This window comes from Sus scrofa, chromosome 3, assembly GCF_000003025.6.
Source record: "Sus scrofa isolate TJ Tabasco breed Duroc chromosome 3, Sscrofa11.1, whole genome shotgun sequence".
NCBI classification, from domain to species: domain Eukaryota; kingdom Metazoa; phylum Chordata; class Mammalia; order Artiodactyla; family Suidae; genus Sus; species Sus scrofa.
This window is the reverse complement of record NC_010445.4, coordinates 33,262,091-33,550,448: the sequence shown is the minus strand read 5'-3', so window position 1 is coordinate 33,550,448 and position 288,358 is coordinate 33,262,091. Positions and strand designations below refer to the sequence as shown.

General features: G+C 45.1%; 1 long non-coding RNA gene across 2 annotated transcripts; it reads left to right on the top strand.

Annotated features, from left to right (window-relative positions):
• On the top strand, positions 51,620–272,133 carry LOC102160708. 2 transcript variants are annotated; one of them, XR_002342430.1, is made up of 7 exons: positions 51,620–51,899; positions 69,911–70,091; positions 120,811–120,898; positions 200,725–200,785; positions 264,651–264,720; positions 267,694–267,843; positions 271,989–272,133. It is a non-coding gene; the product is annotated as an uncharacterized LOC102160708 (long non-coding RNA). The 2 variants fall into 2 exon arrangements; XR_002342431.1 differs by lacking the exons at positions 51,620–51,899; positions 69,911–70,091 and adding an exon at positions 119,765–120,003.

Sequence of the window (288,358 nt, the reverse complement as noted above, 5' to 3'; positions counted from 1 at the left end):
GCTGCCGGCCTACACCACACCACGGCAATGCCGGATCCTTAATCCACTGAGCGAGGCCATGCATCCTTGTGGACACTAGTTAGGTTCGTTACTGCTGAGCCATCATGGGACGTCCTTTATCCTATTTTTTTTTTTTTTTGGTCTTTTTGCCATTTCTTGGGCCACTCCTGCGGCATATGGAGGTTCCCAGGCTAGGGGTCCAATCGGAGCTGTAGCCACCAGCCTACGCCAGAGCCACAGCAACGTGGGATCCGAGCCGCGTCTGCAACCTACACCACAGCTCACGGCAACGCCAGATCCTTTAACCCACTGAGCAAGGCCAGGGACTGAACCCGCAACCTCATGGTTCTTAGCCGCGTTCGTTAACCACTGCGCCACGACGGGAACTCCTATTTTTTTTATACTGGTGTTTTTGGTATTGATTGACTGATTGCTTGACAATAAGCTCCTTGACTGCAGGATCTATTCCTGCCTTCATATTCGGGAATGCTCAATACGTATTGGTTCATCAAATGAATGAAAACAGAGCAAATATTTTGCCTGGGAAATGAGCCTCAGGCTCATTCTCAGTCTCCATCAGTAGAGGGCGCTCCTTGAAGGCAGGCTCATACTTCATTCATCACTGTACCTGCAGCACCTCTTCACCTGCCACTTAACGGGAACTCATGGAGGGCAAATCCAGATGTGGTGGAGGCTGAAGCTTATACAGTTGAGGAGGCTTCTTTTGGTAACAGACTACAGAATTACCAATATCAAATTAGGTAGAAGGCCTTGGAAGAGACCCAGGTGAGGGAGGGCCTCTGAAGTTTAAGCCTCGTTAGTTTCAGGAAAACCCATCTCTGAGACTTTTACGTGTCTGTTGAATGAATGATTGGGTCGAAGGTAGGTCGTTGGTTTTCTTTTTTTTTTTTGTCTTTTTTTGCCATTTCCAGGGCCACTTCAGTGGCATATGGAGGTTCCCAGGCTCAGGGTTGAATTGGAGCTGTAGCCGCCGGCCTACGCCGGAGCCACAGCAACTCGGGATCCAAGCCACATCTGCAACCTACACCACAGCTCATGGCAACGCCGGATCCTTAACCCACTAAACAAGGCCAGGGATCGAACCCACAACCTCATGGTTTCTAGTGGATTCGTTAACCACTGAGCCACCATGGGAACTCCAAGAAGGTAGGTTTTTTAATGCCTGATGTTCCTGGTTTCATTTTCAATGAATAGAAATACAAAGAAAGCTTGTAACCATAGGACAGAATGACCTGCTTCATTTTATTCTTGCACACAATTAGGATATTTTATATCTTTTCAATTTAGGATGGTCTCGACCTCAGGTTTGTACCCAACAGGAAAGAAAATAATCAAGTACCGTGCCATTTCACAGAGGCCTCTCCGTTGGGCAGCTGCTGTCTTGGCCTTTCAGCTCTCCCCTCTTCTGTCCTTTGCCAGCTGCACACGCACTTCCTTTCCCAGAACCTTCCCCTGCTTCTCTGAATCCTTGTGGCTCAGGTAGGGGCAGATCCAGGTTCCAAGTAGGGGTATGCACCCCAGGCCTGTAAAGTCAGCACACTTCAACCCCCAGCTCCAGAAATATTTTTAAAATGATTTTTTTCCATTATAGCTGGTTTACAGTGTCTGTCAATTTTCTACAGTACAGCTAAGAGACCCAGTCCTCCATACATATATACATTCTTTTTCTCACATTATCATGCTTCATCACAAGTGACTAGATATAGTTCCCAGGGCTACACAGCAGGATCTCATTGCTTATCCATTCCAAAGGCAATAGTTTGCATCTATCAACCCCTGATTCCCAATTCATCCCACTCCCCCTCCCCTCCTCCTTGGCAACCACAAGTCTGTTCTCCAAGTCCATGTGTTTCTTTTCTGCAGAAAGGTTCATTTGTGCTGTATATTAGATTCCAGATAGAAGTGATGTTATCTGGTATTTGTCTTTCACTGTCTGACTTACTTCATTTAGTATGAGAGTCTCTAGTTCCATCCGTGTTGCTGCAAATGGCATTATTTTGTTCTTTTTTATGTCTGAGTAGTATTCCACTGTGTATATATACCCTATTGTCTTAATCCATTCATCTTTCAGTGGACATTTAGGCTGTTTCCTTGTCTTGGCTATTGTGAGTAGTGCTGTAGTGAACATACGGGTGTGTGTGTCTTTTTCAAGGAAAGTGTTGTCTGGATATATGCCCAAGAGTGGGATTGTTGGGTCGTATGGTAGTTCTATATTTACTTTTCTGCCCAACTCCAGGAATTTAATTAACAGTCACTTCCATATCTTTGGTACTATGTGCTGGTCACCAGTCTATATGTTTTATGCATGTGTGTTAATCCATTTATTCCTCACCGCGTGCCTTCGAGGGAAGCATAACTATTGCACCTATTTTGCAGATGGAAAGATAGAGACACAGAAGGGTTGAGATTTTGAACCTGTGCTTCAGCCAGGACCCAGGCTGCTGCAGTGACAATGCTGGATCCTTAACCCAATGCACAACCAGGGAACTCCTCCATGCCTTTTCATGGAAGGATTTGAAGAAGAATTCCTCTTGGGATCCTGGAAAGTAGTGATGCCCCCAGACTCCTGGGTACCAGCTTCCTGCCTGCAGCGTGGTGCAGGGAGGGTATAGATGATGGAGGCAGATGGCATGGGATTGATTCCCAGCTGGGGACCCTGGGAAGGTCACTGAGGTCCCTGAACCCTGGGGAAATGGTAAAAACTGCCTTTATGGCTGATGCATGAAGCCTTAGCGAGACAGCATGGGTGAGAGGTTCTGGCACATAGAATATGTATATAAACTCTCTTGTTCCCTCCGTGCTCTCGGACTCTTGTCTGTCTTTACATGGTATTAGCCAGGGTCTTCCAGAGAAACAGAACCAATAGCGTATATGTATAAAAATAGATATCTATTTCTATTTATTTATATATTTAAACATATACATGTAAAGCTATAAACACACATCTGTATAATTTTTTTTTTATTTTAAGAAATTAGCTCACACAACGGTGGGGGCTGGCAAGTCCAAAATCCAGCAGGCTGGAGACTCAGGCAGAATTTTGTTTTGTTTTGTTTTGTTTTTGGCTCATCTTGCAGTGGCTTGATGTAGGATCTCAGTCCCCAGACCAGGGACTGAACCCCGGCTGCAGCGGTGAAAGTGCCGAATCCTAACCACTAGACCACCAGGGAACTCCCGGGCAGAGTTTTTGTGTTGCAGTCTTGAAGCAGAATCCAATTTTCTCCAGGAAACCTCAGTTTTGGCCCTTAAGGCCTTCGACTGATTGGATGCACTGTTTGCATTTTGGAGGGCAGTCGCCTTTGCCCAGTGTCTACCGGTCATAAATGTTAATCATGTCTTCACGATGCCCTCATGGCAATGTTTACATGGGGGTTGGACCAAGACAATCGGTACCAGAGCCTGGCCCAGCTGACACCCGCGTTAACCCTCACATTTGCTGGTGCAGTGTCTGTAGGCCTCTGTTTCCCCATGTGTTAACTGGCGAACATGCCTTGCCTGTTCAAGCTTCTCCTCCAGGAAGTGGGAATGATGGACCAGGACAGTGCCGAGCGAGGGGCGAGCGAGCGAGAGCCCAGGAGGAGGATGAGGCTGATTTCTGCACACGGTGTCCTCACCATCATGGGATAGAAGCTCCTGCAGGTTCAGGTCTTTTGTTCCTGGAGCCCCTGCGGCATCTCAGGGGAGGAGAAGGTAAGAGAAAAGCTCGAAGGTGGCTGCAGGCATGTGCTCGTGCTATTTATATGACTCCCAGCTCTTTCGTGAAGATGCCTCAGCCCCAGAAGGGAAAAAGCCCAGTCCTCCCGGACAGCATCAGAGCACATAGATGTTCACGGTGATCTGTCATCATCCTAAGGAGAGGCGCCTCCCTGGCCTTCAGAGCCCGCGCTGGAGGGAGAGAGGGGGCGGAAAGCGGGAGAAGGAGGAGGAAGCCACACAGGGCATTGCCTAGTTGGTGGGAAAGGACACACACAGTCACACACAATCGTAAACGAGACAGCAGGGTGTGCATCCTGGTTCTGACATTTCCTCCGTGTTCTGGCTCGGGCAGGCAAATCAAGGGACCTCTCTGACCCTCGGTCTCTTTATCTATGAGTGAGGAATCCCAGGAATAATACCTGGTTTGTGAGAATGTGGTGAGGATGATGCCAGATAAAATACACGCAGGGCCTTTCATCCCCTGATGTCTCTACATGGCCTGGTGGGTGAGGGCTCTCGGATCAGAGGATCGGAGAACTGGCCCCAGGCTGGATTTGGTTGTGTTCCCAGTGCTGCTGCTGGCCCCTCTGAGGTCAAGTTTAGCTCTCAGTCATCCTGGGTCTTGGTGTTTATGTTTCTTTTTAGCAGGGGAATGTTACGGTAAAGGCCGGGAAGAGCTATTAATGATCATCTTATTCAATAATAGTAGATAATAAGCAGCTGCCCTAATTGTATTATGAGCCTGTCACTTGAAGTTCATACTGTGATTTAAGCTCAGCGTTTGAAGCATTTTTAAGTGGGTTTTCAAGCACTGGTGGTGGGGGAAGAACAATTACCTAAACGTGGTAAAATGAACATCCCTTCATTCTTGGCCTTCTAAAGAGCTCCCTGGTTATAGATCTTTCATGGCTCATCCAGGCAAATGAGGTTAGGGGAACAAGATTGCTTCCACCCGAGTGATGAAAAGCTTCCAAGGGGGAGTTCCCATTGTGGCTCAGCAGGTTAAGAACCTGACCTAGTGTCTGTGAGGATGCGGGCTCGCTCCCTGGCCATGCCCAGTGGGTTAAGGATCCAGCATTGCTGCAAGCTATGGCATAGGTCAAAGATGCAGCTTGGACCTGGCATTGCTGTGGCTATGATGTAGGCCAGCAGCTGAGGCTGCGATTCGACCCCTAGCCTGGGAACTTCCATGTGCCACTGGTGTGGCTCTAAAAAAAAAAAAAAGCTTCCAAGGAATAATTCTTGGTATTTGAAAAGGCCAGATGGCAACCGTGAATGTTTTGGGAATGGTTTGGAAATCACAGAGTATATTTATCTTCATCCCACCTGATCCTCTTAGGGATCCTGGGAGGCAGGCATCACCATGCCCATTTTGCGGATGGTGATCACTGAGGCTTAGAGAGGTGATGTGTGGTGTTCTAAGGGGCAGAGCCAGTGCTAGGAGGACCCGAACTGCGACCCTAACCTGTCCTCTGAGGACCAACTTAGGTGAGATTAGAGTAGAGGCATTGTATTTATTTATTTATATCTCTTTGACTTCTTTTTTTTTTTTCCAGGTTTTTTTTTTTTTTTTTTTTTTTACATTATTAAAAAAACCATTCCTTTCCATTATGGTTTGTCTCAGGAGATTGGATATAGTTCCCTGTAGTATAGGGTAGGATCTCATCGTCTATCCATCCCACGTGTAATAGTTTGCATCGACTAACTCCAAACCCCCAGTCCATCCCTCTCCCCCTTGGCAACCACAAGTCTGTTCTCCATGTCTGTGAATCTGTTTCTATTCTGTAGATAGGTTCATTTGTGTCATATTTTAGATCCCACATATTAAGTGATATCATGTGGTGTTTGTCTTTCTCTTTCTGGCTTACTTAGTATGAGAATGTCTAATTGCATTCATGTGGCTACAAATGGCATTATTCTGTTCTTTTTTATGGCTGAGTAGTATTCCATCGTGTATATGTACCACATCTTCTTAAATCCATTCACCCGTGGATGGACATTAAGGTTGCTTCCATGACTTGGCTATTGTGAGTGGTGCTGCAATGAACATTGGGGTGCCCATGTCCCATTGAATCATTATTGCTCAGGTATATGCCCAGGAGTAGGATTTCTGGGTCATATGGTAATTCTTTTTTTAGTTTTCTGAGGAACCTCCATACTGTTTTCCATAGTGGCTGCACCAACTTGCATTCCCACCAGCAGTGTAGGAGGGTTCCCAGTAGAGGCATTTCAGATATCTGCTTTGGGAAGGACCAGATGTCTTGTCACAGCTCTCTCTTATCGCTTTTTTGCTTTTTAGGGCCTCACCCATGTCATATGGAGGTTCCCAGGCTAGGGGTCGAGTCAGAGCTACAGCTGCCGGCTACACCACAGCTCAATGCTGCAGCCTTAACCCACTGAGCGAGGCCAGGGATCAAACCCATAACCTCATGGTTCCTTGTCAGATTCACTTGTGCTGCACCACAATGGGAACTCCAGTTTTTTTTTTTTGTTTTGTTTTGTTTTGTCTTTTGTCTTTTTTGAGGTTGTTGTTGTTGTTGTTATTGTTGCTATTTCTTGGGCCGCTCCCACGGCATATGGAGGTTCCCAGGCTAGGGGTTGAATCAGAGCTGTAGCCACCGGCCTACGCCAGAGCCACGGCAACGTGGGATCCGAGCCGCGTCTGCAACCTACACTACAGCTCACAGCAACGCCGGATCGTTAATCCACTGAGCAGGGGCAGGGATCGAACCCGCAACCTCATGGTTCCTAGTCGGATTCGTTAACCAAGGCGCCACAACGGGAACTCCCAGTTTTTTTTTTTTAAAGGTACAGATCTTTCTGAGTTTCCATTGTGGCACAGTGGTTGACGAATCCGACTAGGAACCATGAGGTTGAGGGTTTGATCCCCGGCCTCGCTCAGTGGGTTAAGAATCCGGCGTTGCTGTGAGCTGTGGTATAGGTTGCAGACGAGGCTCATATCCCGTGTTGCTGTGGCTCTGGCATAGGCCAGTGGCTACAGCTCCAATTGGACCCCAAGCCTGGGAACCTCTATGTGCCACGGGAAGTGGCCCTAGAAAGGGCAGAAAGACCAAAAAAAAAAAAAAAAGGGTACAGATCTTTCTTAATGGCTCTGGGGCATGGCATGACATGTTTAGATCTGGCTGGGCACCACAGACCTCTCACAATTCAGTTCTCTGCCCTGACTTGACCTCATCTTGTCCCTCCCTGTCTGAGTCTGTTTCCACTTGAATGGAACATCTGGGTTTCCAAAGGGTGTCTGTGTCCCATCAGTGGGGTTGAGTTTCTTCTACTTGCTAAATAGTTCTGCTTTTATGTTTCCAGTTACGTTCTATTTGTGGCTAGCAGTACTGGCTTTCCAATTAGGGTAGGGATGTATGATTTCCTTTTACAGTAAGTGCGTTTTATGCCTTTTAAGAATGTGGAGATATAAAAATATTTAATTAGATAATAGAAATGATGGCAGATAGAATCATAACGATAATCGCAAAGGTTTATTTAGTGCTTACTATGCGCCTGGCATGATTTGAAGCACTTGCTATTTATTAACTCATTTACTCTTCACAACTGTTGAGGTTGGTTCTAATATTAGCTCTGTTTTACAATTGGGCTGCTGGCCTTGCCGAAAGCTGCATGACCAGTAAGTGGTGGAGTTGGGGTTTGAACCCATATCCTTGACTCTAGAGTTTGTGCTTCTTTGTGGCTGTGCGTGTGAGGTTTGCATGAGTGGTGCTTGGGAACCATGGGCCTGGGTGGTGCCTGGGGGTGACCAGCTTGCCCTGGTTTGTGTGGAACTTTCTTGGTTTTAAACCTGACAGTCCTGCCTCCAGGGGAACCCCCCACCCCCGCCGCTCCTTCACTCTTTTTATGCCCACCATCTTTTCCAGTCTCTTCTGAGAGTGCATCACTGTACATGCTGGCAAAGTGAGCTAAGCATGTGCAACCAACCCAGACCTGCCAGGTCTGTGTGGATTGTGAAGAGTAAATAGACACATCTCCTAACGACATACATAACATTCAGAAACCCTTGCCTAAAAATAGCAGTCAAGTGTCTGATTGTTGTCTATGTAGCCAACAGTGACACTTGCCTTATCAGTCTAAATAATAGTAAAGACAACCTATATCTCTATCTACAGCAGAGTAAAAGTGTCAGATATGGATGTACAGAAGTACCAGATCCTGGATAATGACACATATCCTGCAGAATAAAGAGCCTCCTTTGGCACGTCTGAAATAACAGTGATGATGGTGATGGTGATGGCGATGATGGCGATGATGATGATGGTGATGATGGCGATGATGATGATGGTGATGATGGTGATGATGATGATGGTGATGATAGTGATGATGGTGGTGATGATGGTGATGATGGTGATGATGTTAATGGTGATGATGGTGATGATGGTGATGTTAATGGTGATGGTGATACTGATGATGGTAATGATGGTGATGATGATGACAGTCATGGTGATGCTAGCGATGCCCTGTATTTAGCATCCTCTCTTCCAATGTGGTACTAAGCACTTTGCAAGCCTTATTTTAATTAATCTGCACAGTCCCTATGGGGGTAGTGCTATTATTACCATCTCTATTTTAGCGAGGAAACAGGCACACAAAGGTTTTATCCCAAGATTCCAGTTCCTAAGTTATTCAGACACTAATCTAGGTCTTGCCGGAAGGGGTGCTGCAGGGGGGATTAAAGTCCCAAGTCTGTTAATTTCAGCTATGGAGGTTATCCTGGTGGGTGTAATCCAATCACATGAGCCCTTTAAAGCAGAGGGTTTTCTCTGGCTGGGAGCTTCTGGGATATGAAGCCTGAGATGGCAGGACACGCTTCTGTTTTCCTAAAGATGGAGAATCTACATGGGGAGGAGTGCGAGTGGCCTCTGGAAGCTGAGAGAGCCCCAAGGTTGACAACCAGCAAAGAATCCGGGATGTTAGTCCTACAATTGCAAGGAATCAAATTCTGCCCATAACAGGAATAAGTATAGAGGAGGATCCTGAGCTCCAGATAAGAACACAGTGGCCAGCGTGGTGATTTCAGTCTGAGCAGAGACTCTAGCCACACCACGTTGAACTTGACCTGTAGAACTGGGAGCTGATATGTGGGTGTTGGGTTTGAAAACTCATTGTGCAGCCATAGGAAACGCACACAGATGGTTTCTTAAAAGTGGAATCAAAGGTTATCTGCACTTAAACATCTTAGTTCTTTCAACAAATATGTATTGTCCATTTGGGCCAGGCCCACTCCAGGTTTTGGGAATGCAGCAGCAAATAATGAAATCATGATATCTCTGCTCCCCCCACCCCCGTCTTTTTAGGGCCACACCCATGGCATATGGAGCTTCTCAGGCTAGAGATTTAATCAGAGCTGTAGCTGCTGGCCTATGCCACAGCCACAGCAATGCCAGATTTGAGCCATTTCTGCAACTTACACCACAGCAAACGCCAACGACAGATCCTTAACCCACTGAACAAGGCCAGAGATTGAACCTGCGTCCTCATGGATACTAGTCAGATTCATTTCCGCTGAGCCACAGCGGAAACTCCAAATCTCTGCCCTTTGGAGCTGACATTCTATGTGGGTGTGTGTTGGGTAGAGGCAGATGGGAACAAAAATATGTAAAATATGTCTATCTGGTGATTTGTGAATGCTATGGAAAAAGAGAAGGCAGGGTTATAGAGAGTGGGAGGAGGAGAGGGAGAGAGAGGGAGAGAAAGTGTGTGTGTGTGCGCGCGCGTGCGTGCGTGCATGCATGTGTGTGTGTGTGTGTGTGTGTGTGTGTGTGTTAACTCGTGGCTAGGAACACATGCCACATGTGACCAAAGACTTGCAGGAAATGAGTCATACAGAAAGCTGGGAAGAGCATTCCAGGCAGAGGGACTAGAGAGTGCAAAAGCCCTGAGGCAGGGCCATTCCCAGTGAGTTCAAGGAGATCTTAGGGCAGAATGAACAAGGAGGAGAGGAGTAGGCATCGAAGTCAGAAAGGTAATGGCATCTAGATCCTGCAAAGCCCCCAGGTGATGGTATCGGTTTCACCCTTCTCCGCCATGTTTGAGGGAACCCCTCCCTCCACCCGTCCACCCTTGCCAACACCTGTTAGGTCAGAGGCACTATGTTTTGTCAATTGGATGGATGTGTCCTCTTTCCAATTTGCTTTTCTGGGTCTCTGGTGAGGCTGGGGATCTTTGACCTCTGTGGGCCATGTCTCTCTCCTTTCCTGCCCAGGACCACTCCCAGTATGTGCATCTGTGTCTGTTGTGAGGAGAAAGCTTGGCATTTCTCTGTGTATCTCATAGGAATGGGGTTCAGAGAGGCTGTCCCAGGCTTTCTGCTCCATCACGTGTGGACACACCCCACCCATGCTCTAGCTGTAAATTCTCTCCTTTCCTCTCCTGCTGAAGGAATCTAATCAGGATGCGATGAGTGAATCTGAGGTTTCATAGGCATAACCTTGAATCTGCTTGTACATACATTTGCAACATTTGGCACTTTATTATTAGCAATAGATGACTTGATAATACACCTCACAACTGCTTGCAATGCTGTATATTTTGGTTGAGAATTGCAGGCAAAGCTCGAGTACTAGAGTGGTGTGTATGTGTGTACGTGTTTAGATGTGTTTGTGTGTGTATGTGTGCACGTGTGGGGGTGTATATTTGTGTGCGTATGTGCCTCCGTATATGTGTATTTATGTCTAAGTGTGTGCCTATGTGTATGCTCCTGCGTTATGTTTGTGTGATTGTGTGTGTGTGAATGAGTGTATATGTGTTCTGTTTGTATGTGTGTCTGAGTGTTTGTGTGCATGTATGAGAATGTGTATGTGTTTGTGTGTATGTGTGTGAGTGTGCATGTGTGTTTGTGTGTGTGCGTGTGCATGTGTGTATTTGTATATATATGTGTATGTGTTTGTATATATGTGCATGTGTGTTTATGTGTATGTGTATATGTGTGGGAGTGTGTTTATGTGTATGAATGTGTGTGAGTGTGTGTTTGTGTATTTATGTATATGTGAGTATGTGTGGGAGTGTGTTTGTGTGTTTGTGTATGTGTGTGTGTGTGTGTGTTTATATGGGAGTATGAGTATGTGTGTATGAATGTGCAGGTATGTGTTTGTATGTGTGTGTGTGAGAGTGTGTGTGTGCCGTGAATGGGTTAGATACAGGGCAGACCTTCACTGCTGTCCCCTGAGAGCCACGAGGTTACTCTCAGGCTCGTCACTCACCTGCACGGGGAGACTCTGCAGCATTGGAAACGAACCCCCAGGCCCCTGGTTCGGTGTCCGCAGGGTTTCCCTTTGCGGCCAGCTGGCCCCCCCTTCCTGGGAGGGCTTCCCAGAGGGCTGTCCCGGACCAGGGCCCCCAAAGGCCTTTGCCAAGTGCTGAGTGCCTTGGGATGTGGTCATGGCCGTGTGAGGACAGAGTCAGAAGCTGGCTGAGGCGTCTAAGGTCAAGGGACAGCACGATGGCCAGCAAACCGGAAGCCACGAGAGAGGGTGGAACAGAGTCCTGCTCACAGCCTCAGGCGGAACCAGGCCTCCTTGAACTTGGACTTGCGGCCTCCACAACTGCAGGACAGTAAGTCTATGGTTTAAACTGTGCAGGTGGTGGTTTGTTATGACAGCCCAGGGAGGGAACGGGCAGAGAAGCCCAGGCAGTGCGCAGAGCGGAGGACAGGGTTTGGGGTGGGGGCCTCTCAAGGACACGGAGAAGGAAGGGAGGGTCCTGCGTCAGGTGGCAAACATCACCTACTCAGTCGGAGGAGGGGAGGGTTACGCAGTGGGGGCCTTGGGGTCAGACTTGTGTTCAACCCCTGACTCGCCCCTGCGAGCTTGGGCTGGTGACTTCAATTTTCTGAGCCTCAGAGCACCCGTATTTCCTAGAAGCACCATGTTATCGGTCAAGAATTTATTCCTAAGGCCCATTTTATGATGTAAAATGCTAGAACTGATCAGGGGCATCAAATAAAAGAGAACTCGGTTGCATGTTTTTATAGACATTTGTCGAGGGTGCGATGCGAGGCACTTATTCAGGACTGCCTGCGGCATTAAAAAAATAGGACTCCAAAGGCACGTGGACTGGCAGTGCTGCCTTCTTTTCCTGGTGACTCACCCGGTGGCCGGCAAAGTCATGCTGCATTGTCCCTTCAAGGAGTCCTTGGAACTGCCTTCAAAATTAGGGCCACCTCTCTGAAAGGTACCCATGTCATTCTGACCTTCTTGAACGGTTTAGAGCGGCACAAAGTTTTTGAATGGCAAGTGCTGGGGGTAGCTTGGTTTCCATGGTGATGGGAGAAGCCAATGCCAGCCCCGAAGGTGGTGAGAGGTGGGCAGTAAATACCCGATTCGGTGTTTTAACTTAGGCGGGGGGGAGCTCTTATTTGTGGGGAGAAGGGATTGAACACGTAGGAGGATGGACCCAGGGTGTGTGCGGTCATCATCCAGGCGATGTGGAGGGTTCTTTTGTCCTCAGCAGCTTATGTAATGAGACCTGAGGTGTGTCTGTGTGTGTCTGTGCATCTCTGTGTGTCTTTGTGTCTCTGAGTGTGTGTATCTCTGTGTCTTTGTGTTCGTGTGTGTGTGTGTGTGTGTGTGTGTGTATATATATTTCTACATGTCTCTGAGTATGTGGGTATGTGTTTGTATTGGTGTGTACCTGTGTGCACCTATGTGCATATATGTGTGTGTGTATATATGTCTCTGTGTGTACAGATGTGTCTGTGTGCCCGCATGCATGTGTATATCACATGCACATATCTGTGTATGTGTGTACACATATGGCTGTGTATGTGTATATGTGTCTGTGTCTATATACGCCTGTAATTGTGTCTCTGTGTGTATGTAATGTGCCTTTGCATCTGTGTGCCTCTCTCTGTGTATATGTGTATATGCGTCCATGTATGTGGGTCTTTGTGTGCTTATGAATGTGTCTCTGTGTATGTATCCATGCATGTGTATGTTTACACACGTATGCAGCTGTGTAGACATGCATGCATGCGTCTGTGGGTCTCCAGGTGTGTGCACACATGTGTATGTGTTTTTGTATTTGTATATATGTGTATATGTTCGTGCCCCATGAGGCAAATTTTGGCTCTTCTAAGAAAGAGCTTTCTGGCACAGCGCCTCAGAGAAGAAGGGCTGTATCAAGGCAGTGAGTCCCCCAGTCACTGGAGGAGATCAAGAAAAGGAGGGAGAGATTCATGGGTGGTGTGTCAGTCAGAACTCTTCTGGAAAGTGACACAAATCCCACTGAACTGGGCCGTGGAGGAAGCTGGTTCGTGCAGTCAAGAATTCTCTAATAGTTCACGGAACTGGAGGAGGAGGAGCTGCAGGCCCTGTCAATATCTTGGGATTGGACCTGTGGACCGGTTCCTCTGCGTCTGGCTTCATCTTCTCCCGCTGTTTGGTCCACGTGGTGGGGAAGGTGCTGGCCATCAGTCCTGGTTCCATATCCTCCCAGCTTAACAGCCTTGACAAGGCAGCGTCTCCGGGGAGGCCTCTGATTGGCTCAGCTCAGGTTAAACGTCCCGCCTCCCACCCCAGAAGCACTTGGTGTGGGCGCGGCCAGGTCTGGCCTGGGTTCTGCATCCACCTCAATGGCTACGCAATGGAGTAGATTCAGTTACCAGAAGAAGGGGAAGGGAGGGAAAAACACCGGGCTTCTAAAAACCTTAGTTACCATAGACCCCTAGGGATGGGGTGGGAGGGATTCATCGTGAAACAAGAGGATGTACCACCACCTCTAAGGTACTTGGGTGTAAGAGAGATGGATATAGGAACGTGGAAAGATTCATGTCGGCATCCTGGTTTTGTACTTTGAGTCCATTTTGTTAATACTTTGAAGCTCACTTGGCCATCCAGGGCTGTTCTCTGACCAGCAAGGACATTGGGGGATGGCCTCTGGCTACTGCCACCTAGCTTCCCACCTCTCAAATTAGGCACCTCCTAGAGAAGACATCTCAACACCAGGGCACCACGGGTATTCATTTAAAATTAACCGGGTGGGGAGTTCCCGTCGTGGCGCAGTGGTTAACGAATCCGACTAGGAACCATAGGGTTGCGGGTTTGGTCCCTGCCCTTGCTCAGTGGGTTAACGATCCGGCGTTGCCGTGAGCTGTGGTTAGGTTGCAGACGTGGCTCGGATCCCGCGTTGCTGTGGCTCTGGCGTAGGCTGGTGGCTGCGGCTCCGATTCGACCCCTAGCCTGGGAACCTCCATATGCTGCGGGAGCGGCCTAAGAAATAGCAAAAAGACCAAAAAAAAAAAAAAAAAAAAAAAAAAAAGGAAAAGTTAACCGGGTGGTTGTCAAATCATTCTTGCTTGTTTAGTTATTCTTTGAACGCTGTCCGCTACCCTTGCCTCCCTCAGCTGTTCCAGTGAGTCAGTTATGTGACAACAAGATTATGATGAGGAATATTTGGGGGGGGGGAGTGTTGCTAGAGTGCCCTGGAACTCTTGAATGAGATTATTAGAGTTAAAACAACTATTTAGGAAGCGGAGGTGGCTATAAAGTTTGGCTGGCTAGGTTGCCTCTTGCCTCATTCTGTATCTGGACGAAAATGCTGCCTCCCTCTGGAGCCCCTGGCTCTCTGCCTCTTGTCACTACTCTGCACACCACGGCCTGAGCAGTCTCATGAAAACACTCCTTGCTCAGAAAGGTCAGGAACGTCTCCCCATTGCCCACAGCAGAGATCCTGAGCCTAGGCTAAGTGTGCTGTTATTCTCCACACCCACACCCCAAGCAGGCATCACTAATCAATCACAGCAAACCTCAAATTTCTTCTCTGTGGTGCTAGCCATCAACTGGGGTTGACACAAGAGGAAACCAATGTGATGTGCCTTTCCAGTTCTCCGTTGTCAGGTGAATTGGCAGCAGAGTGGAGATCAACGGCAAGACTTTCAACTCTTGATTCATTGCTTTGTTGGGGTTTGAGGTTAACACAAAGACTCTAGAATTCAAATCATGGTTCTGCTAGTTACCGGTGCTAGGATCTTGGCCAAAGCACTTTACGTTTCCAGGTCTCAATTTCCTCGTCTGTAAAATGGGTATAATTCTACTCTTCCTCTCAGCGTTATTTTGAGGCATCCACAAGATGATCCATGTAAAGAAAGCTTGGTCCATGTACATGGCAAAGCTCAAAGGACACAGTGGCTGCCACTGTGAACCACCCCCGCCCCGGCCCATTTATATTCCTTTGCAGAAGCTGGAACCCAGGGGGAATCTTTGATCTCACACCTCTCATGACCAGAACTGGCCTCCAAGTCCTAGGTTCTAAAAAGATGCCCAACTTCTGGGAACTGCACATCCCTCCTTCCTCCTGGGAGCCCAAATTCCAAGAAATGCAGCTAAAATTGGCCCTCGAACAGCTTTTGCAGAGCACGTCGCAGCTTTTTTTGGGTCTGGAGAGCCAGTTTCCATGATGAAAGTGGCACAGAAGGAGAGACCCAGCTAAAAACAGCCGCCGCCCAGACTGGTGTTAACAGGATGCAGCCTCCCCTGTCGCTTCGGGGGTTTTGGACGCTCCGACTTCCGCAGCAGTTCTCTCCATCACCACTAGGTGGCAGCATCAGCACACGCGGTGGAATCGCGGCCCAGGACCGTAACAAAGAGCCGCTTCTGAAAATGATGCCCATAAAATACGCAGCAGCCACCAAATTCTTCACTAAATTATCTCCCTTTTATTTGCTGCATTTATTTGCATGGCAGGAGCTTCGCGGAATTATCCTATTCTAAGGGCTGAGTTAGTGCCTCGGAAGAAAAGCTAAGGAGTCAGCGCTGGTGCTACAGGCGGCTCAGCACTGCCCACCTGACCTGGAACATTCCTTGGGCCTTGGGTCCAGCTCCGTAATTGAAAAACTTGCTTTAGTGTTGACTCCTCCAGGATAGATGGCCTCAGTGGGGGGAAAGTACTCCAGTTTGGGACTCAGGGTCCTTCCTGGGTCTGAGGGATAGAGTTTTGGCCCTGGAGTGTGGCTGGCAGATTTCATGTCACTAAGTCCTAAGGGGAACCGGGCATTAGTGGAAACTCCTCCCGGGCCATGGTGAGGAGATGAGTCACAGATGCCAATTTCTCAGAACACTGCCTGCCACATCAAAGGACTCAGATCTTTGCAACTTTTGCTGTTTTCTCAGTATCTCCAGGGTCTGGCATGTCACAGTCAACAAACAGTAATTTAGAGGGCCTCACTGCCCTTGTCTGGGAGACAGCAGGGGAGGCGGGAATGATTTCCAAGGCCTTGTTTCTCAGAGTGAGATGCTGGGCCGGCAGGGCGCGCAGCACAGGTGCCTGTTGGCAATGCAGCAGCTCTGCCCCGTTGTCATACCCTCCAAACCAGACTCTTCCTCCAGGCCATTTATGGCACACGGAAGTTCAAGGAGCGGACTCTGAGGCAGCTTCTTGCCCAGGCAGCTGGGGTTCACCCAGATTTGCATCTCTCAGAACAGCAGCCCTCGGCAGGCCCCGTGTGCTAACCTTTTCTTGAATGTCTTCTCCAGCTGCCTGGGGGCTGAGGTGTGATGTGTGTGTGTGTGTGTGTGTGTGTGTGTGTGTGTGTGTGTGTGTGAGAGAGAGAGAGAGAGAGAGAGAGACATGCTGCCATGGGTCATACTGTGCTGCACATGCTTCCTCAAGCTCCCAGACCCAGCTCCCCACCTGCCCACAGATCATCGGGCCGGCTCCTCCGTCTCATGGCCACAGCACCCTCCCCTTCTCCCCAGGGACCCTGCATCCCAGAAACAGACTTGGTGACTCTCCTGTCACCCTTCCTGCCCTCTGCCCTGTGGATTATCACCAAAGCCTCTGTCCCAGCCAGGCTTCCTCTGCAGTCACTCACCCCGCTTCTCTGTCACTTGGCTCTCTTGAGAACCATCCCCAAACCCCCTAACTGTCTCGGGCCACCACCCCTCTGCCCAGCTCCTGGCCTCTGCTCAGTTCACTCTGCTGTTGCAGACCCTGTGCCCGCTCCCCGCTGTTGAGCCCAGGTCTCCACTCCTCTGCTGGGTGGTGGCCAGGACCTCCTGTGGCCTCCTCGCCACCTCTGATCCACCTCTGTGGCATCTGAGCTTCTTTCCTCTGTCCTCACTTGGATCAGGGGCCAGCATGCTGAATCCACCCTCAGCCTGTTGTGGTGGGCACCATTTGGTTGGCATGGAGGGATGTCTGTGTGTTTACCCATTGTCTGTGGTGCTGTCAGGTTTTGCCAAGGCTAGGATGGAGTAGCGGCAGCAGACACAGCTGGGCCTGGGAAGCCTAGAGTCTTTACCATCTGGCCCTTTTCAGGGACAGTTGATCAACCTCTGTTCTAGATCCAGCCCAAGGGCATGCAGGCTGCAGGCCCCTCACATACACCCCAGCATCTTACAGCTCCTGGGCCCTCCCCCACTTCTGCCCGCAGTGATCCTGTCCCCGTGGCAAGTGCAGCTCCCGTGCGGCTGTATCCAGCTTGGTGGACATTTCTGGAGGACCTGGCATGTGCCCGGCAAATCGGGTGGTGGAATGAAGTCCTGTCTCGGCTCCTGAGTGGCTGACTCAGGCTGTGATCAGAAGCGCCCTAAAGCTTTCAAGTAACATCTCCGGGCCTCTCCTTGTATTATTATTTTGGGGTCTTGCCGACCTGAGGCCTTAGCACTGAGCACCTGCCGGGCACACAGTGCAGGTGATTATAGATCATGTGACTAAATGAATGGGCGTCTCTCTCCTCGGTCCCTGTTTCTGGGTTGTTACCCTGGGGGCTAGACCTCCTCTCCCCCAAGCTTCCATCTGCTTCTGGAATCCCATTCCAGGCCAGCCCTCTAGGAATCAGAGCTTTTCAAACTTTCATGTGTGGAGGAATCCCCCAACTCTTGTTGGGAGGCAGAGGCTGGTTTTGTATGTCTGGGATGGAGCCTGAAACTTGGCAATTCTGGATAAGGCCGCTCTGCTGGTCCAGGGACCACACTTTGAGCAGGAAGGATGGTGCTTGCTTCTCACTTCATCCTAGAATCACTTGAGGGCTTTTGAATGCCCATGTCTTGGGCCTAACTCCCGACCAATCGACTTGATGTAGGGGCGTGAGGCAGGGCCAGTGTTTCCAGGTGGTTTGAACGTATGGCCAGCGTGAAACCTTGACCTAGAACCACCAGCCCAAGGCCGCGACGCTTCTTTCTGAACAGGCTCCCCTTCACCCCCGACATCACTGCTGCCAGAAACCATGGTTCCCCAAGTTCTCAGGCCAGTAGGAACTCATTAGTAAATGCGGAGTCTCAGGTTCTACTCCAGAGCTACTGAATCAGAAAGGCCAGGGATGGGATGGGGTCGGGTAGTCTGTGTTGTAATAAGCCTTCCAGGGGATTGGAGGCCGCCCAGGTTCAAGAGCCACTGTCCCAGGAATGTCTGACCTTGGGTCCACGGTCAGCTCCTAAGTGGCCTTCCTGCCTCTGGCCACACCCCATCCAACCCACTCTTTATTCTGTGGTGATAGCAACTTGGCAGAAATGTCAATCAGACTAGATCACTTGTGTGCATAAAGCATTCCGAGGCTCCCCATTGCTCTCGAACTCACGGCTGCCCACCTCCCACGCAGAGCCATGGACGGTTTCCCCTTTCACACGGCGGAGGCGGGGAGGGTCATGTGGGCTGAGTCTTGAAGGACAGAAGTCACAGAAGAAGAGTCATCATTCTCTGTCCTGTTTCTCTTCTCTGTTGACCAAGGCATGGACCAAAATCAGCCTGTTTATGATCTGAAGAGACTCTTCTGACCTTCTCTGTGAAATGGAAACTTCCATTCTCCAGAACTCACTATTATCGAGTTATTAGAAAGTATGTGGGGCCAAACCCCTGGTTTCTTTGCCTTTTGATCACATTCCCCTTCAGGCTGCCTGTGCAAGTTTGGGGAAACCATCCATCTGATGAGCGACTCCCAGCACCCTCTTCTCCCGGACCAGCTGCAGTGGTTCCCAACTTTAACTGCTCCCTGGAATCAGCTGAGAGTTTAAAGATACTGATAATCTGGGTCTCCTGCCCAGAGATTCTGTTGTAATTGGCTTTGGGGGCAGCCTGGGCAATTTTTTTTTTTTTTTGGCGGCGCCTGCAGCATGTGGAAGTCCCTGGGCCAGGGATCAAACCCACGCCACAGCAGTGACAATGCCAGATCCATAAACCGCTGAGCCACCAGGAAGCTCCTTGAGGTTTTTAAAAGAAGCTCACCCCCACCCCTGAGGATCCCAAGGAAGAGTCAAGGTTAAGAACGTCTGAATTTGGCAAGAGATCTGCTCTTTGAGTCCAGAAAACCTATTTAATAAGAGATGGAGGAATTGTTTCCTTTGTTTGAGGAATTGGGTGCCCCTGGGCCTAGCTGTTTGAACCCCACTCCTGATGCCAGTTTGGCACAAGACTGAGGGCATCTGGATCTTGGAAACATTCGCTCCAGCCCAACCAAGGGGATTGAACAGTAATTGCATTCTGCACTTATTCACTCTTTTAATCGTACCTGACCTTGGAGATATTATTGTCTTGCAATCACAGACTAGTAAACTGGGGATTTGGAAAGCACATATGTATTTATTTATTTATTTTTAATTTTTTTGGTTATGCCCATGGCATGCAAAAGTTCCCCAGGTGAGGTACTGAACCCTTGACCTGAGCTGCAGCAATGACAATGCCAGATCCTTAACCCACTGAGCCACCAGGGAACTCCTAGAAAGCTTTTTTTTTTTAACCTTTTATTATTATTATTTTTTTTTTACTACTGTACAGCATGGTGACCCAATTACAAATACATGTATACATTCTTTTTTCTCACACTACATGTTCCATCATAAGTGACTAGACAGAGTTCCCACAGCAGGATCCCATTGCTAATCTATCCTGAAGGCAACAGTCTGCATTAAGATTAGGAAGATGTGGGATATATACACAATGGAATACTACTCAGCCATAAAAAAGAACAGAATAATGCCATTTGCCACAATGTGGATGGAACTAGAGACTCTCATGCTGAATGAAGTAAGTCAGAAAGAGAAAGACAAATACTGTATGATATCACTTATATCTGGAATATAATATGCAGCACATAGAAAGCTTTTGCGAAGCTACCTTTCATTAAGAATTTTAACCTGTGCTGAGTGCTTTACAGCCATTTCCTTATTAAATTATCACATGAGACATAGATATTCTCATCAGTGAGGTTGAGGCTAGGAGAAGCAGAGTTTCCTGATAAAGGCCACACCGCTCTTAGAGACAAATAAACCTGGATTTGAGATCCCTTTTTAAAGTAACCTTAAACTCTAGTTGCCCAGCCCTCTCTCGCCTTCATCTGCAACATGAAGCAAACATTAAAAAAAACACAATAGGCATTTCCATCGTGGTGCAGTGGTTAATGAATCCGACTAGAAACCATGAGGTTGCGGGTTCGATCCCTGGCCTTGCTCAGTGGGTTATGGATCCGGCGTTGCTGTGAGCTGTGGTGTAGGTTGCAGACGTGGCTCAGATTCCGCGTTGCTGTGACTCTGGCGTAGGCTGGTGTCTATGGCTCTGATTGGACCCCTAGCCTACGAATCTCCATGTGCCGCGGGAGTGGCCCTAGAAAAGGCAAAAAGACAAAAACAACAACAACAAACCCCAAACCTGTTGAAGTGAACACAAGGAAGCGGCAACTCTGGGTCATGTGACCTGTATGCAAATTTCCCCTTATCAGTTTCAACCATCAGGAGAGATTCTAATCCTCATTTGAGGAAGGTTCAAAGTTGTGTTTGTAAAAATTACTTTTGTGTAATGAACTCTTAGATCAATTCTCATTGAAATGGGCTGGAATTAGATTTTTGCTCTTCCCCTATGTAATGCTTTCAATTCAATGATGAATTGCCAGAGTCAGCAGCTAGCTGCCATTTCAATGCCGTGCACGGCTAGTTACAGCTTTCTTGTTTGCCGGCCCTTTGCAGAGGCAAAGATGACTTAACGCGCATTTTTTTTAATTTATCAGGGCTGTTTGATAGAGGCTTTTTTCCCTTTATCTGGGGGAACTTGCCATTTTAACATTTAGATGCATTTGTTTTCAAAATCTCTCTTGGGTCACCGTATGAATATTAATGATGATAGGCACACACTGTTTGTGTGACTTAGAGCCAGCCGGTAGCTTCCCTGTGTTTTCTGTTCCCTCGGCTCTGAGATGAAAGGATTGACTCAGGTTGCTCTTTGCCCAAACTCTGTAGATCTGAAGGTGTTAAGAAAAAAGAAAAAAGAAGGAGAGAAATATTGGGTTCCATGAAGTCAGGATTTCTGCCTTTCCAGTGGGAACTGCTCCTTTATTCTGTGTGTTTCTGCCCCAGACCCATCTGAACACACTTGCTCTCTCCAGTGAATGTGCGGAGCAGCTTTGACCGTGAGCTGCCTCCTTCTCGAGGGTAGAAGAACGAGCCACAACCAGAGAGATGAGGAAGGCTTGTGGTTCCTTGGATGCTTTGCACAGCCTGGGGACACAACATCCTAAAGCTGATCTGATTGCTCTTGGTTGTTTCCTTTCTTTCTTTCTTTTTTTTAAGGGCTGCACCTGTGGCACATGGAAGTTCCCAAGCAAGGGGTCAAATCAGAGCTGCAGCTGCCGGCCACAGCCACAGCAACACTGGATCCCAGCAACTTGGGGCAGTGCCGGATCCTTAAGCCACTAAGCGAGGCCAGGGATCAAACCCGCATCCTCATGGACACCAGTTGGGTTCTTAACCCCCCGAACCAGCATGGCAAGTCCCCCATGGTCATTTCTTGCTGCCCTTGTGGACCTGCGGCTAGCAGGAGGTGGAGGAAGCACATCTGTGCTATATTGTAAAGTTATTTGATGGGTTGCCTAGATTCCCAGCATTGTGTTGTCCTGGTGAGGTGAATGTTTTACATCCTGTGGTGGCTTTCTCCACCACCAATTCTTGTTTTGCCTTATTCTCTGATAGAGGGCCAGAGGGTCAGAAATTTGGGTCCTTGCTAGGTCCTCTGCTCAGGACTCAGCAGGCTGCAGTCAGGGTGTTGGCCAGATGGCATTTTCATCTCAAGGCTCAAATGGGGAAGGGTCTGTTTCCAGTCTCATTCAGGCTGTTGGCAGCATCTCTTTCCTTAAGGATGCGTGACTGAGGACCCTGGCTTTTTGCTACCTTTTGGCTGGAGGCAGCTCCCTGGAGGTCCTAGAGTCTGATGTTCCTAGGGTCCACGTGCAGCCCTTTGCTATAAGGGCTTCCTCAGCATGAATGTCTGCACCATCAACCAGCAAGGAGGACCTCTTCTCTCTGAGCGATCCCAGGGCTTTTTAGAAGCACTTTCACCTGATGAAGCCAGGCCCACCCACGGTAATCTCTGCTCCTCCACACCACCACCCCCCTTGTTTTTTTGGCTGTGCCCACTGCATGTGGAAGTTCCCAGGCTATAGACTGAACCTGCATCACAGCAGCACCCAAGCAGCTGCAGTGACAACCCTAGATACTGAACCCACTATGCCCACAAGGAAACTCCAGTAATTTCCCTTTTGAGGAAGTCAAAGTCAACTGATTTGGGACCTTAATTACACCCGCCAAATCCCTTTGTTGTTGCCCTAGTCTATCGGCCAAGGCAAGTCCCACCCATCCTCAAAGAGAGGAGCTTGTACAGACTGTGAGAGTCAGAGGGGGCGTTGTAGAATTCTGCCCAGCATTGGAACCTCATGAGTAAGAATGGGAGCTGCATGGCAGGTGCTGCTGGTTGCCTGCTCAATATTTAATATTCCCTTTCTTCCTTATCAGTAGAACCTCGACTTTGTTCAGAAGGCAAGGAGCACATCTAAGAAGACTTGGCTTCCCAGGCTCTCTGGAGGCTCCATTGTAATGTGACATAGTTCTGACCAGTGACTTGTAAGTCACAATCTGAAGAAAAGTTATCACTTTCCTGACAAAAAGGGACAGACTGAACTAGCGTGTGCCTTTTCTCCTTTGCTTTTTTCCCTTCTTCCTGCCTTTCCCTTCTCGGACAGGAAGGCTGGAGGTGAAGCAGCCATCTTGTGACCATGAGGTTTCCTATTTTCTGAGGATGGCCGAGCAGAAAAGTAAAAGGAGTCTTGGTTTCCAAGGGGATTTTGGAGTTCTCTGGACCACTCTTGGACTTCCTGTCACATGAGAAAAATAGACTCCTGTTTTGTTATGCAAATATACTTACATTTCTGTTAACATATACCCAACCATATGAGGCAAAATCAGGCTGGACACATTATGGAGCGTTGGCTTTATTCTGAGTTAAATGGGAAGATGACTTTTAATCAGACAGTTCTTTGGATTTATTTAGGTTTTGGAAAAAATCTGGCAACTTAGCAAAGAATGAACTGTGTGATGGGGCATGTGGGCGAGATTGGAAGTGGAGGCTCAGAGAAGATGAGTAAGTTGCCCAAGGTAACACAGTGAGAGAGGGACAGAAATGGGATCCGGACTGCCTGTTTGTCTGACTTGCCAATACTGGCTTTGGCTGTTGTCTCTGATTTTAATCAGGGACTTTATCTCCCTGCAGTCACTGGAGGAGCCTGAAGCTGCCTTTTCCCTGGATTTATCTCAGGAGGCCTATTCTCTGAAAAAAAAAAAAAATCCCTCATGATTTTCGTGATCATAAAAGAGAAGTTCATTCTGCGTCTGGAAATTTTTCCAGATCAATCTGGGTCATCTTAATTAAAACTAATGAAGGAAAGATGCATGTATGTGTGTGTGTGTGTGTGTGCGAACTTTCCTTTCTGTTATGATTTGCTTACAATTTCTTTTAAGTCCCTATTGACGGATGCCCACCTGATACTAAATTACTAAAGCTTGGAAGTAAAAATGATTCCAGCATTATAATCAGAACTCTAATCAGCTCCAACTGATGCTGAATGCTAAATGAGCTTGAAATAGGGCACCTCCCTTGGACATGGTGTTGAATTTCATCCGGGGAACTCCAAGGGGATCACGCAAAACTTGACATGTTGAAGCGGTGTCGTGGCAGAGGTATTGTGTTGTGAAGGAGGAGGTCACTCCCGGTCCTCACTGATTTATGGGCTGACTGTGCCTCTGGTCCTCCGTTTCCCCATCTTCCAAGGAGTGCTCTCTTTTACCAGAGCCAAGGTTTTCAATCTGTGTTCCCCAGAGTCCTGGGGTTCAGGGCTGCTCCTGAGCAAGGGGGTTACTTCTATGGGTCAGTTGAGGCTGGAACTGAAAGCTGATTAGAGGTGGAACCTACAACCTTGTCCCTGAGAGAGCTCACGTTCTGTCCTGGCACCACTGTTTTGTTCCAGAGGAGGAGCAGGAGGGAGAACCCAACTCTTTAATTCACAGAGAAAAGCATCTGCTCTAATTAGACCCATTGTGGGTGAGCAGGTGGCCTCCCTCCAGTCCTCCTGGGGGGCTGGAAGCCTGCCATCTGCTCACTCCCCGTGAACAAAGAACCCTTTGCTTTCTTGGATCTTTGGGCAGAGCTGACTTGGTGAGTCAGGGAGAGCTGGGGCAGCCTCAAGAGAAGAGAGGAAAAGGTGGAGAGAGGCAGTGAGAGAGCTGGGAAGAAACAGTCTAGGGCTGGGAACCATGAGACATGGAAGCGAGAAGCCTGAAGTGTGGAGGTGGGGGAGATGTGGGTCAGTCCTCTGCGGGATGCTAGCTTTTAAGAGTTCTGAGGGTATGAATCATTTCTTTTCTAACTTCGGTCTGGTCACTTCAACCCAGCCAACCCAACCCAACCCAATCCAAACAGCCCATCCATCCATCCACCTATCCATCCACCCATCCATCCATCCATCCATCCATCCACCTACCTAATCACTTCTCTACTCATGCATTCACGTACCCACTGGACCACCCATTCATGCATTCATTCATATGGTTCAACCACTTACTCTTTCCTCCTCTGCCTTATTCATTTGTTCTTTCAACCCTTTCATAAATGTTTGTGGGGCACCTACTCTGGACCTGGGAATGTAGAGGAGCATGAGCTCTTCAGGGAGTTGTCTCATAGTCCCGGTGCTGTAGGGACTATGTACTAGCAGGTCTGAGAAGTGACTGTAATGCATGGAAGAGAGAAGACCTGTTTAGAGAGGTGGAGCCGAGGTGTCAAGGAGGCAGTGACATAGGAACTAGTTCCTGAAAGAGGAGCTTCAGTTTGTTGGCTGAATGAGTAGGGTGAAGGTTTATTTCTCCGGATGCTGCTGGTTTGAGGAGCTGAGGCCATGCTTATTCTTTAGAGATTGTATAAGCACTACTCCTCTTTCCCCCACCTTCCAAGACTCAAGAAAATTTAAATTATTCAACTCAAATTTCTAGGCTGATGAAATTCAAGTTTAATTCAACAATTGATTGTTCTTGTTCAAAACATTGGAGGGGAACAATAAAACCATTCAAGGAAAAATTGTACAAGCTCAGAGCAGAAAGTTACCTTAATCAAACCTCTCTGTGTGCAATTGCTGCAAGGGTGTGTGTGTGTGTGTGTGTGTGTGTGTGAGTGTGTGTGAGTGTGTGTGCATATTTCTGGGTTGATTTTGCTTCAGAAAACATACTGTGTCTTAGCGGTTGGTACCATCTTGCTTGATGTATGTCTTCTGTGCCAGTATTGTCACACTGTCACAGAGATTAGCACTTAGACCCACTTTACATCCATCAAATATTGATTGAGCTTCTTTTGTCTTCCAGGCTTGGCACTTGATGCTGATGGCCATACACTAAGGAATGAGACAGAGTCCTTGCCCTTAGAAAACCCACAGTCTAGGAGTTCTCATCGTGGCTTAGCTGTAACCAACCCAACTAGTCTCCACGAGGATGTGGGTTTGATCCTTGGCCTCCCTCAGTGATTTAAGGATCTGGCATTGCCATGAGTTGTGGTGTAGGTTGCAGATGTGGCTCGGATTCTGCATTGCTGTGGCTGCAGCGTAGGCTGGCAGCTACAGCTCTGATTCAACCTTTAGCCTGGAAACTTGCATATGCCTCAGGTGTGTCCCTAAAAAGCAGAGAAGGAGGAGAAGAAAAAAACCCATAGTCTAGTAGAAGAGGCAGCCAACTTTTCCCACAAAGGGCCAGATAATGAGTTCTTTTGTGACACAGCAGGTTAAGGATCTGGCATTGTCACTGCAGCAGCTTAGATTGTTACTGTGGCATGGGTTTGATCCTTGGCCCAGGAATTTCCATATGCCATGCTCATAGCTGAAAAAAAAAAAAGGACCAGATAATAAATATTTTAGGCTTTGCCAGCCATGTAATCTCTGTGGTGCTGTTCATTTCTGCCACTGCAGTCCAAAGCAGCCTTAGGTAATGTGTCAAGAGAGTGGGCATGGCTGTGTTCTAATAAAACCCCATTTACCAAAACAGATTTGGCCCCCAGCCATGGTTCCCTGATCTGTCTAGTGTGGGAGCCATATGAGGAACTAGATGCTGATAAAATAGTGAGGCTATGGGGTAAACACAGCATTCGGAGCAGAGTCCCAACCCAGGTTTGGGCAGTGGGGAGGACTGCCTTGATGAGGTGATATGTGGTCTTAGACCTGACAGGTGAGGGGAGGGTGCAGAGGCTGAGGGCGGGGCTGTGGTGGGGAAGGGCCTCTAGGCACAGTGGAGCAAAGAAACTTGAAGACAGAAGGAGGTGCGTGCGTGCATCTGGGGAAGGTGAGACGTAGGGAGAAGGGCTGGAGGGCCTCAGATGGGGCTGGTGAGGTCACTGAGCAAGGTGGAGAAGGATTTTGAAGGAGCAGGAGATGGGGCACCTTGGCAGGTTTTTAGCACCTTGTGCTATTCTTTTGTTTTAAAAGACCCAACACTCCTATCTCAGTGGCTTGTGGTAGGCCAGGCACTCCCAGAGCAGGACAGGCAGCTCTTCCTCCAGATGGCTTGATCATCCTCGTCCTGTGACCTGTGAGGGCTCCCAGGCAGCCCCAGGGCTGGTCCAGGAGGCAGGTCACTTGGCAGCAGATTTTTTTTTTTTTTTTTGGCTGCCCCTCAGCATGTGGAATTCCCAGGCCAGGGATCAGACCTGAGCCACAGCTGGGACCTAAGCCACAGCTGCAGCAATGCCAGATTCCTAACTCACTGTGCCAGGCTAGGGATCAAACCTTCATGCTGGTGGGATAGTGCTGCTGATCCCACTATGCCACAGTGGGAACTCTGGCAGGAGGTTTTTAACTGCAGAATGAAAGCTGTAGTTGAAGAAGAAATAGAAACGAAACCAAAGCAGCCATTAATATGGAGCTGGGACGATTAATGGATGCTTATTCACAAAGCTCTGTAGTCACAGGTATTGGGGAGAGAGACTCAAATGCTTTCACGTGTATGAACTTCTGCCTAGGCACTTTAACGCTCCCTCCCCTTTCCTGGTCTTTTCCTTTCTCCTCTGTTTCTCTCCCTTTCCCTCCCCACCCACCTCTTTACATTGACCTTGTAAATCAGGGTTAAGCAGAGTGCTTTGCTTTCTAGAACCTTTGGTAGAAAATGGTATAGAGTATGATTAAAGGTATAGACCCTGAGGAAGAAAAAAACCTTGGTTTCAATCCTGGCTGTTGTATTGACTAACAAGCTACTTCACTTTGCTAAGAACCAGCTTTCTCCTCTTTAAATGGGGAGGCTGTTTATATTTCCCTCTTGGTTTATTGAGATAACCTATGTCACATGCTTATTAGTATCACGTAAATTTTGGGACCCAGTGCATAGTAGGCATTTAGCAAATGTTTGTTGAATGACTGAATGATGGCTTATGGAATGTGCAAAACACAATCTTTTAGATAATAGAACTGCAAACCCTAGTTTTCCACTTGGCATATTGCTTATAGGAAGCTCTCCTTGAATTACAGGCAAGGTGGTCCCATGAGGTCCTCATCCTCTTTTTCCCCCATTCTGTGGATTCTGTGTTAGAAAAGTTCTCTTTTTAATCCTGCTGCCAAGACCTTGGTTCATCATACCTTGTCTGAACTGTGCCAGGAAGATCCATTTTTCTGCTATCAGCCTCTTTATACCCTACTCATTCGACCAACAGTGGACAGATTGATCATCCTAAAAATAAAAATGGTCTCTATCCTCTTTATTAAAAAACACTGTTGATGACCCTTTGATGGCTCAGTTTTAGAGAGTGACCTTAGAGTCCTTCCTCAATCTAGTTTGCTAATGCTTCTAGTCAGTGGTTCCCAAAGAGCAGTGATTTTGCACCCCTATGCCCCAGGAGACATTTGACAATGTCCGGAGACATTTGTAATTATCACGACTGGTATGTGTGCGTGTGTGTGTGTGTGTGTGTGTGTGTGTACGTGTGCGTGCATGTGCACGCCCTTGGCATCCAGTGGGTGGAGGCTGGGATGCTGCTAAACATCTGACATGCACAGAACAGCCCCCATTATCATTGGTGCTGAGGCCGATAAACCCTCTTCTTGTGCCGTCTTTCCGCCATCCATGGCACCACTCTGACTCTCACTAATTTCTGAACCTTCCTCCCTGTCTTTGCAGCTCTGATTCCCTTTGTCTAAATGATTCTCCATTTCTCTCTTTGCCCTGACACCCTCGTATCTGCCCTCGGGACCCATTTCATGCGTCTTTACTTCCAGGAGAACTTAGAGGTTTCTGCAAGGCAGGAACAAATTGCTTCTTGGTTTTGGAGCCCATGGCCCTTACACCTTTATCGTGTCCCACGTATTGTTATTGCGGGACATATGTCGTATCCCACCCTATCCATTTTTGAGCTTCTCTAACACAATCTTGTTTACCCCCTTCCCCCAATGTAATAAATGTCTGTGGAATGAATAAGCGAAATGTTCAGTAAGTATTTGCTCCAGAGGTTCACTCTTAGAGTCTACACTCTTTTGAGATAAATACTCTGGACTGAGAAGTAAGCACACACATTGCTCCACTTCTTCCTGATCTCACCCTTCTTCCAGGTACACTTCATGCAGACAAACTTCAAACTTTTCTGAAACTCAGACACGATTTGCGTTTACGATTCAGCTTCAGTTTCCAATCTCCAGCACTTCCACATTCAGTAACATTTCCCATTTTGCAGTAAATCTGTGAATGTGGCTTGAACACAGTTTTCTTCGGCTCCACTCTGGGACACATCTGCCACCACCCACCAGGGGTCTTCTTTTACAGGAACAGAAAGGAATGCTTCCTACGCGGATCTGCCAATGTCTCCTTCACGTTCAACCAGGAATCTTTTTTTTTTTTTTTTTCCCTTGGTATTCTTTTTTAGTACAGTTATTTTCTAATGAAAAGGAAGCTAAAGTTTTGGCATTTTGTATGCCTAGGGTGTTTAGATTAGATACTCATTGTGCCACAAAAAAGGAAAAACACTTTGTTGTAATTTAAAATATTTTTCTCCTATCCTTAGAAAACACAAAGCATCAAACTGTTTAGAACAAAGAAGTTACTTTTTTATTTTTATTTTTTTGCCTTTTTAAAATTAGAGTTGAGTTACAATGTTGTGTTCATTTCTGTTGTACAGCAAAGTGATATGGTTATACATATAGATACGTTCTTTTTATACTTGTTTCCATTATGGTTTATCTCAGCATTTTGAATATAGTTCTCTATGCAGAACAAAGTACAGTAGGACTATGTTGTTTATCCCCTCCATGTGTAACAGTTTGTATCTACGAACCCCAGCCTCCCAATCCCTCCCTTCCTCAACCCTCATCCCCCTTGGCAATCACAAGTCTGTTTTCTATATCTGTGAGTCTGTTTGTTTCATAGATAGGTTCATTTGTGTCATATTTTAGATTCCACATATAAGTGATATCATATGGTATTTGTCTTTCTCTGTCTCATTTACTTTACTTAGTGTGATAATCTCTAGGTGTATCCATGTTGCTGCAAATGGCATTATTTCATTTTTTTAAAAGGCTGATTCGTATTCCATTGTATAGATGTACCATATCTTCTTTATCAGCTCCTCTGTCCATGGACATTTAGATTGTTTCCATATCTTGGCGATGGTGAATAGTGCTGCTATGAACATTGTGGTGCATGTATCTTTTTGAATTATAGCAACACATGATTGTATCTTATAAGAAGTGCATTGCCCTCCCTGGGGGAGCCATCAGAATTCTGTGACCCCAAGGACCCTGAGTGGTCTCTACCACTGCTGTGTCTCTAATGCAGCACATGGCACTTGGCCCCTAGCAGATGCTCAGTGGAAAACTGTTGAATGAATACTACACATAGGAGCTGTTCTAAAGCTTTGGTTTTCCAGACCAAGGCTTGAGAGTCACAGGAAGAAGTAGGAGAAAAAGCACAGACTTGGGGTCCCATCAACCTGGGGTCTAGACCCACCTGTACTCCTTACTATCCATGTGCTCTTGGGAACGTTCGCCTTGTTAAGCCTCAGTTTCTTCGTTTTTCTCATGGGCCTAATTTATATCTGTCTCCCAGGATTTTTGTGGTGAGTAAAATGACTAGCAGGCAGTATTCAATAAGTGCATCTGTTAATAACAGGACAAGCACTTAACAGGGCTCATTCCATGGAAATGATGAGATAGTGAGGGCTATTCAGATAACTGCACAATCACTACTATAGGTAGAGACTTTTCTAAACTTTCCTGTAGGGTCTTTTTTTTTTTTTTTTTTTTTTTTTTTTTTCTTCTTCTCATGATTCTCTTCCTGTTTGGGTACCAGTCGTACAGGTCTGAACCACAGTTGCAGACAGAAGCTCAAGCCAGTTTGTAGTATATTTCCCTCAGTACATGGCACAGGAACCCTGACTGTTCAGAGGCAGCAGGGAACTTAGAAAAACCTGACTCATCGCCCTCAATAAACAGAGACGCTTGAGGCTCAGAGAGGTTAAGTAACTTCCTTTTGGTCACACAGTGAATTGGAGCAAAGCCCCAACTTGGTCTAAGATGTCCCAATTTCCAAACCCTTGTTCCTTTTCCTGCACCAAAGCCAGTGCTTTGCATTTTGTTCTTTGACGGTCAAAGCACAAATGCTATTATAGTTGAGCCTATAGAGACCCACACAGCATCACTTTCTGCAGCATTAAATTAAGTTCCTGATTCAGCCCATCGAGGCCTGACAGCTTCTCATGAGAGGGGGACGTGCATGAGAAACATTTCCAGAAGGGGTTTCTCAGAGCAATGTTCCTCAGCAAAGCAGCTCGGCCCTGGCTCAGGTGTCCTTGAGCTGCAAGGTTATCTTCTCAAATACAAGCCTTTCCTGCAGGGAGCTGATTCCCTGCAGGAAACTACCAGCCTCTGTGATGCACCCAGCCCTGGGGCACATAGTTCCCCTGGCCCCTTCCTCAGTCTTTTTCTGGGATGGGGGAGCACTTTATGCTCAGGGTCTGTGCTGAGATTTTGGCTTTGCTGAGACACTTTGAGAAGCCTTAGGAGAGAAAGAGGCTTAGTCAGGGGGCAGACCCTTAGGTTCAAGATCTGGCTGTCCTACTTATAGAGGGGTGACCATGAGTTGCTCAATCTCGCTACATCTCAGTTTCTTCATCTATTAAGATGGGAGCACTTGTTCTGGGGCTGTGGTGATGACCAAGTGAGTCAATGACGGCACTTAGAACAGCATTTATCACATGATAAGTGCTCAATAAACATCATGGACTGTTGGTAAACACAGGTGCTGGATTTCACCTCAGTTCACATTCGGGCTCTATTTCTCCTTACCTGTGTGACTTGGGGTGAGTTACGTCACTGCTCTGAGCTGCAGTATCCTCTCAGATAAATACTGGACATTCTGGTTTTCCATATCCACCTTTGAGATAAACTATGCTTTGGGAATGTTTGCACTGAAGCTTACACACTACTTCTGTATGAACTTGGGGCTTTGAATATCAGCTGAGGCAAATCCATCTTGACATATGCGTGATGATGCCTCTTGGCAGATAGTTCCTTGCCAGGAGGGTCTCTACCTTTGTCCGAGCAGCAGTTTGTGCCAAGGACTTTAATATTTTATTACATTTTTGTGATTACTGTATAAAACCAAGCAGAAAGAAGTGCTGATCCTACTGGTAAAGGAGCACAAGTCTCATAAACGAAATACAACTGAGCCAAAGAAAGAAGGAAAGAAAGAAAGAAAAAAAAAGAAGATAAAATCAAAAAGCCATCCATCACAGCAGATCTTTTAACTTTAGCTGGAAGATCTCTGGACTCAGCTTACTGTCACTCAGTTGTGAAAGAAAAGAATAAAATGGAAGCAGGTGTACAAAGATGCCAGAAAAGTATGGTCACAGATAAATCAGAAAAGTGAGGTTTAATTAAAGTGTGCATACAAAGATTATCCTTCCCTCACCCAATATAGGAACTGATTATTCATTTTTAGAGACATTTGAAGCTGTGCATTATGCATACACCCAGGGCTGGTGATGGCTCTCTGTTCAAAGGACCAACCTCAGTGCGTGGTACATAGAGGGACCTCCTAATTATGGCTATCGTCACCACCATTGCCACCATCACCATCATCACCACCATCACCACCATCATTACTGTCATCACCATTATCATCATCATCATCATCATCATCACCATCACCATCATTACTACCATCACCCCCACCATCACCACCATCCTCACCATCACCATCATTACTACCATCACCCCCACCATCACCACCATCCTCACCATCACCACCATCCTCACCATCACCATCATTACTACCATCACCACCACCATTCTCACCACCACCATCACCACCATCCTCACCATCACCATCATTACTGCCATCACCACCACCATTACTACCATCCTCACCATCATCATCACCATCATCACTACCATTACCACCATCATTACTGTCATCACCATTATCATTATCATCACCACGACCATCATCACCACCATCACCACCATCCTCACCATCACCATCATTACTACCATCACCCCCACCATCACCACCATCCTCAACATCACCACCATCCTCACCATCACCATCATTACTACCATCACCACCACCATTCTCACCACCATTACTACCATCCTCACCATCATCATCACCATCATTACTACCATCATCAGAATCATCACCATCATCACTACCATCATGAGCAGCATTATCACCATCATCACTACCATTACCACCATCATTACTGTCATCACCATTATCATTATCATCACCATGACCATCATCACCATCATCATCACCATCACCATCATTACTACCATCACCACCACCATCCTCACCACCATTACTACCATCCTTGCCGTCATCATCACCACCATCATCACTACCATCACCACCACCATCAACACCATCATCACTACCATTACCACCATCATCACCACCATCGCCACCATCATTACTGTCATCACCATTATCATTATCATCACCACGACCATCATCACCATCATCACCATCATTACTACCATCATCAGCATCATCATCACCATCATCACTACCATTACCACCACCATCATCATCACCATCATCCTCACAACCATTACTACCATCCTCACCATCATCACCACCACCATCACCACTACCATCATGAGTAGCATCATCACCATCATCACTACCATTACCACCACCATCACCACCACCATCATCACTACCATCATCAGCAGCATCATAACCATCATCACCATCATCACCATCATCAGCCTTCAGGTTGTCCCAGAAGATTTAGACTGAAAGCATTAGAACATCACCTATCACTTAGGTAATTCATAGCCATCACTTAGATAATTCTGCTTGGATACCCTAGTCTCAGGGAATTCATTGCCTGTGGAGGCAGCTCAGTGTCATTTTAAAGTTTTTTTTTATTAAAGTATAGTTGATTTACAAATGTTGTGTTAATTTTTGTTGTACAGAAAAGTGATTCTATTGTGCAAAATACTCTTTTTTAAAAATATTCTTTTCCATTATGGTTTATCAGAGGACATTGACTATAGTGCTTTGTGTTATACAGTAAGATCTTATTGTTTTCCCCCTCCATGTATAATAGCTTATATCTACTAACCCCAACCTCCCACTCCACCCCTCCCCAACCCCTTCCCCCTTTAGCAACCACAAGCATGTTCTCCTTGTCTGTGAGTCTTTCTAATTTCATAGATAGGTTCATTTGTGTCATATTCTAGATTCCATGTTTATGTAATATCATATGGTATTTGTCTTTCTCCTTCTGGCTCACTTCACTTAGTATGAAGATCTCTAGTTGCATGCATGTTGCTATGAATGGCATTATTTTGTTCTTTTTTATGGCTTGTAGTATTTCTTTTTGCTATTTTTTTTTGGGCCACTCCCGTGGCATATGGAGGTTCCCAGGCTAGGGGTCAAATCGGAGCTGTAGCCGCCGGCCTACGCCAGAGCCACAGCAACGCAGGATCCGAGCCGCGTCTGCAACCTACACCACAGCTCACGGCAACGCCGGATCGTTAACCCACTGAGCAAGGGCAGGGATCGAACCCGCAACCTCATGGTTCCTAGTCGGATTCGTTAACCGCTGCACCATGACAGGAACTCCCGGCTTGTAGTATTTCATTTTATATATATATTTCATCATATATATATTTCATCACATATATATATATATATATAAACTTCTTTATCCATTCATATGTTGATCCAGGTCACTTTCTGGATTCTGAATCCCAATCTGTTTCCATGTCTTGGTTATTGTGAATAGTGCTTCAGTGAACATAGGGGTGAGCGTATCTTTTTGAATTACAGTTTTGTCTGGATATATGCCTAGGAGTGGGATTGCTGGATCATATGGTAGTTCTATATTTAGTTTTCTGAGGAACCTCCATACTGTTTTCCATGGTGACCGTACCAACTTACGTTTCTACCAACAGTGTAGGTTTTCTCCGCACCCTCTCCAGCATTTGTTATTTGTAGACTTTTTTTGGTTTTGTTTTTTGGGTTTTTTTTTTTTTTTTTGCCATTTCTTGGGTTGCTCCTGCGGCATATGGAGGTTCCCAGGCTAGGGGCTGAATCGGAGATGCAGCTGCAGGCCTATGCCAGGGCCACAGCAACGCAGGATCAGAGCCTTGTCTGCACCACAGCTCATGGCAAAGCCAGATCCTTAACCCACTGAGCAAGGCCAGGGATTGAACCCGCAACCTCATGGTTCCTAGTCGGATTCGTTAACCACGGAGCCACGACGGGAACTTCTGTTATTTGTAGACTTTTTAATGATGGCCATTCTGATGGGTGTGAGGTGGTACCTCATTGAAGTATTTTTTTTAATGTCTTCACTTATGGTACATGGAAGTCCAGGCCATGGACGGAATCTGAGCCATAGCTGGGCAATGCCAGATCCTTTTAATCCACTGCACTGGGCCAGGGGTCAAACCTGTGCCTCTGCAACAACCCGAGTCACTGCAGTTAGATTCTTTTTTTTTTTTTTTAACCCATTGCGCCATAGCAGGAACTCTCCTTATTGTAGTTTTGATTTGCATTTCTCTAATAATTAGTGATGTGGAGAATTTTTCTGTGGTCCTGTTGGCCGTTTGTATTTCTTCTTTGGAGAGATGTTTATTTAGGTCTTCTACCCATTTTTCAATTGGGTTGTTTGCTTTTGCTGTTGAGTTGTGTGTGCTGTTCGTATATTTTGGAAATTAAGCCCTTTTTGGTCACATCACTTGGACTTATTTTCTGTCATTCTGTAGGTTGTCTTTTCATTTGGTTTATGGTTTCCTTTGCTGTACAAAAGCTTGTACTTTTGATTAGATCCCATTTGTTTATTTTTGTTTTTTATTTCTGTTGTCTTAGGGGATGGACCTAAGAAAACATTGGTATGATTTATGTCAGAGAATGTTTTGCCTATGATCTCTTTTAGAGTTTTATAGTGTCATGTCTTATGTTTAAGTCTTTAAGGCATTTTGAGTTTATTGCTGTGCATGGTGTGAGGCTGTGTTCTAACTTCATTGATGTACATGCAGCTGTCCAGCTTTCTCAGCACCACTTGCTGAAGAGCTTACCTTTTCCCCATTGTATATTTTTGCCTCCTTTGTTGAAGATTAATTGACTATAGGTGTGTGGCTTTATTTATGCAGCCCATTCTCTTTGTAGGTGTGGCTGAGTGCACCTACTGTGTGGGTGTATTTCCCCGGGAGATGACCTATTAGTAGATCTTATGCCCTATATGGAGCCGCAGAGTCAGCAAAATTTCAGTTTCACACAGAAAGGCATGCAGATAGGCTACCCATCCCATAAGAACTCACTCATTCATTAATGCATCTGAAAACATTCCTGAGCACCACTATGGGCTGACCTCTGGACTGGGCCTTGGAAGAGTTCCAGGACCTGTGGGGGAGACAGACAAACTGCATCTAGAATTAGAATTACAGGGCAATTACAACCTGGAAAGATAAGGAAGGGAGCACTGTGGCAGTTCCTCAAAGGTGGCTAGCCTGGACGGGGGTGGTGGTAGTGATCATGGAAGGCTTCCTGGAGGAAGTGACGCTTGAGCTGAGTTTCAGGTGTTGGGTAGGAGGAGGGGATGGGGAAGAGGAAGGCATTTCAGATGGAATGGAGAAGCTGTATGAAAATACATGGAGCTGAAAAGACTGGTGGGTCTGAGCACAGATGCTGGTCCAGTGTGTGTTAGAATGGGGGTTGGTGGGAGGGTGTGGGGGACTTGAAGATGAAGCCAGGAAGATGGAAGGGTCCAGAAGAACCTTTATGCCAAATTGGAGGTTGGAGTGACGGTGGGAGCCCTTTTGGCCACCCTGACCTTGGGCTGGGGCTCCCTCCTCTGCGTAGAGCCATTCCCATTGGGTGTAGCATCATCTGCTGGGTTCTGCCCTTGGCTTTCATATGAGGGCCAGTTCTGTTGCTGCCCTCACCTGGCACCACTGCTTTGTCCCCCTCCTTCCTCCTTTCATGGTCCAGTGCTAAGAACTCAGCTTTGAAGCCCAACAGACCAGGGCTAAGTTCTAGCTCTGTAGCTGCCAACTTCTGAGCCTCAGCCCAGTTCTCAGTCCCTATCAGCCCCAGCCTCCTCGCTCATAAAAATGGGACACTAATAAAAGGAATAAACATTTACAGGCAGTTATATGAGCTGGGCACTGTTCTAAGCACTTGACAAAAATCACTCATTGACTCTTTACAACAATGATTATTATCCCTATTTTACAGATGAGAAAACAAGGACATAGAGAGGCCCAGGTCCTTCCACCTGATAAGTGGCAGGGCCAGGAGGCCAGGAGAATCTCTCTGCTCCTGAGTTGACATGCAAGTCAGAAGAGCTAATATAGGCAGGTCCTTGATGAGCTGCCCGCCTTGTGGTAGATGCACAGTATGTGACAACTGTCATAGTTGCATGCACACTGAGAAACATACGGAGCAGTGCTAGCAAGGCTGGAGCAGTCCCCAGAGTTAAGCAAATTCCCTTTATCCCAGAGAGCCATAGAAGGCCTCATTCCAACTGACTCATTAACTCCAGACAATAGAAAATGATAGACCAAGCCTTTGACGAAAGGACTGGAACAGCCATTGATTAGAAGCCAGACTTGTTTCTTTCTTCCCCTCCTGATTGACCGACTTCTGAGGGCTCTTCTTTCTATGTAATTAAAAAGCTAACTGAACTGTCAAGTGCATTTGCCTCTTCAGTCACCATTGTGGGGGTGGGGCGTGTAGGGCAGGATGTCTGATAAGCCGTAAATTTCCTCTCGCCCAGTACAGCTCAAAATCCAGCAAAATGCTGGGGTTTCCAATTTGCTGCCCTGAAATCTCTGAAGTCACATGGACTCTCTTTAATCACCCAAATGAGGTATTGGTGATTGGAACCAGCCAGTGCACAAGAAAAGGGGGCATTTGCAAAATCGCTAGATGTGAAACTTGGCTGTAATTGGCTGGGGAAGGGAATGGGATGGCGAAGGGGTGGAAGCTGGTGAATTGGGGGCAGCAGAGTCCAGTGTGAACTGCTCATGTTTGGAACCAGCAGACCTGGGTTTGGATCTAGGCCTGACTGCTTCCTAGCCATGTGATCTGGGACATGGTTATAGGAGTGAATCCTTCCTAATTTCCACCTGAATTCAAGCCCAGAATCTGGCACAGGCATCGAGGGTTCCTTTTCAAAATAAATATTGGAGTTCCCGTCGTGGCTCCGTGGTTAACGAATCCGACTAGGAACCATGAGGTTGCGGGTTTGATCCCTGGCCTTGCTCAGTGGGTTAAGAATCCAGTGTTGCCATGAGCTGTGGTGTAGGTTGCAGACGTGGCTTGGATCCTGCATTGCTGTGATTCTGGTGTAGGCTGGCATCTACAAGTCTGATTCGACCCCTAGCCTGGGAATCTCCATATGCCACAGGAGCAGCCCAAGAAAATGGCAGAAAGACAAAAAAAAAAAAAAAAAAAAAAAAGATGCTGCATGTGGTTGGGAAGAGGGCTTGATTTGGAGTCAGACCTGGATTCACATCCGCTAGGCTCCACACCTGCTGTGTGACCTCATTGACTGGCTTCCCTCTTGGAAACTCTGTTTCAGATGGAAGACTGGAGATTAAGGGGAAGGACGTTGTATTAGAGGCTCTGGAGTCATCCTGCCTGGATTCAGATCTTTTGCTTGCTCTACTGTGCTGGTTCTCAACATAGGGTGATTTCGGACCCTCCTTCCCTAGGGGACATTTGGCCCTGTTGGGGAACATTTTTTTGGTTGTCACGGCTTGGGAGGGTTGCTGTGGGCATCTGGCGAGTGGAGGTCAGAAATAATGCTCAGCACCCTGCAAGGCACAGGACAACCCCAGGCAGCAAGGAACTGTCCAGCCCTCAGTAGTGCTGAAGTTGAGAAACCCAGCTCTGTGGCCAACCCAGCTCTGTGGCCAACCTGGTCCATACCCCGTTTCCTCACCAGGGGAAGGCAGATACTAGTAGAGCCTGCCTTGGGTGGTGGTCTGAAAACCAGAGGCAACATGGCACCTTGCATAGCACCAGAAACCCAGAAAACCCACTTAAGTATAAGCTTGGATTTTTGTGAAAATGAGAGGCAATAGCATATATTAACTGCTTGGGCCTTGGAGGTTCGCAGGTGACTGTGGGGACATAATGATGATGATGGCCACAGGTTCTGTTTTCACATGATCTTGGCAGTACTCCTGAAATCCTTCTTCTGTCCCCCACACCTCTGCATCAAAGTGATGTTCAAAGCCATTGTCAAAATTATAAAAGCAACAGACTTGCCCTCCAGGGAGGCTGATGATGGATCTTGGGTCTGCTGGTGCTGAAAATCATAAAAGGCATCTGCCTTCCCCTGGGGCTTTCCTCTGTGCTAGTTTTCTGAACGCTGTCTCCAATGTGAGCCGTTCTTGTAACTGGGACTTATTTTCCTGCAGGGGGAGGGGGCAGCTCTTTAGCTTTTTCTCTTGTGTTCTGTCTGGGCCTGCCGTGGCCGAAGGTTTGGGTGCCCACTCGCAATGTGATAGCGTTTGGAGGTGGGCTTTTGGAAAGTGTTTAGACTTTCCCAGTGTCAGACTGGGTCATGAGGGTGGTAGGTCCCTAGTGGCCTGGTGGTTGAGTATCCGATGTAGTTACTGCTCTGGCTTGGGTTGCTGCTATGGCACAGGTTCTATCCCTGGCCCAGGAGCTTCCACATGCCGCTGGCTCAACCAACCAACCAACCAACCAAACAAACAAAAAAAGGTTTGTTCTTACAAGAAGAGGAAGAGACATAGAAGGCTCTTTCTTTCCCTCCATCTCATTACCTTCCCCCCACCCCTCCTCCTGTTCCTCCTCCTTCTCCTTCTCTTCCCCCTCTTCTTTCCTTTTTTCCTTTCGTCCTTCCTCCCTTCCTTCCTTCCCTCACTCTCTCTTTCCTTCCTTCCTTCATTCCATCCTTCTTTTCTCCCCCTCCCCCACTTCTTTCTTTGTGGTGTAGGTCGCAGATGAGGCTTGGAGGTGGTGTTGCTGTGGCTGTGGTATAGACCGATGGCTACAGCTCTTATTGGACCCCTAGCTTGGGAACTTCCATATGCCACAGGTGCAGCCCTAAAAAGACAATAAAATAAAATAAAATAAAATATCCCCGAAGTGTAACTGCTGAAGTGCTGTCTGTGCTCCCAAGGGAGATGAGATGAGCCTTCTGGAAAAAACAGGTGTTAGATAATCTTTGTTCAGACACCAGTTACTATAGCCATAAGTTCAGTGTTCATGAATCAAAAATCCTTATTAGATAAGGTGTCTTTATTTTTGTTTATTTTTTGGATTAGAATTCCTTTTAATCACCATTTCTTTCAATTAGCTATTTGTTAAGGTTAAATTACAGAATGGATGAATGAAGATGAAATTATATATGTTTTTAATTTTTTTTATTGAAGCATAGTTGATTTACAGTGTGTGCTATTTTTAGGTATAGTATAGAGTGATTCAGTTATACTCTTTTTCAGATTCTTTTCCCTTATAGGTTATTATAAAATATTGACTATAGTTCCTTGTGCTATACAGTAGGTCCTTTTTTATCTGTTTTATATACAGCAGTGTGTGTCTGTTAATCCCAAACTCCTCATTTATCCTTTCCCCCTTTCCCCTTTGGGAACCATAAGTTTGTTTTCAGTATCTGTGGGTCTATATATTTTTTTGTAGAAAAGTTCATTTGTTTTGTAGAGAAGTTCATTTGTATCATTTTTTTTAGATTCCACATGTAAGTGCTAATATAGGATATTTGTCTTTGTCTGGCTTACTTTATCTGGTACGATAACTCTTGGTCCATCCATGTTGCTGCAAATGGCAGTACTTCATTCTTTTTCCATGGCCGAGTCATTTTCCATTGTATGTATTCCATTCTTTATCCACGCCTCTGTCAACAGACACTTAGGTTGCTTGCATGTTTTGGCTACTGTAACAGGTGCTGCTATGAACGTTGGGGAATACGGTGTCTTTAAACAGAAATCTAGATAAAACGAGGTTTTACAGGAGTTCCTGTCGTGGCGCGGTGGTTAACGAATCCACCTAAGAACCATGAGGTTGAGGGTTCGATCCCTGCCCTTGCTCAGTGGGTCGAGGATCCGACATTGCCATGAGCTGTGGTGTAGGTTGCAGATGCGGCTGGGATCCCGTGTTGCTGTGGCTCTGGCGTAGGCCGGTGGCTACAGCTCCGATTCGACCCCTAGCCTGGGAACCTCCATATGCTGCGGGAGTGGCCCAAGAAAAGACAAAAAAAATGAGGTTTTGCAGTGATTGGTTGGTGGAAATGTGACCAGAAGCTCACAGGAACCCAGTCCCGTATCTCTCCCAGAGCAAAGGTGTAGTAGTATTTGCTGATTTAGTGTTTGAGGCGATTTTATGGGACATAACTGTGTTGGACAACAAGAATCGACTGTAGTTTAATGTTCTCTTATCTCCTTGTGTGAATTATCTGCTGTTTAGACTCTGAAGGAGGGCAGGGTGAGTGACTGGTGACCTTGCCTTCCTCCTCACCAGATAATTCTCTGCTCTTCATGCATGCAGTGCTTTTTGCCACTAGGAAGACACTGGAGAATTTTCTCTGGAGGGAATCCTCCCTGGGAGCCTAGTTATTTCTCCCAGGAACCTGTCAGAAGCAGAAGGTAGAGCAGCTAGACTCTGTCAGAGCAGAAGGTAGAAAGGAAAAGGCCTAGGTTCAAATCCCTTCTGCCCCCCCCATAGTCCCTGTTGAAGGTCAAATATGCTTTGTGACTTAGTGTCCTCATTTTGGGGAAGAAACTCCTACATCCTAGCATGGGTATAAGAAAAAAATGGGGTCACCCAATCTCAAAATAGGTGCTTCAAATGGTCAATTTTGATTTCCTTTCCCCAGGAAGTGTTGTAATAGCATCAGAAAACTCAGGCTCCATTGAAAACACATCGAAAGCAAGGACCACCGGCCCTGTGTTCGGAATTTTACCAACCACGGCTTCTTCCTGTCTTTGGTCAATGACACTGATTGAAAGTACTGGCCACTGTGAGCCCTTCATTTGCTGAGGCCTGTGGGTTTTATAGAGAAACAGTGGCAATGGCATTGGGAAAGTCTCCATTTTCTGTGCCACTGTGGCTCAAGTCTGCAGCTAACTACTGCCTTCGCTGACGGGCAGATTTCTGTTCACTGACTGGGAGGGTTGTTTCTGTGTGTCCACCTGGCTAGACTGTGGTACCCCATTATTTAGTCATATGCAAATCTAGGTGTTGCTGTAAAGGTCTTTGGTAGGGGTGGGTAACATCTGCAGTTAACTGACTTTAAGGAGATTACCCTTGGTAATGGGGGTGGCCTTATCCACATCCACAGGTGGAATCCTTAAGAGCACAAATAGATTTCCTGGAGAAGAAATTCTGCTTTCAGATTATAACATAGAAATCCTGCCTGAGTTTCCAGGCTGCCAGCCTGTCCTGCTGGTTGTGGACTTGCCAACTTCCATGGCTGCACAAGCCAGTACGACGAAATCTCTCTGCGTATTGTGCTTTCTGTTTGTCTCTCCATGTATTGATGCATTATCTATCTATCTATCTATCTATCTATCTATCTATCTATCTATCTATCTATCTATCTATCTGTCTGTCTGTCTGTCTGTCTGTCTGTCTGTCTATCTATCTACCTATCTATCTATCTTCTTTCTGTCTATCATCTATTATCTAATTTCATCATCATCATCATCTCCTTTTGGTCCTTGTTTTAGTCTTTTCAGTCTGCTCTAATGAAATGCCATAGCCGAGTGGCTTATAAACAAAATGGGTTGATTTTTTTTACAATTCTGGAGGCCAGAAGTCCAAGATCAAGGTGTCGGTGGATTTGATGCCTGGTGACGGCCAATACTAAGGTTCACAGACGGCCTTCTTCTCCCTGTGTCCTCACATGGAAGAAGGAGTGAGGGATCTCTCTGGGGTCTCTTTCATTTAAAAAATTTTTTTCCTTCTCTTTTTTTTTATTACTCAATGAATTTATTACATTTATAGTCGTACAGTGGTCATCACAATCCAATTTTATAGGGTTTCCATCCCACAACCTCTGGGGTCTCTTTTATAAGAGTACTCAAACCAAAGACCCCACCTCCTGACACCATCACATTGGGGGTTAGGTTTCAGCATATGAATTTTTTTTTTGGGGGGGTGGACACGCATTGCGTCTGTAGCAGTCCTGCTTCTCTAGAGAACCCTGACGGAGGCACTGACATGTGGGGAGACTCATTCATCCTCTCTGTCAATGTTTCTTAATGCTTCTGGGCACAGACCCATTTAAGAAAATGATGTAGGACTTAAACTGCTCTCCAGAAACATGCAGATGCATACCTAACATTGCATGCAGGCGGAGGGATCGAAGGCCCCAGGTTAAACTCTAGATGCTGATGGACCCTGAACTCTATCTTCCCTGACGGTTCTTCCGAGCTCCAAACCTACTAACATCTCATCTTGGCTGTCTTGCAGGAGCCTCAGACCCAATAGGTCCAAACTCAACTTGTCATTTTTCTGCCTTATATGCTTCTCCTCTCACACTCTGTTTGCCAGTGGATGGCACCGGGATGCACCCAGGAGAGAAATGTCGGGTCATTCTTGCATTTTTCTTTCCTTCGCTCCATCCACATCCAAGCAATCATCAAGACCTGTCAAGTCCATCCCAGCCGCCAAGGATCAAGTTAAGGCCAGCATCTCTTTCCTCCCTTGGATTACGACATTGGCCTCCTAATTGGAATCCCAGCTTTCAGCCCTGGTCATGTCTGACCTGTTCTTCACTCAGAAGCCAGAGATGAACTTGAAAATGATTATTCTCTTTTCCCCTGCTTTATTGAGACACAATTGACATAAACTATTGTGTAAGTTGAAGGCGTATGATCAGATTTGATACACATATTTGTTGCAAAATGATTACTACCATAGGGTTAGCTAACACCTCCACTGTGTCACATAACTAAAAATGCTTATCTTGAAAATTCATTTCTTTTTTTTTTTCCATTTTCATTAACAGAATGTATTTTTTTTTTAATTTTCCCACTGTACAGCAAGGGGGTCAGGTTATCCTTACATGTATACATTACAGTTACATTTTCCCCCCAGCCTTTCTTCTGTTGCAACATGAGTATCTAGACAAAGTTCTCAATGCTATTCAGCAGGATCTCCTTGTAAATCTATTCTAAGTTGTGTCTGATAAGCCCAAGCTCCTGATCCCTCCCACTCCCTCCCCCTCCCATCAGGCAGCCACAAGTCTCTTCTGCAAGTCCATGATTTTCTTTTCTGAGGAGATGTTCATTTGTGCTGGATATTAGATTCCAGTTATAAGTGAAATCATATGGTATTTGTCTTTGTCTTTCTGGCTCATTTCACTCAGGATGAGATTCTCTAGCTCCATCCATGTTGCTGCAAATGGCATTATGTCATCCTTTTTTATGGCTGAGTAGTATTCCATTGTGTATATATACCACCTCTTCCGAATCCAATCATCTGTCGATGGACATTTGGGTTGTTTCCATGTCTTGGCTATTGTGAATAGTGCTGCAATGAACATGCGGGTGCACGTGTCTCTTTTAAGTAGAGTTTTGTCTGGATAGATGCCCAAGAGTGGGATTGCAGGGTCATATGGAAGTTCTATGTATAGATTTCTAAGGTATCTGCAAACTGTTCTCCATAGTGGCTGTACCAGTTTACATTCCCACCAACAGTGCAGGAGGGTTCCCTTTTCTCCACAGCCCCTCCAGCACTTGTTATTTGTGGACTTATTAATGATGGCCATTCTGACTGGTGTGAGGTGGTACCTCATGGTAGTTTTGATTTGCATTTCTCTTATAATCAGCGATGTTGAGCATTTTTTCATGTGTTTGTTGGCCATCTGTATATCTTCTTTGGAGAAATGTCTATTCAGGTCTTTTGCCCATTTTTCCATTGGTTGATTGGCTTTTTTGCTGTTGGGTTGTATAAGTTGTTTATATATTCTAGAGATTAAGCCCTTGTCCGTTGCATCATTTGAAACTATTTTCTACCATTCTGTAAGTTGTCTTTTTGTTTTCTTTTGGGTTTCCTTTGCTGTGCAAAAGCTTTTCAGTTTGATGAGGTCCCATGGGTTTATTTTTGCTCTAATTTCTATTGCTTTGGGAGACTGACCTGAGAAAATATTCATGATGTTGCTGTCAGAGAGTGTTTTGCCTATGTTTTCTTCTAGGAGTTTGATGGTGTCCTGTCTTATATTTAAGTCTTTCAGCCATTTGGAGTTTATTTTTGTGCATGGTGTGAGGGTGTGTTCTAGTTTCATTGCTTTGCATGTTGCTGTCCAGGTTTCCCAGCAATGCTTGCTGAATAGACTTTCTTTTTCCCATTTTATGTTCTTGCCTCCCTTGTCAAAGATTAATTGACCATAGGTGTCAGGGTTTATTTCCGGATTCTCTATTCTGTTCCATTGGTCTGTCTGTCTGTTTTGGTACCAGTACCACACTGTTTTGATGACTGTGGCTTTGTAGTATTTCTTGAAGTCTGGGAGAGTTTTGCCTCCTGCTTGGTTTTTGTTTCTCAGGATTGCTTTGGCGATTCTGGGTCTTTTGTTGTTCCATATAAATGTTTGGATTGTTTGTTCTAGTTCTGTGAAAAATGTCGTGGGTAATTTGATAGGGATTGCATTGAATCTGTAGATTGCTTTGGGTAGTATGGCCATTTTCACAATATTGATTTTCCCAATCCAGGAACATGGAATATCTTTCCATTTCTTTACATCTTCTTTGATTTCTGTGATTAAAGTTTTGTAGTTCTCGGCATATAGGTCCTTTACCTCCTTGGTCAGGTGTATTCCGAGGTATTTGATTTTGTGAGGTGCCATTTTAAAAGGTATCGTATTTTTCCTTTTTTTTTTTTTTTGTCTTTTTGCTATTTCTTGGGCCGCTCCTGCGGCATATGGAGGTTCCCAGGCTAGGGGTCTAATCGGAGCTGTAGCCACTGACCTACACCAGGGCCACAGCAACGCGGGATCCGAGCCGCGTCTGCAACCTACATCACAGCTCACGGCAACGCCGGATCCCTAACCCACTGAGCAAGGCCAGGGATCGAACCCGCAACCTCATGGTTCCTAGTCAGATTCGTTAACCACTGCGCCATGACGGGAACTCCAAAGGTATCGTATTTTTGTATCCCTTTTCTAATATTTCATTGCTGGTATACAGAAATGCAACTGACTTCTGAATGTTAATCTTATATCCTGCTACTTTGCTGAATTTATTAATCAGTTCAAGTAGTTTTGGGGTTGAGTCCTTAGGGTTTTCTATGCATAGTATCATGCCATCTGCATACAGTGACAGTTTTCTCTCTTCTCTTCCTATATGGATGCCTTTTATTTCTTTTGTTTGTCTAATTGCTGTGGCTAGGACTTCCAAAACGATGTTGAAGAGCAGTGGTGAGAGTGGGCATCCCTGTCTTGTTCCAGATTTGAGTGAGAAGGCTTTCAGTTTTTCCCCATTGAGGATTATATTTGCTGTGGGTTTATCATAAATGACTTTGAGTATGTTCAGGAATGTTCCTTCTGTACCCACTTTGGTGAGGGTCTTGATCATGAATGGATGTTGGACTTTGTCAAATGCTTTTTCTGCGTCTATTGAGATGATCATATGATTTTTGACTTTTTTTTTTTGTCAATGTGGTGTATGATGCTGATTGATTTGCGTATGTTGAACCATCCTTGTGAACCTGGGATGAACCCAACCTGGTCATGGTGTATAATTTTTTTGATATGTTGTTGGATTCGGTTGGCTAAGATTTTGTTGAGAATTTTTGCATCTATATTCATCAATGATATTGGGCGATAGTTTTCTTTTTTGGTGGTATCTCTGTCTGGTTTTGGAATGAGGGTGATGGTGGCATCATAGAATGTCTTTGGGAGTATTCCTTCTTCTTCAACCTTTTGGAAGAGTTTAAGGAGGATGGGCACCAATTCCCCTTTATATGTTTGATAGAATTCACCTGTGAAGCCATCTGGTCCTGGACTTTTATTTGTAGGGAGTGATTTTATGACCTCTTCAATTTCATTTCTAGTGATCGGTCTGTTCAGCTGGTGTGTTTCTACTTGATTCAGTTTTGGCAGGGTGTAAGATTCTAGAAAATTGTCCATTTCTTCCAGCTTGTCAAACTTGTTGCCATATAGTTGTTCATAGTATTCTCTTATGGTTTTTTTGTATTTCTGCTGTATCCGTTGTGATTTCTCCTTTTTCATTTATAATTTTGGTTGTTTGGGTTCTTTCTCTCCTCTTTTTAGTGAGTCTGGCCAGGGGTTTATCAATTTTGTTCACCTTTTCAAAGAACCAGCTCTTGGTTTTATTAATTTTCTCTATTGTTTTTTGAGTCTCTATTTTATTGATTTCTACTTTGATCTTTATAATTTCCTTCCTTCTGCTGACTTTAGGACTTTTTTGTTCTTCTTTTTCTAATTCGTTTAGGTGGAGGGTTAAGTTGTCAATTTTGGATCTTTCTTCTTTTTTGAGAAAGGCCTGTATTGCTATAAATTTCCCTCTGAGCACTGCTTTCGCAGCATCCCATAGATTTTGAGAGGTTGTGTCTTCATTATCATTTGTTTCAAGGTAGTTTTTAATTTCCTTCTTGATTTCCTCGTTGACCCATTGGTTTTTTAGTATCATGTTGTTTAGTCTCCATGTAGTAGGTTTTTTCTCTTTCCTTTTCCCATGGTTGGTTTCTAATTTTATGGCATTGTGGTCAGAGAAGATACTTGAGATAATTTCTATGCTCCTAAATTTATTGAGGTTAGCTTTGTGTCCCAATATGTGGTCGATTCTTGAGAATGTTCCATGAGCATTTGAGAAGAATGTGTAGTCTGCTTTTTTTGGATGTAGTGTCCTGAAGATATCAATTAAGTCTAACTTTTCTATTGTTTCCTTTAGGATCTCTGTTGCTTTATTGGTTTTCTGTCTAGAAGATCTGTCCATGGATGTGAGGGGGGTATTTAGGTCTCCTACTATGATTGTATTCTCATCAATATCTCCCTTTATGTCTGTTAATATTTGTTGTATGTATCTGGGTGCTCCTGTATTTGGGGCATTTATGTTGACGATAGTAATATCCTCTCCTTGGATGGATCATTTAACCATTAAATAGTGTCCTTTGTCTTTCTTTATTGCCCTCATTTTAAAGTCTATTTTGTCTGATATGAGTGTTGCAACTCCTGCTTTCCTCTTGTTCGTTGGCATGAAATATCTTTTTCCATCCCTTCCTTTTCAATCTATGTGTGTCTTTTGCCCTAAGGTGAGTTTCTTGTAGACCGTCGATGGAATGTTTTTGCTGTTTTATTATCCAACCTGCCGCTCTGTGTCTTTTGATTGGAGCATTCACTCCCTTGACATTTAAGGTGATTATTGATAGATATGTATTTATTGCCATTTTAACCCTTGTTTTGCAGTTGTTTCTATTTCTCTTTTTTTCTTTTCTTTTTTTGGTTTGATGTTTTCCATTTATTTTATGATTAAGTACTTTTCAGTTTTTGTGAATTTTGATTTGCGGTTGCCTTGTTTTTTAAGTATGTTGAACCCTTCCTATATCTATTTGCTTTAGCCTGATAGTCATATAGGCTCAAAAACATCATTAAAATAAAAAAAGAATCTATATTTTCTTACTTTCCTTCCCCACATTGTATGATTTTGTTGTCTTTTTTTTTTTTTTAATGTGTATGCTGGCTTATTTAAGTGACTGTTTTCCAATTGTGGTTTCCTCCATCCTAATTCTTCTTCTTTTTTAATTTAGAGAAGCCCTTTCAGTATTTCTTTTAGAATGGGTTTCGTACTGCTGTACTCTTTTAGCTTTTGTTTGTTGGAGGAATTCTTTATTTCCCCTTCTAATTTCAATGATATTCTTGCTGGATGGAGTATTCTAGGTAGCAGTTTTTTTCCTTTCAGCACTTTATTTATTTATTTTTTTATTTTCCCACTGTACAGCAAGGGGGTCAGGTTATCCTTATATGTATACATTGCAATTACAGTTTTTCCCCCACCCTTTCTTCTGTTGCAACATGAGTATCTAGACATAGTTCTCAATGCTATTCAGCAGGATCTCCTTGTAAATCTATTCTTGGTTGTGTCTGATATGCCCAAGCTCCCGATCCCTCCCACTCCCTCCCCCTCCCATTAGGCAGCCACAAGTCTCTTCTGCAAGTCCATGATTTTCTTTTCTGAGGAGATGTTCATTTGTGCTGGATATTAGATTCCAGTTATAAGTGAAATCATATGGTATTTGTCTTTGTCTTTCTGGCTCATTTCACTCAGGATGAGATTCTCTAGCTCCATCCATGTTGCTGCAAATGGCATTATGTCATCCTTTTTTATGGCTGAGTAGTATTCCATTGTGTATATATACCACCTCTTCCGAATCCAATCATCTGTTGATGGACATTTGGATTGTTTCCATGTCCTGGCTATTGTGAATAGTCCTTTCAGCACTTTAAATATATCTTGCCACTCCCTTCTGACCTGTAGTGTTTCTGTAGAGAAATCAGCTGATAGCCTTATGGGGGTTCCCTTTAATTAACACTTTTTTTTTTGTTTGTTTGTCTATTTGTTATTTCTTGGGCCGTTTCCATGGCATATGGAGGTTCCCAGGTTAGGGGTCGAATCGGAGCTGTAGCCACCGGCCTATGCCAGAGCCACAGCAACGCGGGTCCGAGCCGTGTCTGCGACCTACACCACAGCTCACGGCAACGCCGGATCGTTAACCCACTGAGCCAGGGCAGGGACCGAACCCGCAACCTCATGGTTCCTAGTCGGATTCCTTAACCACTGCCCCACGACGGGAACTCCTATATTTAACGCTTTGCTGTTCTCTTTCTGCCTTTAGAATCGTCTCTTTAACTTTTGCCATTTTTTATTATAATATGTCTTGGTGTGGGCCTGTCTAGGTTCACCTTGTTTGGGGCCCCCTGTGCTTCCTGTGTCTTCACATCAGTATCCTTTAGATTTGGAAAGTTTTCAGCCATAATTTCTTCAAATATATTTTCAATCCCCTTTTCTTTTTCTTCCCCTTTTGGAATTCCTATTGTGTGCAGATTGGCCTGCTTTGTGTTATCCCATAGGTCTCTTATAGTGCTTTCATGTTTTTTATTTGGTTTTCTGTCTGCTGTCCTGATGGGGTGATTTTCAGTATTCTATCTTCCATGGCACTAATTCATTCATCTGTACCATTCATTTTGGTCTTTATTGCCTTTAGCTCAGTTTGTATCTCTGCAAATAATTTTCTAGGTTTTCTTGGCTCCCCCTGATATTTTCTAGTTCCTTTCTAAAGGAATCTGCATTAGTGTTTATATCCTCTCTTAATTCCTTCAGCATTTTCACTATCTCCCTTTTGAACTCAAAGTCTGTCAGACTGTAGGAGTCTGTTTCATTGTTGACTGCTTTAGGTGAATTGTCCTGTTGCTTTAAGTGGGAATGGCTTCCGAGCTTCTTCATCTTGCCTTGTGTTTTTCTTTTTCTGTGAGTTTGGGGAAGCCAAACTGTAGTCTTGTAAGGCTACTTCTATGCAAGAATGCCCCTTTGTATTTTTGGGGGGTTACTATTTATTTTTGGTGTGGGAGTTTGAATATCTGCTGTGTCTTTCTTTGGTGTGAGCAGGCTGTTATTCCCAGGATGTCCAGTGTGTTTTCAGGGAGAAGGAGGCAATGGGTAGGGCCGGCAGTCCGTGCCTTGTTGTTGGGGTCTCAACAGCAGCAAGGACCTGCATGAAGGTGGCACAGGCTAGTCATAGTTGCAGGGCCCTGGGAAGTGGTAATGAGCTCCAGGCAGATCCTCAAGGTGACCAGAGCATTTGGCAGTAGCAGCAGTGGGATGTGTGAGCTCCCAGAGGAGTGAGAGCAACAGCAGCTTGTGTTCAATTGCATTGTCCTCCTCCGAGGTGATTAGAACTCCCTAGTGGGAGAGGGCCATGACCAACTCTGGAGTCAGTGATAACTGCGGTAGTTTGACCCTTCCACCTGTAGACCATGCATGAAGCAACCCATCTCACTTAGCCCACATAGGAGGTGCTGTACAGGCTCCTCCTAGTTTCAGGATCCTGGGAGGTGACAGAGATCAGGTGTGTGGGTACTGCCCAGAGCATTTGACATTGGCAGCAGCAGGGTGGGTGTGTTCCCAGGGGTGCGAGGGTACCAAGAAGTAGTGTTCCGTCATAGGGCCCTCCTCTGTGGCACCCTTGAGGTGAATGGGGCTGCAAGTGGTGTCTGTTCACAGACCCCTAGTGATGGCAAGACACGCCTACCTCTGGAGCCAGAGATAACTGTGGTGCCTTGCCCCCGCCTCTTGTAGACCATGCCAGAAGCACCTCATCCTGCTTAGCCCCCAGCGGAGATGCTGGACAAACTGCTCCTAGATGCAGGTTCCTGGGAAGGGACAGTGGTCAAGTGTCTGGGCACTGCCCAGAGTGTTTGGCAGTGGCAGCAACAGGGTGGGTGTGGTCCCAGGGGAGTGAGAATAACAACAGGTGGTGTTCCATCACAATGCCCTTCTCTGTGGTGCCCTCTGAGGTGGTTGGGGCTGCAAGGGATTTTCATTCAGGTATCCCCAGTGGCGGCGGGCCACGCCCACCTCTGGAATCAGGGATAACTGAGGCGGTTTGCCCCCACTGCCTGCAGACCACACAAGAAGCACCCTGTCCCACTTAACCCACACAGGAGGTGCTGAACCAGCTGCTCCTAGTTGTAGGGTCTTGGGAAGGGACAGTGACCAAGAGTCTTGGGTGCCGCCCAGGGTGTTTGGCAGTGGCAGCTGCAGGGCAGGTGTGTTCCTAGGGGAGTGAGAGCAACGGTGTCTGATGCTTGGTTGCAATGCCCTCTTTTTTTCTTTTTTGCCACCCCTGAGGTGATTGGTGTCACAGGTGGAGCCCACTCACAGGCCCCCAGTGCTGGCAAGCCATGCCTCCCTCTGGCCTCTGAGATGACAGCCATGGTCTGTCCCTGTTCCCTGTAGATCATGCAAGAGGCATCACTTCACACTTAGCCCCCTGATGCCCTTAGCCCACACAAGAGGTGCCTGGCCACCAGCAGCCTGCACAAGAAGCGCCCAGTCTCCCCTAAATGAGCAAGAGACTTCTCGCCACCTGTAGCCTGTGCCAGAGCGGCCCCGCCCTCCGTGAGGCCACAGGCATGCGCATGCTCACGCTGGGGGCGCAGGGCGTTTCCTCTGGCGTCCGCCCCCCTCTCCTCCCCAGCAATGGCACCTGGCCTCTCCTGTGGGGTCAGGACTTTGTCCAGCTTCCCTCTGGCAAGGTGTTCCCCTCCTCCGCCTGTGGCGTTCTGCTCCCCTGCCCCTGCCGCACTGCTCCTTGGCCCCTCAGGCCGTCCCCACCCGGCCAGCCCCAGTCCTCTCCCAGGGACCGACCTCCGGAGCCTGAGTGTCAGCGGCCGGCCCCCGCGCCAGCGGCTCAGGCTGTGGTGTCCAGGTGGGTGGTTCGCGTCATCTGTGCAGCTCTCCCTTGCTTTGCTGTTCTCAGTCCAGCTGCAGCGCTTTTCTCCACGACTTTGAGGTCCCTTCGACTCGGCTGATTTTTCTGTGGGTTTAGGTGGCTTCCCAGGAGGTGGGTCCCCTTTCTCCTTCACAGCTGCCTCTCGGGCATGCTAGTCCCATCCTGATTCCTTTTCTCTCTCTCTCTCTCTTTTTCCTTTGCTCTACCCGGTTGTGTCAAGAATTTCTTGCCCTTTTTGGAGGTTTAGGTTCTTCTGCCAGCATCCAGTTGATGGTCTGTGCGAGTCGTTTTACATGGCGATGTGTTTTTTGATGTGTTTGTGGGGGAAGGTGAGCGCGACCTCTTATTTCTGCGCCATTTAGCTCCACCTCTCTTTTGTCTTCAGCTCAAGGTGGTATTTAAGATGAGGGTTTTGCATAATCTAGTGAGTGACTCGTTCTCCGGGTCTGCCCCATGTATACACGTTATTACACTTCTGTTTCATTTTCTTTTTCAACTGAATTTTTGACCCACCAGAAGATTCAGGAAAAATGTCTCCTTGCCTGAGTTGCCTCATTTCATTGGCATTAATTTTTATTTCACTCCAGATCTGTGATGGAGGTACCTGAATCACTTCCAGGTTACAGACAAGGGGCGGGGAGGAGCCGGCCCCTAGGTCACTTGGCTGACATGTGTGGGCTTCAAACCCTGGTCCGTCTGACTTTAAAGTCCATGCTTTATAAACTGTGTTAGGCTGTCCTCAGTACCTAGGGTGACCGTTCGTCCCCGTTTTCAAACAGAAAGCCCTGCATCCCAGGAAATCACTCTGTCCTGGGCCAAGTGGCGTGCACTGTCCTTGGACCCCAACCTGCACCTTCTTGCATCAGATAGACCCGGCTCAGCATCCCAGACTGATCAGGAAAGGAGGGTTCCTGGGTCCTGCCGCATCTCCTGTTTCCTTTACAACTCCTGACACCTGTCTAACTGCGCGTGTCCTGCCTGTGAAGTCCTGTGTGCCGTCAACATCTGGTTGTTCCACTTTGGAAGAGCACACACACACCCCCGCACGCTGCTGCGAGCGCTGTGATTCCCTGCCCGCCTCCCCATGGCTGAGACCTCCTCTGGGTCTCTAGGTGATGAAACAAAATAAGAATCCCATCTGTTTTGCAAAAATCTTCGGAAACTTACTGTCCTCTTCATGCCTCTCTGAGTTGTCCCTGGGGGATAAGCAACACCTTCTCACTGAACGTGACATCTTTGCTAAATACCTCCTATCACCTTAACAACCCCGCCATCGCAGTAGGAAAGAGGGGAAAGGCGTATCCAAGGGATTTCCCCTCCCCCTAGTCAAACATGTTTGCTCTTAGAATCTTGTTGTTGTTGTTGTTTTTTAAATGGCCACACCTGCAGGATGTGGAGGTTCCCAGGCTTGGGGTCGAATTGGAGCTGCAGCTTCCAGCCTACGCCACAGCCACGGCAACATAGGGTCTGAGCTGCATCTTCGACTATGCAGCAGCTTGTGGTCACACCAGATTCTTAACCCACTGAGCAAGGCCAGGGATTGAACCTACATCCTCATGGACACTATGTTGGGCTCTTAATCTGCTGAGCCACAATGGGAACTCTGTGGATTTTTTCTTTTTAAATACATACTTAGATTCTTCCAGTAGAATGCCCCTGAAAATGATCGTTTAAAAACCTTCATTCAAGTCAAAGGACCACAAACATCCAGGCACCGGAGATTCGGCTCGGAACCCCAGAGGTTCCCTCCAACGTGCCGCACAGATGGCTTCCCCATAAACACCGAGAAGGCTGAAAAAGGGAAAAAGCAACGTCAGATGTCCCTGAGTGTTGACTGGATCAGCACAAAAGCACAAAAAGACAAATACACTGGAAATGCAGACATGGTCAAGCTTTACTATATTGCTAGAGTGGACACTGGCTTTGCCTAGTTCCAAATGAACAGCTCTCCTTAAGCTTTTCCAAGCTTGACTTCCACTGTATCTTGAAGATACCCAGCAAAGCAAGAAAGGTTGGCTCTGCGTTTTAACACCCACAGCTGTGTCTTTTCTGTATAGAATGTTCTTTTTTTTTTTTTTTTTTTTTCTTTTTATGGCCGCACCTGCAGCATATGGGAGTTCCTGGATTGGATTGGAACTGCAGCTGCCAGCCTATGCCACAGGCATGGCAACACCAGATCTGAGCCTCATCTGTGACCTATGCTTCAGCTTGCAGCCATGCCAGATCCTTAACCCACTGAGCGAGACCAGGGATCGAACCTGCATCCTCACGGACACTATGTTGGGTTCTTAACCCGTGGAGCCACAGCAGGAACGCCCTACAAGGTTCTTAACTCAGACATCTGGAGGAGCCACAGGTGTGATCAAAAAAAATTGTGCAAGCACTCAGGTTGCTCAAAGTGGAATATTAAACAAAAACCCTCAGTGCCTCGTGTTGCTGGAGGTTGGCATGCATTTGTGATGTACGACAAGAGTCGAATCAATATTCACCCAGAGAAACAAATTAGGAAGGAGCACTTCCATACTTAGCCAAGCGTGCCAAGCTCTCCAAGGATGGAGAAATGAAAGATTTCCCTGGCCCTCTGTGCATGCCCCAAAGAACATCTAAAAGCTCCCCAAGGTTAACTCCTGTATAAAAAGGACCTTTGGCAATTGTGATATTGTGAGAATTTCCACTAGATAAAGTTAATGGGGTTTTGAAAGTGCTTCTTGGTCGCTATTAGGTCCATGCTGGGAAAATAATGGAAACAAAATTTAGTGAAAATGCTTTTCAAAATTAATGGGAAATAATATTGGGGAGAAACAAAAATTCCCCACTGATGAGGGCAATCTAATTTCTGGAAATGGCCACTGTGTTGGGTAGACTTTCCATATTGTCAGTGATTAGTATGGTTGATATTGATTGTAATTGAAAACAGCAACAGGACTCTCAAGAGAGATGTAGTCACAGAGCCTAGGGAGTGGGGGATTGTGGGCAAATCCTTTCCTGCCTTTCTCAGCATCTTAGCTTATCTCCTTACCCTGTCACTTGGCAGAGTCTGGGAGTTGAGGGAAAGAAGAGGAATATCATGGGCCTCCTGATTTAGGCAAAGAACCAGAGCCAAGATTTCCAGTTGGATGGGAAACTGGAGGTTGGCAAACCTGTTTGTTTCCCCAACCTGGCTGCCATCAAAATTCCTTGGAAAATGAAAAGAATACATTACTGGAAATCCCTTCAGACTTATGGAATCACTGTTGTGGGGTTGAGGTCCATAAATCAGAATATAAAAAATTTCCTATGTCAAAATAGTCATTACCGTGTGTGTGTGTGTGTGTGTGTGTGTGTGTTGTATCATATATACTGTATGTTTTTTTTTCTTTTTATGGCTACATCTCTGGCACATGGAAGTTCCTGGGCTAGGGGTTGAATCAGAGCTGCATCTGGCACCAATGCCACAGCTTGTGGCAACACATGATCCTTAACCCAGCCAGCAAAGCCAGGGATCAAACTCTCCTCTTCACAGAGACAACGTAGGGTCTTTAACCCACTGAGCCACAGTGGGAACTCCCTATACTATACTTTATATTTCAATTTAAATAGATCTTCCAAATGGTTCTCTGGTAGGAGCAAGTCTTTGGAAAAATAGGGCGTCTTTTATAAATACGAAACCAGAGTCCCTGGGAGACAAGGGATGTGCTGAATGTCGCTGGACACAAATCCATGGCTCGAGGCTTGGTGTCTCCTCTCAAAGCGTAGGCCTTCCCCTCTGGGCCAGGTGAAAGCTCTTGAAGCAGTCTTGGAAACTTCTGGGAAGGTTTTATGCAGCCCCCCCACATAGGCAAAGGACGTGTCCGCAGAGGGGCTGGCTTGTTGGGAAGAATCTAATGATGTTACAAACCCCCACAGCCCTCCTATTTGCACAGTCTCCAGAAGCCCCCAAGTGTAGAGATACACCCTTTTTTCCCATGGGGTGACCTCCATGGGCAGCTGGACACTGCAGAGTTCTCCACCCAGCTGGTACCTTCCTGTATGACATGTATTAGCGCCTACTATGTGGCAGGCACTTTCCTAACTGCTTTTCTTTTCTTCTTTTTTTGGGCCACACCCGTGGCATATGGAACCTCCCAGGCTAGGGGTCGAATCAGAGGTGCAGCTGCCAGCCTACACCACAGCCACAGCCACGCCGGATCCTTAACCCACTGAGCAAGGCCAGGGATCGAACCTGCATCCTCCCAGACACTATGTGGGGTTCTTAACCCCCTGAGCCACAGTGAGAACTCCACTTTCCCATGTCCTTAAACATCATATCAAGAGCTCTAGGATTAGGAATTATTCCCATTTTATAAGTGAAGAGGCTCCCTTTACACATACACACAGTGGAGGCTCAGAGAGGTAAAGAAACACAACCAAGATCACACAGCTCAAAAGCACCAAAGATTCAAGCCCAAGGTTACCAGGGCTTCAAGGCTCATATGTTTTCCTTTGCTTATATGATGCCTCTGGCAACTCTCCCAGCACATCCAAAGAATTTTAGCAACTTTCACCTGGTTTAGAAACCCTCCCAATTCTCTTGGTTAAAAAGAAAAGCTCTCGCTCTTGAAAATAAGCTCCAGTGATATTACTTAATACTTTCTAAAACGTGCAAAACTTTCGAGGTGGGGAGGGGATACCGTGCGGTGAGAACTCTTTCCAGTGGATCTCAAAGAACTTAGTAATCAGAGGATTCTCGGTTGTGAGCTGGCCTTGGTGAGGTTGGCATCTGTGTTAACAAAGTCTTCTGTGTTCAGACATTTTCCAGGGGATGGAGGTCAAGTTCGGGCGTTTGTAATCAGTTGATGAAAGACATGTGTGCGCAGCCACGTGGGAACTCTATGAATATTATCAAACAATGGTGTAGAGTATAATTAAGGGTGAGCTATTAAGCACTAATTAATTAAGCTGTCAGATTTTAATCAAGGAATTGATTGTTTCTGTAGAGAGCTTAGATGGTTCTGCGTCTTTGCAAAGCTCCGGAACCTTGATTTCAAAGATTAACAAATTAAAGGGCCGAGCTCCAGCTCCAAGAAACAGTGAGCTATTCTGTTGCCTGGAGCGCTTGGACCCAACAACTTTCTGATTCTTACAAGTCAAAAAAGTCAAAAAGGCACCTGGGCTGTCTTGGGTAGGACCACATATGGCGATTGAACTTGGTAGTCATTCTACAGATTCAGAAAACATTTCTTGAACACGTACTCTGTGGTTAGAAATGCATCGTCCCACTTTACAGGAGAGGAAACTGAGGCTTAGAGAAGGGGGACCGCCCCAAGGTCCAATACTGAGGTCAAACTTCTTGGTGACAGGGGTGGTGTTGGGTTTCTTGTCTTTGAGGCTGAGTGGACTGTATTTTCTTTGATTCTGAGGATTCAACTGTAGTTTTTTTGTTTTTTACTTTTTAGGGCCACACCTGTGGCATATGGCAGTTCCTGGGCTAGGGGCTGAAACAGAGCTGCAGCTGCTGGCCTACACCACAGCCATCGCCATGCCAGATCCTTAACCCACTGAGCGAGGCCAGGGATCGAACCCCCTCCTCATGGATATTAGTTGGGTTCTTAACCCACTGAGTTCGTAATGGGAACTCCTTGGCTGTAGTTTTTGTTGCATTTTGGATCACTGCCACCCTTATCTCTAATCTCTCCTCCCAGTGCACAGAGATCCCTGGGGAGGAGAACATACCTGATTTTGAAATCATATGATCAGGGTTCACATCTGGCTCTACTACCTACTGGCTGCGAGAACTTGAACAAGTTATTTTCATTTTTCAGAGCCTCACCTTTCTCATCTGCTAAGTGGGGCAGTGCCAGCCCCACTTGCATAGGGTAAAATGATGTCATAGCTTCATAACTGCCCTGTACTGAGCACTCCTGTCTGCCAGGCGTGGTTCAATCCACTAACCCACCCTGTAACCTTCTAAGACTGTGCTACACAATAGAACTTTCTGCTGCGATGAGAACATTCACGTCCACACTGTCCAGTATGGCAGCTGCTAGCCACACTCAGCCATGGAGCACTTCAGTGTGGTTCTCGAGACCTAGGGACAGAGTTTTAAATTTTCTTCAGTTTTAATGAGTTAGAATATAAAGAGCCAGGGTTGGCTGGTGGCTCCTGTATTAGCAGAGCTCCAAGGACGCACTTACTCCTCGCCCCTCTTCATTTGGCTGACGAAGGCTCAGAGAAACCATGTGACTTGCCTATAGTCCTGCTGCTTGCGAGTGGCGGAGCTGGGATTTGGACATGGTGAGGCATCTCCTCACTGTGAGACTCTACCAGATGGGAACTCTTAGGGAGATCAGGGGATTTTTTTTTTTTTCATCTTTTTGTCTTTCTTTGGGCCACACCCGAGGCATAGGGAGGTTCCCAGGCTAGGGTTCCAGTTGGAGCTGTAGCTGCCAACCACAGCCACAGCCACAGCAACGGGGGATCTGAGTCACATCTGCGACCTACACCACAGCTCATGGCAACGCTGGATCCTTAACCCACTGAGCGAGGCCAGGGATGGAACCTGCATCCTCATGGATGTGAGTCAGATTGGTTGCCACTGAGCCACAGCAGGAACTCTGAGATTAGGGTGTCTTGAAGCACACATCTGGGGCCTTGTGTTGGTGAGGTGGACTTCCTGCCTGGGGTGGGGGGCAGCGGGTAGTTGAAGCCAGGCCCATCCATCTTGCTGCATCCTTGTGCTGCTCCTGCCACCAACCTCCTCTGCCCAGGGGGACTCACCTGTTCATAGGCAGGAGACGGAATGGACTGGGATGACAGGCTGCTGAGATGCAGTGGTGCAGATTAATTACACAATCTGTGTTTGCTTCTCGGCTGGAGCCATTGTTCAGTTGCAGAAGGGAGCTGGTGTCAGGTGACTGGTGGTTGTGTGCCAAATGCCACTCGGGGTCTTTACAGGGGTGACCGCATTGACCACCCTAAAGCAGGCATGGTCACCCAGCTTCTAGAGATGAGAACACCAAAGCTCTAAGAGGCTCGATGACTTGCCTGAGGTCGCCCAACCTGGAGGGTTGGTGCAGGGCTTGAAGGCAGGTGTTTGGCTCTGTTATGACATATTAAAGCTTCACTTGCCTATTCTTTTTTGCTGGATGCTTTACGGTGGCTGTGTCTCCTTATCAACTGTTTATGTCCACCTCCTGGTGGGACCAATTTTTGGGATCCATCGGTAGGCAGGAAAGCAGCGAGAGGAAAATGGGGTTCTGCTGAATTTGGCCGTGGCAGCCGAGCAGGGTGGGAGAAGGGAGGTGGGGAGCTGAGAAAGAACAGGGAATGTCACCAAAGAAAGCCCTTATTATCCCAACAATTATAATGACGCTGACTCCTGTGCCTTCTCCCTGGATTCCCTGGGACTCCCTCACCCCCGACCCCCGTGGTCTCCTCCAGACTGACAGAGAGTTCATCGTAAAATGTCTTATCTGGAGCAAATGGAAACGACAGCCCCAACCTTTAAGGAAAATGACTGCGCCTAATTGTTTCTTTTATGGAACAAGAAGTTCCATAGAAGTGGGCCAAGATTCACACATTTCGGGGTTTCTGATTACAGAAATGTGGGAAACACGAGCTCTGGGTATCTTTGGAACAGCAGGGGGCTGGTTTGTCCGTGTCATGTGGATGTCACAGCTTCCTTCTCTGGGGCTGGGCTGGGGACTGGCTGGTGACCGGGCGGTGTATGTGACTGCCCACTGCCTTCTGGGTCCACAGTGTTCTCCTTCAGGGAGGCTCTTAAGAAACAGTAGGACAACAAGAAACCAAGGGATGTGAGGGAGACGGCCATGAGAAGGTGGAGGCGGAGACTGGAGCGATGCTGTCTCAAGCCAAGGAAAGCCTGGAGCCATTGGAAGCTCGGAGAGGCAGGAAGGATGCTCCCCTGCAGGCTCGAGAGGGAGCAGAGTGCTTGTAACGCCTTGTTCTCTGACTTCTGGCCTCCAGAACTGTGGGCAAATAAATTTCTATTGCTTTAAGCCTCCCCACTTGCAGTGCTTTGTTATGGTGGCCCTAGGAGGCGAATGCAAGGGCGATGCTTTTAAGGAGTTATGAGGACCCATGTCCGTGTCTGGCAAATGCAGATGCTCAGGAAATGCTCCCTCCTTCTGTCCTAGTTGTAGGAACCCCGCTCCTAGTATCCACAGAGTGAGATGAGGTGATGCAGTGGTTTAAAGCACACATTCTGGGAGTTGCCTCATGGTTCAGTGGGTTAAGCATCTGGCATTGTCACTGCTGTGGCACAGGTTTGATCCTTGGCCCAGGAATTTCTGAATGCTGCTGGAGCAGCCAAAAATGGCATACATTCCGGAAGCAGGCTTCACTTGACTTGTGTCCTAGCTTCGTTATTTAACCAGCTGTGTGGAGTTCCCACTGTGGTGCAATGGTATCAGTGGCATCTCTGGAGTGCTGGGAGGCAGGTTTGATCCCTGGCCCGGCACAGTAGGTTAAGGATCGCGCGCTGCCCAGCTGTGACATAGGTCACACCTGTGGCTCGAATCTGATCTCTGGCCCAGGAACTCCATATGCCTCGGGGCAGCCAAAAAAGGAAAACCAAAACCAAAACTAGCTGTGTGATTTTTGGGCAAGTTGTTTGACCCTTGTTGTCTGGGTTCTGAGAAGGAGAAAAGCAGGCCCTGAGATCCAGGAGCTGGCCTGTCCTTTGAGCAAAGGTGATACCAAGGGCTGGCTGGGTTCACAGCTAGGCCCTGGTGTGCATGCTTCCTCGAGAACAGCTTTACAGGACGGCCGCATCCGACAAGGGTCTTCTGTGACCTGTGGAAATAGAGAGTGGAGGGGTGGTTAGCAGGGGCTGGGGTGGGAGAATTGGGGAGAGCCGTTCAGGAGTATGACTGTGCAACTAGTGCTTAGGTAAGACCTGGAGAGCCCATGCACGGCGTGGTGATTACAGCCAACAATCCTGTGTTGTAAACTTTCTCGTTGCTAAGAGACTAGGTCTTAATTGTTCTCACTGCAAAATAGAGCTGGTAGTTCTACACTCTGATAGAGGTGTTAGCTCGTACTGCAGGGACCGTCGTGGGCAACGTGTACATGTAACACAACAACACTGCTGTACCGTGCAGCTTAACCCCACACAATGCTATGTATCAGTTATACCTCAATAAATCAATTCATAACTGCGAAAAACGTAAAGGACCCTCTGTAACCATGACAGATCAAGACAAAAACAAGACCCCTTTGTAGTTATGTCTGAACACAGACAAAACATGAACATTGTCCAGCCCATGAAAATGACCACACAACCTTTGATCCTGGCTGTCCTGGGTGGCTGCAGTTTCTTTACCAAGCAGTGTAAGCCTCCGTTCATTCCTGCCACCAGACCATGAGACTTATTAAAATTATGATAGAATTACTTTCACTTCCTGATACTACCAGTCAGGAAGCCCCACTTCCTAAAACTTTTCAAACCATGAGCCCGAACCTTTTAATTAATGCTTCATGTTTCTCTGTGTGTCTGTTCTCCCTCCTGGCAATGAGTCAGTTAGCCCAACCATCTAGCAGTCGGGGGTCTTCGGTTGACTGTAAGGTGAGGAATTGCATAGTCCCCCACTCCAGCACTGTTGTCAGTGGTGGGGATGGGGGTCAGTGAGTCAGCATATGTATCACTTAGAGCAGTGCCCAGTTCCTGTTGAGTGGTATATAGTATCTGCTGGAATCAGGATTTCTGTGGTCTGGAGACTCAGCATCCATTCCCTTCTCTCCTTTATCCCAGGTATCAGAGGAGTCCCCCCAAATGGACATGCGCTTTTTCTGCCTCTGAGTTCAGAAGTCTTCCATATCCCCTTTCTTGATCAAATAAACTCCTACTCATCCTTCAAAACCCAGTTCAGGCAAACTCTTTTCTATCAAGTGGTGAAGAGCATGGCCCCTGAAGCCAGGTACTTAGATTTGTACCCTCCTCTGTCTCTAACTTGCTGTGTGTTCTTGGGCAGTTTGCTTTATTTCTCTGTGCATCAGTTTCCCTTCTAAAGAATGGGATGATGATAATAGTATTCCTTTTATGGTAATGTTGATAGGGTTAAAAGAGAGAATATGTATGTGAGTGCTTGGAACAGGATACATAAAAGCTGCTTAATTAACACTAACGATTCTTTTCTTTCTTTCTTTTCTTTTTCTTTTTCTTTTTTTTTGGCATTTCTTAGGGCCACATCCATGGCATATGGAAGTTCCCAGGCTAGGGGTCGAACTGGAGCTGCAGCTGCCAGCCTACGCCACAGCCACAGCAACTCAGGATCCAAGCCGCATCTTCGATCTACCCCACAGCTCACAGCAATGCTGGATTCCTGACCCAGTGCGCGAGGCCAGGGATCGAACATACATCCTCATGGATACTAGTCAGATTCGTTTCTGCTTCGCCACAACAGGAACTGCTAGTGATTCTTATGATTAGGCTCTTTTTTGACCCTTCCCCTTTCACCACTGCATCACACCTGCTGGACCCTGGTCACAAAGGGCATTTCTGGATTTATTAATAGCTGTTCATACATGTTTGTGGAAAAAGAAATGTGTTACAGAGGTGATATTCAGTAGTCACATTTTGTAGAAGAGTGGCTGCTAAAATCCGAGCAACCTTAAATAAACTTTGAGCCCCAAAGAAGCAGATGGAGGAAATCCTGTTAAGGAATTGGGAACAGTTATGCACGTTTGCTCTTAGGAGCAGCTCTGCACCAGCTCCAGCACATCTGGTTGAGCGATTTATACTAACTGCTTTGTTTGTCAGTGGCTTCGGTAGCATGGTGTTGAAAAAGGTTCTGAGGCTGTGGCCGGACACGGAGAGAAAGGATAACTTAGTGGCTCGTGGTTATCTACCACAGGTGGTGGAGGGGGTGGCACTTGGTGCAGGTCCTTATTATCTCTGGATTTCAGAGCCTAGAGGCTGAGGTCCTTTCAGGGTTTGGCCCCCCAGAAGACACTCAAGGCAAGGAAGCAAAGGCTGTCTCCTGTTCTTGCAGGGACACTCGCCGAACACACATGGAACAATGAATTGAGCCAGAGGTTGATAAGCACTTCAAAAGCACAAGGCTGTGTGATGCCAAGGAAAAAGCTTGGGCTTTACTGTCAAGTAGACCTGGCCTAGTATTTCAGCCAGCAGTTTCATGAAAAGATTGCTTATCCTGGAGTTCCCATCGTGGAGCTGTGGAAACGAATCTGACTAGCATCCGTGAGGACGCAGGTTCGATCTCTGGCCTCGCTCAATAGGTTAAGGATCTGGCATTGCCATGAACTGTGGTGTAGGTCGCAGATGCAGCTTGGATCCCACATTGCTTTACTTGTGGTGTAGGCTGGCGGCTACAGCTCCAATTAGACCCCTAGACCGGGAACCTCCATGTGCCTCGGGTGTGGCCCTAAAAAGACAACAACAAAAAATATTGCTTAATCTCTCTGACCCTCAGTTTCCTCATCTGCAAAAAGGGGACATCATATGGAGGATCGATTATGGGCGTGAAAATAAAGCGTGAGTTTCATTGCTGGTGTCTCCTTTCTCCAGTTCACTTTGAGGCTGTGAAATGCATTGCTTGACCCACAGCCCAGTCAGCATCATAAACCTTGAATAATCCTGTGACTGATTTCCAAGCAGCAGTAAAACTCAAAAATCCCTCATAAGACTTCTCGCTCCACTTAAAAATTTTCTTCTCCGTTTGCAAATAGAAAAAGACTAAAATGGAAAAAAAAATGCTGCTTAAACATACTCTGCAATAAACATCCGTAAGTTGTTAAACCCCAGGCACAATCTTCAGTGAAGGACAGAGTGAGTTTGTTTTTTGCCACACGCTGAGTTCGTTATCATCCCTGGAAAAAGCAGGTTCTGAGAGAGAGATGCTGACACAGCCCGTCTCCGTGTTGCTATGATACATAGGTTGTACACAATCGGGTCCTGCAATGTGGAAGCTGAGTTTTTAATGACCAAACCCCTGCCTGTCTTGTGGGAGAGCCTTGGTCACTGTGTGCTAAGTGTCACCCTTTGTTTTATTTCTTTGATGGCTAATAAGACTGATTAAAAAAGTTTCTTTCTGGCCACACCCGTGGCACGCGGAAGTTCCCCGGGCCAGGGTCGAACCCACACCATAGCAGTAACAATGCCAGGTCCTGAACCTCTAGGTCACCAGGGAACTCCTAGTAATACTAATCGATTGTCCCTCCACAATTTAACTTCCTTCCACTTGGAAGATGTGATCAGGAGCTTAGACTGAAGTAGAGGAACCAGTTTCTTTGTTCTTTTTTTTTTTAATGTCTTTTTAAGGCCACACCCGCCACATATGGAGTTTGCCAGGCTAGGGGTCCAATCGGAGCTATAGCTGCCAGCCTACACCACAGCCACAGCAATGCAGGATCTGAGCTGCATCTGCAACCTACACCACAGCTCACGGCAACATGGGATCCTTAACCCACTGAGTGAGGCCTGGGATCGAACCTGCGTCCTCATGGATACGCATCAGGTTTGGTAACTGCTGTGCCATGGTGGGAACTCCCAAGGAACCGGTTTCTTAATGAAATGGATGCTCAGAGGGGCAGTGGGGGCTGCAAGAGGCCGGTGTGCAAACCCGGGACAGGCTGTTTCTGTGCGTCTTCAGACAAGTCATTTAATGGCTCTGGTTATAACAGGATGGATGCCAAACACCCGGCCCATTCTGTGAAAGTATCCCCTTAACTGCTGAGGAATAGGCTCAGTGGATGCCCACACTCTCTTCATCTCCCCTCCCCTGGGCCCCAGCTCTCAAGACTTCTCTTCCCTACACGTGCCTAGAAAGTTGTCTGGGGCAGAGGTAGGAAGTTATCATCTGAGCAAAATACCCAGGGTGTTCCCAGCCCTGAATGTATTCTGTGTTGTCAGGGGGAACAGCTCCTGGGGGCCTGTTGATCTTTCTAGAAAGGAAGAGAAAAAGCCTTGGGATGGCCAGGTTGTGGATGGGATGGTCGGCCCGGTGCTAAGGATGTTCTGCTCAGGGGCGCCGCCTTGCACTGCAGCATCATGACTTATATTGCTGGCTGGGGATGGGCTTCCTCCCCAGCACAGAGGCCTCCTCGGCTCCAGGCTGACCACTCCCTCTGCGTCTTTGCTCCATGCATCCGGCCTCTGACTCGCCCTCAGGAACTGCCAGGCAGAAATAAACACCACCCGTGCCTTGGGAGTTGGTTTGGGTGCCCTCGCCCAGTGTGGGGAGCCGCTGGAGTTCATGGAGTTTTTAGGAAAGGGGCGGTGGACTTTGAGACTGACTCTACGTGGCTTAATGCTATCTGGCCTCAGCTTTCTTATCTGCAAAATGGGACCATCAACCTTGATTCCAAGAGGCAGGGCAGTAGAGGGTAGGAGCTTGACAAGTCTGGATTTGACATTGGCTCAGCCTCTTGTGAGCCATTCTTTCCTGGGAAAATTACTTCCTCTCTTTGATCCTCGGATGGTGTTTCTGTAAAAAGGGTGGTACCTTGACCTCATAGAGTTGTCCTGCGGATTAAAACAGAACAATGTGTGTAAAGTACTTATCTTGTCACATGGCAAACTATGAATATTTGCTCTTAGAAAAAGTTAACTCTTGGAGTTCCCATTATGGCTCAGCTGGTTAAGAATCAGACTAGTATCCATGAGGATGCAGGTTCGATCCCTGGCCTCGCTCAGTGGGTTAAGGATCCGGCATGACCTCAAGCTGCGGCGTAAGTTGCAGACCTGGCTCAGATCTGGCGTGGCTGTGGCTGTGGCATAGGCCAGCGGCTACAGTTCCAATTGGACCCCTAGCTGGGAACACCCATATGCTGCAGGTGCAGCCATAAAAAGAAAAAAAAAAAAAAGAGTTAACTCTTACATAACTTGGACTAGGTGCCGGACATTGTTCTAAGCACTTAAATGTCATTTAATTTCCTGATGTCTGAGGTGTATATCATGATTACCCCCATTTTATAGACGAGAAAACCAAGTCGCAGGGAAGTTGAGTTGCTTGCTAAGGTTAAGGCTGTCGAATGGTGGAGCCAGGATTATGAACCCAGTCGTCTGGTTGCCAGGTCCTTGCTTGGAGCTGCCCCACCAGAGGTGGCATCTCAGGATGGCAGGCTGGGCTCCAGACCTTGATTTCCACGTCTGCCCCCCTGAAGGCTGGCTCCAGGCTTGCACTGCCAATAAGGTGGCAGTCCGAAGAGATACCCGCCCCCACTCGACTCAGCTACCTGACTCCATCCCTCTGTGTTCCGAACGGAAGTATCCTGGTGGTGCTGATCCCCAGCTGTGTGTGTTTCTGCCGTCCTTAAGCTCCTTATGCCTGTCTTTGCCTCCCGTTTATAAATGTTTAAAAATATTCACTTGACGCCCAGTGGGATTATAGACTCTCTCATTTCCGAAATAAAAAGCAGCTCATGCATTATTCAAGAAAAATATTGTATTATTGAACAAAGGATGGGGGCATTCATCCCTTATTAGGTATTCTTGTCTTCGGTGCCTTATTAGTAGACACGTTCTGTGAGGATTTTACTGATGGCGGTTTGTAAACAAAGGCGAGATCAAATGCTAGTGTGTTTAGATGGCAAGAATAAGAAATTATTACAAAGCCATCAGTGTTCATGCCTAGGCAGTCATCTGGTCTACCCAGGACCTGGGCTCCTTGTGCTTATTCCTACCAAGCAGAAGTTCAGCCTTGGCTTGAACTTGTCCAGTTTCACCGTGGTGGAGTTTGTGAGGAAGATCATCTCATTTTAGGCTGGGACTTCTCTCTCATTGGCCTCTACCCATTGGACTTACTTTCCACACAGAACAGTTCTGCTCCCTTTTCTCCCCAACAGCCCTTTAGATATGTGACAATGGCGATTGTTATAACCCACCTGGGTCATTCCTTTCAAAGGCTAAATTTCCTTTGATTCTTCAACAAACTGGCCATTGCTAAAAGAGAGTCAGTTGGACCAACAAATATTTATTAAAGACCCTCCACTTTGCCTTCAGTCACTTTGATAAGCATGTTTGTGGCTTTATAACTCTCTGCAATTCAGTGGAGAATTTGCAGCATGATCAACTAGGAGGGTTCGAAATTCACATTCACTCTGTACCTCTCCAGCCCTGCCCCCCCCCTTTCCCTCTCACCATCCTTCCTTAACCCCACTGGCTCTCTGGCCCTCCAAAACACCAGCCTCCTCCCTGCCTCAGGGCCTTTGCACCTGCCATCCTCACTGCCTGAGGTGCTTTCCCAAGATCTTCATATTAGATGACCCCTTCCCACCATTCAGCCCTCAACGGAAAGGACACCTACTCTGAGAAGCCTTCTTGGATTTCTGTCTAAATCAGTCTCTCAGTTCCACTTCCATCCTATCATTCTCCATCCCATTACCCTGCATTGCTTTTCTGTAGCAGCTTCCATTAAATCAACTGACTCAACAGATATTTACTGAGTACCTACTATGTGCTGGAGGTTGTTCTAGAAACCTGAGCTCCATTGGTGAAAAAAATCAGTAATTCTTGCCTTCATGGAGCTTACATTCTCACAGGAGAGACAAAATATACAATGTATGTGGCTAAATCACCTGGTATTTCAGAAGGAGTTAGGTGTTACGGAGAAAAAAGCAAGGGATTGAGAGCCAGTGGGGTGGATGGGGTTATGGATTAAACAGGGTGGCCTCTGTCAGAGATGAGCTTTGGGCAAGGACAGTTTCCAGAAATGAGCTAATCTTTTTTATTTGTGTATATATTTATTGCTTGTCTCTTCCCAGACAGTAAGATCTCTGAGGGCAGGGGCCTCTTTTGTCTCGTTTCTGTCTGTAACCAGTGCCTGGCATGTCATGGGAACCCAGTGGTTTTTTGTGAAGTGACCGCAAATGCCTGTATGACCAGATAAGAGGCACTGGCAGACGTTTTTGTCCAAGGTGCAGTGGAAGATCCATGAAGTTGTCCCTTACATCCTTCACTTCCCCTGTGGATATTTTTTTTAGGTCTTGCCTTCCTCTTTCTTTTCCTATAGAATGGCAGGAAGGATGGACTTGTGCTCACTTCCTGAAACACATCCCAGGATGCGGCTCAGAGCAAGCGCTGTCATTCCCATTCTGCAGATGAAGAAACGGAGACTCAGAGAGGTCCAAGGTCATGCAGGTTTAGTGACAGAGGTAGATTTGAACCAGAGTCCTTTCCGCCCACAGGAAGACCACTCCCACTGGCTTTTCTGCACTGTCCTTAGCCGGGAACTTCCCTGGGCAGCTCAAGGGTGCTGCCCCCTCCCTCCCGAGCTGGGGGGACCTCTTAGGAGATGGAACTCTTCATCGCCTCCTCCAATTTGTGTACTAAGATGGAATTTTCCCCAGAGTGAACCTGCTGCTTCCCAGCTCTCTCTGAACCAATCCAGTTAGGGCAAATCCTGTTCAGCCAGATGGATCCTCTTAAACAGAACCAAATAAATAAGCAGTAAGCTTTGAATAATTGGCTTTTGCTTCTCAAAGCCAATTGTTATCAAAATGAATCCTTCATTCTGCCTCTTTCATTACATTTAACGAAATTGTCCTTTGGGTCTCAGGAGAAAGCTTAACCCTTTTACTTCTAAATGTCTTTAAGGCCATAGCCTCTACCTTTCTACAGAACTTTAGGATTTGCAAAGTCCTTTCATATAAATCACATGATTTTGGTCCAGATATTGCAACCCCAGCCTGTGATGTATAAGGGCATTTTCAAAAACTTGGGAATCTAAGGATGGACACATTCATTTTCAAGCAGCAGAAAACACAACTCCAACGGACATAAAAATAAAGGGAACTTACTGTCATAGAACGGAAATACCCAGAGGAAGAAACAGTTTTGGGTGCCGTGTGATCATTACTATGGCTTAATTTCTCTGTCATTTTTTTCCCCAGTTATTTTGCAAGTCAGATTCCTTCTCAAGCTGGCTTCTTTCTTGATTGCAATATGGTTACGACAAGCGATGCTTCATGCTTTTTCATTCACAGCCACAGGGCAGAAAGAGAGTTTTTCTGCGTTCTTCACAGGAGCCTGGAGGTTCACCTCATTTGCCCCTACAGAGGTCACACGCCCACTCCTGAACTGGGGACAGTGGCTGGGGGCCTAAGAATGCTGATGGGCTTCAGCCAGTCTGAGCTTCTTCCTGTTTCAGGGCTTGGAGTCCATCTTCCCTAAAGCATATTGATGCCGTTATGAGGAGGGCAGAGGCCACAGACACTGGATAGGCAGCCAACACATTTCTACTATGGATCCATACTTTGTGGTTTTCTTTGGCTGCTGCCAGAGCATGCAGAAGTTCCTGGACCAGGGGTTGAACCCGAGCCACAGCAGCAACCAGAGCCACAGCAGTGACAACATCGGATCCTTAATCTGCTGAGCCACCAGGGAACTCTTGGGTCTGTGTTAGGGTAGGAGAAACTGAGGATTGAGTCATTTATTAAAGGGCATTTGCTCACTGGCTATTGAGCAGACGCACATCTCTCATCAACAGATGTCCCTTGAGTGGGAAACATTGCCTATTCTGGACCATCTGGAACCTTGTATTTTAATCAAGAGTCTTCGAGTTGCAAGACATAGAAGCCTATTCAAGCTAATTTGAATAAAACAACAGGGTTTATTCTCAGAGTACAGGATTCAAGACCTCATCCTGTCTTCTCCCACAAATGACATTATAATCTCATATGATGAAATGTTAAAAACGGTACACACATTGCTTATTGAAAAAAATATTAATTCACCCCAGAGGCCTCTGCAGCCTGTTCAGGGTGGAGCCTCTGTTCCTGTCATTATATTTGGGTTTAGGGAGCTTCAAATATATCTAACCCGTTTTGCATGCAGTTCTAGCTAGCTCATTTAAGCTTAATTAGATGGATGTGTTCAAAAAAAGGGAAAGGAACTGAAGTTTCTCAGGAAAAAAAAATATAGGGGATAGATTGGAAATCTGGATGGTGAAATCTGCTCTCCTCATTACCCGGCTTAGATATTCAGTGACTGTAGCCTCAACTGCATGCCTGCTCTGCACTGAGCTTGCATTCTGATTCTGGTCCCACAGGTGCAAGCCAGAGATTACTCCAGGCTTGCAAGAGGCATGCTGGTTTTATAAAGTTTTCTCCACCTACTCCCGTACATGAGCTGGGACCATGGAAAAACTTCTCAGCCACTCAAGTATCCAGAGAGGGCGAGGTATCTTCTGTCTCTTCGTGAAGGTTCCAGACAGCCCTGTTTTGGGGATGGTAAGTCGCCTTCCTAGGCATCTGAATGAAATCATCTTGAATGATCCTTTCCAGTGCATGGACTTCATGGTTTCCTGCTCTTTTGAGAAGTAGAGGAAACCAATGTCTAGGTCATCTGATGAGTGAATAATGAAAGAGTGAATGAATGAATGAATGAATGCATGAATTCTCTCTTTGCCTCCCTGATGAGTTTGGCAATGTCTCTGCTCAAACCGTGTGGCATCAGAATAAGCTGAGAGCTTGTTAGAAAGGTCGAATCTGAAGCCCCATCCCAGACCCTGAATCAGTATCTATGTCTTAGTAATTCTCCCTGAATCATTCACAGGCACATGAAATTTTGAGAAGCATGCTGTAGAAACTGTGTTGACATTGCCTGCAGTCATTTGATTAATGCCCTCATTTGATAGCTTATCTACATCCAGGAGAAAGGCCAGTACGATGTCCATTCAATAGAGTTTCTCCATCTCTTATGGAGGGGTTGTATCTAGGGGGTATTCAGCAGCTACTGGATGGACGGATGGATGGAGAAAACAGGCTTCACTGCCTGCAGGGAGGCTATGTGTCCTAGTGGAAGAACGCTGGGGTCATAAGAAAAGGGAAAGGTCAGTGAGAAGTTTGGTCAGCATTTCTTGACCATCTGATCTGTATGAGGTGGTTTACCTATATCATACCATTGCCTGCCCGTAAAACATCCCCCAGCAGGTATCGATAGTGTCATTTTGCACCTGAGCAAGTGGTGGAGCTACCATTTGAACCTGGAACAGTGCTTTTTCTTGCCTGTTGCACTGCCACTCGATATTTGTGTGACCTTGGGTGTCCATGGCAGACGCCTTGGTGACCTTCTCATCTCCTCTTGGCCCTTCACTGTGCCCAACCACAGCTTCTGTTTGCAAGGAGCCTGCAACTTGTTTGGTACACAAAGCAAGTCAGGAGTTCTGGGGAAAAACCCCATCAGGAGCAGCCCTTGACCAACAGGAACTGGAGTTGGCACATCCCCTTGGATGGGGTAACTCTGGGGCATGTTCTTCCATCTCCTGCAGTCTCCCTCAGGGTGCACTCCCTGGTGCCCACAGAAGAGACCTACTCAAAACACACCTGTACTGGTGTCCTTTCCTTCCCTGTCTCATTTCCCTCTGGTACTTCCTGGGATCCCTGGGCAAATACGTTGTTTGCATGTAAATCCCTTAGCTTAGGGTCTCCTTCTCAGAACCCAAATCTAAAATAGCAAGTCTTTATCTTAGGGTCTCCTTCTCAAATCTAAGACAGTGTCTGCTAAATACAACCCACAGCAGCCAAGATGTCCTGATTATGTGGCCTTGCAGAAAGCACCCAGAGGGCATGACCTCATTGAATCTTCATAACCTCCCTGGGAAGTAGGTTCTGCTCCTACCTGCAGATGAGGAAATGGAGCCTCAGAGAGGGAAAGTGATGCACTGAAGGTCTCCCCACCCCCCAAAAAAGTAGAGGGACCTGAGATGTTCATTGAGTGAGTTTCTTCTTTTCCCCTCCCCTCCGCCCCCTCCTTCAGTCTGGGTCCCTCTATTGACAGTCCACATCGGATGCTTGGGTATTGGGGAGTAGCCAAGGACTGTGACAGGTAAGTATGGAAGTAGGAAGAGGGATTATATGTGGTCCACAGTCATCAGTGTTGAGTATCTGGCAGCACCCGGTGAATTTATTTACCATCTAAATAAATTCTAGATGGTAGAATGGCAAACAGCTTTTGTCTTCCATGCTAGCTCTCACTGACTAATAGTGGCTCCCTGGAGTCCTGTGTTGAGAGCAGTTCTGAGGCTGCTTCTCACCTCAGAGTGCAAGAGAGTCAGGATTGATTAGTGATGTCTGCCTAGGGCACAGGCGAGGAGAGTATTGGTACCCAGGCCATGTGTGTCAGAGGAGTTCTTTCCATTAGGACTGAAGCAACATTTACAATTTCAAGTAGGCTTTCACGTTTGAAAAAGAGATGATTTTTCCTTGAGAGTTTATCTTGCATTTGAACATATGTGGCTAAACCTAGGCCATATGCGGAATTACAGCTTGATTATAACTCCCTAGGGCAAAGAAAAGAAAAATCAGCACACAATTTACTGAGTAGAGCACACATAGAAGAGGGACCTGGGAGTTGCTGTGGTGGTACAATGGGATCGGTGGCATTTCGGCAGTGCCAGGACCCTGCCTGGCATAGTGGGTTAAAGGATCTGGGATTGCTGCACCTGTGGCATAGGTCACAACTGCGGCTCGGATCTAGTCTCTGGCTTGGGAACTCCAAATGCTGCAAAGGGTGGCTGAAAAAGAGAGAGAGAGAGAAAAAAAAAGAAGAGGGATCTGAGATGTGCGTTGAGCGAGTTGTTTCTTCTTCTCTTCCCCTCCCCCTCCCTCACTCCTCTTCCTCCCCCTCCTCCTTCTTTCCTCCTCCCTCCTCCCCCTTGCTTCTCCCCCTCCCCCTCCTGATCACAGAGGCCTCTAGGCTGGCTGGGCTTTGATGAGTTTTTTCAAGTCTGTGATTTCCACCTCCAGGAACTCTGGCTTATTTGTCTTATCTAAGCAGTAAGTGACAAGTTCTTTTTTTTTTTTCTAATTTAATTTAATTAAAAACTTTTTAATTGAAGTGTAGTTGATTTACAAGGTTGTGTTCATTTCTGCTGTACAGCAAACGATTCACTTCTACTACATATCCACACATCCGTTCCCATATAGGTAACCACAGAATACGGGGTAGAGTTCCCTGTGCTCTACAGCAGGTCCCTGTTGGCCATCCCTTCCATATACTGTGTGTGCACATGCCGTCCCAAGCTCCCAGTCCTTCCCCCTTCCCTCCCAGCAGTGATACGTTCTTGTTTTGTTTTGTTTTTTCTTTTTAGGGCTGCACCCACGGCACATGGAAGTTCCTAGGCTAGGGATCCAATGGGAGCTACAGCTGCCAGCCTACACCACAGCCACAGCAACATCAGATCCGAGCCACATCTGCAACCTACACCATAGCTCATGGCAATGCTGGATCCTTAACCCACTGAGCGAGGCCAGGGATCGAACCCACAATCTCATGGTTCCTAGTCAGATTCATTTCTGCTGCGCCATGGCAGGGACTCCTGACACGTTCTGATTGTGGGAGTTTTGTCCCCTTAACTTATCGCAGCTGGGAGAGGGAGGCAGGGAGCCTTCCCCCCCGCCCCGCCCCAGGTCATGGCGGGCGGGTGCATCTGCCTGTGAGGAATGCTGAACACAAACTATAAATAATGCAGCCACATCTGCCCTTGAGTTTGGAGCTCCTGTAATTTGCTGCATCACGTAACTTCTTGACGCTCCATGCAGACCTGTGTGGTGGGGGATGTAGACTCAGATTTTTAGTTTAACCCTTAATCGGCACCCTTGCTTTCAAAACGCCTCTGGGAATCACCTTTTATCTCATAAGACGTTTTGAAATTCTCAGATTTTCAGAGGAAATTCAAACATTTAGGAATGAACTTGTCATGAATTCACATAGGGGAAAATTCTGTTTGTATTTAATTAACAATTGTCAGGTTCATAGACAAAAGACTTGTGGTTGCAAAGGGGTAGGGGAGTGGATGGATGGGAGTTTGGGGTTAGTAGATGCAAACTATTCCATTTAGAACAGATAAGCAATGAGGTCCTACTTTATAGCACAGGGAACTCTATCCAGTCTCTTGGGATAGACCGTGATGGAAGATAATCTAAGAAAGGGAATGTATATATGTGTATGACTGGGTCACTTTGCTGTACAGCAGAAATTGGCACAGCATTGTAAATCAGCTATGCTTTCATTAAAATAAATAAGGAAATAAAATCATCACACCTCCAAAAAAAAAAAAAAATTGTCAGGTTAAATGGTTTAACAGCATAGTCCACACTGAGATTCTGTTGAAGGAAGTGGCTTTTCTAAAATGAGCCCGGCATTCAGCGGATTGTTGGAGAGAGGGATGGTATTCTTCTTCTGAGGCAAAAGGATGGTTTGGAAATGCAGTTAGATGGAGCGTTGCTATAGCAAAAGAATGGAAAGTGGGTTTCTTTGGGTTAGTGGTGAATGCCTGGAACTTAACAGAGAGGTTTCCGTTGGAGGTGAGGATCAGTGACATGGAATGTCAAGATTGATTGGAAATGTCTGCCATGGGCCAAGGAGGAAAGAAACAGCACACGCACATATGTGCACCCGTTCTCCAAGAGGAAGTCGTCTAGAAAAGCAGGGCGGGAGGAACAGACACCAACTGTCCTGGAAGTAAAAAGGAATTGGACAAGGTCCATTCTGACTGCCCATTATTGGAAGGAAAGTTTTGATTTAGACATTAGCAGGCTCCAGAAAAAGCTAGTCTCTCCATCCTCCCCTGTTTCCTAAGAGAACGAGCCAACATTGTTTAAGACCTCATGCAAATGAGGTTTTCAGGCGGAGGAGAGACAAGAGAGAGAAAAGCAAATGTTTTCTTTTGGCACCGGGCAATGACGCACAGAACTATATAAAAGAAATGGCTTTGCAGAACCACATCAGGCATGATGCTGTGATTTTCCTTGAATTTCCATGTCTTCTAGAGCGGGGAAGCAGAAAGAATTCATTCAGCTTTGGATGTGGATTCAGATACTGACCCTACCACATATTTACCAAAATCCAGAGTAACTTTGGACAGGTCATTTGAATGTTCCAAGCCCACTTTTCTTCATGTGTAAATTAGGACTAAAAATAGAAAACCTGCCTAGCTTATGGGGTTTTGCCCAAAGTGGAATATGAATACCTCCCGCCAGGAATTGACATGGGTGGGTGGGGCTAGCACTGCATCAGGGACGATGTGTGTGTTCAACAATATGAATTCAGGAAGGAAAAAATCCGTAGAGGGTCAGACTGCCCTGTTTTTGCCCTTTGAGTTCCCGGACCATCCTTCTTCTCAGAGGCCATGGCAAAAAGAAAGACAGCTCCAGATAGATCCTGGTGGCTTTGGTCACTTTATCACCCTTGTGAGTTCCATAGACTCTGCAGGAAAAAGTTGTGTGGTGGTTGAAGCTGATCCCAAGGCGGGGGTGACTTGGCCAGGATCCTGGATCACTAGATCCTTTCTTTATGAATGTCCTGGATGCTGAGTTTAGCTTCTTGATTTTCTGCGGCTGGGAGAGAGAGACAGAAACTGCCTGCCCTACCCCAGGTCTTTATGGAGCTCCAAGGTGAGGACCACTTTCTCACCATCTTGTTCTTTCTGGAGCCAAGTTCTGCATCCCATTTTTGAGGTCCTGGAGTCATGCAGTCATTATGGACCCAAGGAGAATGAGGTTTCCATCAGTGCCATAAATGGCCTCAGGCCGGAAGGACCTGATAGGTTTGGCAGTGCAGTCTTGATCCAAGTAGCCCCTTTAGGAGAAGGAGAGTCTGTGCAGATCTCTGGGCTTATAACCCTCTCTGCCTTCAGGTGACTCACAAACTGCTAACAGTGAATAGAGGGAGAAATCAAGGGGTCACCGCCCTCCACTCTGGTTGAATGTGGTTGAGCTTCTGAGATGGTAATACATCCAAATAGTAGCCGACTGTCCGTCCTTCCTTCCTTCCTTTCTTTCTTTTTCTCTCTCTCTCTCTCTCTTCTCTCCTTCTCTCCCTCTTTCTCTCCTTCTTTCTTTCTCTCTTTCTTTTGTTTCTTTAGGGCCACACATGCAGCATATGGAGGTTCCCAGGCTAGGGGTCGAATTGGAGCTGTAGATGCCAGCCTACAGCACAGCCACAGCAACGCTGGGTCCGAGCCTCGTCTGTGACCTACACCACAGCTCATGGCAGCACCGGATCCTTAACCCACTGAGCAAGGCCAGGATCGAACCTGCATCCTCATAGATGCTAGTCAGATTTGTTTCCATTGAACCATGACGGGAACTCCTAGATTTTTCTGCTAATACTATGCCTAAGACCAACCCGTCATAGCTCCATCCTTGGCTCTAGTGGTACAGACACCTGATCTACGAGGATTCTTCCTCACGTCAGCCTTTATCTTTTTTTTTTTTTTTTTTTTTTTTTTTTTTTTTTTTTTTTTTTGCTATTTCTTTGGGCCGCTTCTGTGGCATATGGAGGTTCCCAGGCTAGGGGTCGAATCAGAGCTGTAGCCACCCGCCTACACCAGAGCCACAGCAACGCGGGATCCGAGCCGCGTCTGCAACCTACACCACAGCTCACGGCAACGCCGGATCGTTAACCCACTGAGCAAGGGCAGGGACCGAACCCGCAACCTCATGGTTCCTAGTCGGATTCGTTAACCACTGCGCCACAACGGGAACTCCACGTCAGCCTTTAAACTACAGTAATTATTTTTGTTTGTTTTTTTCTTGCCTGGTTATTGAGAAAGGACCGAGGCTGGCATCCAGCTGCTGCCTCCTGCCTCTCCCCTGGCAAGCTGAGAAGGCCTGGAAATCTATGTCCAGAGGCAGGCATCCGCTGGGCTTTGGGGTTGGGTGTATCCAGACCTCTTGCCCACGGAGAAGAAAGACCCTGCTCTCTGGGCGTCTTTGAGAACATTGAACTGGGGGGCCCAGGAGGCATCTCCCCACGGGCAATCAAGGGGGAAGCTAAAGCTGATTTTTCTGTTTTCTGGCAGCAGCCTTTGCTTTCCTTTCCCCCCTGGGGAAATTAGCTTGCTGGCTCAGAAAGAGGGAAAAATAAACAAGTCTAACCTGAAATATGCATTAGAGTTTAGCTATTTTTGGAGGTTTCTCAGATTGAAAATGGCTGAAGTTTGACCAGTTCCCATCTGCCCTGAATTAACTTTCAGAGGTTTTGTGGGGAGAGTGAGGGTGCGTACGAACATCAGAACGCCTGGGCTGAGATCCGCTGGGATCTGTGGATCCGGGCACAGGAACCGTGGCAGTAGAAAGTCCATTCCTCTTAGGGACTGGCTCGGAGAGGAGGCAGGGAAGGAAGCTATTTCGGGATGGGCAGGGGTTACCTCTGCTGTGGACCCCATGCCTGTGACCCCCCTGCCCCCCTAGGCTCATGGTGAAGTCCTAATGTGATAGTATTGGGAGGTGGGCCCTTTGGAGGTGATTGAGTCGGGAGGCTAGAGGCCCCGGATGAGATAGTGTCTTGATAAGAAGCAGAAGAGAGCTAGTTCTCTCTGCACCCTGCGAGGCTGCAGTGAGAGGCCAGCCCTGTACAAACCGGGAAGCACCCCTCCCTGGACACCAGATCTGCTGGGGCCTTGATCTTGGATGTCCTGGCCTCCAGCACCATGAGAAATAAGTGTTTGTCGGTGGTATTCAGTTACAGTGGCCCAGATGGACTGACACTCTCTAAGCTCTCTCTGCATCCTCAGCCTCTAATAAAATGCCTGGCACATAGTAGGTTCTCAATAAATGTTTGCTGAGTCAGTGGGGCTGAAGGTGAGAACAAGTGTTGAATCCTTGTCTTGGGCTTGTCTCTACACTTTCCGTGCAGTCTCCTTAAAGACCCATTTTGCAGGTGGGGAAACTAGAGGGAGAGCATATGCTGTCAGTGTCCATCTCTTCTCCTGTCACCTAGTGTTCCTGAGCCCACCGCAGCCCCCGCAGCTCTCTGCTCAGGGCCCACCTCTCGGCCCACGTGTGAGGCACAAGTGTCATGGAGGTAAAGCCCCAGGAAGGACGACAGATGGGGGTTGGAGGATAAACAGCCTGCGGTCCTCTCACACAGGTGAGGCAGCTCTGAGGCCTCTCCTGCCAGCTCTATGCTTCCCTGTTGAGTGTGAATTTAAGTCAATTAATTTCTTCTTCTTTGGTGTTTTTAATCTTCTTTGCAGAGTAAAGGCCTTAAAACATTTTTGGAGGGAGTTCCCTGGTGGATCAGTGGGTTAAGGATCTGGTGTTGTCACTGCTGTGGCACGGTTTGATCTCTGTCCTGGGAACTTCTGCGTGCCATGGGTGTGTAGCCAAAACAAAACAAAACAAAACAAAAAACCCAACAGAAAATTCACAGTTTTGGGCTTGTAGGAGAGCTAACTTTTGGGATGGGACCAATAGTAAGAGGAGGAGAATTTCTGGGTGCCTTTGAAATCACCCCTCCCCCCAGCCCATTCGATCCAGCCTCTTTTAGCTACAAGGATACACCTCTCTCTCAGTGGCACACTTATTCTCAACGTATGTAATACCTAGAACCACACATACAACACTAAACATTTAAAGGTATTGAGACTTAAATGGGCTCGATTCCATTCAAACACTTATACTGAAGACCTGCTACGCGCCAGGCATTGTGCTAGCCAATGGTGGAGATGAGAGAGGAACCGGGAGCCCACCATTCAATGGTGGAAGACAGAAGCATTCATAAAAGAAGACACTAAGGTTCTTGACACTGGATGTCCTGGATTGACAGCCTCCTGTGTGTGGAGCCTTTTCCATGGAGCATCTCCATCTGAGATGGTTAAGTCACCTGCTTCAGGTGTGAGGGTGAATTTCACGTGTCAGCCCGCCTGGGCTAAGGGATGCTCAGATAGCCGGTAGCGTGTTATTTCTGGGTGTGTCTGTGAGGGTGTTTCTGGAAGAGACGAGCATTTGAATCTGTAGACTGTAGAAAGGAGATCGCCCTCACCAGTGTGGGCGGGTTTCATCCAATCTGTTGAGGACCCGAATAGAACAAAAAGGCGGAGGAAGGGCGCGTTTGCTGGGACGTCCATCTCCTCCTGCCCTCGGACACCTGCCAACCTCATCCTCAGGCTTCCGGGTTTGCACTGGGGGCTCACACCGCTGACTCCCCTGGTTCTCAGGCTTGGGGATTTGGGCTGGGACTCTACCACTGGCTTTCCTGGGGCCTCCACCTCACAAACGGCAGGTCGTGGAACCTCTCCGGCTCCATAATTGCATGAGCCAGTGCCTTATAATAAGCTTCTCACTGCATATCTCTGTCTGTATCCTGTTGGTTCCGTTTCTCTGGGGAACCCGGACCAGCACACCAGGGACCTGGGAAGTGGTTGTCATATGGACTCTTAGCTTCTGACCACCGTGTTTTCCATCTCGTGTTTCCAGGGCTGACGGTGACCTTGTTGTGTGGCGACTTAAGAGATGTTAGGGAAAGGGCTCCCGTTGTGGCTTAGCCAGTTAAGAACCTGACATAGTGTCCATGAGGACGTGGTTTCGATCCTGGGTCTCCCTCAGTGGGTTAAGGATCTGGCGTTGCCACAACTCTGGGATAGGTTGTAGGCGTGGCTCGGATCTGGCGTCGCTGTGGTGGGGGTGGAGGCCAGCAGCTGCAGCTCCGAGTCGACCCCTAGCCTGGGAACTTCCCTATGGTGCAAGTGTAGCTGTAAAAAGAAAAAAGAGAGCAAGCGAGACGTTAGGAGAATAGAGGGAGGAGGTGACGCATTTTGCAAGAGGGGGATCTTTAGGAAAGAGCCCATTGTGCTGTCACTTGGAGCTTCGTTGTCCACCCTGGCAATTAGGGGCTGTGCGTGGCTCTAAACTAATTCACATTAAATTAAACAAAAATTCAATCTTTAAGTCACACTAGCCACATTTCAAGCTGCCCATAGCCAAATACAAATTTATTGTCTTAGAGTTCCCGGAGTAGGAAATCTGAAAAGGCACCCTGTGGGCCAAAATCAAAGTTTTAGCAGAGATGCTCTAGGGGAGAATCTGTTTTCTTGTTTTTCCACCTTCTAGAAGCTGCCTGCCTCCCTTGGCTTATGGCCCTTTCCTCTATCTTCAAAGCTGCCAAGTGGCAGTTGAGTCTTTCTCGTTGACCTAACTCTGATCTCCTTGTCTGCCTCCTCTTCCACGTTTAAGGATCTTTGCGGTGACTAAGGGCCCATCTTGATAACCCAGGATCAGCCCCCACCCCTAATTTTAAGATCAGCTGATGAGCAACCTTAATTCTCCTTTGCCATGTATTGTGACATAGTCACAGGCTCTGGGAATTAGGGTGTGGGCATCTTTGGGAAATCATTATTCGGCCTACCCTCTTACCTAATGTTCTAGAAGAAACCACAGCAAAAGATGTAATTCATGTATATGGAGGATGAGTAGCAGATGAGAAGCAAGGCTTTGTGATTTGAAAAGCAGTGTAGGCTGGACATAGGAGAACTTTCTGGAGTCAGCTACCTGACTTTGAGTCTTGCATTGTGACCTTGGCCAAATATCATTGAGCCTCAATTTCCCTCACCTGTAAATGGAAGTAATGACAGAACCTTCCCCCCAACCCCCAGATGAGGATTAGAAGTGATAATGCCTGTAAAGGCTTGGCAGATAGTAAACCCTCAAATGTCAGGTACCATTTGGAAGCTAAAAATGCCTTCACATTACAGTCTGAATGTGTTCTAGCTTTGAAAATAGCTCCAAATTCCATTTATGTGAAGAACCACATTCTGTTCTCCATCCTTGTGTGTGAGATGCCCCTGAGCGTTGGGTGGTCATTAGCGCAGTGAGGAAAGATGTTCTGCCTGGTCTCAAGGTCATAGCTGGGGGCTGGCCTCCCTCTGCCATTGGCTAATGGACTTGGGGACCTGACATTCAAAAGCAGGTTCTGCTTCTACAAATGTAATAGAAATACTTTTGTCATCTTCAATGCAATGAAATTAGTGGGTGCTGATGTATTTCAGGAAATTCCTAGAATTCCCAGGTTATAAGGGAATCTATTGGGACCATTCTAATGGTGCTTGAGCATTCTTTAGAACAGTCGGCTAAAAGTCTTCCCTGTTTAAATGACAGAGAGATAACAATTACCTTTGAAATTAAAAAAAAAAAAAAAGGGAAGAGGTAGTACATGCACATGGTATAAAAGGATCTGCTGCCTCAGTCAGACTATTGGTCTTGGTTTCCTGTGTGCCCTTCCAGGTAGAGTCTGTGCACTTCCCTTCTGTGCATTTATGCACCATCTATTTCTCTCCTCCCATCCCCTACACCAGTGGGAGCTTACTATATTCATCATTCCGTGCCTGCCCCACCCTCCTATTGTCAATTTTAATAACCTCTCTTGTTGGACTGTGCTATACTGCTGCAGAATCGGTGTTCCATTTTAAGGATGTGCCATAATCCATCTTACAGATAGCTTATTTAGAGTTTTTAGGTTATCCTCACTGTTGCACTATTACAAGTAATAGTGCAAATAATCGTTGTATTGACATCACTTCACACAAATCCAAATGTGGTATCTGTTTCCAGGGGAATTGCTGGGCCACTTGGTACCTGCCTTTTTCTTTCTTTCTAGGGCTGCACTGGTGGCATATGGATGTTCCAGGCTAGGGGTCCAGTTGGAGCCGCAGCTGCCAGTCTATGCCACAGCCACAGTGACAACAGATCTGAGCTCAGTCTGTGATCCACACCACAGCTCATCGGAACACTGGATCCTTAACCCACTGAGTGAGGCCAGGGATTGAACCTGCATCCTCATGCATACTAGTTGGGTGTGTTAGGGCTGAGACACGATGGGAACTCCCCATATGTGCATTTTTAATGTAAAAATTTGTTCTACTCTTGGTGGGAATGTAAATTGGTTCAGCCACCATGGAAAATAGTATGGAGGTTCCTCAAAAAATGAAAAATAGGATTACCATATGATTCAGCAACCCCACTTTTGGGTATATATCCAAAGGAAATGAAGTCATTTTGGAGTGATAGCTGAACACCCACGCTCGTTGCAGCATTATTTACAATAGCCAAGATATGGAAACAACCTAAGCATCCACTGGTGGATGAATGGATAAGGAAGATGTGGTGTGTGTACACACACACACACACACAATGGAATTATTATTCAGCCATAAAAAGAAGGAAATCCACCCATTTATGATGACGTGGATGGATGAGGGGATTATACTGAGTGAAATAAGTCAGATTAACAAGACAAATACTGTACGATCTCTCTTATATGTGGAATCTAAAACAAAGAAAAGCCAAATTCATAGGAACAGAGAGTAGAGTGGTAGTTGCCAGGGGCTGGAGGGTGCGGGAAATGAGGACATGTTGGTCAAAGGGTAGGAACTTCCAGTTATAAGATTAACAAGTTCTGGGGAGGAAATGGACAGCGTGGTGACCAGAGTTAAAAATACTGTATTGTTGGAGTTCCCGTTGTGGCACAGTGGTTAACGAATCTGACTAGGAACCATGAGGTTGCAGATTCGATCCCTGGCCTTGCTCAGTGGGTTAAGGATCCGGCGTTGCCATGAGCTGTGGTGTAGGTCGCAGACGCGGCTCGGATCCCGTGTTGCTGTGGCTCTGGCATAGGCCGGTGGCAAAAGCTCCGATTCGACTCCTGGCCTGGGAACCTCCGTATGCCGCCGGAAGTGGCCCTAGAAAAGACAAAAAAAAAAAAAAACCAAACAAACCAAAACAAAACTGTATTGTATGGTTGAAAGTTGCTGAGAGAATATACCTTAAATGTTCTCATTGCACACAAAATCATAATTATGTAAAGTGATGGATGTATTAATTAACCTTAATCATTTTTCAGTATATACCTATATCAAAAAGAGGGGTTTGGGGAAGTTCCCATTATGGCTCAGCAGTGATGAGCCCAACTAGTATCCATGAGGATGCAGGTTTGATCTCTGGCCTTGCTCAGTGGATTAAGGATCTGGCATTGCCATGAGCTGTGGTGTAGGTTGCAGATGTGACTCAGATCCTATGTTGCTGTGGCTGTGGTGTAGGCCAGCAGCTGTAGCTCCGATTGGACCCCTAGCCTGGGAACTTCCATATGCGCCAGGTGTGGCCTTCAAAAGGAAAGAAAGGGGCGGAGGAGGGTTTGGCCAAATTGCTCTTCATAGAGGTTTATCCATTTATCTTCCCACTGGCAATTGTGAGAATGAGTTTCCCTATAACCTCAATGATAGTTAGCAAACATTTAGATTTTTGCTAATTAGATGTTAAAACATATTATTATAGTTTAAAATTACATTTATCTTATAACTAGTGTGGGTTATCATAGTTTAATATGTCGAAGCACCGTTCATGTTTTATTTTTAAACAAAAGACACTTGGTCCTTTTTTCTGTTGCGTTGTAGATATTTTTCCTACTGATTTCTAAAATTTCTTTATATTTAGGAAATGGCCTTTTCCTTTGGTTCATACAAATATTTTCCCTGGCCTGTGGTATCTTTTAAAACTTGGTGGTTTTTAGGAGTTCCCATCGTGGCGCAGTGGTTAACGAATCCGACTAGGAACCATGAGGTTGCGGGTTCGGTCCCTGCCCTTGCTCAGTGGGTTAATGATCCGGCGTTGCCGTGAGCTGCGGTGTAGGTCGCAAACACGGCTCGGATTCTGCGTTGCTATGGCTCTGGTGTAGGCCCGTGGCTACAGCTCCGATTCAACCCCTAGCCTGGGAACCTCCATATGCCGCAGGAGCGGCCCGAAGAAATAGCAAAAAGACAAAAAAAAAAAAAAAAAAAAAGAAAGAAAAGAAAAAAAAAAAAAAAACTTGGTGGTTTTTAAAGGCAGTCATTGCTTATTGTATTTGTTCAAATATATGTTTTTACATAGACGGATTCTGAATATTGCATAGTCCTTAATATCTTCTGTTCATCAAGAGTTTATAAAAAAATCCCCCATGTTTTCTTTTAGCATTTTAATGATCCCATTATTTTATGTTTAAGTCTTAGCTGCATCTGGAATTTGTTTTAGTGCAAAGGTGTGAAATAAGGATTCAACTTTGTATCTTTCCAGATGGCTTTCCAGTTGTTACCGTTTATGGAATAATCTGTCTTTCTCCCACTGATATGAAAGCAACACCATTGTATATTACCAATATATATTAATAGCATACTTATTTGGGTCCATTCCTGCTTCTTTTCTTCTGTAATTCTCTATCCCTTGGGGTATCTTATTCGGTCTTTGGCAATCAATGCACTTTGTCCCACATCCTCCAAAACATGAGAAAGGAAGTTCCCACTCTTGTGACCGAAGTCTAGACTTTTGTGATGGCTTCTACTTGGGAGTAAACTTGTACTTGAGATACTGATTAAAAAGCAGGGTGTGAGGATTAGGAAATTTCCTCCCCATCATTAGCCACAACCGTACTCTCTCAGGATTCAGAGGTTTCAACTTGTTGCATTGGAAAGGTGGAATGAAAAATGGGTTGACCTTGTAGAGAACTACTTGATGATAATAATGATAACATCAATAATTATAAACTACCCTCCTGGGGGTGCTGAGTGATTTAAATATGTTAGCTTATTGATCCTTCCAGCAACGGATAAATTAGCATATTTATCCCCCTATTCCATACGAAGGATGTGAAACTTACCAGACAAAATAGAGAAGGGATTTAGACCTAGGTATAACTGATTCCAAAGCTAGGACTATTATCCCTTCTGTAATTGCAGAGTTTCTGCCATGACATAGCCAGTGAAATACACTTTGTTCATTTATTCTATCCATTAATTTGCTCCATAAAGCAGCCCTTGGTCACTAGTAACAAGAGTCAGAAAATTATATACCTTTAGGGGCAGGCAGGTGACATAAGTGAATGAAATTGCCCAGATGGGGCACAATAAGGGGTAGGGAGGACTGTGGCAAATGAGACAGCACATGTCAGGTCTATAGTTGGCCCATCCCTCATCCTAGACCATTGTGACTGTGGAGGAAGGTGAGCTTAGCATTGCCCAATCTTCTGACTCCCAAAAGGAAATGGAAATCCATATTTTTAGGTGAAACTTCACGATTTTTAGATGTCAACAAATTATAAAAATCCATGTACGTTCTTTAAAACTCAGTACTTAGTTCTAAGAGATTCTTTGTAGATTGTGCCCTAAACAAACATAGATATTTATTCAACCAAATATGACTCAGCGATGGAAGGGGAGAAATGACTGATACACACATAAAACATGGATGACTCTTAGAAACTCTGTGCTGAGTAGAAGCCAGATGCAAAAGAGCACATCCAGCATATATCCATTATTTGAAAGTCTAGAACAAGCAAAATTAACCTATGGTACAAGCAGGGACGACGGGGAAGGGACTGAGTATCCTTTTAGACATGTTAGTAACATTCTATATCTTCATAGAGTTTGGGTTATACCAATACATGCATTCGTGAAAAACTAGTGAATGTACACTTGAAAAAGTATGTATTTCAATGTATGCAAATTGTATACAAAAATCTATTAACATGTATTGAGGGGTTCCCATTGTGACTCAGTGGGTAAAGGACTCGATGTTGTCTCTGTGAGGATGCGAGTTCGATCCCTGGCCTTGCTCAGTGGGATGAGGATCCGGTGTGGCTATGGCTGTGGTGTGGACCTCAGCTGCAGCTCCCATTGGACCCCTAGCCTGGGAACTTCCATATGCCACAGTTATAGCTATAAACAAACAAACAAATATTGAACTCTAGTTAGTGGCAATCATCCTGAACTATTTAGGAGGAAGTATACTGATGCCTGCAATTTACTTTGAGAACTAAGAATGAGATGGATTAATGGATGGATAGAGGAAGGGATGGATTAATGGATGGATAGAGGAAGGGATGTGTACCATATCAAGCTTAATAAAATGTTAATGAATCAGTGTTGCTGTGCATTTGAAAATTTTCTTAATAAAATATTGGGGAAAATTAGCCAAAAACCCAAAGAAAAAACTCTGATGCACTTCACACACACACACACACACACACACACACACACACACACGTGTGGGTTAGATCTGGTTCCTAGGTGCCCATTTCTAGACTTTTTCTATGTCTCATCATGTGTCCCCATCCCCCCATTGTATGGTGTTGCCTCAGCAAGTTGATTATAAGGGGATTGTTCCTGCAGTCGAGCCCTTTGTTCTGCTCTCCACCTTGCACAGGGCTTGATAGATCCGGCACGGTTCAGCGAGTGAAGGTATGAGAAAATCCATCACCTGATGACATCATTAACATTTCTCCAGCATGACCTATCTGAGATAAAAGTGAGCCTGGCCTCCTTCTCATCAGTCAAGGGGAAAGAGGAAAACCGTTTTGGCGACACAGCTCCTTAGTTCCTTCTGCTAATCCATCTTGCCACGTCGGCACTCTCTCTCCACGTGGCATTTAAATTCAGAGGGGACAGATATCCACTCGGTCCCTTCATTAGAGAACCGAGTTTCAGAAGTGTGCAGGCTGCCTCCCTGTTGCTAGTGTGGGCTGAGAAGAAAACACCTTTCACTCATTGGCAGCATTTCAGAGCAGGTGGCTGTGCACTGCATGCCCTCGGCTGTGGCTGGGTTAATAGAATATAGGATCAACAAGTGTTAGGGTCTTGGAGGCATGGCCAGAACTGGGAAGAGAGAGTAGGGAAAGGGGGAGAGTAATTGCGCCTCTAAACGTACTCTCTGCAGCTGCACCTTCTTAGTAATTTAAAAAGGCAATTTGCCATCATAACAGTTGTTAAGACTACTAGTGCCTCCAGTTAGGCAGAGCAAGGGTCAGTCTTGTAAATACGTGATGGATGCATCAGAGGTCAAACCTGCAGATATTTAGAGTTTGTAGTCAAGAGGTGGCACCACTTTATGGGCTTTTCTCTTATGCTAGTTGAATTATTCACTGGAATATTCACTTCTTCTTGAAGGAGAACGATGCCATGCTTTCTCGATGATATCATACTTTTGACTTGCTTTGGCCACTGAAATGGGAGCAAAAATGATGTGAGTCACTTCTAAGAAGAAGATTTAAGAGCCATGTTCTCTTTTCCCTCTGCCAAAAGCCATGTGTCATTGTGACCACTCCAGCAGCCTAGGTCCCAGAGAGGAGATATGGAGCACAGCCTGCTGGCCATGATGGATATGCAGGATGAGTGATACACAAATAGTTGTTATTGTTGGGAGTTGCCTTGTGGCGCAGTGGAAATGATTCTGATTAGGAACGATGAGGTTGCAGGTTCGCTCCCTGGCCTCACTCAGTGGGTTAAGGATCTGGTGTGGTCACAAGCTGTGGTGTAGGTCGCAGATGCGGTTGGAATCTGGCGTTGCTGTGGCCGTGGTGTAGGCTGGTGGCAACAGCTCCGATTAGACCCCTAGCCTGGGAACCTCTATATGCCACGGCTGCAGCTCTAAAAAACAGAAAAGACAATCCCCCCCAAATATTTGTTATTGTCAAGTCACTGGGCTTTTGGGGTCATTTGTTACTGCAGTATCTCTTCACCTACCTTAGCTGATTCACTCCTCAGCTAGCAAAGTCCCACAGACAGGGTCCTCTTGACATTATGACTTCTCTGTAAAACTGTTGCCTACTTTTGAAAGCATGAGGACTATGCAGTGGAAACTATCTTGGATAAAGATAAGATAGTTTAGGTGTAATTGTGCGTCGAAAGGGGAGTTGCTAAGGGAAGAGACCACATGGGCTGGTGGAGCATGGCTGTTAGGGAGAGCATGGGGCAGTGGTCTAGGGTTCAGTAGATTGAGCTTGAGTCCTGAATATGCTCTTCACTGGCTGTGTGGCTTCGGGCAACACCCATGGTGTCTCTGATCCTCTGTACTACAAGAAAGGGTTGTTGTAAACTCAGTAGTATGGAACAACTAGATCCATTGTAAGGTGTACCATCAGGGTTCAGGTTGATTTTTTTTCTGTTTCTTTCTCCTTTTCCTCTTGCTCCTACTCTCCTCATTGGCTTGAGTAATAATATGGAGGAAGCCTGGGAGATCATCAGCATACCATGAACAAGACAGGTGTGCCCCTTGCAGAAGCTTTGTGTTCAGAGTTTCTGGCAGACACATTTGGACTGAAGCTTTGCTATTTGTTAGCTCTCTTATCCTTTTTGGGTGCATGGGTGGGCCAAAGAGAGGTGGTTGAAGACATAGATCTCTCTTCAAAAATTTGATACTTATTTTTTAATTTATTTTTTGGCCACCCCAATGCATATGGCATTCCCAGGCCAGAGATCAGATCGGAGCCACAGTAGCAATCCATACCACAACACTGGATCCTTAACCCTGCACTGGGCCAGTGAGCGAACCTGCGTTCCAGTGCTCCCAAGATGCCACTAATCCTGTTGGGCCACAGCAGGAACTCCCCCAAATTTGATTTTTTTTGGTTTTTCTTTTTAGGGCTGCACTTGTGGCATATGGATGTTCCCAGGCTATGGGTCAAATCAGAGCTGCAGCTGCCAGCCAATGCCACAGCCACAGCAATGCGGGAGTTGAGCCAGGTCTGTGACCTACACCACAGCTCATGGCAACACCGGATCCTTAACCCACTGAGCGAGGCCAGGGATCAAACTCACATCCTCATGGGTACTAGTCAGATTCATAACCCACTGAGCCATAATTGGAACACCCCCCAAAATTTGATTTTTAAATGAATAAAATAACTAGAATTACAAAGGGAACCAACTTTATTGCTGGCAAGACAGTAAGACATACAAATATGGAATAGAATAACACACATTGTTCTTTATTAGCACATTAAATAACAAGATCTACTATTGGCAGATCTCGTAAAAATTGCTGTTTCAGAATTGTGCTGAGCATAAATGATGTTTTGCAATGTGTACAGCAGTCGTGATGTGATGGGAAAATATTGTGGTTTCCTTTGGCAACAAAGCTATTGTGCTTGGTTGTCTACCTTCGATTGAAAGAAATACAAACTTTCAGCTAGAGATTATTGAAAATCTTTCTAGGAGTTCTCATCATCGCTCAGTGGTTAACAAACCCGACTAACATCCATGAAGACATGGGTTCGATCCCCGGCCTTGCTCAGTGGGTTAAGGATCCAGTGTTGCCCTGAGCTGTGGTGTAGATTGCAGACAGGGCTCAGATCCTGAGTTGCTGTGGCGTAGGACAGTGGCTACAGCTCCTATTGGATCCCTAGGCTGGAAAACTTTGAATGCTGTGGGTGCAGCCCTAAAAAGACAAAAGACAAAAAAATCTTTCTGATTTGTTCCCATTTAAATTCATATACACCCTAAATTTTATTCAGGGCACCTTGAAGGTCTGTGGACCCCAGGTTAAGAACTTCTGCACTCACTGCATTTTCTTAAGGAAGTCCCATCTCTTCTGTCAACCTCAGTGTCCTCACTTGCAAAATAGGTGCCTTGTTCTGATATCCTTTAAGTGTGGGATTTGGTTATCCTCAGGTAAGCAGCCCTTGTGGGCCTTGATTGCTTGGATAATGGTTTTCTACGGATAGCATTGAGGTAAGAAACGAGCACATCCACTTGCCTCTTCTCTGGCCCAAAGTCCCATGAAGTGGCAAGAGAGAGGGAGACAGAGGATATAAATGAAAGTATATATAAAGCAACAAACTGAAGAAAGAGAAGCATCAACAAACCAGAATTCTTGAGAAATTCTTAACACATCAAAACCAGATTACATATTTGGAGAAACAGTCATTGGCTATGAGAGCCTAAAACGCATTTAAAAGTTCCTAATTTTAAGGAGCACTTACTCTGTGCCCAGCTTTGTACTGGCATTATTATTTAAAAAATTTTAAATTATTGATTTATAGTGTTGTGTCAATTTCTGCTGTACAGCATAGTGATCCAGTCATACACATACATTCTTTTCCTCATATTATCTTCCTTCATGTTCTATCATAAGAGTTTGAACATAGTTTCCTGTGCTGTACAGTAGGATAAATTTGTATTATTTATTTAAATCCTCGTATGATTTAGGTTTTGATGTAGGTTTTCTAACTACCAAATTTTATGGATGGAGAAACTGAGGCATAGTGGGTTCAGGTACTTTGCCCAAGATCACACAACCATAGAGTGACAGAGCCAAGATGCCTGGCTGTGTGGCTTCAAAGCTCACAATTTTGTCTACTGCACTCTCTTGGTAGTTAATTGCTGCATTAAATTTATAAGCAGGAAGAGGCTTTTTTTTTTTTTTTCATGTCCTGCTAGAATCTGCAGGCTTAAGAATTAGGATGAAAATTGTTCCAGCACCACTTCTGGATCTGGGAAAAGCTTAAGCTTCCCCATTCCATTTTAAGGGCGGCGTGCTCCTTGTTAACCTCCCTCCGAGTCAGCAGTGTTGGCAGGTGCTCTCTGGCTTGGGGGGTTGTCAGGGGGAACCCTCACTAACCCGTTCGAGAATATCTGCACTGGGACACAATTAGCTCCCTGTTTCTCTTCATCTCTTCTCTGGACACATTTGCCCTAAAAATACTCTTTGACATTATGCACTAACATTGAAGAGACATTTATTTGGTCCTGACCTTTGTGTGGTTCCTACTAAAAGAGATTCAGTGACACACAAATGGGGCTGAATTATTTATAGGCCTGACGGGAAATCAAAGTTACCTTTATTCCTATTGAAAGTGTATTAGAAGGTCAAAGGGCATCACATTAATTACAGCACCTCACAGAGGGCGTCCAGCTAGACTCAGGATGCTAACTAAAGCTGGGGTGCTCTCCACGGCTGAGTCTTTGGAAATCCCCATAAATTGGGGGTGTTCTTCCTTTCAAATGCCTTGTCAGGGAGCAAAGCGTCTGCACCCTTCTTGGCAAGAAGCTGCCAGGACGAGAACAGAGATGTAAGGCATGTTTGGGGGCTTAAAACACCCATAAGGTTGGTCATTTATGAACTTTTTAAATAAGTGAACTGATCTAGATTGAGCACCTGCTTGACACTGGGCACTGGAGGGGAGAGACAAACTTGTCAACATATCTGTCCAATGATTCAACAAATATTTAGTGTCTTCTCTTGAACGGTACTGCTTCAGGCACTTGGGATGTATGTAACAGGCCTGACAAGGACCTGCACTCCTGATTAAGGCACTGTTCCTGTCCTCAAGGAACTGAGCATAATGAGCTCTTAATTATCATCTTCATCATCATTGTGGTCATCAGCATCATTTATTGGATGCTTACAATTTTCCAGGTACTGTCCTAAACACTTTACATGTATTAATTCAGTGAGTCCTCATCAGTACTCAGTGAGATAGGAATTATTCCTATCACTCCCTTTTCATAGTTAAGGGCAATAAAATCACAGAGTTTAAGTAACTTGCTCAAAGAGACTCCTGCAGCCACTCTGGGAAATATCCATTTATTGCATGTGTGTCCTTGAGGGTATGTTCAGCAAGAAATGATTAAAAATTTCAGTGGAGTGGGGAGTTTTTTGTTGTGGTCATTTTTGTTTTTTAAAATTTTATTGGCATATAGCTGATTTATGATGTTGTGTTAATTTTTGCTGAATAGCAAAATGATTTAGTAGATATATATTCTTTCCCATTATGGTTTATCACAGGATAGTGAATATAGTTCCTTGTGCTCTACAGTAGGACCTTGCTGTTTATCCATTTTATATGTAATAGTATGCATCTTCTGTTTTTTTTTTTTTGTTTGTTTGTTTTTTTTTGTCTTTTTTTGGTATTTTCTAGGGCTGCTCCTGTGGCATATGGAGGTACCCAGTCTAGGGGTCTAATCGGAGCTGTAGCTGCCGGCCTACACCAGAGCCACAGCAACAGGGGATCTGAGCCTCGTCTGTGATCTACAACACAGCTCACAGCAATGCCAGATCCTCAACCCACTGAGCAAGGCCAGGGATTGAACACGCAACCTCATGGTTCCTAGTCGGATTCGTTAACCACTGCGCCACGACGGGAACTCTTTTTTTTTTTTTTTTTTGTCTGTTTCTGTTTCATAGCTAAGTTCATGGGTATCATATTTTAGATTCCACATATAAGTGATATCATATGATATTTGTCTTTCTCTGACTTACTTCACTTGGTATGGTCATCTCTAGGTCCATCCATGTTGCTGTAAATGGCATTGTTTTATTCTTTTTTGTGGCTGAGTAATAGTCCAATATATATATATGTACTTCATCTTCCTTATCCATTCCTTTCTTGATGGACATTTACGTTGCTTCCATGTCTTGGTTATTGTAAATAATGCTGCAATGAAAATTACGGTGCATGTGTCTTTCTGAATTATGAAATTTTCTCCAGATATATGCCCAGGAGTGGGATATATGGTAGTTCTATATTTAGTCTTTTAAGGCGCCTCCATACTGTTCTCCATAGTGGTTGCACCAATTTACGTAGGAGGGTTCCCTTTTCTCCATACCCTCTCCAGCATTTATTGTTTGTAGACTTTTGGATGATGACTGTTCTGATTGGTGTGAGGTGATCCCTCATCGTAGTTTTGATTTGCATTTCTCTAATAAGTAGTGATGTTGAGTATCTTTTTATATGCTTTTTGGCCATCTGTATGTCTTTGGAGAAATGTCTATTTATATATTCTGCCCATTTTTTGATTGGGTTGTTTGTTTTTTATATAAAGCTATATGAGATGTTTGTATATTTTGGAGATTAATCCCTGTCACTTGCTTCGTTTGCAAAGATTTTTCTCCCATTCTGTGGGCTGTCTTTTTGTTTTATTTATGGTTTCCTCTGCTATGCAAACTCTTAAGTTTAATTAGGTCCCATTTGTTTATTTTTGTTTTTATTTTCATTACTCTAGGAAGTGGATCCAAAAAGATATTGCTGTGATTTATGCCTAAGAGTGTTCTGCTCTGTGTTTTTTTCTTAAGATTTTTATAGTATCCGGCCTTATGTTTAGGTCTTTAATCCATTTTGAGTTTATTTGTGTGTATGGTGTAAGAGAATGCTCTAGTCTCATTCTTTTGCCTGTAGCTGTCCAGTTTTCCCAGCACTACTTATTGAAAGAGACCGTCTTTTCTCCATTGTTTATTCTTGCCTACTTTGTGGTAAATTAATTGACCATAGGTGCATGGGATTTTTTCTGGGCTTTCTATCCTGTTCCACTGATCTGTGTTTCTGTTTTTGTGCCAGTACAATGGCAGCAAATAGTGAACAAGATCCAGTGCCTCCACTGTACCCACTCATCAGTTCAAGGTCTAGTGCAGAGCCTGGCATGCCCAAGGTCACTGTGGTGGCACAGGATTATGGAAGCCACACTGGAGGGGTGCACAGGGCTGAAATGTGAGAGAAGGTGCTTAACCCAGGAGAGATGGGGCCAAAGACCTCTCCTGACCAAATTCTGGCCTAATCAAGACAATTAGACCTCAACCTTGGCCTTGAACTTGAACAAACTTGGCCTTGGACTTGAACGAGGACCACCATTGTTTTTGAGGGCTCAAGGCTGTATCCCTGGGATGACTTTAGTCCACCTTAAAGTACTGCCTGAGAAAAACTTAAGTTTTTTCTGCTTTTGTGACTCCACTGGAAATTAGTATTCCCAATCTGTAGTATCTTTAGCTTCCCCTAAACACAGTACAGCACTTCCATTCATGAGGCTCCTGTGGGAGGTAGGGAGGGCGTTGAGGACTCCTATCATCATCTTGTTTGCAGAATGAAGGGGACTTGGAGCTGTTAAATGCCTTCTGTCCTTGGAGAGTCTCTGTATGAGGCCTCTCTTGACGTGCCCAATCCTGGGCTGTAGCAGATCTTTGAATGCCTGATGTTACCGTGTTGAATGCCTGATGTTACTGTGTTTTACTTGATTAAGCATTTGTTGAATTTCTTACTGAATTTTCAGGCACATATATTCCTACATTTAGGAAAACCAGTCTTATGAATGTTTGAGCATCTGGGATTGACAACTAGCTCTCATAACTCTTTTTACACACACTGAAGAATTTTAGGAACTGGAACCTATTTTTACAAGGTGGTCCCTACTGGCACAGTGTACTACCCACAGTGCAGTCGACTTCTGGTAGAGCCAACAGTCTTCACATAAATGAAGAAATAGAGCTGAACTCCAAAAATTGAAAAGAGTTTTCAGGGGATTATGTGGTCCAGGAGATCGTTGTGTTACCTGAAGAAGATAATTCTTGCAAGGCAAGAGAGAAAAGGGATTTCATGCAAAGTGCTGCAAAGCCCTGAAAACTCTTCAAAAATGGTCTGTTCTAATAACGCCAATGACAAAAAGCTGGGGACCTGGCCACCATAGTATTTTTCTTTTTTCAATATTGAATTGCTTTTTTGGTTTGTCTCCAGGGCAAACCTATCCACCCTTGTAAAAGAAAGTCAATGAGAAAAATTGGATTTACTTTATAAAATTGCTTTCCTGAAATATATCTACCTTCTATGGCAACAAGATGCCTCTGTGGAGATGAATAAACATCATTCTCTCCAAAGTCAAAATTACTGCAAGAGTCTAAAGTAGTGTCATTTGATTGTCACTTCTTCTCCAAGCTGTTCTGGATGCTCAGAGAGGGTACCGGGGCTGACTTCAAGGAGATGTTCCATGGTGAACATTAAGGGAACATCTGGCTGTGTTTGGAGATCAGCTGCTAAAAATACCTCCATATGCCAAGGCCAGTCACCCATGGTGGGGACTTGTCAGGTTTCTCTTCAATGACACCCCAGTATGAAATGTGCACACCACAACTCTCCAAAGTCTACAGATGGTCCAAAAATAAAAACCCAAAGAAAACTGGGATCGTTATTTCTGGCGCCCCCAAGTGGCTGGAATGCAGTTCTGACAATGTCGCTGGTCTCACATGACTCTTTTTTTCACTAGGTTGCCCATAGCCCCTCCCTAAAAGTTCAAATAAGCTTCGAGTTTGTCTCATGTGCTGTGAGCTAAGAACGTCATGGGATTTTTGGCATCCTTTCCAGCCAGGATGCCACTGGCTAGTGGAATTGCCACTAGGTTCCTGTTGTTAGCACCTCACACACACTATCCCATTTAAACCCATTTCAACCTAAGGGATTTGGTGTCTGTGTTACATCCATTTTACAGAGGAGAAAACTGAGGCTCCAAGAGATGACAAGACCTCTCTCTTCCCACTAGGAGTCAGTGGTGCAGCTGTGATTGGAACCCACCTCTGTCTGACTTCAGAGCTGCAAATGTGTTTTTAAAATTTTTTGGGGTTGTTTTGTTAAACAAGACTAGTAATTTCATTATTAGTGTAAAAGTTATGTAAAAAATTCAAGCCATTTGAGAAGTACAGAGAAGAAAATAGCTCACCTCATTTCACCCTCTCTAGAAAAACATAATTAATATTTAGCGAATATCATTCTAGGCATCTCTCTGCACATATACACAGACGTCGGAAGAGGGAGGTCAAAGAAAAGATAGATGGAAATTATTTTATTAAGAGCAAGCCTGTTCTTCATCTCATTCTTAACAAAAATAATTAGTTTAAATTTTACCTGAAGAAAATTAAATGGAAATGGAATTTGAAGAAATTGTTAAAGTTTAGACAGCAGCTTTTTTCCTTCAGAAATAATCCTTATTCCTGGAGTTCCCATCGTGGCTCAGTGGTTAACGAAGCCAGCTAGAAACCGTGAGGTTGTGGGTTCGATCCCTGGCCTTGCTCAGTGGGTTAAGGATCTGGCGTTGCTGTGAGCTGTGGTGTAAGTCGCAGATGCGGCTTGGATCCCGTGTGGCTGTGGCTTTGGTGTAGGCCGGTGGCTACAGTTCTGATTCAACCCCTAGCCTGGGAACCTCCATATGCTGTGGGAGCAGCCCCAGAAATGGCAAAAAGACAAAAAACAAAACAAAAACAAACAAAAAAACCAAAAAACAAAACAAAAAAAAAAAAAAGGAAATAATCCTCATTCCAAAATTATTCCTCTAAAGGTGAGGGGAAGGTTACGGAACCATTCTGAGGTTAGAATCTTTGTTTATTAGCAATTTGTTTCAAATTTCAGCCATCACTTTATCTAGGGCTCTTCTGTAAAATGTGAGGAAATAACACATTCATGTTCCATTCATCTGGTCTGTTTTAATTGTGTAAAAATAAGTGCCTGCATTTTCGAGGTCATGGCATTGGTAATTAGGTTCTGTAACAACCTATATATATTGAAACTCTTTTTCAAAGTTATAGCATTTTCAATTCCTACCAACAGTGTTTGAGGGTTCCAGTTCCTCTGCATTCTTGTCAACTCTTGGTGGGGTCAATCTTTTAAATTTTAGCCCATTTGCTAGTGGTATATAGTGATATCTTGTGGTTTTAATTTGCATTTCCCTAATGACTTAATGATACGGAGCATTTTTTCATGTGCTTATTTGCATCCATATATATTCTTTTTTTTTTTTTTTTTGTCTTTTGTCTTTTTGTTGTTGTTGTTGTTATTGTTGCTATTTCTTGGGCCGCTCCCGCGGCATATGGAGGTTCCCAGGCTAGGGGTCGAATCGGAGCTGTAGCCACCGGCCTACGCCAGAGCCACAGCAATGCGGGATCGGAGCCGTGTCTGCAACCTACACCACAGCTCACGGCAACGCCGGATCGTGAACCCACTGAGCAAGGGCAGGGACCGAACCCACAACCTCATGGTTCCTAGTCGGATTCGTTAACCACTGCGCCACGACGGGAACTCCCCATATATATTCTTTTTTCTTTTTTTTTTGTCTTTTTTAGGGCCGCTCCTGAGGCACATGGAAGTTCCCAGGCTAGGGGTCGAATCGGAGCTGTAGCTGCCGACCTTTGCCACAGCCACAGCAACGTGGGTTCTGAACCGCGTCTGCAGCCTACATCACAGCTTACGGCAACACCGGATCCTTAACCCACTGAGCAAGGCCAGGGATCGAACCCGCAACCTCATGGTTCCTAGTTGGATTTGTTAACCACTGCGCCACGACGGGAACTCCTTAGTTTTGAGTTTTGAGAGTTCTTTGTATAACCTGGACACAAGTCTCTGGTCAGATAGATATCTCTTGCAAATATTTTCTCCTAGTCTGTGGCTTGTGCTTTCGTTTTCCTAACTGTCTTTTTAAAAACTCTTTTAAAAAATGTTGTGTTAATTTCTGCTGTACCACAAAGTGATTCAGTTTTATATATATATATATATTCTTTAAAATTTTTATATATTTATTTAGTTATATATTCTTATATATATATAAATAGTTTTATATATATATATTTAAAAATTTTTTCCATTATGGTTTATGATAGGACATTTAATATAGTTCCCTGTGCTATAATGTAAGCCCTTTTTGTTTATCCATTCTATCCACAGTAGTTTGCATCGGCTAACTCCAAACTCCGCCCCCTTTCCCTAGCAATCACAAGTCTATTCTCCATGTCTGTGTGTCTATTTCTTTAACAATGCCTTTTGAAGAGTCAAGACTTAAAAATTTGAATAAGTACAGTTCAAAAAATTCTTTTCTTTCATGGATCATGCTTCTGGTATCATAGCTAAGAAGTCTTTGCCCAAGGTCACAAAGACTTGATTCTAGTTTTCTAGGATAAAACTAGATTTTGCCTAGCTTCCTTCTAAAAATTTTATAGTTTCAGATTTTACACTTGGGTCTAAAATCCATATGGAGTTAATTTTGTATATGGCGTGTCGTGTGGATTAAAGTTCTTCTTCTGAATGTGTATGGCTGCCCAGTTTTTCTATAAATGTCAATTAGGTCAAGCTGATAGCCTTACTCAAGTCTTTAGAGGCCTATTAGTTTCCTGTCTACCTGGGATATTAAGAATTTTCTTTTTTTTTTTCCCTTGCAGTTCGCTCAGTTTTGCGTCTCATATTTTGAGCTCTGTTTCTTAAAAACACCTTTCCGACAATCCTGAGGGGCCTCTCCTGTGACCTGATGATACCCCTGGATTTCGTCGTGATAAGAGATTATTTATTTATTTTTGGCTAAGCCTTTCACATCTGTAACCTTTATTTTCAAGGAAACTGGCTTCCTGCTTGATGTCTGAGGAGGCAGGTATTGAGATTCAGACGCACCAGAAATAATGATAATAATGACAATAGCAGCTCCTTGCTGCCAGGTGCGTCCTTACATTATCTCTAATCCTCCTAGCCGACTTGCATGGTAAATATTATCTCTATTCTGCAGCTACATTTTATTTATACCCCACCATGTTCCAGGAAGGCTTATAGAAGGCTCTGTAAGGACTCATAAAACACAGCCTCGTCGCGAAAGGTGAAGGTAGAGAAAACAGTTTTTAAAAGGCAGTTGCAGAAGTAGAATCTCCTTTCCTTTAAAGTCTCTTGCCTGCAGCCCTAGAAGCGTTAAGCAGCAGAATGGGCAATTTGAACCTGGCTCTTTCGGCTGCTAAAAGCTCTGATGTTTATACTCAGCCAGACTAACTCACTCTGAGCCACAGGAAGAGACCGGCAGATGGTGGAGGTCAAACCTCAGGGGGAGGGGATGGTCTGCAGGGGGTCTTTTGAGCCAAGACGCCAGTCTGGGTTCTGGCGACGCTCCAGCAATGCTGGCCACAGCCATGATCAGGAGGGCTGTTTCTGGGACTTACCACGTGCTGGGCTGGGACCTGGGAGACCTGAGTGCCACTCCCAGCCCCGCACTGGAGCGAGTAATCACTGCGTTCCTTTACACACATCGCTGATGGTGTCTACTGAGCACCTGTGTGGTCCAGACCAGCACTGTAGGTGTGGGGTCCAGGCAGGTCTCTGCTCTCAGGTAGCTTGTAGTCCAGGGGGCAAGGCAGATAATTTAGACACACATAGGAGTTCTCAGAGTTCCTGTTGTGGCTCAGCGGGTTAAGAATCCAACATAGTATCCATGAGGATGTGGGTTCAGTCCCTGGCCTCATTCATTGGGTTAAGGATCTGGCCTTGCTACACACTGCAGCATAGTTTGCAGATGCAGCTTGGATCTGGTACTGCTGTGGCTATGGTGTAGGCCGGCCACTACAGCTCTGATTCTACCTCTAGCCTGGGAACTTCCATATGCCACATGTGTGGCCATAAAAACAGAAAAAAAAAAATACATAGGAGTTCCCTGCCATGGCGAAGTGGTTTAAGAACCTGATTGCAGTGGTGAGGATTTGATCCCCACCCAGTGTGGTGGGTTAAAAGAGCCAGCATTGCTGCAGCGGTGGTATAAGTTGCAGTTGTGGCTCAGATTCAGTTCCTGGCCTGGGAACTTCCATATGCCTTGGGTGCAGCCTATAAAATTAAAAAAAAAAATGTAAACAAACAAGTTATAGTTAAGAGGGAAAAGAAGTGGTTTCACAAGGAGACTGAGACCCGGTTGATCAGAATGTGCTACCCCTCTGGCCGCAGCAGTGGGTCAGGGGTAGGCCCATGATCTGAGAGAAACCAGAATCTGTCCTGGGCTCTCTGTCCAGAACCAGCAGGGAGGAAGGATGTTGTCTTCCCCACGTGGTTCCTCCTACATATGAGTCCTGGGCTAAAGACAACCATCCTGGTTCACATGGAGCAACACTGTCCAAGAGATGGAGAAAGACTGAGCACTGACAGCTCACTTTAGAACCCTGAGTCCAGCCTTGCCTGAAGCCTGATCTTTTAAAAGAACTGATGCGTTTCCTGCATTTTTGGGAGGGGATGTTGAGTTAACTTGAATTGGGTTTCTATTGCTTAGATGTGAAAGGAGGTGTTCCCGTTGTGGCTCAGCAGGTTATGAACGCGACTAGTATCCATGAAGATGCGGGTTTGATCAGTGGGTTAAAGATCCAGCATTGCCGTGAGCTGCAGCATAGGTCGCAGATGAGAGTTGGATCCTGCGTTGCTGTGGCTGTGGCGTAGGCCTGCAGCTGTAGCTCCGATTGACCCCTAGTCTGGAAACTTCCATATGCTGCGGTGTGGCCCTAAACAAAAGGATCCGGTATTGCCAAAAACTGTGGCATAGGCTGCAAGCGTGGCTCAGATTGGGATTGCTGTAGCTGTGGTCTAGGCCAGGAACTTCCAGATGCTGCAAATGCAGCCCTAAAAAGAAAAAAACAAAAATTTGAAAGGAGCCTACTACAGATCTGAAAAGTGGTAGACAATCAGCCACGGAGGTATTGTGAGGAAGAGTGTTGCAGGCAGAGGGACGAGTGTGGGGGCCGAGACGAAGGAAAGCTTGACGCCATCGAGTTGAGGAGGCCGATTTGGCCTCAGTTAGTGGACAAGGTGGACAGTCCAGGCCATTCGGCTCGTGTGCTACACGACATCGCCTGGATGAGGGGTGAGGGAGTTGGTGGAGGAACTGGCTTGAATGGTGTGCCCACACCCCCTACTTCATGTCCATCTGGGACCTCAGAGTGTGCTCTTATTTGGAACTAGGGTCTTTGCAGAGGTACTTAATTAAGTGGATTAGAGGGACCCTGAATTCGGTGACTGGTGGTGTTTTAGGAAGACGACGTGAAGGGAATTCCCACTGTGTCTCAGCGGGTTCGAACCCACGACGTGAAGGGAGTTCCCACTGTGTCTCAGCGGGTTCGAACCCGACTCGTATCCATGAGGATGAGGGTTTGATCCCTGGCCTCACTCAGGGGGTTAAGGTTCCAGTGTTGCTGTGAGCTGTGGTGTGGGTTGAAGACGTGGCTTGGATCTGGTGTGGCTGTGAATGTGGCTGTGGTGTAGGCTGGCAGCTGCAGCTCCAATTCAACCCCTAGCCTGGAAACTTCCCTATGCCGCAGGTGCAGCCCTAAAATAAAAAAAGAAGATGATGTGAAGATGCAGAGAGACACCGTGTGGTCACAGAGGAAGAGACTGGAGAGCAGCAGCTGCAAGCCAAGAAATGCCAAGAATTCCCAGCAACGAAGAGAAGGTGGAAGAGTTAAGGGAAGACTTTGCTCTAGAACCTTCAGAGAGAGCCTGGCCCTGCCAACATCTTGACTTTGGACTTCCAGCCTCCAGAAATGAGAGAGTGTATCTGTTTTAAGCCGTTCTTTTTTGGATACTTTGCTATGGCAGTCCGAGGAATCAAATGCAGCAGGAAAACATCCCAGCTTCCTCATCCTCCAGTGGGACAACCCAGCCATGTCTTGGGGTCTCCAGTGGTCACCAGCCAATCACGCTCAGCTACCCAGAGGGTAACGTGCTGGGTGCTATGTCCTGTGCTGGCTCTTTTCCCTTCTCCTTCTCTCTTCCCACTCCTTCCCTTTGCTTCCTGGGATCACCTCCCAGATGAACTGCTTATGCCCAAATCCTTGTCTGAGGTCTGCGTTGGGGAAATCCAGACTATGACAGATGCCCTTGAAGCCAGCAGTGCCCTGGTGGAGGGGGGCTCAGGATGGTGAGATTAATAGGAGACATAGTGTAGAGGCCCTTATGGACAGATTAATGACTTTGGCTTTAATCTCAAGTGTTATAGGAAGCATTGGAACAGGGAATGAGGTCCGATTTTCATTTTTCAGGGATCCCACCGGCAGTTCTTCGGAGCATGGCTCATAGGGCGGTAAAACAGGAGCAGAGAGACCGATGGCAGTGGTCCTTGTCCTTTTCATAATTCATGATCTGACACCAAGTTCTCTCCTGGGGATGGAGCGAGATGCGCAGCAGAATCGGCAACACGCAATTTCCTCCCCATGCATCTTGGGGACCTCTTGTTATGCTGTAGACTTTCTTAGTTAACACTCAATTGCCGAGTAATTCTCATTACCTCTCCTCGCCGACAGACAATGAACAGCTGTCAAGCCTGTCTTACAAAACAAGACAATTTTTTCCCCATTAATGTAGCTCAGGATCGGAGTGAGGGAAGGAGCAGGAGGGGCCGTGATGGAGCATTCTGGCCGTGTCTCTGCCAGCCCTGTTTTCAAGTGAGCAATCACTTCCCCTGCTGTTGGGGGAGGCAGGGATGGGAAGCAGGAGTGAGGCAGAGGCAGACCTTTTGGACCCGATTCCTGCTCTGGTTCCGTTACTCTTTCCGAGAGAAACCCAGCTGCAAGCCCTTTGGAGTCGGTGTATAATTTGCATTTGCAATTTGATGGGCTATGTGAGACACGCGTTCACCTGAGAGTCTCTGTTAATTGTGATGAGGTGGGAAAAGGTCTGATCCAGAGTCTAAATGTTGGAAGGGGGAGGAAAGATTGTCTAGCTACAGACGGAACGCCAGGTACATAGTAGGCACTCAATAAATCCATCAGTCCGTCCCTCTCTCTGTTTTTTTTCCTCTCTTCTTCCTTTCCTCCTTGTCCTTTTCCCAGCCTTAATTTCGATGCCTGCATCATCTCTTCAGTATACCCATTAAGTGGTGTCCGGCCTCAGTTTGAATACTGCCAATGACAAGGAATTCAGTCCTCATTCCATTGCACTTTAGCTCTGACAAGGAGAAAATTCGCTTTTTAAATTGCTGATATGAAATTATCTCTCTTTATCTCCCACCTACTGAGTGTAATTGTGCTCCCCATTGGCCCCACAAAATAACTTTGTGTCTCTTCCACTTGAGTGCTGTCTTCAGACGTCTGAAGACAGTGCTTATATCCCTGAAAGTTTTTTTTTTTTCACTAAAAGAATAAAGATAGTTCCTCAACCTTTCTAACTGGTCTTCTATAAACAAGCCCAATAGTCTTTATCTCTTGAAATGGTGGCCTTGACTCCAGGTATGAGGTCTTCCTGGTGGGAACTGAACTTAGACTATCACCTCCCCTTTCCTGAACAATATACCTCTACTGATGCAACCTAAGATAAAACAAGTCTTTAAAAATTTTTCATTTTTAGCGCTTTGGTGGCAGTTACTTCATACTGCTAGCTCATGTGTAGCTTAGGGTTGAATAAGACTCAGGAGCTGAAAAGACAAATACTGTCCAAGGACAAACAGGTGAGGCAAATGAGTGAAGTATTTTGGGTGAGGCTTGAAGAATTCATGCCCCTTTTAGAGCAGGCAACAGCTCTCAGTTCCAGCTGATTGTTGCATGTAGGAGGAAGGCTCAGCATTAAAAGTTAGGAGCTTCCATGTAAAAATCCACACTTGCATCTTAAAAACAAAAACAAAAATCCAAAGATCTGGCAATCTTGTGTTCCTGTTGCAGTGTGGCTGGGCTGAGCTATGGCTGCCAGAGGCCCTTGAACAATCCTGCAGAAGCAGCAAGAGGGCGCTGGACCATTTTCCATGCTGACTTAATCTGTCAAATGGGGTGTGTCAAATGATCCCCAGGAAAGGCTCTCATGCTCTGCCCCCTGTCATCATTTACTGGAAGCAGTAACAAGTGGAGAGGGCCAGTCTGGCCCATTCTAGAGGCTTAGCATCTTGTACTTTATTATGAGAAATTCTGCAAGCTGAGTACTTTAGTATCTCTGGTAGAGGATGGCAGGGGAGACGTGATGAAGAAACATATTAATATGGCTCACAGGGTTAAAGAGAGGAGTGTTTGGATGGAGCATAAAACAGGAAAGGGAGAGAGACTAGGGCTGGGGTGGGGGGGACTCTTTAGATCTGGAGGTCAAGGAAGGCTGCTCTGACAAGGTGCCTTTTGACGAGAGGCCTGAATGGAAGGGAAGGAATAAGCCAGGAGGGTAGCAGGGGAAGAGAATGTTTGGGCAGCAGGTGCAAAGGTCCTGAGGTCAGGATGTTCTTCGTGTCTTTGAGGGGCTGGAGACTGTGGAGCACAGTGAGGGATGGGGCAGTGATGGAGGATGGGGTGGGGGTGGGGCTGGGTTGTGTGGGGTGGGTGGGCCAGGGTGAGGAGTTGGGACTTTAAGCGCAATCCTGATATTCTACAAATATTTATTGAGCACCTTCCATGGACCAGCACTGTGCAAGATGTTAGAGACACATTAGTGAGGGAAATAGATAAAATCCTGCTTTCATAGGGCTTAAATTCTAGTGTGGTATGTGTGTGTGTGCGCATGTGCTCATAATATGTGATAAAATAGACAGGTAGCATGTGTAATATACAAATAGAGAAAAACAAAGCAAAGGAGACTGGCACGATTTCAGCCCAGCATCACAGCCTCTCTGAGCCCCAGTTTACTTATCTTTAAGTAATGCTTATACGAGTTTCCTCTCGCCATTGTGGTAAGGATTAAATATGAGGGTGTTACAGGCTGAATCGTGCCCTCTCCAAATTCACACGCTGACGTCCTAACCCCTAGGATGTAAAAAACTGACCTTTTTTGGAGATGGGGTTTTACAGAGGGAATCAAGTTACAGTGAGATCGTATGGGTGGCCTCTAAGCCAAGGTGACTGTGTCCCTATCAGTAGAGGAGATTAGGACACAGACACAACAGAGGGAAGGCATTCTGAAGATACAGGGAGAAGCTGGCCATCTGCAAGGCAAAGAGGCCTCAGAAGGAACCAGCCCTATCAACTCCTTGGTCTTGGACTTGCAGCCTCTGAACTGGGAGACAATCCATTTCTGTTGTTTAAGCCTCCCAGTGTGCGGTGCTTTTGTCCCAGAAGCCCGAGCGAACCAATACAGAGGGTTCCTATAAAGTGTTTCTCGGAGTTCCCATTGTGACTCAGTGGTTAACAAGTCCGACTAGGAACCATGAGGTTTCGGGTTTGATCCCTAGCCACGCTCAGTGGGTTAAGGATCCGGCGTTGCCATGAGCTGTGGTATAGATGGAAGTTTCGGCATGGATCGTGCATTGCTGTGGCTGTGGCGTAGGCCTGCGGCTACAGCTCTGATTAGACCCCTAGCCTGGGAACCTCCATATGCTGCAGGTGCGGCCCTGAAAAGAGACACAGACACACACACACTATTTCTCCCGGGGTCTGGCACCAATAAGCACAATACTGGGCAAATGGAGGTGGTTGTTAGAACAGAGGTTTATCGTTGCCTGGTCCATGAATGACTCAGTCCATAGTATTGCCTCTTCTCCCTTTAGCAAAGCCTGTTTTAAAGGAAACCTCTGGTCAAATCCTGTGATCACTTCTCCTTGCCCTGCTAGCTTTTCTTTTCTTTTTTTTCTTTTTTCTTTTTTGTCTTTTTAGGGCTGCACCTGCAGCATATGGATGTTGCCAGCTAGGGGTCCAATTGGAGCTGTAGCTGCTGGCCTATGCCACAGCCACAGCAACTCAGGATCCGAGCCGAAACTTCAATCTACACTACAGCTCACGGCAATGCCGGATCCTTAACCCACTGAGCCAGGCCAGGGATCGAACCTGCATCCTCATGGATGCTAGTCGGATTCATTAACCACTGAGCCATGATGAGAACTGCCCCCCGCCCCCGCTAGCTTTTCTTAAGTAGGTTGATCCAAGCAAGAAGCATCCTCCTGGCAGGCCGGATCTGGTGTGGTGAAGTTATTGTGTCTCTGGGCAGAGCAAAGATTCCCACTGGTGATAGCTCTCTGGGGGGGAAAAACACTGTCACATCCCCACTGGACACTACCTCACCCGACACTTCCCCACCTCAGATTTTCTTTGAGGTCTCCATCCAGATAGCTCCAAGCAGCATCTTCTACAACCTTGGATGACAGATGACCACCTAAATGAGCAACTGGCATGTGTTGTCACAGTTGTTTCAAAGAAAAGGAAGCTGGTACTGCCCCCTCCTCCAATCAGAGACTGAATGGTCTTCAAGCCTCATCAGCATCCACCTCTGGAAAACCACAGCCTGCCCACTTCTCCCTGACTCCTTGCCTTCCCAGGCATCCTAAACCTGTTTCCTCTGCCTAGTCACTGGGTCGATGGATCTGGAGATTTCCCCCGCATCCTACAGGCACTGTCAGGGTTCCGCCGTAAGTTCTTCTTTCCCTGATCAGGATTCCTCAACCACTGGTTCAAGCACCTACTCAGACTGGTGTGGCTCGATGCCCTCACGGCCTGGGAGGGAGGGGAGGCGGCAGCGCCTCATTTCTGACGTCTGATGAAACTCAGTCTCCAGGCTGCCCGCCGGTTTACAGCTCGTCTTCTCAGTCTGTTCTGCACATGACCGCCAGAGGGATTTCTCGGCAAACACAGAGCCCTTAACTCCCTTCACTGGACGCTGGTCGCCTGCAGAGTTCAGAGAAAGCCCTTCCGTGCGGCATTCAAGCCCCATCCCCTACCCCAAAGGGCTGGATGTGCCTTGCCTGCCCCCCAGCTCATCCCCCTCCGCCCTCGTGGGCACGTCCCTGCGCGCATTGTTTCTCACCGCTGTCCTTGGCACATGTGTACCTGCTGTCAGGATGCACATCGGCCCCGCGCTCCAGACACATCTCTGTTTGTCCTTAAAACGTTTGCTCGGTCTTTTGTGTGGACTGCTGGAGCCTTCCCTTCCCCCGGGGTAGAAATCCCTCCTTCCTCTGTAACGCATGCTCCCCCGTCCGTGCGTCACCTATCTTCTTTTTCCGGGTTGAGACACTTGACCCTTTCTGTCTGGCGTCCGCCTCTCTCTCCGGCATTCTTCCTTCGACAAACACCTGTGGTGCTTCTACCACGTCAGGGCTATTGTGCTGCGAGCTGGAGGTGCAGCTGAGAACAAGTAGGGGACCCTCTTAGAAATGAGAGTCTACTTGGGGGAGACAGACAGTAAACAAATAATGTCACAAATAATTTTTTTTGGCTGTGCCCACACACGTGGAAGGGTTTGAACTCGAGCTGCAGCAGCAACCCGAGCCACTGCACTGACAACACCAGATTCTTAATCTGCTGCACCACAAGGGAACTCCAGAGACAATTTAAAATGTAAGGATGAAGGGGTTCTACAAAGGAAAAGTTTACCATGAGCTCCTCCAAAGGTTTTAAAATGAATATAACCCAGGGGGTCTTAACAAGAGGTGACCTTGTCCACAGGGGACACTTGACCATGCACGGGGACATTTTTGGTTTTCGTGACTGGGGATTGGCTGCTGCTGGCATCCAGTAGATGGAGACCCAGGATGCTGCTAATACCCTGCAGTGCCCAGGACACCCCCACCATAAAGAATTACCTGGCACGAAATGTCAGTAGTGCCATTGTTGGGAGACTCTGCTGAAATCCCCTCACCCAGTAGTTTATGCCCATAAGAGACACATCAGAAACGCTTGTTAAATGAATGGATGAAGAAAGGAAGTCATTCAATCCTGGCAGCCAGGGAGGACAATACTTCTTAGATGCGCGCCTATGAACAGCTTCTCCAAATCCTCAGAGAGTGGCAGGCGGCTGGCTTCATGGGGGTAGGGCTGGTGCAGTTGAACAGGACCCTGTGCTCAGCAGGGTTGTTGAGTGTTATTCTGGTGCCATCTTGAAATTCTTAATAATCTCTGAATAAAGGCCCTGCATTTTCACTTTGCACTGGGTCCCACAAATTATGCGGCTGGTCCTGGTGTGTGTGTGTGTGTGTGTGTGTCTGTGTGTGTCTGTGTGTGAGGGAGGGAGGCTGTGAATAATGAAGCTTTCAAGAATGAGGTAGAAGGGACAGTGGGGCTGAAGCCTCTGGGACGCGTGGGGGAGGTGTGTAACCCTCTCTCTGATGTCTCAGGTCTGGAGCCAGCATTTGCATTTGTGCTGCAGAAAGACCTTCACCTGCCCCTTCCCCTGGCTTCCCCATCCCCACAATGGAGCAAATGGGGCCAAGGCCAAGGCCAACCCCTGACCCATCACCCAGCTCCAGCGGGGATCAGCATATGGCCAATCTTGTTTTATTTCCACCCACCCAAAGTATTCCCCTCCCTCATTCTTTGGAAGTTAATCCCAGAATTATATCATTTCATGTGCAAAGATTTCAGTGTGGATCTCTCGAAGGTAAGGACAATTAAGAACACCTCACCGCATGACCAGGATCACATCTAAGAAATGAATAATTCCTTAATACCATCCAACATCCTGTCAGTGTCTGGGAACCATAATTGCTTCCTCTTCCTTCCTCGTGCTCCCACATTCGTCTGTGAGTCCCGTCATCCTGTCAACTCAAGACCCATCCCTGGTCCATCCATTCCCCCACCTCTCCGTGACCTCCGCCCTTGCCTGTAAGTGCACGTGGCACCGTCTGGCTTCTGTCCACTTCTGGACTCACCTCCTACCAGCCTCTCCCCACCTCACCCCTCACCCTCTGTGTGGGGCCTCAAACACACTGTGTGCTCTCTCCTCAGGGTCCTTGCACTGGCTGTTCCCTGGTGCTGAAATTCACTTCGACCAACTCTCTCTAGGGCCCCATCCTGGATTTACCCAGGTCTCTGGTGTGTGTTGCTTTCTCGGAGGGACCCTCCGGGCTGGCTTGTCTAAATCACCCCCCTGCCACCACTCTATCCTCTCCCCCAGATCTTCTCACTGGGAACCCCCCTCCCCCCTCCGCCCGCCCCATTGGCTTGTTTCCTGTCTTTCTTTCCAAATAAAGCAAAAGCCAGATAAACCAGTTCACTGTGTGTCCACTGTATTTAGCATGTTCTGAGCTCTCTACCAATACCTGTTAAGCGAATGGATTTACTGGGGTAGATTTTTCTGCCTCCAATAGACAATGGCTGTGTAGACCATTGTCAAGGCTGTGTAGGCCACAGACAATGATACTGTGCAGATGTTAGCAGACAAACAGGCAGCCCCCCAATATCCGGATGCATTTCAGGGTGTTCTGGGCATAAAATAAAAGCCATATTTTTTCTTCCCCAAACCCTCAGAGACTCTTGAGGGTTTGGGGAAGAAAAGCAAGGGCTGTCGATTTGTGGACCCGACACTGGACAGGGACTAGGTATCTTCAAGATTTATAAGCTGTCTAGCTATAAGTTCATTTCAGTAGCAGACGCGAGGCAAGAATTTGAGATCAAAACCCTATCATGTGTTAAAAATTTTTTTTTACCATGTTAATAAAAATACTCATTTGCTTGAAAAGACAAAAAAAAATTTTTTTTTCCCAATTCTGGGAAATCTCATCAAGGGATCAGCCAGGTCTGGAAGGTGGATTTTTTATTTGTTTTGATTTTGTCTTTCTAGGGCCACACCTGCAGCATATGGAGGTTCCCAGGCTAGGGGTCTAATCAGAGCTGTAGCCACTGGCCTCTGCCACAGCCACAGCAACGCAGGATCTGAGCCAAAACTTCGATCTACACCACAGCTCACAGCAACGCCGGATCCTTAACCCGTTGAGTAAGGCCAGGGACTGAACCTGCAACCTCATCGATCCTAGTCGGACTCGTTAACCATTGAGCTCCCACGGGAACTCCTGGAAGGTGTTTTTATTGGATGGTTGTTAAGAACAAGGCAGACATGTTCTCACAGAGGGAGTTGGGAAGGCACTGGAGTCGGTCCTGCTGGCCTTATCCCCTTTCACCATCTCACAGCCTCTTCCCACAATGAGCATGTCTCCTGGCTCCTGGACTGGTGAATTCTGACCATTCCTTGGACTCAGCCCATCCCACCGTCCACTCCAGGACCACAGGAAAGAAGGAAAAACTCTTTTCCAAAGACGCATGAGCTCTGGCCAGAACCCAGATCTGGGGAACTCTGTGCATAAGGGTTAATGAGATGGGGCTTTGCAAACACCAGAATCTCTGGGGAAATCTGTTGAAAATGCAGTGGCCTGAACTCTCCCCTCAGACATGGGTTCAAGGGATCCACACAGGGTCCCTGCTCAAGCGGGCATTCCAGAGGCTGCTGACGCGAGTAGACTCCCCACCCCTTGCCAGGCGGGAGCCAGAGTTCCTCGTTCTGTTTCATGCAGGCTTCCAGCAAACACGGGAGACTAATTATGCGGTTCTGCCAAGACCTGCTGAAAGAGCTCAGCCACCTCATTAATCGGAGCTCAACAAAACTGAGCCTGGAGGCTGGAATAACAATAGTTTCATACAGGTTAAAAGGTAAAATTAGCTTTGGTGTCAGGAGTTTAAGTCTCAGGGCTATGGGAGAGTTGGAGACGTGAATATTTATTTGTGTCCTGGCATTTGTGGGGGTCATTTGGAGCAGTATGGGTGTCGTACATGCAAATCATAACAATGAGATGATATTAACTTGCTCTATTCATTTCCAGGGCAGCTGTAGGAAGTGACCATGAGCAAGGTGGCTTAAAGCATCAGAAATTTATTTTCTCTCAGTTCTAGAGGTCGGAAGTCCGAGATAAGGGGTGAGCAGGGCCATGCCCCCTGCTCAAAGTTCTAGGGATGAATCTGCTCTCTGCCTTTCTCTTTGTTTCTGGTGTCACTGGGAAGTCTTGGGGTTCCTTGTTAGCTTGGGGACACATCACTTACTCCAGTCTCTGCTTCTGTGGTCATGTGGCATTGATACCTGTGTGTTTGTGTGTATGTCCAAATTTCCTCCTTTTTTTTTTTTTTTAAAGAGTCATTTTATTTTATTTTATTTTATTTATTTTTGTCTTTTCTAGGGCTGCACCTGTGGCATATGGAGGTTCCCAGGCTAGGGGGTGAATTGGAGCTGTAGCCACCTGCCTATACTACAGCCACAGCAACGCCAGATCCAAGCCGCGTCTTCGACCTACACCACAGCTCACGGCAATGCCGGATCCTTAACCCATTGAGCAAGGCCAGGGATTGAACCAGCAACCTCATGGTTCCTAGTCGGATTTGTTAACCACTGAGGCATGATGGGAACTCTGAAATTTCCTTCTTCTTGTAAGTACATCAGTATTGGATAGTTATAGGTGAAATTAAGTCAAAAGACCCAGTGATCTGATCCTAACCTGCTTACATCTGCAAGTAGCCTATTTACAAATAAAGTCACATCACAAGTACTGGGGGTGGTGGTTTTAACATATCCTTGGGGGGGGCATGATTCAACCCATGACACCTGCATTCCACAAGTAGCTCCTGAGGACCTACTGTGCATAGAACTAGGTAGAGAGGGAGACCCCCTGTTTTTTACAGGCACACACTGTGCTTGGTGCATTTATGTACATTAATGCATTACTTCAATTCCAAATCAACTGTTTGGTATGGTAGAAGAAACATTGGCATTGGATGGACCTGAGTTAGAATCCAGGTTCTAGGAGTTCCCATCATGGCTCAGTGGAAACGACTCTGACTAGTATCCTTGAGGATGCAGGTTCAATCCCTGGCCTCACTCAGTGGGTTGAGTATCCTGTGTTGATGCGGCTGTGGCATAGGCTGGCAGCTATAGCTCTATTCAACCCCTAGCCTGGGTATTTCCATATGCCGCAGGTGTGGCCCTAAAAAGACAGAAAAAAAAAATCCAGGTTCTATAATTTATTAGGTGAGTCACTAAACACCTCTGAACCTTAGTTTCTTCATCTGTAAACTAGGTAGAACAATCTGTAGCTGCAGGACAGATATGAATATGTATAAATATATTCAGCTAGGTAGCCTCAAGAGAGACTGAACCAGAAACATTCAGCTAGGCTGCTGTCAGATTCCTGCCCCACAGAAAGTGTGAGGTAATGATTGTTGTTTCAAGTTGCTTAGTTTTGAGGGTAATTTGTATGTGAGCAGTTGATACTGAACACACCCACTTGGTAACTTCTTATTGGTTAGACTGTGTCATATGACCACTCCACTCTCAAGGGAGGCTGGGAAATGTAGTTTTAAACCAGGCAGGTGGCTGATCTGACTAAAGTTAGGGCTCTATTAGAGAGGAGAAGTGGGCAGGGTCGGGCCTGGTTAGTTTGGATGGGAGAGGAGAAACAGGGAATGGATACCTCCTTAAACAATTTCTTTTCTTTGGCTTTATTCTCTTCTAATATCACAAAGCTGCAAGGAGTTGAAAATAGTTTGTGGATAATTTCTTTTTCTTTACTAATTTGAAGTAGAGAGGCAGCAGTTCAGCTCCCATGAAGTGGGAGTGCTACTGCTTTACTTGTAGTATTTCCAGTAAAATTTGGGGACAAGAAAAGTAGGTAGAAGTCCTACCTATGACTATCTCCCCTTGTAAATAAGTCAGTCACAAAGTCACGTCATCCATCAACCCATTTTTATTTTTTATTTATTTATTTTTTTGTTTGTCTTTTGTCTTTTGAGGGCCACACCCGTGGCACATGGAGGTCCCCAGGCCAGAGGTTGAACTGGAGCTGTAGTTGCCAGCCTACACCACAACCACAGCAACACTGGATCCAAACTGCATTTGCAACCTACACCACAGCTCACAGCAATGCTGGATCATTAACCCACTAAGCAAGGCCACGGATCAAACCTGCATCTTTATGGATACTAGTCGGGGGTTCATTAACCACTGAGCAACGATGGGAACTCCCATCAAACCATTTTTAATTTCTTAAGAGGATATTCATTTAAGAACCTTTCTGCTGAACAATTGTATGGCTATGCAAGGATTCAGAAGGATTTATAATCTCTTAATGTTTCTTACTGGCATATTCTCCTTCATTTCTTTTCAAGAGGAGAAGACAAAATGTTATCATAATATTTCATGTCATATGCTTGAATATCTGCCACAGGAACATTTAACTTTTTTCCTAATTAAATGGGATGTACAATCCCACTTTTCATGTTTTCATAAAACATATTCATCACACCAAGAGCCTTTTTGTGCTGTTTCCCAAGGGAGAAAAATGAACATTTCCTGAGTGCCTACTGTGTGCTTATGTATAGAGGTATTAACTGCTCTATGTGCACCCAACAGACCGATGACAGACGTCACTGGCATTACGTCTGTTTTATGGATGAGATTCATAGAAGTGATTTACTTGCCCAGGAGAGAGTCAAAGTTTGAATCCAGGCTCTGGTTTCAAAGTCTTTGCTTCCCACTAAATTGTCACTTGCCCCCTGATTTAAGAAGGAAAAACTGATCCTTCCTTATCAACTTTCAACTTTTTTCTCTTGGTTGGTTCCTTGACCCAGTTAAAAGTTAACATCATAACTTTTAGGCACTTACGCAGCGCCTAATTGTATTTTAATATTTGATGTGCTTAGAAGTGTATGAAGAATTACTGCTAATTCTGAGCTGATTATCACATTTGGGCATGTCATATGGCATGGGAACTTGGCCTTCGGGACGTTCTTGAACTTTTCCCTCTAATTAACATTGCGTGAACATGAATTGATGCCGCTGCACAGGGAGCCTGTCAGGACTTCATTTTTTTTTTTTTTTTGGTCATTAAAAAAAATTTAGGAGAAAATGGATCTGGCTTTTCTGACGATTGGTGGTATTCTGTTGTCCATGTATTGGTTTCCACTGGATTCCATCAAGAGGCTGATCTTTGCCCATATTTAGAGTAGCAGGGTCTTTGTACAAGATTTTGTTTTACTTTGTTTTTATTTATTTTATTTTTTATTATTTATTTATTTTTATTTCCCCATTACATTTTTTTCCCCTACTGTACAGCATGGTGACCCAGTTATACATACATGTACACATTCTTTTTCTCCCATTTTCATGCTTTATCATAAGTGACTAGACATAGTTCTCAGTGCTACACAGCAGGATCTCATTGCTAATCCATTCCAAAAGCATTAGTTTGCATCTATTAAACCTAAGCTCCCAATCCATCCCACTCCCTCTTCCTCCCCCTTGGCAACCACAATCTGTTCTCCAAGTCCATGATATTCTTTTCTGTGGAAAGATTCATTTGTGCCGTATATTAGATTCCAGATAGAAGTGATATCATCTGGTATTTGCCTTTCTCCTTCTGACTTACTTCACTCAGTATGAGAGTCTCTGGTTCCATCCATGTTGCTGCAAATGGTGTTATTTTGTTCTTGTTTATGGCTGAGTAGTATTCCATTGTGTATATATACCACATCTTCCTAGTCCAATCATCTGTCAGTGGACATTTGGGTTGCTTCCAGCTCTTGGCTATTGTGAATAGTGCTTCAATGAACATGTGGGTGCATATGTCTTTTTCAAGGAAAGTTTTGTCTGGTTATATGCCCAAGAGTGGGGTTGCTGGGTCTTATGGTAGTTCTATGTATATATTTCTAAGGTACCTCCATACTGTTCTCCATAGTGGTTGTACCAGCTTACATTCCCACCAACAGTGTAGGAGGGCTCCCTATTGTTATTTGTGGACTGATTAATGATGGCCATTCTGACTGGTGTGAGGTGGTATCTCATGGTAGTTTTAATTTGCATTTCTCTAATAATCAGGGATGTTGAGCATTGTTTCAATTGCTTGTTGGCCATCTGTATATCTTCCTTGGAAAAATGTTAATTTAGGTCTTTTGCCTATTTTTCCATTGGGTGATAGGCTTTTTTGCTGTTGAGTGGTATAAGTTGCTTGTATATTTTAGAGATTAAGCCCTTGTCAGTTGCATCATTTGAAAGTATGTTCTCCCATTCTGTAAGTTGTCTTTTTGTTTTCTTTTGGGTTTCCTTTGCTGTGCAAAAGCTTGTTGGTTTGATTAGGTCCCACTGGTTTGTTTTATTTTATTTCTGTTGTTTGGGGAGACTGACCTGAGAAGGCATTTGTAAGGTTGATGTCAGAAAATGTTTTGCCTCTGTTCTCTTCCAGGAGTTTGATGGTATCTTGTCTTATATTTAAGTCTTTCAGCCATTTTGAGTTTATTTTTGTGCATGGTGTGAGGGAGTGTTCTAGTTTCATTGCTTTGCATGCAGCTGTCCAGGTTTCCCAGCAATGCTTGCTGAATAGACTTTCTTTTTCCCATTTTATGTTCTTGCCTCCTTGTCAAAGATTAATTGCCCATAGGTGTCTGGGTTTATTACTTGGCTCTCTGTTCTGTTCCATTGGTGTGTATGCCTATTTTGGCACCAGTACCACACTGTCTTGATGACTGTGGCTTTGTAATAGTGCCTGAAATGTGGGAGAGTTATGCCTCCTGCTTGATTTTTGTTCCTCAGGATTGCTTCAGCAGTTCTGGGTCTTCTGTGGTTCCCTCTACATTTTTGGATTGTTTGTTCGAGTTCTGTGAAAGGTGTCATGGGTAATTTGATAGGTATTGCGTTGAGTCTGTAGATTGCTTTGGGTAGTATGGCCATTTTTGCAATATTAATTTTTCCAACCCAGGAACATGGAATATCTTTCCATTTCTTTACATCTTCTTTAATTTCCTTGATTAATGTTTTATAGTTCTCAGCATATAAGTCCTTTACCTCCTTGGTCAGGTGTAGTCCCAGGTATTTGATATTTTGGGGTGCCATTTTAAAAGGTATTGTATTTTTGTATTCCTTTTCTAATATTTCATTGTTAGCATACAGAAATGAGACTGATTTTTGAATGTTAATCTTATATCCTGCTACTTTGCTGAATTTGTTGATCAGTTCAAGTAGTTTTTGGGGTGGAGTTCTTAGGGTTTTCTATATATGGTGTCATATCTTCTGCACACAGTGACAGTTTTACCTCTTCCCTTCCTATTTGGATGCCTTTTATTTTTTTGTTTGTCTGACTGCTGTTGCTAGGACTTCCAGTACTATGTTGAATAACTGTGGTGAGAGTGGGCATCCTTGTCTTGTTCCCGACTTTAGTGGGAAGGCTTTCAGGTTTTCTCCATTAACTATTATAATTGCTGTGGGTTTGTCGTTAAATGGCTTTGATTATGTTCAGGAATGTTCCCTCTATACCCACTTTGGCGAGGGTCTTGAACATGAATGGATGTTGGACTTTGTCAAATGCTTTCTCTGCATCTATTGAGATGGTCATGTGGTTTTTGACGTTTCTTTTGTTAATGTGGTGTATAATGTTGATTGATTTGAATATGTTGAACCATCCTTGTGAACCTGGGATGAACCCCACCTGGTTGTGGTGTATGATCTTTTTTATGTGTTGTTGGAGTTGGCTGGCTAAAATTTTGTTGAGAATTTTTGCATCAAAAATTTGATCTATATTCATCAAAGATATTGACCAATAGTTTTCTTTTCTGGTGGTACCTTTGTCTGGTTTTGGAATTAGCGTGATGGTGGTGTCATAGGATGTCTTTGGGAGTGTTCCTTCTTCTTCAACCTTTTGGAAAAGTTTAAGGAGGATGGGTATAAGTTCCTCTTTGTATGTTTGGTAGAATTTGCCTGTGAAGCCATCTGGTCCTGGACTTTTATGTGTAGGGAGTGTTTTTATGACATATTCAATTTCATGTCCAGTGATTGGTCTGTTCAGTTGATCTATTTCCTCCTGATTCAGTTTTGGCAGGCTGTAAATGTCTAGAACGTTGTCCATTTCTTCTAGGTTGTCAAATTTGTTGGCATACAGTTGTTAATAGTATTCTCTCATTTTTTTTGTATTTCTGTAGTATCTGTTGTGACTTCTCCTTTTTCATTTCTTATTTTGTTTATTTGGATTTTTTCTCTCCTCTTCTTTGTGAGTCTAGCCAGAGGTTTGTCCGTTTTGTTTACCTTTTCAAAGAACCAGCTCTTGGTTTAATTTTGTCTGTTGTTTTTTGAATCTCTATTTTATTGATTTCCTCTTTTGATCTTGATGATTTCCTTCCTTCTGCTGACTTTAGGTTTTGTTTGTTCTTCTTTTTCTAATTCAGTTAGGTGGTGGGTTAAGTTGTTGACTTGAGATGTTTCTTTTTTTTTGAGGAAGGCCTGTATTGCTATGAATTTCTCTCTGAGCACTGCTTTTGTGGGTTTCCCATAGATTTTGGGTGGTTGTGTCTTCATTATCATTTGTCTTGAGGCATTGTTTGATTTCCTTATTGATTTCCTCATTGACCCATGGGTTTTTTAGTAGCATGTTGTTTAGTCTCCATGTAGTCAGTTTTTCTCATTTCTTTTCCTGTGGTTAACTTCTAATTTCATGCCATTGTGGTCAGAGAAGATACTTGAAATAATTTCTATGCTCCTAAATTTATTGAGGTTAGCTTTGTGTCCCAATATGTGGTCGATTCTTGAGAATGTTCCATGTGAACTTGAGAAGCATGTATATTCTGATTTTTTTGGATGTAATGTCCTGAAAATGTCAACTAAGTCTAACTTTTCTATTGTGTACTTTAGGATCTCTGTTGCCTTATTGATTTTCTGTCTAGAGGATCTGTCCATGGATGTGAGTGGGGTGTTAAAGTCTCCTGCTATGATTGTATTCCCATCAATTTCTCCTTTTATGTCTTGTTAGTATTTATTGTAGCTATCTGGGTGCTCCTATATTAGGGGCATATATATTGACAATTGTAATGTCCTCTTCTTGAATGGATCCTTTAACCATTAAATAGTGTCCTTGTTTGTCTTTCTTTATGGCCTTCATTTTAAAGTCTATTTTGTCTGATATGAGTGTTGCAACTCCTGCTTTCCTGTCTTCTCCATTGGCATGAAATATCTTTTTCCATCCCTTCCTTTTCAATCTATGTGTGTCTTTTGCCCTAAGGTGAGTTTCTTGTAGACCGTCGATGGAATGTTTTTGCTGTTTTATTATCCAACCTGCCGCTCTGTGTCTTTTGATTGGAGCATTCACTCCCTTGACATTTAAGGTGATTATTGATAGATATGTATTTATTGCCATTTTAACCCTTGTTTTCCAGTTGATTCTATGTTTCTGTTTTCTTTTCTTTGGATGGTTTCCATTTATTTTATGATTAAGTACTTTTCAGTTTTTGTGAATGTAATGTTCATTTTGATTTGTGGTTGCCTTGTTTTTTAAGTATGTTGAACCCTTCCTATATCTATTTGCTTTAGCCTGATAGTCATATAGGCTCAAAAACATCATTAAAATAAAAAAAGAATCTATATTTTCTTACTTTCCTTCCCCACATTGTATGATTTTGTTGTCTTTTTTTTTTTTAATGTGTATGCTGGCTTATTTAAGTGACTGTTTTCCAATTGTGGTTTCCTCCATCCTAATTCTTCTTCTTCTTTTTTAATTTAGAGAAGCCCTTTCAGTATTTCTTTTAGAATGGGTTTCGTACTGCTGTACTCTTTTAGCTTTTGTTTGTTGGAGGAATTCTTTATTTCCCTTTCTAATTTAAATGATATTCTTGCTGGATGGAGTATTCTAGGTTGCAACTTTTTTCCTTTCAGCACTTTAAATATATCTTGCCACTCCCTTCTGACCTGTAATGTTTCTGTAGAGAAATCAGCTGATAACCTTATGGGGATTCCCCTATAATTAACGCTTTGCTTTTCTCTTTCTGCCTTTAGAATCCTCTCTAACTTTAACTTTTGCCATTTTTTATTATAATATGTCTTGGTGTGGGCCTGTCTGGGTTCACCTTGTTTGGGGTCCCCTGTGCTTCCTGTATCTTCACATCAGTATCCTTTACATTTGGAAAGTTTTCAGCCATGATTTCTTCAAATATACTTTCAATCCCCTTTTCTTTTTCTTCTCCTTCTGGAATTCCTATTGTGTGCAGATTGGCCTGCTTTGTGTTATCCCATAGGTCTCTTATAGTGCTTTCATGTTTTTTTCATTTGGTTTTCTGTCTGCTGTCCTGATGGGGTGATTTCCAGTATTCTGTCTTCCACGTCACTAATTCATTCCTCTGCACCATTCATTTTGGTCTTTATTGCCTTTAGCTCAGTTTGTATCTCTGCAAATGAATTTTCTAGGTTTTCTTGGCTCCCCCTGATATTTTCTAGTGCCTCTCTAAAGGAATCTGCATTAGTGTTCATATCCTCTCTTAATTCTTTCAGCATTTTCACTGTCTCCCTTTTGAACTCAAAGTCTGTCAGACTGTAGGGGTCTGTTTCATTGTTGACTGCTTTAGATGAATTGTCCTGTTGCTTTAAGTGGGAATGGTTTCCGAGCTTCTTCATCTTGCCTTGTGTTTTTCTTTTTCTGTGAGTTTGGGGAAGCCAAACTGTAGTCTTGTGAGGCTACTTCTATGCAAGAATGCCCCTTTGTATTTTTGGGGGGTTACTATTTATTTTTGGTTTGGGAGTTTGAATATCTGCTGTGTCTTTCTTTGGTGTGAGCAGGCTGTTATTCCCAGGATGTCCAGTGTGTTTTCAGGGAGAAGGAGGCAATGGGTAGGGCCGGCAGTCCGTGCCTTGTTGTTGGGGTCTCAACAGCAGCAAGGACCTGCATGAAGGTGGCACAGGCTAGTTGTTGCAGGGCCCTGGGAAGTGGTAATGAGCTCTAGGCAGATCTTCAAGGTGACCAGGGCATTTGGCAGTAGCAGCAGTGGGGTGTGTGAGCTCCCAGAGGAGTGAGAGCAACAAGAGCCTGTGTTCGATTGCAATGCCCTCCTCTGAGGTGATTGGAACCATGGGTGGTGCCTGCTTAGGGACCCCTAGTGGGAGTGGGCCATGACCACCTCTGGAGTCAGTGGTAACTGTGGTGGTTTTTCCCCACCTCCTGTAGACCTTGTATGTGGCCCTGTCTCACTTAGCCCACATAAGAGGTGCTGTACAGGCTGCTCCTAGTTGCAGGATCCTGGGAAGTGACAGAGATCAGGCGTGTGGATACTGCCCAGAGTGTTTGGCAGTGGCAGCAGCAGGGCGGGTGTGTTCCCTGGGGGGTGCAAGAGCACCAACAGGTGGTGTTCCGTTATAGTGCCCTCCTCTGTGGTGCCCTTGAGGTAAATGGGGCTGCAAATGGTTTCTGTTCACAGACCGTTAGTGGTGCCAAGCCACTCCCACCTCTGGAGCCAGAGATAACTGGTGGTTTGCCCCCGCCTCTTGTAGACCATGCCAGACGTACTTTGTCCTGCTTAGTCCCCACAGGAGATGCTGTACAAGCTGCTCCTAGTTGCAGGTTCCTGGGAAGGGACAGTGGTCAAGTGTCCGGGCATTGCCCAGAGTGTTTGGCAGTGGCAGCAGTAGGGTGGGTGTGCTCCCAGGGGAGTGAGAATAACAACAGGTGGTGTTCCATCACAGTGCCCTTCTCTGTGGTGCCCTCTGAGGTGGTTGGGGCTGCAAGTGATTTTCATTCAGGTATCCCCAGTGGCGGCGGGCCACGCCCACCTCTGGAATCAGGGATAACTGAGGCGGTTTGCCCCCACTGCCTGCAGACCACACAAGAAGCACCCTGTCCCACTTAACCCACACAGGAGGTGCTGAACCAGCTGCTCCTAGTTGTAGGGTCTTGGGAAGGGACAGTGACCAAGAGTCTGGGCACTGCCCAGAGTGTTTGGCAGTGGCAGCTGCAGGGTGGGTGTGTTTCCAGGGGAGTGAGAGCAACGTTGTATGATGCTTGGTTGCAATGCCCTCTTTTTTTCTTTTTTGCCAACCCCTGTGGTGATTGGTGTCACGGGTGGAGCCCACTCACAGGCCCCCAGAGCTGGCAAGCCACGCCTCCCTCTGGCCTCTGAGATGACCGTGGTGGTATGTCCCTGCTCCCTGTAGATCATGCAATAGGCACCACGTCACACTTAGCCCCCTGATGCCCTTAGCCCACACAAGAGGTGCCTGGCCACCAGTAGCCTGCACAAGAAGCACCCAGTCTCCCCTAAATGAGCAAGAGACTTCTCACACCACCTGTAGCCTGTGCCAGAGCAGCCCCGCCCTCCGAGAGCCCACAGGCATGCGCATGCGCACGCTGGGGGCGCAGGGCGTTTCCTCTGGCGTCCGCCCCCCTCTCCTCCCCAGCAATGGCGCCTGGCCTCTCCCGTGGGGTCAGGACTTTGTCCAGCTTCCCTCTGGCAAGGTGTTCCCCTCCTCCGCCTGTGGCGTTCTGCTCCCCTGCCCCTGCCACACTGCTCCTTGGCCCCTCAGGCCGTCCCCACCCGGCCAGCCCCAGTCCTCTCCCCAGGACCGACCTCTGGAGCTTGAGTCTCAGTGCCCGGCCCCCGCGCCAGGGGCTCAGGCTGTGGTGTCCAGGTGGGTGGTTCGCATCATCTGTGCGGCTCTCCCTTGCTTTGCTGTTCTCAGTCCAGCTGCAGCGCTTTTCTCCACGACTTTGAGGTCCCTTCGACTCAGCTGATTTTTCCGTGGGTTTAGGTGGCTTCCCAGGAGGTGGGTCCCCTTTCTCTTTCACAGCTGCCTCTCGGGAATGCTAGTCCCATCCTGATTCCTTCTCTCTCTCTCTCTCTCTTTTTCCTTTGCTCTACCCAGTTGTGTCAAGAGTTTCTTGCCCTTTTTGGAGGTTTAGGTTCTTCTGCCAGCATCCAGTTGATGGTCTGTGCGAGTCGTTTTGCATGGCAATGTGTTTTTTGATGTGTTTATGGGGGAGGTGATGGCAACCTCTTACTCCTGCGCCATCTTTCTCTGCCCCAACACAACCTTGCTCAGCCCCAACACAACCTGTTTTACTTTGTTTTCTGCTTTTTTATTGAATTGAACTTTTTTTGGAGATCAATTTGGATTCATGTTAAGGTGTAAGAAATTATGGAGAGAAATACCCTGCCTTCTGACCCCAGTTCCCCCCAATGGTAACACTCTGCAAAATTAAACAAAATCACAACAGGGATATTGACTGTGGTAGAGTCACTGGTGGTATCTTTCCATCATTGCAAAGATTCCTCTAGATATAGTTTTATAGCCATACCCAGTTAAGGTATTTTGATTGCAAGGAATAAAGTCACCCCAGGAGATCTTAAGCAAGGGAAAAAAAGAGATTTTTTGGAAGAAGTATTAATATCTGCTTTTCTTTGCTCATCATCTCCTGTTCTATTTCTTCTTTTTCAGTCAGGTGACTGCGGTGAAGCTGTCAATCTTAGACCTTGCTCCTGTTACCATAGAGATTGGTCAGGTGACTGAAGGCCAGCCAATCACAGTAAGCCATCCCCCTGCTAATGGGGATTGGTGGTGGGTGGAGGGGTGAGCATATTTCCAATTCTGGCCTAAAGACTTTTCTTGGATTTTTTTTGCTGTGGAGCTGTAGAAAAGGCTTGCCTCTAAAATTCTGAAGTGAAAATAGTGGGGGTGTCTTTGCTTGGGGCCTGTTTCCTTCCATGTGGGACAACCTGTCTATCTGAAACAGCATGAAGCCCACCCACAGATGTAGGTATTGGAAAGTGGCACAAGAGTGAGCGATGGAGAGTATAACTTTGTTTCCTCTCTGGACCCAGTTGTGCCTGAGGTCCCCTCCATCTCTCTACTTACTGGTATGTAAATCAGTAACTCTTGTCCTTTTGCTTAAGTTGGTTTGAGTTGTATCACTTTCCATCCAAAGAATGCCATTGAGTGCTGAAGGATCCCAGGAAATCTCTTGGACTGAAGCATGGCAAGGCTTCTTGAAGGTCTGAGGCCAGGAACTCAAGGCAGCAGGACCCAGCAGGACCTGCCTCTCAGCTGCCTTTCTGCCTTTCCCCAGGCACTGGTCTCTGTCTTTGCTTTCTCTGAGGAACCAGCTTTTGCTTCTCCTCCATGCTTACAGCTGGCAGAATATGGCCACCCCCAGCCCCTGACAGGTGGCTGTCTCCTAATCCAGATTCCAGATTCATAGGGTAGAGAATCCATTGGTCCAGCCTGAGCCTGATGTCTGCTCCTGTGTGATAGTTACGGACAGGAGGTCAGGGCCATGTGTTGCAAACAAGACTGCCAGCAGCTCACCTTGGAGGTGGGAAGTTCATTCTTAGAGAAAGGGAATCAGCATGGAATTTGCTCATACCCCTGTGGAGATGCCTAGCCCAATCTTAGGGTGCAGAGAGTCTCAGTGTTGGCCCCTCAATAAAATCTCGGGAAAAGTATATATATACATATGTGGATGACTGAGTCACTGTGCTATATGGCAGAAAGTGACACAACACCATATATCAACTATACGCTAATAAAAAAAAAACCTCCAGGGGAATGTAAAAATACTGATTTGGGGAACCATCCTCAGAGATTCTAATTTTTTTTTTCCCACTGTTCAGCAAGGGGGTCAGGTTATCCTTACATGTATACATTACAATTATATTTTTTCCCCCATCCTTTGTTCTGTTGCAACATGAGTATCTAGACAAAGTTCTCAATGCTATTCAGCAGGATCTCCTTGTAAATCTATTCTAAGTTGTGCCTGATAAGCCCAAGCTCCCGATCCCTCCCACTCCCTCCCCCTCCCATCGGACAGCCACAAGTCTCTTCTCCAAGTCCTTGATTTTCTTTTCTGAGGAGATGTTCATTTGTGCTGGGTATTAGATTCCAGTTATAAGTGATATCATATGGTATTTGTCTTTGTCTTTCTGGCTCATTTCACTCAGTATGAGATTCTCTAGTTCCATCCATGTTGCTGCAAATGGCATTATGTCATTCTTTTTTTATGGCTGAGTAGTATTCCATTGTGTATATATACCACCTCTTCCGAATCCAATCATCTGTCGATGGACATTTGGGTTGTTTCCATGTCCTGGCTATTGTGAATAGTGCTGCAATGAACATGCGGGTGCATGTGTCTCTTTTAAGTAGAGTTTTGTCCGGATAGATGCCCAAGAGTGGGATTGTGGGGTCATATGGAAGTTCTATGTATAGATTTCTAAGGTAGAGAGATTCTAATTTGATTGATCGGAGGTGGGGCCTAGGTGGGTTTTAAAATTTTTTTTTTCCATTTTGGACTATTTTCTCACTAGCTCTTATGCTTTTAGTTGTTAGATTGGAAAAAAATTTTTTTAATTAAAAATTTTTTTTACTGACGTATAGTTGATTTACAGTGTTGTGTTTGTTTCTGGTGTACAGCAGAGTGATCCAGTTATATAGATTCTTTTTCTTATCTTTTCTATTATGGTTTATTATAGGATATGGAATGTAGTTCCCTGTACTATACAGTAGGACCTTTTTGTTTATTTTATATATAGTAGTCTGTATCTGTTAATCCCCAATTTATCCTTCCCTCACCCCCTTTCCCCTTTGGTAACTGAAAGTTTGTTTTCTATGTCTGTGAGTCTGTTTTGTAAATAAGTTCACTTGTATCATGTTTTTATATTCTACGTATAAGTGATATCACATGGCATTTGTATTTCTCTTTCTGACTTATTTCACTTAGTATGGTCATCTCTAGGCCCATCCATGTTGCTGCCAATGGCATTTTTCATTCTTTTTTATGGCTGAGTAGTATTCCATTGTATACCTGTACCATGTCTTCTTTGGGATTGGTGTTTTTAAAAGAAATTCCAAGATAATCTCCAATGTGAATCCAGGACTGAGACTCACTGATGTAGTGGAATATATTTAAAGGGGATCTAATGATAATTTTGGAGCTAGCCCAGACCATCTGAAAAAGCAATGGGGAGCCAGATTGAGGGCTTTCTGGTTAAATTTTTCTTCCTCTTTCAGTTCACAGGATTAGCACTGTTTATAGATAATCACTATTAAAGAAGGTTAGCTGATAGTTCTGTTATCTTACAAAACTCTTCTTTCATATTTATTTTAGTTAACTCGTAGGATGTATGCAGTTTTTGTGTTTCATCCATCTGCTGATGCTGGAGTCAAAGTTTTGGGTAATGGGAGTTCCCGCTGTGGCTCAGCAGTAACAAACCCGACTAGTAACCACAAGGATGTGGGTTTGATCCCTGGCCTTGCTCAGTGAGTTAAGTATCTGGCGTTGCTGTGAGCTGTGGTATAGGTCGCAGATGCAGCGCAAATCCTGTGTTGCTGTGGCTGTGGCGTAGGCTGCTGGCTGCAGCTCTGATTAGACCCATAGCCTGGGAACTTCCATATGCTGCACATTCTGCTCTTAAAAAAAATTGGGGGTAATGTCTTTGTCCATCTGAAGATTTTCAGGGCTTATGGACTGCAAGTTTGAAAATTCTAAGAGCTCATAATAAGAAGAAAAAATGATCACATGGAACTTCCAGGATTGTGGTGTTCCCGTCATGGCTCAGTGGTTTAAGAACCTGACATAGTGTCTGTGAGGATGTGGGTTCGATCCCTGGCCTCGCCCAGTAGGTTAAGAATCCAGAGTTGCTGTAAGCTGCAGTGTAGGTTACAAATGTGGCTCGGATCTGGCATTGCTATGGCTGTGGCTGTAGCTGTGGCCGGCAGCTGCAGCTCTGAGTCCACCCTTAACCTAGGAGCTTCTATATGTGCAGGTGTAGCCGTCAAAAGAAAAAAAAAGAGAGACTTCCAGGATCACATACTCCTGAAATGAAAACAAAGTTTGTATTTTCAGGGTTGAGTCTCTTTTGTTGGTTCTGACAAAGCCCCTGCTGGTGGTTGAGCTTGGGTATCTTCACCATGGCATCTGGGCTCCTTCAGAACGAGTGACCCAAGAGAAAGTCAGGGAGAAGACAATGCCTTTCATCAGCCAGCCTCTGAAGTCAGAGTCTATAATTTTGGAAAAGCCCTATTGGTCACACAGGTCAACAGGGGAGCGGACTGGACAAGTATACGTCAGGCAGCAAGAATCACTGGGGGCCACTTTGGACACCATCTCTCATAACCAGACAAAATACCATCTGTAAGCTTCTATCTCAGTGTGGCACCTAGCAGACATCTAAATCCTTCCCTCACCCCTTAACTTTTTTTTTTTTTTTAACAATAATTGCTGCGTTTAAATCTCTCAGACACAGTCAGAAAGGCCTCTGACATCCCTCTTTTCTCTGAGGCTCACAAGTGCAGTTGCTCAGAAGTCCGGAAACATACTCTCTGTTTTGTGCATCCTGTTTTCTTTCTCCCCATGAGGACCATCTTAACTCACAAGACCCATTTAGTGATTAACCTTTATTCTCTCACTGAATGGAACGTAATCTCACCCCTGTGAGGGCTGGAACTCCAAGAGGGGCTTAATTCTGAAAACTCATGAAAAGTAGCGACACAAAGACAAGTGTCATTTATGAGCCCTCGTGGGCCCTGCGCTGATTAGAAAACCATTGCGACATAATTGCAGAGCTGGAGGAGCCTATGAACGGAGGTGGGCTGGCAATAAGGATGTCGCTAAAATCATCCTGGATAAAGCATATCTTGTGGAATGCGCCACGCCTGTGAAAAAACAAAGCCTCTACCTTCCCATGGTACTAGAGAAAGCTTCTTGAATTCAAATTTCACAACAGGGTAGTTTTAGGTTGATTTTGATAAGGGCGAGAGGGGGAGACAAGAGGAAGGGACATTTAAAAAGTTGGGACAGGGAGTTCCCGTTGTGGCTCAGTGAAGACAATCCAGCTAGGATCCATGAGGATGAGGGTTCAATCCCTGGCATTGCTCAGTGGGTTAAGGCTCCGGCGTCGCTGTGAGCTGAGGTGTAGGTCGCAGGTGTAGCTCGGATCTGACATTTCTGTGGCTGTGGTGTAGGCCAGCAGCTGCAGCTCCGAGTCGACCCCTAGCCTGGGAACTTCTATATGCCACACTTGTGCCCCTAAAAAGCAAAAATAAATAAATAAATAAATAAATAAATAAATAAATAAATAAATAAATAAAGTTTGGACAAAACATCATTTATTCATTCCACAAGGATTTATCAGGCGTCACGCTGGTTAGGAGCGACACAGAAAAGGATAAAGAAGATGCAGTCCCTGTTCTCAGCGAGTGTGTCATCCAGGAGGGGAAAGAGAGCAGTAAGTTGGTCATGCTGTTGTAGTGGAGGGGTGAGTGAGAACACAGAAAGTCCACTTTTCAGCCTGAGGATTGCAATGGACTTCCCGGAGGAAGTGGCGACGCTTGAGCTGAATTTTAAAGCTCAGTGGTGAAGACAGGAAGAAGGAAGGCAGCCCAGATAGAGGGACTGGCGGGTGCTGAGACATGGGAGGTGTGGACTGTAGGAGACATGTCGGGAGATCAGGCAGATGCCGAAATAACCAAGCAGGATGCTTGGGGCTTCCAGTTCAGATGCCCCGTGTCCTTTGCCTGCCTCTTGTTTATAGAAATCCTTTGTGTGTGTGTGTATTTCTTTTTCCGAATCTTTTCCGTTATAGGTTATTACGGGATATCGAATATAGTTCCCTGTGCTAGACAGTAGGTCCTTGTTGCTTATCTCTTTCATAAGCAGTAGTGTGTATCCAGGATGGACCCAGAGATTATCATACTAAGTGAAGTAAATCAAAGTCATATGATATGTGGACTCTAAAAAAAAATTGCTACACATGAACTTGTTTACCAAACAGAAATAGACTCACAGACATAGAAAACAAACTTATGGTTACCAAAGGGAAAGGAGAGGAGGAGGGGTAAGTTAGGTAAATTGATAACTTTTTTTAAACAGATATTAGACCCTAACTGGTGTTCAGGTACCTACACATCGTTGAGTCCCTTCAGCCTAGAGAGGAACTGTTTTTTCCTTGAAATAACCAAACAGTGGGTTTCCTTTTCTCTGCTGTCTGCTCCTGGCACCAAAGAAATGAGTGGAGTTTATTCCTGATAAGAATAATTTAAGGACATTTTAAAAAAAGCAGTGATGAAAACAGTTTCCCTTTCTCTTAACTTCAGTAGCTAAGATACTTTTTTTTTTTTTTTTCCTGGTCAACCAGACTAAATGTATTTGATTGAGATTTATTTTCCCCCTGTCTGTGTCATAATTGCAGTACTGTTTAAGTAACACATTCTGTGTTAAATTGCAGCCAACACTGGTACAAAAAGTTTACAGGTGGGCAGAGGTGAGAGTTAACGAATGACCTTTCTGCAGGAGGAAAATGCATTAGTGCTCTGTGCCGAATTCCTAAAACGGGGGGCCCTGGGACTGGGGAGATAGCCAGAGGTGAGGCCTCAGAACATGGTGAAATGCACTTTGAGAGGCCTCACCTGCCAGGGACACCTGAGACGTGATTTGCAGTCTAGATCTAGCCTGAGTGATGAGATTTCAGATCCTTTATTCTGTGGCTGTAACATGAGAGAAAGATCTGGAAAGATACAGGACACATTCCCATGGGTTAGTTGAACATCTGTTGTACGCCAGGCACTTTGCCAGGTCCTGCGGTCAGGGAGGGAAGGTCCAAAAGCTTGGGTACCACAACTGGGTCTGAAGTTGCCGTTGCTCATATATCTCCTGTGCCTGGGGTGCCGGCCCCACCCCGATTTAGCAAGCCTCTACTTCACTTCCTCCCCCCAATTTTCTCTGATGTTCAGTCTGCAGGATATATGGAGACTCCCTCTTCCTTTTCCTTTGAACCATCATGGACCTAGAATCAATCTCTCCTTTTCACACACACACACACACACACACACTCACACACTCATGCTCACACTTAAACACTCAACACACAGAGCTGTTCATGGTTATTTATTTGCTCCCATGCCAGTCTCCCCCACCCTGCTTCCACAGGCCTTCTTCTTCTTCTTTTTTTTTTTTTGTATTTTTTATTTTTTGCTTTTTAGGGCTACACTCGCCCAGGCTAGGGGTCGAATCGGAGCTGTAGCTGCTGGCCACCGCCACAGTAATGCCAGATCTGAGCTGCATCTGTGACCTACACTGCAGCTCATGGCAATACTTGATCCTTAACCCACTGAGTGGGGCCAGGGATTGAACCTGCGACCTCATGGGTACTAGTCAGGTTTGTTGCCACTGAGCCACAACGGGAACTCCCTCTGTGGGCCTTCTGAGGACAAGGCTAGTCTCTTATTTATTTCTGTCTCCCTATTTTTAAAACTTAGTTCCTGGGATCTAGCAGGCGCTCAAAAATGTTTGTTAAAGGAATGAATAAAAGTTTAATTCTGGATTTGTTCCATTTATTTCTGGATCTTTATGTCCTCAACTGCCCCCAATAAAACTGAAGCCTTAATAATCATGGGGGGCCCCCCCTCTGATGCCGACATTCTTCAGTTTTACCAAGTGCCACTTGGCTAAGCACTGCTATATTCTAGAGTCAGTGGAGGATGTGTTCCGTGGCTACATGAGGATGGAAGATGTTTTGTTTCATTAGAGAGAAAAAAAGAAAGAAAAAAGAAGGTTCTCAAGGGCACCTTCAGGTTTATGAGTATCTCCTGTGCATATGACTCTGGTGGGGTGCTGAGGGGCTGTGGCCGATTGGGCTGGTGCCCCCAGAGCCGGGCTCTCCTGGCCTTCCTGGACACGTGGAAAGCCACATTTCCCAGACTCCTTGGAGCTGGCAGGGACCAAGCAGCTTGTTGAGGTTGGAACTGAGGTCACTTCCAGGCAGAAGTACTTTAGAGATGGAGTGTGCTTCTCTCTCTTTTTTCCCAGCGGTAGTACACGAGGAAGCATCCCATTCCAGATGGTGATGCTTCCCACAACCTGGTGTCTGAGTGACTGTGTGGAACAGAGTCCTGCTGACTCAGGGGAACTCATGGCAGGACTGAGACATAAAATTTTGTTGTGTTAAACCCCTGAGATTTGGGTCTGCTTGTTACTGTAGCAAAATGTAGCCCATGCTGACTGATGCATGAAATGGTTTATTGGCTCTTTTCCAATATGCTTGAAAGTTCTGAACTCTCGAGGGAGGCATTTTTCTTGCTTCAGCTCGAGCAGTGCCCAAATGCCTTGATAACCAATCGCCACTTTCCATCGCTCAACTTCTGAAAAGGGGGCAAGGAAGGAACTGGGAGAGATGGAGAGATGGGTTCTGTAGGGCATCACCCTTGGACAAGGTTTTGTTGATCTGTGCCCTGTTAGTAAGTTCATAGACCCTTAACATTCTAACCAGGCAGCTGCTTGATTTCTAAGTGTCTGGGGAGTAGTTTATTTCTCCTTTCTGAACAAGGGGAATCATTTTGCTAACAAATCAGTAAATCTGCCAGCCAATATATGAAAGTCCCTTGGAGTTCCCCTTGTGGCTCAGCAGTAACAAACCCGACTAATATCCATGAGGATGCAGGTTCCATCCCTGTCCCTGCTCAGTGAGTTAAGGATCCAGCATTACTGTAAGCTGTGGTGTAGGTGGCATGCATGGCTCAGATTTGGCATTGCTGTGACTGTGGCGTAGGCTGGCAGCTCCAGTTCCACCCCTAGCCTGGGAACTTCCATATGCTGTGGGTGTGGCCCTAAAAACAAACAAACAAACAAATAAAAGTCCCAGAAAATAAATGTTGAAGTCTCGGGCCTGGATCTAAGCTCGATGCTCCAAAAAATGGGAGTCTAAATCGAGTCTGCACGTAACCCAGTTAATCGGGACCAGAGAAGCCAGATTTGAGCCTCCCCCCTCAGGCGCTGTAGGACCAGGGAAGGAAAATAAAGCAGTGCGGTGTAGTGGGGCTGTGCTTGGGTTCAGTGCCAGTGACCTCTGTTTGAATCATCACTTCCGACTTTTGAGCTGTATGATTTTAGGGAAGGTGCTTTAACTCTCTGAGCAGAGTTTCCTCAAGTGTAAGAGAATGAAACTAATAAAATTGACCTCCTTGGGTTGTTGAGAGTGTGAAAGAGATGATGTCTTAGGGGCTGGTGCAGTCAGTGTCACCCCTCCCTCTCTGGCCCTCAGGTTTGTCTTATACCGATGGTGGAGCCTCTCCACGTTTTTGGTTCTGATTGACATACAGTATGCTGATCTTACCCCAGAGGAAATGATCTGGCTGCTTCCAGAGCCAGACTGAGGTAGACGTGGGCTCTGAGCCTTTGCCTGGATACCTTTCAAGCTGTATTAGTGACTGATTGCTGCCTCAAATGCTACCCCAAATTTATCAGTTTGAAAAAACCACCCAGTTGTTATCTCATAGTTTCTGTCATCAGGAGTCCGTGTGCAGCTTGGCCAGGTGCTTCCAGCTCAGGGTCTTCCAAGAAGATGCAGTCATACTATTGGCTGGGGCTGCAGCAACCTCTGCTTCCAACCTCACTGATGTGGCTGTTGGACTGAGGGGCTCAAGTCTTGCTGGCTGTTGGCTGGAGGAATCACTTCTTTGCAACATGGATCTCTCCATAGGGCAGGTCACAACAAAGCAGCTGGCTTCTGAGGCAGGCAGAGGGAGAGAGAGAAGGAAGGAAGGAAACCAGAAGAGAAGCAACTGTCTTTTTGTAACCTGACCTTGGAAGTGGCATCTAGTTGCTTTGGCCATATTTTGTTCATGAGACCTGAGTCAATAATTCCAACCCATAAGGACCTGACATTGTCTCCATGAGGATGCAGTTTCAATCCCTGGTCTCACTCAGGAGCCAGTATTGCTAGTATTGCTGTGGCTGTGGCATAAGCTGGCAGTTGTAGCTCCTATTCAACCCCTAGCCTGGGAACTTTCATATGCCGCAGGTGTGGCTATAAAAAGAGAAAATAAATGCCTTTCTGTGCCCTGTTCTTCTGCACTGTGTCCCTCTGGGGCTCTGACCTCATCTCAGGTAGATTTAGGATTCAGTCATTGGCATCTGTCTATGGCTGTGATTGAAAGGGTGCCAGGAATGCTTCAGCTTTGCAGGTATCTCATCCCTGTGCGCCTCGGCGACCGGAATCCCATCTTCTCTGGGATGGAGATAGAAACCAGAATGTGCAGGCCGCCCTACCAGCTAGGTGCTGTGTGGTTTATATGAAATGTCTCAGGCCACCCACATATTTCCATTATATAGATGAGAACACTGAGGCCCAGAACCACTAAGTGCTGAATCAGCACTTGAACCTAGAACCCTCAGCTTTCAGAGTTTAGACTGATTCCACCTCAGCATGCTGCGCCTTCTCTTAGTGATTTCCTCCTTGAGCTAAACCCTGGGGAGTTTGCTTAGTGAATCCCTAAAAGGCCTGTGCCTGGGGGATGAGGGTCCCCCAAACCAAGGTAGGTGGCTGATTCTGCAGTCACATGGAAGGTGGGCAGGGGGCTCTGTCAGTGTTCGTCACCTCTAAGGTCCTGCTGAGCGAGTTGCATTGCAGATTTTTCAAAGCAGATTTTTTTTCTTAGCCTCCGCTTTTCCAGGAAAGGATGATGCAATGTGGACAGCCAATCTAAGCCCTGGGAGAGGGGAGGGGTGCGTTGCTCAGAGTGTGGTCTGCAGACCAGCAGCATCTGTATCTCCCGGGAGCTTGTTAGAAACGCCAAAATCTCCTGAGGGCCCCAGTCTCCTGCTGCATCAGAATCTGCATTTTAACAAGGCCTCTCGGTGACTTGAATGCACAAAAACGTTTGAGGAGTGTTGAGCGGAGGCTAAGTCTGAGGCTGTGAGTGCTCCAAGGAGCTGAGTCTCTCAATGCATTTTGTGACACAGGTGGAGAATATTGTGTGCCTGTTTCCATTTTCCCCCTATTGTTTCTGCCTCATGTACACTTTTATGCACACATCCATGTGACAATTCTTGTAACATTAATTTTCTGCAACAAGGTGCTTCATGGAGCAAATTCCATTAAGCCATTTTAATCCAAGGTTTAATTTTCTCTACAGCTCAACTAAATTGATTCCATTTTTTCCCATTAAAATGTTTATCTGTCATAAAATTATTTTCATGGGATCAGTTATTTTCTGTTTAAATTTTACAACAAATGTAATTCATCAGTCTTTTCACTTATACCAACTTTCTGCTGATTTTAACATTTGCTGTTTTAGCTTTTATTTATTTATTTATTTTGGCTGAGCCTGTGGCATGGAGAAATTCCAGGCCAGGCATCGAACTTGAACCCGAGCCACGGCAGTGACAACCCTGGCTCCTTAACCACTAGGCCACCAGAGAACTCCAAGCTTCTGCTGTTTCAACGTTTTGTTTGTTTCCTTCTTTTGTGGTCTTTCTATCTACTTCAAATCTACTGGGTTAAATTTTGCTGACCTAAATTTTATCAAGATGCTTTTCTTCTGGGAGTTCTCCTTGTGGCTCAGTGGCTTACGAACCTGGCTAGTATCCATGAGGATGTGGGTTCAATCCCTGCCCTCGCTCAGTGGGTTAAGGAGCTGGCATTGCCATGGGCCGTGGTGTAGGTCGAAGACACGGCTGTGGCTGTGGCATAGGTCGGCAGCTGTAGTTCTGGTTTGACCCCTAGGTTGGGAACTTCCATATCCTGCAGACAAGGACTTAAAAAAAAAGAATGCTTTTCTTCTGTCAACTTTCAGCCCGTAGCAAAGTCTAGTGTGTGTCATTTCAGCCCTGTTTGTTTTCCTTGCAGCCAGGTATTTTCTAGCAGTAATCTATGGTAGGGATAATTATCAGGATGCAAGTGAGGGCAGGATTTCTGTCTCCCCTCAGCCTGCCGCCTTGTCTTCAGGACCTAGGACAGTGCCTGGGATTTAGGAGATGCTCCACAAATATTTGTGGGCAGAACAAATTAAATTCACAAACAGTTGAATCAAGGACTGGTGGTTTGTTTGTGTTTGTCTGATAAGAGCAACTTTAGGATCAGAGACAGGAGGAGGCAGGTGGGAAAGAGAAGAGAAGAGAGAAGATGGAGAGATTATGCACACCCATGCATGCACATGTACATGGACACACACATGTGCACACAGACATGTACATATACACACATGTGCACACACACAATCCACACATATGCAGGCATGCACAAACACACATGTTCATGTACACACCCATGCACATACACAGAGACACATATCCACCTGCCATATATACACACAGCCACACAGAGGTGTGCACACACAGACATGCATAAACACACATGCAATAGTCACAACTACACATAGCCACATGCATACTCATGTACAAACACATGCATGTTTGTATACATGCATGCATGCACATACACAGACACACACACAGGCACTCACATGTTACACACAGAGTCTACCAGAAAACCAGCTGCTGCCTTGGTGTGAATTTATTCAAAAATCAGACCATGTGAAAATCACAGGGAACTGGAGATGAAGTATGCTTGGCCCTTCTTTTCAAAAGCTCCCAGTCTGGTGGGGGAGGTGGATGTGGAAGCCAAGCAATTAAAATGCAGCCAGATAAGGGCTGTGTGGAAAATTCCTCAGAGCCGTGGGAGCTCAGGGTGGCGGGATGATGGGGTTTCATGGGAGCTGTTAAGGTCTAAGCCATCAGATATTCTGCTGGATTCTTCTCGGTGTGTTAGCTAACTAATTATAAAATAATTATAATGAACACTTCAGGGGAAGGGATAGGGTTGAAAAGGCAGAAGAGGGCTGGAAAGGAGATTGGAAGAAGAGCAGTTAGAGAGCTGGGAGGCCAGTCCACCTGGACAGAAGGAGGCAGGCTGCGTTGTCCTTGACCCCAACATCCCAGCCTCCAAAAAAGGAAACAGGAAGCATCTACTTACTTAGGTTTGCTTCCCAGACTCAAAGAGAACTGGGGCCAAAAGAGCTCTGGAACTCCCCACCCCACCCAACTAGCAAGCGGGATGTTTTATTATGCAGAAGGAGCTGCAGAGATTTGGTGTTCCTTCTTGGATTAGTCCGTGTCTATTGCAACCAAATGTGCAGCAAACATGCCCCACATCTTGGTGGTTTACCATCTTAAATATTATTTTTCTCACTCGTAAGTCTGCAGGTCAATTGGCTTTGGTGAATGGAGGCTGGATTTGGCTGAGCCTGCCTCCAGACTGGAGATTCTGCACATCTCCATGGGCTCCTTGACCAGTGCCTCCCTGGAAGCTTAATCTAACTAGTACTGGCAGGAGCAGAAGAGGGCAAGCCCACTTTTAAACATTGTTAAAGCCCAGCAGCCCATTGGCCATCGCCAGTCACATGATGGAGGGAAGGTTGGTGTAATTCTAATATGAAGGGAGGGGAGAACTGGGAATACTGGTCTAAACCTGCTGGAGCCCTTGAGGCAGGATGAGTGATGATCAGGGGCCAGAGGATGGTAGACGGGTGCCAGTTCCTGCCACTTCCTTTCCCCTTCCGAGCCCTGAGACCCGGGGCAAGTCAGCGTCTCTGAACCTCAGTTTGCTCATCTGTAAAATGGGCATAAGAATAGTCCCCATCTCCTTGGACGTGGGGATTGCCTGATTTATTCAAACAGCCCTGTAACTGGAGCTTTGACCTTGTAGCCCCTATCATTTCTTCTCTTCACATCAGCCAGAGTCATCCTTTAACTACAAAAGTCCTCCAGAAAGAGACCTCTCCCCCACTTAGGCAGATTCATGGTTGCCAGGAGCTGGATGGGAGAGCGGAAATGGGGAATGACTCTTTTTTTTTTTTTTTTTTTTTTTTTTTTTTTTGTCTTTTTGCTATTTCTTTGGGCCGCTCCCGCGGCATATGGAGGTTCCCAGGCTAGGGGTCGAATCGGAGCTGCAGCCACCGGCCTACGCCAGAGCCACAGCAATGCGGGATCCGAGCCGAGTCTGCAACCTACACCACAGCTCACGGCAACGCCAGATCGTTAACCCACTGAGCAAGGTCAGGGACCGAACCCGCAACCTCACAGTTCCTAGTCGGATTCGTTAACCACTGCGCCACGACGGGAACTCCGGGAATGACTCTTAATAAGCCTGAGGTTTCTTTCTAGGCTAAAGAAAACGGTCTAAAATGGACAGTGATGATGGTGAGTATACAGTCTCTTTGCCTGGCATCTTCTTGCCTTAGATATTTGCCCTTCTCCTCAGGTCTTTGTTTAAGTAGGATGATCTTTTCCTGGTCATCCCATTTAAACTTGCACTGGGCTCTGCCAACCTCTCTCTCCTGAAATATTTTCTCTGGGATTTGGAACAATCTTATATTTTGGTCATGCACTTTCTCATCTGTTCCCTCCTCCTCCTCTCCCCCCACCCCAAATAATATACCGTGGGAATGTAAACTTCCCGAAGGCATGGGTGTTTGTCTGCGTTGCTGATGGCTGCCTCTCTCCATCCATATTTGTCAAGTGAATGATGGAAACAATATAATTCTTAAGTGCTCGAGACCTGGCATGTACGAGGGGCGTAATCAGTGTCGGCTTTTATCATCACTGTTTTTTTCAGATGAGCTCCTTAATTGTGAGATTTTCTGTCTGAGGTGACTGAAATATTATCCCCCCACACACACACCCCGGAGTCCTTGCTGGCACACATGTGTGGGTTGACTCCCGCAGTGTCTGTAGATGCAGCAGTTCAGCCCCAGGTTCTTTCCTGCTGGGCAGAGCGAGCCATGACATTTATAAATCTCTAGGCTCTTCATCCCCTGCGGATTCTCAGAGAGGAGTCCTGCTTTGTTGCTAAACACATTGCCCCACTTTGAACAAAGGAATGAGAGCCACCCCGGCAGCACCCTGGGGCTGTGACGTCACCTCTGTTATCAGGAGGAGGAAGCTCGGGCTTGGGGACCGACTTGCCCCACGTCACCCGCCCGGGGAGGGTGAAGCCACTGTGGACACACATATCCCTGGGGTCCTGGTCCTCACGCTGCATTCTTGAGTTTTTGCACAGATCTGTTGGTTTGGAGGACTTTTCCTGACATTGAACTAACATTTGTAATTCCTTCCAGTAAATCCCACACATTCTCATGACCAACTGTTCCCTCGTCCATGTCGACCTTTTAAAGAGAATGCCCCAGCTCTGTCAGAGCAATTCCCACAGCACTGGGCCCAGAGTCCCCTTTAGCATGCAAAGTGCAGCTGTGGAGCCCATTCTGATTGTGATTCATGGTGCGCAGGGTGGAGAGTTAAGCCGGGTCCCTTCCTAATCAGGCACCATTGAATGGGGACCGTGGGGCGACAGATGGGCTTGTTAGGACCTCGCAGGTCTCGGATGCTGGGCCTGATGAGGGGTGTGGGTGCTCTGAAAAGACAAACATGGCACTTCAAAGTCTTCCCAAAGCCTCCTGCAGCTTGGGGAGCCACTGAGAATAAGGACGAGGATACCAAATGGTGGCGGTTGGAGACCGTGTTTGCAAACCCACCATTTATGGAAGGACCTGAGGACACGTGTCTTGTTCGTTAGGTGATTCCATTTGGCAGGACATAAAACAACCCAGAAGGCCAGATCCAACAAGCTGTTGCAAATGCATTTGCTCCTATGGGTTGGTTGGCTTGATTTCAAGAGCAAACCACTTGAAATAGGATGAAGGCGGCATGTCGAGATTGACCGTGGACTTTGGACCGATAGTCCCGTTTGCCTGAAACCTCTCGGTCAACATTTCTTGGCAGGAAGTAAGTTCATTTAACCTCAGGGTAGCTCAGCAAAATTGACTGAGTGCCCGCGATGGGCTGGGGGGTCTAGAATGGAAAAAGCTAGATTCTTGCCCTCCAGAAATTCGGTCCAAGGCAATGTAAATACTTTTGTACAGGACACTTGCAAACACCAAATATGGAAGCCAGACAGCCGACGTAATGGTATAAGATTGTGTGTGTGTGTGTGTGTGTGTGTGTGTGTGTGTGTATAAGGACATTCCCTAAAGAATGTATAAATCTTACATTTTTAGGTACTAGTTTTTATTTTTTTCCCCTTGCCTTTTTTTCTTTATCTAGGTATTATTCATATACCATAGGAGGATGAGGTTTCCATAATGTTGTAGTTATCAACCACACACCACAGAAGGTACCCATTTTAAGGGTATCATTCAGTGGTTATTAGTATATTTACAGAGTCACCACCCTCTTATTTTAAATAATTTCCATCACCCCAGAAAGAAACCTCCTGTTCATTTGTCAGCCCTCTTTATTCCTGCCTTGGCCTGAGGCAACCGCTAATCTACTTTCTGTCTTTATAGATTTTCCTTTTCTGGACATTTCCATATAATGAAATTGCCTAACGCGTGGTCTTTTGTGTCTGGTTTCTCTCACTTAGCATAACGATTTTGCAGTTCATTCACTTGACATGCTCAGAAGCAACATTTCCAACATCCATATAGACTTTAAATTTTGTCCTCTTCCCTCACAGTTGTAGGCACAATTAGCTCGCCTGATGCTGGGGCAGTTAAATACTGGCTTCACTTTGGTCTCAGTGGAGATACGATCTCTTGTTAATATTAGCACTTTTACTTTTTTTGCCTTCAGTCCCTTTTCTTTTTCTTTTTCTTTTCTTTCTTTCTTTTTTTTTTTTTTTGCTTTTTAGGGCCGCACCCACACCATATGGAGGTTCCCAAGGCTAGGGGTCTAGTCAGACCTACAAGCTGCCAGCCTACACCACAGCCCGCAGCAACACCAGATCCTTAACCCACTGAGTGAGGCCAGGGATTGAACCCAACGTCTCATGGTTCCTAGTCGGATTCGTTTCTACTGTGCCACGACAGGAACTCCTTCAGTCACTTTTTATAAGATACTGAGAATCCAGTTTAATGAAAGCGCTAAATCGGAGTTCCCGTCGTGGTGCACGCAGTGGTTAACGAATCCGACTAGGAACCATGACGTTGTGGGTTTGGTCCCTGCCCTTGCTCAGTGGGTTAAGGATCCGGCGTTGCTGTGAGCTGTGGTGTAGGTCGCAGACGCGGCTCGGATCCTGTGTGGCTGTGGCTCTGGCGTAGGCTGGCAGCTACAGTTCCGATTAGACCCCTAGCCTGGGAACCTCCATATGCCGCAAGAGCGGCCCAAGAAATCGCAAAAAGACCAAAAAAAAAAAAAAAAAAAAAAAAAAAGCGCTAAATCATCCTCTCAACAAAGACAGTGATGGTGCTGGAGCTGCCAGCCAACTCACAGAGGTACCTCTAAGAGGTACCTGTCCCGTGATGTGTGCAAGTTCACGTTTGGCAGACAAACTTGATGGATGGACAGGGGTGCACCATGTACGACAGTACAGCTTGTTCACAGCTTGGAAGTGTGAACACTGGGGACTGTCTGTAAATGTCACTGTCATCTTCATCCTCTCAATAATGGCAGCTACCTTTCCCTGGTCCATGCTGTGTGTCAGACATGGTACAAGGCACTTCCCATGTAGAGGATTCTTGTATCTTCCTGCCCCTAGAGGCTTCCTGTATCTTCATTATTATTCCCATTTCGTAACTGGAGAAAGGTTTAAAGAAACATGTCTGTGGTCACATGAGGAGGAAGGGATGTTTGAATGCAAGGTCTCTGGACTCCACAGCCTGCTCTGAAAACCACAGGGGACCCTTGCACAGCATGAATTTGAACTGCCTGAGTGATAAGAGGATGATTTTCCGTAGTAGATAGACTATCCTTGGTTGCTTGGGTTGGATCCGTGGATGTGGAAATGAGAATGCAGAGGAAGCATGTATAAGGAGGGGGGAATGGAGGATTCGGGGGCTGGCGCCCCTGACCCCTGCGTTGTTCAAGGGGCAGCTGCACTGTCTACATGGATTCAATGAAAAAAGGATGGGTGGGTGGAGAAGTAACTCTCTGGGCAGCAGGAAAAGGGTGGCAAATGGAGAGGGCAGTGCCCTGGATCAAGAGCCGTGATTCCAAACTGCAGAGTTAGGTCTCAGAATCCTTTGGCGCTTGTGACCAAGGCCTCTTTCCTCAGTGGACAGTCACAGTCTGGGGGTGCAGGGCTAGACTCTTCAGGTTCCTAGAGTCCCAGGCTGATGACCTGGCTGGGGCAGAGCCTGACGGGCTCTAAGACCAGTCTGGTTGCCCTGCCCCCGTGAGCGGCCACCGTCTGGTTGAAGAAGGAATTCTTGCTTCCTTAGCTGGCAAAGCCTTCTCAGTACAAAAAAGTATTTATGGTCTCTTTTATTAGAAAGGCACTTAAAGGCCCTGAATTGAGAAGGCAGGTGTCTGGGATGTGGCATATGGAAGTTCCCAGGCTAGGGGTCAAATCAAAGCTACAGCTGCTGGCCTATACCACAGCCACAGCAGCTTGGGATCTGAGCCACATCTCCCATCTACACCACAGCTTGTGGCAATGCTGGATCCTTTAACCCAGTGAGCAAGACCAGGGATCGAACCTGCATCCTTATGGATATACTACATGGATTCTTAATCCTGCTGAGCCCTGGTGGGAATACCTTAATATTCTTTTCCTTAAGGGTCTTCTTCTCAGCCACCTTCTCAATGGTTTTGTTGATGAAAAGGGAAAAGTGTCCAATATTTTTGCCTTCCAGGATCCTGATCTTTGCCGGCAAGGATGCTGAGGTGTGTATCCCAGGAATCATGGGCTCTAACCTAACTCCTGATCAGTGACTGGAGTGCTGCCTACATACTCTATGGCCCCAGGAAAATTCCTTAATTTTGCCAGGCCTCAGCGGCTTAGACTGTGACATGGGAATACAAACACCACCTCTACCCACTCTTAGAGTTTTTGTGAGGATGAGATGGACCCCGAGCTGGTCTCTTTTCAGAAGTGTGCTGTCCAAAATGGTAGTGACCAGCCACATTTGGCTGTTCCCATTAAAATGAGTTAAAATGAAATACATTTTAAGAGTCAGTCCCTCCATCATAAGAGCCCTATTTTAAGGCCTCAGTAAACATATGTGGTCTTGTGCGGCTCAGACAAAGAATACATCCATCACTGCAGAAAATCCCCTTGGATGGCGTTGTTTTAGAAGACAACAGTGGTGCATTCTTTTTGGACCAATAGGTGGGCTTTGCAAACTTGCTCAAAGTTGAAAATAAAATCATTTAGGGGCCAGAGAGGCAAAAGACACAACTGCTCAGTGGAAATGCTTGAGTTGTTTGAGAAAGGTGGAAGAAAACCCCCAAACCTTTCAAAGCTGGCGACGTTCCTGGGCGAGCTTGTCACCAGCTCTCTGCCGGCAGCAGTGCCACGGCAATGTGATGTGTTAAGTGTGTGTGACGTCCTCATTATTGCCAGATAAATTCATTAGGATGGTTGTGATCACAGTGAATACTCAATGAAGTGGCAGTGGCAGGACAATCAATTAAAGTGTTTCACAAACCGGGCTCCCCCAGAGGGACACCTCCCTCTGGCTCCCTCTGTATGTCTGCAGGTAGCACCAGGGCTGGCACCTTCTCTGAGGGGCGGCCACTGAAATGTCAGGGCGCCTTTAGAAGGGGTCACTGCAGCACAGAGCCTGGCGGGGCTTGAAGACATTTGGCAACAAAAGGGCTCAAGGAATTTGAATCTCAGCCTCTGGGTTTGTAGCAGGAAGGCTGGAGCCGTCAAGGGCAATTATTGCCTGCTGCACTCGCGCAGGATTTATCGGTGCAAATGTTCGGGGCATATATTTCTCATGCTTGACTGCCAGCTACCTATAGGGATGTCGTGGGAGATCAATCAGAGAGCATCCTGAGAGCTGAAAGTTTTTGGAGACAATTTGTCTTAGTTTGTTTCCTCGGTTCCAACTCTGGATGCATCACCAGGCAGCTGGGAGCTCCTAGGCACAGTGCTAGCCTCTCTCAGCCTGTTTCCTTATCTGTAAAATTCTTGCCTCACAGTGTGGGTGGGCTGGAGACACTATGTGCCAGCACATAATAGGAGCTCAGCAAGAGGTAACTGAATATTTTTAGCCTGTGGAGGTTAAATAGATGGACAGGCTAAGGCGTGGTCCTTGTCAACGTGCAGGAAGCAGCAATGTGTCATGATTCAAAGTATTCAGTGATCAGGACACAGATAAAGGTGTTGACAGGGTGCTATGGAAACCCAGAAATGCACTTTTCTCCTGGGGAAGGCTTTAGTGGGAGGTGTCACTTGAGCTGGATTGTGAGAGTTTGTGCTTCCTAGGGGGACTGGGGGAGGGGCATTGCAGAGATGATTCAGAGAGGGTTCAGGGATGAGAACGAGCATGCTCTGTGCTTTCAGAAAACTTCAGTAGGTCTGGTGAGTCAGGACCAGGGGGTACATATGGGGAGGGTGGGAAATGAGGCTGGAGGACAAGGTAGGGATTGTGTGAGTCAGGGTAAGGCATCTGTGTCAGGCTAAGAAGTATGCTTTCATTGATTATTGATGGAGGACCATGTTAGTTTTATGAAAACGTAAAAATATTACCCCCAATTTATTGTTTTTTTATTACTCAATGAGTTTATTACATTTATAGTTGTACAATGATAGAGCATTTCCATCTCAAACCCCCAGCATCCCCCCCCCAACCTCTCTCCTTTGGAAACCATAAATTTTTCAAAGTCTGTGAGTCAGTATCTGTTCTGCAAAGAAGTTCATTGTGTCCTTTTTTCAGATTCCACATGTAAGTGATAGCATTTGATGTTTGTGTCTCATCGTCTGACTGACTTCACTTAGCATGATAGTTTCTAGGTCCATCCATGTTGCTAAAAATGCCGGTATTTTGTTCCTTTTAATGACTGAGTAATATTTCATTGAGTATATGTACCACATCTTCTTTATCCACTCCTCTGTCGGTGGACATTGAGGTTGTTTCCATATCTTGGCTGTTGCAATTAGTGCTGCAATGAACATTGGAGTACATGTGTCTTTTTGAGTCATGGTTTTCTCTGGATAGATGCCCAGGAGTGGGATTGCTGGATCAAATGGTAGTTCTATTTTTAGTTTTCTGAGGACTCTCCATACTGTTTTCCACAGTGGTTGCACCAATTTACAATCCCACCAACAGTGTAATAGGGTTCCTTTTTCTCCATACCCACTCCAGCACTTATTGTTTTTTGTTTTTGTCTTTTTGCCATTTCTTGGGCCGCTCCCTTGGCATATGGAGGTTCCCAGGCTAGGGGTCCAATTGGAGCTGTAGCCACTGGCCTATACCAGAGCCACAGCAACGCAGGATCCGAGCTGTGTCTGCGACCTACACCACAGCTCACGGTGACGCCAGATCGTTAACCCACTGAGCAAGGGCAGGGACTGAACCCGCAACCTCATGGTTCCTGGTCGGATTCATTAACCACTGCGCCACGACGGGAACTCCTCCAGCACTTATTGTTTGTAGACTTTTTGATGATGGCCATTGTGGCTGGTGTAACGTGGTACTTCATAGTGGTTTTGATTTGTAATTTCTCTAGTAATGAGTGATGTAGAATATCTTTTCATGTATTTTTTGGTCATCCATTTGTCTTCTTTGGAGAGTTGTCTGTTTAGATCTTCTGCCCATTTTTTGATGCAGTTGTTTGTTTTTTTGCTATTGAGCAGTAGGAGGTGTTTATAAATTTTGGAGATTAATCCCTCGTCAGTCGATTCATTTGCAAGCATTTTCTCCCATTCTGTGGGTTGTCTTTTTGTTTTGTTTAGGGTTTCCTTTGCTGTGAAGAAACTTTTAAGTTTAATTAAGTCCCACTTGTTTATTTTTGTTTTTACTGTCATTACTCTAAGAGGTGGATCTGAGATGTTGCTGTCGTTTATGTCAGAGAGTGTTTGACCTATGTTTTCCTCTAGGAGTTTGATAGCGTCTGGTCTTATATATAGGTCTTCAGTCCATTTTGAGTTTATTTTTGTGTATGGTGTTAGGGAGTGTTCTGATTTCATTCTTTTCCGTGTGGCTGTCCACTTATTAAACAGGTTGTCTTTTCTCCATTGTACATTCTTGCCTCCTTTGTCATAGATGAGTTGACTCTAGGTGTGTGGGTTTTAATCCTGGGCTTTCTCTCCTATTCCACTGATCTATATTTCTGTCTTTGTGCCAGTACCATACAATTTTGATGATTGTTGCTTTGTAGTATTGTGTGAAGTCAGGGAGTCTGATTCCTCCAGCTCCATTTTTCTTTTTCAGGATGTCTGTGGCTATTCTGGGTCTTTTGTGCTTCCAAACAAACTTTAAAATATTTTGTTTGAGTTCTGTGAAAAATGTCCTTGGTAATTTGATAGGGATTGCATTGAATCTGTAGATTGCCTTGGGTAGTATAGTTGTTTTGATAATACTGACTCTTCCAATCCATGAGCATGGTATGTCTTTCCATCTGTTTGTGTCATCTTTGATTTCTTATATCAGCGTCTTACAGTTTTCAGTGTACACGTCTTTTGGCTCTTTAGGTAGGTTATCTCCTAGATGCGATGGTAAACAGGATTACTTCCCTAATTTCTCTTTCTAATCTTTCATTGTTAATATATAGAAATGCCATCAATTTCTGTGTATTAATTTTGTATTCTGCGACTTTGCTAAATTCATGGATGAGCTCTAACAGTTTTCTGGTAGAGTCTTTAGGATTCTCCAAATTATCATCTTAAAATATCAATAAACCTTTATTATCTCACAGTTTCTGAGAGTCAGGAATGTGGGAGCAACTCAGCCAGGTGGTCCTGGTTCAAGGTCACTCAGGAGTCAAGACCCTACCGGGGGGGCAAGGTCCACTTCCAAGATGGCACCCTCACATGGCCGGCAAGTCGGTGCTGGCTAGTGGCTGGAGGTCCTAGCTCTTCATCACATGAACCTTCCCATTAGAGCCACTTGAGTGTCCTGATAACAGGATGTAGACTTCCCCCAGGGCAAGTGATCTGAGATAGAGCGAGGCAGATGCTGCCATGTCTTTCTTGCCCTAACATTAGTAGTCACACTCGTCACTTCTGCAATACCCTTTTGGTCACCAGGTCAGCCTATCCAATGTAATAGGCTACACAGGTGTGACTGTCAGGAGAATCACTGGGGCCATCTTGGAGGCTGATGGGGGATTACATCATTGGTCCCTTTTTAACCAATGAGGAGATCGAGGTATAAGGTCAAGTGACTGACCCAAGGATCATGCAATGAGACGAGCCCTTGGCAGTGCTTAGTACCTTGCTGCCTTTTGAAGAGCTTTCTTCCATTCAAAACTGTTTCACGAGGATTTCTGAAGATGTCGCTGGAAAAGCAGAGAACTTTGAACTCCTTGTGAGGAGTACTAGGGAAATATATACTTAGAGTGGGAATGAAACCCAGAGAAACGTTTCTACGCAGAATCTCTTGTCCAGGTAAAAACATACTGTTAGCTTCACAAGGAGGCTGATCTGTTAACTGATGTTTATTTATTACAGGCTAGGTTATTAATGTTGGCATTCAGGAAGTTGATGATTACACTGGAAAAATAATCTAATTACCTATGTCTATAGCTATGCGTAGGTGGATGGATAGATGGATAAACAGCTGATGGATAGGTATGTAGGTGGTCGACAAATGGATGGGAGTTGTAAGGCTGCCAACTTCCTTTGCGGGGGGGCTGTTCTTTATTTTGAGCTTGTGTTCTTTCCGAATAATACTAAAAAGATAAAAACGAGCCCCAAAGCTTGCAGTTGCCCTTGATGTCTCTCTTCTCTTTTTTTTCCCATACCCTATATTTTCAAACTATCCAGAATTTGGCCCCTTCTCGCCACTTCCTGGGCAACCACCCTGGTCACGGACTCCATCATCTCTTGTCTGGATTATTCCAGTGGGCTTCTTCCATTCCCTCCCATCATTCTGTTTTCTCCACAAGCTGCCAGAAGGACCACATGAAAATGTCAGCAGGTCCCTAGTCTCAAACTCTTCCGACAGCTCCCACCTCAGTAAACCCCAAGTCCTTCTAGAGGTCCAGCCGGCCTTATGGAGCCCCACCCCCTGTTTTCCCTCCCACTGGCTCCCCCCTCATCCGCTCTGACTTCCCCTGGTTCTCACATCTTCCTGGCCTGTGCCCTCTTCAGCATCTTTACTGATCTTTCTGCCTGGCATGTTCTTGGCTGGATTCCTACACAACCCATTCTCCCACTCCTTTGCGGAGCCGTCTCTGGCCTCAATAGCTCAATCTTCCACTCCCAAACTGTGTTCTGTTCATGGCTGCAAGCCCTGGCTTCTGGAAGCATGCTGTGTGTTAGCCCTCACTAATTATTGGTTGCGTAAATGAACAAATGGACAATGATTACCTGGCAAGGCCCTTCCATTTATCATCTCATTTAATCCAGGAAAGTAGGTATGATTTATTACTGTCCTCATTTTAAAAAATCTTTTATTTATATACATATTTTTTTCTACTATACAGCATGGTGACCCAGTTACACTTACATGTATACATTCTTTTTTCTCACATCACATGTTCCATCATAATTTTTTTTTTCTTTTTAGGGCCACACTTGCAGCATACGGAAGGCTAGGGGTAGAATCAGGGCTGCAGCTGTCAGTCACAGCCACAGCCATGCCAGATCTGAGCTGCATCTGTGACCTGTGCTGAAGTTTGCACAATGCCAGATCCTTAACCCAGTGGGTGAGACTAGGGATTGAACCCACATCCTCATGAACATTATATCAGGTTCTTAGCCCACTGAGCTACAGTAGGAACTCCTATTACTGTCCTTATTTTGTAGCTGGGGACACTCCTTCTAGTGAGGTTAATTGGTCCTGGTCCACAGCTGGGCTGAGACTGAATCCCAAGCCCATCTCTCTCCAAGACTGATTTGCTCTTTGCCTCTCACCACCCTGTGTGGTCCTCTGGGATATAGCTCTTCTGCCTTTGGACTTTGGCGATTCTGGAATGCCAGCTTCAAATTCTGATTTTTCACCAGATGGACCAAGTCATCAGAGCAATGACATTAGGAAACAGTGGGAGGTACAGAAAGCTATTACTTTTTTTCTTCCTCTTTTTATTCCATAATACTGCGTTTCTTTTTGAAAGTCCTCTCACTGGCCTTTAATCATGGCCTTCTCCCAGCCGTGTCCTTCACATGCTTGTAGGCCGAGAACTGTCAGCGCCAGCTCTCGGGAGGAGACTGACTTCTCTTAATTCTGCTTGGAGGTGACAAAGCCATTCACAGTCTCTCTAGACAGTAGTTGGGGCTAAAAATAACTGAGGTGCTGTTTTCTTCACTTTTCATCCAAAAGACAACATGATTGTATTCTAGAAAGTGTTTTGAACGGAGGGGGAAAGGCATTCCTAATTCTGCCACGTATCTCAGCAGACATGCTGAATCGTGAGCATCTTTCAAATGATCAAAACTTCTCCCGGTGGAGTTCCCATTGTGGCTCAGCGGTAGTGAACCTGACTAGTATCCATGATGATGTGGGTTCCATCCCTGGCCTTGCCCAGTGGGTTAAGGATCTGCTGTGGCCGTGAGCGGCAGTGTAGGTCACAGGCTTGGCGTGGATGCTGTGGCTGTGGTGTAGGCTGGTGGCTGCCTCTCCAATTCGACCCCTGGCCTGGGAACTTCCATGTGCCGCAAGTATGCCCCAAAACAAACAAACAAACAAACAAAACCCTTTCCCCGACAGGATTTGATGAAATTTTTGTTGAGGTACATCAGGGAGAGAGACAGGAATCAAAGGCCACACACACACACACACATTCACAGCACCTGGAACTCACAGTAAGCCAGGTGGGAGTCAGGACAGGTCGTACCTGGCAGATGATTTCCCATGAAGAGATTAGGAAGATAAACAGTGAGCAGTTAGTAATAGCTTTCATCATGACTCAAGACCTTCATGTCCGTCACCTCGTTTCATCTGGCTGGATAGTCATTGTTACCATCCCCATTTTACAGAAGGTAAAACAGAGTCCAGAGAGGTTAATTGCTTGGTCCATTCTGGGGCCGAGCTGCAACTGCAAGATGAGGGGAAGCCCGCAGTCTGCAACCCTCTTCTTCACACGTGAGCTCCAGCTTCCTTACAGGTTCGTTCTCGCAGATGTGCAATCTGATTTTTAACTGGGCAGCTTTTACTCAATGCTGATGCCCAGGCCTCACCCTCAAGGGTTTTGATTTGATTGGTGTGGGTGGGGTATCAGTTAAGGATTCCAGTGTGCAATCAGGGTCAAGACCCATTGTTAAGTCTTTGCTGACTTAGAGAAGTCCCCAGGGAGATGAAAATACACTGTCAGCTGTGCTTCACTAAAGCACGAGGGGGCGGTGGGTTTTACTTCTCATGTTGAGCTGGCAGTGCTGTCAGGGAGCACACATTGCTCTGGGTCTCCTCCCAGAGCCCTGCTGGGAGCTTCTTTAAGAAGAATTATGGGAGTTCCCATTGTGGCTCAGTGGGCTAAGGACCCAACATTGTCTCTGTGAGGATGAGGGTTCAATCCCTGACCTCACTTGGTGGGATAAGGATTCGTCATTGCCACAAGCTGTGGTGTGGTTTGCAGATATGGCTCAGATCTAGCATTGCTGCGGCTGTGGCCTAGGATTTGACCCCTAGCCTGGGAACTTCTATGTGCTGCAGATGTGGCCATAAAAAGAAAAAAAAAAAAAAAAAGAAAAAGAATAATGATGACCCCTGTGGCTTGGCATCACCCAGGAGCGATGCTTGATAGTGATGGAAAGAATGTTCTCCTCCTGCCTGTATGGTTTTTATTAAAAATTTTTTTCACTTTATGTTTTCCCAAGATAGGAAGACAAGCATAAAAAGATAGAGCAGAAGGTAAGGAATTCTCCAGGAAACCAAGGAAGTGATATTGGGATAACAAGGAAAGAGTCAGAATCTGGGGCTTCTGGGGTGGGGACCACACTGTGCTGGAAAAGGTGGAGCGGAGAGTTGAGTCAAGGGCCCCCAAAAACACAGAGAAGGAAAACTCTTCCAGGACAGGGGCCATCTGTCTAGGTTTCACTATATCTCTAGCTCCTGAGACAGTGCCTGGTACATAGCAGGTGCTGCATCAATATTTGCTAAATTAGTAATGAACGTACTTAAAAAAAACCTATTATTTTTTTAAGAGCCCATCATGAGTGGCCTCCAGGACTTTCCTTCTTGATTTTTCTGGGTATCAGGATAAGGATCATCCAGTACACTGGGGTGTACTCTAGGGCTGGGAGGGGCTAGAAAGGGAGGTGATCTATAACCTCAGGGCATCACTATGGCCAGGCCAGGAACAAGTCTGGGCATTTAAGATGCAAGAAGAGGAAACCAATGCACGCATGCCCAACTTTGCTGTGAGAGCGTCTTCTGAAAGGACGATGTAAGTTTACTCCAGAGGCTGCAAACTGGAGGCCCCCACAGAGAATCTAGCTTGCAGATATGCTTTTGGACAGCCAACCTATTAATGTTATTCTTAATTTGCTACCCACACTTAAAAATCAGGAGATTCCCTTTAGAAGTCTAGATTTCTGGCTTCTCTTGAAAATTCAGAAACTCTAGTGACCCTGGGCCAGAATTCACCTGGGCAGTAATTGGCTGTTATTGAGTAGCTGCTGCCCTCTTTAGGCAGGTGGGAGAGGCCCACCTTTGCCTGTATCTGCCTGGGGGACTCCTGCAGTTGTTATTCCCAACCTGGCCCCCGTAGGTGCTTGAGTTTGATATGCCCTGTGTTGTTCCCTTACTTCTGACTGCCAGTTACATATTCTGGGCTCCCTTTTTTCACTGGGCATTTGGCACCTCAGCCAGCCTGTTTCTCAGCATCTCCAATTGATGGCTTCACACCCAACCCAGGCCGCATCTGACACCTCTCATCTGCCCGTTGTGGCACACTGCTGGGGTTTTTGGCTCAACAAAAACATTCCCTCTCTCTTTTTTTTTCCCCTAAAGGAAGAGGCAATGTGTTCAGCCTCAGGGTATGAATCAGAGTTGGACCAAGTTATTTGTGGAAATACCAATTCATTTTGCCTGCGATTGGGTTTTAGAGTGGGCATGTGATCTGGTTCTGGCCAATGATATCTAAGGAAAAGTTCTACTGGGAGTTTCTGGCAAAGGTTTTTTTTTTTTTTTTTTTTTTTTTTTTTTTTTTTAATCCCCTTATAAAGAAAGAGTGCTTCCTTTTGAAAAACTGTCATTTGGAGATGTGATACTTGGAGTAGTGGCAGCCAACTTGTGACCATGAGGCAAGACCTCATTCTCACACTGAGAATAATAGAAGCCAGGAAGATCCAGAGACCCTCATGATATCACCAAGCTGCTGCCAGTTTTCTTTACTATTTTGCAAGCCAAAAATGTACTTAAGTTTCCAGATAGTTTTGGGATTTTATAAACAATTGAAGCCAAACACATTTCTAATCCGTACTTTCTTTCACCAAGTGGATTGTAAGCTCAATGAAGGCAGGACTGCAGCTATTTGTTCACTAGCATGTATGCAAGTGTAGGCTAAGGCTTATTTAGCACAGTGTATAGCTGGTATTCTATAAATAATTGTTGAAGGATGAATAAATCCATTTTAGACATTTCAACCTATGAAATAATTTCATAACTATTCAAAGTGAAAAAGACAGAAACATCCAATTTATGAGCTCTGATCCAAGAATATATTATATTTAAATAAAACTCAGGTAGTCATTTCAGAGTAGTATATGTAAGGTGACTATTATATTTGACCTCATTTAACAAGTGAGAATTCTCAGGCTTAGAGGGGAGAAATTACTTGCCTGTATTCCCAGTGACAGCTAAATATGGGAAATAATAGAGTCTGAGTGGTTTGAGTCCCACATCCATACTCTGCGGACTCTGGTCCATGGGCTAAGCTCTATCTCCTGCCGTCCTCAAGAGAGGGTGTAATGTCTGCAGCAAATGAGAAAGCTCCGGCAGGTTTTGCTTTGCAAAATACAACAGATGACAGAACTATCCAGCAGAATTTGGTTCCCTGGAGCCCTGATTCACAGATGCTATTTTGGTGCCATTTATGAGTAGAGCCACAAAAATTGGCGTCATGGAACCTGACAGTTAGAAGGAAACTTTGGCATCCATCCCTTTTAGCTGCCAGCCTCTGAACCCATGCTGTGGCAGCTTGAACATGGGCCTTGGAGACCAGCAGTCTTGATTTCAAATTCCATTTTTGCCCCTCACAAGCTGAGTGACCTTGGGCATACAAAGTCAGGCTTTTGAGGCTTGGTTTCTTGGTTTCATTCTCTTCTACAAGCAGAGGAGTTATAGCGCGATAAAACAGGACAGGTGCTGTACCCAGCCCATAGCAGGCACTCAGCGAACATTTGTTTCTGTCCGTCCCACTCTTCTGTCTCAGTTCTGAGGTCAATTCTAAGTCAGTGTTTGTGTCGATAAAAAGTTATTTCATTTTATGTGTAAGGCAGATGGGAAAGAAATGTGGAAATTTTCACGGAAGATTTCATAACCCTTATTTCAAGGTTCTGTGCCAGAGAAGTAAACCTCACTTCATCCCACTGTGAAAGAGAAAAACTAGAACCTCCTTGTACCTAATGCATGGTAAAGCTGACATATTTTAGGACTTAATTAAAAGCTACAGACTATCTTCTTATCTGCAGATGAATGATATTTAAATAGAAACTAGTGTTCAACTCTTTCATTACCTGGTTAGGTAATATGCCCCCAAACAGCATGCCGGAGTAATTACTGTACACTTTTCTTAAATACCCTGTTTACTGATTATCTTATAACCGGATGATACACATACATAATTTTATATTTATAGACAAGTGCTCTTTCCTGACAACTTAAACATCTAAATTAGTCAGTGCAAAATCATATAATTGTAGAGAAACATTTGTCTGGCATATGAGATCTCCAGGTAAACAGCATAATTACATGCTATCTGTTTGGAATCAATTGAAGGTGGGCGTCTTGATGTTTATCAGTTCCATTATCTTCTCATTTTTATTTTTTATTTTAAAATTTTATTTATTTATTTGGCCACCCCCATGCATGCGGAAGTTTGTGGGCCAGGGGTTGAACATGGGCCACAGTAGTAACAAGAGCCACAGCAATGACAATACCCGATCCTTAACCTGCTGAGCCACCAGGGAACTCTATTTATTTTAGTTAATTATTAATATTTTTTCATCTTCTCATTTTAAAAGTGAAATTCAGAGTTACCCTAAAGAATATCTTCTGGCTTTGACAACTCTGATCAAATGCCTATGTCCTTGCCTTCATAACCCAGTGTTCTGGAGCTTGTGGGTACTGATGAGCCTGTTGAACTGAAGTAGTTACCGAAAAAGATAAAAACTATCAGGAAGTTTTTGCATCTCTCCTCTTCTCATAACAGATCTGGCCAATGAGATTGGCATATGACTCAGGTCTGGCCAATCATTGAACTCTATTCCTCTGGCATCATTAATTGGCTCAGTGGGTGAGCATGTAACCTTAGCAGAGCCAATGGGCATTTTTTTCCTGAAATGGATGCTGGACGAAAGGCATTCTCATTTTTGGCTGGAGCATAAAGGAGTATGTAAATTGTGGGTGCTGGCAGTTATCTTTTTTATTGCCATGTAGAGAAGACCCTGTCTGTAGTGGAAGATAATGAAGCTAAGGAGAGAAAAGGGAAGTGAGAAGTTGATGAGGGAAGGAGAGGGAAAGAGAGACAGAGACAGAGGGAGAGAGAGAGACAGAGAGATGAGAGAGAAGGAGATGCTATGCAGTGTCAAGACTCAGTCCCAATTCCTGGGGGCTTCGTCCCTGTAGCTCTTCTTTCAATTCTTTCCAAAGTATCCTTTCCAAACCCCATGAAGCAATAAACTCCATTTCCCTGAGGATGGTTTGACTTTAGGTTTTGTCTCATTTCCTGCAACAAAAAGGAATTCTGGCTTCTCTCACAAGTTTCCCTGTGCATTTTGAGGGTGAGTAGGTCCTCCCCCCACCCCCTCTCTCTGGGACTGATCTGCCTTGAGCCCAGTGATTTGGAAGATCTTTGTGTAGCCTGGGAAAAGACAGATTTAGTGGCTTCTTTTATCAGCCACTCCTAGGTATGGAGACTGCAGGACAAATGTGACAACCGGGAAGATTTTGGAAAGGCTATTTCTTTTCTTACAAGTCTTGCTGGATATATCAAGTGCCTCACACATAATCCCATCCTTTAACCCAGTAACTCTAAGCCTTGGTCTCTATTCTGAAAATAGAACTAGATGGAACAAAGATTTATCTATAAAGATGCAGAGCCAGGTTCTATCGTACTGATCAGCTGGGAGCCACCCAGGGGCCCATGCTCCAGACAAAACTTAATTAATTGTGGTTATTCCTCATATGGCGTCTAACTTGTCCCATGAAGAGTTTGAAATGATATTGTACTGGAGTTCCCACTGTGGCTCAGTGGGTTAAGGATTCGACACAATATCCATGAGGACGCAGGTTCAATCCCTGGCCTTGCTAGGTGGGTTAAGGATCTGGCATTGCCATGAGCTGTGGTTTGATGTGCTGTGGCTGTGGCATAGGCCTTAGCTGTGGCTTAAGTTTGACCCCTGGTCAGGGAACTTCCATATGCCCCAGGTATGGCTGTAAAAAGAAAAGGAAAAAAAATGATTTTTGGAAATATTTATGCAACAATAGTGAATGAAAATATAGGATAGAGAAACTGTGAAAAAAATACTCTGTGAATTATGTAAAGAATCCCTAACTACAAAACCTGGAAGAAAATATGCTATCCTTTGACTGAGACTGGATGATGGGATTGAAAGGCATATTTTTCTTGCTTCCTTCCATTTTTCTTTACCTTTACTTTCAAGTTTTCTATAATGATGATATATTACTTTTATAATCAGAAAACAGAAATAAAATATAATAAAGCAAAATGAATCTGGCTTGGCTACACTCTATCTTCTTCAGTCTGGTTGAGTAAAGATGTTTGGCTGCTTGCACTTTTTGCTTGGCCAATGTGATCTGGGAAGTCAAATACCTGCTGTGATTTTGCAACAAGAATCTCCTTGAGGATTCTCTTCTGGATCTTTTTCCTATAAGTGGGGATATGAATTCTCATGTGAGTACCATTCAAAAATGGAAGGAGAGTGGAGAGGACCATTGATGTAGTATTGAGTATGAAAGGCTAAGTAATTTGGGGAGATGCTTTGCTGGAGGTGGGGGTGGGTGCAGGAAGCTCCTTGGGCTGAGCAATGGGGGGGGGACATATTTCCAGGATGAATTCTGAGGAGGATCTAAAAATATCTCTCCATCCTTCCTGCATTAGGATGCTGGTTTGATAGAGAGGATGTGAGTTGAAGACAGAGGTTTCACCTCCTATGCTCTTGGTGGGAATGTAAATTGGTATAGTCACTATGGAAAACAATATGGAAGTTCCTCAGAAAACTAAATATAGAATTACCATATGACCCAGCAATCCCACTCCTGGCCATATAGCTGGACAAAACTTTCATTCAAAAAGACATATGCACCCCTATGCTCCTTGCAGCACTATTCACAATAGCCAAGACATGGAAACAACCTAAAAGTCTGTCGACTGATGAATGGATTAAGAAGATGTGGTATATACACACAAAAGAATACTACTCAGCTGCAAAAAGAACAAAATAATGTCATTTGCAGCAACATAGATGCAACTAGAGATTTTCAAACTAAGTGAAGTAAGTCGGAAAGAGAAAGATGAGTACCATATGATGTCACTTATATGTGGAATCCAAAATATGGCACAGATGAACCTATCTGCAGAATAGAAACAGACTCATGGACATGGAGAATGGATTCGTGGTTGCCAAGGGGGAGGGGAAGGAAGAGGGATGGACTGGGAATTTGGGATTAGTAGACGCAAACTATTACATCTAGAATGGATAAGCCATGGAGTCCTGTTGTACAGCGCAGGGAACTATATCCATTCACTTGTGATGGAACACGATAAAAGATAATATGAGAAAAAGAATGTATACGTGTATAACTGGGTCACTTTGCTGTACAGCAGAAATTGACAGAACATTGTAAATCAGCTGTAATCAAAACATTAAAAAAAAAAAAAAAGACAGAGAGTTCATATGAGTGAGGGCAGGAGCTGCAGCAACGTAGAACCATTCCCAGCTCAGTCAGATGCCTACCCACTTAGTTTCTCATTCATCCAGCAAACAGTGACTAAAACATTTAGTACGTACCAGGGACGATGCTTGGCGTTGTGTTACAGATGAGTGAAGCAGCCAACATCCTGCAGGGCCTATGGATGAAGGAAGCCTCCTTAGAAATCAGTTGGTCAGCCAGCACTAACAGAAATCTAAAGGGAGCCACAAACGTAATTTTAGATCGTTATAGAAATATAGAATTTTATGTAGTTAATTTTTTTCTAAATCCCATGAAAAAAGTAAAAAGAAACAGATGAAAGAAATTTTAATGATGTATTTTACTTAACTTAATGTATCAAAAATATCATCTCCACATGGAACCAACATAAAGACATTTTCAATGAAGTATCTTTCATTTTTTTAAATAGTTTTTTTTTTTCTAGCAAGTAGACATTATTTTTAGAGTGGTTTTAGGTTCACAGCAATATGGAGAGGAAGATATAGAGTGTTCCCATTTACCCCCTGTTCCCACGCATGCTCAGCCTCCCCCATTGTCAGCACCCCCTGCTTTTGTTACAATTGATGAACCCACGTTCAACATCATCATCCAAAGTCCATCATTCATGCTGTGTCCACTCCTGGTGTTATTACACATGGGCTCGTTATTCATTCTATTGGACAGCTATGTAATGCTGGGTAACCATGATTACAGGATCGTGCAGAGTGGTCTCACTGCCCTGAAGTCCTCTGTGCTTCACCTGCTCAGCCCTCCCTTCCTCTTAATCCCTGGCAACCACTGGTCTTTCTCTTCTGTCCGTAGCTTTACCTCTTGCAGAATGTCACAAGTTGAGACCATAGAGTATGTCACCTTTTCCACTTGGTATTAGGTATTTAAGCTTCCTCCATGTCTTTTCCTGGTCTTTCAGTCTTATGTGTATTAAATCTTTGATGCCTGGTGTGTATTTTAGACTTGAAGCCCCTCCCAGTTTGGAAAAGCCACATTTCCAGGGCTTGATAGCTGCATGTGGCCAGTGGCTGGACAGCGCAGGACTAGATGGTCCTCAGTGTCACCCCTGAGTGTATGCTTCCCTGATGACCATAAGCTCAGAACTCAGGGTACTTGGCATTGGGTTGCAGATGAGTGAAGCAGCCAATATCCTGGGTTGCTAAGAAACACACACGAGGATCCCAGGTGGGATATTGGTCATAGGTCCAACAGAGTGAGAAGTGCTGAGTGTGTGGCCACACTGACCCAAAGAAGACTTGCTCTCTCTAGACACGTTGGTGAACTTCTGAGCAAGGGACATTGTGTAAGGGAGTTCCAGCTTCTGTCTGACAAGGCTGTGTTATGTGGCAGAATTAGCCTCTGACTTAAGGACTGGGGATGGGTCCCTTTGTTGTATGAAGCTGGAATGGAGGAGTTGTATTTCCCCTCCCCTAACTGTGGTAGACAAGATAACAGCCTTCCGGAATGTCCATGTTGTAATCCCTGATGTCTGTGCCTGTGTTATCTTACATGGCAAAAAGTGCTTGGTAGATAATCATATGTTTAAGTTAATGATCTCAAAATGGGATAAATCTGAGCTCTCTGGGTGGTCTCTAGGTAACCACAAGCATGCTTATAAGAAGGAGGTGGGAGGGTCAGAGTCAGAGAAGGGGTTATAACAAGGGAGAGAGAGAGAGGCCATGCTGCCAGTCTTGAAGATGGGAGAAGGAGCCATGAACCAAGGAATGCAGTTGGACTCTAGGAGCTGGAAAAGACATGGGAAGAGATTTTCCCCTAGAACCTCTAGAAGGGATACAGCTTTGTCAAACCTTGCCTTTAACCCAGGAAGACCCACTTCAGACTCCTGACCACCAGAATGGTGTTTTAGGGTCATTCTGTGGGTTGGGAAGATTTGTGACCTTCTAAGAATGCCTGTGCAAGGGTGAAGTTTGAGAGCAATGGCAGAGCCTTTGTGGCTGGACTTGTGGTCAGTGAGAAGGGACCTCTGGCCATGGCTACTTTGAGCCTGCTTAGGCATCAACCTTCACAGATTGTCAAGAACTGGGTTCAACAGGCATCACAGAGCAGAAAAGTTGGCACTGATTCTAAAACCTATATGGCCCTCAGGCCTATGCCTCTCCTCCATTCTCTGGGCACCAGTAACCTGGAGAATTTCCTGGAGAGGAGGGAGGGACAGCAGAACTTGGCCAGGATTTCATTCCTCACTACCTCAGCAAATGGAGCTCAGAGTCTCATTCAGTTTGGTTTGGAAAAGATAAATTTTTGTAACCGTTTTGCCCCTGAGAGTTGCAGAGCACTTTTGAACCTGATTTTGACGTTATTTCCTGTCTGCCAAACATCTGTCTTGATAACCTGATGGCTGGGAAAGTTAGAAAGGACATCCTTGTTTGGCTTTTTCAGCAGAAGTGCTAGGGAGGGAAGAGGGGTGCATTAGGGAAATTCATTGGTGGGAACTCATGGGCACTTGAACCAGCATTTCTTGGAATAAAGATGGATGCCTGTGAGAGGATGGAGTTTTTTGAAGGAGTTTTGAAGTGAGGGTCTATCTCCTTGAGGTAGGAGATAGATGGGCCCCTGGCCTAAGAACAGCTGGGACCTGTTAAGCTGAGTAAACTGGGCCTTGTTTCTCCGACACGTCAAGGAGAAAGTTAATGGCAGGAGCTGAGCTCTGCTGGAGTAAAAAGATAAGATGACCACATCAATCACTCCTGGGGTCAAGGAGATCTCCCCAAATACACATGCACAGGAAGACTCCTAGAGGTCAAAAAGGAGGGGATGCCAGGCCATAGTAAGTCCTACTAACCATCTAATAACCCTTTGCTCTGGAATCCCTCTTGGGCCAAAAATTGTGCATGCAGGAGGTCCCTGGGTCCAGTCAAGTGTGAGAAATAAAACAAGGTAGTTGGTCAAAGGAAAACAAAGACTCAGAAGAACTGTCCTATATAACTGATTTAAATCACCTCGCTGGCACACTCCTCATTTGGGTGGCCCATGCTCCTCTTCTGGGTGTGTATTGCTGCCTCACTTCTACCCCTCTGTGTGCTCTCCCACACATGTGTACTGTGTTTCTAACAATAAACCTTATAGCTGTTTTTATAGTCTTTGCCTCCTTGAAACATTTTTGCTTTCAACCGGGGGTAGGAATCAGGGTAATTCTGCCTTCAGCATTTAGCTGGTCTAGTGGCTAAGATTCCTGGTTTTCACCAAGGCTTTCCAGGTTCAATTCCTGAGCAGAGAATTAAGATCTTGCTTCAAGCCATCACTCACAGCTGTCTCTCTGAAATTCACCCTGAGCTCCATGTATGCTTACTGGCTGTGTGGCCTTGGGCAAATCATATCACCTCTCTGAGCTTCTGTTTTCTGTGCAGAGTAGATACAATAAAAGCCACTGTGGTGGCTCAGACTCTGAGGTGGAGCTTTGCCTGGAGCTTGAGTTCTAGGGCTCATGCTTGCTGGGGAGTAAAGGAAGCAGGATCTTGGAGAAGGAGGAGTTGAAATGTTAGGCAGCTGCAGTGGAGGCCTCAGCCAATCACAGTATCATTGTAATGGAGCAGGACTCTATGGGGCCTTCCTGGGACAGATCCCTCCCCCATATCCTCTGCTTTAGTTCCTCTCTGAAGTACCCGGATACCAATATCCGATGTACACTTCCTGAGTTGTCCTACAGATGCTAAAACCACCACTAGATAGAAGAAATTAACTATTTAATTTGATCAAGCGAACAATAGCCCCAGATCTACTGGAGCCTAAGGATGGGTAATGTTGAACCCTTTTGACACTGCCCTGTGACCTTACCATCAACCAGTCAGAGAACTTTGTAGGAGGTGATCACATACCTTGAGATGTCCCTCCCTCACCTGGCCTTAAAAAATGATTTACTGAAATCTTTTGGAGAGTTCAGAGTTTTTGAGCAGGAGCCACCCATTCTTCTTGTATGGTGCTTTGCAATAAATGATGCACTTGCCTTCACCACAACCCGGTGTCTGCAGATTTGCCTTACTGCACACAGGTGCATGCGGACCCAAGTTTGGTCGGGTAACATCACCTATGAAACTGAAAACACTTCTCATGTGAACCTAGCCTGAACCCAGATTGGGTCTTGAACCCACAGTTTTGTTTTTTTTTTTTTAAATGAGAATCAATCATCTGGTGTCTGGACTTAATGAAGTTCAGGTTCTTTGTGTCTTAGCACAGAAGGAATTCAGCAAGAGACAAAGTGATAGGCAAGAAATAGATTTATTAAGATAGGATGCTTGTGAGGGATACCAGCAAGCAGGCAAGAAGGCTCTGCCCCAAGGATTAGGTGGGCTACATTTTTCTAATCCAAGGAAAGTAGGAAGCGGGGAAAGACCACCTTCCTTGTCCTTCTTCAGTAGAAGTCAGGCTTCCATCACTAGCTCCTCCTTCATATGGGGTAAGAGAGTACCTGATCCTATGGGGTCAAACTGGAACTGCCTTGGTGCTTATTCAAATCAGCAGAAGGGTGGTAACAGATGCTAAAATGTGTTAAATCATCTCAGGTTTCCATATCATGAGGGTTTCCTTCTTTGGAATGTCATCGTTCCCTTAAATTCCTGTCCTTAGTCCTAAGGATCATTATCTTGCTGAACTTGAATGAATGCAGGCCTCATTTTACCTTTCACTTAATGACCTGAGGCATCTATTGTGCTTTTATTTATGGTTTTATAGTTAAGCAAGCCTGCTTCATTCCAAGGTGTTCTTCTTTTGCTTTTCAGGGCCACACCCATGCCAGGCTAGGGGTCAAAGTGGAGCTCCAGCTGCCGGCCTATGCCACAGCTCATGGCAACGCTGGAACCCCGACCCCCTGAGAGAATCCAGGGATCATACGTGCATCTTCACGGATACTAGTCAGATTTGTTTCCGCTGCACCATGACAGGAACTCCATTCCAAGGTGTTCTGAAGGCTTTCTTGAGCGATTGTTAACAGTGGTCTGCCAAAGTTCCCTAGGTTTCCCTCTCTGTCTGCAGCCTCCTACTGGGACTTCCACAACTACCTGTGTAACTATCCTACTCCATCCCTATCAGCTGGAGCTGTCCCTTCCGGAGGTGGAAGGGTGAGGCCAGGTATTGGAGGTAGGCTGCCAACAGGGATGGGACGGTTCCCTTCCAGCTGGCAGTAGGTGTGATTCCTGGGGAAGAACTTGGCCAGCAATACTCCCTGTACCTCAGTCCTGAAGGTGAGGTCAGGGGGGTACACAGAGCAGCCAGCACCAGCCTTAAAGGGTAGTTAGCAAGCCAATACATCAAGTGATTGGCATAGAGCATGGCACATACTAGACTCTCTATGAAGTATCGTGATTATTCTGATATCAAGAACTTTTTTTTTTTTTTTTGGCTTTTTGCTATTTCTTTGGGCCGCTCCCACGGCATATGGAGGTTCCCAGGCTAGGGGTTGAATCGGAGCTGTAGCCACTGGCCTACGCCAGAGCCACAGCAACGCGGGATCCGAGCCGCGTCTGCAACCTACACCACAGCTCACGGCAACGCCAGATCGTTAACGCACTGAGCAAGGGCAGGGATCGAACCTGCAACCTCATGGTTCCTAGTCGGATTCGTTAACCACTGCGCCACGACGGGAACTCCTGATATCAAGAACTTTTGAGAAGAAGCTAATGGATAAAAAGAGACAGTGTGTGAATTTTGAGCAGCCTGAGGTCTGGGAAATTCAGAGGAAAGAATAACCCTCAGAAGGTTCAGTGGCCTTTATAGAGGCTCCAGTCGCCAAGGAGCTGACAGTACATTTCCGTCCTGAACAAGCCTCCAAGTCTGCAAACAGGGGAAAAGCGGTACAAAGCAGAGGTCTGAACAGAAGCCCTTTTGCATTTGAACCAGCCCTGGTTTATGTCTCTGGAGCCAAGATCACTTGGGCAACCAACCAGAATGTGCTGTTTTATTTTTCTTGTGGCAGTTTGATTCTGCAAACTCACTAGGCTGGATGCTGCCTAGGACCTGACTAATTATTTCCAGGAGCAGAGGCATGAGCTGAGCCCTTTGAAAGTACACCTCACTTTGAGGCCTCTGCTCAGACTTTGCCCCTTCCTGGAAAAAGTGCTGGGTCAGCAGGATAGGCTGCTGGAGCTGCAGGAGGCACAGAGAAGCTTATTAGAGCCTCTAGGACTTTGGTCCCAAAGTGGCTGCCTTTCCCATGTTTGCTGGGAGCTCCAAGGAACCTGGCCTGGCCTAGAAGACTGGCTTGTCATCAGTGGGGATGGTGGGGGTGTGAAGGCTGACTATGGGCTCCATGAGGACATACCTTATGGGTTCAGTTTGTCATATCCCCAGAATGTACCATTGGTGGTACAGCTCAGTGAATAGTTACTGGATGGAAGAATGAATGAATAATTCTGCAGAAGGTACTGGAAGATCCAAACACACTCTCCTGATTTAGGGGTCCCAGGAAGGTGAACATGTTGCCATGGAGATGTGACTGTCCATGGATTATCTTCGGTGTCTCCTCCCCTGAACCCTCGGCCCCGTGGGGCTGGTGTATGTTCTGTGGTCTCCCAGGTATGAGGTTGCCCAGTGATGGAGAGGCAGAGCTGTCACACGAGTCATTCCTTTGCCTGGTCACCTTCCTCCTCCCCACTCCTTCCCACTTTGGTGGGTACCAATCATCCCTGGGCTTTTTTTGTTTTTGTTTTTTTTCCGGTGTAGCAGGTAGAGTGATTACTTGAAAGTGCTCATCAGATCCTGTCCAGTCTCTGGTTTACCCGTCAGTGGCTTCCCACTGCCCTTGGGATAAACTCTGATGCTCCCTCTGCTCTCCCAGGCTTTGCTCTCCCTTTAATATCATCTTAGCCACCATCTCCCTAGGTCACATGGCACAGGTGCTAGCTTGGGGAAAACGCTGGACAGTAGCTCAGATTACAGGTGTTTCCTGGAGAGCTGTAAGAGCTGGATTACAGATGCTGGTGCCTGACCGGCTGCAGCTGCCCTGTGCACACCCCCTTGGCCTCAGCTGGGGTCTCAGCTCCCTTGTCTCCTGATGTTGCCCTCTCACACCCTGGGGTTCCCTCTGTTTACCTGCTGTGGCATCCTTGGCCCGTGCCTTGTGCAGGCAAATATGCTTGAGAGTTAATGCCTCAGGAGCAATCCTCAGCTGGTGAGGGGTGGAATTGTATGTTCATAATCAAAGGATGACAAGTTTATGAGCATAATGCGGACACTAGCCCATCTCCGAGTCTGGTGAGCAGTGAAGCTTTGAGAACTCAGCGGTTCTGAGGATATCTTTGCAGGGCTCTCAGGCTCCTGGGTGACCAGCACTGCATGGATCCCTGCTGGAGCCTCTTTTTTTTGTTTTTGTTTTTTCCATTTCTTAAAGTTTTACTGAAAAGTATAGTTGATTGACAATGTTGCAACAATTTCTGCTGTACATCAAAGTGATTCAGTTCTCACATACACACATCCATTCTTTTTCATGTTCTTTTCCTATGTAGGGTATCACAGAACATTGGGTAGAGTTCCTTGTGCTATATAGCAGGTCCCTAAGGACGATCCATTCCATATACAATAGTGCATAGGAACACTGGGTGGTCATTTCTGAATCGGAAGCAGGCATGTGTGATGGGTGGAGGGAAAGAATGAAGTTGGATGTTGAGGTGTGGGCCGTGGCTCTGTCATGTGATTTGGGGCAAGTTACTTCTCTCATCTCAGTTTTTTCTCTGGAAGATGAGTTTAATTATCCCAGCAGGTTCATGAGAAGCATGAAGGGGACACTGTTATAATTATGCCAGAAGCATAACTGGGAAGTGAGGTCATCTGTTAAGGAGGGGGGATAATAATGGGGCTGTAGGGGAATCCGAATTAAGACAGACATTCCTATTTTCATCCTTGCAATAATCCTATGAGATGGTTGCTATTGTTACCCCACTTGACAGCGGAGTAACCTGGCACTGAGGGAGGTTCAGTGATGGCCTAAGGGTCCAGAACTTGCTCAAGTCCAGATGCCCAGGTGTGTGCTCTTGACAGTGATGCTGTGATGGTGGCAGGGAGGGGTAGTGCTGCTGGTGCTGCCAGGCTGCCACCAGCTTTCCAAGTTCTGTGCCACCTCACTCCATGCTGGTGTCTACCCCACATTGTCCCATTTATCCTCGCCACACTCCATGAGGTCCAGGCACTGCCCTTATGCCCACCTGAAGACCTCACCTCTAACCAGTACACTTTCTTGCTTCAGATTCTGAAATTACCTCTCTGGAGTTCCCATTGTGGCTCAGCAGATTAAGACCCCGACTAACATCTGTGAGGATCAGCTTCAATCTCTGGCCTTGCTCATTGGGTTAAGGATCGGGCATTGCCGCAAGCACAGGTCACAGATGTGGCTTGGATCTGGCATTGCTGTGGCTGTGGCATAGGCCTGCAGCTTCAGCTATAATTCTACCCCTAGCCCAGGAACTTCTGTATGCCACAGGTGCAGCCCGAAAAAGAAAAAGGAGTTCCCATCATGGCGCAGCAGAAATGAATCTGAGTATGAACCATGAGGTTGTGGGTTCATTCCCTGGCCTCACTCAGTAAGTTAAGGATCCAGCGTTGCCATGAGTTGCGGCATAAGTCGCAGACATGGCTTGGATCTGGGGTTGCTATGGCTGTGGCATAGGCCGGCAGCTACAGCTCCGATTGGACCCCTAGGCTGGGAACCTCTATATGCCACAGGTACAGCCCTAAAAAGACAAAAAAAAGCCAAGGGAAGAAAAAAAAAAAAAAAGAAATTACCTCTCAGTGTTTTTGGCAAAGAGGCTCTGGCAGGGCTCAAGGTGATGCCACCTGGTCACCTGTGAGCCTAAAAGCCCTCTGGGGCCATTCTTAGAACCCTAGGAATCCAGCAGCTCCCTTCCTCATGGATCACATGGATGGGCTGAGTCATTCCTACATTATGCTCCATCACTGGTGACCCTTTAATTATGAATGTATAAATGGAGCCTCTTTTATTTTTCAAGGCCATAAAACTATTCGTTTAAAGTAGCTCCTGCTCAGCCCATCCTCAAAGACAAACATAAATAAGTCATACCACTTTCCCATGAATTATGCATTAAATACACATCTGTAAAACTTTCCCATCAATAGGACGACTTTGAACATATGGGGTTTTAATTGGACACTAAATCAATTTTCATATCTCTGTTGATGGAATTGAAAAAAGAGACCCAGCTTTATTTCAAATGTCTCTCCTCGTTACCTGATGAGAAAGAAAACCTCTCAAAGCCCTGTGATTTCGATCCCCACTGCTTGCGCTCACTTCCCATAATTCAAGTCTCAGCCCACGTACCTATGATGGAGAGATTAAGATGATTCTCCAGGAGCTGAGCAGCCAAGCGTTCAGACAGCATCAGAGAGTAAAAGGTAGAAAGGCGATCGATGACTGAGGAGACAGGCATGGCTGGCATGAGCCAAGAAGCTCAGGGCAGAGGGCACCTGGGATGCAGAGAGAAGGAGGAAGGGAGGGAAAGAGGGGAGAGGGAGAGAGTGCATGGGTGGGGGAAGGGAGATTATCCCCTCCCCACCAAGGTTTTGACTCCACCAGGTCATTTAGTTCAGTCTTCCATTCCTTGAGGTGTTGGCTCCATTCTGCAGGTGAGAAAACTGAGATTTAGAAAGGTCATAGGATTTTTTTCTTCAACTTTGTATTTAAGAAGTAGAATCATATAGTATTTGTCTTTTTTTGGGACTGGCTTATTTCACTTAGCCTTTGTCCAAGCTGTAGCAGGTGCTGGAATTTCCTTCCTTTTGAAGTCTGAATACTGTTCCATTGGATGTATGTGCCCTGTTCTGTTTATCCACTCTTCTGTCAATGGACGCTCAGGTTGCTTCCATCTTTTGGCTGTTGTGAAAAATGCTGCTGTGGGTGTACAAATACGTCTTTGATACAGTGCTTGCAATTCTTTGGAGTATACACTCAGAAGTGGAATTGCTAGGTCATATGGTAGTTCTGTTTTATTTTTTTTGAAGAATTTCCATACTGTTTCCACAGAGGCTGCCATATTTCACATTTCCTCCAAGAGGGTCATGGGATTTTTAAAAAATCATACCAAGTTGCAAAGCCAGGATTGGAACCCAAGTAGTTCTGGCTCCCAGCCATCTGCTCTGTCTCATATCAGGGGAATTTGATGGTCAGTTTTGTGAAATCTTTTGGCCATATTTCCCTGATAGGTGACAACGCGCTACTGTTTAATGAGATATAGGGAGTTGGTGAGTGAGAACCTACTAATGTGTTGGTGAGTTTCCTCTTTAAATGCTATAATTTCTCTGGGGTCTCTAGGATGTGCTCTACAATCGAATATCTTGTGAGAAATGAGCTCCATGTCAGTGGAGGAAATCAAGGGCAGCCTTCTGGTAATTCCTGTGGGAACCCACTGAGTGAACACAGAACTCCCCATAAATGCACTCATGGAAGTATTTTAGGCTCTGTGTCCAACCATGGGGGAGAAGAAAGTCTCTTCAGGTCTCTTCCAATCAGAGCCCTTTATATATCTCTTCTGTCTCCGCTTTCATACTTAGGCAGGGTCAAGAATGTAAAGAAGAAACCTGAGAACTGCAATGATGAAGACCTGGCTGTGACTTCTAGTCATGTGACTGTAGTCAGGTTCCTATGCATCTCCAAGACTCAGTTTTCTATGTGTACAAGAGAGAAATAGTAGGACTTACCACCTCTTATGACACACAAGACACATTCACACTTACAAATATGTTATTTAGTGGTTAATGAAAACAACAAGTACTGTCTATTGATTACTTTCCATGTGCTAGGCATTGTGCTAAGTTGTTTACCCCCATTTTCTTGTTTAATCCTCCTGACAACCCATGTAGGTAGGTATGATCATGCCCTCCTTCTACAGATGAGGAGACTGAGGCACAGAGGGTTTGGTGCCCTAGCCAACGTTGCATAGCTAGTAAGGGGTGGAATAAGGTGTGGACCAGAGATCTTTTCCTCATAATCTCTGTGCTTCACTGATATTTATCAAGCATCTACCATGCCTACCCTCTGTGCTCAGACTCCTTTTATGTTTTAGGAACATAACCCTTTTCCAGGGAGGCCCAGAGAGATGAGAGCATTATCTGGAGGTCACACAGCTGGGGAGTGGCCAAATTGTGACTTTAGCCCCCTCAGGCCCTAAGACTTTCTACTGGCCCCGTGTGTTCTCCTATTGTTCTATTTTTACCTTCTGTGACCCTATAGCTGCTTACAGGTGTCTTCAAGGACTTCTCCACCCAGAGAGGTGGGGCATTCCAGTAATTGACTGACAGCCAGGCATTTGTAGGGGAACGAGCCTGGAATGGCTCCAATGCTTATTTCCTCATTATTTTGATTCTGAGCTTCCACAAATTGAGGACTCAGTAGCACAAGAATTAGGCAATTTTCTTGCCTCCTGTAATGTACTTTCTCTGAATTGGTTCTTTCGAGACAATTATTTGAGGCCTTCAGATTGCTCCCGTAGGTAAGCTGAGGAAGTCAGATGGCACATCTTCATATTCAGGCGCATCTTAGGGCTCCTTTCTTCCCTAACTTGGACTCACAACTACAGGAAGAGAAAGACAGCACAAAAACAAAAGTTGCTTCTTGGACCATAGGGAAGATCCTGAATGCGAATCGTCTGTGTCAAAACATGGCATCAGCCCCTCTGCGCTCTTTCATATGCTATCCTCCTAAATCCTCATGCTGACCTTCTGAGACGTGACCTGTTACTTCCATTTCTCAAATGAGAAAACTGAAATAAAATTTCCCAGGTATCAGAGGCAGTCTCTAGCCTTTGCCATCCTTCACTCATGTCTCTGCTCTGAATTTTCAGAATATAAATTGCCTGTCTTTGTTTGGTGCTTACTAAGATGTAGCCTTATCTTTTATTTAACTGCTTTGGAGAGGCAGCAGAGTATAGAGGTTAAAAGGATAAGCTTTTGAATCAGGGAGATGCGGGTTTGAATGCTGGCTCCACTTCTTATTAGCTATATAACCCATGAGTTATTTAACCTCTTTGAGCCTGTTTTCTTTTCTGTGAAATGGGGATAAAAAGAGTACTTAGCCCATGGAGTTCTTTGGGGGAAAATAATATATTTAAAGTGGTTAGAATAGTTTTTGTGCATTGTAGATGCTTAAGAGAGCTTAGCTGACCTTGTTCTTTATGTCATTATTGTTAATTTGTGTGGAGACAGTTGTGAAAAATGCTGGGAGGAGAGCCAGGCATCCAGGTTTCAGTTATAAAGTGTGTAAATTCTTGCAATCTTCCACACAGCTTGTTTGGTTTTGAGACTCAGATTCTCTGAGTTTCAGTTTTTATTTAAATTCTGTCCAGTGGGGATATTGAATTTGGCTCTACTTGCTTGACAGGAGACTTGTGGGGACTCAGATGGCACTAAGTGCCTCAGATATTGTCCAGCAGCCAGGAGATGTTTAATGTAAGTGTATTGAATGATTGATGAGTATGGTAACTTTACATAAATGTTTGTTAAAAACCCAGGAGTGCTCTCTGAGTGTGAAGGACTCCTGGATCAATAATTAACACAGGAAAAGTAGGTAGATGAGAGGAAATCATAAGGAAGAAATAGAATAAAGGAAGGAGGGAAGAGAAGAGAGGGCTCTTTCCTTATGCACCATGATGGTAGTGGTTAAGGGTAGGAAATTTGGAGTCAGATGTTTGGCTTGAATCCCTACATAGCCTTTTTTTTTTTTTTTTTGTCTTTTTGCTATTTCTTTGGGCTGCTCCCACGGCATATGGAGGTTCCCAGGCTAGGGGTCGAATTGGAGCTGTAGCCACCGGCCTACGCCAGAGCCACAGCAACGCGGGATCCGAGCTGTGTCTGCGACCTACACCACAGCTCACGGCAACGCCGGATCGTTAACCCACTGAGCAAGGGCAGGGACCGAACCCACAACCTCATGGTTCCTAGTCGGATTCGCTAACCACTGCACCACGACGGGAACTCCCCTACATAGGCTTTTTCCAGCTGTGTCGTTGGATACATTACATTACCTTTCTGGGACTTGCTTTTCATAACTCTGAAGGTGTATCGATATCATAGGGCTGTTGTGAGAATTAAGGCCATAAACTGTGACGTGTTTAGCACAGAGCTTAGGGCATAGCGGTTCCTTAATACTATGTTATTATCACTGTTATGGATACTGAATACAATGCTGGGGGGAATACTTAGGAAACTAGCATTAATTAAGGTGTGAATATTCATGCGTTATTTTTATCTAATCTGTACAGTAACCCAAGAGGGAGATGCCATGTTTATGCTCTGTGTGTTTACACATGAGACTCTGAGGCTCAGAGAAATGAAGTAACTCACCCAAGGATGCACAGCTAGGGGGTGAGGGGGCCTTGGTTTGACCCCAGGGCTGTCTGAATGCAGAGAGCTTGGTCCTTGTACATCAATGCAAGGCCTGGAGCTTTGACAGCCAGAGAGGAAGAAAGGGAGGTAAAGAGGGTGCCCAGAAGAGCTGTAGACCATCCTAAGCAAAAGCTGCTGCCAGGGCTGAACAGGTGTCCCCATGGAGAGGACTCCACTGGCTCTGAGAAATTGCCAGTTCTCTGATATTTAAAACACTTTCCTTTCTTTTAGAATTTGCCAAGACTTTTATAAATTCTTGACCTTTGGGGGGCTTCCACACTCTTAGGAACACAGCATGGGAAAGAAGTATCTGACTTTTAAGCCTCAATTGGAATAAAGGAAACTAGGTGGTCCTTGGTAGGCTGGCCCTCCATGAGTCTTTCCTCACAGACCACCTGCCCAGCATCCCACCACACACCTGGCCTTGATGCCAGCTTTGTCCGCAGGCTGTTTCAGCTTGTTCTGTGGCCGTATTAATCCCTATGATCTTCCCGACTCCACATAGAAAGATGTAATGAACAGGGACGAGCAAAAGCCAAGGTCATGGTTTGATGTGCCTTTCCCTTGTCAGTCTTTCCACCAGTGTATCCCTTCAGGGGCTTCTGACAGCCCTGGAAGCTGTCTGTGGAGTCTCCCTAAATCAAGTCCTTTGGATTCTTTGCAACAATATATATTTGTTATATTTTGATGATTACAATGACTGAGGATCAAGTGACAAGGCACTGTAACATTATGAGAGGTTTACAGATGGTCTTTTTGGATGCATGTTTGACAGACATATATGAAAAGAAAGGAAGTTGTTTCCCCGCTTTCACTGAGACATTTATATAGAAGACATTTCTGCATCAAAAAGTCTGAAAAGGGATTTAGAATCTTGGCAGCACCTTGCCAAAAAGGCGGCTCCAAGCCTTGCTCAGAAAGTCTAATCACTTCCTTCACTCCCTCCATGCACTGGTTTATCTAGGGGAGAAGGTCTTTAGCACCATATGTGGCATTTTCTTGTGCCAGGAACTTGAACTACCTGGAATCTTCACAACCTTCCATGTAGAGTGTATTATAATCCTCAGTTGATTGTAAGGATATTAGATTTTGGAGAGGGAGAGTGGCTTGTCCCATGTCACCCAGCTGGCAAGGCAAAGATGTGTATGGGATTCCTGCACTGCAGTATTTCTGATGCCCCAGCCTGGGAAGAAATGGTTCTTTGAGCTGAAAGGAATTGACCGGGTGGCCAGCTGAATGGGCACCGGGACGCGAGTTCCAGCTTTCCTGACCAGCGGTCTCTAGGGAGTAATGCACAAACACATAGAGTCCGAGCCGAATCAGTTAAATGCTTAGACAGTGGCTCAAACCCTGGAAGCATTAAGTGCACAGTTGGTTTTCTTTTTCTGGTCTTGCTGGAGAAGGAGTGTTGTCTCCCTCCATGGTTTTAGGACGTCCCGAAGGTCAGTAAATCTGCAGAACGCAGGAAGTTGGCTGGTCTGTGTTCTCAACTTTGACTGAAGAGCCCAAGAGACCTGGGCTGGTTCTGATGGCAGCATGAAGACAACATCTGTTAAACACAGAGCATGACCCATTTGTAGGGGTGTCCTAGGGGCAGAGGGGCAGGAGAACTGGGAGCAGGGTCGCAGGTGTGAGTGTGCTGATGGGGAGCCTAGTTGCAGGAAGCTCTGCCCATCTTCCTGCTGTTTCCCAGACAGTCCAGGCTCCAGAGTCCAGAGTGACGAATGGAGAGTTGGTCAAGAGAAGCAAAGCATCATTATAGATGCAGGCTGGGTTTCTCTTGAGGTCCCTGTCAACTATTGTGTGATGGAGTGAGGTTTATTTTATCTTTAAGAGGCATAGACCCAATGGGCCTGCTGCAGTGCAGTTATTTCTGAAATACCCTCGAAGATTCAGTCTGTACAGCTTAACATTATAGTTGTGCTAAGGGCAGTGGTGTGTGTGTGTGTGTGTGTGTGTGTGTGTGTGTGTGTGTGTAAACTCAGTTATTTTCAATTCCTGCTCCCTCGAGCCTCTCTTTTCCTGGCAGGAGCCCTCCGGGGCCACTTGGCAGAGGGCTGCTGCTCCTTATCTGCAAAGAACTGTCAGTCATGAGGCACCTCAGGGCTGACGATGTTTCATAAGCATCCTTCGACCATCTCAAGGCAATTGAATCTAGGAGGCTCCAGAGTAAAATTTAAAAATGAGGAACAGACCCAGACACTCTAGATTTTCAGAAACTGCTTAGGTGGCTTCTGCCTCACATGGTAATAATAGCACTAGTAATTGTTACAGCACAGTGATGCCTGCCCCCTTTGTAACACGGCCACCCCGACAGAATAGGGAGTTCAATTACCCTGGCACGGTCCTTATTAGAGTTGAGTGCATTCATTAAATTCTGTCCCACAGAGCGTGGGGCCAGTGGAAGGGAAGCCAGATTGTAAATGAGCTAGGTTCAAGAGAGCAGAGCAGTGATTTGAATAAACAAAACCAAAGTTCACAGGATGGGGAGTTCCCATTGTGGCTCAGCAGGTTAAGAACCTGACTAGTATCTGTGAGGAGGTGGGTTCAATCCTTGGCCTCACTCAGTGGGTTAAGGACCCAGAATTGCCACAACTGCAGCGTAGGTTGCAGATGTCAAACAGATGTGGCTTGGAACCTGAGTTGCTGTGGCTATGGTGCAGGCCAGAGGCTGTAGCTCTGATTCCACCCCTAGGCTGGGAGCTTCCCTATGCTGCAGGTGTGGTCCTAAAAAAAAAAAAAAAAAAAAAAAATAGAAGTTCATAGAATACGATGCTAGTATCGGGGAGCTGAGATCCCCAGATGGTAGACTGGCAGATGACTTACAACAATCATGGGGATTGTTCCCTTGTTCGTTCACTCAAAGATCATGTGTGGAAACCCTGCATCGTGCCAGGTCCTGTTCTTGGCACTGCCAATTTCAGAAATGTCCTGACCTTCCTCTAGCAGGGGAGGCAGTCCTTTAACAGAAGATTCCACTAATAAATGTAACAACAAGGAGATGTTCATGGTGCTCTGAGATGGCACAGAAGGCAACCAGACATTTCAGATGAGCATTTACTATTTTTAAAATCAATTTTATTGAGGTATACTTTGCATCAAATAAAACGTTTTTTAAACCACAATCAAGATATAGAACATTTTCTTCACTTTGGTGCTCCTTTGCAGTCAACCCTCACTTTCCCACCCCCAGCCAGGAGTAATCACCAGTCTACTTTTTGTTGTTGTTGCTTTTTTTTTTTAGGGCCGTACCCACAGCAGATGGAAGTTCCCAGGCTAGGGGTTGAATCGGATCTACAGCTGCTGGCCTATGCCATAGCCACAGCAACATGGGATCTGAGCCTCATCTGTGATCTACACCACAGCTCATGGCAATGCCAGATCCCCAGCCCACTGAGTGAGTCCAGGGATCGAACTTGCATCCTCATGGTTACTAGTCAGATTTGTTTCTACTGAGTCACAATAGGAATGCCAAGTCTACTTTCTTTTTTTAAAAAAATGTTTAAATTCAATTATAGTTGATTTACAGTGTTGTGTTCATTTCAGGTATACAGGAAAGTGACATATATACACACACATACATACGTATATATAATCTATATTAATCAAATCTTGTTCAGCTTCTTTTCCATTATGGGTTATTATAAGATATTACATATAGTTCTCTGTGCTAAACAGCAGGCCTTTGTTGGTTATCTATTTTATATATAGTGTGTGTTTATGTTAATCTCAAGCTCCTAATTTATCCCTTCCCCCCCATCTTTTTCCCCTTTGGTAACCTTAACTTTGTCTTCTATGTCTGTTTCTGTTTTGTAAATAAACTTTGTATCAGTTCTTTAGACTTGACATAGAAACGATACCATAAGATATTGGTCTTTGTCTGACTTACTTCACTTAGTATGAGGATAATCTCTAGGTCTATCCATGTTGCTGCAAATGGCATTATTTCATTCATTTTTTATGGCTGAGTAGTATTCCATTGCACATATAAACTACATCTTCTTTATCTCTTCATTCTCAGTGGACATTTTGGTTGTCTTGTCTATTGTAAATGGTGCTGCTATGAACATAGGAGTGCATATATCTTTTTGAATTATTAGCCCTGGATTCTTGGCCTCAGCACTATGGACATTTTGGCTCAGATAATTCTTTGTTATGGGGGCTGAATTACACATTTTAAGATGTTTAGCCATACTCCTGGCCTCTACTTACCACATGCCAGTAGCATATACCAAACCAAAAATGTTTCCAGATATCTCCAATCCCCTCCCCCAAACTCCAGGGGAGCAAGATCATCCATATCTGAGAATTCCAGAATTTTGGATAAATGAATCACCGAGTATGTCCTCTTTTGTGACCACTTCTTTTGCTTAGTGCAGTCTTTGGGATTCATCCCTGTTGTGCATCTAGGTTTTTCCTTTTTTATTGTATGGATGTACCGTAACTGTTTATCCATCCACCTGTTGATGGGCATTGGGATTGTTTTTAATGTGGGGGCAGTATGAATACGTCACCTATGAATATCCGTTTATAGGTCTGTGGAAACATACGTTTTCACTTCTTTCAAGTAAGGAATGAGATCACGGGGTTGTATTGAAGTATGTTTTTAACTATATAAGAAACTGTCAAATTCTTTTCCAAGGTGGTCTTATCATTTTATATTTCCACTAAGAATATTGAAAATGTGTGAGAGCTTGGATTCTTCCACATCCTCTTCACCACTGGAAAGATTAGTCTTACTAATTCTGAATCTTCTAATGTCTGTGTTGTATGTCTCATTGCATTTCTCTGACAGTGACATTGATCACCATTTGTGTGAGTACTGGGCACTAATATTTCTTCTTTGGGGCAATATTTGATCACATATTTTACCTATTTTAAAAATTGGGTCATTTGTTTTCTTATTATTGAGTTATAAAAATTCCGCGTGTATTTCTGGATACAAGTGCTTTGTCAGATGTTTGTATTTCAGATGCTTTTTTTTTTTTAAATAACCAGTCTGTGGATTTCTTCTTCAGTTTTTTAATTCTGTCTTTGAAGAGCAGACATTTTCAAGTGTAATGAAGTCAAATTTACCCATTTTTATTTTTTGGGAGTGTGTGTTTTATGTTTTTTTCCTAAAAAAAAAATCTTTGCCTATGCCTAAATCAAAAAGAATTTACCTATTTTTCTTCCAAAATTTTTGATGGTTTTAGCTGTTTTTGATGGTTTTCATGATAAAGTTTAGCTCTATCATCGATGTTGAGTTAATTTTTGTCTGTAATATAAGTTTAGCTTTAAGGTTTCCTATTTTTTCTCATCCGGATATCCACTTTTTTCAGAGCTATCCTTTCCCTGTTGAATTTTCTCAGCATGCTCAGTAAAGATCAATACCCCATAGGTATGTGGGTCTATTTTTGGATTCTCTAGTCTGTTCCATTGATAAAGTTATCTTTCTTTAAGAATATTTACTATTATTACTGCTGCTTCTGAGGATGTTGCTTCTTTCTCTCCCAATCCCTACCCCCACCTACCCCCTCCCCCTCCTGTTTGATTTATTCAGGAATAAAACAGTCTGTTTTTTTCAAGCAGAAGAAGTTGCATGACAACTCAGTCTAATACAAAGGATTAATTGCATTGCCCTCAGCTTTGCAGATGAAGAAAGGAAGAAATAGAAATGTTAGGCAGTCTTACCATGAGAGGGCAGCTAGTTAGCAACAAGATAAGAAGCCCCAAACCATCATTAAATCTCATTTCCATTGTTTATATTCATGGCACAGCGCTTCAGAAATTCTATGATGGTTTTCATGATAAAGTTTAGTTCTATCATTTCCCACTGGAATGTAACTTCTGGAGGGCAGGACTTTTGTCTATTATCCGCTGATTAATCCTCCATGCTTTGAGTGGTGACTGGTACCCAAGAGGACTCACATATTTATAGGGGATGATGAATGAATGGTGAATCTTGCTCATGGACTTGGTTATAATATCAGGAATACTTTATTATTTTAATGGGTTCCCATCCTTTGCCCAACCTTTCTCTTTCTCTGCCTGTAAACTGAAAGTTACAAATGTGTTCAGAGATAATCCCCCCAAAAATCCATTACAATGAAAAGATTTTTGGAATTCTGCATTTGTCCATATTATTAAAAGACCACATCACAAGCTTGTACATTCAGACTTAAGGTTCAAGAAGTGATTTAAATCTAGTCTGCCTCCCCTCCACCCCCACCCCCTCCCTGACCATTTCCATTCAGTAGTGTTAAAGGTCAGGGTGGAAGGAACATTTTTTCCTCCGAGATCGGCTGTCTAAAGAAAATAGCTTTGACATCTTTCTCTGCTGGGAAAGGGTCAACTATTGCTCCATAAATGATTCATTACACTATTTAGGCATATAATAGTATGCTTCCCTTCTGTAACTTAAGAATATTTAGGCATAGGAAAAAGACAGGATCATGTAATAAAAAGATTTGGGAGTCAGACAGTCCTCGGTTAAAATCTCCATGTTCTGACCCTGGACAAGTCATTACCTTTTCTAGGGCTCAATTTCTAAAGAATTTATAAGCAGAAATGCTAGTCCCTTCATCTTAGGCGAGTAGTCAGATTTATGTAGGACAAGTTAAAAACTCCAGCCCAATATCAGGCATGTATTAGGTAATTCAATTCATGTCACTTTCCTTCCTCTATGCCTTGGAGAATCATTTACATGATGGAGGTGAAAGATCTTCCCAAATGGTAAAGTACCATATCCTGTGGGGAGGTGCCTCTCTCCCTGCCCTCACCTCCTGCCATTTCCTTACAAAATTCTCAGTTCAGTCATGGGGAACTACTTAGGTTTCCAAATACATCATGCTCTCCCCACTCCATCTGAGAGTCACGTGATCTCTGTCATTCAAGATCATGCTTGTTTCAGTCAATAAACTCTGTCCATCCATGGATTCCACTCCCTTCACTGAGATTCCCACCAAACCCATAACTCACCCCCTATTGTTTCTTATCCCTTAGTATCACATTTATTAGTTCACGTTCCTTCTTCCTCCAATAGGAGTGTGTGGTCCTCCAGGACAGAGTCTGTCTGATATAACCTGTATCCCCAGCACTTAGCATATAATTGGATTTCCAGAAATAGTTCCTAAATCAACAAATATGATTATGTTATTACTGTTGTTAGAATAATAAGAATTTTCTTCAAGCTAAAAACAAACCAAAGGCAACAACCAGCCAACCAACCAAACAAATAAACCTGCGAGTTCTTGTTGTGGCTCAGCAGGAAAAAATCCAACTATTTGTGTCCATGAGGACTCAGGTCCCATCCCTGGCCTTGCTCATTGTGTTAAGGATCCGGTGTTGCCGTGAGCTGTGGTGTAGGATGGCAGCTGCAACTCCAATTCGACCCCATAGCCCGGGAACTTCCACATGCCACGGTGTGGCCCTAAACAAACAAACAAAACCCCCAAAGCAATATTAGACTAGATGCAAAGGGGTGCTGAGTGTGATCATGGAATCCCCTGGACAGTGGACCAGTCCCTGACCATATCCTAAGGCTGGAGGAATTAAAGGTGTGACCTGTCCTTCTTTCATTATTTACCCTCTCCTGGACTAATTGTGCCCATCCTTGTCCTTTGTAGCCACCCAGTAGCTTTAAATGAACCAGTAGGTTTCACACAGACCTTCTGGTCAACAAGGTAGCTAAGTACAGAGAAAAGTGAAACGGAAGGAAAAGGTTGGCTAGGAAACCTGGCAACAAGCATGAACCTACATCAGAACTTCATGGCCAGGGATGCCCTCAGAGTAATTCATCATCCTCTTTGGTTCAGTACTCTCTGGCTTCTGTGCCCATCATCCCAGTAGCAGTGCCCTCACCAAGCCACCAATGCCTTCCTTGCTGAAAAGATCACAGACACTGTCACTTTCCCTCTTGCTTCTCCTCTCTGCAGTATTTGCCAGATTTGATCCCTCCTGCCTTCCTGAAAAACTCCCCATGGGCTGGTCCTCCTTAAAAGCAGTAAACCAGGGCATTGGCCGTGGAGGCAAGTGGTCTGAGAGCAACTCCTCACTCCATTCCTGCTGAGTGTGCCGTCCTGAGCAGGTGAATTCACTCGTCTAAGCCTTGGTTTCTTCCGTTGGTAAAGATACAAACATAAATAACTGCACAAAGCTCGTAGCATAGAGAGCTTTCGATAAAAGTTAGCTATATTATGACTGTATTCTCCTGGTGTGTGATGGACATTCTGGCTTATTTCTTAGCCTATTTTTCTGGCCTCTACCTGAGAAATACTCCTTCCTTGAAAACTAGGTTGCTCCAGGCTTCTTTCAAAGGTGCGAATCCTTCCAAGGAAGGCATACCTACCACCATAGCCTCGAGTATCTTTTTATCTCCCCCCCACCCCCGAGGATGTCGTCCTTATGTCTCTAGCCTAGCCTTTTCTCCTGAGCACCACACCCAAACTATATGACGTTTTCTCTTGGGCGTTCCCCAGGGACCTCAGACTCTCTGTTCCAGCTCTCTGTACACACCTCCCTCCTGACACCTGACCTTTCTCTGGGTCCACAACCTTTTGATCCACCCAGGTGCTCAAGCCCTAGTCCACTCCACTCCCCCAGGAAGTCATTTGTGTCCCACTATGTCAAGCCATCCATTGCCGCCGCGTCACCATCCTTTCTGGCAAAGATGTCTCCAGTAGGCCTTGAACTGGCCTCCCTGCTGCCATCATTGCCCACCTCCCCTTCATCACCCAGCTGGAGTGATTTTTTTTTTTTTTTTGTCTTTTTAGGGCTGCACCCATGGCATATGGAGGTTCCCAGACTACAGGTCTAATCAAAGCTATAGCTGCTAGCCTGCGCCACAGCCACAGCAACCCTGGATCTGGGCCATGTCTGTGACCTACACCATAGCTCATGGCAATGCCTGATCCCTAACTAACTGAGAAAGGCCAGGGATTGAACCCCCGCATCCTCATGGGTACTAGTTGGGTTCGTTAACCACTGAGCCTTGACGGGAACTCTGGCTGGAGTGATCTTTAAACAAAAACCAGATCATGCCATCCCCCTGCCTGCAACATGTCAGTAAGTCCTCTTCGTTCTGAGAATGAAATCCCTACTCCTTCAGCTGACGTAGCAGGGCTTGTGGGCCTTCATTCTCCCAGCTGCAGGGACTGCCAACTGCTGAGACTTAAAGCTGAGTACTCCACTAGACAGGGTGCTGCCCTTCCCAAGGTTACGCCTTACATCTGGGGAAAACCTCATCCAAGGACTGGCAGGTGTGGCAGTACAAAGGTCTGGCTCCCTTGCTTCCATTTGGGACAGCTACAGCGTCCCCCTGTGGCATCATCTGAGATCTCTGTTGTACTGCATCACTGTTCATTTGCTCTACCAGCCCAATGCCTCTCTTCCTCCCAGGTGTTGTGCCTGAGAGCACTCCTCAGGAAATCTACTGCGTGCAAATCTCCACTTAGCATTCATTTCTTGAACAACCTGGTCCACAGCATAAGGCATATGAGGTCCTCCACGATCTGGCTCTAACACAGTCTGGCATAAGATAGATGCTCACCAGGGTTTGATTGGCTAGTTGGCTGCTCCAGGCAACACAGATAAGCATGAAGTGAGGTGAGGAAATCTCTCACTTGGTCAGCATTGGGCTTGCGTTCAGGGCTCTCATGAACATTATTCCCTTTGCATCCTCTGTCTGTGGGCAGTGTAACCCAGTCTGACCTTGAACTTGATCAGGTCCTCCTTGGGCCTGAAGGATGGATGACTTCATGGCCCATCACTGTGACTTGAGGTATGTGAATAAGGCGGGACTCAGGACTTTCTGAGATGTCAATGAAAAGCTTCAGACATTCTGTCCAAATTTTCCTTTAGGTTTTAAAAAGTCCTGAGTTTCAGAATTCCTACAGGTATTGTTAAGTTAGATGTCAAGTCCAGGTCCACCCCTATGGCTATCACAGCCATAATTCTGGGGCCAAGAGGGAGAAAAACAAGGTGAAGAGACCTGTCCACCACCGCACACCACCCCACTCCCTGCCTTTGTAGAATTCAAACTTAACGAGGCTTACTTGTATCTCTGTGTGCTGCAAATTACAATAGTGTTGTCTTTCTGAACATAAATAATATATAAATGTGTAAGTCATTGTGAGCTTTTCAGCCCTGGGGGAAGTGGAAGGACAAAGGAACTGACCTTACACAGATGCTTAGAGGATACACATCTGCACCCTTCTTGCATTAAACATAGGGTTTGGTCTACCCTTGGAGAGAAGTCCAAGGGAATGTTTTTACATAGTTTTTACATTCAGTGTGCCTGCCATTAAAGACCAGAAACTCTGCTCTATGAGGATGATGATGAGGATGAGGATGATGATGGTGAGGAGGACGGTGAGGAGGACGGTGAGGAGGACAGTGAGGAGGATGGGGATGAGGATGGTGAGGAGGACGGTGAGGAGGACAGTGAGGAGGACGGTGAAGAGGACGGTGAGAATGGGGATGAGGATGGTGAGGAGGACGGTGAGGAGGACAGTGAGGAGGACGGTGAGGAGGACGGTGAGAATGGGGATGAGGATGGTGAGGAGGACGGTGAGGAGGACAGTGAGGAGGACGGTGAGGAGGACGGTGAGAATGGGGATGAGGATGGTGAGGAGGACGGTGAGGAGGACAGTGAGGAGGATGGGGAGGAGGACGGTGAGGAGGATGGTGAGGAGGATGGGGAGGGGATGGTGATGAGGATGGTGAGGAGGATGGTGAGGAGGATGGGGACAGGGATGAGGATGGTGAGGAGGATGGTGAGGAGGATGAGGAAGTGGAGGAGGAGAAGGAGAGAACGCCCCCCATAGAGAAAGAACCTGCTATGTGCTACATTGGATGCTTTGTATGTATCACCTCCAATTTCTGTAACAACCCTTTACAATTGGTCTTGTTATTTACATTTTGAAGATGAGGAAATGGAGGCTCTGAGAGATTACATGCCTGAGGTCACAAGCTGCAAAAAGTCATCGTGGTTATTCATAGCTGTTATGACGCAGTTTTATTTGCTTTCCAAACTCTTCCACCCTGCCACATATGTAAATTCTCTAGCAATTTAAATTAAGCTATCTGGGCTACCCAAGAGGACAATTTGGAAAAGCTCCATCGACCCTATTTCCTAATTATCCAGTGAAAATCCATGAGTCTAGGAGGTTTCATGCATTCATCATTGTGTAAGGTTCTGGCAACTTTAAGAAGTGTAGCTTTAAGAACTCATTTAGAAAGAACAGGAATTAAGGAGCCCTGAATGGTGGTGGGCCACCTCCCCGCCTTCCAAAATCACCCCGATAACGTGTGAGCCCCACTCCCCCGTGCTCCTTTAATTAGGCAAAGCACAGAGAACATGTTCTGAAAATTGCTAAATGGTTGGGTGGCTGCTCTGCATTAAGAAGTGTTAACCTTTTATCCTGAGGAGCTCAATTAGCACGAGTCAACCGGTAGTTAATAATAATAATAAAATGGAATGATCATTGAATGAAAGGCTTTTATTTTCATTTCACAGGAATCATCTGCTAAACGGGAAGAGGCTTTTCTTTATCTTTAATTGAAGAGAGAAGAGATGCTTTGCGTGTGTCTCTAAAGCTTTAAGGACAAGATGATAGGGAGGGGGCGCGGGGAAAGGTACTGGCTGAAATCTTTTCTTTGAGGCTCGGGAGGGAAACAGGTGGATCCATCTTCCTCTCTCTTTTCTTCTCATCCATCTCTTTACCACTGTAACACTTATGCACCCTCTCCAGGGCTTGGGGCATAATCATGCACAAGGAGTCTTGGCTTTGAATGCTCAAGGACCTTGTTGTAGCAAGATCAGAGAGAGAGAACAGAAGACGAAGGGGCTTTCATCAGTCCCAAATGAATCAGGAGCAGAGCTGAAGACGGGCAGAGAGGTGCAGACCTCAGCCCTGGGGAAGAAAGGGGCCCCCTGTTTCCTGACCACCTACTCTATGCTGGGCTATAGATATTTTAGACACTTATTGACTTGGCACACCCAACAGCCCCATGGGGCAAGGTGTTCTTATCTCTAATTTACAGATAAGAAAAGAAAAGTCAGTTGTCCCCGATGTCACCACTAATGAGAGGTGGAGGCTGAATTCAAATTTAGTCTTTTTTCTGTGACTTGGCTCCCTTGACCCTTTCCAAGGATGCCTATGCTTTAACTGATGGTTTGGTTGGAACAGAATCATCAAAGAAGAGGAAGAAAATGCAAGAAAGAACTTAAGGAGCCAGTGGATGGGAGAAAAGGACAAGAGACCCCTAGAAAGATGTGAAAGGAGAACAGAGTCACTGATCTGTGTTCCAGAGGGTCAACTCCTGAACTTCACCCTGGGTAGGCTCTGTGTTTGACTCTGCTAGATGTAATTTCTTTTTTTTTTAAATTTTTTATTACTCAAATGAATTTATCACATCTGTAGTTGTATAATGATCATAACAATCTGATTTCACAGGATTTCCATCCCACAGCCCAGGCACATCCCCCCACCCCCCCCAAACTGTCTCCTCTGGAGACCGTAAGTTTTTCAATGTCTGTGAGTCAGCATCTGTTCTGCAAAGAAGTTCAGTCTGTCCTTTTTTCAGATTCCACATGTCAGTGGAAGCATTGGATGTTGGTGTCTCATTGTATGGCTGACTTCACTTAGCATGATAGTTTCTAGGTCCATCCATGTTGCAAAAAATGCCGGTATTTCGTTCTTTTTAATGGCTGAGTCATATTCCATTGTGTATATGTACCACATCTTGATCCACTCCTCTGTTGATGGACATTTAGGTTATTTCCATGTCTTGGCTATTGTAAATAGTGCTGCAATGAACGTCAGAGTACATGTGTCTTTGCGAGTCATGGTTTTCTCTGGGTAGATGCCCAGGAGTGGGATGGCTGGATCAAATGGTAGTTCTATGTTTAGTTTTCTGAGGAATCTCCATACTGCTTTCCACAGTAGTTGCCCCAATTTACAATCCCACCAACAGTGTAATAGGGTTCCTTTTTCTCCACACCCTCTCCAGCACTTATTGTTTGTAGACTTTTGGATGATGGCCATTCTGGCTGGTGTAAGGTGGTACCTCATCGTGGTTTTGATTTGCACTTCTCTAATAATGAGTGATGTTGAACATCTTTTCATGTGTTTCTTGGCCATCTGTATGTCTTCTTTGGAGAACTGTATGTTTAGATCTTCTGCTCATTTTTTTGATAGGCTTGTTTATTTTTTTGGTATGGAGCTGCAGAAGGTGTTTATAAATTTTGGAGATTAACCCCTTGTCCATTGATTCACTTACAAAAATTTTCTCCCATTCTGTGGGTTGTCTTTTTGTTTTCTTTAGGGTTTCCTTTGCTGTGCAGAAACTTTGAAGTTTGAGTAGGTCCCATTTGTTTATTTTTGTTTTTGTTGTCAATACTCTGAGAACATGTTGCTGTCATTTATGTCAGAGAGGGTTTGGCCTATGTTTTCCTCTAAGAGTTTTATAGTATCTGGTCTTCTATCTAGGTCTTTAATGCATTTGGAGTTTATTTTTGTGTATGGTGTTAGGGAGTGTTCTGATTTCATTCTTTTCCATGTGGCTGTCCAGTTTTCCCAGCACCACTTATTGAACAAGCTATCCTTTCTCCATTGTACATTCTTGCCTCCTTTGTCATAGATGAGTTGGCTGTAGGTGCGTGGGTTTAATTCTGGCTTTCTATCCTGTTCCACTGACCTATAGGGTATCTTTTTTAAGGTTTCCGGTCCATTTGGGTGAAGAGTGCTCAGTCTTTAGTTGTGAATTTTGTTGTTTTTAGGAGAGAAGTTGAGCTCCAGTCCTTCTATTCCGCCATCTTAATCCCCAACTTGGCTCGTCGAGAGCATTTTCCTCTGCAGCTGCAGCCGCCCAGAAAGTGGCTTCCCATTCCCAGCGGGAAGCGGCTGTAATTTCTTATCTAATACTTACCAACCCTGGGATGCTGGTCTTAGTTCCTAGTGACATAGGAGAAAAATGAAGCTCAGAGAGTTTAAATGACTTGCCCAGATCCCACAGCTGTTAGGTAGTGGAGTTGGGATCTGGTCCCAGATGACTCATCTCTAAAGGCTCAGATTCTCATTGTTTCGTGTTCTCTCCTTTATGAGAAAGGAACCTGGTTCTTCCAGTGGAAGTTTCCTCCAAGCAGTTCTGGGCATCATAACCTTATGACTCAGAAATAATCCATATCCTTATTTATTTTGCAAATACTTACAGAGACAACACCCTGTGTCTATAAGGATGTGGACATCCTTGGAACTCTTGGATATTATTGGTGAGGATTTCAAGTGGTACAACCACTTTGGAAAGAATTCTGACTGTGGTCCTTTTTAAATAAAATGAAACCAAGGTCTATGGTATGACTCAGCCGCATTCTTAGATATTTGCCCAAGAGAAAAGAAAATACTTGTTCATAAAAAAGACTCATACCAGAATATTCACAACAGTTTTAGTCATAATATCCCATCACTGGAGACAGCATAAATACCCATCAATAGGAGAAGGTGTAAATAAACCGTGGAACCTTCATACTATGGGGTGATATTTAGCAATGGGAGGAATGAAGTACTGATAAATGGAAAAATTCAGGTGCATCTCAAAAACATTATATTGAGTGAAAGAAGCCTTACAAAAGAGTAGGTATGCATAATTCCATTTTTATGAAGGGCTAGAATGGGCAAAACTAAGAGTAGAAAAATTCAGACTAGTGTTTGGATGGGGACTGATTGGGAAGGGGATGAGAGAATATTCTGGGAGAGGATAATGTTTTATTTTTTGATGGGACTTGGAATTCCACAGAGGAATGCATGTGTCAACATCTACTGTATTAGATTGCTAGAGCTGCTGTAACAAAGTACCACAGACCAGGTAGCTTAAACAACAGGACTTTCTTGTCTCACAGTCCTGGAGACTAGAAGTTCAAGATCAAGGTGTCAGTAGGTCTGATTCTTCATGAGGCCTTTCTCCTTGACTTATAGCTGGCCATCTCCTCCCTGGGTCCTCACTGAGTCTCCCCTCTGTGTGTCTGTGTCCTAATTTTCCCTTCTTTTAAGGACCCCAGTCATTGGCTTTTCCCCTCTGATAGCCTCATTTTAACTAAATCACCTCTTTAAAGACCCCACCTCTGAATAGGGTCATATCAAGGCTGCTGGAGGCTAGGATTTTAGCGTAAGAACTGGAAGGATGGTGCTGTGCACAATTTGGCCCATAGCAGCCAGCAAATGTACTCGAGGTGCCCACACTATACTGTATATACATTTTCATCAAAAGAAAAAACCGGGAACAAATACTGGAGTTAATGGTATGTGTGCTGAAATACTTAGGGGGACATATACTGATAATATGTAATTTACTTTGAAATGCTTTCCATCAGAAAATAAGATGGGCGTTCCCATTGTGACTTGGCAGGTTAAGAACTGTCACAGTGTCCATGAGGATGCGGGTTTGGTCCCTAACCTTGCTCCGTGGGTTAAGGATCTGGTGTTGCTAAAAGCTATGGTGCAGTTTGCAAATGTGTCTTGGATACAGCATTGCTGTGACCATGGTGTAGGCCTACAGCTGCAGTTCCAGTTTAAAACCCTTGCCTAGGAGCTTCCATATGCCAAAGGTGTGGTCATAAAAAAAAAAAAAAAAAGATGGATTAATAGGTGAATAGGTAATAGGATAGATAAATGACAAGGCAAATATAGTACCATTTGAATAGTAGAATCTAGGTGGTGAATGTATGGTTTTTCTCTCTAAGAGTCTTTCAACATTCCTGTGTTGGAAAACTTTTATATTAAAATGTTGGAAAAGGATTTATGGAGCATCTACTCTGTGTCAAGCACTGAGAGAGGAGTGAACTGAATAGTAACAATATAGACAAGATTTCTGTCTTAGTTCTTTTGGGATGCTACAAAAATATCAAAGACCAGTGGCCTAAACAATAAACACTTCTTTCTCCCAGTCCTGGAGGCTGGAAAGTCCAAGATGAAGGCACTGGCACATTTGGTGTCTGGTGAGGACCTGCTTCCTGGTTCATAAACAGCTGTCTTTTCACCATGTCCTCACGTGGCAGAGAGGTAAGGAAGCTCTTTTGGGGTCTCTTTTATAAGGGCACTAATCCCATTCGTGAGGGCTCCACCCTCATCATCCAGTCACCTGCCAACACCACCACATTGCCAGCTTCTAATGCTACCACCTTGAGTGTTAGGATTTCAACAAATGAATTTTAGGGGAACACAAGCTCTTAGCCCATAGCATTCCCAGTCCTCCTGAAGCTTGTATGCTGGAGTAATTCAGGAGCAGTTGCAGTTCCCAGGGATGTACCCCATGGGCAAAGTATTTAAGAGTCAGTCAGACTTAACCCGACCTCCATGTATACCATGCATTTCACATTTAGCTGCTCAGTGAGCACAGGCCTGCTGGCTTTCTACCTCTTCTCAGATGATGAATGCTACAACAGCCCCTCGTTGTACAAAGATAAATCACTCCAGGTCCAAGTGGTAAACCACAGAAATAACAGCAATTTATATAAACCCCAAGAGTCCCTTGTGAGAACTCTCACTATTTATGATGCATAGTGATGAAAGTTAAAAGCAAGGATGGGAGTGGCAATTTTATTTAATTACCATCTGCACACCGCAAAGAAATCCAAATGGAATGGGAAGCCAGTCAGTTAGAAAGCCACCATGACACAAAATTTATCACCGAAAAAAAAAAAAAAAAAAAAAAAAAAAGCAACTAAAGCCGCAGTGATATTTCCAATACTGGCTGAATGTTTCTGAATTGGGACAAAGGGATTGTTCAATATTCTCAAATGACTTCTAAGCTTACCACCCAAATCCCGACGAGCAAAATGTTGCACTGATTCAAGTTGCAATAGTAGAAAATAAATAATTCTTTTGCCAGTGCAGTTTGGGAAACCTGGACTGAGAAGGAGAAAAAAAAATCTTAGCATTCTGAAGTGTGAGTTTTTCTATGATGTCATAACCCATGGGTTTGAATTCTGATTTTTGCTAGGTGAATTTAGGCAAGTTACATTGCCTCTTTAAATCTCAGTTTCTTGATCTGCAAATGCATTAAAATCACTCATTCAGAATGTCTTAAGAATTTGAAACAGGAATGGAAAATAATGCATCCTTAGTACTTAGTCTGGCCTGTAGTTAGAGTTCAGAAAATGGTGATGATGATGATAGTGGTGGTGGTGATGATGATGGTGGTGATGATGGTGGTGGTGGTGGTGATGATGACAGTGGTGATTGTGATAGTGATGATGGTGATGGTGATGATATTGGTGGTGATAATGATGGTGATGGTGGTGGTGATGGTAGTGATGATATTGGTGGTCATGATGATGGTGGTGGTGATGATATTGGTGGTGATGATGACAGTGGTGATTGTGATAGTGATGATGGTGATGGTGATGATATTGGTGGTGATGATGATGGTGATGGTGGTGGTGATGGTAGTGATGATATTGGTGGTCATGATGACAGTGGTGATTGTGATAGTGATGATGGTGATGGTGGTGATGATGGTGGTGATGGAGATGATTATGAAGGCAATCTGATAATTAGGGTGACAGTGGTGATGATTTTCTGGAGGATGAAGAAAAGCAGAAGGGCATGCAGTCAAAGACTGCCCCGAACAAGCAAGGAGGCAGCTACTCTGTCTCTCGGAGAATTAAATGGCATGGAATCAACCAAGAGACTTTGGACATGGGATCTAGTTAAAGGCTTCCGTTTGGGCTGAAGAAAACCAGCAGAAGGCGATCACCTGATAGCTAGGATGCCAATGGTTTCTCCTTAGTCAATTCTCAGTGGAGTTTATCCATAGAGTGTAACATAAGTGAGTCTATAGTTTCTGGCGGAGAATCCCAAGCAGGAGTTTTAATATTTTGCACTTATGGATATCCCAATGTTCAGTATTATTTGTCTGTGTCTCCCTCATTAGTTTTGAGAGCAAGGGCCATATATCTTATTTTTAAAATGAATATTAACAATAATTTAATAATTTGTTAATATAAATACTGACCATTATTTATTAAAAATTTACTCCCTTTTAATCTCCAGAACATAGACAATTTTTGGGTGCCCAGTGGACATTTATTGAATCAAATTAAAAATGTTTTTTCTGGAGTTCTCGTCGTGGCGCAGTGGTTAACAAATCCGACTAGGAACCATGACGTTGTGGGTTTGATCCCTGCCCTTGCTCAGTGGGTTAACGATCCGGCGTTGCCGTGAGCTGTGGTGTAGGTTGCAGACTTGGCTCGGATCCTGCGTTGCTGTGGCTCTGGCATAGGCTGGCAGCTGTAGCTCGGATTAGACCCCTAGCCTGGGAACCTCCATATGCCACGGGAGCGGCCCAAGAAATGGCAAAAAGACACACACACACACAAAGTTTTTTCTGAGTGTTCTCTTGTGGCTCAGTGGGTTAAGGGTCTGGCGTTGTGACTGATAGTGGCTTGGGTACTGCTGTGGCCCTGGTTTGATCCCTAGTCTGGGAAATCTCACATGACATGGGTGCGGCCAAAAAAATGTTTTCTGATACTAATCAGTTAGTATTTATAATGTTGTGTTCTGTTTGGAGTCCATATATTAAGAAGAACATTGGAAAACTTTCATCCCTATGTGACTCTCTACTCAAAGGGGTGTAGGGGAAAATGAACAAGCTACTCTTTTAAAACATTATATGCAGCCCATCCTATCACTTGCTCTGGAGAAACAAATCTTTGTAAAGCCCTGGTAAAAGTTGTTCCAGATATAACTTAATGATTGGGTTTGTGATTCAACTTTCAAAGCTATTTATTTGTTTCTCAGAAAGCCACCTTGGTTTTAGGTCAAGACTGGTGGAACGGGGAACTTTTTCACTAAGATTTTTACATGCAGTAATGTTACAATCTCCCCCAATTTCTTTCTAATCATTGCAGTGATCCATATGGGAAGATGGGGGGAAATGTTTAAGATGATTTTTTTATATATTAAAAAATTTTGAAAATTATTGTTAACATGATCCTTTTTGGTCCTGGGGTCTTCTCTTTGTCCCTTACTATTCGATTTATAGCGCCACCAATGCTGAGGCAAGTCTTTTTTGAAGGATTTTACCCAGTGCCCCACAAATCAGGAGATTTTCCGATCTAACTGGTACTATTCCCAGCCCTGTGTGAATTCTAGGCACTGTTTCCTCTAATCCATTTTGGTGGTCCTTTCCTCATCCTAAGGCAGCTTCCCCCCACTCTGATGCCCAATACTGAGTGGATGCTCTGCAAATCTCCGTGGCTGTCTCTCCACTTAGCTGTTGATAATCTGGTACCCTACCCTGCTGTTCTGGATTCCATACACTCAAGCTCCATCCCTTCAACTCAGAGTTCATAAGGCTTTTCTTGGCTAGCTTGTCCTGCCCTCTGAGGAGCTTGTAACCATGCTGTGATGCCAGGTTCTGCCTTCTGTGTCAAAGCCTTTTAAAAAACACGGAGGGATCTGGTGTAAAACAATTGCTTCCATCCTTGTCTTCCCCTCCTCATCTATAGGATGGGGAAGCAGCACTGCGTGAGCTGGGATGTTAATAACATGAAATTCGAGGAGTTCCCATTGTGGCTCAGCATGTTAAGAACCCATCAGAGTGTCTGGGAGGATTTGGGTTCAATCCCCATCCTCACTCAGTGGGTTAAGGATTTGGCATCGTTACAAGCTGTGGCATAGTTCTCAGATGCAGCTCGGGTCCAGGGTTTCTGTGGCTGTAGCATAGGCTGCAGCTGCAGCTCCGATTCAACCCCTAGCCCTGGAACTTCCATATGCCACAGGTGCGGCCCTAAAAAAAGGAAGAAAAAAAAAAAAAACCCCAAAAAAACAAAAAACAAAAACCAACCCCACTGAATTCGAATGCTAGTTTTACTACTTGGTAGCTGTGTGGCCTTAGGCAACTTACTTACCCTCTCTGAGTGTCTGTAAAATGAAGAAGAAAAATGCCTCCTTGGAAGAATGGTCAAAGCTTTGAAAGAGGCAGTGTAACTGCTTCCTGCTATGCGTGGAGTACAGTAGGTGCTCAACAAACAGTAGCTTGTTTCTGGTATCATGATTAGATGAGGGGAAGGGGATACCCAGGCTTCCCCTTGATTCTGTGACTAAGGCAGTGGGCAGATTGCTCCTGGGGTCCCTGCCCTCTTTAGTAGCTACTGAAAAGGCCAGAGCAGAGCTTTTCTCAAGTGAGAGAAACAGCCAGGTGAGCACAGGCAGGGAGAAGCAGCCCCTCCTCCCTGGGAGGGCAGGAATCCAGGCACAGGAGCAGCAGGGGATGCTCCTTGGCCAGCCAGGTAACTCCTCCCTCATCAGTGAACTTCCACACCACATTGAGGGGGAGGAGGTGTTTTAATAACCTCAGCTGGATTTCAGGGCTCTGAACCTGAGTCAGCCTCCCCAGGTCTTGAGGGGCTGGGTGCCCCTGGCCTGGCTGGAACTTTGCTGTGGCCTCAAGGAAGTGAGCCCTTTCAGCAGTAACTTGTGCACAGGTCAAGGCCAGATTAATGCAACGTGAAAGCAACTTGGCAGCCACCACCGACCAAGTTCTTAGCATCAGTATTTCCACCTCCACCTGCTGTACACAGCCTTTCAACAAGCGTTAGGGAACCAGTTCCCTCATAGCTACTCAGGGGTAAGTCAAATCATGTTACCCTCTTGCTTGAAATCCCTTTAGCTCCCCCTAAAAACTATCTATTACACTTGGGAATGAAGTTTGCCTTTCTAACCATGTCCTAAACATCCTACATGACCTGACCCTGCCCCAAACTAATTTTTTCCTCCCTTCCTCTCACTTTCTATGCTTTGGCAACATCATCCTTTCTGGGTTTTTTTAGTGGACTCTTTTCTGCCCCAGGGTCTTTGCACTTGCTGAGTGCAAACCTAACCTGAGATATTCTTCTCTATTATTTTTGGATGTCTGATTTGTTCTCATCCTTCAATTCTTACTGAAATGTTAGTTGCTTAAAGAGATCTTTTCTGAGCATCCAAAGATGCTGGATGATTTGACAGATGGTGTGCTTTTAGGATCTATTAATATTTCCACTTTCCAGATGGTAACACTGAGGTTCAGAAAAATGATATAACCTGCCTGAGGCCCCACCATTTGGTCTTATTGCAGTTAAATCTGAAGACAGGTGACTTTTCCATTTGGTTTCATTGCAGTTAAATCTGAAGACAGGTGACTTTTCCATTTTTCTATATTACGCTTGCTTGCTTGTAAGGTCCCCTCCCCCTTCCACTTCTCTTTCTTCTTTGGAGTCATTCAAGGGTCGCATTGATTCCCATTTTCTCTCCTTCAATGGGTCATACTCAGACCATGTCTGAAGAGGGATGTGAGCAGCAATCCTGAGCCAAGGTGTTATCTTTTCTCCTTTCCTGCAGGCCAGTGTGTCTCTGATTTCTTTTATTACAGACAGAATTGAAAACAGCTCCTGCTGTGGAGAGACAAAAATTGCCAACACTAAACTCGTCTGCTTTCGAAAACTGTGAAATAAAATGGGTAACATTTTCTCCCCCTCAGGCAAATCCAATCCAGCATAGTAATAAAAGCTGGTCTCCACTTGAAGCACACACCGTGTTTTCCTGTCTGTGGGACCCACCATGGTAGACCCTCCCTGCCATTTCCATGCTCACCCCAAGACCACATCCCCCTTCTTTCCCACTTCTCTTTCCCGCTACCGAGACACAGACCTGGGTTTAGACCATCAGGGCCAGACATTGAATTTCTCCCACTGAATTTCCCCAGGGCTGTTGGGCTCACTCCGTGGAAGCGGGGAGGGAAGAGCACTGGATCTGGATCAGAAACACTCAAGTTCAAAGCTCAGAGCATCTACTCACTGGGTGAAGGAACTGGGCAAATTAATTCCCTCTTTATGAGCCTCATCGTCCTCTTCAATAGATTATTCGCCTTCCTGGGTAGTTCAAAGGAATTAAAAAGATAATAAAGGTGGAATTTCCTGGTACCCACTGTGGTGAGAGTGAGAGCATAAAATGGCGGTCAAGGGCCTGCAGATTCCGTTTCCACCAGTTAGGTTGGTTGAATCTGGGCAAATTGGTGATTTTCTTGGCACATTTATATTTATATGTTGCATGTATAATATTTATGTTTACACATAAGTTATCTAAAGGAATCAATTTTATTTTCCCACTGTACAGCAGAGGGATCAAGTTATCCTTACATGTATACATTTTTTTCCCCACCCTTTGTTCTGTTGCAACATGAGTATCTAGACAAAGTTCTCAATGCTACTCAGCAGGATCTCCTTGTAAATCTATTCTAAGTTGTATCTGATAAGCCCAAGCTCCTGATCCCTCCCACTCTCTCCCCCTCCCATCAGGCAGCCACAAGTCTTTTCTCCAAGTCTATGATTTTCTTTTCTGAGGAGATGTTCATTTGTGCTGGATATTAGATTCCAGTTATAAGTGATATCATATGGTGTTTTTCTTTGACTTTCTGACTTATTTCACTCAGTATTAGAGTCTCTAGTTCTACCCACGTTGCTGCAAATGGCATTAAGTCGTTCTTTTTTATGGCTGAGTAGTATTCCATTGTGTATATATACCACATCTTCTGAATCCAATCATCTGTCCATGGACATTTGGGTTGTTTCCATGTCCTGGCTATTGTGAATCGTGCTGCAGTGAACATGCGGGTGCATGTGTCTTTTAAGTAGAGTTTTGTCCGGATAGATGCCCAAGAGTGGGATTATGGGGTCATATGGAAGTTCTATGTATAGATTTCTAAGGTATCTGCAAACTGTTCTCCATAGTGGCTGTACCAGTTTACATTCCCACCAACAGTGCAGGAGGGTTCCCTTTTCTCCACACTCCCTCCAGCACTTATTTGTGGACTTATTAATGATGGCCATTCTGACTGGTGTGAGGTGGTATCTCATGGTAGTTTTGATTTGCATTTCTCTTATAATCAGCGATGTTGAGCATTTTTTCATGTGCTTGTTGGCCATCTGTGTATCTTCCTTGGAGAACAGTCTATTCAGGTCTTTTGCCCATTTTTCCATTAAATGATTGGCTTTTTTGCTGTTGAGTTGTATAAGTTGCTTGTATAGTTTGGAGATTAAGCCCTTGTCGGTTGCATCATTTGAAACTTTTTTATCCCATTCTGTAGGTTGTCTTTTTGTTTTCATTTTTGGTTTCCTTTGCTGTGCAAAAGCTTTTCAGTTTGATGAGGTCCCATGGGTTTATTTTTGCTCTAATTTCTATTGCTTTGGGAGATTGACCTGAGAAAATATTCATGATGTTGATGTCAGAGAGTGTTTTGCCTATGTTCTCTTCCAGGAGTTTGATGGTATCTTGTCATATTTAAGTCTGTCAGCCATTTGGAGTTTATTTTTGTGCATGGTATGAGGGTATGTTCTAATTTCATTGCTTTGCATGCAGCTGTCCAGGTTTCCCAGCAATGCTTGCTGAATAGACTTTCTTTTTCCCATTTTATGTTCTTGCCTCCCTTGTCAAAGATTAATTGACCATAGGTGTCAGGGTTTATTTCCGGGTTCTCTATTCTGTTCCATTGGTCTGTCTGTCTGTTTTGATACCAGTACCACACTGTTTTGATGACTGTGGCTTTGTAGTATTTCTTGAAGTCTGGGAGAGTTATGCCTCCTGCTTGGTTTTTGTTTCTCAGGATTGCTTTGGCGATTCTGGGTCTTTTGTTGTTCCATATAAATGTTTGGATTGTTTGTTCTAGTTCTGTGAAAAATGTCGTGGGTAATTTGATAGGGATTGCATTGAATCTGTAGATTGCTTTGGGTAGTATGGCCATTTTTACAATATAGATTTTTCCACTCCAGGAGCATGGAATATCTTTCCATTTCTTTACATCTTCTTTGATTTCTTTGATTAAAGTTTTGTAGTTCTTGGCATATAGGTCCTTTACCTCCTTGGTCAGGTGTATTCCGAGGTATTTGATTTTGTGAGGTGCCATTTTAAAAGGTATCGTATTTTTGTATTCCTTTTCTAATATTTCATTGCTGGTATACAGAAATGCAACTGACTTCTGAATGTTAATCTTATATCCTGCTACTTTGCTGAATTTATTAATCAGTTCAAGTAGTTTTGGGGTTGAGTCCTTAGGGTTTTCTATGCATAGTATCATGTCATCTGCATACAGTGATAGTTTTATCTCTTCTCTTCCTATATGGATGCCTTCTATTTCTTTTGTTTGTCTAATTGCTGTGGCTAGGACTTCCAAAACTATGTTGAAGAGCAGTGGTGAGAGTGGGCATCCCTGTCTTGTTCCAGATTTGAGTGAGAAGGCTTTCAGTTTTTCTCCATTGAGTATTATACTTGCTGTGGGTTTTTCATAAATGACTTTGAGTATGTTCAGGAATGTTCCTTCTGTACCCACTTTGGTGAGGGTCTTGATCATGAATGGATGTTGAACTTTGTCAAATGCTTTTTCTGCGTCTATTGAGATGATCATATGATTTTTGACTTTTTTTTTGTTAATGTGGTGTATGATGCTGATTGATTTGTGTATGTTGAACCATCCTTGTGAACCTGGGATGAACCCAACCTGGTCATGGTGTATAATTTTTTTGGTATGTTGTTGGATTCGGTTGGCTAAGATTTTGTTGAGAATTTTTGCATCTATATTCATCAATGATATTGGGCGATAGTTTTCTTTTTTGGTGGTATCTCTGTCTGGTTTTGGAATGAGGGTGATGGTGGCTTCATAGAATGTCTCTGGGAATATTCCTTCTTCTCCAAACTTTTGAAAGAGTTTAAGGAGGATGGGCGCCAGTTCCTCTTTATATGTTTGATAGAATTCACCTGTGAAGCCATCTGGTCCTGGACTTTTATTTGTAGGGAGTGATTTTATGACCTCTTCAATTTCATTTCTAGTGATCAGTCTGTTCAGCTGGTGTGTTTCTACTTGATTCAGTTTTGGCAGGGTGTAAGATTCTAGAAAATTGTCCATTTCTTCCAGCTTGTCAAACTTGTTGCCATATAGTTGTTCATAGTATTCTCTTATGGTTTTTTGTATTTCTGCTGTATCTGTTGTGATTTCTCCTTTTTCATTTATAATTTTATTTGGGTTCTTTCTCTCCTCTTTTTAGTGAGTGTGGCCAGGGGTTTGTCAATTTTGTTTACCTTTTCAAAGAACCAGCTCTTGGTTTTATTAATTTTCTCTATTGTTTTTTGAGTCTCTATTTTATTGATTTCTTCTTTGATCTTTATAATTTCCTTCCTTCTGCTGACTTTAGGACCTTTTTGTTCTTCTTTTTCTAATTCGTTTAGGTGGAGGGTTAAGTTGTCAATTTGGGATCTTTCTTCTTTTTTGAGAAAGGCCTGTATTGCTATAAATTTCCCTCTGAGCACTGCTTTCGCAGCATCCCATAGATTTTGGGTGGTTGTGTCTTCATTATCATTTGTTTAAAGGTGTTTTTTTAATTTCCTTCTTGATTTCCTCATTGACCCATTGGTTTTTTAGTAGCATGTTGTTTAGTCTCCATGTAGTAGGTTTTTTCTCATTTCTTTTCCCATGGTTGATTTCTAATTTCATGGCATTGTGGTCAGGGAAGATACTTGAGATAATTTCTATGCTCTTAAATTTGTTGAGATTAGCTTTGTGTCCCAATATGTGGTCGATTTTTGAGAATGTTCCATGTGCACTTGAGAAGAATGTGTATTTAAAGGAATCAATTTTAGACAAAGACACGAACATAACTCACTTTGGGAAGGAAATATATTTTCGATCAATGGTGATAGGAAAACAGGATGGATTTATTTATTTATTGCCACACCCACAGCATTTGGAGCTTCCTGGGCAGGGATTGAACCTGGGCAGGGATTGAACCTGTGCCACAGCAGTGACAATGCTGGAACCTTAACCACTATACCACCAGGGAACTCCAGATAAACAGTCTATTTAGAAGAGGGAACTGTGGGAGTTCCCACTGTGGTTTAGCAGTAAGGAACCCGACTAGTATCCATGAGGATGCGGGTTCGATCCCTGGCCTCACTCAGTGGGTCGGGGATCCCGAATTGCCGTGAGCTGTGGTTTAGGTTGCAGACAGGGCTCTAATCCTGTGTTGCTGTGGCTGTGGTGTAGGCCAGCAGCTGCAGCTCTCATTTGACCCCCAGCCCTGGGAACCACCATGTGCTGTGGATGCGGCCCCCTCCCCCAACAAAAGAAAAGGGAACTGTGCACCTTCACCTCTGCCTCACACAAAACTTGATTTAAAATGTATCCTAGACCTAATTGTAAAAGCTAAAACTATAAAATTTTAAGAAGAAACTGTAGGAGAAAAAGTTCATGACCTTTGGACAGGCAAAGATCTCTTCAGACTGAATGCAAAAAACACTGTCCATTCAAAGGAGAAAATATCTGCAGACCATATCCTGCCTGTTTGTAAAATATTTAAAAAAATCCTTATAACCCAACAAGAGGACAAAAAACACAATGAAAAATGGGCAAAATATTTGAATAGACATTTCATTAAAGAAAATTACGAATAGTCAATAGACATACAAAAATGTCCAACATCATTACTTGTTAGAAAGGCAAATTAGAATCACAAGATGCTGATCTGTTAGAATGTCTAGAATTAAAAAGACTGACCACACTAAGTGTTGGTGAGAGTGTAAAATGGCGCAACCACTTTGGAAAGGAGCTTGACAGTTAATTTAAAAATAGAACATTTTCGGAGTCCTCGTTGTTGCTCCTTGGATTAAGAACCCAACTAGTGGAGTTCCCTTCATGGCTCAGCAGTTAACAAGCCCGAGTAGGATCCATGAGGATGTGGGTTTGATCCTTGACCTTGCTCAGTGGGTTAGGGATCTGGCGTTGCCATGAGCTCTGGTATAGGTTGCAGATGTGGCTCGGATCTGGTGTTGCTGTGGCCATGGTATAGGCCAGCAGCTCCGATTTGACCCCTAGCCTGGGAGCTTCCGTATGTTGTGGGTGCAGCCCTAAAAAAAAAAAAAAAAAAAAAGAACCCGACTAGTGTCCATGAGGATACGCATTTGATCCCTGGCCTCGCTAGGTGGGTTAGGGATCCAGTGTTGATGTGAGTGCAGTGTAGGTTGCAGATGAGGCTTGGATCTGGCATTGCTGTGGCTGTGGGTGCAGGCCAGCACCTGCAGCTCTGATTTGACCCCTAGCCTGAGAGCTTCCATATGCTGCACGTGTGGCCCTAAAAAGAAAAAACAAACAGTTGAGCATTTTCATAAGACTCAATGGTTCCATTCTTAGCTGCTTACACAAGAGAAATGAAAATGTAGGTCCACCAACAGACTTGTGCATGAATGTTCATAGCAACTTTGTAAGAGTCAAAAACCTAACTGTCTATCAACAAGTGATTGCAAAACCAAATTCTGGAACGATACTCTACAGTAAAAAGGAAAATGCTTTTGCTACATGGAGGAGGATGACTGGATCTTGAAAACATGCTGGGTAAATGAAATCTTACCTCAGAGTACATACCATACGATTCCATTTATAAAAAGTTCTAGAGTAGGTCAAATTAATCTATAGTGATAGAAATAACGCAGTGGTTGCGGGGGGTGGAGGCGAAGGATCACATGGCAAATTTCTGGGTGATGAAAATATTAGATATGTATGTCTTGCTTAGGGTGATAGTGACTGTTGGAAAAAGCATAATTTAACACAAAATCTCCCAACCCAGAAAATCTTTCCACCAAGGAAGAAGAGAAAGAACACAGTTTTGTTACTGATTGAATATTAAACCAGAATGTGATATGTGTCACAGGCCATCAAATGCGAGATTGAAAAAACAAAACAAAACCCCCCCTTTTCTATAACCAAGCTGATACAGCTTATTACAGACACATTCTCAAGATCAATGACACCTAGTTCTCAAGTAAGAGGGCCTGATGACACCAGTGGTCCTGTATCATCCATCCTAGATGCATCTGGTAGTTGGGTGGACACACGTGTTTGCTGATTGGCTTCATCCAGAGGGGAAATAAACTTCCCGTGTATTGACAACAGGAGGTCCTTTTAGCCTCTGTCCCCCCACAAGAAACGGACCAGTTAGAGGCGCTATCGTCTTTGATGAGTCTGTATTTCAAAGCGATGATTCACGGGTGGGTGAGAAAGGCATTACTGGTTCCTAAAGCTGGCAAGAGACTTATTTAGCTTTTAAAAAGATTTACACACGTTTCAAAGAGAGACAGAACTTCAACTTACAGGCTTTCTAAAGTGAATTTACGCTCTAACAAAAGGACCAGGGGTGGGGGTGGGGGGAGAAATCACTTCCCTTATATCCAGCAGGGAGAAGGAAACCTCTTACATTTTTAACTCGCATCTGCCCTTTCATGACATAAGTGTATTGTTTGTCCAAATTATCAAATGGCACACTTAAAGTGTATGCTTTCTTGAATACAAAAGTTATATCTCCAAGAAAGGTGTTTTAAAATATGCTGCAAATCATCCGAACACTTCCAGGCTTCCAGGCTTTTACATAGGGCACTCCAAAAACCTTTCTGTGCTTTCCTTGAAATTTTCACAAATTCCTCTTGAGTTTTTTTTTTTTCCCCCCACCATCGTACCAGCGTGGGAAAAAATGTTGCTGCTTTATATCCAGGTTCATATCACTCACATTGAAGAAGTCCTCTTACGTGTTTGTGGTCATGGAACCAAGTTCCTTCAAATCACAGAAAATACAATTCAAAGGGAATTTAGTAAAGACTCTCAAAATAATTTAATACCTACCATATGATGAGACACGTTGTAAGCTGAGAGTTTTCTCTCCCCCCTGAAAGGAAATTTTCTATCATGTATCTACCCCTTTGCTAGATGCTGTGTTTATAAGGGTGCACGACACAGAGGTCCCTGCCCTCAAGGAGGTGATAGGCTAGCAAGGTAGCCAGACCTTAAACAAATACATAATTATGTGAATACTTATTTAGTTCCATTGCAGTAAGTGTCAAGAAGAACTTCAAGGTGTGGTGAAAGTTCATAAATTGTGTGTCTGTCGGGACGGGGAGTGGGGTAAGCCTGGACATCTCCTCAAGGACTGGGAGAAACTAATTTGGCTTTTGCTTTCCTTTCAAACCTCATCATGTACCTACCCTTCAGTCTCGTTCTCTCCCTGTGAATCCAGATACCATCTTTTTTCGGTTCCTTGAACGCTTGAAGCGTCTCCTGGCTTTGACCTTGGCACCTCCTCTTCTGTCCATGGCAGCCTCCACCAGATCTTCCAGGGGTGGGCTTCTTGCCCTTGGGTCTCATCCCCAATGCCCCAGGAGGGGTTTCCCTGCCCCTCCCCAACCCAATGTGAAGATATCCCTCCATCACTCTCTCCCTCCATCCTGCTTCCTTGGCCCAGGCGATGCTGATGCTACCAGGTGCTGACTACAATGTGGGCAGCAAGATTCTAAGAAAATCCCCTCCCTTGAGTCAGAAGAGAGGAGAGAAAGGCACAAGGTTGGTACTTTTGCCCATGGTCACTACAATTTCAGGGACAGACACTGGGCTTTCATGCAGTGGGTTTTGCAGGGAACAGCTCTACCAGTCTCCCATTGGGAAAAAAAAAATCCCTTCACTTGTATCACATGCTGTGCCACTTGCGTTCCTTGGACTATTCCATTTAATCCTTGGACCATCTCTCCCTCACAGAGGAGACACTGGAAGCTCAGAGAGTTTCAGGAGTTTTCCTGGGGTCTCACAGGAAGGTAGTGGCTGGACATGGATATAAATACCTGATTTGTCTGATGGTAGAATTTCCCTCTTTCTACCACCACCCACAATTTCTTTGGAAGCTGTGTTCTAAAATGATTTTTTTTTCTCTCTGAAGGATCAAATTGAAGAAGGATTTGATCTTCTGGGAAACAGCAAATATCTGGAAGACATCTCTGTAATTGATGAGATGCTTCTGCATCTGTGGTCTGGGTCATCAGGATTGTCTGTGTGAGATGGGCTGGGAGGAGGGGATTGGAAGTTACATTTAAATCCCAGCTGGTGGCTTTGAGAAAGTCACTTCTCCCACCCAGCCTCAAATTCGTCACCTGTAAAACGGGGCAGCCAGTACCGATGTCAACACTTGCAAATGCTAAATGGAAACCCAAGTCTATCATTAGCCATAGAGTGGGTTGTGCTTGAGTATTAGTTATCATTAACTCTACAGTTTAATGGTTATCATTATAGCTAATGATTCTCATCAATTCTATAGTCATTAGCAGAATCCTTTCACCAATGTGCTGGGCTCAGAGGACCCTGGGGCCATGAAGGTGAGTTAGTCAAAGCCAAGGATAACTGGATCTCACTAGCCCAGTTGTAGGATGTCCCCTCGGTTACCAGATGACAGTCCCTGGAATGTGGCAGACACGTCCATGACTTGTGATGCATCTGTGTTACATTTATAAGATTCCCGTCATTTCTGACCCAGTAGATGCTACTCACAATCCGTCTACCTGAGCTCCTCAGCAGAAGGGTAATTTGTTCTCATCTCTGCCATTGGAATCAGAGGCACCCGCGGATTCACCTGGCATTGTCTTGGGAGAGGTGGGAATGATTTATAAAGATAGTGACTACATCACCGTCTCTGTGACCTGCTGTGCCTCACACCACTCTTCATTTGTCAAACAAATTCGTCTGGACTGTGTCTTTTAAACACAGCAGTGATGCTTGCTCAGGGAGCTGGGGGTGGGTAAGACAGAAGAGACGTCCCTTCTCTGGGCTGGAGAGGGGAGCCTCGCTAAGCTTTACTCCAGGCCTCATTTATTCCCCAGTCTTTTCTTGTTTTCTGATTGTTAAAGGAGATTCAGAGTCTTGCCAGCTCTTGAAATCTGGAAGAGTAGGATGATGATATCCACTCCTGAAAAAAGCCTTTGAGAACAGTCAAAATAAGTGAAAGCCTTTGTGACTGCCCTTTTAATTGCCTCTCTGTTCACACTAGGTCTACTTCACATTGATAAATAGAATTCTTATGCTATAGTATGGTTGCAAGTGGAATGTGGTTTGTCAATATTTCACTCGGTCAGTAGAGGCTTTTAATTTTGTCTTTGCTTCTTTTTCCTTACTTAAAAAAATAGAGAAAAGGAACAATGCCCCTGTGTCCATCAACCCAAAGGAACCACCTCAGCATTTCTACCATTTTTAGATCATGTTTGTATAAACGGAGTTTAAATATTTGCCAATATTTAAAAATAAGAGGTTTTTTTTTTTAAACATTAGAAGTATGGATTTTTGGATTGAAAAAAGGGAAAAGCTTGCAAAAACTAGACTTGCATTCCCATGTGGTTACATTCACCTGCAATTGAGTTAACTGTTCCCATTCAACAAGGTATGAATTTTTCCGTTTGCCACAGTCCCCACCATTCCCTATTGCTTCTCTCACACAGCTTGGTTATCTATTTGTTTGACCTTTGCAAGTAGATGGGTTGCTGACACATTTTTTCCCCCCTCTGATCTCCTTTCTCCTTCTTTCACTTTCTGAGGTTCCTTTGGTTTCTTAATTTCTTTGATCTTCTCACTTGCACCCCACTCCTTCCTCCTAGCCTTTCTCCAGGATGTCAGTCTTTAAATTGCACCCAGTTTTCCCTTGGCTGAGCCTGGGGGTAGGTGGAAATCTGAGATCCTTTAAGTGCTGGGTTAGAGAGGAGAGGATAAAGGCGAGGATCTCTCCAGGTCAGCTTTGGGAAGTAACTTTAAGACAAAGAAACTCCCTCCTGGTAATGACTGACCATCTCTTAGGATTGTTCCAGTTTATCTTCACTCTAAATGAGACTCTGTATTTTCCCACCTTTCACCAGCCACAACTTCCTGTCCTGGTTTAAAGACAGCCAGGATCCCAGAACAGTGGCAGGTAGAAATTTATTCACCAGCAGTGGAATGAGATGGAGACAGATCTCCATCTTGCCTGAGTATAAGTTCTGCAAAATATGGAAAACAAAACAAAACAATCATTCTTACATGCCACACAAAGTGTTGGCCACTCCAGCGTACTTCTTCCAGTATATTTTCATTTCTTTCCTCTACAGAGTTGAGATGAAAGTAATAGTTTTGCATCCTCATTAGCTGGCTTGTCATCATTGAATAAGTATTACCCCAGGATATTAAAAATGCTCATGAACATAATTTTAATGACCTTATGGCAGTCCATCATATTAATGTGCTCCCATTTGTTTAACCAGTGCTGTATTACAGGACAGTTGGGCTATTGCCTGTTCTCTATGTTGTAAATAATGCTGTGAACAAAGCTTTGTGTTTAGAGTATCTCTTTATAGTGTTTTATAGAAGGGGGATTTCTGAGAGTTCCTGTCATGGCATAGCAGAAACAAATCTGACTGATATCCATGAGGACGAGGGTTTGATTCCTGGCCTCACTCAGTGCATCGGGGATCTGGCATTAATGTGAGCTGTGGTGTGGGTTGCACATGCGGCTTGGAACCCACGTTGGTGTGGCTGTGGCATAGGCTGGCAGCTACAGCTCCGGTTCGACCCCTAGCCAGGGAACTTCCATATGCTGTGGGTGCGGCTCTAAAAAAGGCGAAAAAAAAAGGGGTGGGTGGGATTTCTGGATGAAAGAGTTGAACGTTGTTAAGGTTCCTATTACCTTTGTCAAACTCAAGCTTGCGTTTTGGTGTTTGTTGTATAGGTATTGTGATATTTTGGTGCAATCCCCTGAGTCTGATAAGGGTGGTGAAGAGGGATGTGGTATCGGGCTAGTGGATGAAGGATGTTTGGGCATTTCTTGAATGGAAAGTACAGTCACATTCTGAGGTCACCCACAGAAGTGCATTTCCTTCGTGAATAGATGATCTCCTGAAATTGGCTTCTTGTCCGTTTCCTCCACTGCAGTGGTGTTAGCCAAAGCAGGCATGTCAGATCATTTTTGAAGCCATTCCCTTTTTCTCCCTGAATCTTGACATAAAATCCTCCCTCCCTCTTTCCTTCTTTCTTTCTCTTCTTCATCCATATGTTCCTTTGCTCCTTCCTTCCCTCCCTCTTTCCTTTCTTCCTCCTTCCATTCCTTCCTCCTTCCTTCTTCCTTCCTTCCTCCTTCCTTCTTTCCTTCTTCCTTCCTTCTTCCTTGTGTCCGTCCTTCCTTCTTTCCTCTTTCCTTCCTTCCTTCCTTCCTTCCTCTTTCCTTCCTTCCTCCTTCCTTCTTTCCTTCTTTCTTCCTTCCTCCTTCCTCCCTCCTTTCCCTTCTTCATTCATTTGTTCCTTCCCTCCCTCCATCCTCTCCTCCCACCCTCCCTCCCTCCCTTCCTTCCCTCCTTCCTTCTCTCCTATATTTGCTATCAATAATGACCACGTGTTGAGTGCCTACAGGGGCCAGGCACTGTGCATGGCTCTTGGTACCATTATTCATTTAATCCTCTCCACAACACTACCAGCTGCTCCTCACCATCCCTTTAACTTACTGGGAAGCTGAAGCTTAAGAGAGGTTATCCAGCATGCAAACTGGCAGGTGAACAGTGGAACTGGATTCACCTTTTTTCTCAAGCCCACGCTGGTCCACCAAGCCTACCAATAAGGTGACGTGGTGACTCAGCTTGTGTTGGGTTACCTGATGGAGGGCTGCCCTCGTCTTCTGTCTGGTTGTTGGGTGATGCTGTGCTCCTGTGGGTCTGCTGGAAGCACTCCTGTCTGGTCTCTTTGAGAATAGAGGCTGGGTGGTACCATTTCTCCTCAGTATCCAGCATATAGTAGGTGCTTTATCAATATATGTGAAATGAGGGGTTCCCACATTGGTGCAACGGGATCAGTGGTGTCTTGGAAGCACTAGGATGAGCAGGTTGGATCCCCAGCCCAGCACAATGGGTTAAGGATCCTGCATGGCTGCATCTGTGGCTTAGGTTGCAACTGTGGCTCAGATCTGATCCCTGGACTGGGAACTCCACATGCTTACAGGGGGCCACAAAAAAGGGGAAAAAATTATGTGTGAAATGAGTCTTGCTGGAATACCTCAAAGCCTCACTCATCATGCCTGTGTAAGCCTTTGGTTTTGTAGTTGTGTTTTGCTTTGTTTTGTTTTGTTTGGCATAGAGTCTAAAATTTCCTGCTCAACATGGTGCACAGCATCTTCTGGAAATTTTTCTACTCCTTTGCATCCAGTACCAGAAAGACCTAAAGAGCTAAAGACCCATAATTTATGTGAGCTTAGGAGCATGATAATGAAAACCACATCTCAGTTTTCATGGCTTACAGCTCTTCCTTTTTTCTAAGAACAAAAGACGCCAGAGTGGATCGGCATTTGCAGACACATATGAGATCCTTCTATTGAGGGAGCATTGGCAGCCAGTGATGGGTGAACCGATGTTACAAGTGTTTTAATTTTCCCCCTAGGTTTCCCTGCTTAGGAAGGGCGGACTCTCAACGAGAAAGACAGTGACATTAAGGGAAGCAGGTAGGTCATGCTGGAGCCGGACAAAAATAGTTGAAATGAGTGAGATGCAGGCTTTGTCATTTACTAGAGAAATCACCCTTGGAGAGTTTCCTAATCTTTCTGGGCCTCAGTTTCCTTCTATCTAAAATGGGGGAGTTCCTGTCGTCGCTCAGTGGTTAACAAATCTGGCTAGTATCCATGAGAATGTGGGTTCGATCCCTGGCCTTACTCAGTAGGTTAAGGATCCAGCATTACCATGGGCTGTGGTGCAGGTCCCAGATGCAGCTCGGATCCCGTGTTGCTGTGGCTGTGGCGTAGGCTGGCAGCTACAGCTCCGATTCGACCCCTAGCCTGGGAACCTCCAGTGTGGCCCTAAAAAGACAACAATTAAAAAAAAAAGCTAAAATGGGGACAATAATTCTTATCTGGAATTATTGCTTATTGCAGTAATTAAGGTCTTGACGTAATAAATAATTAAACAATAATTAAGGACTTAACATAAATGTAGTATATATTTAGCAGAGAGTCTGGCATTAATTATTATTATTTTAATTTTAAAATTGAGGTCTTGGGAGTTCCCATGGTGGTGCAGCAGAAACAAACCCGACTAGTATCCATGAGGATGCGGGTTGGATCCCTGGCCTCACTCAGTGGGTTAAGGATGCAGCATTGCTGTGAGCTGTGGTATAGCTCACAGATATAACTTGGTCCAAGCATTGCTGTGGCTGTGGTGTAGACAGGCAGCTGCAGGTCCAATTTGGCCCTCAGCCTGCGAACTTCCGTATGCTGCAGTTGCGTCCCTAAAAAACAAACAAAAAAAACCACACACACAAAAAAAAGAAAAAAAATTGAGTTCTTGGCATTAATTATTGATGGTAATACTGTTTCTGTATATCACTCTGTGTCTCTGTATCTATCTATCAACTGGCTATGCTAGTTTTACCTCAATCTTTTGGCAGGGTTCCCCCCAGTATTATTTCTGCAGAGAGAGAGCCTCTGCCTCTCTATAGGTGTTGATGCCAGGTGTCATGTTCCTCACTCTGTTTCTCCTGCTGGCAGAGTTATGTATAATATAGACATGGCCAATAAACATATATTTAGACAATATCATGTTGAGAGCTGGTGAAGATATGGAACAAAAATCAGGAGGAAGGGATAAAGGAGACGGAGGCTGTTTATTTTGGATACAGTGATCAGGGGAGGCTTCTCAGAATTGCTGAGCAAAGGCTTGCCTGAAGCAAGGGTGCAGGCCATGTGGAGAGTGCTGATGGGACAGCAGGCACAGAGGGGCTGAGGCGGAAGTGGATTCTAGAAACATCCAAGAGGCAAGAGGGCCTGAAGCAGAGTGAGTGATACGAGGTGATGTCTGAAGGGAAGGCAGAGCCCAGATCAGGTAGGGGCTCATGGGGCGTGGTAGGGCCTTGATCCTCAGGTAGAGTGTGCAGTAGGGGACGTGGGGGAGTGATGTGACCCCCTCTCCCTGGAGGTGGCATGTCAGTGCTGGGCGCATACAAGGGTGCTCAAGGGGAGGTGCCTATGCTTGTCCGGGCATTAGAGGGAATGGCCCCTGCTAGTGTCATGATGGCCAACAGAGGTAAGACGTGCTCAGGCTGGGCGCTCGGTTTGTCTTGTCTTGTGCGAGTGTGTGTATGTGTGTGAGAGACTGTGGGTTTTGGAGTTGTTTGCTGCTGGTGGCGGTGGTGTGTGTGTGTGTCTGAAAGGGAGAAGTAAGCATGGCTGGACTTGGAATCCCATCATAGGAGAAGGTAGGAACCATTTGGCCAGAGCTGGACTCGGTGTGGGTGGATTTAATATTCATGACTCCAGAAAAATGGAGAAACGTGTCCCATGGCATCTTCCTCAAAAACACAATATAAATTCAGCAAATGGATAAGCAGAGGCTGCTTTTGCTTCCACCCCACAGGAGAACAATTGCAGCTGAACACCTTGGAGAAAGTTATCCCATCTTTGGGTTTGCTAATTCCATTTCTAAAATAGCTCTGAAGTCTTGGCTTGCTCAGGGCGGGGATAATTAAAACTAATGGAGTGAATTTAGGGGTGTGCCTCGGAGACGGAGCGGGCTCCGGCGGTGATGATAGACACTGCGGCTTCTCTGGAGGTAATTGTCAGGTCACTCATCTTCATTTGTATTCATGGAGACACGGAGCCGTTTTCTCGAGGCTGCAAAACCCTTCAGAGGACCCATCTGTGTGTTATGTGTCAGAATTTAGAATTCTTCATTACCTTTTAAGAGTTCTAGGTTTTTACCTACCAGTTACAAATGACTAAGCACGAGACGGTATATGTCTTCTCTCCTTCCTCTGAATAATGAATTTCAGAGATGAAAAGCTAGATAGGGGAGGCAGACACGAGGGAAGGAGGAAGAAAGAAACTCTTTCGTGTACTTAAGGTATAAATATTTATCAAGCACTTAGGTGTGAGACCCTATTTCGTGGCAAATTGTGTTCAAGGTACTGAAGAAACACAAACAGCATAGACAAGGGCTCTCTTTTCATGCACTTTCATTCTAGTTGTGGGAAAAGAAACAGGAAAACCATGAGTTGATGATAAGAATAATGAATGGGGATGGGTCGGAGGGGGCTGGGGGTCAGGGACTGCTCTCAGAGGTTGTGACTTTTGAGCCGAGATTCAAAGACAAGAAGGAAACAGACATCTAAAAATCCGAGGGTGGGCGTTGGAGGCATAAGGAACTTGAGTCTTTTTTTTAAAATTAATTTCATTTTTATTTAAAAAATTTTTATGTATTTTTTCCCATTATAGCTGGTTTACGGTGTTCTGTCAATTTTCTGCTGTACAGCACGGTGACCCAGTTACACATACATGTACACATTCTATTTTCGCATATTATCATGCTCCATCATAACTGACTAGACATAGTTCCCAGTGCTGCACACCAGGATCTCATTGCTAATCCATTCCAAAGGCAATAGTCATTTGCAGCAACATGGATGGAACTAGAGACTCTCATACTGAGTGAAGTAAGCCAGAAAGAGAAAGGCAAATACCATATGATATCACTTATACCTGGAATCTGATATAGGGCACAAATGAACCTTTCCACAGAAAAGAAAATCAGGGACTTGGAGAATAGTCTTGTGGTTGGCAAGGGGGAGAGGGAGGGAGTGGGATGGAGTGGGAACTTGGGGTTAATAGGTGCAGACTATTGCCTTTGAAATGGAACTTGATTTTTGATAGTGCAAAGGGACACGAGAAGGTGGGCTAGGAGGCCACGTGGCAGGTGCAGAGGGTTGGGTTGAGGCTGGATTTCGGAAGGCGAAAGAGATTGGATTTTGTTATAAATGTAAAGAGAGATCATTAAAAGCTTTCTGATTGGGAAATAAAAAGATGTGTTTTGCTCTGAAAACATCTTGATGCTCCACTGGGAGCCGAATGTTAAGGGGTGAGAGTGAAGCAGGGAGCTCACCAAGCAGCTCTCCAGCTGAGATGATGAGGGGAGAGGAGCTGGAGAGAAGCAAGGATTCAGTCACTGGTTTGAAGATGGGGTTGCCATGGAAACAACCATCAATGGATGAATGGATAAACACCATGTGGGGTATACATACAATGGAATATTATTCGGCCACGAGAAAGAAGGAAAAACACTGCCATTTGCAACCACATAACTGGACCTCAAGGATGTTACACTCAGGGAAACAAGTCAGACAGAGAGAGACAAATCTCCCTTATATGCGGAACCTAAAAAAAGCTGAATTTGTAATAGCAGAGTAGAATGGTGGTTACCAGGGGCTGGGGGTGAGGGAATAGGAATGATGTTTAAGGTACAAACTTGCAAAGAATAAGTAAGTCCTGGAGATCTAGTGCCCTCTATGGTGATTATTATAATCATCAAACTTGCTGGGAGACTAGATCTTCATTATTCCTACCACAAAAGGAAATGATAATTATGCAGTGTGGTAGAGGTATCAGCGAATAATAATAGCAGTAATTGTATTGCCATATATAAGTGCATCAAATCAATAGGTTGTACACCTTAAATTTACACAATGTTACAAGTGAAATACATTTCAATAAAAAGAAAGGTGGAGTTGTCACATTTTGCTGGTAAGAACAAGAGGGAATAAAGTGGCTTGTAAGTTTTTGGCCTGAGTGGCTAAGACATGGAGGAGAACTGGTGAGGGGAGTGGGTAAGAGCAGATGGGAAAAGGTGGTTAGAATTCCCAGGTCTGAGTTCGGTGATCTCAAGGCTAAGATGCCAATTAGACATTCAAGTGGAGGCGTCAAAACAGAGAATGATGATATTCCAAAGCAAGAGAGACCATGAAGCTGAGAGGAAGGAAGCCAACAAGGCAAAGATGCCATGTCCCTGCCAAATTTTTTCTCATGGCGCCTGGAACCATTTCCCCCCTGTCTCCACACTGCGGGGCACAGGGTAGAGCTTCCCCTAGATGCCCTGTTCTTATTCTCCTCCAAAACCTTGACTTCCTTCCTATAGAACTCTGGTCCAAAGCATGGCTTTGGCACCCTACACACCTGGATTCAAATCTTAGGGTTTGTCACTTACCAGAGGTGGGATACTGGACAAGTAATATAACCTATTTGAGCCTCAATTTCCCCATCCATAAAATGAAACTCATAAGAAGACCTACCTCTTAGAAGTTCCTGTTGTGGCTCAGTGGTAATAGGCTTGACTAGTATCTATGAGGATGCGAGTTTGATCCCTGGCTTTTCTCAGTGGGTTAAGGATCTAGCATTGCCATGAGCTGCGATGTAGATTACAGACACAGCTCAGATCCCATGTTGCTGTGACTGGTGTAGGCAGGCAACTGCAGCTCCGATTCAACACCTAGGGAACTTCCTTATGCCACATAAGCAGACATAAAAAGCAAAGAAGAAAAAAAAAGACCCACCTCTTGGGGTGATTGATATAACAATAGCTAATCTTTACATTACATGTGTTATTGCAGCCAGTCCTTAGCACAGCCCTAGGAGGTGGGGATTCTGGTTGTTCTCATTCTGCAGATAAGGAAAACGAGGCTCAGTGAGGTCATCTGACTGGTCTAAGACTCCACATCTAGAAACGAGGAGAGAGGAAGTGACTTTTCCAAGTTCATAGCACTGGTCAGTATCCAAGATGATCTTGAAACTGGGGTATCAGGCTCCAGAGTCTGGCCCCCATTCCTTCCTTTTAGCCTAGTTCTTGACCCAGAGCAAGGGCTCAAAAACTGAGAACTGCTCATTTCTCACTGTTCTTGTTTTTTATTACTGTGTCATATTGTGATATCCACTTACTAATTTGCTTCCTTGTCAAACCCAGTAATCCCTCGAGAGGAGGGGCTATAGCTTATTCAGGCTCCATCACTGCACTGAAGAGGGCGTGGCACTCAGCAGGTGTGTAGTGCACGTTGCTTACATGGGAAATGTAAGTGCAGGATGGTCAGCCAGAGTCCCGTCACTTGCCTGCAATGCTTCCAATGAAGTGGACTTCCTCTGTGTTGGAGAGAAAGCTCCCTCCTTACCCAGATGGACCTGGCCTTGCCAGTCTACAGCAAGTGAGGTAGACAATGGAATAAATAGCTCAGCAAGCTTTTCACTCCTGAGCTCCACCCTCAGCGAAAAAAGTGTCTCCTCCGAACAGGAATGAAAGCTCTAAGATGTATTTGGCATCAGCCAAGTGCCCACACAAGCACTAAACATAGCATGAGGGGAGGGGACGGACTCTTTGAGGCAGAACAGGAAACTTCTTCTAATTCATTCTCCTTCCAGCCTGCGAGACAGGGAGTCTGTCGTGGGCAGGACAGTTAAACTGAAATATGGCACAGCTAAGCCTAAGAGATGTTCTAAGGAGGAAAGTCAAGAAACTAACTGAACGGCTAACTTTTTAGGGATGTAGGTGGAATGAGGTCCTGGATATGAGGTCTAATTATTTTGGTCATGTCAATTTCAGAGCCAGGGGCTGGCCTTAAAAAACCCCAAGTCCCCAGGCTCCCGTGAGATGGTTATTTAGTAATAAGGGATATAGGCAGTAGCAGTTTATAATAGCTTTGCAGTTTGTCCACACTTCTTACATGGCATGTCGTTTCCTAAAAGAATGCTCAGTTGTGTCTGCCTATACCCCTTACCTTGGAGTGTGAATGTTCATGAGGATTGTGCCAGCTGCGAGGGTCCAAGGACAGGGAGGGGGAACACTGTGGCTTTCCCCCTTTCTCACATATGCTGACATCCCTCTGGCACCCCAAAGAGGAAGCTGACTGTCCTGAAGCAGAAAAGAGAGCCCAGAAATGCCAGAGGCAGACATCTCCTCTAACAAAAACTCCTGATACTCAGAGATGTTGGAGCACAGAGCCGGTGGGGAGGGGGTGGAGGACATAAGAGATGCACCTGCTCCTTTGGATGAAAGGGTAAAACTTCCCCAAAGTCTCCCTGGGGAACACTCTGCCACCTGGTACTTGCTGCCCTCTGGAGGCGTCACCCATTGTTATGAATCTCAACATCCCTAAGTCAACCTTTGACTCTCTTCCGACATCCCACCGAATCCCTGCCAGGATCGATGTGGGGGTGAGGGGACAGGAACAATCTTAGATGACGCCTTGAGGGACCCTAAATGTCTTTGGCCTGGATTCTAAACCTGTCCTATTCCTGCTCCTTTCCTCTTTCTCCTACCTCACCTCATCATCACCACTACCTTAAAAGCACTATGATATTGTAGACTTTTACAGTACTCAGGGACTTTAGAGTCTGGTTCAAGGTCATCTAGCACTTGAACTTGAGATGAGTGTCCACCTTCTGCATGACTACTTCTAAGGCAGGATTCTCATCCAGGGATGATTTGCATCCCAGGAGAACTCTGGCAATATCTGGAGATGTTCTATGGTCATGATTTTGCAAAGGATGCTACTGGTATCCAATGGAATGCTGTTAAACATCCTACAATGCATACAGGGAAATCCCCTACAAATTACCTGTTTGGAGTTTCTGTTATGGCGCAAAGGGATTGGCAGCATCTCTGCAGCACCAGAATGTAGCTTCAGTCCCCAGCCTTGCACAGTTTTGTTAAAAGGATCTGGCTTTGCTGCAGCTGCGGCATAGGTCACCACTGTGGATGGGATCTGATCTCTGGCCCAGAAACTCCATATGGCGAAGAGCAGCTGAAAAGGAAAGGAAAAAAAAAAAAAAAAAAAAAAAAAGAGAGCGAGAGAGAGAATTACCTGGCCCCAAATGCCAGTAGTGCCGAGGTTGAGAAACCCTCCTTTAGGGGTAGAATTCACTGTTGAGCCCCACTACCATGAGCAGTCCCCTTTGCTTTTGGGTGATTCTAGTATCAGGAAGGCAGGTGTATAAGAGGCAGGTGGCCTTGGTTCAAAGTTACATGGAGAAAGTCAAGATCACACAATTCTGGGTATTGGCAAGGGGATTTAGGAAATCCTACTCTCCCCCATACAAGAAAATTGGAATAAGATCCAGGGTTTAGATGTTGAGGGGAGGGGTAGTAAGTAGGAGATGGCAAATAGAAATGTATTGTAGCCATACTTACTGATTTATTATGTGTTAAACATCCCTGGCTGTCTTCCCTTCTCCCTGTCAGATGCCATCTTTATAGTTGTGTTTTGGTGACTGTAAACATTTATTAGGAGTAGGATGAGATCTCCCCTCCACCGCCCCCATTCTTGGTGGGGAGGCAATCTTCAATAAGACAGAGTAAAGAGACTGGGGTTATATTCCATAATAGCAGCAACTATATTCGGCTCAGAGAGCCAGTATTAAGAAAAAGGTGTGTACTGAAAAAGTAACTATTCTGCAGATTTATTTTGTTTGAGAAAGGGTTATTTGCTTATGGAAAGTCAAGGGTCTCCAAATGATTTTGATCATGTGCCCATTACAGTTTTTTGAGCATTATTTTCCCTACAATGTGTAGGTTTAAAAATTGCAAACATGAACCACTGTATTCATACATTATGCAGCTTATAAAATAGATACAAAACAATAAGTTACTGTCAAAGGAAACAATAGATATTTTATTTATGCACCTCAATAAATTGTCCTGCCTAACTCCAAGCACTAACATGGATGCTTTCTTAGTTAAAACATGTGTGGCACTTACTACATGCCAGGCACAGTCCTCAAACTTTATACATATTAGCTCATTTAACCCTCATAATACCACTAAGAGGTAGGAATAATTGTCATTCCCAGCTCACAGATAAACAAATACAGGCACAGAGAAGTTGAGTAACTTTCCCAAGGTCACACAGCTACTAAGTGGTAGATCAGGGATTCAAGCCTAATCAGATCGGCTCTAGAATGTTCGTTCTAACCACTGCAATCAACTGCTCTCACATGAGGACAGTGAAAGGACTGATACCTTATCCTAAAAGAGGGGAAGGATTTAGATATAACGTTCAGGAGCTGAGGGTTTTAAAGAATTCCTTTATGATAGAGGACGACCTTGGCAGCAGAGCAGTAAAGACTAAGAATCAGAGGGTAAGAAGAGGAGGAACAGGCAGAGGCCAGTGAAGAGATCAACTCCCAGAGGCTCCCAGAAGTGGATTCTGATGGGATTGAAAGGAGTTGTTTTTTTTTTTTTAATTGAAATATAATTGATTTACAATGTTGTTGATTTCAGGTGTACAGCAAAGTAATTCAGTTACATCTGTGTATCTGGCTGCCTATCTATCTATCTATCTATCTTCTTTTTCAGATTCTTTTCCATTATAGGTTATTACAAGATACTGACCATAGTTCCCCGGGCTGTACAGTAGGTCCTTGTTGTTTAGGTACTTTATATTCAGTAGTGCGTATCTGCTAAGAGAAAGGCAAGGGAACCCTCTGCACCGTGTGCTGTGCTTCATGAGTGGACACGACTGTGTGTTAGATCCTTTTCTTTCTGGTAACACCCTGGACCCCCTACGTCTTCTTGATGTTGGGAAAGATGGAGGAATCGCAGTCATAGAGACTTCCAAGAGCTTTCACACAATCTTGATACCCTGACTGTGTGTGTGTGTGTGGTTTTCTCGCATGGTTTGCATCCTCTACCACATACCTACTGCCATGGAGAACTCCAGAAACCAACCCCTCAAGACAGAGAGGCAAACAAACAAAGTTTTCTATACAAACTCACATTTTTTTATGTGAATGAACCCTTACAGATCTTTTTGGTGTCTTTAGGAACCATATAGCGAGACTTATAGAAGATGGAATCTTGGGTACCAGTAGTATGAGCCACTTCTCCTGAATGAGGATGAAGGAAAGAGTAAGATGTTTGACTGAGATCCTATGATGCAGCCAGCTGGGGGCAGAGCCAAGGCAGGCATCTGGGTCTCCGGTCTGCATGGCTCCTTGTGGGCTAATAGGCCAGGTTTCAAAAATATCTTCCAAGTCAAATAGGGGTGAGCTCAGCTCGGGGATAGTGGGGAAGGAAATTTTTGTTTTCTCTCAAGCTACTAGGAAACTTGCTTAAAATAAAGCGTAAATCCACTGAAAGTCCTTATTATGAGCAAATTGTCTCCAAAACTCATATACAGAAGCCCTAATCCCTAGTACCTCAGATTATATTTGCAGACAGGGTCTTTAAAGAGATGGTAAGGAGGAGTTGCCACTGTGGCTCAGAGGGTTAAGAACCTGACATTGTCTCTGTAAGGACGCAGGTTTGATCCATGGCCTCACTCAATGGGTTAAGAATCCAGTGTTGCCGCAGGCTGCATCACAGGTCACAGATGCATCTCGGATCTGGCGTTGCTGTGGCTGTGGTGTAGGCCAGCAGCTGCAGCTCTGATTCAACCCCCAGCCTGGGAACTTCCATTCGCTGCAGGTGTGGCCTTAAAAAAAGAGAGAGAGAGAGATGATTAAGTTGAAGTGAGGCCCTTGGGGTGGGACTAATCCAATCTGACTGATGTAAAGCAGCGGAAATGTGGAGACACTGGGACTGTACCTTCAGAGAAAAGACCATGTGAGGACACAGGGGAAGGTGGCTGTTTGCAACCCAAGGGGAATGGCCTCAGGAGAAACCAGCCCTGCCAACAGCTGGATCTCGGACTTCCAGCCTCCAGAAGTGAGAGAAAACTAACATCTGTTGTTTAAGCCATGCAATCTATTGTATTTTGTTCTTGCAGCCTGAGCAGATGAATACACCCCCCCCAACACACATCTAGTAATCACAGCAGTAGCTAATATCTATCTTCAAATGAATTTCTCATTTAATCTCCATAGAAGCTCTATGATATAAACATAATGATGAGCTGCTTTTTACACACAGGGAGGAAACAGCCGCTGGAGAAGTGAGGATAGGGCTGGATGGGTTGAGTTCCACAGACCTGCTCTTTTTTGTTACTGGGGTTGCCATGGTAACAAGCAGGTGGGGGTAGTCACTGCTCAGAAGGAGAGGATGCCTCTGCGTCACCTGTTTTACAGGGTTACCTCAGTCAACGCCAGAAGTTGGGTCCCTCCATCTCATCCTTACCAACTGCCTCCTTGTGAGTCTTTAGTCCTTTGAAGAAATATCTTAAGCTCCTACTATGTGCTAAGCACTGAGCTGTGCTCTGGGGCACCAGCAGTGATCACAGTCGCATGGTCGGCCTTGCCTTTGAGGAGCTCTGGCGCAGGTGGCACTGACAGTTCCTCCTCTGAGTTTTCCAAGTTCTTTCCATCTTCTGACAAGTCATGCATCATGTCTGACAGGGGAAATGATGCTCTCGACAGTGACAAATTTATGAGTTTTGACTGTTTGTGAAGTTCCCTAATTAATTCTTTACAGACTTCTATTGGCAACTGATTTTGTGTGTTGAGTTCAAAAGCAGATTCGGATGAATGATGGTTGAATATTCTGCTCCCTTTGGAGCCTCACCCTCCGTGCTTCATGCTGTTCATCTCCCTGCTTTCCAGAAGCGCTGTTCCTCTGGCAGGGATGCTGGGCAGGTGGTTTCCATGGCATAAGATGACAGAGTCAGCATCCACCCTGTCGGCCAGGAACCCCTGGGCTGTCTCCTGAGCAACCTGGACTGTCTACCCCCCGCCTCAGCACCACAAGGATTGCTTTTACATTTCTGTGTCTGCTCAAGAGCCTGATGTGACTGAACAAATCCAGGAGAGGAGCTACAGTGAACCTCCATCCAGAGAGAGAGGAAGAGAGAGGGAGGAAGTGAGGATGGAAGACGGGGAGGAGTGAGGGAGGAATTGGGAAAGAGAAAGAGAGAAACACTGAGTCAGAAATGTAGAGATAAAGAAAGGAAGAGAATGCACCTGAAGTGAGAGAAATAGATAATAATAGTAATAGCTAATATCAAGTGCTTGCTCTGTGCCAGGCACCGTGCTGGGTGCTGCTAGCTACGTTATCACATTTACCCTTTATGACGACCTTATAAGGTAAATACTATTGTTTTCCTTACTTTTTGAAGTGAGAAAATGAGCTCAGAGAGACTAAATAAATTGCCTGAGTTCACAGTTTGTAAAGCCTGGAGCCAGTCTGCAAGTTCAGGCGGAGGGATCTGGAAGATACACTTTTAATTACTGTTGTTGAGAGACAAGGAAACAGAGCGGGTCTGAGAACTCTAGAGGGAAGATTGAGAGAACACACACACACACACACACACACACACACACACCACCCCCCCACCCCCAGACAGAGGGAGACACACTGATATGTGAGAGAAACTGAGAAAAAGACAGCGTTCAAGAAAGGATACAAATGACCTTATTTATAAAACAGAAGTCGATCCACAGACATAGAAAACAGACTTACAGTTACCAAAGGGGAAAGAGGTGGGGGAAGAATGAGAAGTTTGGGATGAATATATAACATTACTATACATAAGATAGATGATTCCTTCCTATAGCAGGGATGTGCTATACAGCACAGGGAACTAGTCTTGGTATTTTGTAATAACCTATAAGGGAAAAGAATCTGAAAAAGAATATATATTTGTTTTATATATATTCAGTTTTATATATATATATAAATATTCAATTTTATATATATTCAGTTTATATATATAAAATTATAAATATAATGCATATACAATATAGATAATATATAACATAATTTATATATTTTACATAGAATATAAAATTTATAATATAAAATACTCATTTTCATATATATAAAATGTTCAGTTTTTATATATATTTATACTTTATAATATAAAATACCAGCTTAAACATATATAATATAAAATATTCAGTTTATTATATATAATATAAAATATTCAGCTTATATATATTATGTGTAATATAAAATATTCAGTTTATATGTAAATGTATATTTTATATATGTATAAATACATATATTTTACTTATATATAATATAAAATAAGTAATTGTATATTTTCTATATAAATAATATATTTTGTATATTACAAATATTTACATATAAATTTGTATGTGGTATAAATTTTATAATATAAAATATTCAGTTTTATATATTAAGTTATATATATATAAATATTTGTTTTGCTGTACGCCTGAAACTAACACAACAGTGTAAACCAGCTGTACTTCAATACAAAAATTCAAAGAAGATCCTGTTGTATGGCAAAGGGAACTATATCCAGTCACTTGAGATGGACCATGATGGAGGATAATGTGAGAAAAAAATGTATATATATGTACATGGGTTACTTTGCCATACAGTAGAAATTGACAGAACAATGTAAATCAACTATAGTGGAAAACATAAAAATTATAAAATAAAAAATAAAAAAACCCAAAAAACAAAAAAACAAAAAATTCAAAGAAAGAAAAATAAAGAAAAATATGCTGAGATTGGGGTAATTGATGTGCCCAGAGGACAACAGAGGGGCAGAGAGAGAGCGCGAAGGAGGAGAGACACAGAGGGGCTTTTGCAAAGAGAACACTGTCCCTTCATGTGAGGTGAAAACATCTGGGGACATGGAGTTCCCGGTCGTGGCTCAGTGGTTAACAAATCTGACTAGGAACCATGAGGTTGCAGGTTCGATCCCTGGCCTCGTCAGTGGGTTAAGGATCCAGCATTGCTGTGACCTATGGTGTAGGTCGCAGACGAGGCTCGGATCTGGAGTTGCTATGGCTGTGGTGTAGGCCAGCAGCTATAGCGTGGATTAGACCCTAGCCTGGGAACCTCCATATGCTGCAGGTGCAGCCCTAGAAAAAGACAAAAAAAAAAAAAAAATCTGAGGACAACAATAGCATGTATTGTAATGACGGCATGTGCCCAACATCAGTAGACAGCTTTCCTTTTTTTAATTCAGTTCCCGTTATCATTCACGGTCTAGAAGTGCTGAAACACGCTCCAGAGCCCACAGTGGGACCCACAGGTTTTGGAGGTGCAAGTGTCTGAATTCAGAACTCTGACCCCACAGCTCGTGTTTTTTTCAGCGGCGGGAAGCCAGGAGAGACAGCTGGTGTTTGACAGGCATGTGTGATGGGTGGTGGAGGCGAAGGAAGGATGGAAGGGTATAGAGGTCATCTGAGCTCCTGCTGTCCCGTCCATTCTGGGCCTTCCTGGTGGCTGGTAACCAGAGAGCTTGGCGAAGATGGCCGGGTAGGAGTGGGGAGATTGACAGCGTGGAATGAAGGTGGTTGGCCATTTGATATGTGAAATCTCATTTACTCCTCACACCAGGCCTATGCCTCAGGAGTATCATCCTTATTCTGTAGATAAGGGAACACAAATTGTAGGTGGTAGAAGTGGGACTAGAGCCCTGGCAGCCTCGATCAAGAGCCCTTGGCCCTAGGCCCATGGAGAAGCTGAAAAAGTGGCCAGTGGTGAGCACGTAGGGACTGCAGAGGAGCTGCAGACTTGTTTGCAAGCAGCCTTCCTGGCCCTTTTTGCAAGGAGACCATGGAAGGCCTGGGCATCCATCAGCTGGACAGGTCAAACGTCCGGGACTTTCAGTAAGGAAACAAATCTGAATTAACTGGGAGGTAAACACTTGGCGATGCTCAATTCCCTACGTGGTGCAACCAAGCAATGCTGACACCTCTGCAACTTTTGTCCCCAATCATCCTTGACACCAAGTGTGGTAGATGAGGCACTGTTGGACTGTTTCCAGTTTAATTCTGCTCTGCTGACTCCATAGTGCTGGGGCTCAGGGAGGGGCAAGGATCCATCCTCCATGTGCCCTTGACTGATTGATTGAGCCATAATCAATCAAAAGTCCCCTATCCCAGGTCACTGTGGGCTACGGAAACCCAGTCACAGGACTGTTATCATCCGCAACAAGAAGTGTGTTTCACGGGCATAACACTAAGCTTAACTGGTAGATGAGAACGTTCTGGGGAGGAAAGATAAAGTGAAGGGTAAGGACTTGGACTGTGTGGGAGAACAGACCTGTTTTTGAACTTGCTGAACTCTGCCACTTACTAGCTGTGTGATCTTGAGCAAGTGGCTCAACTTCTCTGAAATGCCATTGTGTTTCACATCTTGTGCTTTCATCATATGAGTCACAGAAGCTACTGGAAACACAGTCCCCGCTCGTGCACCCAGAAGTAATTATCTACTTAACCATGGTGGCAAGGACTACATCAGGACAGTCCCCAAAGGTCAGGATAGAGTGGTCAAGAAGGGTTTTCTGGCTGAGGCAGAACGTGAGCTGAACTCCTCCTCATCAACAGGGTCATCATTGTCCCTGTCACCATTGTCACATTAACTACCACCTCTGGAATATTAATTATGGGCCAGCACAACACTATAAACGATCCACATATTCTGCAATTATTTCTCGGAGCCATCTTGAATTATTTATCTCCTGTCATAAAAGTGGAACCTGAAGCTTCAAGACAGAATGTACCTTATTCACGGTCACAGAGCTGGAAAGCGGCAGAGACAAATGTTCAGACCCACCTGACTGCAAAGTTCAGGGGGCCCCAAAACAGACCTTTATTTCTTGCTTTGCTTTCTAGCTGAATGTCCACAGCATTCGTAGGCCTTTTCCCTTTGAAATTGAATTGTTCTTTACTGTTGGCTTCTGTTATAATTTTGGAGATAATTCATCTTCATCACCGGTGTCTCTTCCACTGGCACCAGCTTTTCCAACTTCGGTTTAAGTTATTTGTGGTCATAATGTTCTCTTGGTCTCTCTGCCAAGTAGTTAATGGTGTATAAACATATGCTTAAGTGCACCCGAGGATCTCACTGCTAGCTTGTCCTTTGGAAGAGTGATGATTTCCATTGTTCTGGGAGGACAGGTCCCTGAATTATCAGAAGAGCGTGTCTGTCCATTGAAGCTACATTTAAATGACATCAGTACACTGGCTACCACTCTGCGTGAGAATGTTTCCCTGATTCCGGCAACAAAAGACCTTGCTGGAGCATTTGTTAATATGATTTTTTTGATTTTTTTTTTTCAGTAACAAAGCTTAACTTGAATTATCTTGCACAAGAAAGTTTCTTGGGAGGAGACTGGGGCATCTCAGAGAATCCAAGGAGATGTTAAAAAAAAAAAAATGTGTGACTTACAAAAAAAAAAAAAAAGGACTGCTGCAGGAAACTACATAAAAGGAACTTATGGCTCATTGCTCTTGAATTTTGTGACCAAATGCCTAGAGCTGGGTCAGGTGGGCTTCTCCTCTGGGTCTACCAGTGTTTCATGCTTAAGCCCCAGTCAGGTGCTGCGGCTTAACTTGTACCAGTTCATGAGAGGCAATTATTAAAATAGGAACTTTGTGAATCTGCGCTTACACCAACTTCAACTCAGTCGTGTGCGAAAATTTATACCATGGGAATTGGCAGATGCTACAAATTAAAGCTTTTGGGGGGGGGCCAGATGGTTTACCAGCATCCTTTAGCTATAGACTATATAGGCACCAATTATCCAAAGTCATTTTAAGACAATAAAGCTTGAATCAGACTCTGTGGAGTTGATGTCCAGCTGTGGTGCTTTTTTGCTTTGTGATCTTGAGCAAGTGTCTTAGCCTGTCTGAGCCTGGCTTTCCTCACTTGTGAGATGGAGATAATAAATCGACACCAAATGGAGTTTATTATGAGGATGAAGTGAGCAAACCCATGGTGCTTGGTCCATGGAAAGTGCTCCGTATACGCCTGCTGTTTTCCACACTGCCTGGCAATTGTCTGTTTATTTGTTTACTCTTCTGGGACCGCAGTGCTGACTCTTCAGTCAGCCCTGAAGTTCGTCATGAGTGGATGAAGGAAATGAGGATGAAACCATGGGAAAAACACACATTTTGGCTTGACAGTCTGTTTCCAGTATCTAGATCTGTATCTGACACATAGTTGGTGTTCAGTGCATAAGTTTTGAGTGAATGAATCAATGCATAGACACTAAATCTTCTTTTGGAATATTTTGCTGTGTTTTTTTCTCCTTAATGTCAAGTGGACTCTTCTTCTCATGTATATTCCATTATTATTCCTGTTTCTACTCTTTAATGAGCATGAATCAGGCTGTTTCCTACCTTTATGCAGTAATCTTTTGGATATTTGAAATAAGTTATTTCTCAGTGTTTTATTTCTCTGAGATGAGATTTCCAAAATGTCAGTGCAGAGAGGGGCAGAAATCCCTGTCTTTCAGAGTCGGACTACATAATGGGGTGTCATGGATGTGGGCGTCTGATATTTCAACTCTGGATAAAATATATCTTTTATATTTTCTTGCTTCATCATCTTCCCCAAGGTCCACTCATGGGGGCAGGTGGAGTGATCTAGAGAGACTTCTGATCTCAGCCATCTCGTCTTCTGTGCCTGGAACCAGACAGACAAGTACCCCATCTTTGGTGCCTCAGCGTGAAACACTAAGGAGAATTTCTTGACAAAAGCTTTAAAGGAGAGCTTTCCCAGACACTGATTATAAGTCAGAGAAGATAAGACTAAGATAATAAATGTGGTGGCTTGTGGGTGGGGGCTTATCAGCTCTGAGTCTGTGATATGCCAGACATCTTCCTTCATTGAATGGGCTCCCAAGGGTCCCGTAGAAACTTGAAAAGACCAAGACACAGCTGGTTCACAAAGCTGGGGGCGAGGGCAGAGTTTCATATGTTCCTCAAGTCTCTGGAGAGGGCCCTGTGATGCCGTCAAGGAGAAAATTTCCAGTTAGGGTCACATGGATTTAGAACCCCCTCTCCATGCAAGCACAACTTGGGGAGCATTGGGGCTCATTTTCAGAGGAATCAAATCTTCTTTATGTCATTTGTGGTGGGCAGACTCTTTCTTGATTATGTCTGTCTTTCTGAGGCCAGAAGAGGCATCTGGCTTTTGAAAATCCCATGAAAAATCAAACAAACTTTTGCAGACCAGAAAGCAATCTAGGAACCTATCAAGCTTATAAAGTGTTACAGGCAAAAAAGGGTATTGAAGGAGTTCCCATTGTGGCTCAGCAGGTTATGAACCTGACTAGTATCCATGAGGATGCGGGTTCGATACCTGGCCTCGCTCAGTGGGTTAAGGATCTGGTGTTGTCACAAGCTGTGGTGTAGGTCACCGAAGCAGCTCAGACCTGACCTTGCTGTACTGTGGTGTAGACCGGCAGCTGTAGCTCCGATTCATTCAACCCCTAGCCTGGGAACGTCCATGTGCAGCAGGTGCGACCTTCAAAAGACAAAGAAAGAAAACAAAAGGATATGGAAGGTAATTAGGGGCATTCTCAGCCCATGACGATGGAACACGAGGCAAGTCTGTGTGCACACCTTGGGGTTTTCAGACCTGAATCCCTTGATGTGTTTTCAATGCCAAGTGGAGCATGCTTGCTCACCCAGGGCCTCAGCTGGGCTAGGAACCTCCACTCCCATTTTCTTATTTAGATACAGGCTCTCTATCAGGTAGTATGACCATCTCCAGTTTACAGGTTGGGAAACTCAGGTCTAGAGTTTAAATACCTTTTCAAGGACACACAGCCGATGCATGGCAGGGTTAGACACTGAACACGGATGTGTCTGTCTGACCCCGTCACCCATGCTCTTTCTCCTCTTTCTGGCTGCTTCTCTGGCATTTATACATCAAGCACATTCCAGAGAATTCTCTGGCTCCTCCCATGAAGATCTGCTGGCAGAACCTATAGGAAAAAAGAATTATGTGCCTTTTGCATTCTGCATTTTATTTTTAATTTTTTTTCTTTTTAGAGTCACACCTGTGGCATATAGACGTTCCCAAGCTAGGGGTTGAATCGGAGCTGCAGCTGCCAATCTACACTACAGTACAGCAAGGCCAGGTCTAAGCTGCATCTGCCACCCACACCACAGCTTGTGACAACACCAGATCCTTAACCCACTGAGTGAGGCCAGGGATCGAACCCGCATCCTCATGGATACTGGTTGGGTTCTTAATCCACTGAGCCATGATGGTAACTCCAGCATTCAGCATTTTAAACTTCAGTGAATCCTCTTGGTGATTGTGGCTTTTTTTTTTTTTTTTTTTTTTCGCCTTTTTTAAAATGAGGGGGGTTCTGGGCAAGAACTGTGAAGTAGAGATTTGTGGCTGCAGGGTAAGGCTAAGCAGATCTTATGTTTTTACTGGAAATGACTGTGTCAAGGCCGTGTTTTCCAGGGAAGACACCTCCGTTTGTAGAATACACTCTGAATGCACAGGAAGCCACTAGGATGCATTTCCATCTGATGCTTAGAGATGGCGAGGGGACTGTGCGTGCCCACTTGAGAGTCTGGTGGAACGGGGGTGGGTGGAACTCAGGAGGGTGGAAGAGGAACTTCCTGACAGGCAAGAGGTGAAGTCATTCAGCTCTGCCTTCTAGATGGGGAGCTGGGCTGCAGAGACCAGAGGAAGGAAACCTCTGCTTTTGGTGGAACAGAGCGAGCACAGGTGAATGCGAATTTGGTTTTCCAAGCTAATGCCTTCCTCAGAGCCCACTGAGATGCCTTCTCTGTGCTTCCTTTCCTATCCTGGAGCTCCCCTGGCTAATTGAAGCAGAACTGGCAGGGTCTCCTTGGAGCAGATACGATCTGTCCATCCTGCTTCAGCCTGGAGTCAGTGTCCTGCTGCTCCTCTTTATTCTTGAGACGTTTGCTAGGAACAATCAGCCAAAGGAGAAAGCAATTTTTTTTTCCTCCCCTCAGTAAATTTGCAGGCAGTAAGTGAGGCAACACAGCTCATGTCATTCTGGACTAATTTTCTGGACAGAGTATCTGGAGTTGACCGTGTTGAGTTATGAAAGCAAATAGCAGCGGAATTCAAAGCCAGACCTGGGCTTGTGAACAGAGGTCAGACTATAGGGTTGGAACAGTCCCAGCCTCAGCTAGTTCTCCCATTGCTTTCAATCCCTTGAGATTTAATGGGCTTTACTTATTTACTAGTGTTCTGCCTTGTTCCAAAATAGACTGCAAGCCATCATGCCCTGTGCTGGAAGCTACTGGCACCAGCTCACAAGAACCCATTCTCACATTGCCAGTGTTGTGAGACAATTGTTAAACCATTGGTGGTTTCGTGGTGAGAGTTATTACAACATGGGAATTAACAAATGCTACAAATTAGGGCTTTTTAATATTCATTGGCTCAGTGGTTTACAAGCTCACCTCCTCTATAGGATATTCATGCATAAACTATCCTGGGTCATTTTAAGAATATGAGCTTTGGAATTAAACTCTGTGGATCTGATGTTTAGCTTTGGGGATCATTAAAAAAAAAATAGGCTAGTTAAAAAAAATAGGCTTTGACTATTGGGTGTAAGATAGACTCGAGGATATATTTATTGTATAACACTGGGAATATGGCCAATATTTTGTAATAACTGTAAATGGAAAGTAACCTTTCAAAATTGTCTAAAAATAAAAATATTTTTTAAAAAGACTTAAAAAAACACATCAGTATGACCTAGCATGTAAGGGCACTCAATATTATCTCATCTTATTTAATGTTCAACAATAAAAAGAAAAATGCTATAATAGCAATTTTTATTTTTGCACTGATGTTTGGGAATAGGCAATACTTTAAGAGTTTTGCGTTTTTCCATCACAAAAATAAATATGCGAGACAGGTAAAGGAAAATATAGTTTCTATAATTTCTCAAATCACGTAAAGAGGGACGAAATGGAATTTGAAACAGGGTTCTCAATTCACCTTGTTCACAATGGAGAAGTTGCCATGTAGGAAAGTACTGAAAAACAGAATTATCTAATAAGTTTTTTATCTGCTTAATAGTTGCATTTCTTTCTTCTAGTCTTATGGGTGTGGGCACATGTAAATTTATTTATTTATTTTTAACCTTGCATTTTTTCTTTTTTTTAAAAAAAGTTTTATTGAAGTATAGTTGATTTAAAAGGTTGTGATAATTTCTGCTGTACAACAAAGTGATTCAGTTATACATGTACACACATCCATTCTCTTTCAGATTTTCCACAGAGATTATCACAGAACACTGGGTAGAGTTCTCTGCATTATACAGCAGGTCCCCATCGGCCAATCATTCCATCTACCTCAGCGCGCATGTGCCAGTCCCAAACCCCCAGTCCCTCCCCCCGCCCCACCTGTCCCCTTTGGTAACTGTTTTTCAAAGCCTGTGAGTCTGTTTCTGTTCTGTAAATAAGTTCATTGATGTCCTTTTAAAAAAATTCCTCATATAAGTGATATTATATGATGTTTGTCTTTCACTGTCTGACTAGCTTCACTTAATATGACAGTTTCTAGGTCCATCTACATTGCTGCAAATGGCATTATTTTATTCTTTTCTATGGCTGAGTAATATTCCATTGTATATATGTATCACATCTTCTTTGTCTACTCTAAATTGTATTTTTATATAAACCCATCCGCAAATAAAAATTAATGCAATGCCAAAAAATAGGCTTTGAGGATTTTAAGAATTGGGGTTCACATCTATTCTGTTATTTAATATCCACGTGACCTTTGGCGATTAGTTAACCTTTCCAACTTCATTTATCTCTGTGCTAAGAGGATGTAGGGGCTTCATGGGAATTACCCAGAGCTGTGCCCAGCGCAGCTTCTTGGTGCCAGGCACTGTTCTGGGGTCTTGAAGAATTCCATGTGAATACCTGGGTCTTGGAAGGCAGCTGCTGAATTGAGAAGGATTCAGAGATCATACCCAAGGGCACCAGGGGTGGTGCTATAATTGATTAGTAATGTCTGTCATAAACGAGGGTGTGAGAAGTGTAAAAATGGGGGAAATGCTGCCCTAGGCAGCAGGCACAGTGTGGGCAAAGGCATGGTAGTGTTGATTTAAAAACTGGCACAACCTAAAAGTTGAGGGCTACATTTTATTCAGTGGACCAAAATGGGGACTTAAGCCCAGGAGGCAGCATCTTAAGTAACCCTGAGAAAGCTGCTCCAAGGAGGCAGGGGGGAGCTAGGATGTATAGTAGTTTTGCAACAAAGGAGACGTAGTCAGAACAAAAGATAATTGTCAATAAGAGAAAACCAGATACCTCAAGTGAAGGAATTTAGCGCTTTTCCATGTATATGGAAGGATGCGAGCACCTGGGCTCACTGAAGTCATTCCTTGATAGGCACCTCAGCTCTCTGGGGGCCGTGTCCTGTGCTTTCACATCCTGAGTTCCCTCAGGACTCACCATGGGGGGACGGGGGGGTGGCTGCAATCTCTGATGACTGTGACATCCTTTGCTTACTGATATGGCAGGCGATATTTCATTTCTCAGTGGTAATAACTAACATTTAGCTAACACTTATGCCAAGTCTTCTTCTAAACGATTTATGATGCATAATATTAACCTGGCTTATCCTCATGAGAATCCAAAAAGGTCATGGTTCTCAGCCAGAGGTGATTCTGCCATCTCCTGACCTCCACCCCCAGCAAGGGGATATTTAACAGCGTCTGGAGACGTTTTTGGTTGCATGACTAGGGGTGAGTGGATGGGTGCTACTGGTACCTAGTGGGTGGGGACTAGGGGTGCTGCTCAACATCCCACAGCAAAGGATTATCTGGGTCAAAGTGTCAACCATGCCAAGGTTGAGAAATACTTCCTTCAAGTATCAGATGCTATTCCCCCCCCCCCCCATTACACTGACAGGGAAAGCGAGGCACAGAGAAGCTAAAGCACTTGCTCTAGGTTGTTCAGGCAGCAAATTGCTGGTATTGGATTCAGAGTCAAAGCCCGCATGCTTACCCTCTGTGGATTCCCAGCCTCTTGGGTTTAATAAGAAAGGTAGTAGAGAGAAGGGGGAGGGGACCCAAAGCCATTTCCGGAAAATGAAAGGCAGGTGGCAGCCACGGTGAGTTATTATTATTAGTTTTCGCTTAGCTTGTACTGACACCAGGCTTCCCTCCCCGTCCCTCCCCCAGGCTGGCTCCTCTGAGCCCCTGCTGTGAGAGTGAGTTCTCTCAAATTTCCTCTGGCATCATGGCCCTCCTTCCAGCTGTTTCCTGCTTTCCTCCATTGCTGGCAGGTTAGGGGCCTTGAGTGAGATTCGCTCTGACACACTGCTGTGGCCACTTTTGCCCAGGAAGCTGAAGCTGAGAGTTGCTGCAGCTTCTTGGAAACAAAATAGCATCATTAGTCTTCCCACTGAGGAGGGCAGGGCTGGTCCAGCTCCAGCGCCATTTGTAACACAGCAGTGCTTGGGGACCAGCTCCTTGTGGCTGCGGGTGCTCCTGGGGGCAGGGCTGGCTGTGACAGGAATGAGTCACCTGGAGCCTTTGGATGTGGGACATGAGAGCCAGCCTGTCCTGGGGCTGCCATCAAACTCTGAGCCTTTGCTCTACTCCTTGGTGAATTCTTTGCTGTTTTAAATATGAATAGAGGGGGAGGAGGAGGAAGAGTGGCATAAAACATGGGCTGTGGAATCAGATGGCTTTGGTAGCTGTGTGATTATGAGTAAGTGGCTGTACCTCTCTGAGCCTCACTTACCTGTAAAATGAGGGTAATAATGCCTAAATTGGGGATGCTGTTGTGAGGATTACAACTTGTTAGATACAGACATAAACACAGATAGGGAGTTCCTATCATGGCTCAGCGGTTAATAAGAATCTGACTAGCATCCATGAGGACGAAAGTTCAATCCCTGGCCTTGCTCAGTGGGTTAAGGGTCTGGCATTGCTGAGAGCTGTGGTGTAGGTCACAGAGGCAGCTTGGATCCCGTGTTACTGTGGCTGTGGTGTAGGCCAGCAGCTGCAATTCCAATTTGACCCCTAGCTTGGGAACCTCTGTATGCCATGCATGCAGCCCTAAAAAACAAACAAACAAAAAAACATAGATACTGGCAAAGCCTGAGAGGTTTGGGGGTCATTTCTTATGAATGAGATCAACTCCATTCTTTTCCTAAGAGATGCTTTATTGAGGATTCAGAGATCAGATCCAGGTTTATTGAAAACGATTGGCAGATCGATTAGTGATGTCTGTCACGGGTGCAGCCACAGGAAGGTGAACTCTATGTTTCCTTGCTAGGCTCAGCTGAAGAGTCAACAGTCAGTGGAAACCAAATTACTGCTATTGGTGGTGATTTAGGTCACTGTAAAGTCCTTTATTTGAGGGAGGTTGAAAATCAGAGAAGAAAGAAAAGTTGATGATTTCTCTTAAATTGGATGTTCCTAGTGATGGGCTGCCTGTGCCACTGAGAGGGCTTTAGTGTGTATTGACAGTGGGTGATTTGAGGCCAAATGATTGGCCACAATTATGTCCCTCACTGGCAATTCTTCTTGCTGTGCAGGTTGGGGTAAATGTGAAGGCTGCAAAGTAATGGAGACCTAGTGTCTCCTGGAGCAGAGGTAAAGGCTGGATAGGAGATGAGAGAGGCCGGGAGGAGGGGATTAGCTGAGCAGCTGATCAAAGACGGCCTCTCTGGCCAACAGCTGGCTCATGGGGAAGGGAGTTGATAGTAGAGAAAAAAATAGAAAAATGCCTGTAGTTAGTCAACATGGATTGCTTTGGTCTGCATTTCCAGGTACAGCTCTTTGGGAGGGTATTCTGTGTTTCCTCGGGGGACCCACTCCTCCCCCACCCCAGGTGTGGCTCCTGATGCAGGTCTGGCCAATCAGAGCATAGGTTTAGGATCTTGGCCATAACATCCAAGTCCATCTGAAAATTAGGCCCAGGAATTTTTCTGAAAGTATTGGGGAAACAGTTACTTTCCATTAGCCTTGCTAAACTGGCACTGTCTTCATTTAAAGTTGCTGAAGGCCATTTTTGACAGTATATGGGGAGAGCCTGCCTGAAAATGAAGCTGGAACAGAGCAAAGTGGAGATGAGAGATGACGGGAAGTAGATTCTTGACAGTGTCAGCTAAGCATCTGGATCCAGCCATGCCTGCAGCTCATAACAGCTGGACTTTTGTGTGCTTTTGCCTTAACCAATTTATGATGCGTATTTTCAGCACTGGAAAAAGAGAGTCCTGATGAGTTCTAACTCATACAATGTCCATGGGCAAAATAGCATTTCCTCAAAGCCAAGTGAAATTTGCTGGCGGAAGGAAAGGTGGACACTCGAGACAGACAAATAACAATGAGAATAATTGTGTATGTTAGCCATGAGAATGATAACACCCATGAACCTAATATCTGTTATCAAATAGCCCTGGACCAGGAAGTTTTCATACTTATCACTGAACTTAATAATCCCACAAAAATGATCTCTGTTTTTCAGCTGAAAAAAATCAAGAATCAAAGAATTAGTGGTCATGTCCAACATACTCCCGTGGGTTAAGTTAAGGAACTTAAATTTCAGTCCTTCTCTGTCTGCCTCTAAGACTCAGGTTTTTTTAACCACACTCTGTATGGCCTCTTGGCAAAGATGCAACAGTGTAAGAGTGAAAGTGGAGACGCGGGCTTAGCACGAGCCAGGCACAGGCATTGTCTTTTGAACCAAGTAGCACTCAGGCCTCAGAGACTGAGAAAACCAAAGATTAAGAAAAGAAAAAAAAAAAAAAATCTGAAGGCAGGAAGTACAAAATCTGCTTGCTCTGATGCATGGAGCTCCTTATGCAACTTATATTAAAATAATTGATCAAATGGGTACCATCGGCCGCTGGAACACAGCAATAATGGCTGGCAATGGCTCACCACTTTATCTAATCCCCCAGTGGGAATTCCAAGATGGTCCAGGAAGGCTATTACTGTATTTCGTCACCCAAACCATTCCTGGAGAGCTTGAGGGAGAGATGGGACAGGCTTTGAGCACATTTTGGTTGGAGTAACAGCCACCAAAGTGCCAGGGCAGCTGATAGTCTCCCAGGCTGTAGGCTGGCTGGAATACTGTTTTTCACTCTGGAAAAAGTTTGCCTCAGCCTTCAGCCAGGAGCTCTCCTTGGCAGTGAGTGTGGTACTTATGAGGGAGCCATTCGTCCTGGGCTTGAACAAAAGCCAGCGCTTCTTTTCGGAGACCATCATTACATACAAAGCATGGGACTTTTTTCTTATTATCATTAAGGTGTAGTTGATTTACAGTGTTGTGCCAGTTTCTGCTGTACAAAGCACCTGTCTTGAACTGCATGGGGCCGGGTGGGGGGGATATTTTACCTTCAACATCATAAATATTTTAAAGTGTTTTAAGGATGAGAAAATATCTGATGCAGTGAATCTTGTCTTCCATTTCGGGGTCTCACCTATCTGAAATCCAAATCCAGAAAAGATTGCTGCTGCTCTTAATGGATTATTAAATACTTAGACTGCACCGGGGCCCTTGCTGTCCTTTCCATCCATCACTGCCCCACCTTTCAGGGTCTCGGCTTCTATACATCCCTCTGCTGGGACTTCCCTTCCCTCCCACCTCCATCAGATTCCCCTTCTGCCTTTTCTCCAAATGCATTATTCCTTCTAATTCTAGCCTAGTTCCCAAATGACCTCTCCTATTACACATTTTCTTAGTTCTGGGTATTTCTCCTCCATACCCCTCTATCCTTACATAGTTGTAATTATATAATTTTAAAATACGTGCTTGAATGGTTATTTGACTAGCATCCGACTCTTTTTTTCGGCCACGCCTGAGGCACATGGCAGTTCCCAGGCCAGGGATTGAACCTGCACCACAGCAGCGACAACATTAGATCCTTTTCTCACTGAGCCACCAGGGAACTCCCCACCTCTTCTTGAGTTAAGTTCCATGAGAATAGCAGCGTGTCACTTTTTAAAAATCACCATCGTGTTCCCAGGGCTTATCAAAGAGCCCGACATGCAGTCCATCAACAATACATATTTTAGGAGTTCCCGCTGTGGTGCAGTGGTTAATGAATCCGACTAGGAACCATGAGGTTGCGGGTTCCATCCCTGGCTTCGCTCAGTGGGTTAAGGATCCAGCGTTGCTGTGAGCTGTGGTGTAGGTCCCAGACGCAGCTCAGATCCCGCGTTGCTGTGGCTCTGGCGTAGGCTGGCGGCTATGGCTCTGATTCGACCCCTGGCCTGGGAACCTCCATATGCTGCGGGATCAGCCCTAGAAAAGGCAAAAAGACCAAAAAAAGAAAAAAAAAAGCACACCATATTTTACAACATCCCTGTGAAATAGGCAGATGTTCTAATTAAACATTATAGACGAGGAAACTGAGGCACAGAGAGATGGCCAAATAATCTGGGTGGTGAATTGAGTCCTGTTTCGCAATGCTCTGCCCTTCACTATTATGTTACCCCGACTCCTAGAAAATGACCTTCTAATTGTCAAAGTTCAAAAAGCAAAATGACCTGGAGACGTATTTATTTATTTTTTATGGCTGTACCCTCGGCACATGGAAGTTCCCGAGCTAGGGACTGAATCCGAACCGCAGCAGCCAACTGAACCACTGCAGTCAGGTTCTTAACCCACCATGCCCCAGTGGGAACGCTGAGACTTATTTAAATTGGTCTGAAAGTTTAATACTCTTTCATGGATCTCATTACCTCCTTGGTACCAGGAGTTCTTATTTTCTTTTAGAAATTCACGTGGAATTCTCTGGTGGTCTACTGGTTCGGACTCAGTACTTCTGCCGCTGTGACCAAGGTTCAGTCCATGGTCTGCGAACTGACATCCCCTATCAGGCTACTGCACGTTGTGGCTACAAAAAAAAAAAAAAAAAAAAAAAAAAATTCACAGTCTATACTCCTTAGATTGGTAACAAGGCACTTTATAACTGGGTCTAGTGTTTGTCAAATGGTCTGTTCCTTGGAATCACCGGAGAGATTTAAAAACAAAACCAAAAACTGATGCCTGCATTCTACCAGCAAAAGATTCTAATTAATTGGTTTGGGGTGGGAACCAGATGTTTTTTTCTTTGGCCATGCCAAGATGTTCCCAGGCCAGGGATCAAACCTGTGCCAGAGCAGTGACAATGCAGGTTCTTACCCCAGTAGGCCACCAGGGAACTCAATGTTTTTTGGGTTTTTTTTGTTTTTTTTCTGATGCTCCCCGATGGTTCTCAGGTGCAGACAGGTTGAGAGTCCCCAGGCCTGCCTTGGCCAGCTTCACCAGCCTCGTTCCTGGCATTTCCATAATCATGGTTCCACCCTCATTTCTGTTTCATCCTCCTACCAGCAGTTTTCCTGGGTTTGCCTTTCCTCCTTCCATGGCCATAGGACCCTGCAAGTCTTATTATTTTCATGGCCTTCATCACACTGCATTTTAATCCATCATGTCGTTGCTCTAATTTAATTGCTGTGGTGTCACTTAGGTGGACTGGGATCTGGCTGAGGTCACAGATTGGGTCTTGTCCAATGCAATACTCGAAGTGTCTCCTTTATAACACATGCTGGACCTGTGAAAAATATGTGTCTGTAACTAATAAGTAAATGAAATGGAGGGGTGATTTCATGTATTTTGCATTTCTCTCCTTTCCATTTGAAACACAATTCCCAAAAGTCCTGGTGATTGAGGTCAAGGATTTTTGTTGAACAGATCTAGCTACTCATTCATTCAAATGTAAACCTCGGTGCTAAAATCATCATGTGCTTTTGGAAAGGCTAGTTAGGGCTCTGGGCTTATTTAAAAGCTATCTGGCCTGGAGACACAGTCTAGTCCAGTGGCTCTCAAACTGGCTGCCCATTTTGGCATCATCAGGCCTTGATGCTGGTTACCAGTTACCAGCTCACCGACTGCCATATCCACACACTGCAGGCCCTCTGTGTATCATGCGCTGAGACGTGTGTGTATCTCATGAGGAAAAGAGGAATTTCTCATGTCACACATACCTTCTCCTTTTTTCTTACCCATCACACGTCATCTAACACACACATCTTAGAAACTGTAATTGGCTTTCTTGACGAAAACGGGAAAAAAAAAAAACCCACAAGGAAATGCCATACTTTCTGAGTTTTTCTAACAGATTCTTTCTCATCTCCATATGGTAAACACATTCATTACACCTTTTGCGAAAGAGCAAGATGGGGAAGTATAACTTTTTTTTTAAATTGGCTTTTTCATGTGCAGCCTGGCATGAATGTGTTGATGCTGTTGTTTTGAGGATATTAAAAAAAAAAGTTGAGTGTGGAAATATATTATTGATTCCTGCCTGTTCTTAGGATCATGTCCTACTGATTCAAGCCCAGCACAGCCTAACCGTTGCTCCCTTACCCCAGGGGGACAGATCTGTGGAGCTGCCGAGTACAGAAACTCCGGCATGGGGATTTGGATACTTGAGGAACCAGCCAGATGGAGAAGCTCGGAAAGTTCTTATCACTGGTATGAAAGATCTCAGTGGGGACATGTAAGGAGGCAGTTGAAGCAGATAGGAAAGTTTGGGAAGCTAACAAAGGACATTGCTGTCCAAGGGCTCTGCCGTCACTTTCGGTGCGTGTGTTTCTGTACACACGTCCGAGGTGGGATGTACGCTCACGTTCCTCTCTTGTTGCAGGTGACAGAAACTCCACTCCAACTGGTGGAGGCAACATCACTTGGGGCTTTCTTGGCTCATGAGACTGGGAGTGGTGGGGATGGTAGTTTGCCTTGGGGGCATCTGGATCCAGGAGTTTGAAGAGGCTCTGCCTTCTTTATGGTTCCCTTTTCTCTGCTTTTGGATTTCGTTTTTTTTTTCTCCCACTGCAGACAGTGTTGGTTCTTTTGGATTCAGTCAGTTCCTCTCCTTTCTGGCCCTCCTACCTCTTACTCCAATTTCCTGGACCCCACAGCTCTTTAAGCGGTGGCTCTGGAGCTAATCTCTCTGCCTTGGGAGATGATGTTGAAAGAGATGTTTACAGTCTGGTGTGGCCACTAATGAGATCTGAACTCCTGGGAGGACAGCCTAACCCCTGTGGGTTTCCATTTTCCTCTCTTTCTCTGCCCACATCCCATGGCGGCAGTGAGCATCCAATGGGAACACATATACGGCAGGTACCTGAGAAATGAAAAAAAGATATCCTCCTCTCCCCCTCCCAGCCACTACGCCGAGTGTTAGAAAAGAGAGAGTTGCCAGATAATCAAACCATGAAGTCAATATACAGTGAATCAGGGCAGAGATAGAGAGCAAAGAAAGAGCTCAAGTTTCTAGGCTGGAGAAAGACGTAGCCAAAGTTGTTAATAGCTAAAGATCATGTGTCTATAAAAAGATACACTGGCCAGAAAGAAAAATGTGAAAAAAGATAGAGTGTCAGAGAAACAATGAATCCTGGAAAAGTTAATCCAGGGTAGAATGTCTTCACATATGGACTTGGAGTACTAGGGCCCCCTGGGAACGCTCTCACCCGCGCCCCAAACAGCCTTGGCACCATTACTGTGGGCGGTCATCCCACAGACCTACCCAGGCTTGCTTTTGACAGATGTTAATATTCAGTCCCCATCAGCTGAGATGAAACCAGCTCTTCATGCCTGGCTGGTGTGCATGCTTTTGCACATTTTTTTTTTTTTTTTTCTGGAGGGACAGTTTGCAATGTGCAGCAAGAGACTTAAAAAATATGCTTAACCTTATGACCCAATAATTCCACTTCTAAGGAATAGATCACAAATAGGGGTAAAGTTTTGGAAAGGAGACTAGTCATCACAGAGTCATTTATAATAGCAGCAAGTTACAATGACGTAACTGTCTGACCATAGCAGAATGGGTAAATTCACTATGAAGCAGCCTTGAGGTCAAACAGACTAATTTTGGAGAATCCAAAATAGCATGAGGAAATACTCATAAATCACACTGTCTAAAGACACTTTGTATAATTTTAATCCAAAAACCCCAAGTCATGATAATGTCAAGTCCAAGATTTAGTATTTTTGTATAACATGATAACATGATCTTGAACTTAACAGATGATTTCCGCTGCGAATATCTAAACTATTTGGTTCTGAAAGTAACCCTCATCTAAGGCCCGGAGGCCAGTATGTTTGTGTTAGGTCTACAAATGGAAGGAAATAACAGCATACTTTCTGATTTGCCAAAATTTTCATAATGAATATGTGTTGCTTTCACAATAGAAATATGTAATTTTCAACTGTGTCATTTTCCTGATGATAACCCTCTCCAGGCTCATGATTACTGATGAGTCTTGGACTAATGTACTCTGGCTAGAATTCAGTGCCCTCCATTAGCAGTTCTTAGCTTTCCTCCTCCCCACCATCCTTCAAAACTTCCCAGAGTCAGTTGGGCTCAACACCATTTGATCCTTCAGTGTGTACCCTAGTAGACACACTTTGTAGTGTTTGCCCAGACCAGGAGCCACTGCCCTCAGACACATCAGCTGGCTTCCCCAGCAGCCGAGTTGTGAGGCTACTAGCTTCCTTTGGAGAAGCTCATTGGATGAAGGATGGACAGTTGCCTCAATCTGGGCCAATCAGATTCACTCGGTTAGGAAGTTGGAGTTGAACTGAGAGACAGCCATCGTCCACCTTGCAAGAAGCAACAGGAGCTTGGTGGCTGAGATATCCTAAATCAGGGAGAAAAGGCAGGGGCCCTGTGATGGCGTATGAGCCCTTGATTCCAGTTTATGCTCGATTCCCTGGTGCTCTGCCATTTCGACCTCTGTATTCTCATATTAAATTTGAAAGCCTACCTGTTTGGCTTGAGTTGGCGTCAGTTGGTTACTGTTACATGCAGTTAGAGAGAACTAACCATTATGTATCCCATGCTCACATTTTCTAAAAAAAGTGTAGCTCTCAGAAAGGTTGTTTTTCTTTTGGTCAATCTGAATGCTACCCTTCCTCCAGCCGCCTCCTCTGGGGAGCCTTCCCTGATTAACCCCATTTACACTCACCTTCCAGTTGCCGATAATTGGCTCCATCTGTTCACACCTCCACCTACTTCATTGTGTGTTGGCATCTGCTATTTCATAACTGTGCAGTTTGTAAGCATCCAGGGAGCTGAAAATTGGTCTGTTTCGTTTCTTTTGAATGCCACAACACCTACCACTCGGCTAAGCAGAAATTAATTTCCTGAATGGGAATAAAATTTCAGGGCAATAGTTGGGAAAAGTGTCTTGGGAAGACTTCAGCCCATGTTGACAAGCCCACATAAGTCCTCTCTTACTTTCTGAAAGTGCTCCCTGGTTGGTGCTTCTGCACTCAGGTTGATTCAGTAAGCACGGGTGGGTACTGGCGGAATGCAGTGGAAAGAGAGAGCTTTTAAGAGTGAGTCAGATTTCTTTAGTTCTCAGCTGTGTGACCTTGGGCAAATTATTTAACCCCACTGAGGTTCAGACTTAAAAAATAAAAAAAACTAAAAAAAACTAAGATACAGGTAGTAATAATCTTCTCTTAAATTTAATTTAATTTTGAGTTCTCATGGGGCTTAGCTGCTTAAGGATCTGAGTTGTTGCTGCTGTGCCTCAGGCATCCCTGGCCCAGGAACTTCGACCTTCTGTGGGCAAGGCCAAGAAAAAGAGCATTAAGGAGTTCCGTTGTGGCTCAGTGGCAATGAATCTGACTAGTATCCACGAGGTCTCAGGTTCAATCCCTGGCCTTGCTCAGTGGCTCAAGGATCCAGCATTGCCGTGAGGTCTGGTGTGGGTTGCAGATGAGGCTTGGATCCTGTGTTGCTGTGGCTGTGGTGTAGGCCGGCAGCTGCAGCTCTGAATCGCCCCCCTGGCCTGGGAATTTCTATATGCCGCATGTGTGGCCCTAAAAAAAAACCAAAAGAAAAAAAGACGCATTAAATTTAACTTTAGTTTTTGAGAGTGAAGCACATAGTGTATCATGCAATAGCTACTTGAGAATGCAGGTTCTGGAGTCAGACCATCTGGGTTGAAATCCTATCCCTGCCACTTACTAGCTGTGTGATCTTAGCTCAGTGACATGGCCTTTCTGTTGGAGATGGATGCAGGGATGGCCCCACTGCATTTAGTACTCTCTCTCTCTCCACGTGCAGTTGGCCCTTCCTCAGGGCTCTGGTGTTGGTCATGTGAGTTGCTTTGCCTAATGAGACCATAGCAAATGTGATGCAAGCAGAGACTCGAGAAGTGCTTGTTCCCTCTTGCTACTTAGGAACACTGATGCTGAAATATATGCTTGATTTTAAAAGCCATCACAGTCAGGGGCTGTTTGTTAGCCACAGAAGATAACTGATAGACTTTCCATGTCCCATTTCTCCCTATCAATAAATAATAATTGTACCTACATTGTAAAGTGGTTGTGAGAGTTAAGTGAACTCATATGTGCACAGTGCTTTTGACATGTCTGGACACATGGTGCATTAAATGTATAAATTATCTTTAAATCAAAGTTTCAAATGTTTAGTAGGTTCGGTTTCGTACACTGTTTTGGATGCATAGCAGGCACTCAATAAGTATTCTCTTTCTCTTAAACATTGTTCAGTAATGGGAGTTCCTGCCGTGGCTCACTGGTCAACAAAACCGACTAGTATCCATGAGGACGCAGGTTCAATCCCTGGCCTTGCTCAGTGGGTTAAGGACCGGGCATTGCCATGAGCTGTGGTGTAGGTCACAGATGTGGCTCAGATCCCGAGTAGTTGTGGCTGTGGCGTAGGCCAGTGGTTGTAGCTCCGATTCCACCCCTAGCCTGAGAACCTCCATGTGCTGCAGGTGTGGCCCTCAAAAGACAAAAGACTCCCCCCCCCCAAAAAAAGTAGGAGTTGTTCATTGATGAATTGACCAGAAATTCAAGTTAAACCTCAGGCTGACCTTCTCCCCATCTCGTTGTGGTCTGTAAAGAGAAACCTGCGGGATTGCCGCCAACTCTGTCTGAGCAAACTTGATCTGAATGTGTCCCTCACCTTCTGACAAGGCCTTTGAATCAAGCTGTTGCAGAGATTCCTGCTGTGACAAATGCCCACCCAGGTCCCTCTCCTCCTCCCCTCGGAGGCAGCTGAGGGATTTGTGTTCAGTCATCTTGGGCATCCGGGCGGCCAGCCTCTGAGATGCATGGCGGGATCGTGTTCATCCTCCACCATATGCCTCCATCTAGGTCCTGCTGGGAGAGCGCTCCCAATGAGCAAGAAGGATTTTTCTTTAAGATGAGGCCAGATACCTATCTTGAAATGAAAGGCAGTTGACAGGCAGGAAAACACAATGCTCATTGTCTGGATACATCTTGGTCTAAGCAGGGAGTCAGAATGACCCGAGGGAAGTCTTGACTGATGGACAACCACTGCTTTGCAGCTGACACACACACGGGAGATTTACACCACCTCCTATTTATTTGGTGGCTGGAAAATCCCTTTGTTGCTGAGATTTAAGAGTCACTGTTTTCAATTTGCCAAGAGGTTCTTCTCTCCAGCAAGGTGTGATGAAGTCTCCCGGGGGAAAAGATGCTTCATAAAGCAAGGTGCTGTCAAGAAGAGGGTGGAGGCAATTCCCCTTGTGGCTCAGTGGTAATGAACTCGACTAGTATCCATTAGGATGCAGTTCCATCCCTGGCCTCACTCAGTGGGTTAAGGATCCAGCATGGCCATGAGCTGTGGTGTAGGTCACAGATGTGGCTTGGATCATGTGTTGCTGCGGCAGCTGCAGCTCTGATTCAACCCCTAGCTGGGAACTTCCATATGCTGCATGTGCATCCCTAAAAAGGAAAAAAAAAAAAAAAAAAAAAAAAAAGAGAGAGAGAGAAAGAGAAAAGAAAAAGAAAAAGAATGTATAGATATTATGACAAGGTTACTTTGCTGTACAGTAGAAATTGGCACAACATTGTAAATCAACGATACTTCATTTAAAAAGAAAAGAAAAGGATGGAGCTCCTCTCACTGTCCTGTGAATCTCTGAAGAGATTCAGCTGGACACTTGGGAAGCAGGAGAGCTTGGAGATTGAGAGTGTTGTCTTTGGAGTTCCTATTGTGACTTAGTGGGTTAGGAATCTGACTAGTAACCATAAGGATTTGGGTTCAATCCCTAGGCTTGCTCAGTGGGTTAAAGGATCAGCAGGTTGCAGAAGCAGCTCAGATCCTGAGTTGCTGTGACTGTGGTGCAGGCCAGCAGCTGCCGGAGGCCAGCTCTGGTGGCCAGGGAGTATACACTTTTTCCTGATCGGAGAGGGACATGGCGTCAGCGAATGTACATATGGAGACAGCCTCTTTGTCCCTTCTTTCAGGGCGCTGGACTGCTCAAATTATATTGGTAACAGCGGTTGATTATTTAGACAGTTTTTCGCTACAGATTACACCACAGTGTTAGAAGTCCATTGGTTAACTATTACATGGTACAGCAGCTGTGCATCCTGTTCTAAGATCTCTGTCTTAACTAAGCTTAGTGAGTACTTTGAAGAGGCCATAGACACAAGCATTTGGCATTCACAAACCTTGTTTGTAGACTGGTGCTTATCTTCAAAGCGTTATGGCAGGGCGACAGTGTAAGTAAATATAAACCAACTTAATTAAACTAGCTATTACTAAAAAGCTTTTAAAATCAAAGACAAAACTCACAGCTAGGTTTTTTGGATAATATATGTCTAACTTTTATGGACCTTGTTAAGATCCTAACTCTGAAGTTTACTATATAACTAGTTAATAGATAAACACTATGTTTTAACTAAGTTGGATTAAAATAGGGGAAAGTCCTTCAGGATGAAATTCTTATTATGTTATTGTTGTAACTTTGTTAAATCACAAATCACCACAGGAAAATAAGAATGGAAAATAAGAATAATAAGTAAATAATCAGGAAAGACTGAGGAAAACTGAATAACAAATAAAACAACAGGAAAGACTAGGTCACCCGAGAAACAATCCATGTTCTCCAGCGCAAACATGGAAATTGTTTTCCCAAGGAAACCCCAATTCTTCCCCATCAACAGCAAAATGAGAGCTGTGTAACCTGAGGCCTGCCCTCGGCTTGTACCGTGCAGGCAGGCTTTCATCCTGACCAGAGGCCCACCTTCGGCATGCACCGTTCAGGTGAGCTCCCTTCCTTGGTTAGGAACCTGCCTTCAGGTTTTTTTTTTGCCATTTGTTTTGAGTCCCTGAATTTTCTTGGCTCCCCGCAAGCAGCTGCAGTTCTGATTCGACCCCTAGCCTGGGAACCTCCATATGCCGCCAGTGTGGCCCTAAAAAAGCAAAAAAAAAGAAGAAGAAGAAAGAAAAAGTGTGGTCTTTGAACTTGGCCAGTCCTGCTCTAGAGGGTAGGCTCTGCCCTTCCCTAGGTTTAGGACCTTGGGCTAGTTATTTCATGGCTCTTAAGCCCTGCCCTCCACATTTGTAGCATGAGAAGGCAGTGGTTCCAACCAATTGGGATGTGGTGCAGATTTAATGAGATAATAAATGCAGAGTGTTCAGCACAGCACCTGGCAAACAAGAGTGCTCAGTAAATGACAGCTTATACTATTGCTATTATATCATATTATTGTGTGTCTATTGTGTACCAGCACCATGCTAGGCATTGAGGGATATAAAAATAAATCATTTATATCATTTGTTCTAAAAGCAGGGAATTATCTTTTTTTTTTCTTCTGAAAAGTCCCAGGGAGCAAATATTTTAGGCTTTGTGCACCAGCTGGGCTCTGTTATTCAATTCTGCTATTGTAGCCGAAAAACAGCCAGAGACAACACACTAGTGGACATGGCTGTCTCCCAAGAAAAACTTTATTTACCAAAATGAGTGTTTGGCTATTCTTTCCCCATGGGCTGTAGTTTGCCAATCCCTGTCCTAAAAAGTTGTAGTTAGGAGCGTATCTGGCTGCAAGTGATAGAAAACTCTGCTTACATACAGTATAAGTAGTGGTGTTGATTCAGTGGTCCAAAGACATCAACTACAAATTTTATGATTCCCTACATATTTCATTAACACTTGTCAGCCACATAACATCCACATTCAGGTCAGGAAGGAGAGAAGGGCAGAGTCAACTGAAGTGATTCTTTTCATTAGGAGAGCCAAGATTTTCCCCATGATACCCTTGCACATGTCTGCCATGTTTCCTTGGCTGGACCGTGTCATCATCCTGGCTATGACGGAGGCTTGGAGGTGCATATTTGTCACCTCTCTCACTTATAGTAGTGGTAGGAAGGGGGAAAAGGGGTGTGAGATGCAGGGTCAGATAAATCAATGAAACTGTCACACTCTTCAGTAAGGTCCCATTCTCGAGACACACAGGATTAGAGTGCAGACTGCCTAATGATTTCTCTCTCTCTCTCTCTCTCACACACACTTCGAAACAAGAGATGTAATGGTAACCAAGAACAGAGAATTGTTCCTCGATAGTTCAGAATATCATAATTATATGTAATCACTAGTAAAGCTATTTGAAAAAGAAAATACAGGTGTCTCAATGGAGATGAAACCATTTGATAAGCAAGATGAATTATCACAAGACTAAGCATTATTGTGTTAGATCAAAATATCCACTCCTGCCGCCATGGCAAGGAGGTACTCCCTGGGCCCATCTGTGTTGAATTTGGCCTTGCAGCTTGCATGGCCGCATGATGAGCAATGGACACATTTCTGCTCCTTGACCATGGGCTCAGTCATCTGACTTGGCCAATCAGAGGGAAGCTGTCACAGTACAAGCAGAGAGGGGTGCAATGTATTTTCAAACTTGGACTTGTCTTCTTGCATCTCTGCCATCACCAGGAGAGGAGCTTCCCCTTGGTGGCTAATGGTCCTTCAAAGTGGGTTCAGAATGAACATACCTGGTGTAGATGCAAGCCAAACCTGCAGTGAACAGTCAAGCCCACCTGAACCCAGGCTTGAAGCAGAGCTGCCCAGCTGAACTTAATAAATTCCTACTCTACCTACAGATGCATGAGGGAGAATAAATGGTTATTTTAAACTGTTGAGTTTGGGGGCGATTTGTTACACAGCAACACCGAACTGATACAACTGTATGTCATAAAACTACATGAATTCCAAACCTCCTTATTCAGAGCCAGGGTTGGCATGGATTGGTTGTTCATTCACCATAGTTTTTGGTTGGGAACTTGACATTCTAGTTCCTCTGCTAAATTCCAGGGATACTAAGACACAGGAGATGAGGTAAATTTCAGTGCAGAAGTGATGTGTTTAAAAATACAAGTAAGAATAAAGTATGGCTCTCTATGAAAGAGGAGAGGATTAGTAATTCTTTGAAGAAGAGGAGAAAGAACCAGTAAGGAAATCGAGGAAAGGAGCATCTGAATTGCCATTTGAAAGTCGAGTGGAAGATCAGTAGGCAGATGAGAATGGGGCTGGCAGTGAGAGGGGGTCATTCTGAGCAGATGAATCAGTATTGTGTACAATCCAGAGCATCAAGGAGTGGTCTAAGAGTGGGGGGGGGCATTAGAAATTTCCTGAAGATCAGGGGTCAGGGACAAAGTGGCCAGAGATGAACCTCTTGAGGAGGGTCCGCCATGCAAAGGCGAGTGACTTCTTAACCACAGGACAGTGGACGGCGCACACCTGTTCTAATTTACTCACATGCGCACTCATTATAATACCAACAGCTAGCATTTATGGAGTGCTTACCAAGGCACTTACGAGGGCTGTGCCCATGGATTCCTCCCAAGGGCCCTAAGTGGTAGCTAGTATGCTTATTCCCATTTAGCAGCTGAAGACACTGAGGCTTAGGGAGGTGAACCAGCTTGTCTAAAGTCATAGGGTAACTGCCAGAGTGGCGATGTGACCGAAGCTGCTTCCATCTGGATTCTCCTCCCTTAACCGCTGCTGTCACTGCCTCTTTGTGAAGCAAGGCTGGGAGGTGGCCAAGTCACTCAGGAAATTATTGCCAAGCGTGTTGGAACACATATCCCTGACAGCTACAATTTTGACAATTTTATGGACTCTTGTTACATGAAAGTTACTGGGTGTCAATGAAGGGTTCAAGTACGAACAAGACTTACCCTTGCTCTTAAGAAATTCCAGAGACAGAAAACCAGTGCACGGCACCAACAGTTCTTACCTGTTCATGAAGGTACATCCTTAAGGCAGTGGCTCCTGAGCATGGCTCTTGGTCAAAGTGTCTGAGGAATGGAGAATATTTGGTTTTTTTTTAATTTAAAAAAATTTTTTTAAAAAGGTAGATCTTCCAAGTAGATGTCCCAGATCAGCTGGGACAGAATCTCTGGGGTATCAGTTTCAGAAACGTTTCTTCTCCCTGTCCCTCCTTTCTACCTTTCTCTTTCCGCCTTTCCTCCTCCCAGGGGATTCTGAAGTCCCCATGAAGGTGAGTTTCCATACAGCACATTGGCAATCCCCACGGGTGCTCTTCAGACTCCCCATGATATCGTGGCTTTGGGATAGAGTCTCTCTAGCCGCTGGTCATGCATGGCTGCTTGGCCACTTCCTCTGGGGTCCGTGGTGCCGAGAGGCTAATCGTAATTCCAAAAGGTCTCCACTGAATTCTGAGAACTGTCCATCTTTCCCCTTTCTTCCTGGACTAATTCTTTGAAAAGTGCCCACTCGCCTCAAGCCACTGCCAAACTCACAGTGTCACATCCAGCATGGTAACCCTCTCGGACTCATTGGTGGCTCCTCCAAGCCATTTTGGGTCAAAAGTGTTGACCATAGGAGGGATCGTGGCAGAAATTTCATCTGTAGAAATGAACAGTTTGAGCTGTGCTCAAATTGAGGTTTGCTAAAACTCATTGGTCAACAGAGGGACCGACTTCTCTGGGTGGGGATGGGATATTGGAGTGTTGGGGACAAAATACGTAGGCACAGGGGTTCCTGCTGTGGCGTAGTGGGATTGGGAGGTGTCTCTGCTGTGTCAGGTCACAGGTTCGATCCCTAGCGTGGCACAGTGTGTTAGAGGATTCCACGTTGCTGCAGCTGTGGTGCAGGTTGCAACTGCAGTTCAGATCTGATCTCTGGCCTGGAAACTCCATATGCCCTGGGGGTAGCCAAAAAAAGCGAAACAAAAGAAGAAAAAAAAAATCTAAAAAAAAAAAAAATTACACAGGCACACTTTCTGTTCATGACTGTAGTGGATTTGAAAGTATATTCCTTTTCAATACTCAAATAATTCTGGGATGAGTAGCTTAGTAACCAATCAGTAGTATTGTCTAAGATAGTCCTACATGATGCAAGGCAGTGCATGAAAACACTGAATCTGCATTTCCTTAAAAAGTCTTAGATCCCCCATTTTTTCTTTTTCTTTTTTTTTTTTTCCTTCAGAAAAACTGTGCTCAAAGTTGAAAATTTCCTGTTATTTTACCGGCTTTGTGACTGTAGGACCTGCAGTGGGCTGAGTGGTACCCCTTGCTGCCCCAAACTCCCCAATACACCCACAGTTTAATCCCTGGAACCTCTGAATGAGACCTTACTGGAAAGAGAGTTTCTGTAGATGTAACTGAGTTAAGCTTATCTTGGAAGATCTGGGTGGTCCCTAAATTCTAATGACAAGTGTCCTTACAAGAATGTGGGAGATGTGACAGACACAAGAGCGGATGTGTCCATGGAGGCAGAGACAGGAGTGAAGCAGCCCCAAGCCATCTGGTGCTGGCAACCCCTAGCAGCTGGAAAAGGCAAGAAATGGCTTCTCCCCTAGAGCCTCTGGGGTGGTCCTGCTGACATGTTGATTTTGGACTTTTGGTTTCCAGAACTGGATAAAACAAATGTCCTATTTTTTGTGGTTTTAAGCCACCCCATTTGTGCTCTTTATTACAGCAACCCCAAGAAACTAATACAGGAACTAAACATATCAGAAAGGGTTGACTCTGACCAAAATAAGTAAATAAATTGGGAAAGCTTGGAGGGGCATAGGTTCCCAATAATAAGCAATAAATGGAAGATTGGGAGGGCAGCAGAGTCTCTCATGGGTGGGGTGGATGTCCCCTTGGGGGGCAGGCCCAGTATCTGTTGTGGATTTTTCCCTTCACGGCATCAGCATTGGAGCTGTGAGAACATTCGTGTGGTTTCTCAAATTGGAATGCAAGGGAGGCGATCCAACTTTGCCTCGATATTTAGATCTACAGTTAGGCCTGATTTCTGCTGATGCAGTGAAAAAAATCTCTGAGCAAACGTGCATCTGTCTTCAGTGGTGTGTCTGTGGGAGGATGGTTTTAGCTCAGGTTCAAGTGCGTGGGTCTATGCTCGGTGTAGTTGAATAGAACTTTGCTGAATGTCTGTTCTATTCCAGTCCCTGTCCTGAGCCTCAAGGCTACTGAGACGCATGAGACACTGTTTCCACCTTAAGAAACTCACCATCCAGTGATGGAAGTGAGAATTCAGGGCACGACTGGCATGTTTTAAGCACACGTGCATATGTGGTATGTGTGTAACTACACATGTGGTTTTGCAGGAGTGTGCGTTGTGCACACACGCGTGCACCCCTGCCTGCCTGTGTGTGAATGTCAGCACGCTTAGTGTGCAGATCCACGCGTATTTGCTTTTCTCCACACAAGTGTGTCTGTATCTGTGTGCAGTTTGCACCTGTGTTTTCTAAGACGAATGTGTTACCCTGTCTTTAGAAAGCTTTTGTCATCTTTGCACAAAGACTGACTGCTTCTCTTTTTCCCATCGTCAGAGCTGGTCCCGTTAATGCAGTAACTAATACCAGCCTCCTTTCAGCTAATGTTTCAGGCACTGAATGTCACAAGAAGCGGCTGTCTGGCTGATGGGCCGTCCACCGGCTAAGCCTCCTGGATAAGCCCATTCATTGCCCTTTTCTGGAGGGAGACCCTCCTTCACCTCCGGTGTTATCTGGAAGCCTGCAGATTCTCTACTTGGTCCCACCCTCTTGGCCATACCCCAGATAGGTGCAGATTATCTTTGATGATTTTGCACTAATCCCCAGTTAGGAATGGATGAGTCTCCTGCCCTTAAATCCAGAGGTCTTATGTCCTTTGAGGAACCAGCTCTGAGCCTGTACATTGTATTGTGGGTTGGAAGTGATGGGTACACTTTAAAACATCCAAGGCCAGCTGAGGCCCCGAAGCTCACTTGCAGGTCTTTGTAATAGCCAAGCCACTAGACACGTTGCTGTTCTACATGAGGAAACAAAAAGCTGGAGTTCCCACTGTGGCGCAGAATCTGACTACAGTGGCTCGGGTCGCTGCAGAGGCGCAGGTTCAATCCGTGGTCCGGTGCAGTAGGTTAAAAGATCCGGCATAGGTTGCAGCTGTGGCTCAGATTCAATCCCTGGCCTGGGAACTTCCATATGCTGCGGGTACAGCCATTAAAAAAAAAGGGAAGAAAAAGAGGTGTTCTCATTGTGGCTCAATGGGTGAAGGATCTCTGGCCTTGCTCAAGGGTTAAGGATCAGGCATTGCTGCAAATTGTGGTGTAGGTCGAAGAAATGGCACAGATCTGATGTCTGTGGTGTGGTGGTGTCCAGTGGCTGTGGCATAGGCTGGCAGCTGCAGCTCCGATTCAGCCCCTTGCCTGGGACCTTCCATATGCTGCAGGTGTGGCCCTAAAATAAAATAAAATAAAGTCTAGGGTTTAGTTTAGGTTCTGCTGCCCATTGCTGTGTGACCTTGAACCAGTCCTATCCCTCTCTGAGCTTTAGAGGAGGTTGGCTAAGTATTAGAAACACCTGAAAGGACTGGTTAAAAAGAAAACTACCTGGGCCTCATCCCAGAAGCACTGAATCAGACTGTCTAGAAACAAAAATACAGTCCAGGAACCTGTATTTTTAATATGCTTTCCACATGATTCTTTCATCCTCTGGAGCTTGGAAACAAACGGACAAGCCAGCCTCTGAAGTCCCTTTCATATACTCAGACTATAATTCTGGGAGAGAAAATATTGGCAGAGTACAGTGGGGATTTTCTCAAGGAAAAGAAATGAAAACCTTACATCTTTCAGGAAATGGAAAAAAATAAACTGTTTGAGGAAGAACTGCATCAGGCTGCAGGAGAGAGCCTAGGGCTGGGGTCTGACACAGAATGTGAAAGCCAGGCTGGCCGGGCTCCAGGACCAAGGACACTCCGCCCACCTCTCTGTATTGATTCATCTCCCCAGCCCCTGGATCAGGAGAGCAGTCTGTACCCCGAAGTGTTTTGCAACTGTAAATCAGAAGCCCTGCAGTTTAGTAAAGAGCTGTACTGTCCCCATTTTGTGCAGGACACAGGACTATCATTTTCCAACTGTTGGTTTGCAAACTGATTCACAGAGGTGAGCCAGTCCATCCACATCATTAAATGATATTAATAGTAATGATAAAGATTTAAGATGTGTTGAGCAGTTATCACACACCAGAAGCCATGCCTAGCCTCTTACAGGCATTAACCCCATCCCTGCAACAGCTCTTTGAGATAGGTGCTGTTGTTATCCACACTTCAGAGATATGCAAAGTGAGCCCAGAGAGGTTAAGTAACTTGCCCAAGGTAACATAGCACAGTGCCTCTTCTACCCTATAGGAGCCTATATGCAAATCAGGAAAAGGCACTCCCTTTTGAATTAGAGCAAGAGGCACTTTGAAGCAGATACAGCTTAACCGGTGTTCAGCTTGGCAAATGGTTAGCATCTTTACCATTTCTTCAGCATCCTTACTCACTTCTTAAGGAAGAAGTGGCCCCTTGGTCCAGATGGAGCTAACCACAAGCCATTTTGACCAATACAGGGCAACCTGGATTTCCACCCCCATTCACCTCCTCCTTTGTATGTATGTGTGCAGTGCACAACCTGCACAACTGTGCAGAGTGGACCCAATACCACTACTAAGTGGCAAGGCTGGAGTTTGACCCTAAGCTGTCTGACTCAAGAGCTTATGCTTTTGACCATAACAGATTTCAATTATTGGTAATGTGCAAAAATAGTACATACTTTTCTTTCTTTTTACAAAAGGGAGATACACGGGAGTCTTTTAGTGCACGAGGGGTGAGTGTGCCTGGAAGGGAGTGGGGATCAGATGGGGGCAGTCACCAGGTGGCTGACCACTCAGCAGTACACTGGCCACCAGAGAATTTTGGCCATTGTAGTTAGATTTTTTTTTTTCCTCAGTCAGGCATTTTTCAGTTATACCCACAATGGACTGCTGGTTTAAAATAGGATATAAAAGATGGTGAGGCCGCACTACACATCATTGGAATGCATGATAATTCTGCAAATGAGGCTCAGGATGGTCCTTACCCATTTCCATAGGCAGGGTCCATCTGATGCGAATTCTTATTTAGCACATCAGGTATTCCAAAATGAATGTTAAAAAGAGAAACTTATTAAGGACTCTCTATACTCAACAGAAAGACACAAACAATCCAATTAGAAAATGGGCAAAAGATATGAAGAGACATTTCATTAAAAAGGATATACAGATGGCAAAGAGGCACATGAAAAGATGCTTAACATCATTAGCTAGTAGGGAAACGCAAATTAAACCCATAATGAGATTTCACTACTCGCCTATTAGAATAACTAAAATAAAAAATAGTGACAACACCAAATGCCAGTGAGGATGTGGAGAAACCAGATAACTCATACATTGCTGGTGGGGATGGAAAGTAGGACAGCCACTCTGGAAAGCAGTTTGGCAGTTTCTTATAAAGTAAGTGTACATTTACCATACAACCCTATGATTTGCTTGTGGGCAGTTATTTCAGAAAAATGAGAATTTACGTCTGTACAAAAACTTGCATATGAATGTTTATAGAAGATTTATTTATATTAGCCCCAAACTGGAAACAACCCAAATATCCTTAAACAAACTATGTAACACCCAAAGGAATGAACTGTTGATACATGTGACAACTTGAACAGATCTCAAGAGAATTATACTGACTTTAAAAGCCAGTATCAAAAGGTTACATCCTGAAAGCCACTCTTGGTCATATACCCAGAAAAGATGAAAACTCTGATTCAAAATTCATGTTCAAAGCAGCACTATTTACAATAGCCAAGATATGGAAGCAGCCTAAATGTTCCTCAACAGATGAGTGGATAAAGAAGATTGTGTGTGTGTGTGTGCGTGTCACACACACACACACACAAACACACTGGAATATTACTCGACCAGAAAAATAAAATAAAATAATGTTGGTGTTCTCTTTGTGGTTCAGTGGTAATGAACCCAACTAGTATCCATGAGGACACGGGTTCGATTCCTGGCCCCGCTCAGTGGGTTAAGGATCTGGTGTTACCATGAGCTGTGGTGTAGGTCACAGACACAGTTCGGATCCTGTGTTGCTGTGGCTGTGGCATAGGCTGGCAGCTGTAGCTCTGATTTGACCCTAGCCTGGGAACCTCTATATGCCGTGTGTGGCCCTAAAAAGAAAAAAAAAAAAGAATAAAATCATTTGCAGCAATGTGGATGGACCTAGAAATAATCATTCTAAGTGAAGTAAATCAGAAAGAGAAAGACAAATACCACAGGACATCACTCACATGTGGAATCTAAAAAAATGATACAAATGAATTTATTTACAAAACAGAAATAGACTTACAGACATAGAAAACAAATTTACGATTATCAAAGGGGAAAGGGTGGGGAGGGGAGGTAAACAGCAAGGACCTACTGTAAAGTACAGGGAACTATATTCAATATCTTGTAATAACCTATAGTGGAAAAGAATCTGAAAAAGAATATACACACATATTCATATACACACACACACATAACTGAATTACTTTGCGGTACCCCTGATTCATTGTAAATCAACTATCCTTCTATTTAAAAATGGTTAAGTTGGTTGCACTTATATAACATTATTGAAATGAAAAATTATCAAGCTGGAGAACAGATACTCAAGTCTTAAGTCAGAAAAGAATGGGGTTCCACTCCAGCCTGCCCCTCTCAGCGCCCGGTGACCTTGGGGAAGTCACCGAGCCCCTCTAAGCCTTACTTTCTTCTTTGGCAAGAAGAGGTTGATCCTAGGGGGTGTCTCAGTAAGACCTCACACAAAGGGCACCAGGCTCACGGCTGAGCCCGCAGCACCTGCTCTGCAGAGGGGGCCTTCTCCCCTCCGCTCCTTTGCACTGGCTTTTCCCATTAAGGGTTCTTGTCCATTTCAGGCCCTCAGGGAGCACCTTGGACCTCCTGCTGTCCCCAGGGTGGACAAAGAAATGCAACTCTAAAACAAAGCTTCTGGGATTTAATAGAATTCATTTCTTGATCAGCATCCACTGGGTTTGGAGGACCAGACATACCCAATACTTTCCTTTGCCTGCTCTTCCTACGCCCCCGAGAGACTGATTTTTGTCCTTGAGGGAAAAGAATCCCTCTGCCACTTGAATGTTTAAAAATGGTGTTTGTCTATGCCACAGCTGCAGCAATGCCAGATCCTTAACGCACTGCTCCGGGCTGGGGGTCGGATCTGGGCCCCAGCAGCGAGCGACCCCAGTCACTGCAGACACAATGCCAGATCCCCAACTTGCTGCACTACAGCAGGAACTCTGTGATAAGTTCTTTAACTCTGTAATAACCCATGTGGGAAAAGACTCTGGCAAAGAATGGCTGTATGTATATGTATAACTGATTCTCGTTGCTGTACACCTGAAAGTAACATGACATTAAGTCAACTATACTCCAATAACATAAAAATAAATAAATATAAATAAAAATGATGGGGTTTTTTTTTGGAGTTATCATTGTGGCTCAGCAGTGTATGAACCCAACTAATATCCATAAGGATATGGGTTCGATCCCTGGCCTTGCTCAGTGGGTTAAGGATCCAGCACTGCCGTGAGCTGTGGTGTAGGTCGCAGATGCACCTCAGATCTGGGTTACTGTGGCTGTGGTGTAGGCCAGCAGCTGCAGCTCTGATTCGACCTCTAGCCTGGGAACTTCCATCGTGCCATGGGTGTGCGGCACCCCTCCCCCCAAAAAGATGTTTGTTGTCTTCTTTCCTTTTTTCCTTCCGTATCATTTCTTTCTCTCTGAGCTGGTTGGTGATATCCTCTCTTCCCCATCATCATCACCACCATCATCTTCCTCATCCTCTGCCTCTACGGAGTACATTTGTTAGGGAGTCACAGAGCATAATTCAATCCTCTTTCCAAAGGCACTTCCAAAATGTGGAGCATGACCGCCATGGGTTTGCTGGTGCATTTTTCATTTTCTCCCCTTGCATTCCCAAATGTTAACCTGGAGAGAATGAGTTACTGCTAGGAACAAAAAGAAGGGATTTGGAGGATGTGCCCTCTCCAGAGTCATGGCCAGAACTGTTGACTTGGCTTCTCCCCTGGGATGTCTGACGGGCGTCTCAAACCCGAGGAGCCCTGTCTCAACCTCCATGAACTTGCTCCACCATATCTTTCCCATCTTGGATGGTGACTCCATCTTTCCAGTTGTCTGGTCTCATCTTTGTAGTTTCCTTCACACCCCACATCCAGGCTATCAGCGAATCCTTTTGATGCTGCATTTAAAATGTATCTGGAATCCAAGCAATTTTTACTGCTTCCTCTGCTCCCACGGTCTTCTCACTCACCATGACCCCGCACCTGGATTCAAGGAAAGCCTCCCAAACCATCTCCTAGCTTCCTTCTCAGCTTCTCCCTTCATGGTCTCTTAACACAAGAACCAGAGGGAACCACTTAAAACACAAGTCACATCTTATCTTTCTTATCTTTCCTTTGCTTAAAACCTTGCAGCGTTGCCCCACTTCACTCAGGCTAAAAACCTAATTTCTTACAACCTCTGGTGTTGCATCATCTCTGTTTCTCACTCTCTGTCATTATAATAACTCTAATACCTAAAGCTGATAACTTGCTTAGTACATGTCGGGTGCTAAGGTTTTAGATGCATTACTCGTGCCATTTCTGTAGTAATCCTGTAAGGTAGGTACTATAGTGATCTTAATTTTACAGACAAGGCAGCTGAGTCACAGAGCAGTTAGGTGGCTTGCTAACAATCTGCCTCTTGGAAGTGAGGGGCCGGGATTCTCACCCATCCACGCTTCGGTTACCCTCTCTTTTTAGCATCACTAATGCATCCTGTCCTCAGCAATTACCACTGTGGTATAAAAGGAATAGGCTTCGAACCCCGTGTTTGCCGCTCAACTCATTGTGTGACCTTAAGCATGTCGCGATACCTTTCTGCATCGTAGTTTTTCACCCATAAAACAGGATTTATAATAGGATTGGTATTAGCACGATGATCCCTGAGAGGGTTGGAAACATGTGTCACACATCTGGGACTCCATTAATACAAGAATCTGTCTTGGCCCCGCATCTCCTTCCCTAAAGAAATGGTATATTCTCCCAAGAGACAAGATACTAAAAAGCACACCCTTCTGCTCCCAGCTGCCAGAATACACAGAGATTTTAAGACTCCTGGCAACACCAAGCACTCCATCGCTGCAAGAAGCTGGGGGGTCCTTCTCACACCTCTGACAGGACACCTGGGGCTTCCTGTCCATGTCCAGTAACTCACGTTTTCTGTGGGGCCTATCAGTTATGCATCCACGTGCTGCTATGAATTTTTCAGGCCTCCTAAGCACCAATAAAACATACATTCATTAGAAGTTTGCAATCAGATCATCCTTTCCTGCCACCAGTCATTTTTTCCAAAGCCGAGCATTAAAAGGTGTATGGTCCACAGCCGTAAATTATTTTACCCCCATCCTGCAGAGCAGGGGTGCACCGTCCTTCCTGCTCCCCCCACCTCCACCGCTGGGTCAGAACAGTTGGTTCAAAAGCCTTGGTCAGCTGTCGCTGAGTGACAGAGGCAACCAAATTCTATTGTGTTTCCTTTTTAGAAGAAATTAAAATTATTCATGAGGTGCTGCTCAGCTGAGCACTCGGATCCCCCTCCCGCGCCCCCCAAGCAGGGACAGATTTCCTGGCCAGCGTTTGCTGCTGAAGAATTTAACATTGGTTAAAAGCAAACGTCTCCTCCAGGGGGGGACATTCATACACTTAATGTTTGGGGAGCCTTGGCATGCCCTGCTGTGAGGCTGCCAAACAAATTCCATTAGGTCGGCGCTTTTGCTCATGATGGGATTAACAGGTGGCCCTGGTACATTGCACCTCTCTAGTCACTGGGATCAAGTGCAGGCAGGTGTGTACCCTGCCGATCTCCAAAGCCTGGACTGACCAGGACGTTCCATGGGGCCTTTGACAGCACGCGTGCACGCAGTCACCAAGTGCAGCAGAACTGGGCCACTGTTCTCACGCGTGCTGCCAAGTTGAGGGCTCGGGTACCTATAATAGTTCTCTCCCAATTAGCAGATGAGGCAGAGGGCTGGAAGGAGGCTGGTGCCGGGAGTGCTCTCAGAGCGCCCCCGACGCGAGGGCGGCTGACTCAAATATCCACAGGCACGCGATGAGAACCAGCACAGCGGGCTGAGTGAGGAACAGGGAGTGAGGAACTCTGGGCAGGGCAGCCAGGACATGCTGGGTATGACAATGGAGCTGGATTTTTGTCACAGGTCTGTCCAGCTCCAAAATTTTCAAAAACTCTTTCAGGTATGACCCCGACCCCAGTCACAAGATGAGCTTTGTCAACTGGCAAATGGTCATGGGTTTCCATTGAAAATCAGTCTGTGTTTCTAACTTTGAATGGATAGAGAAGTGGCGGTCCTCTCTGTTGTGGAAAAAAAAAAAAGGATTTCTGTGGCTGCAGGATTCTTCTCTTTTCCTCGTTCCTCTAAAGCCTTTCGCTCTGGGAATCCCAACAAAGGCAGTGCCATCACCTGCTATGTTCCACCCTAATGATGCTCTGCCTTTGGAATACTTGGCTTCTCCCCCGCTCCATACACAGACCTTGGCTTCAGTCCTCCCTTTCTTCCCTGAGCAGATGTTGGATCAAGCCTGCAAGGTCTCTTGCACATTTAAAAGTTACAGATCCAACCCAGAAAGCTCCGTAGCACTCTGAGCCCCCTCCTCCACTGAAGTGGGGTGTTTGGACAATCGTCCTGAGCCCTGCACTTTGGTTGAACATGACCTGTGTGAATTCTTTATCTGCTCACAAATCACGCAAGCTTCCTTGCCACGTGGTTCTCAGTTTTGGTTTCTGACATGCTGTCGTTCATCAACCCAGGCTGATGGGCATGGGTCTGGTTAAAAATCCTTTATAGAACAAATGCTTCTATAAATTGCCAGTGGCTGTGAAAATTGGTGCAATCCTTTAGGAAAAAAAGTTGGAGTACAAGTCAAGAATTCTTCAGATTGTTCCATGTCGTTTTACTCAGTGATTTGACTTCTGGGAATTTCTCCTAAAGGAGTCCTTCTTATATTCTTATTCCATTTATTGAGCATCTTTTCTGTGCCAAGCCAGAGTTTACATAAACTTCTCATTTCTATCTTCGACACAGCCACAGGGCAGATATGAATATTGTACCCATAGAAACACCAAGAAACAATAGTTCAGAGAGGTTGAGTCACTTGGCCAAGACCTTCAGCTGCTGGGCCAGAAAAGATCCTGGTTTCAGCCTGAAGCACTTTTCTTTAGACAAATTGCCCACACAATTGGCCATACTCCATAGCAATGCTATTTTGGAAGCTCCATTTAATAAATTAAAATGAATTTTATGGGCAGCTGAGTAATTATCTGACTTGAACCCAATTAAAAATTGAGTCTGTGCTGCCCAAGTTTAAGGGGTTCTTTTGATTAATGCTGGACAAATGGATTTCTCCTTTTAACCAGAACTCCAATGTCCAGATGGCCAGGCTGGCTTCTATACAGAGTGTCCACATGAGTTTCATGATGGACTCACATGTGCTGACATGACTACATGGCATGTATATGCACCAATCAGGGAAGAGACTCTTGACTCCTGCAAGCAGACCTTACATTCTCAGCAGCCAACGGGTTTAATTGGAATGTATTTCTTTTCAGAAGCTCAGTGAAGTTCAAAGAGCATGAGCTTTAGGATTTCTAGATCTGAGTTTGTAAACAGGCTCTGTCATTTAGCAGTTATGTGACACTGGGCAGGTCACTTCACCCACTCAGCTTCATTTCTTTCATCTGTAAGTGATGGAGTGAGTGGTTGGGGAAGCTAAGGCTGGATGTCATAGGATGCTCACAACCAGAGGAACAGAGCGTCATTTTCAGGACTGTGCAGGCAGTGTCAGTTCCCCAAATCCGCCAGCAGAACTGGTCACCATCATGCCCAACATCACTCAAAGCCTTCATGGTCCTCAGCACCAGCCCTGGTTTTTGGGTGAGCTATTAGCCTGGGAAATTGAAAGAAACTGCCATAGCAGCCACCATCCATTTCCAAAATGGATTTCACTTGTCCCCAATTTCTTGTTGCTTTATAGCTCCCATTCCACTTTGGAGGTGGCGTAATAGATTGTCAGAGCACTGAGACCTGTGAAAGTGGGTTTGTTTTTTCTTTCTTTTTTTTTTTTGCTTTTTAGGGCTGCACTTGCAGCATATGGAGGTTCCCAGGCTAGAGGTCGCACTGGAGCTACAGCTGCTGGCCTACGCCACAGCCACGGCAACACTGGATCCCAGCTGTGTCTGTGACCTAAAGCACAGCTCACGGCAACACTGGATCCTTAACCCACTGAGTGAGGCCAGGGATTGAACCTGCAACCTCATGGTTCCTAGTTATATTCATTTTCGCTGCACCACAGCAGGAACTCTGGTATTTGGCATTTTCATCTTTTTTCTTTTGGCTGCACCCACAGCATACAGAAGTTCCTGGGCCAGGGATTGAACCCATGCCACAACAATGACCCAAGCCTCAGCAGTGACAAAGCTGGATCCTTAACCCTCTAAGCCAAATCTGGCATTTTCATATTCCAAAGTGGGAGGTGAGCTCTGCCTCAAAAGGTAAGGAAACGCTCTAGGTGACAGAAGGAGCTTCAGATACTGGGTAGCCAAAGGGGACAACAGTCACTCACTACAAATGCAAATAATCAGCCCATCTGCTTCATTTCATTCATGCATTCACTCATTCATTCCACAAGTGTCTATAAAGAACCCATTATGTGCCAGGCTCTGCTAAGGCTGGGCTTCAGATAGGAAATAAAGATTTATTGTGAAAATTTGTATTATTGCTTGTAACAACGTTACTGATATGGATTTCCACTTTTTGAGTTCATGCTCTGTGCCAGGCAGGGTGCTGGTCACTTAATGCCCTTTTGTCTCACTCTTTTTTTTTTTTTTGTCTTTTTGCTATTTCTTGGGCTGCTCCCGTGGCATATGGAGGTTTCCAGGCTAGGGGTCCAATCGGAGCTGTAGCCACCGGCCTACGCCAGAGCCACAGCAACGCGGGATCTGAGCCACGTCTGCAACCTACACCACAGCTCACGGCAATGCGGGATCCTTAACCCACTGAGCGAGGGCAAGGACCGAACCCACAACCTCATGGTTCCTAGTCAGATTTGTTAACCACTGCGCCACGACAGGAACTCCTTGTCTCACTCTTCAAGTTAATGAGCTATCATCTCCAAAAGATCAGGTGCTACTTCTTGTGCAATGATATCCCAAAACAGGTGCCCAACACAAGTGAATTCTCTCTCTCTCCTCAGCCCAACAATTTCAAACTCTGATCCTGAGAGATGAGGTTTTCTGGCTTTTCTTTCAGACATCAATAAGCTTACAAATCCAAACACGGAAACCTGGCGATTTTGTCAAAATGCACGATGTCAGCTGCTGCAGCTCAATCCTGGAACGACAGCTGCCAAGCAGATGACAAATGGAATGAAGGGATTTGGGGCAATTGACATGCTGCTTGAAAAGGCTTGCTGTCTGCAGCCTCGGGTTGTCTGTCGCCAGACCCCTCCCTGGGCTGAGTTAAAATGTTATAATTAAAGGCTCATTTGTATTTGGGAAGCAGTAGAGTGAGCTGGCTTTCAGAGCCGCCACATTGGTCATCCCAGTCTGTTGCTGTCCTGGGACCTGGGTTCTGAGCATGGTTCGCCCTAAATCTTTAACTCCCTGCGACTCAGGTAACTCAATTGTACAACTGTCCCCAAAACAATCCTGGGATTGATAAGAGACGTAGACAGTGCCAGCATAATGCCCAACTTATGATACTGTTGGTGATAGGGAATTTTTTTTTAATGGCTCCACCCTGCAGCATATAGAAGTTCCCTGGCCAGGGACTGAATCTGAGCTGCAGCTGTGACCTATGCCATAAGACATGGCAGTGTGAGATCCTTTAACCCATGGAGCTGGGCGGGGAATTGAACCCAAGCCTCCACACCCACCCGAGCCACTGCAATCAGATTCTTAACCCCCTGCGCCACTGCGGGAACTCCACCATTATTGTTATTGTTATTATTACTGTTTCCCCAGCTTTACCACTTAATGCATTTCAGTTCCGTCACTTGGCCCTCCTGTGCCTGGTTCCTCATCGCTGAGCTCCATTTCCAGCCCATCTCACAGGAACATGATAAGGATGAGGGGAGAAAGCAGAGAGTTCCCTTGTGGCACAGCAGGTGAAGGATCTGGCATTGTCATTGTGGTGGCTCAGGTCGCTGCTGTGGCGTGGGTTCTCTTCCTGGCCTGGGAACTTGGGAGAAAGAGAGAGAGAGAAGGCAGATATGCCAACATTTTAAAAATCCCCTTATGAGGATGGAGCTACTTCTTTGCTTGATGAGAAAGGAAGGGAAATGCCATCTTGTACCATGTGTTCACTTGAACTGCTGTCTTTCTTGGTTTGTTGATTTCTGCTACGGGGTGAGCTAAGTAAGCATTTCCCTTCTGCCTTCTGGCTCTGGTGTCACACACAAAACAGCAGTGCCTATCCCGAGATTATGCTCATATTTACTAAAAGGGCTTCATTTAGTGCCTCTCATTTTAATCACTGGATTTCCCTTTCAAATAACAAAAATGCTATTTCAGGAGTTCCTGTCATGGCTCTGTGGTGATGTACCCAACTAGTATCCATGAGGATGTGGGTTCAATCCCTGGCTTTGCTCAATGCATTAAGGATTGCCATGAGCTGTGGTGTAGGTCACAGATGCATCTCGGATTCCGCGTTGCTGTGGCTGTAGTATAGACCAGCAGCTGCAGCTCTAATTTGACCCATAGCCTGGGAACTTCCACATGTGATAAGCGCAGCCCTAAAATGAAAAAAGCAAAAAAAAAAACAAAAAAACAAAAAAAGATATTTCAAATGAAAACAAAAGTAAAAATTCAAAACAAAAACAGCTCACTTGTTTTCTGAGCTCCTTGCTCACCTCTAAAACAAGGCTCCCTGCCCACCTCAGGGCTGCTGTGAAGACCAGGTTGGGGAACGCATGAGAAAGTTCCATGAATTACCGTGTTTTCCTGATGACAGACGGGAGTGGGCAGGGTAGAAGGTCAAGCTCCCAGACCTGGATTCAGAGCTTCCCTTGTTTCCTCCCCGGCTGTGTGACCTCAGGCAGGTTACAGAGGCGACCTGGGCCTCATGGCAGGGGCATCTGATTGGTCCAGCCTCAGTGCTTTCCACGCTCTGTCGAGTATTGGAAAACACCTGGGGATCTTGCACCAAATGCAGATTCTGGTTCGGGAGGTCTGGGTGGGGCCTGAGATGCTGCATTTCTAACAAGCTCCCGAGTGACGCTGATGTTGTGTGTCTGAGAACCCCATACTGAGTAGTGTGGAGCCAGGGGTGGTGGGTTCAAACCCTGGGCCATCAGAGAGTGTCTGGTTTTGGGGAGCAGGTTGACAAACTAACAGGCTGACGTGCGGATCAAAGGACCCCATGACTTTAAAGCCCTGAATCCATAAATCTTGGCTCATCAAAGTGCTCCTGAAATGAGCTGTCATTCATGGAGCCGCTCCTATGAGAATAGGTAGGAAGTAGCTGTCTACGCGTCAGTCAATGTGCTGAGTTTGTCAACACACCAGCATCTCACTTACATGTTAAACCATCTCTGTGATGTGGGAACAATGATAGTTCTTATTTTGCAGATGGAAAACTGAGGCTCAGCGAGGTTAAATGCACTGAATTCTTATCAACCTAATAGTTCTTCTGAAGGACATACTAAGGATGGCCCCTTCCATGCCTTTCTCATCCTCCGCTTAAAAAGGCCACCAAGCATCTGAGAAAGTCCAGTCTGTCCCGAGCCCCTGTGACTGCCGCATGGAACCAGATGTGTTGGCACCAGTTGTATTCAGCCTCCTTTTTATTCCTTCCTGCAGCTGCAGTTTATTGAGCACCTGCTATGTGCAAAGGACTGTGGATACAGTTGCGGGGGGGACATTTCCTCTCTCTTCATGGAGCATATAGTCTAGGGGGAGATGCAGACATGAATCAAAGTAATTCCATGGATAGACAGGATTCTAATCTATTGAAGGGGGAGCTATGAAAAAAAAGAAAAAAGAAAAGATTTGGGAGCTAAAGAAATGGGGAATTTGATCAAGAGACTCTGCCACATCTGTTTGAATGTGGCCCTGGAGTGATAGGAAAAGGTGAGTAGGAGTTAGCGAGTTAAAGTGGAAGGGTGACGGGCAGGCCAGACCAAGAGATTAGCTTGTGCAAAGGCCCTGTGGGGAGGGGAGCGAAAGAAGGCATGTGTGGTGTGGCCAGGGGAGGTGTCCGAGGGCCTTAGGATTCTGAGGTTTGTCTTAAGAGCCATGGGCAGCCATTGCCTGTTTTAAGCAAAAGAAGAGTGAAAAGATAGGGCATGGATTTTGACGTTGCTCAAAGGGATTAATCAGACAGATGTGGGAGGAGGAACTCGAGCAGAAATAGAAAGAGGAATGAAGAAGCTATTGCTGGAGTCCAGGCAAGAAAAGATGGGGAGAAGCCTGGTGTGACCCAGGTGTAGAATGTGTGTAGCAAGTAAATAAAAGTGAGTTTCCGTCGTGACGCAGTGGAAACGAATCCGACTAGGAACTGTGAGGTTTCAGGTTTGATCCCTGGTCCCGCTCAGTGGGGTAAGGAGCCGGTGTTGCCGTGACCTGTGCTGTAGGTTGCAGATGCGGCTCGGATCCCGAGTTGCTGTGGCTGTGGCATAGGCCGGCAGCTATAGCTCGCATTAGACCCCTAACCTGGGACCCTCCCTGTGCCGCGGGTGTGGCTCTAAAAAGACAAAAGACAAAAAAAAAAAAAAAAAAAAGTGATGGGGCTTGGTCTTGGGGTCACTCCTAGAAACACAGTAACAAAGTTGGGGGGCTTCCTGAGTATCCCCCAGTACGAGGGCCCTGGTGACCCTAGTGATTGTCTTTCTCTGTATCTTCCATTTACACTGGGGCCAGCGGTCCCCAAGAAGGACTTGAAGGTCACACAGCTACATGGGCACAGGCAGAGCCAGTTTTGAGATTCTAGTGAAGTGTGCGACGATGTCTGAGCTGAAATTAGTTCTCCCTCAAATGAGGCTGTTAGAATCCCTATTCTCAGGGTTCCGGGTAATTCACTGGCCCTCCTAAGTGGGACCACTCAGATCCTTCTCGGCCCTGCCAGCATCTCAGCTGTGGTCTTGTGCTAGAACCGCAAGTGGAAGCTTGATGTTGTGGAAAGACTTCCAATCAGGAAAACCTGGGTTCAAACCCAGCAGTGCTTGTAAGCATCTTCTCTGGAGAAGCACTTGTCTATGTGAAAAGAAGAATGTGCAGAGTTCCTGTCTTGGCTCAGTGGTTAACGAGCCTGACTAGCATCTATGAGGACACAGGTTCAAACCCTGGCCTCGCTCAGTGGGTTAAGGATCCGGCGTTGCCGTGAGCTGTGGTGGAGGTCGCAGACACGGCTCAGATCCTGTGTTGCTGTGGCTGTGGCGCAGGCTGGCAGCTGCAGCTCCAATTTGACTCCAGCCTGGGAACTTCCATATGCTTCAGGTGCGGCCCTAAAAAGACAAAAAGCAAAGAAAGAAGGTTATGCACAGGAATCTTCACTGCAACACTGCTCTTTGTAATAAAAAAAAAATCTAAATCAACCTGAAAGTTCATCAAGAAAGAATAAACAGAACATGGTATATTTATATAACAGTCATCAAAAGGAATGAATTTACATCAGCTGGAGAGGTAAATCTCAGACACTGTGGAGGAAGAATGTGAATTGCTTAAGAATATATTCAGTATGATACCATTCGTGTCAAAAAAAATCAGAGGATTCCATATATTTTAGGGACACATTTATGTGCATGTTAAATAATAAGAGGTCTGGAAAGGCTGATGTTCTGAACGCTGTCTGGAGGTGGGAACCAAAGGGATTTTTATTTGCACTGTTTTAACTTTCTAAAAGGGGAATGCATTCATCTATTAGAAGAAGAAAAACTGGCTGTATGAGCTCAAATACAATTTTCTGAGTCCCAGTCTTGTCACTTTGTAATTCTACAGACGGTTACTGTGTTGTCTGTGTAAGGACAGGAGCCCCTCCCTCAGAGGTGGCCTGGACAGAAAATGCATTATTGACCAGACAGCACAGATAAGCCAGGTACTGGGGACCCTTAAGAAGGGGCACCCCCCAGCCCGGGGTGCTGGGAAGGCTCCCCTGGAGATGGACTGAACTGTGATTTGAAAGGCAAGTGTTAGCCAGTTTCAGGATGGGGGGAACCCATGATGCAAGCAGGGAGAACAGCATGTGCTCTGTTTCAGGCTGATTAATTACTATTTCATGTGTAATGGAAAACAAATGCTGCTATTATTGTAAATTTGTAATTTTATGGCCGCATATGCAGCTTATGGAAGTTCCCAGGCTAGGGAATATCAAATTGGAGCTACGGTTGCCAGCCTACGCCACAGCCACAGCAACGCCAGGTCTGAGCCAGGTCTGCTACAGCTTATAGCAACACCAGATCCTTAACCCACTGAGTGAGGCCATTGATTGAACCCACATCGTCACGGTTCTTAACCTGCTGAGCCACAACAGGAACTCCTGTTTTATTGTTTTTTAAATGCCGGCACCACAGATACAATGGGAATTTTTTTTTTTTAATCTAAGTATTTCTCACACAAACTTTTTTTTAATTGTTATTTCCCCAATACAATTTGTTTTCTACTGTACAGCATGGTGACCCAGTTACACATACATGTATACATTCTTTTTCTCTCATTATCATGCTCCGTCATAAGTGACTAGACCTGGGGAGTTCCCGTAGTGGCGCAGTGGTTAACGAATCCGACTAGGAACCATGAGGTTGCGGGTTCGGTCCCTGCCCTTGCTCAGTGGGTTCACGATCCGGCGTTGCCGTGAGCTGTGGTGTAGGTTGCAGACGCGGCTCGGATCCTGCGTTGCTGTGCCTCTGGCGTAGGCCGGTGGCTACAGCTCCGATTCGACCCCTAGCCTGGGAACCTCCATATGCCGCGGGAGCGGCCCAAGAAATAGCAACAACAACAACAACAAAAAAGACAAAAAAAAAAAAAAAAAAAAAAAAAAAGTGACTAGACCTAGTTCTCAGTGCTACACAGCAGGATCTCATTGCTAATCCATCCCAAAAGCAATAGTTTGCATCTGCAGTGGGAATTCTATTTAGCACATCAGGCTGTTCTGAGGAAAGCATCCAGCATATAGTAGGTGCATAATAGGTGTTAATTCCCATCTCACCTGGTGCCTCGTGTAACCCACCATCATGGGCTGGATAATGGTGCCCAAAGATTATCAGGCACAGGAGAGGTTCTTGGGATTTTTTCCCAGGCAAAACCATCCTCTGAGGCTGAACTTGGATGGAGAGGCAGAGGCTTCCCCAAGGGGAAGACAAAAATGTAAGGAATTCAGCTTCATGGAGCAAATATGAGGCATAAGACACAGATGGGCTAGAACAAGTCATGACAAAGAAATGCTTGTGAATGAATGTGGAATTTTCAGCGCCTGGGTGTAAGGCACGGAATGAAGATTATCTGACTGTTAGATGATCACGTTGTTATTACTCTTAGGGAGCCTGTCTTACCAATGAGGGGTCTTAGGCTTAGTGAGTCTGCCCCAGGTCACAGAGCTAGAAGGGGCAGAGCCAAGACTTATACCCCAGGTCTCTGGGATTTCAATTCACTTTCTCGAAGTCGGCTGAAGACCAGGGAAGGTGTTCCAGGTGTGCCTGCCTGAGGGTGATATTTCTTACCTCTTTTCACCCTTTATTTATTTTAAATTTTCATTGTTTTAAAAAAGTTTTTAATTATAGTTGATTTACAATGTTGTGTCAATTTCTGCTGTATAGCAAAGTGACCCCGTCATATATACACACATATATATACATATATGCATTCTTTTTCTCTTATTATCTTCTATCTTGTTCCCTCACAAGTGATTGGATATAGTTCCCTGTGCTACACAGCAGAACCTCATGGCTTATCCATTCTAAGGGTAATGGTTTGTCTTGACACTTCATATCTCGCAGACCTGCTTGCTACCCAGAAGTCTGACTCTGCTAATATTTTCCAGTGAGGTTTTTTTGGGTTTTTTTTGTTTGTTTTTCGTCTTTTGTTTTTAGGTAGACACATGCTGACCCAGAGGTGGTCTAGTTATTTCTGGAAGTTCATTTGGGCTAACTCTTTAGACTTGAGCCAAGGAGGATTGAGCGCACGCGCGTGTGTGTGTGTGTGTGTGTGTGTGTGTGTGTGTACCTGCTCTGCTCATTTGGTCTTATCAGCTCCCTGATCTGGGGCTGCACTGAACTACCATCTTTTGGGAAAGAACATTGCCACTTGGTGTCAAGCTGATTAATTCCTGTTTCAACTAAAATGAAACACAAGCCACATTTCTGTCCCAACCTTGTTACCTTCCTATTTTATGTGATTTTTTTTTTCTTCTCTATCTAGCTTCAGATTCTGAATAGCTTGTGAAATCTTCCAAGAATTCTATAGGACTTTCTTAGGTGACTTTTTTCCTGAGAAAATGGGGAAATTACATCACTGTGGCTTCTCACAGATACTTGGAGGTTGTACATAGCTCCTCAAATAATGGGCCATTTAAAAGGGAATCTGATGTTATCACAATTTACTAAATCTTCACTCTAAATCTGGCCACTCCTCATGTATTTCATGGAAAAGATTATTATAGCTAACACAGAACTGTGTCACTTGTAGGTCAAAACATGCCTAAATGATACAGATGCTTTGACTTAAAATATCTACTCTGTGGATTCGGACCAAAGGGCTCAGGGAAGCCCAGCAGCATCTTTTGGTGCAGGCAGAATTTCCCGGGCACAAGGGCCAGCAAGTGCTCAGATGCCCATGCACTTGGTATTCCTCAGAGGAATGTACCTGGACTCAGCATCACGGGTCCAAAGAAAATGCCTCTTCACCCCTGCTTTCTGATTTTATAGTGAGAGGATGTGAGTGAGAGATTTGGGCTCCATTGGTCTCTTCCTTGGTTTTTCTGCAAGCACGAAGGAGACAAGAGGCAGAAGCAAGATGTGATAGTAAGAGTTTATAGCATCGCTTATCCAGGTGAGAGGGGCTGGGACCCACAGAGGCCCGGGTTCCGGGAAGGTCCTTACAAGGGAAGGTGCAAAGGCAAATAGAATCCAAACACTCACATGCCATCAAGGGGTTAACCTTTTTTTTTTTTCTATTTTAAAAAAAAATTCAAGTCCACTTGCCACATCCCCAAAAAAGCCCGCATCTCCACCAGCTGAGTGTGAATCACCCCCCCACACTCAGAGTACAATTTAGTGTTATGTTCTTAATATCAGCAGTAGTAACACTCCAGCACCAAAAAAGCCCAAGTAATTATATGTCTGTTTTCTCCGCTGTTATTATTTGCATGGAACAAAAGCACCTGCCATGTTAATTGTGCCCTTTTTATAAGCATCTTCTCCAGCCAGCCAACCCAAAATGCATTTTGGGGGAGGGGTTACGTGTTGGAGGGAAAGGATTCGTCTCTACAACAGATTTTCAGATTTTTCCTTGAGTCCTCTGATGCCCTCGTTCACATAAGGCTGCCAAACCTCCACCCAGACCGTCAGGGAAGATGATTGGCTGAAACTAAAATAAACAAATAAATAAGATAGGGAGTTCCTGCTGTGGTTAAGAATCTGACTGCAGCAGCTCAGGTCATTTCAGGGATGTGGGTTCTATCTTTGGCCCAGTGGTGTTAAAGGATCTGGTGTTGCTACAGCTGTGGCTCAGATTCAGTCCCTGGCCTGGGAACTTCCATATGCTGTGGCTGCACAGGAAAAAAAAAAAAAGATAAAAATAAGATAAAATACAGAATCCTTGGAGAAGGAGAATCAAGAAGTCAACCAGCATGACATTGAGGATGAGATTTCCTGGAGAAAAAGAGAAAAAAAAAAAAAAGTGCGCAACACAGCTGTATCACCTAGGAATTGTGAGTCCTTAACAGTTTTTTTTTTTTTTCTACTTATGTATAGAGGCATAACATACAGTAACAGCCACACACCATAAGTGAACAGTTCAATTAATTTTGGGGAAATTTTTAAATGTCATTTTATGTATGTACATTATAAGATACATCTATCTATATACATACACACATATACCTTAAATTTGCCATTTTAACAATTTTTAAGTGTTATTTTATTTTAACATCAGTGACATTAAAATTACAATTGTAGGAGTTCCCGTTGTGGTGCAGTGGAAACAAATCTGACTAGGAACCGCGAGGTTGTGGGTTCAATCCCTGGCCTCGCTCAGTGGGCTAAGGATCCAATGTTGCCGTGAGCTCTGGTATAGGCTGCAGACGCAGCGCGCATCTGGCATTGCTGTGGCTGTGGTGTAGGCTGGCAGCTACAGCTCCAATTAGACCCCTAGCCTGGGAACCTCCATGTGCTGCGGGTGTGGCCCTAAAAAGGACAAAAGCAAAAAAAAAAAAAAAAAAAAAAAAAAAATTTGTAATGTTCAACCATTGCCACTACATTTTTCCCCCCAATTTTCATCATCTCAAACGGAAACCCTGAAATATTATACTTGGTGAATTTTTGCAGAGTATACAATGTGTAGCCCACATCCAGATTGGGATATAAAACATTTCCAGCTTCTGACTGGCTGCCTCATGCTCCTCCCTGGTTAATGCCTTCCCAGAGGTAACACTGCTCTGATCTCTACTGCTGTGGATTAATTTTGCTGGAAAGTTAGTGTAAGTGGAACCAAACAGTGCATACTCTTTTGTCTCTGGTCTTTCGCTCAACAATGCCCGTGAGAGTCAGCCAAATCAACAGTTTGGTTTTCGGGGTTTTTTAATTATTATTACTATTATTGCTAGGTGGTATTCCATGCTAGGAACACACCACAATTTATTTTTCTTCTCCATCCATCCACTTTCCCACCAATGAACATTTGGGTTGTTTCCAGTTTGGGGCTATTAGAAATTAAGCCTTGGAGTTCCCTCGTGGCTCAGGGGGTTAAAGATCTGGTGGTGTCTGTGCTGTGGCTTGGGTCACTGCTGTGGTGTGGGTTCGATCCCTGGCCTGAGAACTTCTGCATGCTGTGGGTATGGCCAAAATAAATAAATATAATATACCTTGATGAAATTTCTCAAAACTCAATTAGCGCATGCTACTTTTCTAAGACAAACAGAGTCTGACTTTAAAAAGGTGGCAACGTCAGGAAATACGTCTGCTTGGGCATCACTGAGGGAGTTCTGGAGAGGTTATTCTGTGGTGCAGTTTTAAGTGTGCTTTTCGATTGGTTTCATTTTTCAAAGAACTCACTCATCAGAGAAGACTTGGGATCACTCGTGTGCTATTGGGAAAGGTTCTAGAAGTAGATGGAAGGACGGACTTCTCATTGTAGCTCAGCAGAAACAAATCTGACTAGTATCCATGAAGACGCAGGTTCAATCCCTGGCCTCACTCAGTTGGTTAAGGATCTGGCATTGCCATGAGCTGTGGTGGTAGGTCCCAGATGTGGCTTGGATCTGGCATTGCTGTGGCTGTGGTGTAGGCCAGCGGCTACAGCTCCGATTTAGCCTCTAGCCTGGGAACCTCCATATGCTTCAGGTATAGCCCTAAAAAGACAAAAAAATTAAAAAAAAAAGAGAAGAAGACGGAAGGTGGGGTCTGATTATTTGAGACATGCATCCACAAGTATGGATATGTGTGTTCGTGTTTGCATATAAGCATCTTCTCAGCATCTTCCTGAGATTGCTGGTAGCACATCAGCAACAATAATAAGAGTAACAGTAGTCAGCACATCCACAACAATAATAGTGATAATAAATCATCATTGCTGTTATTTACTGATGTTCAGAGAGGTTATAGGACTCACTGTTATTTACTGATGTTCAGAGCTAAAGGTGTGAACTCAGATCCATCTGACTCTTACTTGCTGACATCCTACTGCCTCTTTCCCATGCTTTACCTGCAGCATCTCTAATGCTCATGATTCTGCAAGGTGGGTGCTATTCAGGTCCATTTTAAGGATGAAGAAATAAGGGCATTTGCTCAAAGTTCTATGGTTGGTTAGTTGACAGGGCTAGGATTCAAACCCAGGCAGTATGACTCCCAGTTCTATGATTGCTATTATTATTTTTATGATTTCAGGTCACTGTCAAGCTCTGGTACAACAAAAGCTGGCTTCGCACTATCTTTGAGGGACAGATCCATCCACAGAAAGTTCCCCCTTGCACGGAGCTGAAATTGGCCTCTTTGCAACTTCACCCAGTTGCTTCCAGTCCACAGCCCAGCATTTAGCACTTAATTACATCTTGTCTTCTCTTATGCACTCATTGTCTCTTGTGGTTCCTCCCTTCTCCTGGCTCATTTGCCAACTCCTTGAGGGCAGAGACCAAGTCTTGTAGTCTGAACACCTTGCCGAGTTGCGGAATAAGAGCTTATTAAATAAATACTTGTTGATTGAAAGTTCCTGCCAGGATTCCGCCCCCCGCCCCGGTGGGGGGAGGCTCAAACCAGGTGTGTGGAAGACAGTGTGGGAAAGTCATGAGGGATTTGCAATTTAAATATGCATACAGTTCGTGTGTGATTTGCATACTCCTGCAACAGACTGTGCCCAGTCAACAATCAGCATTTGTATGTTTAAAATGATATCGCTCCCCTGAAGGCTTTCATTTCTTCATCTCTCTTTTCTTTCCTGCTTCAACACTGTGTATGTATCAAATCAGGATGTGGAGAGTTTATACTCTGTGGGTAAACTGAGTAGAACCTAGGTTGCATCTAGAGGGTCAGGGTAAGGTTGCCTGGTTGAGACTTTGGTTTTTTCCCAGGTAATTGTTGCCTGGGTTTGCCGGTGCCCTCAGACACAATTACTCACTCCTACATGACTTTGTTCGAGCCACCTGCAGTGCCATCACCACTGTGTACCTTAACCATCCGTTCATCAGCCTTCTTTCAGTGGCAAATGATGGGAGCCCTACTCAGTGCAGTTTAAGGAAAGGAAGGGAGTTTGATTTCATCAGCTTCTGTAACTGAACAGTCTAGGGACTTCAGACATGGCTGGGTGTAGAGACTGAAATGATGTCACTGGAATCTCTCCTCCCTGGAGTTCCCTGGTGGCTCAGCAGGTTAAGGATCCAGCGTTGTCACTGCTGTGGTGTGGGTTCCATCCCTGGCCCAGGAATTTCCACATGTTGTGAGCTGGGCAAAAAAACAAAAACAAAAACCCTCTCGGGAGTTCCCATTGTGGCTCAGTGGAATCGAATCTGACTAGCATCCATGAGGACTCAGGTTCGATCCCTGGCCTCACTCAGGGGGTTAAGGATCTGGCATTGCTGTGAGCTGTGGTGTAGGTCACAGATGCAGCTCGGATCTGGTATTGCTGTGGCTGTGGTGTAGGCTGGCGGCTACAGCTCCCATTTCACCGGTAGCCTGAGAACCTCCATATGTGCAGGTGCAGCCCTAAAAAGCAAAAAAAGAAAAAAAAAATCCGTCTCATCACAGACTCATGGTTGCCAAGGGGGAGGGGGAGGGAGTGGAATGGATTGGGAGTTTGGGATTAGTAGATGCAAATTATTGCATTTAGAATGGATAAGCAATGTGGTCCTGCTGTACAGCACAGGGAACTGTGCCCAGTCGCTTGTGATAGAACATGACGGAAGATAATATGAAGAAAGTAATGTACACATATGTATGACTGGGTCACTTTGCTGTATAGCAGAAATTGACACAAGGGAAATCAACTATACTTTAATAAATTTTTTTTTAATATCTCCTTCCTTTTCCCCACTCAGATTACCGTTCCAGTGCAAAGGGCTGCCCTCACAACAGATGAAGTCAAAATCTCAAGACTACGTCTCATTGGTATGACACAAGTCACATGTCTGTTCCCAAACCTCTCACAGTGCTTGGGAGAAAAATATGCTGATTAGCGAGGTCTTAGGGGAATCTTTCTCCACCTCTGAACCCTGTGGACTGGGAGTGAGGAAGAGGAGTTTCCTAAAGACAAGCCTAGGTGAATTCATTAGAGGAATCACAGATAGAAGCACAGTTACCCACCACTCATAGGTGCTGGAGAAGTCTGTTTCTCTTCCTAACCTGGGTGTCCTTGGGGGCAGGAAGTTGGGAGATTCTTCCTGAAGCTACACATGTAAAAAATGGGTAGAGTTCCCTGCGTGGCCCAGCAATTAACAAACCCAACTAAGATCCATGAGGATGTAGGTTCGATCCCTGGCCTCGCTCAATGGGTTAAGGATCTGGCATTGCCATGAGCTGTGGTGTGGGTCACAGACATGGCTCGGATCCTGCATTGCTCTGTCTGTGGTGCAGGCCGGCAGCCATAGCTCCAGTTTAGCCCCTAGCCTGGGAACTTCCATATGCCTCCGGTGCAGCTTTAAAAAAAAAAAAAAAAAAGCAAAAGGGGGGCAGGGGGCAGAAAAAAGAAACCTTCCAGGGACTAGAGCGTCCTTCCTTTCTCAACTGTTTATTAAACTGTAAGCATTGGAAGGACAGGGATGAACACACACAGACAGGCTCCCTGCCTGCCCTGGGGCTCACGGTCTTGTTGGGGAAGCAGAGAGTGATGGGCGTCTACTAATCTTTGTAGGAACAGAGATTCTTCTCTGCAGCTGAGAACACTCGACATGATCAGAGAGTAGTACAGTAACCCTCACATCTTCCTCATAAAACCCTTCTAGGAGTTCCTATCGTGGCTCAGCGGTTAACAAACCTGACTAGGATCCATGAGGACGTGGGTTCGATCCCTGGCCTCATTCAGTGGGTTAAGGATCTGGCATTGCTGTGAGCTGTGGTGTAGGTCGCAGACATGGCTTAGACCTGGCGTGGCTGTGGCTGTGGCAGAGGCTGGCAGCTGTGGCTCTGATTTGACCCCTAGCCTGGGAACTTCTATATGTCTCACCTGCGGCCCTAAAAAAATAAATAAATAAACCCCTTTAAAACACCTTCACAACAACTTCTCGTGTTGTGGAAGAAGATGAGATACCCATTACATAGATAAGGAACAAAGGCTCTGAAAAGGAAGCTCCCCTACACGTGCCAGCAACCATGCACACTGCTGCCTTCATGCAGACGTCTCTGTCTTCATGAACCTGCCCAGCAGCCTGTGAAGCATGGTCTCGGGTTTCATGGACAAGGATACAGTGCCTCAGTGGTGGAGAAACTAGCCTGATGCCATGTGGCAGCCCTGGGGGACCCAAGGAAGCGCTTCATGTCACACAAACCCCAAGTCCGGGTCAGGAGTCACCTCCTAGAGTTCATGGATCCTAGTCCTGTGTTCAGTGCCCACCCCGCTGGGTGCCCCCCTCTGCCCTCCAGCCATGTCTGTCATTGGGGGTTACTTGGATCCACCATGAGGCCATGACTCTTGCAACTGGACAAATAGCTACCATCGGCCTTGACCCAGAGGAAGAACAAGGCTCGTTTTTCTGCTTTCCTTGCCAGAACCTTGAAGCCCTGCCCCAGAAATGCCAGCCTCAGGAGGTATTTCTGTCTCCTCCATCACTCACTGCTAACCCTGTTCCAGAAGCCAGGCGGCGATGGTGGCAGTGGCATGCAGCCAGCCCCACCAGGGCTTGGCTGGGTGTGTGTGGCAGCCGAGATCTGGCCTATTTTGCTCAGGTGATGGACAAAGACCTGCTTGCTGTTCTGCCAGCCTGTCCTGAGAGAAAGGGAGGGGTTGAGTTGCCTCTGATTATTTTTTTGTCTCAACAGCTAGAAGCTGTCCTTCCCTAAGATGGGGAGACATTGGGGGAAGCAGGTTTCGAGCAGGGTGGAGTCAGGAGCTCAGGCTTGTACCTGTTTGGTCAGAGATGCTTGTTTGACCCCCTAAAGGAGACATCAAGAGGCAACTGGATACGGAAAGGGGACAGGGCTGGAGATAGAAATGTGGGACCTGTTGTCATAGAGATGGGAGTAGATACCACGGGTGGTTGAAGCCACTCGTGAGTGAGCGTATAGAGAAGAGAACAAGGGTAGAAGACAGCCCTGGGGCACCCCAGCCTAGAAGATGGGGGATCAGAACCAGGGAAAACTGAGAAGGCAGAGCTAGTGGGAGGGATGGTACCAAGAACCAGGCCACAGTGGCCAAGTGAAGAAGCGATTTTAAGAAGGGAGCGATCCAAGGAGTTCCTGTTGTGGTTCAGCAGGTTCTGAACCCAACTAGTATCCATGAGGATGCAGGTTTGATTCTTGGCCTCTCTTAGTGGGTGAAAGATTCAGCATTGCTGTAGCTGTGGTGTAGGCTAGCAACTACAGCTCCGCCGATTCAACCCCTAGCCTGGGAACTTCCACATGCCGTGGGTTCGGCCCTAAAAAGACCAAAAAAAGAAAAGTTGGGAGGGGCAATCCATTGCATCAAGTGTGGCTGCCAAACTCGGTCCAATCAGGATGGAGGATTTACACTGATGCAGCACATTGGACGTCACTGGCGACCTTGACAGGAGTGGGGGGGAGCGGGGAGGAAAGCAGGGGAGACCGGGCAGAACACTGAGTGGGGACGACTCTTTCTGCAGGTTTGCGGTAAAGGAGAGCAGATGGGACAGTCCCTGGACCGACCAGGGGTGGGTTTTCTCAAGCTGGGAGATACTGGAGCACGTTTGTGTTTGAATGGGAATGAAACGCAGAGATGGATGATTTTATGATGGAAGAAAGGGGGCAGGTGTGGGACTAGAGACCCAGAGCAGGCGGAGGGGCTGGGATCCAGCAGACCACCAGGGCGTTTGGTCGTCCATTCCGAACCCAGGCTCCCCCCCCCCGTCCACCCTCCACCAGGGCGCCTCTCCCCACTTGACAGGGTGACCTTGGGCCTTCTCTCCTCAGAACCACTCCACACTTCCCGAACAATGCTCCTGTTGGAGAGAACAAAGCCTAGGATGGAACGCTTGCTATTTCTGCTACCGATAACCATGAATTAGAGCGAAGAGAGAAACAGGAGGTGACAGAAGACTTCATCTGAGCTCCTGAACTGAGGTGCGTGCACTGTGAGCATGCTCACAGAATCACCTTGCCAGGGATGTTTTCAAGGTTGGGTGGCAATTTCCAAAGGAAGTCGAGATAAAATGAATAAACACCACCGAAGGGCAAGTGGTGGCGTGATCTAAGATGTTTATAAATGATGTGGCGTTTACCACTGCCTCCACCTTAAAACTAGGTGATGCTTACTAGGTTCCCTTCAAGGTCATTCATGCAGCAAAGGTGCACTGAGAGCTGGACGAGGCCCTGGACCTGGGGAGCGGGAGGGCTCTTGTCCTCAGGGAGCTGGAAGGCCTGTCAGATGTTAGCACAGGATGTTCCCTGTGCAGCAGCCCTTGCTAAGGGGGTGGAGAGTTTGCCATGCACCGAATAGGGTTGGGTAGCTGGGTACATCTGAAGGAGGCAAGGCTTGGGCAGCTGTCAAGGAGGAGTGGGCTGAAGGGAAGTGTCAGGACACGTGTACATCTGACACAGGGAACAGCATGTGCAAAACCTTCATGGTGCGACATACAAGGGTGTGTTCAGGAAACACCACAAAGCTCCGTAGGTCCAGAAGTGAAACTTTATCCTGAGCACCGAGGATCCACTGAAAGATTTCAACTGGGGAACAGTTGGAGTGGACATGCTTGGAATTCAGAACCAAAAAAAAAAAAAAAAAGGAAAAAGGCTGTGGTCAAGGGAGTTCCTGTCATGGCCCAGTGGAAACGTATCTGGCTAGCATCCATGAGGATACAGGTTCGATCCCTGGTCTTGCACGGTGGGTTAAGGATCTGGCGTTGCCATGAGCTACGGTGCAGGTTGCAAACATGGCTCAGACCCTTTATTGCTGTGGCTATAGCATAGGCCAGCAGCTGCAGCTCCGATACTACCCCTAGCCTGGGACCCTCCATATGCTGCGAGTATAGCATTAAAAAGAAAAAAAAAAAAAAAAAAAAAAAAAGAGCTGTAGTCAGGTTCCAAGGCATTCCCTCAATGAATGAATAGGCTAGTCTCTTTGTCCCACAGTGCAGTTGAATTGCAGTACTTTCTCGGGTTTGGGGGCCCAGCAGCAGGTGTGGGACATGCAGGATGAGTTTTCTGTTTCATGATTGTGTACTAAGCCAAGGTCTTGTGCATGATTGTGAAACAACTGTTCTTCAAATAAAGCTTTAAAGTTAAGAACCGAAGTTTTCTAAGCACAAGTCCCTGATCCCAAGGACACATGTTTAAGCACCAGCTGAGGCCAAAGCAAATACCTACACAGGGGTGGATCTGGGCACCTCCTAAAAATGTGGGAGCCATACCTCTGATGGCATCTCCATTTATTTTAAGAGGTATGCAGGTGAGCATCACATAATAGTCACAGGATGAGAAAGTTATTCCCTTTTCAGTGATCTTGCCTTTTTTTTTTTTTTTTTGCACTTCAGTGAGAAATGCTCATTTACGTGCTAATGGATCTTTCACACCTCTTTTTTTTTTTTTTTTGAATTGTCTACGGTATATGATGCACCTTGACTTAGATTGCTGGGACAGTGAAAGAATGTCTTAAGGATGCTCTTTTTTTTTTTTTTTTTTTTTTTTTTTTTTGTCTTTTTGCTATTTCTTGGGCCGCTCCTGCGGCATATGGATGTTCCCAGGCTAGGGGTCGAATCGGAGCTTTAGTCACTAGCTTATACGACGGCACAGCAACACAGGATTGGAGCCGTGTTTGCAACGTACACCAGAGCTCATGGCAATGCTGGATCCTTAACCCACTAAGTGAGGAGGCCAGGGATCCAAACTGCGTCCTCATGGATACTAGTCAGGTTCTTAACCTGCTGAGCCACAAGGGAACTCCTAAATCTTGTCATCTGATCTTATCATCTAATAATCTCTCCTTTCGAGTGTTAAATGTTATTTTAATGTTATTAATCTCTTTTTAACACATCAAAACCAGGTCTCAGGCCCAAACCCTAATCCTCAGGCTTAGAATTAAATAATGTTTCATGGATCATTTGATTTGTATTGAGATGCAATCCACAACAGCATTTTATTATATTTTAGAGTTCCTTTCTGTTGGTCTAAGTATTGGTTTTCTCTTCCTAGCACTAATGTCAAGTTTTCTTTCAAAACCACTTTTTAAAAACAGTGATTTTAAAAGAGTAAGTAAAGAATAGTATAGGTGGCACTTGGATTTGGCAAAAATTGTGAGAGTGGGTTGAATAGAGGAATGAAGTATTGATATTTGTTACAATGTGGGTAAACCTTAAAAATATTACCCTAAGTGAAAGAAACCACCTACAAATGATACATAGTGTGTGATTCCATTTATGTAAAATGTCCAGAAAAGGCAAATCTAAGTAAGTAGATTAATTAATTGCCCAGAGCTGGGAGTGAAAAAGGGAAGGGATGGAAACGGGTGATGGAAGTGTTCTAAAATTAGACTGAAGCGACAGTTGTCCAAGTCCATGAATCTACTAAAAGTCATTGACCAGTATGCCTAAAATAGGGTAATTTTGGAGTTCTCGTTGTGGCTCAGCAGGTTAAGAACTCAGCTAGTATCCATGAGGTCTCAGATTTGATCCCTGGCCTCGCTCAGTGGGTTAAGGATCCAGCGTTGCCATGAGCTGTGGCGTAGGTCACAGATGCGGCTCGGATCTGGCGTTGCTGTGGCTCTGGTGTAGGCCGGTGGCTACAGCTCCAATTCGACCCCTAGCCTGGGAACCTCCATATGCCGCAGGTGTGGCCCTAAAGACAAATAAATTAATTAATTAACAAGTTGATTTTATGGTATGTAAGTTATACCTCAATCAAACTGTTGGAAAGCTATGAGAGCTCTTGTGAACGCCTGGAGTTTTGGAGACATGAGACAGTAACAATAGAAGTGTTTTCAAATCATGTTCATCAGAGTTGCCCACTTTGAAGGAAAAGCTATCAAAATGGCCAGCCAGGATTGGTTCAACAGCACTCTGATCTGTCTTTATTTGTTTTAGAAAGGTCAATGTAGAAACACGGAAATTACTAGAAATGAACAAAGCTACCCACCAGAGCAAAGGCAGGTCCACCCTGCCCAGAACCAGCTGATGGCGTGAAGCATTGTGTGGAGCCATTTTACCTCTGGGTCTTGTAGTTTATTTATGAAGGTGCCTCATGCCTTATTTATGATAAAAAGAAGAGGGTGCGTGTGAAACATCTTTGAATGAAACTTCTTTGGGCACAGAGCCGAACAAGACAAGTCAGCATCTCAAGCTTGGCTTTATTTACAAGGATGTGTGTCTGACACTCGTCCACAGTCTTGGGACCTTGGCACAAACAGACCCAACAGAGAACTTCACGGAACTGAACCCATTTGTAGGTTGAAGAGTGTCTGATTTGGACTTCAGTGGACGATTCTTTGGAGGACAAGATCCCTTGGCTGAAAATGCCTGAGAGCTCCTGGGCTAGAATATGCTGGATGGACTCCACATCGCTGAGGCTGGTTGGGTCTTCTGACTTGCCACAAACTAGTAATTTCCATTTGTGATTTTTTTTTTCTTTGTCTTTTTAGGGCTGTACCTGCAGCATAGGAGGTTCCCAGGCTAGGGGTCTAATCGGAGCTGTAGCCTCCAGGCTACACCACAGCCACAACAATGCCAGATCCGAGCCGTGTCTTCGACCTACACCACAGCTCATGACACCACTGAGCGAGGCCAGGGATTGAACCTGTGTCCTCATGGAAACTAGTCAGATTTGTTTCTGCTGAGCCACAATAGGAACTCTGTGCTTTTCTTTATCGATCAGGCAGATGAGAAGTATGAGTGGAAGACCACTGAGTGAACGACGGGGTGGCCAGCCTCCCTCGTGGAAATTTCATCTGTGGGAGGACAAGTTCACCTCCACCCCTTGGTGCAGATGGAGGGTGGGGTAGGATGGATCGAGGGTAGCTCATCCCAGATATCAGCCAGCCACCTCTGCAGTCAGGGGCAGAGGTTATTCCCTGCTGCTTTCTGACGCTCAAGCATAGCTTCTTTTTTTAAAAATAATTAATTCATTAAAGTGTAGTTGATTTACATTTCAAGTATGAAGCAAAGTGATACAGTTATATATATATGTATATATGTATAAAACCAAATCATTTTGCTGTATATATTTTTTCAGATTCTTTTTTATTTTTATTTATAAATAAATACAGTTTTGCTTTTCAGGGCAGCACCCACAACCACATCAATGTCAGATCTTAGCAGCATCTGTGACCTACACCACAGCTCATGGCAATGCTGGATCCTTAAGCCACTGAGTGATGCCAGGGATTGAACCTGCATCTTCAAGGATACTAGTAAGATTCGTTTCTGCTGCACCACAATGGGAACTCCCTATTTTTATTTTTTAATTTATTTTTATTTTTACTTTTTGCTTTTTAGGGCTGCACGTGTGGCATACAGAAGTTCCCAAGCTAGGGGTCGAATCTGAGCTGCAGCTGCTGGCCTTCACCACAGCCACAGCAACTCAGGTACAGCCGAGGGGAAAAAAAAGGAATGTTATTGGAGAAATTGCAGTAGACTCTTTCTCTTCTTAAGGAATACTTTAGCCCACTCCGGTCCCAGTGCTCATTCTGTGTGACTATGTTTGTCTTAAAGATACTGTGGATCATGTATAATGTTGGGTTCTCTTTGCATTGGCTACTAGGAAGCTCCAAACCGAAATATGCCATCTGTTTCTTGTGCAGTTTCCATTTTTGTCTGGGTAGATGGCTGTTTTCTACTTCTCTTCTCTTCTTCTCTTTTTCCTTAAACTTATCTTGTGTTAAGTGAAGCCTTTAAGGACCTTTGGGGGCAAGGCAGGCATATCCGTTTCCTAAGGCTGCTGTAATAAATATCCACTAATTTGGTGCTTAAAACACTAGAAATTTATTCTCTCACGGTTCTGGAGACAAGGGGTCTCCCGAATCTCCTTGTTCCACACCTCTCTCCCAGCTTCTGGTAGTTGCTGCTCATCCCTGGTGTTCTTTGGCTTCTCGATGCATCACTTCGCTCTCAGTGTCTCCATCTGCAAATGCAAAGACTGAACAGAATGTTCTAGAATCTTCTGGTGCTCAAAGTCACTGGCTTTCCCAATGGGGGCAGGATAGCTGACCATCATTGGATTTTATGGATTCACGTCCTGGAAAGCGGCCCTCAGGGTGAAGTGGGGAGGACTAGTTGGGTAAGATTCTAGATGAACCTCAGGATGGGCTGTCCTGGTGACCGACAGATGTGGGTCAAAATAAGCAGAGTGAGGGGAGGGAGGGCAGTGTGATGGCAAATTGCAATGTCCTTGACACAGTTTTTTCTGGCTTCCCCATGCCGGCGGATCGCAGAGCAGCGCCGAGTATAAAAATCCTGGAGCTGGGGCATGTCTGCTGTGTCCCCAACTGTGTGTCTCAGAGCCTGGCACCAAGCTGGAGTTCAGACAGAATCTGCCGATGGACAGTGGGGTAAGTCATGCCAGTCGGGTTCACATCCTGGCTCCGCCTCTTGGACAAATGACTTTTTGAGCCTCTGGAGACGCGTCTGTAAAATGGGTACTGCAAGAGCTGCCCCGCAGGGCTCCTGAAGCTTGGCATCTTGAACGGGCTGGTTGAGAGCCTGGGATTCTGAGGTTGGATGGTTTGAGTTCCCGTCTCGCTTCTTGCACTTCATCAGCTGTTAGAGGTTAGGCCAGACCACTGAACGTCCTGTGCCTTGGTTTCTTTATCTGTAAAAAGGAGACTATATACTGCTTCACGGAGCTGTGAGGAGGATGAAAGGAGACATGACTGTAATAGGCTCAGCACAGGGCCTGGCTCAGTATTTCTTTTCTGTTCTTTAATTCCCCTGCAAAGATGCTGGGGGTGGGAGCAGCTGGGGCTTCCCCGACTGTCCCACACTTAAGGAAGCTGGAGGCAGTGTGTCCCCCTGCAGCCCCCAGACCCCTGCAGACTCAGGATTCCCCACTTGCCGGATCGAAGGCTGGGCAACCCCCTTTCAATGAAAACAGAAGAGAAAGGGTTTTTTCTTAGATAGGCTTGCTTGCCGAAGAACTCTCAGGAATCCATTAACTCCAGTATTACTGAACATCTGAATGCAATTTGCAGGCTATAATAACATCTCTCTAGTTAGCAAATGTTTATGCCTCTCTATAATTTTCTTTTCCATGTGAAAATAGACCTGTCATACTAACGTGGTCGGCCAGCTGCCTCTATAATATCGTTAATAAGCAGGAAGGATCGTCCGCTCTGCAGTCGGAGGGGCTCTGTAGGCATTTGGGTTCCGGAGCCGGCTCCAGGAATGACGGGGCTGCCGTTCTGGGGGCTAGTTCACACGTCCATCACTCAAGAGGTAGAAAATGAGGGATCCGTGGAGCTCCCTGGTGACTCGGTGGGTTGAGGGTCTGGCGTTCTCACTGCTGTGGTGCAGGCTCAATCCCTAACCTGGGAACTTCTGCAGGCTGCAGGCACAACCAAAAAAAAAAAAAAAAAAAAATACAAATTAAAAATAAAAGTGTGGGCCCCAGAAGAAAGGAATTAGGAGGGAACAGGCCTGCTCCCAACTGCCAAGCACAAAGCTGAGCTTATCTACATTTCACTGGTACCTCAGTTTGATGGGTGTGTGGGTCAAAGTCCTCCACAGGACTTCCCAGGAATACCGATTCTTGGGTCTCATCCCCGACCTGCTGAGTTAGAATCCCTGTGGGTAGTGCCTGGGCATCTGTATTTTTTAAAAGGTTTTTTTGCCGCCTGGTGGTTTGTCTGCATTTCAGAGTCTGGAGAGGCTAACTCCTCACAGTGCAGAGGAAAAGAAAATTACAATTCAGGGGAAAGGTTCTTTAATACAATAGATATGGATCATTTAAGTTTCCCCTTAAAATTTCCTGCTCTTCAAATAACTGGATAATTTAGATGCCCAAAGCAGCCTCCTAAGTGTCTTGTCTGAGGCATCAATTCAGCAAAACTGAGTGCCAACTGAATGCATTGGTGTTTGCGGCTGGAATATAAAAAATTCGATGCCTCTGGCCTGGAGGAGGTTGCATTCCAGCTGGAGAGCCAGGAGAACAGATAATTACAACAAAATAAAAGCAGTGCAGTGAAAGGAAGGGGTGGGGTGGGGGAGCTCAGGAGCCCCAGGGACGGGGAGGGGCGCGACCCTATATCAGGGACAAGGGTAGCTGTCAAGAGGGAGTGACAGCTAAGCTGATGAGAAGGACAAAGTTAGCCAAAGGAAGGAACGCCTAGCAGAAGGAACTGCATGTGACTGGGTCCCGGGGCTAGAAGGAGCTTGGAAGGGCAGAGGGGCTGCAGAACTTTCTGCCTGGCTGGCATGCGAAGTGAGAGACGGGAAATGCTGAAACATGCAATCAGAGGGAGGTTGGGTGTCACGTCAAGTTCAGACTTTATCCTGAGGGCGACAGGGAGCCAGGTGCGGACTTCAGCAGTGGAATACCAGGGTTGTGTTCATGTTTTACAGAGATCACCGTGGCTGGATTGGGAGATGTGACTGAGGGGGCGAACCTCACATCTGGAGGACCAGCCGGGAGACTGTTGCCCTTTCTCCAAGTGAAAGGTGAAGGTGACCTGGGCTATCTATTGGCAGCAGAGGTGAAGACTGGTCAGCAAGGTCCAGACACATAAGGGGGGTAAAAGACGCCAAACAATATGGGACAGAATTAGGAAGCAGAACAATCAACTGACCCCCCTTCCCATGGCAATGACTATACCCTCTATTAGTTTGGAGTTATGATTTTTTTTTTTTTTTTTTTTGTTTGGCTTTTTAGAGCCATACCTGTGGCACATGGAAGGTCCCAGGCTAGGGGGCCAATCGGAGCTACAGCTGCTAGCAATGCAGGATCACAGCCTCAGCAGGATCACACCGCAACCACAGCAATGCAGGATCTGAGCCTCGTCTGCGACCTACACCACAGCTCATGGCAATGCCAGATCCTTAACCCACTGAGGGAGGCCATATTGATCAAACCCACATCAATATGTTGAGTTCTTAACTCACTGAACCCACAACAGGAACCCCTGATTTTTTTTTTTTAACCTAACATTATCTCACATGCATTTCCCACATCATGATAAACTTTTCGCAAACATAGAACAGTTGTGCAATATTCTACTGTGTGGATGCACTACAATTTAAAAACCAGCTGTATTTTTTTTTTGAATTTTTTTTTTTTTTTTTGGTGGGGGAGGGCCTTACCCATGGCATATGGAGGTTCCCAGGCTAGGGGTCGAATCAGAGCCGTAGCCAGTGGCCTACACCACAGCCACAGCAACACCAGATCCTTAACCCACTGAGCAAGGCCAGAGGTCGAACCTGTGTCCTCATGGATGCTAGTCATATTCATTTCCGCTGCGCCATGACGGGAACTCCCAATTTTAAAACCAGCTTTATTGAGGTATAATTGACACATGGAGAACTGCACACATTAAATGTGTACAATTCGACGCGTCTGGATGGACATAAACACCTGTGATGCCGTCTCTACAATCAAGGTAACAAGACTCATCCAGCACCTCCCAGAGGGTCCTTGTGTCCCTTTCTCTTTTATTTTGTGGTAAGAGCCCTTAACGTGAGATCCACCCTCCTCACAAAATTTTAAGTGCATAACACAATTTGTTAACCACAGCATCTAACAAAACTGTTCCAAAACCTTACACTCACTGACCGCACCCCCCCATGCTTCAGCCCCCGGAGACCACGACTGCGGTCTCTGCAGTCTCTGCTTCTGCGAGTGCGACTATTTTAGATATGAATGGAATTGTGCAGTATTTGTGCCTTTGTGTCTGGCTTATTTTATCTAGTGTAACATCCTCCAGCTTCATCCCTGTGATGGATCCTCCAATGTCAGTATGTCCTTTTTAAAAGACTAAAACAGGATTCCATTGTCTATACACCACATTTCCTTTATCCATTCATCCATCGAATTACTTGAGTAATTTCCATATACCACCAGAATTTATTTTAAAAATCCTTATTGCTGGACATGAACTTGGTTCATGTATTTTTTTTTTTTTACTATTATAAAAAATGCTACGGTCATACAAAAGAACGAAATAATGTCATTTGCAGCGACATGGATGCAACTAGAGATTCTCATACAAAGTGAAGGAAGTCAGAGACAGAAAGACAAATACCATATGATATCACTTCTATGTGGAATCTAAAATATGGCACAAAAGAACCTATCTGCAGAACAGAAACAAACTCATGGACATGGAGAACAGAGGCTGCCATGGGGGAGGGGGGAGGGAGTGGGATGGACGGGAGGTTAGGGTTAGTAGATACAAACTATTCCATTTAGAAGGGTTAAGCAATGAGGTCCTGCTGTACAGCACAGGGAACTCTATCCAGTCTCTTGGGCTAGAACATGATGGAAGATAATATAAGAAAGGGAAGATACTATAAGAAAGACAGAACATGATGGAAGGTAATAAAAGAACATGATGGAAAATAATATAAGAATCTGTATTCCCTTTATATATATATATTCCTCATATATATTTATATATATATAAATTTCTGCTGTACAGCAAATTGAGACTGGGTCACTTTTCTGTAGAGCAGAAATTGACACAACACTGTAAATCCACTCTAATAAAAATATGTTATTATATGTTGTATAGTATTTTCCCATATTTTAGATGTTTTTGAAGAATAATGATTAAAGAATGCAGAGCATTTCTTTTTCAGAGAAAGTAGCCTGAAAGGGGTACGCAACACTGGTTTTACTGGACTCAACACAAATGCCTCTCTTCTTTCAGAGTTTACCCATCTGGAGAATGGGTTCTAACTGCGAGGGTCTCTGAGCATGTTTCGTCATCATCATTCTCTGGGGCTGCTCAGACTCTCAGCACTGGGCCACTGACCCTGACTGGGGACCCTTGGGAGGTCTTTCTAGCCAGGCTTCCCCAGGCAGCAGCTCCTCCAGTGGCCCAGGGGAGTACCAAGGGAGCTGAGCCCATCTAGGACTCCAAGTAGCAGAGAGTGAGAACACAGGCTTTGCCCTCAGATCTGGATCGGAACCCACTTGCTAGCTGCAAAATCTGAGTCAGGCTGCTTAGCTTCCCTGGGCCTCAGTTTCCTCATCTGTAAAATGGTAGTAATGACAGGATTTAGTCAGGATGAAGGAGATAGAACATATAGGACGCCTGACTGATCTCAAGCAGCAAATGAAGACTGGATCTTAGTATGATTTTTCTGGTCTCAATACCTCCAGTTTTAAGCAGTGGCATCATTAGAGTGTTCTGTTTGAGAGCAAGGGTTCAAGGTTGGCTCTCTGATCTCTCTCAGCCTCAGAGTTATTGGGTGTAAAATGGAGATAATAATATGCTCATACTAAAGAGTGGCTGGTGAATTTTTAAATGAATTGAAAATGTTCTCCACTCATGTGAAGTGCTTAGAGCAGGGCCATAGTGAATATCAGAGCAGCTTTAAGTGAAAAAGAATGTGTGTTTGGGAGTTCCCATCATGGGTCAGCGGTTAATGAATCCAACTAGTATTAATGAGGACACAGGTTTGATCCCTGGCCTCGCTCAGGGGGTTAAGGATCCAGCATGGCTCTGAGATGCGGTGTAGGCTGCAGATGTGGCTTGGATCTGGCATTGCTGTGGCTGTGGTGTAGGCCAGTGGCTATAGCTCTGATTTGACCTCTAGCCTGGGACCCTCCATGTGCCATGGGGGTGGCCCTAAAAAGACAAAAAAAAAAAAAAAGTACATTTCTTTCAGCTAAGAGGAAGCTCAGCTGGAGCTGCTACTCTGCTGGGTGCCCACTATGGGTCAGGAACACAATACACAGGGTTCAGAGCCCCCTTGACAATGAGTGAAAGCAGGACTTGCGATTCATCCCATCTTACGGGTGGAGAGATGAGGTCCAAGGAGATGACCTGTGGTGCCCTGGAGGCTGGCCTCAGAGGTTGAGGGGGCAGAGCACCAGCACCTGCCCACTCAGTGACCTTCCTGTGACCTCATGTGGTGGGCTCCCAGTGATTTTTTGACCATTGCCTCCGAAGAGAGGTGGAGCACTGCCAGATAAATGGTGTCCTTGAAGCCATGATGAAAAATGCACACTTTTCACTCCAGAGAGCTTGGATGCTAATTAAATTACCAGCTTCCTTTGCCCAAGGCTGGTCCAGAGAATACTGGCTTGATAAGGGACACTGTGCCCAAAGGTCAATTTGGGGCTTGGCATCTGTGACATCTTTTTGAATCAGTGCCAGTGGTCTGATTTGCTGTCACGCATCTCTGACTACATGAGCCAGTTACCCTCAATTGCCTGTAAACTTGCCAGGACCAGGGTAAAAGAAACATTAGAGAATGGACCTCTACCTTCTGGAAAGTAAATTGTACTCCTTAGCATGGCTTTCATGCATACAGGCTGCCGACAACAAGAGGGCTAAAGTAGAAACAAGGAGAGATGGAAAAGCACCAGGATGGGGCATGTGGGGACATGGCTAAGCTAGCTTGAGTCTTCAAAACATTTTTTTTTCTTTTGCAAATTTGCAACTGAAAAGTCCCAGATGAAGTTGTCAACGCGGTAAATTGTACCAGGAGAGTTTTTACAGCAAAAGCAGTGGGTAGGACAAGCGTTCTATAATTCATGACATGAAGCCAGCCCCCCCTCCCCAACCCCTTCACCAGCCTCTATCCCAACACCAGGTGTTTAAGCTGAGGCTCAGAAGTAAACAGATGCCTGAATGAAGATTCGGATCAGGACTTGCTGAGCAAAGAGCATGGCTTTGGAATTGGGGTGACCTGGGCTACATCCAATGTGGTCATGTATTGTTGTGTGGTGCTGGGCAAGCATTTATTTATATTTTCTTCTTTATAAGCTGCAGATAGTCATATTCATCCTCTTGAGTTGCTCTGAAGTTTGTACAAGTTAATGTCAACAACATGGATGGCATAGGACTTGCCACACGGCAGGTGCCCAATAAATGCTAACAAATACCAAAGGATGAACGGGGCCCAGATTCTATTTTTAAAATCAGGGAGTGGAACCATAAATTCTCTAAAAGGCTGGCTGCTTTAGTCTCCATGAATTTCATGACTCCAGACCCTCCTATAGCAAGGACTTTTTGAAACATCTGTTAAGAAGATGGAAAATCAGGGTTCCCATTGTGGATCAGAGGGTTAAGAACCAGACATAGTTTCAACCCTTGGCTCAGGGACTTCCATGTGCCGTAGGTGTGGCAAACAAACAAAACAAAAAACAAAAAAAGCTCTGCCGTGGGACTGACTCACAGGAAGTTGTGAAAATAATATAAAGTCTTCTGGAAAAATTACAACCAAATGCTGAGCAACCTTCAAGCAAATGGACTGGAAATTTTCAAAAAGATATCCTACTCCACAAGACAAAGAGGAAGCCATATCAAGAGGTAGGAGGGCCAATTACATAATATAAGCAACCCCATACCTCCTGGGTGGGATGTCCCACAGACTGCAAAGTAACTGTATCACAGAGACTCACCTACAGGAGTGAGAGTTCTGAGCCCCACGTCAAATCCCCACGCCTGGGGATCTGGCACTGGGAGAAAGAGCCCCCAGAGCATATGGTATGGAAGCCTAGTGGGGCTTGTATGCAGGAGCTCCATGGGACTGGGGGAAATAGAGACCCCATTCTTGAAAGATGCACACAGACTTTCATGTGCACTGGGTCCCAGGGCAAAGCAAAGGCTCCAAAAGACTCTGGGTCAGACCTGACAGCAGTTCTTGGTGGATCTCCTGGGAACACAGGGGTGAATGTGGCTTGTTATGGGGGAAGGGCTTTGGCGACAAAGCTCTTGGGAATATTCATCAGCGTGCCTTTCTCCAGAGGTGGCCATTTTGGGAAGATTTGGCCCTGCCCATCAGTGCTGAGAAGCCCCAGGCCAAACAACAATCCAGGTGGGATCACGGCCCCACCCATCAGTAAACAGGCTGCCTAAAGACACCTCCCCTCGCCCACTCACACACAGTTGCCTCTAATCTCACCCAGAGACAAAGCCCCACCCATCAGAGGGATAGGAATCAGCCCCACCTACCAGTGGGCAGGCACCAGCCCCTCCTATCAGAAAGCCTACAGCAAGCCCCCATACCGACTTCAGCCACAGGGGGTAGACACCAGAAGTAAGAGAGGCTATAGCTCTATTGTCTGCATAAAGGTCACCATACCAAAAACCTATAGAAATGAGAAGACAGAGAACTATAACTCAGATAAGGGTGAAAGAAAAAATCCCAGAAAAACAGCTAAGTGATCAGGAGATTCTCAGCCTCCAGGAAAAGACTTTAGACTGTTGATGCTGAAGATGATGCAAGACGTTAGAAATAAACTGGAAGCAAAGATGGATAATTTACAGGAAACACTGAGGAACGAAATACAAGATATAAAACTTAAGCAAGAAGAGATGCACAATACAATAACAAAAAATTCATTAGAAGCCACCAACAGCAGAATACAGGAGGCAGAAGAACAAATAAGTGAGGTGGAGGACAAATTACGCATGCAGAACAGAAAAGAGAAAAAGGATTGAAAACAAATGAAGAGAGTCTCAGACAACTCTGGGACAACGTTAAACACACCAACACCCATATTATAGGGGTGCCAGAAGGAGAAGAGAGAGAAAGAACGGGACAGAAAAAATACTCGAAGAGATAATAGCCCAAAACTTCCCTCACATGGGAAAGGAACCACTCACTCAAATCCAGGAAGCACAACGAGTACCATATAAAATAAACCCAAGAAGGAACACCCCAAGATCTATATTAATCAAACTGACCAAAATTAAAGACAGAGAAAATCTTGAAAGCCGCTAGGGAAAAGAAAAAAATAACATACAAGGGAAACATGATAAGATTTTTCAGCAGAAACTCTGCAGGCTAGAAGGGAGTGGAATGATATATTTAATGTGATGAAAGGAAAAAACCTCCAACCAAGATTACTTTACCCAGCAAGGCTCTCATTCAGATTTGAAGGAGAAATCAAAAGCTTCACAGATAAGCAAAAGCTAAGAGAATTCAGCAACCCTAAACCAGCTTTATGACAAATACTAAAGGAACTTCTCTAGGCAGAAAAGAAAAGGCCGCAGCCAGAAACAAAAATACCACAAATAATAAGGCTCACCAGTAAAGGTATATATATATATATATGGTAAAGATATGAAATCATTCATGTATGATTATGCTACCAAAATCAGAAATCCTGAGAAGAGGAGGGTACAAATGCAAGACACTAGAGATGCACTTGGAATTAAGAGGCCAACAACTTAAAACAATCTCATATATATATATAGACTCATATCAAAACTTCACAATAACTTCAAACCAAAAATCTATAATTGATATATAAACAAATAAGAAAAATCAATGCAAATACAACACTAAAGATAGTCATCAGACCACAAGAGGAAGAGAACAAGAGAAGGGAAGAAAAAAGAGCATCAAAATCAAATCCAAAACAGTCAATAAAATGGCAGTAAGAACATACATATCAATAATTGTGTTCATCAATATCAATATTGATACATATCAATAATTAAGTGTTAATGGACTAAACGTCCCAACCAAAAGACAGACTGGCTGAATGGATGCAAAAACAAGATCCATATATATGCTGTCTTCAAGAGACCCACTTCACTTCTAGGGACACATACACACTGAAAGTGAGAGGATGGAAGAAAATATTCAATGCAGACGAGAATCAAAAGAAAGCTGGAGTAGCAATACTCATATCAGACAAAATAGACCTTAAAACGAAGAATATTTTAAGAGACAAGGAAGGATAATACATAATGATCAAAGGATAATACATAATGATCAAAGGATTAATCCAAGAAGAAGATAAAACAATTTTAAATATCTACACACCCAACAGAGGTTCACCACAATATATAAGGCAACTGCTAACAACCTTCAAAGGAGAAATCAACAATAACACAATCATAGTGGGGGACTTTAACACCCCACTTACAGCAATGGACAGATCATCCAGACAGAAAATCAATAAGGAAACACCAGTCCTGAATGAAGCATTAGACCAGATGGACTTCATAGATATTTATAGGACATTCTGTCCAAAAGCAACAGAATACACATTCTTTTCAAGTGCACATGGAACATTCTCTAAGATTGATCACATCCTGGGCTACAAATCAAGCCTCAGTAACTTTAGGAAAATTGAAATCATACCAGGCGTCTTTTCTGACTGCAATGCTATATGACTGGAAATCAACAACAAGAAAAAAACTGCAAAAAACACAAACACATGGAGACTAAACAACATACTACTGAATAACCAATGGATCACTGAAGAAATCAAAGAGGAAATTAAAACATACCTAGAAGCAAATGACAACAAAGATACAATGCTCCAAAACCTATGGGATGCAGTGAAAGCAGTTCTTTTTTTTTTTTTTTTTTTTGTCTTTTGTCTTTTTGTTGTTGTTGCTATTTCTTGGGCCGCTCCCGCGGCATATGGAGGTTCCCAGGCTAGGGGTCGAATCGGAGCTGTAGCCACCAGCCTACGCCAGAGCCACAGCAACGCAGGATCTGAGCCGCGTCTGCAACCTACACCACAGCTCACGGCAATGCTGGATCGTTAACCCACTGAGCAAGGGCAGGGACCGAACCCTCAACCTCATGGTTCCTAGTCGGATTCGTTAACCACTGCGCCACGATGGGAACTCCCTGAAAGCAGTTCTAAGAGGAAAGTTTATAGCATTACAAGCCCACCTCAGGAAACAAGAAAAAGCTCAAAAAAAAAAAAAAAAAAAAAACAGGCTAATTTTACATCCAAAGCAGCTAGAGAGAGAAGAACAGACAAGATCTAAAGTTAGTAGGAGGAAAGAAATCATAAAAATCAGAAGAGAAATCAATGAAATAGAAACAACAAAAACCATAGAAAAGATAAATGAAACGAAAAGCTGGTTCTTTGAAAAGATCAACAAAATTGATAAACCCTTAGCCAGACTTATCAAGAAAAAAAAGAGAGGATTCAAATCAATAAAATTAGAAATGAAAAAGGAGAAGTAACAACGGACATCACAGAAATACAAAGGATCATATGAGACTACTACATGCAACTATACACCAATAAAACAGAAAACCTAGAAGAAATGGATAGATTTTTAGAAAAGTAGAAGCAACAACGGACGTCACAGAAATACAAAGGATCATACGAGATTACTACATGCAACTATACACTGATGAAACAGAAAACCTAGAAGAAATGGACAAAATTTAATCTTCCAAGACTAAACCAAGATGAAACAGAAAAGATGAATGGACCCATCACAAGTACTGAAATTGAAACTATGATTTAAAAACTTCTAACAAAAAAAAGTCCAGGACCAGATGGCTTCACAGGCAAAGTCTATCAAACATTTAGAGAAGAGCTAACACCTGTCCTTCTGAAATTATCTCAAAAAATTGCAGAGGAAGGGACATTCCCAAACTCATTCTATGAGGCCACCATCACCCTGACACCCAAACCAGACAAGGATTCCACAAAAAAAGAAAACTACAGGCCAATTTCACTGATGAACATCAATGCAAACATCCTCAACAAAATACTAGCAAACTGAATCCAACAATATATTAAAAGGATTGTACATCATGATCAAGTGGTATTTATCCCAGGGATGCAACGATTCTTCAATATCTGCAAATCCATCATTGTGATACACCACATTAACAAACTGAAGAATAAAAACCATATGATCCTCTCAAGAGATGTGGAAAAAGCCTTTGACAAAATCCAACACCCATTTCTGATAAAAACCCTTCAGAAAGTGGGCATAGAGGGAACCTACCTCAACATCATAAAAGCCATATATTTGACAAACCCAGAGCTAACATCATTCTCTTTTTTTTTTTTTTTTGTCTTTTTGCCTTTTCTAGGGCTGCTCCCATGGCATATGGAGGTTCCCAGGCTAGAGGTCTAATTGGAGCTGTAGCCACCGGCCTACACCAGAGCCAGAGCTACGCAGGATCTGAGTCATATCTGCGACCTACATCACAGTTCACGGCAACGCCAGATCCTTAACCCACTGAGCAGGGTCAGGGATCTAACCCGCAACCTCATGGTTCCTAGTCAGATTCGTTAACCACTTTGCCACAAAGGGAACTCCATTCCAGAGCTAACATCATTCTCAATGGTGCAAAGCTAAAAAAATTCCCGCTGAGATCAGGAACAAGACAAGGATGTCTGCTCTCGCCATTACTATTCAACATAGTTTTGGAAGTCCTATCCACAGCAATCAGAGAAGTAAAAGAAATAAAAGGAATCCAAATTGGGAAGGAAGAAGTAAAACTATCCCTGTTTGCAGATGACATGATACTCTACCTAGAAAATCCTAAAGACTCTACCAGAAAACTGTTAGAGCTCATCAATGAATTTAGCAAAGTCGCAGGATACAAAATTAATACACAGACATCAATGGTATTTCTATACACTAACAATAAAAGATCAGAAAAAGAAATTAGGGAAGCAATCCTGTTTACCACTGCATCCAAAAGAATAAAATACCTAGGAGTAAACCTACCTAAAGAGCCAAAAGATGTGTACTCTGAAAACTAGAAGCCACTGATGAAAGAAATCAAAGATGACACAAACAGATGGAAAGATATACCATGCTCGTGGATTGGAAGAGTCAATATTATCAAAATGACTATACTACTCAAGGCCTTCTACAGATTCAATGCAATCCCTATCAAATTACCAAGGACATTTTTCACAGAACTCGAAAAAAATATTTTAAAGTTTGTTTGGAAGCACAAAAGACCCAGAATAGCCAAAGACATCCTGAAAAAGAAAAATGGAGCTGGAGGAATCAGGCTCCCGGACTTCAGACTATACTACAAAGAAAGCAACAATCATCAAAACCATATGGTACTGGCACAAAGACAGAAATATAGATCAGTGGCACAGGATAGAAAGCCCAGAATTCAACCCACACACCTACAGCCAACTAATCTATGACAAAGGAGGCAAGAACGTACAATGGAGAAAAGACAGCCGGTTCAATAACTGGTGCTGGGAAAACTGGATAGCCACATGCAAAAGAATGAAATCAGAACACTCCCTAACACCATACACAAAAATAAACTCAAAATGGATTGAAGACCTCAATATAAGACCAGACACTATAAAACTCTTAGAGGAAAACATAGGCCAAACACTCTCTGACATAAACGACAGCAACATCTTCTCAGATCCACCTCTTAGAGTAATGACAGTAAAAACAAAAATAAACAAGTGGGACTTAATTAAACTTAAAAGTTTCTGCACAGCAAAGGAAACCCTAAAGAAAACAAAAAGACAACCCACAGAATGGGAGATAATACTTGCAAATGAATCGACTGACAAGGGATTAATCTCCAAAATTTATAAATACCTCCTACAGCTCAATATCAAAAAAACAAACAACACCATCAAAAAAGACAATTCTCCAAAGAAGATACATGGATGGCTAAAAGCATGAAAAGATGTCAACATCACTCATTATTAGAGAAATGCAAATTTAAACCACTATGAGGTACCACCTTATACTGACCGGAATGGCCATCATCAAAAAGTCTACAAACAATAAGTGCTGGAGTGGGTTTGGAGAAAAAGGAACCCTATTACACTGTTGGTGGGATTGTAAATTGGTGCAACCACTGTGGAAAACAGTATGGAGATTCCTCAGAAAACTAAAAATAGAACTACCATTTGATCTAGCAATCCCACTCCTGGGCATCTACCCAAAGAAAACCATGACTCGAAAAGACACATGTACTCCAATGTTCATTGCAGCACTAACTGCAATAGCCAAGACATGGAAACAACCTAAATTTCCATGACAGAGGAGTGGATCAAGAAGATGTGGGACATACACACAATGGAATATTACTCAGCCATTAAAAGGAACGAAGTAACAGCATTTGCAACAACATGGATGGACCTAGAAATTATCATGCTAAGTGAAGTCAGACAATGAGACACCAACATCAAATGCTATCACTAACATGTGGAATCTAAAAAAAGGACACAATGAACTTCTTTGCAGAACAGATACTGACTCACAGATTTTGAAAAACTTATGGTTTCCAAAGGAGACAGGTTGAGGGGTGGGGGGATGCACTGAGGGTTTGGGATGGACATGCTATAAAATTTGGTTGTGATGATTATTGTACAGCTATAAATGTAATAAAATTAATTAAGTAAGAAAAAAAGAAAAGAAAATACAAAACAGCTCCTGCAAACCTCACGTGGTGATTGTGGAGGTCAGTATTGTGAGGAGGAAAAAATAATTTCTCCACCCTTTTTAGTTCTTGGCTGAGACCTCCCTGTAATAAAATACATAACAGGAGTCTGCTGTATAGCACGGGGAACTATATCTAGTCACTTATGATGGAGCATGATAATGTGAGAAAAAGGAATGTTTATGTGTATGTGTGACTGGATCACCTTGCTGTACAGTAGAAAACTGAAAGAACACTAACTATAATGGAAAAAAATAAAAATCATTAAAAAATCAAATTTAAAAAAAGGAGAAAAACAGAAGCTTAATAACATGTATATCTCCTGTACACATGGAAGAGACGCAGGAAAACTGAGCAGATCCCTGAACCGGTCCAAGCCATCCCCTTAAATACCACCTCCAGCTAAAGACAAAGGATGTTTGGGGAGGTGACCAGGAAAAGTGTGGGAACCAAGAGTATGATTGTGATGTGGATTTAAGGCACTGCCTTCTTCACTGACACACCCAGAGCCTCCCTTCTCTTCCTGACTGGGGGCGGGGGTGCCCTCGTGATGGGAGATCTCCCTGATAAATGCAAATGGCCTTACCAAAGGGTAATGTCCGCTCAGCTTTCAGAGCTGTTCCTGTATCTGCCAACTCTGAAAATGCATCTGGCCAAAATAATCCCTCGGCCAAAGAGACAGGCCCTGGGGTGGCGCATTCTGCTCCCCTTCCAGAGGCCACAGTGATTCTCAGTAATGACTGCACCGCTCAGCCATAAAGGGGATGAAGCTCTGACATATGCCACAACCTGGGTGAACCTTGAAAACATGATGCTAAGTGAAAGACGCCAGACCCCAAAGGTCATATCCTGTGTGATTCCACTTAGATAAAACCTTCAGAACAGGCAAATCCATAGAGACAGAAAGCAGATGGCTGGTTTCCAGGGGCGGAGGAAGGAAGGAGTGGGGACTGACTGGGCATGGGTGGGAGGGCATGGTGGAAAGATTCTGGAACTAGAGCGACAGGATGGTTGTACCACCTGGTGAACACCCCAGATGCCATGAACTATATGCTTAAAGTGGGTCATCTGCTATGTGAATTCCGCCCCAATTAAAAACAAAAAATCCCACAATGGGCTTTTAAAATGCCCAGTGGCCAACCGTCTCTTTCTCCCATTGACTCTGATTCTTTTGATGCGAATGAAGGCTCAGACCTTTTTTTTTTTTTTTTTTTTTTTTTTGCTTTCTAGGACCACACCTGCGGCATATGTAAGTTTCCAGACTAGGGGTCCAATCGGAGCTACAGCTGCTGGTCTACACCACAGCCACAGCAACATGGATCCAAGCCATGTCTATG